The 204,389-nt window shown below is 36.2% G+C and overlaps 12 protein-coding genes, 2 long non-coding RNA genes and 1 other non-coding gene across 35 annotated transcripts; 5 read left to right on the forward strand and 10 right to left on the reverse strand.

Annotated features, from left to right (window-relative positions):
• Positions 1-3,266: 3,266 nt before the first annotated feature.
• On the reverse strand, positions 3,267-29,400 carry si:ch211-284e13.4. Its single transcript, XM_087253745.1, has 3 exons — positions 28,733-29,400; positions 23,535-26,720; positions 3,267-3,480 (listed from the first exon to the last, which is right to left on the reverse strand). Exons 1-3 carry the CDS (start codon positions 29,082-29,084, stop codon positions 3,473-3,475), a joined length of 3,546 nt encoding a protein of 1,181 aa, XP_087109871.1. The 5' UTR covers positions 29,085-29,400; the 3' UTR covers positions 3,267-3,472.
• Positions 29,401-31,983: 2,583 nt separating this feature from the next.
• On the forward strand, positions 31,984-37,809 carry si:ch211-284e13.5. 2 transcript variants are annotated; one of them, NM_001326577.1, is given in 3 exon segments: positions 31,984-32,658; positions 36,298-36,582; positions 36,697-37,256. In NM_001326577.1, coding segments are annotated over 3 exon segments (1,176 nt in total). In that variant the 5' UTR covers positions 31,984-32,105; the 3' UTR covers positions 37,035-37,256.
• A 2,661-nt stretch (positions 37,810-40,470) lies between these two features.
• LOC110438659 (uncharacterized) lies at positions 40,471-43,208 on the reverse strand. 2 transcript variants are annotated; one of them, XR_015491492.1, is made up of 3 exons: positions 42,722-42,856; positions 42,449-42,547; positions 40,471-41,180 (listed from the first exon to the last, which is right to left on the reverse strand). It is a non-coding gene; the product is annotated as an uncharacterized LOC110438659 (transcript). The 2 variants fall into 2 exon arrangements; XR_015491491.1 differs by lacking the exon at positions 40,471-41,180 and adding an exon at positions 42,995-43,208 and having other exon boundaries at positions 41,457-42,547; positions 42,722-42,783.
• LOC147844068 (uncharacterized) lies at positions 40,908-49,232 on the forward strand. Its single transcript, XM_087253844.1, has 3 exons — positions 40,908-41,197; positions 46,748-46,869; positions 47,718-49,232. Exons 1-3 carry the CDS (start codon positions 40,908-40,910, stop codon positions 47,825-47,827), a joined length of 522 nt encoding a protein of 173 aa, XP_087109970.1. The 3' UTR covers positions 47,828-49,232.
• On the reverse strand, positions 46,111-58,201 carry si:ch211-284e13.6. 4 transcript variants are annotated; one of them, XM_087253832.1, is made up of 4 exons: positions 57,885-58,201; positions 56,101-56,189; positions 51,110-52,025; positions 46,111-46,861 (listed from the first exon to the last, which is right to left on the reverse strand). In XM_087253832.1, the coding sequence occupies exons 3-4, from the start codon at positions 51,992-51,994 to the stop codon at positions 46,850-46,852; spliced, it is 897 nt and encodes a 298-aa protein (XP_087109958.1). In that variant the 5' UTR covers positions 51,995-52,025; positions 56,101-56,189; positions 57,885-58,201; the 3' UTR covers positions 46,111-46,849. The 4 variants fall into 4 exon arrangements, with proteins under 4 accessions (XP_087109958.1, XP_087109960.1, XP_087109959.1 ...); XM_087253834.1 differs by lacking the exon at positions 57,885-58,201 and adding an exon at positions 57,311-57,436; XM_087253833.1 differs by lacking the exon at positions 56,101-56,189.
• A 675-nt stretch (positions 58,202-58,876) lies between these two features.
• On the reverse strand, positions 58,877-96,649 carry gucy2d (guanylate cyclase 2D, retinal). 6 transcript variants are annotated; one of them, XM_087251164.1, is made up of 21 exons: positions 95,800-96,611; positions 95,606-95,694; positions 89,133-90,118; positions 87,497-87,798; positions 86,747-87,122; positions 86,584-86,668; positions 86,391-86,505; positions 85,979-86,098; positions 83,418-83,501; positions 83,106-83,282; positions 82,789-82,945; positions 80,692-80,841; positions 80,395-80,543; positions 78,372-78,535; positions 78,098-78,290; positions 74,094-74,268; positions 73,424-73,522; positions 70,570-70,664; positions 65,643-65,728; positions 65,455-65,543; positions 58,877-60,088 (listed from the first exon to the last, which is right to left on the reverse strand). In XM_087251164.1, exons 3-20 carry the CDS (start codon positions 89,935-89,937, stop codon positions 65,456-65,458), a joined length of 3,420 nt encoding a protein of 1,139 aa, XP_087107290.1. In that variant the 5' UTR covers positions 89,938-90,118; positions 95,606-95,694; positions 95,800-96,611; the 3' UTR covers positions 58,877-60,088; position 65,455.
• Positions 94,055-118,080, forward strand: LOC147844069 (uncharacterized). The gene is made up of 6 exons (XR_015491488.1): positions 94,055-94,198; positions 115,181-115,324; positions 116,040-116,156; positions 116,248-116,289; positions 116,611-116,697; positions 117,081-118,080. It is a non-coding gene; the product is annotated as an uncharacterized LOC147844069 (long non-coding RNA).
• LOC147844070 (uncharacterized) lies at positions 102,375-108,907 on the reverse strand. The gene is made up of 3 exons (XM_087253845.1): positions 108,794-108,907; positions 108,447-108,501; positions 102,375-103,629 (listed from the first exon to the last, which is right to left on the reverse strand). The coding sequence occupies exons 2-3, from the start codon at positions 108,459-108,461 to the stop codon at positions 103,147-103,149; spliced, it is 498 nt and encodes a 165-aa protein (XP_087109971.1). The 5' UTR covers positions 108,462-108,501; positions 108,794-108,907; the 3' UTR covers positions 102,375-103,146.
• LOC147844071 (E3 ubiquitin-protein ligase RNF19A-like) lies at positions 110,605-118,472 on the reverse strand. The gene is made up of 3 exons (XM_087253848.1): positions 118,353-118,472; positions 114,256-114,310; positions 110,605-112,335 (listed from the first exon to the last, which is right to left on the reverse strand). Exons 2-3 carry the CDS (start codon positions 114,268-114,270, stop codon positions 111,865-111,867), a joined length of 486 nt encoding a protein of 161 aa, XP_087109974.1. The 5' UTR covers positions 114,271-114,310; positions 118,353-118,472; the 3' UTR covers positions 110,605-111,864.
• A 5,326-nt stretch (positions 118,473-123,798) lies between these two features.
• LOC147844072 (uncharacterized) lies at positions 123,799-134,890 on the reverse strand. 2 transcript variants are annotated; one of them, XM_087253847.1, is made up of 5 exons: positions 134,820-134,890; positions 134,099-134,153; positions 128,244-128,273; positions 127,878-127,932; positions 123,799-125,872 (listed from the first exon to the last, which is right to left on the reverse strand). In XM_087253847.1, the coding sequence occupies exons 4-5, from the start codon at positions 127,890-127,892 to the stop codon at positions 125,393-125,395; spliced, it is 495 nt and encodes a 164-aa protein (XP_087109973.1). In that variant the 5' UTR covers positions 127,893-127,932; positions 128,244-128,273; positions 134,099-134,153; positions 134,820-134,890; the 3' UTR covers positions 123,799-125,392. The 2 variants fall into 2 exon arrangements, with proteins under 2 accessions (XP_087109973.1, XP_087109972.1); XM_087253846.1 differs by lacking the exons at positions 134,099-134,153; positions 134,820-134,890 and having other exon boundaries at positions 128,244-128,890.
• si:ch211-284e13.9 lies at positions 133,182-143,286 on the reverse strand. 5 transcript variants are annotated; one of them, XM_087252542.1, is made up of 4 exons: positions 139,374-139,501; positions 139,093-139,153; positions 136,060-136,441; positions 133,182-133,426 (listed from the first exon to the last, which is right to left on the reverse strand). In XM_087252542.1, exons 2-4 carry the CDS (start codon positions 139,105-139,107, stop codon positions 133,323-133,325), a joined length of 501 nt encoding a protein of 166 aa, XP_087108668.1. In that variant the 5' UTR covers positions 139,108-139,153; positions 139,374-139,501; the 3' UTR covers positions 133,182-133,322.
• A 140-nt stretch (positions 143,287-143,426) lies between these two features.
• On the forward strand, positions 143,427-157,466 carry hsd20b2 (hydroxysteroid (20-beta) dehydrogenase 2). 2 transcript variants are annotated; one of them, NM_001386628.1, is given in 11 exon segments: positions 143,427-143,676; positions 146,678-146,724; positions 149,458-149,533; positions 149,673-149,783; positions 151,171-151,238; positions 151,344-151,388; positions 153,321-153,355; positions 153,441-153,522; positions 155,392-155,457; positions 155,541-155,690; positions 155,861-157,466. In NM_001386628.1, coding segments are annotated over 11 exon segments (990 nt in total). In that variant the 5' UTR covers positions 143,427-143,504; the 3' UTR covers positions 155,999-157,466.
• Positions 157,467-159,002: 1,536 nt separating this feature from the next.
• On the reverse strand, positions 159,003-191,818 carry slc12a9 (solute carrier family 12 member 9). 4 transcript variants are annotated; one of them, XM_087252893.1, is made up of 14 exons: positions 191,513-191,818; positions 188,443-188,644; positions 188,220-188,354; positions 185,442-185,579; positions 185,063-185,365; positions 182,825-182,932; positions 182,618-182,729; positions 177,827-177,984; positions 174,373-174,455; positions 174,167-174,291; positions 170,439-170,631; positions 168,288-168,462; positions 164,134-164,280; positions 159,003-161,284 (listed from the first exon to the last, which is right to left on the reverse strand). In XM_087252893.1, exons 2-14 carry the CDS (start codon positions 188,639-188,641, stop codon positions 160,461-160,463), a joined length of 2,700 nt encoding a protein of 899 aa, XP_087109019.1. In that variant the 5' UTR covers positions 188,642-188,644; positions 191,513-191,818; the 3' UTR covers positions 159,003-160,460.
• Positions 191,819-193,612: 1,794 nt separating this feature from the next.
• On the forward strand, positions 193,613-195,647 carry LOC147844073 (uncharacterized). The gene is made up of 2 exons (XR_015491510.1): positions 193,613-194,283; positions 194,331-195,647. It is a non-coding gene; the product is annotated as an uncharacterized LOC147844073 (long non-coding RNA).
• LOC100150229 (uncharacterized) lies at positions 194,490-199,753 on the reverse strand. 2 transcript variants are annotated; one of them, XM_087253814.1, is made up of 2 exons: positions 198,871-199,753; positions 194,490-195,645 (listed from the first exon to the last, which is right to left on the reverse strand). In XM_087253814.1, the coding sequence occupies exons 1-2, from the start codon at positions 199,526-199,528 to the stop codon at positions 194,903-194,905; spliced, it is 1,401 nt and encodes a 466-aa protein (XP_087109940.1). In that variant the 5' UTR covers positions 199,529-199,753; the 3' UTR covers positions 194,490-194,902. The 2 variants fall into 2 exon arrangements, with proteins under 2 accessions (XP_087109940.1, XP_087109941.1); XM_087253815.1 differs by lacking the exon at positions 198,871-199,753 and adding an exon at positions 196,428-196,555 and having other exon boundaries at positions 194,490-195,804.
• Positions 199,754-204,389: the final 4,636 nt, after the last annotated feature.

Raw genomic sequence — 204,389 nt, forward strand, 5'->3', positions numbered from 1 at the left:
TCAACAGACATGTCTACTATATCCAGACCATACAGTCAGTCTCCCATGCCCACCCGAGCCCAATATTTCCCATTATTCACAGAATTATACAGTAGCCCGCAGCCTAATAACTCTCTTATTAAAACCCCTTTATACACAATTGTCATTGAAATTTTCATAGCATTAGATATACAGAAGAACAGATCAACTTTGAAACTTTACACAGACCCCTGATTGTGCATATCAGACCCTTTTCCCCCAACAACTTACAGGTACTTAAAAGACAATAAAGCATTACTTTTCTTTTTTTGTTTGTTTCTTTTTTTTCTGGACTATATACAGATAGTCCTTACCTACAGTATACATATGACCTTGGCTGTATTTCTACATCACTTAATACCATGTTAATGTTTTCTGGAAAGTACGTCTGGGGACATACAACTTTATACACCAAACCAGACTCTATAAAATTGTCAGTCAGAAGAAAGAAACAAACCCACTGCTAGAATGCAGAATCTTCAAACCTGCTCTAGGATAAAAAGCATCTTTTACAGCTGCCGTGTATTAAATAAGAGCTAATACAGACAATAAGGCAATCAAAATATAGGAAAGAAAAGACAAGGAGGAAAACAGAGTAGCCAAACGCGCTGGACAGACAGAAAAAGACACACGCACAAGCACAGTTTGATGCTTTCTTTGTTTTTTTGTGATGGTCCGGCCATGAGGTGGATTTAAAAAGGCATATGTCCTGCTCAGGATGATAAGTAAACAGGTTAAAACTCTTAAGGGGGCATTAATAAGCCCACCCAGCGTTTTAATCCCCAACTGCTGTTGTTCTGCTAGTTTTATTCCTAGTATAAAGAGTGTGAAGATTTCAGCGAGAGGTATGTATGTTATTTGTAATCATTGACAACCACTGTATGATCAGTGATGTGGATGAGTATACTGTAAGCAAATGTCACTCCTATTAAACACTGCATTGAATGTGGCATGTGGTATAAATGAACCCCTATATAATATGCATAAACAAAGGAGGCTCTTATTTTCACATGATAGAAAAGGCATTCGTATAAGCACTATAAGGCTTCATGTTGATTCCCGGTAACTGAAGGCAGCTGTTGTACTATGTGAGATATGAATTTACATTAGCAAATAAGTGATAGAAAACACGCAGATTGTGCAGGCAAACGAGAAAAATACTGCTTACTAAAAATCTGGTATTAAAAAGCATCATGAGATCAGTCATTGGCATGATCGATGGTAGTGTGTGAGTTAGGAATTTGGCACTAAAACAGGATCACTGATACATGTTATATAACTGACACTGTACGAAACAAACTTTAGATTAATTAGAAAACTGCAGAAGCCATCAAAAAGAATCGTAAAATTTAAAACAGGTGATTAAAATATAGATATATATATATATTTAAAAATCATTAAAAAAGAACAACATGCTACGTTTCAGCAAAGACAGGCACCACTGTCCAGATGGCATAAAAAGACCCTGTTCCCTTGTAACTCTCATCTTGAAATTGCAATACTGAACAAAACAACTGAAAGCGAAAGAAACTGAAGCACTGAATTTACCATTACAGGGCAGGTTAACTGTGTGTGTGTGTGTGTCTAAAATGTAGATTGCTAGAGTGTAAAAGTCAATGGGGCAGATGAATAAATTAGATGGATATCTGCCCAGCAAACAATTTCGTGTTTATTAGACGTCTAATAGACATCGAAATGTAGACATCCAGGCTAAAACAAAGCTAAACTTGGGTTGTCAGTGAAAATTTAATAATGTCTAATAGACATCTAAATATAGACATCTAGGCTAAAACAAGGCTAAAATTAAGCTGTCAGTGAATATCTAATAGACATCTAAATGTAGACATCTAGGCTAAAACAAAGCTAAACTTGGGCTGTCAGTGAAAATCTACTTGACGTCTAATAGACATCTAAATGTAGACATCTAGGCTAAACAAGGCTAAACTTGGGCTGCCAGTGAAAATCTAATAGACGTCTAAGAACAGCCCAAAACCAGACTAGTTGTCCAATAGACCGATTAGACAGACTTTATATGTGCAGACATTGCAGTCATTCATTTCTGTTTATTTGATGACTAGTCTAGTTTTGGCCTATTCCTAGACGTCTATTAGTTTTTTACTGACAGTTCAAATTTAGCCTTGTTTTAGCCAAGATGACTATGTTTAGACATCTATTAGACATCTATTAGACATCTTTTAGAAACAAAAAATGCTTGCTGGGTCCTGTCTGGCAAAGTGTGTGTGTTAAATTTATATAGCAGTTCAGTCTGCTGATAACAGAGCTGCATTCAAGAGGCACAGTTTTAAATCTGAATGCGAATGTGTGTAGCTGAAGTAAACTGGGGATGGGGAAATCCTACAATAACACAAAAGCGACTACATGACTAAAAACAATAAGGCCATGGAGACTCTCTCTCACACACACACAATCATACACACACACCAGATGTTTCATATTGATCAGACATCTATCAGCCATCTGATGCCACCATGCTCAGATTCATAGAGCAAAGAATAGATGATGTTTACATATGTTTGAAAATATCTATTTAGGGGTAGATGCATCCAATAAAATTGAACTGGGATAAAGTATATGCAATCAGCTTTGATTTTACTGTGGTTGTGTATTTGTGGGAGTGTGTGTGCGTGTCTGAATCTTTTATTAATGAAATGAGGCACAGCATGGCTGAGGCGACTGATTTCTCTCTCTCTCTCTCTCTCTCTCTCTCTCTCTCTCTCTCTCTCTCTCTCTCTCACACACACACACACACACAAAGATAAATCGAGAACAGTAAGGCAATCTGATTACAAACCATAGCAAAAATAAAAAAAACAACTTGCATCCATCCAATAGTTTTTCTTCACACTTTGTCTTTCGACTTTGTTCAGCATAGCAAACACAAAGGAATGGGAAAGAAAAACAACAACAAAGAGAAAGCATTTGTCTTTTACAGAGCACATTGAGACCTGTGTAAAAATGGCTACAATCAAAAATGAGGCACTTTTATAAAAAAGTTGTATTTATATATTTATAAGATCGATAGATAAGATTTATTCTCAGTAATATTATGTCTGCTATATATTCTTCATCTATCATTATACTATAGAACATCTCTTTTACAATAATTGAAAGTTTGTGGTAGAGGATAAAAAGAATATCATTGGCTCCCGGTTGGCAGTCAGAGTCGCAGTGGCCCTTCATAAGGGCACGTCCATCTCTGTGATCTCTGGCAGAAATGATGGATCGTCTTTTGGCACAAATTTTATTTTGATTGAACCGATGGGAAATAATGAGAGCAAATGTTGTTATGAGGCAAGGGCAGTTAAGTTTCCACTGTTGAGGGTTGTGGGCAATCGCACCATTTTTCAGAGCACATCAAGTGCAGGGAGAGATGAACCGCTTTCTCTCTCTCACAGGAAGGACAGACGTTGACTGGTCCGAATGCTGGAGCACATTAACAATCTGCAAAAAATGACACAGAAACACCCGGTTAGCCACCTTGATTTAACAAAAAAAAAAAAAACAGTTCAGTTTTTTAGAAACTTATAATAAATTCAATTTATGTTTATTTCTTTAGCACTTTTACAATGTAGATTGTGTGAAAGCACCTTAAGATACTGTAGAAGTTCTAATAAAATAAAAACGTGTCAGTCCAGTTTTCAGAGTTAAATACAGTTTACTTCAGTTCAGTGTGGTTTATTTCACTGCTGAAAGTCCAAACACTGAAGATCAAATCCATCAATGCGCAGCTATTAATGACCTCAATGACCTTAAGTAAAAACACACACAAAAATGTATGTACAGAAATTAAATGCAAGAACGTCACTATGATATGAGGTGAAAAAGGGGGAACAAATGAGCGCTGAGGTTTGCAGGGGCCCACAGACCGATATTTAATCCAATCCCTAGAAACACTCTACATTAATGTATCTAATCACTTTAATCAAGTACAGTATTATAAACTATCCCCAGTAAAATATGATATGATTATGTGATATGATCTAAGCACATGGTCTAAAGCATACGACACAAGAGCACTTAGGGTGTATCAGAATCCATTTCTGCTTGTTTAACGACAGGTAAAACAGTCTGTGCATCCAGTGCATGGTCTAAAAGGGTTGCTCCTATTCTCTTAATGAATAATAGGTGTGTTTTTGGGTGTAACTTGCTGCAAACCAATTAGAGTCTCCCATCCCCTTTATAAGCCAGTTGTGCTCACATCAAGGCATATTCGACATTGAAAGAATTTCCATGTTCAAAGAAATGCACTTCCGCATAGAGAGACAAATCTGCATGTTAAAGTGCATGAACAAATCATGTATTGTGCAATTTTTTATACACTGTAGTAAAATGTTGGTGTAATAAGGTAGAACACTCACTATCCTTCGGCTTAGTCCATGGTTTATCAGGGGTCACCACAGCGGAATGAAACGGCAATTACTCTGGCCTATGTTTTATGTGGTGGATGCCCTTACAGCTGCAACCCAACACCGGGAAACACTCAAACACTCTCTCACTCCCAAACACACATGCACACTCATACCCAATGAGTTCAAACTGCATAATTTTAGCCTCGATTTTGACAAATTCACTGGCAAATCGGTCCTCGCTCACGTGAGTAACAATCACACAGTGTGAACTATCAAAGACATGATCTGAGAGAATCGTCAATGAGTCGCTGACGGCCGTGAGGTATTTGGCATGCTAAATATCTGGACCTGTTGGCTGATTGAAAATAACATCTGCGATCACCTACAGCCAATGAGAGAGCAGCATCCACTAGTGTGGGTATTTCAACGCAATCTAATGGCAATTCGTAACTTTTTAATGGCTAATTCGTATGAATTCGTACGATCTTATTCGTACAGTTTAATACGATTTGCTCATCACCCTATGACGGTTGGGGTTAGGGGTGGGGTTGGGTGCCACACCTCCTTTTTATAATCGTACATTGTCATACCACTGAAATTGTACGACTTAGCCACTAAGCGAACAAAACGTAAAATACTTACGTTTCCTCGTGAGATCAGGCTGGGTATTTGCAGGCCAGCTGGAGGTTGGGGGAGTTGTTAAAAGCTATTTTTTCCCCCTGTCTATTTGAACTCAAGAAATGGAGTAAAAATTGGAAGTTTGGCAGAAGCACCCTTGTCTATTTGACGTGTCATCTGAGCAATGCCACAACTTGGTCAAAAAGTAAAAAAGGTTAACGAAAAATGGCTAACTCCCTTCAAAGGCCAGGTGAGCAAAATAAGTACATTTTCTACCCCACCAAAGACTTCTTTCTCATTATTTTGTTAAAAACAAAAGATATACTAGGTGACCTCACATTGTTTCCATATCAGACCATTCCAGACAATTAAATTCTAAATCAGACTTAAAATGTAAAAAATGTGTGCCATTATCATAAAACAACATCAATTTAACATATCTGACATCAAAACAACGTAAATAATCAATTATTGGACTGTTCTGTGATTTTTTACATGTTTTTGACGGCAATGTTTTGACACAAAAGTATTTAAATGCATAGTAGGGATACAAAATCCAGTGTAAATTCATCTGGAATTGAAGCTTTTAGATGAATAAAACTTTTCTTTGATTATAATCCATTTGGCTCATTATCTTGCTAATCAAAAGGCCATCATTGTGTAGATGTCAAACGGATGGCAAAGTGTTGACATCAAATCAATTAGCATTTTTACACGTGTTTTTTTTACACAAGTTGCCCACTGGGTAGCAAATCTGGCCATCATGTTTAATAATTAACTCGTCTCTAAATACTGGAGTAATGTTTTGCTATATTCTTTCTTTTAAATATCTGAGATCTGATGTTCACAGTCTTAGGGCAGCAAGTACATAATGATGTGTTTATTCACAGAACTGCGGTCACTGGAGGACACTGGTGCCAGTGAACTGCATGCCATTACCTACAGTGGCAGTGTCTTACAGTCTCAATGTTATAACAAACAGCATACCAGAGCATAACACAGTCACAGAGGCACCAAACCACTTTCAGTTTAGTCTACTCGCAGGAGACGGTGGGGAAAAAGACAGATATGAACACACACATATTCAAACTGAGAAAACACTTCAAATATATATATTTATAAACACTAGCAAAAGAAAAACTGAAAAGAGAGTAATGAAAAGTGTTTCTAGAAACTGATAATCATTTTGATTTGTATTTTTAACTCAGAATACTGAAGAAACTCTTTATTTCTATCTATATTCCTCTCGGTGTAAATGCATCACTGAACAGGTCTCATGGGATTTCCCCTTTTTTACCTTGAGTTTTCATTTTTCCATCTTTCCTTTACATGTTTAAGATCAAAGTATACACTTTACTGTCAGTATGTGTGCACTTACATATAACTGCTGTCATGTTCGCAGTGTCAAAAAGCACACACATCTGTCTATATGCACAAAAAGCAAATGCAGTACATATTCCCACTGCAAACATTACTCCCTGTGGAAGGCTTTTTGAGCTCACACACCAGTGAATCTACTTTGTGTCTAAATGCAAACTGTGCACAAATACAAGGGTCAATCTCAGGAAATTCACTTTTTAAACTATTATTCATAAAAAAACTGATCATAAAAATATATTCTGAAAATGAAAATAATTTTCTCATAAAACTTACAAATTTCTGGTCAAATAGTTTTAGTAGCCAAAATTTCTCATAGCATTTAGTATTTTTTCTGATTTAGAGGCTAATTAGTATTAATTTGTATGATCTCCTTCACACATTTTAGTTTGATTTATCATTCTCCATTGAGAGGTTTCATACAAATTCTTACAAACTAATTACTTTTCTGACAATATGTAAAATAGTTGTGCTTTCTCTGGAAATTTTACATGCGATCCAACAATCCAATTAACCAACTGGACTTCTGCTTTGAGGTTTAGATTTACAGTTAAACTCAAATTTATTGCACCTTTGAAAATGCTTTACCAGTAAAATGCTACAGAGTAAATAAATCATTTCTGTATAAACATATTCAAGCAGTGTGACTTATGTAGTTGCGAAAACAACTATGGGCTCTATTTTAACAATCTAGACACAAAGTCTAAAGCGCATGGCGCAAAAGCATTAAGGGCGTGTCTGGATCCACTTTTGTTAATTTAAGGGTGGATAAATACAATTTGCGCCCTGGAGCATGGTCTAACAGGGTTGTGCTTATTCTCTTAATGAGTTCTGGGTGTGTTTTGAGCATAATGTGCATTAAACCAATCACAGTCTCATCTCCCATTCCCTTTAAGAGTCAGTTGTGTCGCGCCTGTGCATTTGCTATTTACATGGCGGACTTTGAAAGTGGAAAGACAGAACAATTCACTACAGAGGAAACAGTTAAACAGACCATCTGCAGCGGGGATAAAGAATGAGCCTCCTCCATTCAACCTCTTTACTTTCTCTTTACTTTTACTCTTTACCTTACTTGTTTACTTTTGTGGATAAGGAAATAGTGTTGTTCGCACTCCACTGAAGACATCCATTAGCCTACATATTAAATTTAGTGTGTTAAAACGCACTCTGCTCTGGGCTTTAGACCAGATTTCAGTTGGTCAATGGCACAGTCTATTTCAGTTGTTCAAAATAGCAACGGACAAACAATGTGCTTTAACACACCTCCTTTTTAGACTGGAACACCCATAAATCCACAAAGTAGCTATTTAGTGGCAAATTAGCTATTTAAACAATGTGACTGTGAAAATTAGGGTTGCGATGGTCTGAAATAGCAATAAATTGTGGCAAAACACGCCTGCACCCTATTGCGCTGGCTGTACCATAGGGCCCTATGAGTGAAAAGATGACAGAAACACAAGTAAAGCAGAAACACATAAACATCCAGACAATAGGCCACTACAATGTTTTACTCTGATATTGACCACAACAGCTCCTCACTTTCTCTCTATCCTTAACTGATGGCTCTCCCCAGTTTTTTTCTATCAGACCAACCAATACTGTTATTGCCAATGTATAAGAGAGAGAAAAGACTTGGGAGAAACGCTGAAGGAAACACTAAAAGCAATTTGTTTCCATGTGCTAGAGAGAGAGAGACTGAGAGCTGCATCTGTTTGGATCTGTTTATGTATACTAAGGGAGGTGTGTGTAAGGAAAAATTGCGATCAAGAATGTAGTATAGATCTGTGAGAGAGGATTTGCCAAGTAGACTGGCCAAAAAGAGAAAACAAGCCTTAGCGTGAAAGTGTATGTGCACAGATTTGCATATCTAGAATAGCGATTAAAGTTTAAAGGAAACTGATGCCTGTGTATATTATATACTGAATAGTCAAAACAGTTTAGGGTCAGCAAGACCCAGCAAGTATTTTATTCACGCATGGGCAGATTAAACGGAGTGACAATATATAGAAAAATTATTAGCAATTAATTATTAGCTCCAAGGTCATTAGGTCATGAGGGTGTGGGTTTTCTATGTCTAGAGTTTACTATGTTTAGAGTCAACAGTGCAACACACAAGTGTTGTATTGACTAAATAGAAGCACAACATGATCTGATGACATTGAAGACATTGGTGAACAAAGGGGGGCTGCATGGTGGTGCAGTGGGTAGCATGATCGCCTCACAGCAAGAAGGTTGCTGGTTCAAGCCTCGGCTGGGTCAGTTGGCGTTTCGTTTTGTGTGGAGTTTGCATGTTCTCCCCGTGTTCGCATGGGTTTCATCCGTGAACTCCGGTTTCCCCCACAAAGACAAGTAAGCTAAATTGTCCGTATTGTATGATTGCAAATGAGTACATGAATGAATGAATACTGTATAGATGTTTTCCAGTGATGGGTTGCAGTTGGAAGGGCATCCGCTGTGTAAAACATATGCTTGATGGACACTTTTCGGCCCATAGATTTCCATTCATACGCATGCAAATACAACAGACCTGAAACGCAAGCTCGTGTGACAAGTTTCCCAGTTCGCTGCATTGCAAAGTTCAAGCTTGGTGAACCCTGACCTGCGAAATTACATCAAATGACTGTGTGAGACCAAAGAAAATCAAAACGTGTATTCCATACAATATTTTTTTTATTATTTTTTTTTCTTTAAATTTTATTACATTTTTTATTTTTTTCTTCTTCTTTTTTTCTCCTGTATAAATTTAATTTCATCTTGTTAAGGGTAAGGGTGGAAATAATATTTATTTAAATTTCTCTGTAAAATTACTTTGTTATATCTGTAAAAGTTTTATAAACAGATCAAAAAATAAAAATAAAAAATCACCTCTGTATAGAAATTTAAAATATGGACCAAACGCTTGCTTTTTCAATGTCTAATCATCTTATTTAATCTCGCCCCTTTTTTGAAGCGCCGTATGACAGAATTTCACATGCTCAAAAACTTGAGTGATGGTGGCATTAATCGAAAATATCTAAAATCTTTGTCTCAGGGGTTTGGGACAAAATAAGGGTGAGTAATTAATAACAGAATTAGTCATTTTTGATTAAAACATTTTTGGTTAAAATCATTATATTTGGGGTATATCACCCCGATATGACTGTGGACACACTATACCTTCAAACAGTTCTGTCCAAACAGCTTAAAAAATATGATTTTCATCATAGGTGCCCTTTGAAACAACACTCCTCCAGCAGTTCATATGCATGAAATACTCCTGAATGAAAGTGAAAGTACCAAACTGCAGTTAAAATCGACAAATTAAAAATGAAACACCCCAAATTACATGAAACTCCAGAAGAAATGTGGATAGTGTGGGGACGCAATGACGTTAATTGAATTATGTGTTATAACATGTATAACAGGATCATGAACGGAACATTTAAAAAGCAACTCATGTAAACACCTTAATCATATTATGTTCCTATTCAGATTAAGGCAAATAGTTTGAATACTGATGTCCATATAAACATAGTCATTGTTGACTGTGGTTAGAAAACAAGACGAACATTTATCATCATGACACATCTCTAAATGACATATGCTAAATAATACATTATTTCACCGGTTTACAGAATACAGAAGAATATTGCTCAAAATGTCATCATTGTCAAAATATCATCACTAGTCGTGAGTGGAGCCCATCTCATAGTTCCTGAAAGAGCCGCATACATTTGCTGTATGTGTGTGTGAACTGGACCACAGCCACCTTCACCTTACTGTATGAAATACCACAGACTCTCTAGAGCAGTGAAACCAATCCAACAGCACACTCTCACTCTCTCTCAATCTTACAATATTAGCAGTCTAAAGACGCGCATTACAACTCTCTCACTCTCTCGCTCTCATGCTCTAAACTATCAGTCTAACTATGCTTATATCTACTCCCGCTCACAGTAAGTACACAGTAGTGAGTGTTTGTGTGTTTCGTTGTATGTGTGGATGGTTTGTTAACAGCAGACAGATCAATTGGCTCTGCTCTCGGTACACCCACTTGAGTTAACCATAATCTCCCGGCAGACAAGCACCTACCCACACACATATACCCATATGCATACACACTCACACACACACTAACCCTTTCCGACTCACTCAGACATACACAAGACACACATATCTACATACACACACTGACGCACACACACACACACACACACACACACACACACAAAGATGGTGTTTGCTTAGCAAAAATAGTAACATTTCCCTCAGACCATCTCTCCTTCAGACAGGCTCATCTGTTGAGTGTCTAGACTAAAATTCTCCAGGTTTCTACAATTTTAGGATAACAGAGGGTGAATTCACAAATTGATTAAAGGAACAAGTTTGTAAATTGCTCATTATTGGAATTATTTACAAATTAGAAACAAATATTAATATAATGTGTACATTTACAAACTGGCTCTTATAAAACTGAAGATCAAGTTTAGCTTTTGCTAGTGTATTATAAGGTGAAGATATATATATATATATATATATATATATATATATATATATATATATATATATATATATATATATATATATACATATATATATATATATATTACTCCCTTAAAAATAATTGTGACAAATTATGTATTTAATTTACATGACAAGGAAAAAATATTGGCTATATTTATTTTCATAATAAAAAGTATTATAGTGGATCTTGAGATTGAACACAGAAATGAATTTTGTGGGACCCTGGTCTACACGACACTGAAACAAATACAAATAATAAATATCTTGCGCTTAATGTTAAAATGGCCCTCCTATGAATTGTCAGTCGCTGAAACTGCCCTCCGCCAATTTGAGTTTGAGACCCCTGCTCTAAAGTGGTGACAAAACAGGTGATTTTGCAGACATTTTAAAATTATAAGGCTGAACAGCATGAAATGCCATCAGTCTACAGAGATTTCCCACTTTTTCTTGGTTGCAATAGGGAGATCACCATAATTAACCCCCGAAAAAGCCAAAGCAACACAAACACTATAAGATTACTGTAATATAAATGCAGCACTACAACATAGAAAAGAAGGAGATTGACTTAGAGTGTACCTTGCCTGATCTATTATAATTGGTTCAGCTGTATTTTGAAACTTAAGGCTGATTTATACTTCTGCGTCAAACACCGGCGTATGCTACGGCGCTGACGCATAGCCCTTCGCCGTGGCCATCGCCGTCACTGACGTGCACCTCTCAAAAATTGTAACCACACGTCGCAACAACGCGTAGCGCAAGCTCTGTGATTGGTCGGCTTGCTAGCGCCGACGAGTCTGGGCGGGACCGAAAGCCGCGCGAATGGCGCGAGCGATTGTTTACAAGTGTGGAGTCCCGTGAAGGAGCTCCGGATGGAAAGTTTTGTTCTGTGTTTACCTCATGGTTAAAGTTGTTGCACGTCTGCCGGTTCCTGCCTCAAAATGAGCGAGTTTGAGTCACTTGTACATCCAGGAAGTGTTCAGAATAGCAAAACAGAAGCGAAGAAACTCGACACAAAGGAACATTTACACCTCACTGCCAACTAGCGTTTCGGAAGTGTTAATGCAGACCAACGGAGACAGCGCGCAGAAGTATAAATGCACAGCTGCGCGCGTTGCCTGCGCCGTGAGTTGCGCCGGTCACTTGACGCAGAAGTATAAACCAGGCTTTATGCTGAGAAAATGCTGAGTTTTTCTCCCTCCCTCTGTCAACCATCAATTTCTTTGCTCTGTTCAATATGATAGGCTGGTAGCCGCCAACACGCTGAATCTCCGAAATTATAAATATTTAAAATCGGAGCAACCCATAGAAATGAACTGCATAGTTAAAATCCAAACCAACTACATTCTCACCTAAAAAGCCTCAAAAGTACATTATGTTGTCCAACAGCAGCAATGTTTGTCAGACTGTTGTGAGTTTTTTTTCTCTGCTTGTCATGTGGGCGGAGTAATACACAAGGGTGAAGATGCTGTACGAGTGCTATTATTACAGAACATGGCATGACTCACAGCCAATCAGATTCGAGAACGAGACAGCTAAATACATATTTTGCATGCTATATAGAACCAGAAGGTAACAACTTAATCACACTTACAGGCTGTGATTTGGAGGAAGAAGAGGTTGGTCGTAATAAATTGCGTCCTGACAAAGTCCCATGTAAATTTACAGTCTTTGTTACTGATCCTTCCTTTAATAAGCCCAAGTTGTAGGGTAGGCTACTGCAGCAGTCATCAGTAATGATGGGAACACAGCACTAAAATGGGGCTGTACTGCTTAAAGCTATAATTTAAGCATTGATTCCTCACAGCTTCGTCTTTAGGCAGAAATATTTATAGTTTACAAAATTAAAATTTTCTCTAACAATGCAGATCACAGCACCTTTGTGATATGGTTCCCCGAACCAGCTTCACTCAGACATCACAATTAAACAGCTCAAGTTACGTTTAAAGAGCGACTAGTATTAACAAATTTAAGTTGACTCTTTCTATTTGAGAGTCAATAAATTTATACACAATGCACTTTCAGATTTATAACTCAGCTGGATGTTTTCATTCATTTAGAGCTGTGTTACACAATGCGAGAAAGGTCATTTAAAAAATCCATAAAAGGGAAATTTAACACATTTTATTTTATTACAGCAGACGTTGTAACTATAACTGCAGGAGAAAGCAGAGACTGTCACTCTAGATTTTACACCTTTGCTGACCTCAACCTAACGAGTGTGTATGTTTGTGTGTGGTGCTGTCAAAGACTTGGAGAGGACAGGAGGGAGAAGCTCTGGCTGACAAGCAGAAAGAAAGAAAAAGACAGACACGCAGGGGGGAGAAAACGAACAACACTTTCATTAGTATCACTAAGGAAACGAAACGGATGAGTCTTCCTTTGACGTAAAGTCCAAAATAATCATCAATTCTTTTCACTTACACCACAAAGCCATTGTTTATTCCGGGCTTTAGAGAAATGCAACAAGAAAGGCTTAAAAATTCAAAATATACCTTCAAAACTTCAAGCATTTATTAAGAGTATACTCAAAAACTACTGCATTAAAGAAAGCCCAGAGCGTAAAAGCTAGTCTCTGACAGTTAGTGAACAATAACTTAATAGTAATAAGTCAGACATTCTGGACAATACATGACCTTCAGCAGAAATCGCTACAATTCTATGCAAGATTGGTTAGAAAAGTAACTCCAATGATCAGTCTGTTCTCTTTACCTCATTTGAGGGACGTCTATATAACTGAACCTATACTGATCGGCCACTTTATTAGGTACACCATACTAGTACCGGGTTGGACTTCAGAACTGCCTTAATCCTCCATGGAATAGATTCAGCAAGGTACTGGTAAATTCCTCAGAGATTTTGGTCCATATTGACATGATAGCATCGCACAGTTGCTGCAGATTTATCGGCTACTCATCCACGATGCGAATCACCCGTTCCACTAAATCCCAAAGGTGCTCTATTGCATTGAGATCTGGTGACTGTGGAGGCCATTTGAGTACAGCGAACTTATTGTCATGTTCAGGAAACCAGTCTGAGAGGATTCAAGCTTTTTGAAATGGTGGGTTATCCTGCTGGAAGTAGCCATCAGTAAATGAGTACACTGTGCTCATAAAGGGATGGACATGGTCAGCAACAATACTCAGGTAGGCTGTGGCGTTGACACGATGCTCAAGTGGTACTAATGGGGCCAAAGTGTGCCAAGAAAATATCCCCCACACTATTACACCACCACCAGCAGCCTGAACCTCTAATACAAGGCAGGATGGATCCATGCTTTCATTTTGTTGATGCCAAATTCAGAATAGATGCTCTTCTGCATACCTCTGTTCTAACGAGTGGTTATTTGAACTACAATTGCCTTTCTATCAGTCTGGCCATTCTCCTCTGACCTCTGGCATCAACAAAGCATCATTATCTTTTTTCCAACCATTCTCTCTAAACTCTAGAGATGGTTGTGTGTAAAAACCCCAGTAGATCAGCAGTTTCTGAAATACTCAGACCAGCCTGTCTGGCACCAATAACCATGCAACGTTCAAAGTCACTTAATTCACCTTTCTTCCCCATTCTGATGCTCAGTTTAAATGCATTGAATTGCAGCCATGTGATTGGCTGATTGGAAATTTGCATTAATAAGCACGGTGACAGATGCACCTAATAAAGTGGCCGGTGAGTGTATATTAAGTCCCCTCTATACTCTAGGTCTTTATACAAAACAGATGTACAAACAAATCACCAGTCAATTTATAATGTAAAACTTATTTTTATTTAAATGTTGTTGCATTATTTGTGTTACGATAAAGAACAAGCTTTTGGATAAAATAACACTGTTCCTTTATTTGGTAGATTTTGCTTCACCAGATTGGGGTCCAGTAAGGTTGCAGGATCAGAAGTGCACCACAAAGGACCTTCTGATGCAGGTCAAATAATAGAACAAAAACAACCCCAAAAAAATAAAAAGAACATAAGACGCAAAATCAGCACATGAAATCAGCTTACGAATGGAGAGCAAAGATTTGTGCTTTAACAACAAATATGCAGACAAAAGCAAACCACTTTAGCCTTACAGTGTGTTAGTTACACTGAAGACAAATTAAATTGAATTCTGACATTTTTTAAATAATACAAATTCCAGATGGATAACGTGATAAATCACAGCACACACACACATACATGCTTACGCTGCCACATAATAATGCTTGCGTGATTAAACGTCCTCCTTCAGGTCCACTATAAAGGAGTGTATTCTCTACTGGGCTTTTGATGGGTCGGCTAGATTACAGGTCCTCTGACCTACGGCAACCTGCTTGTCTAGACAGTTTTGGGTTGGAGCAGATTCCCCTCTTCTTAGCACCACTGTGGTGACTGGGTTTGTATGAGGTAAAGCCTTCAGAGCGTCACATTGAGTCACACAATACCTGCATTGACGCTCTGACTCCTTGTCTGTCTCTGTTAATCTTTCTCCCTCTATCTAGTCTCAACCATACTGTCTTTCAAAGGCCGCAGACTCTCTGTTGGTCTATTCTTTTGTTGTGCGGTGTCATCTATCTTTCAACCACTGAAAACATTTCTTTGACTTTTATTCTACTCGTCTTATAAAATTTCCTGTCCTCATTTTATATCACCCCACACACTTTCCACCAGTGTGTGAACTACTGTATACAGACTTTTGGATGCATGCCAAATTTATTAATCAAACTTAATTAACTTAACACTGATAAATGAATTATCATAAAAGATTGCTCTTATTGTTTTATTGTTTAAAGTGGTGGTTCACGACGATATCATATTTTAAACTTTAGTTGATGTGCAGGAGCGATTTTAAGATTTACAATTTAGGGGGGCTATATATATATATATATATATATATATACAGGGTGGGCCATTTATATGGATACACCTTAATAAAATGGGAATGGTTGGTGATATTATCATCCTGTTTGTGGCACATTAGTATATGTGAGGGGGAAAACTTTTCAAGATGGTGGCCATTTTGAAGTCTTAGATCCAACTTTTGTTTTTTCAATAGGAAGAGGGTCATTTGACACATCAAACTTATTGGGAATTTCACAAGAAAAATAATGGTGTGCTTGTTTTAACATAACTTTATTCTTTTGTGGGTTATTTACAAGTTTCTGACCACTTACAAAATTTATTCAGTGTGCTGCCCATTGTGTTGGATTGTCAATGCAACCCTCTTCTCCCACTCTTCACACACTGATAGCAGCACCGTAGGAGAAATGCCAGCACAGGCCTCCAGTATGCGTAGTTTCAGGTGCTGCACAACTTGTAAATATAGGCAACACCCATGTTGATGTGTAATGTAGCTGTGTGAAAATAAATAACATCGCTGAATGTAATACGCTCGAAGTTCAATGCAAAAAATACATCCAGGCTAGTGAGATCACAAACGCTTCAGGCTACGCGCATTCACCACACACATACACATGTCGCACAACAACGGGCGAGGCATGAGGTGCTGTGATGTTATAGCAGAGAAAGCTAAAATTGTTCTTATGCATCTTAGGAACACCTTATACACCAATACACTCTAAACCACGTCTTTAACTTGCTTGTGCAAGCATAGGCATCTATTAAAATACACACTATATGAGTGTAATTTGCCTTTACTTTTAGACCATTTGTAGATTCAAAAACTAATTTCACAAGAAAAAAATACCCCTTAACACTTGCAGTGGGTAGACTAGATTGACCCTACTGGGAGTGATCATATATTGACAATGGTATGAGCCATCACAGGGTGTCAAATTTATATTTTATCAACTTATTATTATTATTTTTAGATATAGATCAGTGTTAACTATTCTCACTTTTTAAAGAGTAGACCCCCAACGCATCTTGTCCTTTAGGGGGATCAAGTGTTTGGCTGCGTCCGAAACTGCCTACTACTCAATAGGTACTGCATTTCAATTTAAACGTACTACTCGACCGTTAGAAAAGTACGTTCTATACAGTATGAATGTGAAAAGTATGAATGGAATTCGGACGTACTACATCCGCCATTTTGTCATGGTCACGTGACCTACATGCGTCAGTTGCGTCGCTTTACTTTCATTCATGAATTTGCTCGCGGGGCATCATGGGATAGTGCAGCATGCATGGGATGCACACTCTGGAATCTCGCCAGAAGTAGTAAGTCATCCGGGTACTTCTCGCATACTGATTTTCGAATTCTATGAATTCGGACATACTACTCGGCTTGCATACTGATTTTGGTGTACTATATAGTATGGAAGTATGCGGTTTCGGATGCAGCCTTAGTTAATGAGGTCAAACCAAGTGTGCCGCAAGCCTGCGTTTGAGTGAAGGTCTCGGCTATTAGATCGTCCCCTGGGGGCTGGCTGCAGTACAAGTCATAAAGCCCGCCTCCTCCGTGTTAATGAAGGAGACTTGAGCCCAAATAAAAAAATTAATTACACTTACAATAAAATGTCCCGAAAGATGGTTCTGGTCGATTAAAGCACTGGTTATTGTGCTGAAATAGGTGCAGATCTTCCTTTTTGATCTTCCAGTTTGTGTTTAGCAGTAATTTAATGCTGGGCGTGTCATCGTGATTGACAGCGGTGATTGACAGTTTCTCAAAGCAGACCGTCTGAGCTTCGGCAGGAGACTGAAGTGTTATTATTCGATTTCTGTGTTATTTTACCATGACAAAATGAGTTCAGCAGTAAACTTTAGTTTATGACATACAGGATCTGGTGGAACACTGTTTATTCGCTAAGGTCAGGGCTTTTTTAGGGCTTTATTAGTTTGCTGATACACGCCTTACCACCCAGATGGCAAAATACACTCGGGCCAGTTCCGGCTAGATTCTCGCCTGCCGGAGACCCCTCAGACTGACTACCTCTGCTGGACTTACTCCGGATGCCTATGGACTCACTGCCCGAATCAGCCCGCGACGCCGCGAGTAGGTTATTTGCGCTGCGGCTCGGAGCTGGCGCGATTGAATCTTAATTATATAAAACCCTCACCTTTGTTAACGTTATTACATCCATTTGTGTTGATATGACAGCAAACACAGGCTACTATGTAAACGCAAAGTGTAGCACTGAGTTTAACCTTTGAATAAAAATGCAAACAGCATACATCGCAAATATTTAAATAAAGGACAAAATAAATAACAATAAACCTGTATTGATTGCTCAAGTACTAAATAATAATACAATTTTATAAATTTTGTAGTGCACAAGAATTAAGAAATATAAAAAATGACAATAAAACTGCACAATAAAATAAACTAATTTAAGTACGGGGAAAATACAGGTGATCGTTAGCAGTAATTCTTTTTATGTGTCTAAAATAATAATCTCCACCTTGATCTCCTGTAAGGTTATTTGAACTTGATTTACAGGACGTCTCTGCATTTTAAGTTTCGGCATGTTATTAAGTAATCTACTGAATTTGCTGTTATACAACATTATAAGGTTCTTGAAACCGAATCTTATATAGCCTAATAGAGCTGTAAATGTTAGATATTATTTATTTACATCCTTTACTGTTGGTGTTTTATTTGAAAACCCCAACTAAACATTAAAATGAATGTAAATTCCTCGTTGCCAGATATAATGAAGGCATCGAATAAACCAAATGAAAACGGAGGCAAAAAAATTTAATAAATAAACAATTCAAGCGAAAATCAATAAACAATATACTAGCGATGTTGCAGCAGATAGACATATTTTTTTTGCACAAATTGACAAATTGCAGGGTTGGAAGGTGTAAATATCCTGTTGATATTTAGAAATCTTGCTGTATTTATCTTCTAAACGCACAATTGTTCCTGCATGGTAAATCGTTATGGTGTGTAGGCTATACTTTGGGTTCTGTTGATGGCTAATTAAAAATAAAAACCTTTCTAAAAAAGTATGTGTTGTTTATATGTTATTGTTCATAGTTTACAAGTGTTATTTCTACCCCTATGAAGAAAACAAATACCAACAACAAATATAACAATAAGAGAATATATTATTTGTGCTCATATTTAGGCTAGAGTGTATAAAAGATCGTTTATTTCTGCAGTCCAGCCTGTATTGCTTTTATTAAAGTATAGCAGCTTAAATCACACCGTTTTTAAACCGTATATTATTCTGTATTTTTAAATGTTAGTGCTTATATTTACATCAGCGAGCCTTTGTTATAGAGCAGATACAGGAGGTCAAGTAAGAAGTTCGAGGGGCGTGGTTGATTTTACATAAAGCGTTTGGTTGAAAGCTCGATTCCGCTCATTTTCGCGGCTCCTCCTCTGGCTCCATGATACAGTCCTTCTGCGCATGTCCAGGCTTCAATTTCAGCAGTCTTTTGCGACAGTTTGTGCCCGTCAAGCAGGCATTTTGCCCTCAAGGCGTTCAATGGGAAAAGGGGCTGTCGCGTCGTCCACATTTTTTACAGTCATTGGGTCAAACCCTCAACCCAACTTGTAATTTGCATCCTGCCTTTCACCCTGATGAGACTATTTTCAGGAAATCCAAGCACTAACCTAAACTACACACAATCAAGGATAATACCTTGACATTTCTTTGGTTTAATCTGAGCTATGCGAGAAATGGTTGATGGGACATTGACTCAAAATAATTAGAAGTGAGGTGCATGCTAATTCAGGCGCAACAGGCAAAAAACACCTTAGCAAAAAACACTTTAGCAACTGCCTAGCAATCCCCTAGTAATGATGATGGCAACTTATAAAGAGCAAGCACCTCTCAATTTTTTCAAAATAAAATGTCAAACCCAAGGTTTTGTAATGCGCAATTGCTGTGCCACTTTTGGAATGGAATTGCAAATTAAATAGTGTACAAAACACTCCCTCCCTGTGCTATTGTAAAACAGGTAACCCTGCCCTCAAAACCATTAGTAAAATCAATGTTGCTTGCATGACAGTACAACTCACAAGCTATGTTTTCATATAACAATGCGAGTTAGACATATGTGCAAACTTTAAAACATTTGGAAATAAAGCGTTGTTTCAAAGTGAACAAAGTGAACTTAACCGTCACTGCCTGATGAACGCACATCATCATTTTGTCGAGTGTGGCCCAATCCTGGTTTAACATTTATGTTGATTCTGGAATATCATTTTTTTGTTGGAAAATATAATCCATACCTATTTCATACCTACCCCTAAACTAGGGCTTATCGATTAATCGAAAAGTAATCGAAATCGCAGTCATGTGACCACGCTGACCTTTTTATTCTGATATATACTTCTACATCAAGCGCATCCATGTGGTCCATATCCTTCACGCAGTCACATACCTGCGCATATCAAGGAGGCACCAATGCAGACTTGAGTACCGAACTCACTCTAGAAGTCCCAGAAGCCATTGGGGCGGAATAAAGGAAGTGGGAACCACAGCCTTTTATTATTAAAGTTCAGAGATATAACTTATTTATTACAGGAGTTTTCCTAAATGAGATGGCGAAACTGAACATGAACACAAAAAGCTTAATAAAGCCATAAGATAGTTTATTTGCTGAAATTTGTTTTGAAATCTGTTTTATTTGTATTGCGAAAAGTATATTTGTAAGGTTTTTGTGCATGTTACATATTTTGAAAAGGGAAAAAAACAACAAATCATTGGATAAATGTTTAAAAAGTTGTCTGCTAAAACGCGTGAAGGTCACATGATCACCAGGGAGAACGCAGCATCTCATTTCTTACAGGACTTGTTCTCGCGGTCTCCCGAGTTCATTCTTCCAAGGTGACCTGGCAAGACTGGCTTCCATGAGAATAGAAGTGAGTACTTGGAATTGAGATTTTCTTATATAATAAATAACTTGTTCCTTAGAACATGAAGACAAAATGCAATCAATGCACTTCTGCTTGTGGAGGTGCACGACCGCTCTTTGGGAGCACAGCCACTCAAAGCAGTTCTAGTAGGTCATAATACTGAATCACAGGGCTGGGCGATTAATTTAAAAGTAAACAAAATCAACATTCAGAAACTATAATCTGTCTATTTTTTCAGGTAACTTTTTTCAATTACTTTCCCTACCGTGTGAGCCATGTGACCCCGCTTTAAGGCTAATTTATACTTATTATATTATTATTTATAATTATTATATTATTTAGATATTATACTTCTGCCAAGTGCACATGTATGGTCTGGCGCAGCCTTCGCATACCCACAGACCTCTCAAAAATTTGTAACTACACGTGATAATGACACGCAAGCTTTGTGATTGGTCACTTTGGTAGCGTTGACGAGTATAAGCGGTGCAGAGAGCCATGTTTTAGGCAATGTGTGTTTTAATTTCAGTTGTTCAGCACTGATGTTCAATAAATAATCATAGATAGTGTGTGATAGTGTTTACTTCAATTATTTTAAAATCAAGTCATGCACTCAGCGACCCAGTGGCGCAGTAGGTAGTGCTGTCGCCTCACAGCAAAAGGGTCGCTGGTTCGAGCCTCGGCTGGGTCAGTTGGCGTTTCTGTGGGAATTTGCATGTTCTCCCCGCTTTCGTACATGTGGTATATAGTTGAATTGGGTAGGCCAAATTGTCTGTAGTGCATGTGTGTGAATGGATGTGCATGGATGTTTCCCAGAGATGGGTTGTAGCTGGAAGAGCATTCGCTATGTAGAACATGTGCTGGATAAGTTGGCGGTTCATTCTGCTGTGGTGACCCTGGATTAATAAAGGGACTAAGCCGAAAGGAAATTAATGAAAATAATGCACATTCAAAAATCTCTCACTTGTAATGTCAGCATATCTACTGTGCAAAGCTTGTCAGTGAACTATGAGGGCACAAACAAAATAAAGAAATAAAATAATCGTTCATTAATTGTAATCGAGTTAAAATGTTCAATTAACTGAGATTTTGATTTAAGGCCAAATCGCTCAACCCTACTGAACCACTTTGATGACAGACTTTAAAATGACCAAAACATCACTTCAGATTTTGTGCAGTGTGGTGGGTCTGCTAGTAGTCCATTGATGCCATTTCATCGCACAAACTTTTGTTAGCAGAAGAGTTAAAACAAAATCACATGACTTTTCTGATGTGCATGTTGGAATTTATTCAGTATATATATCTCCATTGTATTTTATGCACATTTTTTCTGATCAGATAAAAAGTTTTTCCTACTCAGTTTTTTTATGCACATATTCAAAATTGATTTGCCATTTCCTTTCTGTTGAGCAATTATTTATGCAATATTGCAAAATGCTCTTAAAAATAGATGGATGCAAACATAGTTATATGTAAAATCAATGCAGTTGTCTTTTAGCACCATTAGCTAAGATAAGATAAAACATTTAAAACATCACATGCAGCAGCGTAATTAAAACATTTTGGCTGAACATTTACGCAGACAAAGGTTCCGTTGAAGGGTTGAAAACCACCCATTTATTCATCAGGGATGCCATTCCAGCTGCAACCCATACACACTCTTTCACACACACACAATTCACCTATGTCATTGGACTTGTGGGGGAAACCAGAGCACCCGGAGGAAACCCACACCAACACAGGGAAAACATGCAAACTCCACACAGAAATGCCAACTGACCCCGCCTGGACTCTAACCTGTGACCTTCTTGCTGTGAGGTGAAAGTTCTAACCACTAAGCCACCGTGTCGCCCTGAAAAACACTTTATAAGAGCAAATCAAACTACTCATCTGACTAGTTGTTTTACGATCACTGCATCAATTCTTTCTATAGCTGTCATTGCAAGCGAGGTGCATATGAACAGTATCCTTATTTCCAATTTGATCATAATAAGTCTATGAGTAGTGCTTTCTTGCAAAGCCTGTCTATATGTTATGGTGAGAGAGAAAAAGAGAGATGGGAGGTCAAGATGAAAGACTTTAAAGAAAGAAGAGAAAAAAGGAAAAGAGGAGAGAGATGAGTAGAAGCAGAACCACATTCAGGAAGATTTTCAGCAAGTCTGAAGTTAAATATCCATAATTATCTACAATCACAGTGAGTTAAATATATATGTGGATGCAGGGCTGCTCAGAGGTATCCCTTATAAACGCTTAGACAAGCCACAAATATGCTATATTCTCTATCCACATGCATCACACACGCATATGTCTATACTCACACTGCCTGGATACCGTGCGTTTATAAAAATCCAACAAACACACACTCACAACCAACAACTTAAATTATCTTAATAGTACATTAAGTACATAGTTGCAAGAGCTGATTTTTCTTATACTCCACCTCCCCTTCACTAATGGAACCAGGCAGAAAGCAGCCTAGATAAAGAAGTATGTCGCTAACAATATTTACTGTTGTTAAATTGCATAAATAAGACATAAGTCAGATCCCAAAATAACCTTTAAAAGATAAATACCGTTACTGTAAGTATTAGAAAGACACTTTTTAACACTAAAAAAAATGCATCTATTTTTTGAATGAATTTTAGAATCATGTTGTTGATCTGGGATATTGTCTTATACTGATACTTTGGTCTGTATAATTCTTGCTAAAGGAAAAGAAAATTCCAAAAGGTTTTGCACTGCTGGTCATTCTCAGCAGTCACATTATGCACCTCAGTAAAAGTGGAAAAACAACAATATATTAATATTTGGAATGCCAAATGGCAACAGTAGGAAAAAGGGAACAACGTAGTCAGCACAGTAACACCGTAGTAAAATTATGTAGTGTATATAATACTTTTTTTTACCTTTGCTGTCCTTCCTGTTGCTTTGATGAACTCTTAATTCATCCGATTTGATGAAATCAATGCTGGCATATGTGTTGATGCTGGAGGTGGTGTTACCTCCTGCTCCACCCAATCCACCAGTCAACCCTCCCACTACAGGAGAGAAAAATGAGTGTGGGCCAGAAGGTCCATCCACACTTGTTTGATTCTCCTTACTGATCAAGTCTAAATCAATGTAGTTCAGGCCTTGCTCCAGGGTTAGAGAAGATCCCTGAGCGGCAGGAAGAGTTGCTGCTCCAGGGCTGGCACACTTTGGAGAGGGTGGCTGATTATTAGACCAAAGGTTGCCCTCTAATCCTTGCTGTCGTTGTAGACCACTATGTGGCGTTTCAGGAAAAGGGGAAGGGGAAGCAGAGGGGGAAAGGGGATGAGTTGGAGGGGCAACAAATGTCTCTGAGCGATGCCGCCTTCTTGCTGATGATTCTGCCCTGACTACGCGGGCACCCTGATCCACATTTGAAAAAGCTTTAGGTGAGGAGAAATTCATGGTATGCTCCTGCTCCATGGAGGATGGCAGGGGTGTTTGGCCAGGTTTTGGGGATTTAGATGTTGAATCTCCCCCCAAGCCAAATTTCATCTCAGTATAGTCAGTAAAAGGGGCAGCAGCCACATCTGTGGGTGTCAAGCCTGTTACTTTGCTCTTCCTGAGTCCCATATCAACCTCCTGGTCTACAAGAGGAACTCTGCTGATCTCATCTCTAACCTTTGGGGCAGGTTTAAAAGAAGAGAGGGGAGTGAGAGAAGAGGGTGAGCTACCCAAGTCCATGTTCACATATTCAGTGGACAATGAGATGGAAGTTGCAAGAGGTGCTGAGAAGCTCCGTGGAAGGTTGGCAGATCCACCTTGACATGGCTGCGGTCGGTGAAAGGCTCTCTGATGTCCTTGTGTCCTGGAGTTTCCTGACTCCACTGCAGTTCTCCCCTTATGTCCTCCTCGTTCACCCTGATAAACAATGCTCACATACTCTCCAGGGCTCTGAGATGCCGTTGGGAGCAAAGTCTCCCTGACTCTCGGCAGAGTATTGGCTTTGGACATATCCACAAAATAGCTGGATGATTTGTCTTTCCTTGTCTGTAAATGACCCTGTTTCGGAACCCCTGGCCCACAACTCTGCTGGTGATGGTGTTGGGATGTAATTTTGGGGTTAGCTCCCCGTACCCTGTGTCCTGTGCTCAGCCTAGCTGCTCGTCCCACTCCACCAACAGAAAGAGACAACGATCTGTCTTCAAGGCTTTCACTGCTAGCTGAACTGGAGGAAAAAGAAGATGAGGACAGAGAAAGTTGTCCACCGCCACCGGAGCCCACAGGTGTGTCTCCTCCACAATCATAAGCACTATGTCCAGTTTTTCCTGCAGCTTCACCTCTTCCCATGCAAACCCTCTCCAGATTATCCTCAAAACGGGCAGAGAGAGTGGCGTGTTTGTAGGAACGTGGTAGTGAAAAATATGAATAGACCATCTTTGGCTGCAGTGGCTGTTGCTCTGGGTGTGATGGAGGAGTACTGCAAGCTGACCTGGCACTTATAGGTGACATGTTCATGTAGTCGCTGCCTGCTCGACTCTCCATGCTGCCTCTGCTGCCCCATATGCATCCACTCATGCCGTGCAAGTCCGGTGAACAGCTACTGTTAGGAGACATCATCATGTAACCTTCACTGATTGGTAGACGAATGTGCTGAGGGGGAGAGACACTATTATTGGGGGTCATGGCCATGTATTCATCTCCACCCTTTGGCACTGCATCTGAACCAGAAACTGCTAGTGATAATGAAGCAGGAGGAGCTGTAACGCCTGGTAACATGGACATGTAACCACTGTCAATTGAGGAGTCTTCAGGACCCCCTTTTGTACTCACACCTTTATCTGCAGAGTTTTCCTGCACCAATGATGTTGTTGCTGAACCTCCTGAGCCTCTGCGTGATGTGAAAGATTCCCTACTTGCACTGCGTGACATGACTGCATACTCTTCTTCATCCTCTTCTTCCTCCTCCCTTCGGCGGGGGACCAAACCCTGGGTAGAAGTGGGCGGTAAGGAAGCACGCTTGCTGAGCAGCCTGCGCTCAACTTCACACTCGCGGCTAGATGAACGGCGAAGGACTCTTCGTCCATGAACACGTTTGTGGGAGCCTTCTCTGTGACCCATTAGGATGTAACTAGCTCCACCTTCAACAAGGGCAGCAGGGAGTCCAGCAGCTAGCAGAGAGTGCTCTCCAGGGCTGGATCCATACTCATCTGAGGAACCATAATCACTGGGTGATCCTGACATAGACACTCTCTGAGGAATTCGAGCATAGGTGCAGATGGGGACTGCTCCAAAGGTGGCTCCACCCAACCCACACTCGGACCCATGACCAGAGCTGGATGAGAGACTGGGTGCTGGGGAAGGTGCAGGGTTTGGTGTATATCGTGCTAGGCTAAGAGTGATTTTTGCTGGAGTGGGTGCTCGTGTTGGTTTAGGTCTCAGGGTTGGGGTGGTTGAGCAGGATGACCCATTGAGACTAGGACTCGTGCTGAGTGCTGTTGCTCTGCCCCCTCCATCCTCTGTTCGAGCCCCAATGCTGGCTGTCCGTGACCTAGAGAAACCATGCCGTGGAGTTGGGGAAGTGTTAGTGTTATGGACACCAGGTGTTTCTGTTCTAGCACGTCTGGAAAAGCCAACCTGTGAAGGTGGTAGATTAGGATGGTGTCGTCTAGACGGTACACTGATTGGGTTAGAGGCAGTTCCTCCTCCACAGCTCACCCCAACAGTCTGAGATTTGCTTCTTTGCCGAAACTCTTCGCTCAGGGCCTTCATGGCCTCAAGAAGAGTCTCATGCATATTCTGTGCCACCACTGAATCCTCTACTTGCATCCAGAATTCACCAGGGCCTGTCATGGCAGAACGACCCACTTCAATAAAAAAAAAGTTCTCTGAGTGGCCACAGCGTCGCACATTCATCAGCTGGAGGACCACAGCTGCAACATCAGAGTTGAGTTTTACAAAATTGACTGTTTTGTCCGTCAAGCAAAGTCTGTATATTCCAATTAGATTCCTGGCCTGGCCCAAACCTTTTGGCCAGACTTTAACCTGCCAGACCTCCTTAAAGGCAGGGCCCGGGGAAGGTAGTCCACAGTCTCCTCCACTGCCGCACTCATCAGGAGTCTTACCTACAGATATAAAATAAAAGACAGTAAGATTATAGAACTGTAAAATAAACACACAAATATTTAATGGTATTGTATTGAACTGTTGTGCAGACATGATGTTAAATGTGTCTATCTTTATCTATTTAGACATAATTAAAACATTAAATTGTTTCAAATCAGAATTGTCAGAAAATATATTTCCATAAAGAACACTATACACTGAATAAAGCTTTGATTTCTTAAGCCACTGATATAAACAAAATGTTTATTTTATATTGATAAATTTTTAATTTACATATTTTTTTATATTTATTGTATAAATCTTTTATCTGTTACATGTAATATTCCTAGACATTTCAAATTTCTTCTAAACAACAACAAAAAAAGACTTCATATATTGATGTGCTACCCTTTCTCAAGCTAGTACCATTGTGGATTCTGTCGTTTGCCAAAAAGACCCTTGCTTTACAAGAATATGTAAAAAAAGATTCAAGGACAACAAGGTTTTTCCAGGACAATTATGATTTCTTTAATTTCCATGTGTTCTCCATGACTGAAAATTGTTCAATCATTTTCCAGGTCGCACAGGAACCCTAACAGACCTTCATCAAAACAAACAGGTCATGACACATTTGGACTAACTACCGTTTAATAAAACTAATTGGTTGCAACTGATTTGGTTTTCTGTTAGAATGCTTTTCGATCAGTTTACTGAAGAAATGCTGCACTATTTGAAGCGTACTTGTAAAATATGAAGAAAGATGGTGCTCTGCGTTCAGTGGATGGATATAAACACTTTATCCAGGTGAATCCATTAATGTCTTTACATAGTGCTCAGCATAATTGAGTACACCCCATTTTGAAAAGAAATATTTTTATCCATTTCTCAGTGAATATATGTAATTTGGTGCTTTTAAACATAACAAATTTATTAGATATATTTATTAAAATAATATTTTAGTCAGCAAACATTTAGAAATTGAAAGATAATACAATTAAATTCAAGCAAAATATTGCAAAAAAATTACAACCTACAAAATTTCAACTAAATTTTTCTATTTTATTTCATGTATTTTTTCTTCTTTTGATTTTTCCTCATTTTTAAATTTGTATTTAATATTTACTATAACATACATTTGGGTGTAGTAGTTTCTGGACCGGTCTCGTAAGTGATTAGATTTCTCAGATTTGGCTGCTTCAATACTGACTGATCTAATGTATATGCACAAATACAATATTGTATAGCTTCCTATTAAAAATATGAATTTAAAAGATTGGTTTGTGAGGGGTGTGCTTATATATATGCCAAGCACTGTGTGCTAAAGGAAGGATTTGAGGATCGCTTGCTCTGCAACTAATGTCTCCATATGATCACTGATGGCCTACTGTTCAACCCGGTGATCGGTTCATTCAGCGGCAGGGTGGGGGGATCATGCTCTACCAAAACATGAGGCAAGAGGAGACCCGTATTCCAATAAATACGCACGGCTGCTGCGGCTCCCCTCCCCGGCAAAACCGCTATGACAGAAATGTAGGTTACACGCACAACATGCACAAATGTGTAGAAAAACAAAAACAGTCGTGAGCGCTGCAGTAACGTCCGCTGCACAATGCGCCACTCTCACACTACGCATTATAGTAGTTATGTCTAGTGCTGGGGAGTATTTGATTATATGCTATATTGCTTGTCGATTTTCCAATTAAAATCAAACGATGATATCGTTCATTTATGAATGGATCTACAATGCATGCACCGTAATTAATCTAGCCCTTTTAATACCGCGTGCGTCCACATCTCCAGGTGTGGTGGCTACATTGAACAGACGGGTGGGGTAGAACGTGCATTTCAATCCAAACAGCTTTGCAAATATACATCCACTGAAGACAAGGGGGCTCCCCTCAGCAACACGCAAGTTGATGGGGAGATGCAAGCAATTGCAACCACCAAGGTCTATGCTGCGCCCTGTATTTGAATGACAGATCATTAAAGAATTCGACTCTAGGGTACAATAACACATAATTTTCCTGCTCACATTTACACTGTAGATCCAGCATGGCCTGGTACCATTCGTTTTGGACCTCCTCGGTGTCCGCGGCTATGGCAAAGCTCTCCCCGCGGGTGTACAGCACTATCATGTGCTTGTTTTTTGAATCTGCCCGTTTGTTGATGTTGAAGCAAGAGTCCAGGTTCACTGCTTTCTTTGGGACTGGTGACTTGCTTCGGAATTTCTTTTCGTTCTCGAAATATTCGAGTCTGGCCGGGCCCTGCTCCGAAGCAGCCCGGAGAACGAAAAAGCGCCGGTGCATAGATTTCTGCTTGCGGAGATACCCGCTTTTCCGCACGTCCTCGTAGCTCTGCTGCTCCATCGCCGCCTGGCTCTCCATTGCTCGGCCAGTTGCTTGTTTTATTTCTAATCCACCAACGTCTGCTTAAAATCTGTGGTATATTTTACATTCGTTCATGGTAGCAGCGGTTCTCTCCTCTCTCTCATCATGCACCCTCGCGCCCTCGAGGAGAGCCCAAATTAGCTTGTTTTCCTCCTGGTCCAGGCTGTATGGTTGTGTGCACCCGGGCAGGCTCCACTGACAGGCGTGCACATGCGGCATGCGACGTCTGCACTAGCATGCAGCTCTGATGTGTAGCATCATTGCAAGCGTACCAGAATTGTTTACTGTACAGCTCTACCCCGCACACTCGGATGCCCCCCTCCCCTCTGTCTGTACGTCTGTGAGGCTGGTAAACCCGCTAATGCCAGTTCATGCACACGGTGTACACACAGGAGATCTGAGACTGCGTTATTTTCGGTGGATTCGTGGATCGAGACAGCTCAGCATCCTCCAGGTTTAATTAACACATGTCGCGTGTAATCCCACATTATGGGTTTCTTTTAATTGGCAGTTTGTGATTTTGCATCTGGCAGGATGTAGGAGGAATGCACGGTCAAATCAATTCTGTAATTATTTTTCTTATGGTAAACATACACGACACTGTGTCTTTTTAACGTAGTGTTGTATATTTTAATTATTAAATGCGGAATCCCCTTCTCTCCGGTCATTGGCAAGTCTCTTGCGCTATAGAGCATCCCTCATGGCGAGGCGTTTGCGACACCTGTTGGTTGTCTTTTGCATTATTTTTTTTTAAGTGTGTGTGTGTGTGTGTGTGTGTCAAAAAATAAATTAACTTGATAACTTTCACCTGCACTACACATTAGATTAATTTGAATGCTTAATGAGACAAAAATGCTAAATTACTTATTAGAATTTGTTGAAATTCATGCAGTAAATGTGAAATTACCAGTCTAAACAACCCATTTACAGTTGCAGCTGGAAGGGCATCCGCTGCATAGAACATGTGCTGGATAGGTTGGCGACTTCAGATTAAAAAAGGGTCTAAGCTGAAAAGAAAATGAATGAATAAATGAACAACCCATTTACAATTTGAACATAGCAAACATTTAATTTCATTTTAAAACCATTTGTATTTAGTGGATATACATGCTGTAAAACCCCAAAAAGTAACTCAAACTGTTTGAGGAAACCAATTGCAACAAATCATTTAAGTTCAAAAACTAATCCTAATGAGTGCTGTGAACTTAATCCACTTGAGTAAATAAAGCAATTTGAGCACAGTAAAACCTGACAAATGAAGAGAACTCAAACCAGCTGAGTACTGTAAAACCCAATAAGTTAAGGCAGCTCAAACCGTTTGAGGAAACCGATTGCTACAAACCATGTGAGTTAAAAAACTAATCTATATATGAGTACTGTGAACTTACTCCATTTAAGTTGAATGAGGTATTTAGTTAACTCAATACCTTTAACACTGAGTTCAAAACTCTTTTCAAATGAGATGAACTAACTTTCAATGCATTTTGAGTTAACTGCACTCATTTCATTTAAAAAAGTTGACTGTTGGGTCTTAAATTGTAGTAAAGACTAGTGTTTTTCAGCAAGATCACTGTGCATTTTTTTTAAATAAATCAATATTAAATATATATTTTCCAAAACATTGTTATTTTCTGAGTAGATCTTTTATAATAAAATAATGATTCATGATTAATTTCCACATTTGCCTTATGCATATGCATTGATAAATTATTGAAATATTGATTTTATTGTGTTAGATTACAGCTTGATTTTAAGTGGGCCTACACATTTTAAGATAATGGTTAGCTGACAAAAGTTTGAGAATGGCTGAATTATAAGAACATATTAAAGATGACAATGACATTAGTCAATTATTAGTTCACTGTATATGATGAAAGCATGTTTCGTGCGCGAACTTAAAAGTGGGAAGCGGTTATGAAGATAGTTGCACGTTGGGTTGGTGTGCAGGGGGAGTTTTCTGAAATACGGGAGACTCCTGGGAAAAACGAGAGTGTTGGCAGGTGTGGTTTGTGTGAATATTTTTAATTTTATGAGGTTCCTTTTACAGCATCAATGTTGTGATGTAATCACAATACATTCAGTTAAAAGACTTCAGCATTCATTAATTTGATTAAGCATAAAACAAGATGAAAGACAGTGTAAGCGCTAGTGCCGTCAGGATCAGCAGGCGAGCGCTGAAACTCTGGGGTAAAATAAACAGTCAATTTTAAAGACATGGTGGGGAGAAATGGGATTTAATGCAGTGCTTCTTGTCTGATCTGAGATCAACATAATATTGTATATCTATCAGGCAGTGAAGATCACTAATTTTTAAAGAAATCAGATCTTAAAAGTCTTAAACATCTGTGTGCATATAGCCCATTGTCTGCAGCCATTTCTTTCAATAAAAATGTATGTCTTTCTGTACAAAATTAGTATCATTACACACTTAAAATATGTTGTTAGACCTATATTACCTTGTTTAAAGATAAATATCATATTCATCATACATGAAACAAATGCAAACCCAGTTTATTTTGATGATTTTATGAAAATGTTTCAATTTCAGACACTTAAAAAGAAGAAAAATATGCTCTTCTGTCAAATTATTTACATGTTAATTCCATCCTGATTTACAGTTTTGTTGCATTTCAGCCAAATCCATTTAATATTTTTCTCCTTTTTTTGGAGGAAAAAGGAAAGAATGAATGACCAAATAAAAGCGGACAACTGTGCTTTATCCTGGAGTTTTATTTATTATAGCCATCATAATTCTATTTAACAGTATTATTGGCCATCTAAATGGTATTTTTAAAGAATTCTGTGTTGTGTTGTGTTTATTTCAGCCCTTTTGATATAAGTAGACTTGAGTAAAATTACACACAAATGTCGAGTCGCCTTAATAAGTGCAACCAAGGAAATGTTTTGGTTGGCCAACTACTAAACGTTCGACACTTCAGCGAGCGTTAGTGGTGCACACTGGCTCTCTTCTCAAGCAGTTAAAGTGCTGTCAAAAAGTAGTTTTAAGCGAAAAGGACAATGGAGGTAAACGGCGGTCCTGCGAACTCCACAGTGACTTCAGAGGTGTCATTGTCGTTTCAAGAGGAACTAACCGCGACCCTGCAAAACGCGCTCGGTGTGGCGGTGGAGATCGCCGTTGTGGAGATCACCAGACTGCTGGACAGAGCCCTCCGAGAGGTGCAGGGACAGATTCAGGAGGCTCTGCGGGACAACAGCGCGCTCAAGTTTAGACTGCAAACCGCTGAAACGCAACTCTCCTCAGTGTGCGGTGGCCTGGAGCAGCAGACGCAGAGCCTCGAGGATTTCCCCGTCAGTAACAGCAGCAGCAGCGGCGGTCAGCTGATGCCTCCTCCTCTCAGCAGAGCTCAGCGCGGCGGGCTCCAGGTCAGTGCTGTTAACATCCGGCAACAAACCCAGTCCAGTGTGAACTCGGAACAAGATTATTTGCTGTGTGAACCAAAGGACACCACTGTTTTCCAGCGAGTACCGATGTGCGGGAACCCACTCGCAGAATCGGCTTTAAACTCTGACTCACTAGAAGAAGCGACCCACTATCACCACGGGGCAAATGGTAAGGTGTTTGAGGTTTAAAGACGATTAAAATAACGTTACTTAAGTTTGTTCAGTCGCTTAAAATGGCCCACCCTCAGTGAAGTGGAACAGACTAAACAGACTAAATTTTATTGGCAAGCCTTGAGTTTAGATTGAGGTAAAGTTGGTTAAGATGTATTCATTCATTTGTTTATTCATTCATTTTTCTTTGGCTTAGTCCCTTTATTAATCTAGGGTCACCACAGCGGAATGAACTGCCAACCTATCCAGCATATGTTTTACACAGCGGATGCCCTTTCAGCTGCAACCCATCACTGGGAAACACCCATACACCCATATTCACACTCATACACTATGAATAATTTAGCTTACCCAGAGGAAACCCACGCATGCACACTCTGAACAGAAATGCCAACTGGTCCAGCCGGGACTCGAACCAATGACCTTCTTGCTGTAAGGTGACAGTGCTAAACACTGAGCCACCGTGTCGCTCAAGATTCACACATTCAGACTTTAATTTCTACTTTTAATTTTTTATATAATTTCAGAAAAGTGTTGTGTGCTAATTTTTTAGCGAAATCATATTAGTGGCCAATAACTAGGTTACAACCTAGATATTATACAACATTGTTCACATTAAAAAAAATAGTGCTTACATACTTACATGTCATTTAAGGCCTAATATTCAAAGTACCTAGGTAAACAATATACAAAGCCCAGGGGCTGACTTAACCAATAAACAAAGTAAGCATCTGCTTGGGGCCAAGAACCCTATATTAATCATCTCTTTTAATTTTCAAAAAATCACATTTAGTAAAATATGCCTAACCATTAAGGTTTTAATGTTATTACTTCTTTTCAAAACCTGGGGGCCTCATGAATAGTGGAACGTTCCTTCTGTACAGCACATGCAAATATTGAAATCTAATCACAAATATGGCTAGTTTACTGCACATAGTTTGTGAAATAGTTTTTTATTTGTTAGCTTATTGTATAAAAATATACATGAAGAAGATAAAGGTTCCACTTAAAATATATATTTTAGCTTGCAGTTTATTTAAAATGAACAAAAAAAAAATCTATAAAGAAAAATAATATATCTATTGAGAAAGTTTTGAATTTCGGTGGTTAGGCCCCCAAATCACTAAGTGAGAGAGCATGTCAACTGAACGGATGTGCGAATATAAAAGCAACTTTACCTCAATCATGTTTACTCTTGCAAGCCCTGTCATGACTATAGTGTATTCTTAGTTTGAGTCTGAGAAATCATGTACAGGCAAACTAAAAATAATGCTTAGTTTCTTGCACACACTGATCATTTTGCTTCATAAACCCTTAATAGATTATTTGGAGACGTGAGGAAGATTTTAATTCTCAAAAAGTGTGCAGCAGCAAACATGTAAGTTTGAGAAGAACTGAGCCAGGCTGTGGTGTGTAAGATGAGCCCACAGAGGACCAAGCAATGCAAAGCAATGCTGAAGAATAACTGAACATGTTAAGCACTCATTAAATATGTTAATTACCCATATGAAGCTATATCTGTGACAGGATTTCAGGAGAATGATTGATATTTTGTCAAATGAATGGACCTGCTTAAGAATATATGTACATACTCAGAACAAGTTATGCACAGCTATGGGGAAATGAAATGACCACCTAACATGAGCTTTCAGTAAAGACTTCCTAAGATGGTCACAGGTACACAGAGGTGGGCAAGAAAATATGTATAAAAGCTGGACCATGGACATAGACACTTTAGATGGTCTAGGGGAGACATCAGGTTCTCCTGAAGGGCTATTTTCTGACATCTCTGCTTTATTATGTTTTTACCCTTTAACGGCCTGCTCTACCAAATGGTTGACCATATTTTGACTGTTTTAAATAATGACCCTTAAAATGACTGTTTTAAATAATGGTTTACACACACAAACAAAAGACATCTAAGAACCATAATCCTGTTGCACTATTACACTTGTTTTCTTGTTTTTTCTTTTTTTACAGTAAAAACAAAATCATGTTAAATGAGAATCTGAAATATTTCATGGCATACTTCAAAAAATAAAGATGATTTAGTATTCAAAAATGTTTTATTTTGATTGTGTTTTTAAATAAATTGGTTTTACACTTTTTATTTATGGATTTTTCATAGTATATATATATATATTAATTCCAGTATTTTTACCATAAACCAACATATCTACCATTTGGTAGAGGCTGATATTTTGGAAAATTATGGGACATATTGAAAAAAGAAATGCATCGAGTATGTTAACTAGCGGCATTAGGAGTTAAGTTCTTGGTGGGGCAGTAAAGTCTCGTTTCTGGTATGCAAACCTTCAGTCTGATCGTGGTTAATGAATGGAAGGGCCGGATAACTACGACAGACGCAGAAAAATTTTTTGTTTTGTATGTGAGCAATTCCAGCGTTATGGATGTGACATTTGCAATAAAAACTCATTTCACAGAGAAAGTATAAGTCAACATTACATTGAAACTTCTGTTGATATTTCGTAAAGCAACTCACCACAGAGTAATGTGATCTGAAAAATGTCAATCTGTAAACATTTATTCATTCATTTTCTTGTCGGCTTAGTCCCTTTATTAATCCGGGGTCGCCACAGCGGAATGAACCACCAACTTATCCAGCAAGTTTTTACGCAGCGGATGCCCTTCCAGCCGCAACCCATCTCTGGGAAACATCCACACACATTCACACACACACTCATACACTACGGACAATTTAGCCTACCCAATTCACCTGTACCGCATGTCTTTGGACTGTGGGGGAAACCGGAGCACCCGGAGGAAACTCACGCGAAGGCAGGAAGAACATGCAAACTCCACACAAAAACGCAAACTGAGCCGAGGATCGGACTAGTGACCTTCTTGCTGTGAGGCGACAGTACTACCTACTGCGCCACTGCCTCGCCAATATCTGTAAACATCTTCTATATTTTGAATAAGGAAAATAGACATGCGGTATGAACGTGACCAAAAAAGTCTCCAAGTTTACGGTGCACAACATGCTAATTCTGTGAATTAAACTGCACAATTCAAAAGAAACAATGCTAATAAAAAGGATAAGAGTCGGCTTACTGTAGAACAAACATGATTGATTTAATTTTAGTTGACATTTTTGTATTTATGAGGAAAAAGCATTGTTCTGGATGTGACTGATGTGAAATGCCACTTATGCAACTTTGGTAAATCAAATATAATAGTATTAAAACATTGACAGAGACAAATATGAGTATTTTTACAGTCCTGTAAAATACAAGCCTATGCAAAAAACTTAAAAAGGGTTTCGCTGTTTTGGTGAAAACTTTTCATGGCAAAGTTGACATTTGCACGGAATTGTTCATGTGTATGCATATTTTGTTGTTTTTGCCTCTCTTTCTTTTGCCTTTTCTTTCTTTTGACTTCTATTCATGACTAAATAATATTGTGTTCTGCCATAGAATATTATTTCATATTTGGATGAACTTCCCGGTGACATCTCAAATGAAAGCACAAAGTCTGGAATTCTGAAGTTTCGTTGCATGCACTGAAAAAAATAACTTTCTGAAGCGAAATAAGCTATAAACTTGTTTTCTGAGAATTTAAGTTGACTTAAGTTGATTTTTCTGAGCGCAGGATAAATGAGTGTTTCCCCTTTCAGACACCAAGAATGAGCAGCACGGTATGACCAAAGCTGACCTGTCATGTGCTGGAGAAGTTTCGCATGTGCTGAGTGATCCGTCGTCCCTTGAAGTGGCTATAAAGGTGGAGAAAGAGGAGAGTTATGGTGACCCAATCCCTGTGTCCATCTCTGTAGCAGAAGAGCCAAACTCAGACAGTCTTTCTCTGGCTCAATCGCGACTGCTGGAAGACTGGAGACCTGAGCAATTGCAATCAGAGAGCTGCCATACAAACATGCCTTGCCAGTCCGCCAACCACCCTGTTGGTGAGTATTGTACAAAACTCTATGCTTGAGAAGGCGATGATAGAAAGATGGATCTATTTATTAAAAAGGCAGAAGTTAAATGCAGTTTTCCCTTTTCTTTGCCTTTTAACCTAGATTTCCTGTCATCTTCAGGCTCGGGCCAGCAAATCCACTTTCCAAAGCTCAACAATCGCAAGAGGCCCGATCACTTTATGTTTCCCGGAGGCCGAGGACCGTACCATTGTATCATATGTGGACGAGACTTCAATCGCAAGCACCATTTGAAGATTCATCAGAGGATCCATACAGGAGAGAGGCCGTACACATGCTCCATCTGCAGCGCACGCTTCCGGCATGCTTTGACTCTTAAGCGTCACTTCCGCCTCCATACAGGAGAGAAACCTTATACTTGCGGTCAGTGTGGGAAAAAGTTTCGAAATGATGGTGGATTGCGGTCGCATCAGTGTTCATGACACCTACTGTATGAAAGCATTATTTATGGTAGTTTTGCGACGTTAATGGGGTACATGCACATGGACTTTTAACTTCAGCCAGCCTCAGCGCTTCCGGTGAGCTTTCTTTCCATTATAAAAGTGCCATGTCTGTTTTCCTTAAAAATCAGTGATCTTCACTGCCTTTATAAAGTAGGTCTTAGACCGGACAAGGAGCGCTGCATTAAATCCCATTTTCCCCCGACATGTCTTTAAAACATGAAAGTTTATTTTACCCCATTATTTTCAATGGAGTTTCTGTGCTCTGTTGCTAATCCTGATGGCGCTAGTGGTTACACGGTCTTTCATCTAATTTATGCTTGAACAACTAAATGAATATTGGATGTATTGTAATTACATTACAACATCGATGCAGTAAAAGGTACCATGCTCATTTGAAAACATTTCAATTAAGCTTTCAATTAAGCTTTCAACGGAAGTTTATGATTGGCTGAAAAACACTAGCTGTGCATAGAGCCCAGTCAATATCAGGTCACCCCCAGGCATTGAAAGGTTAGGAGAAGCAAAGTTCACCCAAAAATGAATGAATCTTCTTGTTGTTTTAGATTAGCTATGGTTTCGCTTTAAAGCACAATCTAAGCTATTTTTAATAATTACTGTTTCTGTTTTTCTGAAAATCAAGATTAAAATTCTCATAAAGGAGTTGTTAATCTGTATAAATAATGACACAACTTTTATTCATTTTGGGTGAACTAACCCTATGAATGTTCATGAATTAAAATCTGGAATAACTGGATGAGAAGCATTTGTCTGTTATAAGTTTAATGCCTTTTCAAATATTCAGTGCCTGATGAAGGACTCAGCGATTTATTTTATTTATTTTTCTATTATTTTAATCCCTCATTTCTTTCACAAAAATTTCTTTATGATTTTAAATAGATTTTTCAGATTTTTAGACTCAAAGGGTATTAACCTATACAATGTGCTTAAGCATATAATTATATAATTACAGGATTTAAAAATGATTAAGAAAAAAACTTTCCCCTGAAGAACGGTTCTAGCTGTCATTTAAAGATCAAATGTAACAAGATCCATTTACAATTGCATACAAGACTTTTATAATAATAATAATAATAATAATAATAATAATAATAATAATAGTAATATCAATTAAACCATTTTAAAAAATTTAAGTAAAAGTAAACTCTTAAAGATTTTTTAAAAAGGGCACAGTTTTCAAGAAGATTAATTTCCCTATTATTTTGTGCTTTTTATTTCAACATGAACATACATTCAGAGGTTTATTCTATTTTATTGTGTTATATTGTTCATATAAATCACTAGTGGGTTGGTTATATTTTTTTGCTTTTATTTGTGTTGGGCTGCTGCATTTGGTAGACTGGTGCACTGGTGCCGCAGTGTTTTTTTTCTACTCATAGAGTGCAACATTTCTCCAGGTTCATCCCTGCTGGCTGGCATGTTGTTTGTGTTTCTATGGAAAAATACACAAGGAAACTGTGGGAACCCAAAGGAGAGCATCGCATGTGTTAGAGTGAAACTGATTTTTATTCAAACAAATCGATGTAAACTACACACTCGAGTAAATTGATAAAATTGATTTATCGTCCAGCTCTAGCCTGATGGTAGTATCATAAACCTGGACAGTACTCTTATGTTTAAGACTTTAATATGAAAACTTTAAGACTGAATCAACATGCCAGAAATACTGGATCCTTTATTTTTTTTTCTAGTACCAAAAACTGTTAAAATCAAGTCAAAAAGTGTTATAAGAGCTGTCTACTGGGGCTGTATATTTTCAAAAGGTATACATTTATAAATAAAGGGTCAATATTGCCACCTTAAAGGTACAAAATAGTACCTAAAAAAATCAAGTTTATCTCATGAAATTTTTAGTTACTAGTTTATACCTCTGAGGTACAATTACTGACCTTTTTAGGAATTTCTACTGCATTATATGGTTTGGTATGGCACAGGAGATTTTTTGCTGCGTTTCGTCCATACTACCTGGTACTTTTTTCTTAGGACCTCCTGGGTTGAGGTTTCAAGAAAGCCATACTGATACCTAAATGTGAGTTATATACATCAGGGGTGCCAAAGTTAGTTCCTGGAGTGCCGCAGCCCTGCACAGATTAGTTCCAATTTTGCATCAACACATTTACATGTAGGTTTCAAACAAGCCTAAAGGACTTAATTAGTTTGATCAGGTGAGTTTAATTAGGGTTTGACCTAAACTGTGCAGAGCAGCGGCCCGCCAGGAACTGACTTTGACACTTGTGATATACACATTGCTTATTGGTAACTAGTGAATTGTCACTATCAGCATAATTGGATTTGACACAAAACCTGCTATATTTAAATAGTGAGCAGCAGCCACGGTTGTTTTGTTGGATTACACAACTAAAGAATTTTTATACCACCGGATGTAAAATACTCCATCAGATGTTCCTCTCATTGGTAGCAGTGTAGTGAATCCAGAAAGAGTTGTATGTAACAAACTTGAATGAAAATACTGACGGGCCAACTATATTGATAATCCCACCCCTTTTAAGTGGCACTGAACTGCAGTGGAAATGCAAACTGAACCGAACCTTACCTTACAGAGCAGTGGAAAATTGGCTTTGGGTATAAATTTGTGCCATTTGGAAAGATACCACCCCAGTGAAAGCTCTCCCACCTTTATTTACAAGCAGTTTACGCAAGCTTGTTTTGCCTAGTGCCTAAAACTACATTGACTGAAAATCAGTCTGATTATAAAATTATGTAGTTTTATATAATAATCAGGGTGTGTTCACAGATTTGGGTAATAATAATGTTTGAAAGTTTTCATCCAAACCCTGATATGCACCAAGGACCAATTGGCAAAAAAGGGGATTCGTGTAGTTGGACTTACTAATGGCAAACAAAACACACATAAACCAAAACCAGGACATGCTATCACAAGATATGACCATAACAAGAACAGAAAGCTTAAGTATACCTTATGACTGTATGTCATAAATGCTGTTTTGTGTTTAAAAAAACAAATGCCAACCAAAAAAGGAACTAAATGTATAGTTTTACTTTCATCCACATTCCATACTATAAGTGTGAAAACACTCTTAGTTTTTTAATACCGTGACACTGACTGAACTTTATTCCTCCTCTGTCAGGTCAGCACAACATTTGTGCTGTTAAACCAAAGCATAAGCAGTGGGAAAGTATTAAAGTATTGTTTCACACCATAGCTAACCAAAACCTTGAAATGGAGACATTATTTATCTGCAACTCATGAAGACATATGCCTTGAAACCACACCGTTATAATGTTAAGCAAAACACTACAAGATCAAGTAAAATTATAATAATATTAAAATGAGCATGGTAAAATGGCATTATGTTTCAGTTGGAAATTAAAAATGATAATTGGGATTTAATTAAAAAAAAAATAGAGATAAATGGACCTTCTCAGTACTACACACATCGGATGCTTTATTTATTGATGAATAGAAGGCTGTGTTTTTCTATATTGCTACACTACAATGTTGCAGTCATTTTAGGTAGAAAAACAGTAACCGGGTCCTAGTATGAGAAAGCGTATAGAAAGCTTTGCTAATAATATTGTACACAGAAGTCTGTAGTGTCGCTTCTCCAGGCCTGTTAACCAGTATTTCAGAATTTAATTTCTGCACAGCAGCTCAACTGACAGTTCTTAAGTTTTGTCATTTTTGAGTCCATTCCAATGATGAATCTAAATTCAAGATTCTGTTGACATAAATCTCTGCCTTTTTGCTCTCTGCTTTGCACAAGTTAGTGTCCAGTAATGTGCTTTGTCTTTGCTACAGTCACCTTGCAAACAGATAAAACAGAACCGGTGATGGCATGATTTGCATCCTACATGCTTGCATCCGCCTTCATGCATAATCAGACTGTAACACTTGGGACAGGCTCTGAACATTGGACAACCAAGGACTTTACTCTTTGGATCTGTCACCACATCACAGGTCAGCAGTGTGGAGACCAGCGCACACAGCTTGTTGGTGCAGACGGCAGAAGTGCAGGGGTAAAGACAAGAACCACACAGGATGGAGCATCGTGGACATTGAAGCAGTTCATCATTAGATTGGCCATTCATGCGTGCAGGATTCAGCGCAGACAAACAAACAGGGCACTTTGGAAAAATGTAAGGTATGAGTTATTAAACAGCTGGAACTTTGTGATACTATAGATTTTGTTTTGCACAAAAGTGTGTGTGTGTGTGTGTGTGTGTGTGTGTGTGTGTGTGTGTGTGTGTGTGTGTGTGTGTGTGTGTGTGTGTGTGTGTGTGTGTGTGTGTGTGTGTGTGTGTGTGTGTGTGTGTGTGTGTGTGTGTGTGTGTGTGTGTGTGTGTGTGTGTGTGTGTGTGTGTGTGTGTGTGTGTGTGTGTGTGTGTGATATATACACTCACCGGACACTTTATTAGGTACACCTGTCCAACTGCTCGTTAATGCAAATTTCTAATCAGCCAATCACATGGCAGCAACTCATTGTAGACATGGTCAAGACGATCTGCCGCAGTTCAAACCGAGCATCAAAATGGGGAAGAAAGGTGATTTAAGTGAGTGAACTTGAACGTGGCGTGATTGTTGGTGCCAGACAGGCTGGTCTGAGTATTTCAGAAACTGCTGATCTACTGGCATTTTCACGCACAACCATCTCGACGGTTTAGAGAATTGTCCGAAAAAGAGAAAATATCCAGTGAGCGGCAGTTCTGTGGGCGTAACTGCCTTGTTGATGCCAGAGGTCAGAGGAGAATGGCCAGACAGGTTTCTGCTAATAGAAAGGCAACAGTAACTCAATACTCAAATAACCACTCGTGGTGGTGGTGGTGGTGTAATAGTGTGGAGGATATTGTCTTGCCAGACTTTGGGACCATTAGTACCAATTTAGCATTGTGTCAATGCCACAGCCTACCTGAGTATTGGTGCTGACCATGTTCATACCTTTATGAGCACAGTGTACACATCTTCTGATGGCTACTTACAGCAGGAGAACACAACATTTCATAAAGCTCGAACCATCTCAGACTGGCTGCTTGAACTTGACGATGAGTTCAAAGTCATGAGCTGACAAATTTTCAGCAATATGGACTAAAATCTCTGAGGAGTATTTACAGTACCTTGTTGAATCTATGCTATGAAGGATTAAAGCAGTTCTGAAGACAAAAGGGGGTTCAACCTGCTAATAGTAAGATGTACCTAAAAAAAGTGGCCGGTGTGTGTGTGTTTATGTGTGTGTGTTTGTGTATATATGTATGTCTTCAAGTGCTTTGTTTTACTTGCATTTCACATTAGTCTTACAATCTTTTTTTGATGTTCTACTAAAACAAATAATTCTTATTTATTTACTTTTAATTATCCCATTAATGGCAGTGAAATTAAGTTACAATGCAATGCTCACTGTTCTTGCTGGATCTGGATTTTGTCCATCATTCGGAGATGCAGAGGTGTTGACAGGGTTGTGCGGTACTAGTAGTGTTTGAATCATTAGAGAAGGCACCTTTATAGACCAAACAGAAAACACAATTACTCCACATCATCAAATCAGACTGTTTATGCCATTTTAAAGGAGCTTTTATAATATATTTACATTTACAATATATTCCATTGGAATGCTCTCAAGTTAAATGACTATTTAAACCTCAGAAAGTCTTTAACATGAACGTTTTCTCACCATTAAACTTTTTCCATCCTGGCTGAGGACAGTAGTTGGATTGTTGCTCACCTGTGAATTTCCTACCGAACAATGATTGGCATTTATTGTTTTAGCTTTGCAAAATCTGAAACGTGCAATAAGCAACGAGTAGGCATGTTGTGGCGTATGTATCTCAGGACAAAGTGAAAGTGAAAGTCGTTTTGTATATGACTGTAAATATATTTATAAACCAAGTTGTTCACGATCAGTTTGAATCATTCTAAAGGTGATAGTAATAAACAGAACAAATACCAGCTCCCATTGTTGTTGTTCCTCCCGGGCACCACTGTATGACCGTCTCTCTTTGTGGTTCTTCCTTTTTTGTGTTTTTCTTGGTTCTTCTAGTAGTTCTCATTTGATCAGTTTGAGTAGGATTATTTATTAATCCTCACTGTAAACGTGTGCTGTGCTGCGTTGTTTAGCAGTTCTGTAAAGGAATGAAAGTGTGACTGCGTTAATCAACAGGGACAGCCCACAGTGCTGGAAAGTCCTGTGTTTACTCTAGAGGTTTATGACATCATTATCTCTACATCTCCATTTCTTTGAAACTCTTGAAGTCAATAAACACCTGTTACATTTAAAAGGATGTTAAGAATTAAAGAAATCACCCAAAAACAAAAATGATCACCCAAAAACAAAAATGCATTCTCCCTCAAATGGTCCCAAACTTTAAAGGGTCACGAACCACCAAAACACATTTTTTGAGATGTTGACAGTCATATGTAAATGTCACACTTTACTAAAAAGCGAAAATTGGTTGTTTTTGTGTTGTTTTAAGCAAGTTTGTTCTTCCTGGTCAAAAAGAGATTTTGAAGCTACATCACACCGATGATCATTCTGTAAAATCCAGCGTGGAGACTGAGTCTGTAGCTGCTGGTACAAAGTGACATCATGTTCAGCATTAATTCATGAGAAAGACTTGGTTCGAACCAATCAGCGCGCTCTATTGTGAATAAGATGCAACTTCATTAATATGCATAATTAAGCTTTGAAGACTACTTTCACCTGTTGCGGTGTTCAGAGAGACGCCACGTTGTGTCAATAGTGTCTGGATGCAGCCTTTATGATGCAAGCCGAGACTGCATCACTCAGCGATGCAATGTCAGACACAATGCACTCAAATGGAGCTAGTGACGTCACAGTGACGGGTAGGGTTAGGGGTGGGGTTAGGTGAGTCCATTAAAAAGCATTGGATGCAGTCCAGATTGCACTGCACCAGGTCTGCAGCCAGACCCCTCTCCGTTGTGTTGCCAACCGTATTTCAAACAAGTACTGTAGTAGAAGGATTGTTCGGAGACATGGGTCATCAGTGTTGCGTTTATAAAAATGCCGCAGCGAAGGTTTTCTTTACATTTCCCCGCAATGGGAGCACAGCTGGTGTGTGAATCCAAGTAATTGTAGTACAGTGGTCTGCTAACACACTTCAAAAGTATGTTTATAAGGAATATTTTGTACCAGAGACCCATTCTAATCTGGATAATCTAATCTTTAAAAAAAGACACAGTTCCAGTTAGCGTTGCTTGTCATGTCTATATGAATTTTGCAAATGTGTGATCAGCGTTCTTTATGTTTATTTAGATAGCAAAGTTAGTTAGGTGTCAGCAGTACTCTTTCAGTTTTTAAAGACACACCTTCAAAATGATTTACGTTTACAGTAATATTACTACAGTATTATGGACTAAAAGTTCCACACAGCTCTCACATCCGCTGTAAATGCTGCTCTCCGAATCACTGTCTATCTCCACTGCGTCTGTGTTGCCAGTGTGCCAGCACTTTAATAAGTTTACACTGCGAAGGCAATTCATTTCGGCCGCTTGTATTCAAGATCTTGTCCTTTCGGTCATGACTATAATGAAAGTAGGAACGTATATTGACCGGTAAATTAAGAGCTTTGCCTTTCGACTTAGCTCCTTCTTTACCACAACGGACGGTACATAGACTGCATTACTGCTGCACAGATCCGCCTGTCAATCTCACATTCCATCCTTCCCCCACTTGTGAACAAAAGTAGTAAGTTGTAAGTAATGTTTATTTATATAACGCATTTATTGTGTATGGCCAAAGCTCTTCACAATCATGAGGGGGGTCTCACTCCACCACCAGTGTCCAGCATCCTCTTGGATTGTCCGTAATACTGCGACGGCAGCCACAGGACAACAGCGCCAGTGCGCTCACCACACACCAGCTATTAGTGGAGCGAGAGACAATTCAATGGATGAGGATGATTGGGAGGTCATGATGGGTAAGAGTTGATCGAGGGAATTTGGCCAGGACACCAGAGTTACACCCCTATTCTTTACGAGAAGTGCCATGGGATTTTTAATGATCACAGAGAGTCAGGACCTTTGTGTCTCATGCGAAAGACGGCGCTCATTGTTTCTGGGTCCAAGCTGCTACTCATTTGAATTAAGAAAATATTTGTTTATGACCACTTTTTAGTCCTATCACACATTAAAGTGAATTTTATATAAAATCATGGTGTACACAACAGTCTCTGGGCTTGCTGCATCACAAATACCAAAATTTCAACAATTTATAAAAAATGTATCACTTTCTGGCCATCGGATATAAGGCATAGATATAAATATTATGATCGTGATTTAAGAAAGTATTACATCGCTTTTAAAACGTTTATTAATACCATTTGATTAGTCTCCCTAAACAGTTCGATAGATGCTTGGACCCGGAAGTTGCTTCGTGTGACGTCCCACTTAACAAGCGGATGGTGTCCCCATCACTATATTGGGGCACAAGGACACACAGACAACAGATTGAGCGCCCTCTGCTGGCCTTACTAACACCACTTCCAACAGCAACCTAGCTTTCTCATGTGGTCTCCCATCTAGGTACTGACAAAAAACCCTAAGATACTTAAACTCCTTCACCTGGGGTAAGGACTTTCCTCCAACCTGGAGAAAATATTCTGAAAAATTCGAAATCAAACAAAAAGTGCTTTATTAATTTGATATTAATGTGTCAGTGCTCTTTGGATAAGGCATTAATTAAAAAAAAAACAACCAAAACCGTAAGTCCAAGGTACTTGAAATGTAAAAGTAACAGTTAAAATCCTTTATTAACAGAATAATGTTAATAAAGGCTTTTTCACTTCATTTTAAGTACCTTGGAATTACGGTTTTGGTTGCTGGAAGTCATTAGACGCTGATATAATAAGACAATAGAGTACTGTGGAAATCTATGGCTGCTTGACTGTCTCTTTAAGTTAAAAAACAATACATATTAAGCTACAGTTGTTGAACAGCTCTTTAGTTTAAAAAGCTTAAATCATGATCTATAGAAAAACCTGTCCAGCATGCTTTCTTACTTAGACATTGCTAGGATTACCTGTATACTGACAAATCAAACAACAGTTTTTGTATGAAAAAACTTTTACTCACACAGTTAAAACACTTGAAAACAAGCGGTACATTTGTAAGATTGAAAGCTACCAGCTTGAAGCCACTAGACATTAATTTCCAAAAAACATAAAAATACAAAACAATAAAAAGCTAAAGTAACAAATTATTAACAAGCCTGTTTGTTTGTGCAGCATTAACATAACCATTATTCTGTAGGCACCCATAGCTAAATGTTTAGCCTGCCGCCATGCGCACACTGTGTGGAACATGTATGTAATAAAAGCCATCCTGTTAAGCACCAGTCCTTCAAGCCCTGTAAACACGCAGATATGAGCGGAAGAGACTGTAAATCTGCTTCTAATCCTCAGCCTTGAGCTGAAACCCCATTATGTCTGAGGGTTCTTGTGTGGGCAGTAAATATTGACCTCTCCTGAACCATAAATAGGACACGCTTTCTATGTGTTTGTATGTCAGCCCCCTTGTGTGTGAGCATGTGTGTGCGTGCAGTCGAGCATCCAGATTGTATGCTTGTATGTTTCTGTCGGGCCTTTTTAGACTTCACACCGTCAGTCAAGACTAAGGCTTGCATTCTCCCTAAGGTCTGAACCCAAACTGTCTAATGTGTTTAACGTGTCTTTGATCCTGCCAGCGATCACCACTACAGCCAACACGAGAAGGCCTCTGATGACGAGATTCCTGATGTGGCGGTAACTGTTCGCCAGATGCAGCTCTCTCTCAGTGTTTCTGCACATCAGTTTGGTCTCTGTGAAGGTACAAATAAAGATAATATGAATTAATTGGAAATATGGAAGCTGAATGCACAATTATACTACATACAGTGTTGCCAGATATAGCTGACTTTTTGCAGCACAAAAGCTGTCCAAAACCTGCCAAAGCGCACACAAAAAAACACCAAAATATTAGATGAATGTTTTTATTTTATTTTAAATGATTTAAATAAAAAATTAACCTAGTTATTTTAACTGTTATCATTTTAACCAACAGCAGTCACAAAACCACAACATAACCAGGTCTCATCGAAACACTGCCCCCTCTCACTCACACACAGCAGTAATGTTAATATGTTTTACTTTCGAAATGGGGTATAAATTCGTCCTATTTGGCGTTCTCGTCTTGTCGATCAGACAACGCTTCTATGTTGTTTTTGCTGTCAATTGTGGAAAAAAAAAACGGTCGATAAAAGTGTCTTGATAAACTGATGCGAGTTTAACTGCAGGCGCTGTGTGCACACAAAGGGAAGTCAGATTTGTCCAGGGTGTCAGATTTTGATACAACTTTCCTTCACCTCCTCTTGTGGCTGGGCCTACGTGGTTTGCGCTATAGGCTGATCTCTAATAACTGAATTGAGTAGGAGCACACAGTTAAGTTTTGTTGAATAAGTTGCATAGAAAAGTTACATTTCTGAATTTTGTCAACCTGCCTATGTCATTTTTTTCCACGCACAATCAAATTCAAAACCGCCCAGTTGGGTGGGAAAGCACCCAATCTGGCAACACTGACAACATTTGAGATTACATAAATTCAGCCCAGGCTCAATAATAAATGTGTCCTATAATGTAAAATACATTGCTCTGGAAACATTTTGTTGCATGTTTCAGATGACAACTCCACAAGAGGGCGCTGTTTATGTTTTGGAAGAACTATGACTCAGGGCAGTGGTCTTCAAGCACCAGGCCAATTGGTATCGGGCCCCACAAGAAATCTTTAATTATTTCCATTTTAGTTATTATCCGAGTCTGAACAATCTTTTATTTTGAAAAATCTTTTATTTTAAAAAATTATTGTGTTCTCTTGGTTACATCTTAGCCACTTGAGCGCCCAGACTTCAACCCACAATCAGCAAAATAAGTAAGAAACAGTCGTCTTTAAAAAGTTTCTTTGTTAAGGGGAAAAGGCCTAATGAAGGACCTACGAACTGCCAATAAATATTTCCGCAATCCATTTGTCAGGTCAGGTGAATCAGGTGAACCCACTATGCCTGTGCAAGAAGATCAATTGCTTGAGATTGCAAATTACGGCAACCTTTTAGGGGTCGTTTGCATATCGCGTCTTTTCTAGAGTCGAACAAGTTCATTATTTTCAATGGAGGTGTGTGACTTGCACGCTCTAGCGCCTTCCAGACACCCTCAGTTGAATGAATGCTGCGAGTCACGTGACGAGAACTGACTAATCAGCTTCATACTTATTCCAGAACATACACATTTCGGTAGACTAATTATCTCAGACAAACACAGAACACCAAAACAGTGCAATACTTTGTGGTTTTGTACTTTGTGCCACTGTTTTTGGGACTGCAATTCACTGGACTCAAACCTGAACACTCAGCATCACAAGTGATACACTGTTTAAAGTGAGCAACTGAGAAATCCAACCATGTCAGAAAATTTGTCTATATGTCGATAGATAGGTGGTGCAAATGTGTTCAATTACAAATTAAAGACATTGTGAAATTGTTTAGTGAGTTTTAGTTGTTGTTGAAAAATGTCAGGTCTGCGCAAAAACTAAACATAATTCATTGATAATGTCCATGTAAATATAATTAATGCGAAAAGGAACAAAGGTTGTTGGTGTCATATTGCCCTGTAGAGTTCCCTTTACCTAAAAACTGCAGTCAAATCTATGTTTGAGTATGTTTTTTGCGCTTTTACAAAAATGTTGGCTGAGGCACATATTGGAAACTCCACCTAGTAACATGAGCCTGTTTTCAAAAGAACTTAAAAAGGAACTAAATAAGGGAATTAGACACTTTGTTATTATTTAAACCCAAAGTGTACTTGTCATTTAAGCACAATCAAACACACAGGCTATATAGTATTTACTGTTTGATAGCATGTACATCTATGAACATGAGCATTAGGAAGAAGTGCACAAAAAGATTAACTCTTGTCCAGTGCCTCTGTTATTTCTCTCCAAATGTTATGAGTGATAAAATTGTCTTCATTGCTGGTGCTATTGTTTTTGTTTATCTGTGCAGTGTGAATTGGCCTTATGCATTTTGTATTTGTTATTTAAATTCAGTTTCCTCTCTTTCTTCTCTATCCTAAACCTCAGCCTGGTTCAGTCTTGACTACGTAGTGCAAAAAAATAAAAAATAAATTCAAAGAAGAGGTATACTTTTACTATGTTTGGTTTTTGTCTTGTGTATGGTTGTGTCTGCACCATAGATCGTCAACATGCCTCTATATTATTTTTTCAGTGTTGATAAGTAAAATGTTTAACTGCTAATATCTTTCCAGTTTAAGCCTAGAGATGCTCCCACAGACCTAAACACAAAACACTATATTGCTTAAAATATCTACATAAAAACCAATATATAATAAAACAAACACCTGAAGATTCATTAGCATGATAAGAAATACCTAAAATTACTGAAACTATAATTTGGAGAGGGTGGGGTTGATCACCTGTAGTGCATCCAGCCACCAGGGGGCACTTGATTGTTTTTAAACATACACTAATGGCCCATTTCCACTGAGTGGTACGATATGATACGGTTCTGTATGCTTTAAGGCCATTTCCACTATCAAAAGGCGTACCGAAGTGAACCGTACCACTTTTTGGCACCCTTTCGAAAGAGTACCAAACACAAGAAAGGATACCATAAGGTGGAGCTACACGCGCAGCTGAACACTGATTGGTTACAGCGGTTCACGAGTAGTAGAGCTAGCCAGAAGGAAAACAAAGGAACCGGCATATTTTAAATACACAGCCGAGAAATTACACCGTAATACTATATGAATATAATAACAAGCAATGGATGACCCAAGTTTAAACAAACCTTGTCTTTGTCTTGATGTACAGACACAAAGCCAAAAAGAACAAAATCTGCCGTGTCCTGTAGTTGTTTTACAAGGCCGTCTAAAAGTGCGAGCCGTTTTCGCTTTCTTCAGGGGCTGTATGTGTTCATATATTTTGCATTTATTTATTTTTTATAATTGCAGACGTTACAGTAGGCTATTTCGCACCCTCATTGATCTGCAGTTATAAACAAATCATGTTCATAGAATTGTTAGGAATAAACATTTATACACAAGTATTTATGCATATAAAGTGTCTATTTCGTGAGAAGTGCTTCTCATATGGTGTGTGAATGACCTCTTCAGCTTTACTGTAGACATTTATTCGAGTGAGAATGACGTTGACTGAAACTTTGTCGTACACCACGCCCACCAAAAGGGTACCCTTGGTAGTGGAAACGCAAGCCTGATAAAGGTGACCCGTACCGATCCATACTGTACCAGTTAATAGAAACGGGCCATTATGTGCCCGAATGTTCACCTTGTGCATGCACTATTGTATGTGGATTGTCCATGTAAAAATAAGGGCCAAATTCAAAGGCAACATAAACCTCTAAGTTTCATCCTTCTTTCACACATTTGTGATGTAATTTGGATTTGATTGTTGGGTAGAAATTTGCTCAGAGCATATCCTACTACAGTCTCTGCAGACTGTACAACATTCTGTGCATTGGGGGCGCATGGTGGCTGCAAAGGGGGCACTTGCAAGCACCATTCTGAAAAGTAAAATGGTGGACCCATTTGAATTGGGTAAAACAAACAGTATGTGAGCACCGGACCCTTCTAATAAAGAAAATGAAGGCTTAAAAACATATACATTGGCCATCACTCGCATGTCATCCCATTTTTTGACAGACTTTGTTCAGACAGTCAAAAGATATTCCTAAATATTATTTCTGTCTACACCAGGGGTGGCCAACCCTGTTCCTGGAGAGCCACCTTCCTGCAGATTTCAGTTGCTACCCATATCAAACACACCTGAACCAATTAATTAGGACCTGAACACCACGTGATAATTACAGGCAGGTGTGTTTGATATGGGTTGCAACTGAAATCTGCAGGAAGGTGGCTCTCCAGAAACAGGGTTGGCCACCCCTGGTCTACATTATAAAGGTCAACTGAATTAAAAACAACTATTTAATAACTTAACTAGTGGAATGAACTTAAATAACTGTTAGCAGATTCTGAATCACCTTATCTCTGTGACTCCGCTGGTGAGCCCTGAACTGCTCTGGGTTTGTGAACATCTGTTGGCAGAATGGGCAGACTGACTCTGGGAGGGTACTCCACGGCACCCGTCCAACTGAATCTGGAGAGTTCAACTGTTCTTCCAAGTGATCTGACTTTGTCCAGTGCTTCTGCTTATCTGTGTGCACCATGCTAATCACAGACGGTCTGACGTTTCTCGTCACTGCCGTGTTGCTCTGAGATCCAGAACCAGATTCAAACCTGCAACTGTACTCTGATCGCAGACCAGCTTCTGGTTTACTTTTCTCCATCCTCTGTTGGGCCTCTTCCCTGCCTGAGACTGAGCTGTGAGTGTCTCTCTCGAAAGTAAATGCTGTGCCTCTACTTCTGTCCTGGGTGTTTTGATTTCCTCCATCATTTCTCTGGTTCTTCTTCACTGTCCCAACTTGCGAGGGTCTCTGCTGTCCCCCCTCTGCATTAAACCTGACCAGCCCTGCGCTCCAGCTTTCTAGTGGAGGCACAGACAGCTGCTGAATGCAGTGGTGGAGAGATGGATAATCCACGTATTTAAACTTGGGCACCTTCTCCTTGGGACTGGCAGGCCTGTAGTTTGGGGCTTTTGCCAGCGAGCAGGATCCCAGCCAGCCGTTCAGAGGAGGCACAGAAAGCTGCTGGATGCACTGGTGCAGGGAAGGGAAATCCACATACTGGAAACGAGGCACCTTGCGGGGAACGTCACAGAGATCATCTTTTCTCACACGCATCGGTGTGGAGGTCTCAGGGTCTCCCTGCTCCTTGCTGACCGCTCTCTCCTCTGTACCACACTCTGCTGGGGAGGAGCGCTTGAGGTTTCCACCTCCATCTGGAGGCAGGTGCCTCCTGTCCTCCATCCCTGTAAGTGCACAATGGTACTTTTGTTTCCTGTAAAGTAGAAGTTTTTATTGTCAATAACAATAACGATGCACACACAAACACAGAAATCACTTTTAAACCACAATGGATTTCTGTTGCAAACTTTTTAGGGACAAATAACTTGGGCATTTGTTCACCCTCTGACATAAAGGCACTTGAATAGTATGGTTTCAAGAGTTCACATTTAGCTGATGATTGTTTATAAAGCTTGTTTGGCATGCTGTCCTGGGAAAGAGCCCTGAGCTCATTAGACCCTCAAGCCTGGGGCTCCCTCTGGTTTGCAAGGCGAGAGGGGAGTTTGAGCTCAGGTAGATCTCAAGAACACCCCTGCTGTAGTAGCTTATGAACAGACAGTGATTGCTCTTAAGGGATAACTACTTACTAGGAGTATGTCAATGGTACCGATTTGGATTAGTCAATTAACTTAAATTGCATGTTTTTGGATGGTGGGAGGAAACCGGGGAGCTTGGGGGGAACCCACGTGAGCATGGGGAGAATGTGTAAACTCCTCACAGATATGTCAGCTGGCTTGGTAAGGACTAGAACCAGAGACATTCTTGCTGTGAGGCAACAGTGCTAACCACTAAGCCACCATGCCACCCATCTAGGAAGGGAGGAGGAGTAGGGATGTAAGGGGGGATTCTTCAAAATGAAGATGGATGTTATATGGAACTTAGGGTATTTATAGTGGCTTAGGAATCATCTGATTGGTGAATCACAAATTGAATAATGCGAGACCAGCCGCAAGCAGTCATAAGCACGTGATCCTCTCGAAATTAGTTTATAAATAAACTTTACTTAACATAATTCCCAGTGTTAGGTTGAGGCTGGAAGGGCATCCGCTGCGTAAAACATATGCTGGATAAGTTGGCAGTTCATTCCGCTGTGGCAACCTCAGATTATTAAAGGGACTACGCCGAAACGAAAATGAATGAAGGAATGTTGAAAATGAAAAAAATAAATAAATAAAAAACTATTTATACAGTAGATGAATAATAGTATGTTAGGCAAGTTTCGCAGTCCTGGTTTGTGGCTGGAAGGGCATTCGTTTTGTAAAACATATGCTGGAATAGTTGGTGGTTCATTCTGTTGTAGCGACCCCTGATAAATGAGGGACTAAGCTGAATGAAAATGAATGAATGAAAGTAGGCTAGCATGTCTGAATTCATGGTATTCTAGAAACAGTAGGTGAAATGTAACCAGATGACCTACTATGTGAAATGCTCTGCTGTGGCCTCATGGGACAGTAGAGTATCCAGTCGAAGCACACATCAGATTCTCTCAGTTTAGAAGTCTAACTTTCAAACCAAATGTAGTGGTACAATACTGTAGACAATTTCTGATGCATCAATTTACATTAACAAGCAAAGATGTAAAATTGGATATAACTTTAGACCAGAGGTGCCCGAAGTCTTTCTTATAAATAGCTGCCATGGCTACTTTCTAATTAATTTAATAATATTTAAAATTACTAGAAAAATTGCTTTACATTAACTTTTGAAGTATACATTTTAAATGGTTTTATAATGAACTTAATACAGTAAAAACAATCTCATTTATAACAGAATGGTGTTACGCTAGTCAAACTGCATCTGATTTTGCCTTGATTCGCTCACAGATGTTATCTATCTGTCGAGTAACAGTGTTTACATTTTTAAAAAGTATTTATTAACGTGTTTAAAATTAACATTTAAATGAAACATTTAAGTTCAGTTGGCTTTTTTTGTAGCTCAGCAATAAAACCAACAAAAAAGATTATTTTACACTAGAAATTACAATCTCTGTTAAAATAATTCGCCCAAACCCTGCCCATCATTCATATTCCTTTTTCAGATGGGATGGTGGGCCAAATCAAAGGTTACAATGGGCCAACTTTGGCCAGCGGGCCCTAATTAGGGCATCTCTGCTTTAGACAAACAGATTAACCCTCTTCTCGTGTTTACACCCCGCCCCTTACTTTAGTGTTCCCGATCAAAATTGACCGCTCTGTTTTACCTGCTCTTTTATAAGCACAAAAAACATTGTTCACCACCAAATTTTTATTCAACATTCCATAGCTGTGAACAATGTTTCAAAGTAGTGTTCAACACAAATATATTGAATTAGACCTAAAAATCCTGCAGTGAAAATACAAACAGGCACTGAAAGTGTTTTGTAAAATGAACAATAGATAACAGAAATCAAAATACTTTGTTTCATTACCAATAGACAGCTCGCTAAAATATCTATCACAGGGTCTGACCAAAGAAATTGACATTTATCAATCAGCAATGCACAAACAACATGGTATCCTTTCCACTGATTACACTTTGGTATTTTTTGAGCTAGATGATAACGGTCTAATCCAATAAAATAAATGATGCTAAACCAAGCTAAAAGTGCTCCTGTTAGACCCCAAGAAAGAAAGAAAGAAAGAAAGAAAGAAAGAAAGAAAGAAAGAAAGAAAGAAAGAAAGAAAGAAAGAAAGAAAGAAAGAAAGAAAGAAAGAAAGAAAGAAAGAAAGAAAGAAAGAAAGAAAGAAAGAAAGAAAGAAAGAAAGAAAGAAAGACACAGATGGGTTCACATAACAGACGCCTGTCTAGTCTGTGTAAAGATATGGTACATTGCTTCATCAGGAAGTTGATTCTCGTTGGAGGATCCAATGTCATCTCATGGCCATTCATAACTTATTGATTTAGTGGCTAATCCATATGAATTCGTACAATTTAGTAAGATTTTCTTATGTCCAATAACGATTGGGTTTAGGTGTGGGGTTTGGTGCCATGCCTCCTTTAAAAATTTTACATTTTACAAATTAGCCACTAAACTGACCAAACCTAAAATAGTTACATTTCCTTGTGAGATCAGGCTGGAGGATCAGCACATAAGTGCGCAAAAGAGATGTGTGCCTGCAAAACACATTGTTCAGTCTGAAATGTGTGTAAGTGGATGTGTATGGGGATGTTTTCTGTCTGATGAATGAATGTAGTCTGGACACCCATTCATTTCCTATGGGGGTCACTTTTGAGCGGGAACACCACAAGTGTAACAAGGTTTATAAAAACACTCAAAATACAATGAAAGAGGTGATCATCCCTTTTATTTGTTCTACTGCATGGTGTGATAGATATCATAAGGTCTTGAGATAATCCAATGTAGAACACAATATATAAAAGTGTTTTTAGTAGTAAATCGGTCAGATTTGACTCAAACATGACAGGAAGGTTAAAATGGTATTTTGTGTGGCTTATTGAAACAATGGTTCAGGTTTACAAGTTCACTCTATTGAACTAAGTTTATTACTGTACAATCTGTGCTTGTAATGTTTTTATACCTGGTCGATTGGATCACTTGTAGACGATTCCTGCTTGCACCTGCTTTTTAATCTACTTTGACTACTTTTGGATCTTCTTGAGGACGGGGTGTAAAAGCTGTGTGCCTTTTATGATCTTTAAAACAGCACAATTGTGATACAAATGGATTTTAAAAGGAGACAAAAGAAAATGATACAGAGAGAAGCAGCTTTTGTTTCATCTCCGAGTGCCAGAAACCACGTCAAGCGCTGTGGGTTTTTGTGAGAACACTGTGAGAGAACATTGTGTACATTTGTTTTTTACCTTCAAACCAAACTCACAATTTCTGATGCCAAAGTTTGAATCCAGCCTGACTAGCAGTAACCCATCCCATAATGTTTTTAATAATTAGGTCAGCAGGCAGAGAGGATGGTCTTTTGTGATTGTTCGAACACATTCGACTACATGAGGGTCAATGAAGTGCTCAAAAGTGGACGAGCTCAAAACATTTATGACCCTGTTTATTTCACATCAGGAGACCCAGAATACAGTCTTGAAGCATCTTTTGTCCGCTGAGAAACTGAGCAAGAATAAGCATGACTTTCTTTTGTGGCAAGTAACCCAGTTACAGATCAACAGAAGTGCAATTCAGTCTCCTAACAGTCTGGGACAAACAAATAATTTCTGATGTGGGTTGATCCTTATTACGTAGATTAAACTGAGGAGCATTCATTAGGCATACGTGCTTTGATATGTGAAACAGGCCTCCACATGCATTCAGGGACCAGACCCTTTAAAAGAATAGAGCTCACCCTCGCTGCACCACAGGGGTGTGGATTTCACGCCGCGTGGGTGGATGAACGGGTGGGTGGATGGGTGAATTTGCTCCCCACAGGCCAGGCTGGGAAAATGAGAATAAAAAAGAAGATAAAAAAACAGTGAAATAGCAGGAGGACGTGTCGATGTGTGTGTTTGCGAAGGGAGAGATGGTCTGAGTTGTTCCTGTAGCCCTGTGCCATGGGTATAAATAGCTCTGCAGGTATGGAGTAAAAGAGAAAAGTAGGTCAGCTTCAGACTGATCGCCTTCTCTTGGGGGCCCAAAACAAAATATCTGTCACACACAAGGCTACAATCTTCTCTTTTTGCATTCACCATGGTCAAGACCAAGAACACCCAATATGGCCACACAAAAGCAGCCCAGCCCACCCCTTACCTCAGATTATAACACACACTATTGAAACTGACACTCTCCCTCTGTGAAATCAACAGGTGAACAGAGATGTGCTTTACCACATGCTCAGCCCATACTAATGTCTATGGCTGCATCCGAAATCGCATATTCTCTTGAGAAGGTACTTATTTTGAAGACTAGAATATAGGATTCATTTGAATGTAATCGGAACTACATCTGCCATCTTGAGACTGTAGTTTTCCTACTTTTCGAATAAATATTTTTTTTTAAAGCCACAATCTGTTTTTGCTTATTTAGTATGGAACGTTATGTTTTTGTATGTAGCCACTGTGTATGTTGAAGTTTTGTTTCTGATCTAGGATCAGTATTTCACAACCACACCCTAAGTTTTATTTATGTAAAACATAACAATAATAACAACAATAATGGTAATCATATACATAATAATACATTGTTATATACTATAATAATGTGATAAAATAACTTAAAGGGCTAACTGCAGGTTTTAGCAGGGAAATTTTTAATTTATTGATATAAATTAAATAAAATTCTATTGAATTTGCATAAAAAAATTGACAAAATATAAAGTATTAATATATTATTAACATAATATATTAGAAATACTTTATATATACACACAAACTAGCCTACTTGTCTAGTGTCAAAGTACCATTGTGCAAAAACATGTTAAAAATCCTTGCAAACTTTTTGACACCTAGTTACAATTTTAGTTAGCAAACTGGGTAAATGTAGCATTTATTTCTCCTCTTTGATATTTGTAAAAGCCCCTGAACATTGGCTGGCACAGAGAGAAAAACACACACACTCACACAGTTGAAGCCGCCCTGGAACCGTGCCGGGCGTGGGGGATAATAACCGTGCTCCACATTCACACTCGCTGTGTTGTTCGCGAGGAACTGGGTCACGCGCCGTGGCCTACATTTTTAAGGTTTGTTGTCTTCGTTTTTCCCCTCCCCACATTTATTTGGGCTGGCCCCGCCTCGCTGCCGGAGCGCTGAACGGGGGTTGGGGAAGAGCGGCGGTTCGCGCAGTTTGAAGCCGAAAGCCTGAACGCTGCGAGCAGGAGATGCGCCGCGGACAGACGCAGCTTTGACGCGCGTGACAGCAGAGCCAAGCGCGAGCCGAAGAGAAACGCGCGCGTGACGAGCGAGCTAATACAGAAACATGGACATTTTAATACGACGACAGCTTATAAAGGCACAGTACACCTGTCGTGGACAGCAGCACAATAGAATACAACATGCCTGTTCACACAACTGCTGTTTAAAAAAAAATTACATAAAGTAAACAACAACCATTATGACATGAACAGATGTCAGGTATGATCAACACATTTAAATCTGCCAAACATGATTTACACATGTCATATTTGCGGAGGTTTACCTTGTGTTACAGTAGTAGTCCGTGGAAGTCCGTGAAGTGCATGTCAAGTGAGTTCTCCGTCGATTTAGCCGAAATTGTGTTCGTCTTTTTAAAGAAGAAAGAGCTTTATCGGCTGCACATTACTGGGAATAAACCATAAGCAAACTATTCCTATGGTCAAATAAGGCGTTTGGTTTCTTGAAGGAGCTTGTCTTCAATTTAAAAACAACGTTGGCACGGTATGAATTATCCTGTGTTAGTATCAGCGACACTTTACCACAGACAGTTCCTTAATGTGTAAAATGTGGTTTGGCTCTAGGAGCCGCTATTTGGATTCTGATAGAGAGAGACGAAAGCCAATCATAGTTTGGTCACGCTTCACGACACACCCATTAACTCCGCCTCACTCGCGTATCTTCGTCCAATCAACGTGGGGCTTTTTGATAAGTGGGCGGAGCCACCATGTCCTAGTTCTAGGCGAATTATAATTCAGCTCAGACTCCGTTTACTCGAGTCACCCGAGCGCGAGTTGACACCCAATCCTCCGCGCGTCTTTATCAATCAGTCATATTAGCCCTGACATACGCACACAAAACACAGATATCCCTCCTTCTTTATCATCAAACGGATGTACAACTGATTTATAACATAGTAATAATAATAATAATAATAATAATAACACAAACATTATGCCAGAATGAACACAAAGATCTTTTGTCCCTTGTGTGTTGGCATCCTCAGTATACCTGTTAGTCTTCCTCAGTGTGGTGGAAGAAATATATCCCAATACTTTTTTGTGTGTTTTTACCTTATCTAAAACTGTCCAAACAAACAAACAAATCACTTGACCCTTTTGTTAATGCTTATTAAGCTCTGGAACTAGCAATACTTACGCTTCTTGTATCATTTGAACATCTGAAGTGAATAAATAAACCTTTTGCTTTGAATATAGACGACACCATGACACTAAATAAGCACATCTATCCACTAAACACTAAGAAAGAATCTGCACACTCACTAAAATCAGCTTTTATTTACACAATCACAGACAACAAGATAAAATGGTGAGTTTTACAATTGAAATTCAGCTACATTCTGCCAAGACAGTAGCTCCCAAGATTGTGGTTTAGGTATCAGGTGACAGCGTCATCCACAGGTGCCACAACCTCGTATCTGAATAGAAGATATCCAAACCACACGTTTTAAAAATCCCCAAATAATGGTCAAATAATGCCCCTTTCTATGGGGGTGAATATATTTACAGACGGTATGAGCAGGCAAAATTGCACAGAGAAAATCTTTGGAGAACTTGCTGATATGCGCTTCTCTTTGGTTATATTTCAGGACTTTGACATCAGGATATTATGCATGGAATGTGCCGAGTATCAGGATAATGCAGCGTGCCATTATAAACCTGACCATTTCAGTTTCAGCTCACGATTTTCCTTTTTAAAGTATCTCTTACCTTTAACTCAAAGAGGACAATGGAGTTGAGCTACTCGCCTGAAAGCGAGTAATTGTCTGTCATGTGACCCCGGGTTTGCTTGGCCATGAAAACTGCTCTGAATGCATGTCATTTCCTATGAAGGCCAAACAGTTCGAAACGAAAATGTGAAGAATGTGAAGAAGCTCTTGTCTGAACTAACACCTAGTTATTAAAGCCTGATACTCCTAGCAAACAAAATCAACACGGTATTTTAAATAATTTCAATACACGGATATCATTGGCGTTATTTCTGATGAACTAAATTGATCTGCTGCCGTTAGAAACGAGCGTGTCAATTTTCCTTTTTTCTTTTGTTTTATAAACAACAAAGTAATTTAGAAAACATATCTTCGTAGAACTGCAGAGATGAATCAGCCGTGTGCTGCTGTTCTCATTCTCTCTCTCGATGAGCGATTATCTCAGCAGTGTCTTTAATTTAGTGGAATAAACCTGCATTATAAACTCTTTACAAATGTCAAAGAGTCCTCTGTATCCATCCATAGCAGTTGGTACATGGCGTCTTGTTGAGCCGGTGGGTTTGACAGGCTGGCGTTCAGAGTTCATATGTTTGTGTTCTTGTCAGATGTCCTAGTGGGGCTTTCCATTCTTTTTCGGGAATGTATTTAAGTAGAAAAAGGGTAGCCGAGGGGTTTTTGAACACCTCAATTCACCCTTTTCATCCCCTTGCCCCACTTTCTCCTAACTCGATAGGCTGGTGCAGAAACATGAGCATCACAACCTATTGGAAGGCACAGAAACAGAACAGCATGAGTACAAAAGTTTTAACAACCTTAAAGGGACGGTTCACCTAGAAATGAACATTTGCGGTATATCTGAATGCATTTATTCACTACAACATCGGAGACATTTTGTTTAGGAGAAATTGTGGTCCATGCTGTTTATTAAAATGCAAGTCTACAGCTACAGGCACTTTGAGAGTAAAAAAAACATTTACAGGCAAAACAGAATTGATTCCTGTGGCTCCTGTCTAACAACATTCTGGACAGAAAGCTTCCTGTCACCCAATATTGTATATGCGCTGATGTAAACTCACACATGAGCTGATACTGTTTGTTGTATTCATTCATTCATTCAATCATTCATTCATTCATTCTTTCATTCATTTTCTTTTCGACTTAGTCCCTTTATTAATCCGGGGTCTCCACAGACCCACAGACTGGATGCTGCAACATATAAAAATGTGAAAACATCCAGAATTTTCTCCTATTTAGTACAGTTTTTTGTCTTTCCTTACATGTGCTACTGTGCCTTGATCAAAAAGCAAAAAAAAAAAAAAAAAAATAAATAAATATATATATATATATATATATATATATATATATATATATATATATATATATATATATATAGGGGTGTCACGGTGGCGCAATGGGTAGCAAGATAATCTCATAGCAAGAAGGTCGCTGGTTTGAGCCCCAACTGGGTCAGTTAGTATTTCTTTTAGGAGTTTGCATGTTCTCCCCGTGTTTGTGTGTATGAGTGTTTCCCAGTGTTATGTTGTGGCTGGAAGGGCATCCGCTGGGTAAAACATATGCTGGATAAGTTGGTGCTTCATTCCGCTGTGGCAACCCCTATATATATATATATATATATATATACAGTTGAAGTCAGAATTATTAGCCCCCCTGAATTATTAGGGCCCCTGTTTATTTTTTTTCCCCAATTTCTGTTTAACAGGGAAGATTGTTTCAGCACATTTCTAATCATAATAGTTTTACTAACTCATTTCTAATAACTGATTTATTTTATCTTTGCCATGATGACAGTAAATAATATTTGACTAGATATTTTTCAAGACACTTCTATACAGCTTAAAGTGACATTCAAAGGCTTAACTAGATTAATAAGGTGAACTAGGCAGGTTAGGGTAATTAGGTCATAAGGTTAGGTTAAGTTATTGTATAACAGTGATTTGTTCTGTAGATTATCGAAATAAGACTTTCTCTAGAAGAAAAAATATTATCAGACATACTGTGAAAATTTCCTTGCTCTGTTAAAAATCATTTGGGAAATATTTAAAAGAGAAAAAAAAATCAAAAGAGGGCTAATAATTCTGACTTCAACTGTCAGACTTCAACAATATATATTTATGTATGTATGTATGTATATATATATATATATATATATATATATATATATATATATATATATATATATATATATATATATATATATATATATATATATATATATATATATATATATATATAAAAACTAGGGCTGGCCGATAAAATCAGTATCTGTATTTACTGACCGAACACCATTGTCAATATCGATAAAAATTGTATGAAGCGATATAGTTTTATTAAAATGTGGCTGCTGAGCGCGTGCCTTGGAAGCAATGATAGTAAACGTAGGGTGTAAGTAAGTAATTTCCAATTAAGTTATGCTCGCGCATTTCCAGGCACATCTAGTTGAAAACATTGGAACTTTTCAGAATGCCGTGAGCGCAACACGATTCATGTAAGTAGAACTAACCAATCTGCTTCACATGTTGTTTGGAATATATACATTTTAGTAACGGTAGACTAATTACCTCAGACAAACACAGCACACCCAAACACTGCATGCTTTTTACTTTTCTTCATAAACTTGTATCGGAGCTGCAGCAAATGGTTTTTCCATTTGTCATCCTTTGAGGAAATGGTTGATGGTTATGAGAGACGCCATAAAAAAGGGTAAAGGAAACCACGTGCAAGAGCTTGTCATTTCAGGTCAGAATAACAACACATGTGGAAATGAGTGCGGTGGCTAGCAGCAGTGAGATTGTAAATAAAAAGGTGTGAAGATGTCGCCAGAGTGGCTTTTTGGTTTCTTTTCTTGTGCATCCCAGCCACTAGCACCCCATCTGAGAGTTTTTAGCATAGGGAGTAATGTAGTCATTCAACTTCACAATTTGTAATAATGCAGTATGAATTTGAATAATGATGGTTTGTTCCTTTACTTTAAGGCTCAAATTTGATTATCATAATTCGTTCTGTTTACACAGTTTGAGGTTTACTGTCTCATTATTATTCACATCTTAATGTTTGCTTTGATCGTTCATCGTTTACACTTTACCATTCCATAACAATTTATTCATAAAGTTTGAGTCTCTTTGACACTGAAGTTTATTATAAAGAAATCAGATATTTTGTTTAAATAAGTTTAAATTAAGTTTTTGACTGTTGTGTCTTAGTAATGTTAATAAATTATAATAAAGGGGTTTAAAAAATCCTAATATTTCTAAATGTATTGTTAAAATTTTTTTTCATTAATTATCAAAACCGAATGATATAAAACATGATATAGTGATAATTAATTTTTTTTTGCAATATCGCCCAACCCTATTAGATACCATGTCTCAAAAAAACAAGCAATACTAATCATACAAAAATAAGACTACAGGAAAAAGAATGACTACATTTTGTAAAGGAATAACAACGCAATATGTGCATTAGAATAATCCTTTTATTTACTTTCCTTGACAATGACGTAATGATAATGAATTATGATGAATTTGTTTTTAGCTGCGTAAAGATTAAAGTAAAATGGTGTTTCTGAATGAATCAGTATGTTGTGTGGCGGGGAGTGGTCGACCACGCACTGGCTGTTCTGTTGAAAATATCACCACTGTCAAAGACATGACACTGAGCCAAGAAGACTAAGAAGAAAAAGGTAACGAGTGATATAAATTAGGTGAGGTGAAAAACGTATACATTCATTTATGATTTGTCTTTTTGGCTTAGTCCCTTTATTCATCAAGGGTCGCCACCACGGAATGAACCACCAACTTATCCAGCATGTTTGCTACCCATTGTGCCACTAAAAACGTAAACATATATTGTAATTTCATCTATTTGCCATATAATTACAAAATATAATAAAGTTAGAGGTAATTTAATGAAATTCTGACAGAAATAATTTTGCTTGGTTTTATTTGAGACACGATGTGTATATATACAGTTGAAACCAAAAGTTTACACTAGAAATGGAACATAACCATCTAATAAAATGTCTGATGGTAAATCATACTAAACGTTTACTATTTTAGGTCCGTTAGGATTATTAAATCATTTACATAGAATAATGAGACATAATGAGATTTTTATTTATTTCTAGACAGTCAAAAGTTTACATAAATTTCCTTGTTTTGTACTTTTCCATTTTTTTAGCTTTGCTTTTAAACTTTATAACTTTAAATGTTTTGGGTATCCTTCCACAAGCTTCTCACTATAGTTTGAAGGAATTTTGGCCCATTCCTCTAGACAGAATTGGTGTAACTGAGTCAGATTTGTAGGCTGTCTTGCTCACACAAGCTTTTTCAACTCTGCCCACAAATTTTCTATAGGATTGAGATCAGGGCTTTGTGTTGGCCACTCCAAACCATTCACTCTGTTGTCCTTAAAGCACATTTTAACTAATCTTTCAGTGTGCTTATGGTCATGGTCTGTTTGGAAGACCCATTTGTCGCCAAGTTTTAATTTCCTAGCTGATGTCTTGAGATGTTGCTTCAGTATTTCTACATAATTTTCTTTCTTCATGATGCCATCTATGCTGTGAAGTAGACCAGTCCCTCCTGCAACAAAACAGCCCCACAACATGATGCTGCCGCCCCCATCCTTCACAGTTGGGATGGTTTTCCTAGGCTTGTAAGCTTTCCCCTTTGTCCTCTAAATGTAACACTGGTCATTATGGCCAAGCAGTTTAATCTTAGCTCCATCAGACCACAGGACATGTCTCCAAAAATGATTCTTTTTCCCAGTGTAATTAAGCAAATTGTAATCTGGGTTTTTTGTTGATCCTGGCTTGTTGATTTTCCCATGTTGTCACACAAGGAAGCAGTGTGTTTGAGGTTTTCCTTAAATACTTTTCTACAGTTGTGCCTCCAATTAACTCAAACGTTGTCAAATAGCCAGTCAGAAACTTCCAAAACCTTTGTATCATCTAATCATCTGAGCTTTTTCAGAGGCATAAAAATCTTATTGTATGTAAACTTGACTTTCAAGAAAAGTTATAACAATTTCTCAAAAAATATCTCTCAATATTTTGCTATTAAGCAAAACAGAAACAAATGTAATAATCCTAACTTACCTAAAAAGAGATAAAGTTATATGTGAATATAACTTTCATATATATGCATCTCCAGCATCAGCTTATGTGTGCATTTGCGTCTGTTTATACATCATAATTTAACAGAAAGCTCCAGACTGTCGTGTCGAAGCTGTGAAATAAAAGTAATAGTGTTATAAAAATGTTCTTTCGCATAGATCAGTGTTTCTCAACTTGTGGGTCATGACCCAAAAGTGGGTTGCAGAAGCATTATGGGTCGCTGAGTGGGTTGTAAATTTAGATTTTGACAGATGTGTCTGAAAGCCAGTGATGTTTCTTGTCAGATGTGATTCATGTACGCGAGAAAGACATGTTCCCTTAAAGGCCATTTCAGATGGGACGTAACATTCGCAAGGGTCTGGTTCATTTTCAGTGGGAGAGATGCTTAAAACAGAGTGATTTCACTGGCGGCAGAGAGGCGGCACACACAGTGCTGGAGAATTAACTTTCCTGACCTGTCAGCTGTTATTCTTTGCTCACAGCGCACTCCTCAACTGCACACACAGATGCGGCAGCACACACACAGCGCGTCACTTCATTATGAATTGGGAGGAAAATAACCAGCATGCACCTTCATTTTGACTATGTGGCTCATAACATGAATTTTTTTAATAACATTTGGGTTTTTTTTGTCTGTTTATTTTATTGTATCAAAAAACAATTTAATGTTCATGTGTGTGTCAATAAGATTAAGGTGGTGCTTGAGTTGAATGTGGAAAATGTGTGGGTCATGGCAAAACCACTTGAGAACCACTGGCATAGAAGAAAATTTTGCTTCCTCAATATTTTGTCAACGCATTTTGTATATAATTTATTTATTCTCAACATGCCAGTGGCTTATTAGCATGCTATAAATCACCATGGGCCACTATTTCAGCTAAAAATCTTCTTCCTTGTTTTAGAATTTTTGGGTGAACTATCCCTTTATTTTGCCAGAATTAACAAGTCAATGTAAAATGTGGATGAAGTCCCAGAAATGTTTCTGTTTTCTACCTCAATTGCCCATCCTCTTCTGTCGATCCAAGAATTTCTGTCGCCTATCAGTCGGGATCTCATCCAAGCTGATACCATGGTTGCTCGCCCTTTGTGACGACATAAAGCAATTTGTCAACACATCACACTGAGAGGATTACTGCTTACAATATACACATGATCAAATGTAAATGAAGATTAGTTCTCACCCAGGAGTAAGGTCTGGCGGTATAGGTAACGGCTTGTCAAATCCATCCCTCCCAACCAACCAAAATGTTTCTTCTACACCTTTACCCTTTAAGAAAAAGACAGGAGCTCATAGGATTTTCAAAAGCATTGTACTGTGTAGTCTAGTGTGTGTTTCCAGGGTGTTTGCTTTCAGTTTTGGGTAAAGTTACTTTTAAAAGTACTAGATTACAATCTTAATATTTTTTTTTTCAAATAAAGTAACTACATATACTTAGTTACTTTTTAAGGCAGAGTCAATTGTGCCAACAAATTTTAATTTAGTTTTAGTCTTTTGACATAAAATGCCATCAATTCAGTTCAGTTAATTTATTGGTACATGTGGGTAGATTTGTTTGTAGCAAAGTTTGGCATTTCGTCCCCTTAGAATTATAAGGTTCTATCTGCGCTTAGAATGATTGTGAGACATTGAGCTTCAAAGTTTTTGCATTCCATATTGTAAACAGTATGTGTATAACATTTGTGTGTTTTTTTAAATAAAAAGTCTTAAAATGTACACAACTTATAAAAAAAAACATCCCATAATGTAAATAAGTTGTCATTTAATAAGAACATGTTTTGTCAGTTTGTCAATCAAATCACACATACACACACTCACATCCTGTATACACATATAAAAAATGTACAGGCAAAGTACATAAAAAAAATTAAAAAAAAAAACTTTATAAAATGTTACAAATTAATCAGAGCGACAATTAATATTGGCACAGAAAAAATGCCATGTCATATTTTAGTCTTCTAAATCATAGTTTTAGTCAATGAACATTTTGGCTTAAGCAAAAAGATTCTTATTAATTAACCTTACAATTGATCTACTCTGTCCAAAACTAGATTCTTTTAGATTTGTCTTCTCATTGATTTATTTGTACGTCAATGTGTTTGTCAGCAGCAGTGGTCAGAATACTGTGCAACTGACCAATAAACCTGTTTTAAACTGTTTAACTTTGTATGTCCTATACAGTATGTTTGTATCATAAAACACCTAAGTAGATATTTACCAAGTCATACCAAGATCAGTGCATTGTGACATCTCATAGGGTACTTCTAATTTCAGATATGTTCTTTTCGTATATTTTGAAACTGCACAACATCAGTGCATTGCAGAAAAGGCTTTTTTATACACACATTCTGAAATGTGGTGTATTTTGAAACTGCAAAACAGCATCAGCGACTTAAGTGCACATAACAAAAGGTTCATATTATGTGACTAACATTTGTTTAAAGTGTTTTGTTACAAGGAAAGTATAATTTTTGCTTCTTATTTGAAAAGATTAAGATTGCAATAAGCTTTAAAAGTAACTTTGTTTGACACTTTGCTTCCCAGTTGTAAAAAAAAAGAACTCTCTGTGGGTATGTTCACTTAACTTTTAGTGAAAAAAATATTTAGCATTTTTGAAATGTTTCTCATATAGGTCACAATGTTGTCAAAACAAACCTTGTTCACACAGACACCCAGAAATGACTAAAATGCTGAATTACACAACAGGCTATCTGCTAAAATCACTAAAGAAATACAGCACTCTGCTGTTGCTTGTTTGTAACATCTTTGGATGTAACATTTTCAATAGATTGACAAGAGTATCAGATCACCTACATTGAAATTGTGCATATGAACGGACAAAACACAAAAGTTGACCCTTTTTTGATGAAATCATTGTTGTGTTAAAGTACCCTTAAAACATACATTTTACTCTAGTTTTGCTAAAAATGCCATGTTGTCCTTGCTGCAGTCTGTAGCATGATGATGTACAGGATCTGGTCAAATCAAATACTGATCAAATACTTAGTGGACACCATTACAGTAACACACCTATGCTACTGTGACAGCTGGGTTTAGGTTTGGAGTAGAGGTAGATGTTAATAACACACAATGTCATGGGTAATTTAATAATTATTATAAATAATTCTCGTTTCTAGCAACAACCACTCACAAATCTGATCCAAGTGGCTTTGTGCTAGTCTGGACCTCTGAGAACACACTCAAGAGGTCCAGACTAAACCAGACTAAAGGGTGTGGTTGCTTGATTGAATAATTAGCCAACTGAGTAGTTTTTGCTTTAGCTTTTGCAGTTTGCTATTTGCAGTATTTGGATTGATCATATTTATGAGGTGTTTACCCAACACCATTTTAACTTCTTTTGAGTTGGAAAATGTTTTGTGGGAGTAAAACTCAAAAAACAGCTTTTAAATTGCAGGTTTGTGACTGATTGGCTTTTATGTTAGTGTAAACATGTGATTTAATAAAAAAGGTTTTAGTGTGTAATAATATGCATCATGTTTTCCATTTAAATATTTGTGCAAATACTTGTCAAAAGATTAAAAGAAAATCAGCAGATTGACACTTTAGCTCTCAAATTTTTTTATAATATCACAACATTTCGACCTACATGGTCTTCATCAGGTCGAAGCGTTTCAATATTTTTAAAAATGTGAGCGCTAAAGTGCCAGTGTGCCAATTTTCTTTTGATATTTTGCTACTGTGTTTATTTATGATCGAGCACCTGCCTTTGAGCCTTCTAAGATGTGCGCACATTTCTGTTTCAAATACTAGTTAACATAAACAACAGACACAGACTAAATGAGAAGGGTATAACGAAGGTTAGAGCCATCTCCGAATGGGAGAGCCTTCAAGCTCCAAGTTGGCTGTACAAATCTAATTTTTTTATTTATTTAATGTCTTGTACATGACACAGAGTCCAATAATGTGCTTTGTGAATGTCTACACCTACACCAAACCTAAACCCAACCTCACAGTAACCTGATGTGCTTTATTAATATCTGCTCCACCTACACCACCTAAACCCAACCGACTTGTGGTTTAAGTCCCTCCCACTTTAAGGTATATATATATATTAGGGGTGTCAATGTCATGATGCATTGTTGTTGCGATTTTGAATATATTTCAGTATTCTCCAACATCATATACTTTTTTTGTATACTTAAAATGAGATCTTTCAGTAATGTCTGTTTTAACTAAACAGAAACATCAGTTCTTTTTTATTGCTGCTGGATAAATGGGATTATCAAGCAGAAAAACTGTTTGTCACTATCATAAAAATCTGTCATAAATGTAGTATGCATCTTTCTGAGATGCTGCATTTTCATTATTTGACTAACTTTACTGCATGCTGAAGGTGACCCAGCTCTTCAGAAAAATAAAAATCAAGTTCAACACCACCATCTAGTGGACTTGGATTTTATAGTAAATAGTATAATAAATAAGTACAAATAATATAGTAAAATTATCATAATAAAAACACTACACAAATTGTTTATACAAATAATATAATAAAGAATTGCTGTTATATTGATGTAAACTTCCGTATATCTGTCCAATATAGTCATGGAAAATATCATGATACTGTACTGTGTCAATATTTTACCCCACCCCTATATAAAGCATACAGTAGTATACAGTATATACAGTGTACAGTAATCAACATTTGAAGTGGATCAAAATAATTTTTCAAAATTGTCCTAAGACAAGAATGTGTGTTTAATAGTTTTAGGACAACTTTCATGAAAGGTTTGGACCCACTTCAAATGCTCAGTTCTTTATTTGCAGTAAAGTCACCCATAAAAGCCATATTAAATCAGTTTACAGTGATATTATATATCAACATATCAATATCTGTTCTCTTCAACAGAGATGTGAAGTGTGAGAAATGAATCAAACTGACTCTCTATGTTTTCTAAGTTTGTCTGTAAGCTGCAGGCATCACACTTTCAGTTGGTCCAGAGTTAATAATAAACTCTGGATTGAACCCTGAGATAAGAGAGGACGTTTATATCAAAGCATTGTGAAACCACTGAACCTAACAGTCTTAACCAATGTGGGTTTGTTTGGTTTTGTAAATTTTAAACCTACTCTGTAAACGGGAGTTCGCTCAGTTGGATTCAAGCAACAGGCCAGTGGACTGTTTGCTGTTTAAGATACTGACCGGATGCATAATACAGCATTTTTAGCCAATTCGTAAGAGTGTTTTGACAGTGTTGTTGCCTGTACTTGACACATTTCAAAATGCAAAGGAGAAACATTTAGTACATTACAGCCCTGAGTAGTTGGGATTTTCTGTGTTGACTTGTAAGATACAAGCCTTCCTGTATTACAAAGCACTAATAACTGTTTTATTATTCTTTTAGAAAACTAAAAATGGACAACACTAGTTAACCAAATGAAAGAGATTGTATGTTATTGATCAACCATTGCATTGATTTTTTTTCATTTTATTTCATTAGCATTTATGTGGTATTTGCCCACATGTATTTCACATATTTCTCCCCATATATCTCGTACTGCACAGTTCTGAAGTGTGATTAATATATAACTTATATTTATATATGCTTTACTTATATACTAAGTACAACTTAGGAGTGATATTTCACCCTAAAATGAATATTTGTTTGCTGTTTACTCACCCTCAAATTGTGTCAAATATGTGTTTTTCTCTTTTTCTTTGTCGGAAACAAAAGAAGATATTTTAAAGAATGTTGGAAACCGGTAACCATTGACCATTGTAGGAAAAGTACAATTTTCGCGATTTTCTGCTTTCTTCAGTTGTGTTCAACATAATAAAGATATCAAACAGATTTGGAGCAATTGAAGGATGAGCAAATGATGACCTAATTTTCAGTTTGGGGTGAACTATCCCTTTAAGAAGAAAAAAATGTGACTGAGATGATGGCAGAACATTGGAACAGATGTAAGTTATATAATCATGTGATGTGATTATGATATAATAATTTTCTCTCAACAAATATTGAATTAGTTATTGTACTTTCTGTTTAGATCACAGTTATAGGTATAGTCATTTCAATCCAAATAATTTCTCTGAAGGTAAAAGAGCCTGAACTGAAGAAACACGTCAGCGCGTGTGTGTGTTTTCATACCTTGAGCTCGGTCCTGCCCCGAGTATCTATTTTGTAGCCAAGTTTGAGACTGTTTAGGACATCAACTGTACTCTGGTTGACATGAATTCTGTAAGCTGTAGAAACAGGGAAAACACAAATTAACAGAAAACATCTGCACATACGGGGGATCTCAAACAGAAATCATGAACGTGTGTTGCAGAAATACACTTTAAAGCAGAGATGACCAAAGTTGGCCTATGGTAACCTTTGATTTGGCCCACCATCCCATGTGAGAAAAACTTTAGAATGAGGGCTGGGGCAAATGCCTTCAACAGAGATCATCATTTCTTATTTAACGTAACCTTTTGTTTGTTGGTTTGTTTGTTTAATTGTTGAACTACAAAAAAAGTCAACTGAAATGAAAGGTTTCAATTAATTGTTGTGCATGAATCAGATTTTTAAAAATGTAAATACTGTCACTCAAAGATAAAAGACAATACACAAGACATTGATGTGCGAATCAAGACAAAGGCAGGTTCAGCTTGACTCATGTTTTTAGCATTGAACACCATTGTGTTATAAATGTGTTTGCTTATGTTTTTATTATAAGAAGTTCATTAAAAATATAAAAAAAAATAATAATTATTATCAATATGATTGAAGTATGGGCGACGCAGTGGCGCAGTGGGTAGCACGTTCGCCTCACAGCAAGAACGTCGCTCAGTTGGCGTTTCTGTGTGGAGTTTGCATGTTCTTCCTGCGTTCGCGTGGGTTTCCTCCGGGTGCTCCGGTTTCCCCCACAGTCCAAAAACATGCGGTACAGGTAAATGGGTAGGCTAAATTGTCTGCAGTGTATGAGTGTGTGTGTGAATGAGTGTATCATGTGAATGTTTCCCAGAGATGGGTTGCGGCTGGAAAGGCATCCGCTGCGTAAAAACTTGCTGGATAAGTTGGCGGTTCAATCGGCTGTGGCGACCCCAGAATAATAAAGGGACAAAGCCGACAAGAAAATGAATGAATGAATGATTAAAGTATTTTTTATAATATTAATAAAAAATTACTAAGGCAGCTTTAATGTAATAGTTTTTTATATTTACATTTGATATTCACACCCTGAATCCAGTTTGGTTTTTGGTCCTTCATAAGAAAGAGTTTGGGCACACCTGCTTTAAAGTAATGGTGTTTCCTGAGAAAACGCTAGATGGCAGCGTTGTCCTAAACGGACTGGACAGTTCGCTCTAAACTCCACCACATCCTTCACGACTTTCTGTCACTTACTGTAGATAATCTGCCCAACTGCTTTAACCATTTCATCCACAAAATGTAATTAGACAGCACGAGATTTGAGACCTATGAAAATATCTTAAATCTTTTATTTAGGATTAGGGTTAGGATTTTTGAAAATGTTCTGCTCTGTAAACAAACTCTAGATGTAGGTTTTCTTTGCTTGCTTGTAAGATCTAATCTGGTATAATTAGGCACTAATTATTTTATTATGTTTGTCGAAATCTTCAATTATCCAACACAAACAAACCAAACCAAGTCAAGGAGATTATCTATGCCAGAGATGCCCAAAGTAGGGCCAGTAACCTTTGATTTGACCCACTATCCCATCTGAAAAGAGAGGGAGAATGATGGGCATGAGGTTGGGGTGAATGAACGTAACCCTTTGTTTCTTTGTTTTATTGATGATTTACAAAAAAGTCAACTGAGATTTAATGTTTTAATTACATTTTGTAAATGAAGCAGACTTTATTATGTAAATACAGTCTCTTGACAAAAATTGATGTACACGACATTGGAGAGCAAATCAAGGCAAAGGAAGGCACAGGTCAACTAGTGTTTTCAGCAGTGTTTCCATTGCGGTATAAATGAGATGAGTTGTTACTGTAATAATATGTTTATCATAAAATGTTAAAAATTATACTCCAATAATTAATATGATTAAAAGCAAGTTTTCTAGTTATTTTTAAATAATACTGAATAAATTTAAATATAACCAATGTCAAGTTAATGTTATACCATGTGATATATTCAGTTTGGTATATATTTAGCCCACATCATCCCTCAATTAAGTTTGGCTTTTGGCCCTTTATAAGAAAAAGTTTGGGCACCCCTGATCTATGCGATTGACACATTTGCAGCTGCAATGTTTTCTATTGGTGTATTTTTATTTGTGAAATGGTTTCACAATTTAAAATAACTCAGTGTCATTAAATCAATCAGAAATCATTCAAATGTGTTAATTTGCTGCTCATTTATGACTATCAATTTATTATGTCAACGTTGAAACTGTTGAGCTGGAAACATTTAAATATTTTATTAAGAATTTATTAACTAATATAATATTAAAAAGAACTGCATTTTCAAGAAGAGATGAAAACTTTATCGATTTTAAAATGTCTTTACTGTCACTTTTGAAAACTCAAATGCATCCTTGCCACTCAATTTACTGTACATACTTTTTTAAAGTCAATAGCAAACCTTTTATCATGTTTCAAACTTTCTTCTTCAGCACGAAACACCAAGTAACCTTTCTGGGCTAAATATGGAAGAAGGTCTGATTAAAGGTGAGACAGTTCAGGGTGATAGCGGAGGCTGAGTCCTAAGAGGACATTAGCTTTAAAGCAGAATTTTCTTTCTAATTTGGCTTATACTCTTAAAAGCTTACTAGGAACTCTGCACTTTAAGCCCTCTGAGCTTCTCACTGACATGCACTCGCTGATCAGCACACACACATGCACAACTACTGAGTCTTCAAACTGATCCTTCGCAAAGACAAGTTCCAGGAATCACGACTTCAGAGACGTTTACAATCGCTGACACGGTTACTATCTGACTTGTGCACGTGCTCATACATATTCAACACGAAACGTTAGTCGGTGTTACTCACGCAACCCTGTGGATTCCATTCGGGAGGCTGTGTTTACTGTGTCCCCGAACAGACAGTATCGAGGCATCTTTAAGCCAACTACACCTGCGACCACTGGACCTGTAACACACACATGAGAATGAGGTTGACTTTACACTTGTGTGGAGAACAGCATGAGTTGAATTGTGGGAAGGGGGACAGAGGCGACACTGTGCTTACTAATTGGATGAATCTGTTAATTGGATTATGCCTGGGATTTACATTTCACTTGTTCTAGGAATACACCGCTATCAGAGGATCAAGTGTAAATACGCATTTACATTTAGCACTATGTTCAGTGCGTTGATGTAAGACCGGGCCGTTTTTGTCAGTGAAAATCCCATACAAAAAGGAAATGGTTTGTTTGATAATGGATTTAAATAATGAAATTTAAATTTAATGAACATCTTTTTGGAAATGGGGTCATTTTATCATTCCACTACAGTTAAGAGTGGAGTTTAACCTTTTTGAATTCATTCAGATGATTTCTGGGTATGCCAAGAGCACCTTTAGCTTAGGTTAGCATAGATCATTGAATCAGATTAGACCATTAGCATGCCATGGGTTGGTCATGTGACACCAAAAACTGGAGTAACAGTGCTGAAAATTCAGATTTGAGCACATAGTGAAATACAACTGTTGCTTTTCTCACCAGAATGGAGTCCAATGCGAATTTTGACTTTGACGTCAGGCATGTGCCTCATTTTAAATGTACCGATGCAGTGGAGAATGTCCAGGGACATGTTGGCCATCTCTGCAGCGTGGCGGGTACCATTGCGATTGGGAACTCCTGATGCCACCATGTACGCATCACCAATAGTCTCCACCTGTTGAGATACAACACACAAAATGTTCCCTGTGAATTGCAGAACTGGTTTTATGTGCTATTGGTCTAAAACTAAAGTATATCTCAGTTCAATTTGAAGACAAAAATAATTTCTTAAGGAAAATTATTTATGAATTTTTGCTGTCATGGTGCCCGTTTAACAGGTACTACTAATACAATCACCGGCCACTTTATTAGGTACACCGTACCGTGTTGGACCCCCCTTTGCCTTCAGAACTGCCTTAATCCTTCATAGCATATATTCAACAAGGTACTGGAAATATTCCTCAGAGGTTTTGGTCCATATTACCATGATAGCATAACACAGTTACTGCAGATTTGTCGGCTGCACATCCATGATGCGAATCACCCATTTCACCACATCCCAATAGGGGCTCTATTGGATTGAGTCTGGTGACTGTGGAGGCCATTTGAGTACATAAACTCATTGTCATTTTCAAAAAACTAGTCTGAGATGATTTACACTTTATGACATGCCGTGTTATACTGCTGGAAATAGCCATCAGAAAATGTGTTCTCTGTGGTCATAAAGGCATGGACATGGTCAGCAACAATTCTCAGGTAGGCTGTAGCATTGACATGATGCTCATTTGGTACTAATAGCCCCAAAGTCAAATGCCAGAGCAATATCACCCTGCAGCCAAAGACCGGTTACTCACTGAAGCTAAGTAGGGCTGAGCCTGGTTAGTACCTGGATGGGAGACCACTAGGGAACACCAGGTTGCTGTTGGAAGTGGTGTTAGTGAGGCCAGCAGGGGGTGCTCAACCTGAGGCCTATGTGAGTCCTAATGCCCCAGTAAAAGTGAAGGGGACACTACACTGTCAGTGGGCGCCGTCTTTCGGATGAGACGTTAAACCGAGGTCCTGACTCTCTGTGGTCATTAAAAATCCCATGGCACTTCTTGTGAAAGAGCAGGGGTGTAACCCCGGTGTCCTAGCCAAAGTCCCTCTAGCGGCCCATATGATCATGGCCTCCCAATCATCCCCTTCCACCTAATTGGCTCGGTCACTGTCTCTCCACTCCACCAATATCTGGTGTGTGGTGAGCGCACTGGCGCTGTTGTCCTGTGGCTGCCGTTGCATCATCCAAGTGGATGCTACACACTGGTGGTGATGTGGAGAGACCCCCCTCATGATTGTGAAGCGCTTTGGGTGTATGGCCATACACAATAAATGCGCTATATAAATACACATTACATTACATTACCAAGTGTAACAAGAAAATATCCCCCACACCTTTACACCACCAGCCGAAACTTTTGATGCAAGGTAGGATGGATCCATGTTTTCATGTTGTTGACGACAAATTCTGACCCCTACCATCTGAATGTCACAGCGGAAAACCAATCCAAACCCAATTTTTTCAATCTTCTATTGTCCAATTTTGGTGAGCCTGTGTGAACTGTAGCCTCCTGTTCTTAACTGATAGAAGTGGCACCTGATGTGGTCTTCTGCTGCTGTAGCCCATCCGCTTTAATTTTTGACGTGTTGTGCGTTCGGAGATGCTCTTCTGCATACCTTGGTTATAAGGAGTGGTGTATTTGAGTTACTGTTGCCTGTCTATCAGCTAGAACCAGTCTGGCCATTTTCCTGTGACCTCTGGCATCAACAAGGCATTTGCGCCCACAGACTGTCTCTCACTCGATACTTTCTCTTTTTTGGATCATTCTATATAAACCCTGTATATGGTTGTGCGTGCACCAACACCCATGCCATGTTCAAAGTCACTTCAATCACCTTTCTTTCCCATTCTGATGCTCAGTTTGAATTGCAGATCATGTCTACATGCCTTAATGCATTGAGTTGCAGCATTGAGTTGCATTAACGATCAATTGGACAGATGTACCTAATAAAGTTGCCGGTGAGTTTATGTACCTTTAAGGCATTACTGCTCAGCTTTTATGAGTATACAGCGTCCTCCACTAATATTAGCACTCTTGGTAAATATGAGCAAGGAAGGCTGTTAGGTCAGCAAGATTACTAGTCATCAAACAGATAGGAATGTACGAATGCACGATGTGAAGTCTATCTAATCTTTCTAATCTTGCTGGCCATATTTAACAAGGGCGCCAAAATTAGTCACTCATTCCTGTCTTATTTGCTGACAAGTCTATTTTTGGACTATTGTGAGATGTCTATTTGATTATCAATGACTGCCCAAATATAGCCTTGTTTAAGCCAAGATGCTGTTTGGACATCTATTCAAGAGTTCACACTTAGCTGATGATTGATTATAAAGCTTGTTTGGCATGCTGTCCCGAAAGAGAGCCCTGAGCTCATGATCCTCGAGCCCGGGGCTCCCTCCCGTTGCAAGGCAGGAGGGGAGTTTGAGCTCAGGTAGATCTCGGGAGCTCCCCTGCTGAAAGTAACCAATGAACAGTAAGTGATTGCTCTTGGAGATAACTATATACTAGGAGTATGTCTATGGTGCCGATTTGGATTAGTCAATTGACTTAATTTGCATGTATTTGGATGGTGGGAGGAAACTGGGGAACCCAGGGGAAACCCACGTGAGCATGGGGGGTAAGTGGAAACTCCACACAGAAATGTCTGCTGGTTTGGTAAAGCCTGGAACCAGAGACCTTCTTGCTGTGAGGCAACAGTGCTACGCACTGGGCCACCGTGTCACCCATCTAGGAAGGAGGAGTAGGGGTGGAAGAGGAAATCTTCAAAACGAAAATTGCAGTGGAATGAAACCCAGGGTATTTATAGTAGTTTAGGTGTCGTCTGATTGAAGCATGTGAATTGGATAATGCGGATCCAGCCGCTAGCAGTCATAAGCACGTGATCCTCTCGAAATTAGTCTATAAACTTCACTTTGACATCTGTTAAACTGAAAGGAACCTTGTTAACCATTTTGTGCATAATAATATTAACAAAAAAAGAAAGACCCTCAAGTTGTTTTTGGATGACTATTAAACTATGTGTGGTGATGTTGGCGACTACTGGATTGTAGTTTTGGAGACTTTCTGACCCAACTATCTTCTCCTAACAGTTTTGTTGGGAAAGAAACACACTTTCTCTTACAAACTGATTCATAACACTTCCAGCTGACAGAAGCTTTCAGTGGTTTTGCTATTGCATTATAGTCACCTTCCCCTTTTGTGAAGCTCCTTTGGAAAAGTTAGAGAGTTGGACTTGTGATCGGAAGGTTGCAGGTTCGAGTACTGGCTCTGGGATTGTCGGTGGTACAAGGGAATAACCAGCGCTCTCACCACCCACTTGTATGGGTTAAATACAGAGCACAAATTCCTAGTATTGGTCACCATACTTGGCCATGTCAAGACTTTCAATTTTGCTGTAAATCAGAGCTCAGTTCTTTGCTCTTTCCATTGTGAATAATGAGTTTAGCTTTGTTTTACCCAATATTAATGTAATATGTATAGACTTGTAAAACAGGATATCATGGTTGAACAATTTCCTGTTCCTTGTCACCAGGTGCACTAAAATCATAAACTATTATTGCCACAATTACTGCCATCCTAATGAAGTATTATAATACTTCATTAGCATTTTGATAAAATATAATTCATTATATTTGCTTATCAAATATATTTTTGATAAAACTGCACTGTTAACATTTTGAGCAAACCTAAAGTTTTCCAATAAAGTAAGTCTTTTCACAGCCTTCTTTTTTGATATTCAACAAGGGTTAATATGTGGTGGAAACTGTAAGGTACAGGGTTGTACATTTGGCAACTTCTAAAGAAAGGATGTGGAAAAAATCCTTTAATCTAATACTGTGATATTAATATTGTCTGTTTAGTTCCCTGAAGTCTATAAAAGAAAGATTAAAACCTTCATCAAACCTTGTAGACATCGTGGATAGCGATGATTCCATCAAAGTGTGTGTAGAGGTCATTAAGCAGATCGACCACTTCGATGGGTTCACTGAGGGCAGAGATGGTGGTGAAACCCACGATATCACTGAAATACAGTGTGACTTCAGCGAAATGCTCTGGCTTCACTGGCTTCCCTGTTTTTAATGCCAAGGCCACCGACCTGAAAGACAGAGCAGCAGTGTGAGAAATTAGAAGAGCGGGAAATCCAGGGAGAAACGTGAGCATGTTAAGCATGACTTACTTGGGCAGCATCTGGGCTAGAAGAGCATCAGTTTTCTGTCGCTCTACCTCCAGTTCTTCGGTCCTCTCTCGGATCAGATCCTCCAGGTTTGAGGAGTACTGCTCCAGCATCCTCAACATTGAGTCTATTATGTTAGTCTTCTTTCCTTTGTTCATGCTCTTAAACTGGAAAAAAAGATATAGAATAGGAGATTTATTATATTGTTTTCTCCAATTTTTATTTATATAGTGTGTGATCCTGAACTGCAAAATCAGTCTTATGTTGCACAGGTATATTTTAGTCATAGTCAAATATATTTACGTGCTTACTTCCAGTCCTGTTTTATATTAAAGTTAACTGCAACATGTTGGTGTTTCGTAGCATTTAATTTTACAAGGTGGGTCGTTAGCCCAATGATCAACCCCCAACCTGGAGGACCATGACATACACACATACACTACGGGCAATTTAGTGTACCCAATTCACCCATAGCGCATGTCTTTGGACCAGAGGAAACCCACAAAAACACAGGGAGAGCATGCATACTCCACACAAAAAGGCCAACTGACCCAGTCGGGGCTTGGACCAGCGACCTAGCGACCTTTTTGCTGTTAGGTGACAGTGCTACTCACTGCGCCTCCATGCCACCCTAGTCAAATATACATTGTATGAAAATAAAATTATAGGTTTTTATATTATGCCAAAATTTTGAATTTTAGGTAAAGATCAACTTTCATGAAGAAATTTTGTGAGTTTCCAACTGTAACTGAACTTTACTTGGACAACTTGAAAGGCTTTTTTCTTAATATTTAGTTTTTTTTAAACCACAAAACTTCAGATTTTAAATTACTTGTATCTCAGACAGATATTATCTTATCACAACAAGCCAAACATCAATGGAAAACCTATTTATTCAGATGATGCATGTAAAATGTATCTTTTTGACTGGATTTGTGGTCCTGGGTCTCTAACTTACTCTCTCTATCACACACACACACACACACACACACTGGATGTCACCACATGGATATACTTTATAATAAGAACTTTATATAGGAATTGGAATACAGCTAATATATTATACCAAATAATGTTTTTGAAAATGTAAAGTGCTGAAAGCTTTCTGCTGTGTTTAGGATTAAAAGCCAGATTACACAGTACAAAAATCCAACCCACGCTCATTCTGAAAACGTACCCCTATTTTAATTTCTGGAGAATGCCAAATACATCCCAGGAGCTATGTTTGTTTTGCAGTTTTTGTTTCCACCAGAGGCCACTGTGTACGCTTTTTCAGATTTTAAATTTCTCTCGCAAGTGCCATTCGTGCCTGCTGTTCTCATGTAACTCCACCAGAGGATGGATTTACATGCTGTCGACTGACTAAATGACGGACTGACCGCCTGATTGACTGACACACCCTCCTTCTTCGCGTAACCCAACCAATAGTTGACCCAATTGACCCGCCCACCCACCCACTTCCCTTAACCCAAACGACAGTGTTTTAAAAAGCAATCCAGAAAAAGAAAAGCCCTCACCTGATTTTTACCACATTTTCAGATTTTACCACATTTTCAGATTTTACCACATTCTCAGATTTTACCACATTCTCATGCTTGTTATTAACTTATTTTATTTTTTGGCTTGTTTTTCTCTCACACTCTTTCTGGAACCGATCTTCGCCAGACTCGAACCCTGTCATTGTGGTCAACTCCTCTGTGCATCTCAAGTCCGGCAACATACATGGTGAGCTAACTGGAAAAACTGGAAACAGCGGGAAAGCCAGCCCCATACAGAGGTAGGTGACCAGCTAGTAAGCGTGAAAAGGAACGGCATCATACCGCGCCGTATCGCTCGTTTTAAAGATGAAATGCAGCCATGCATAGCTCTAGGTACATAATTCGCAATCTCCAGAAATGTATATAGGGCTACATTTTTAGAATGAGCCTATGTTACAAAAATCATTATCTTTACAGAAAGTCTCAAAAGACAAAACTTGTAAGTGTCTTGTTTGTGTGTGTGCGCAAATGAAAGAGTTAGTGTGTACCTGTCTGAATATATCCTCAAACGTAGGCCTCTGTTCAGGCTCCTCACTCCAGGCCTGCTTCATGAGCTGAATCACATCTAGCGGAGCTTCATCCATAGACACAGTGGGTCGGCACAGTGGTGGAGGAGAGCGCACCTTTTCTATGATTTCTGTAGACAGAAAAACACAACCGGAGTATTGACAACTTACTACTCTGTATTTAGATCTGCACTCCTTTAAACCAGCTTCATCTTTAGATTCACCATTAATTCTGTAAACATGGATGTGGATTGTAATTATGTGGTGGTTTGGTCTAACCTTCAGGAGGCATATCCAACATGCAGAAGGGTGCGCATCGAGAGATCACCTCCTGCATGATGATAGAAAAGCTGTATACATCTCCTGGATATGTTCCCTTCTTCTTCAGATCAGGATTCCTCAGGATCTCCGGAGCCGTCCAGAACTGATCTGTAGCAAAGATACCGAGGTCAGAAAGACACAGCCTGACAAAAATATTGTCATCCATCACAGTTGTAAAAGCAACAAACAATAACTCGACTTCTAGTTGATCATTTGTAAAAGTGGCAGAAGGTAGATTTTTCAGATGAATCATATGTTGAACTGCATCCCAGTCACAACAAATACTGCAGAAGACCCATCGGAACCCGCATGGACTCGAAATTCTCACAGAAATCAGTCAAGTTTGGTGTGTGAGATATCTACAGAGTGGATGGCAACATTAACAGCCTGAGGTATCAAGATATTTGTGCTGCCCATTTGTTTTGTTACTCTTCTGTCTTTGTTCCTATTATCTTACGCTACTCTTAGGTGTTTATTGGTCGATCTTTCTGTCAATCATTGTTACAACATCATCATCTCTGCCAATCCACTGATAGGCTAACTGGATTTAAAGGCCTTCAAGTTCATTGTGTGGTGTGCACTCGGCCTTAGCGTACATCAAGAGGTTGTTTTTCATTGAATATTTATTGGTAACACTTTACAATAAGGTTCATTAGTTAATGCATTTACTAACATGAACTCATCATGAACAGCACTTGTACAGCATTTATTAATCATAATTGAACATTTACAAATGCATAATTAACATTTAAGTCCATGCTTGTTAACATTAGTTAATGCACCATGAGTTAACGTGAACAAACAATGAACTTCTGTATTTTCATTAACTAACGTTAATTAACATAAAAAAATACAGTAGTAGATGTATTGTTCGATGTTTGTTCATGTTAGTAAATGCATTAATTAACATTAACTAATGAACCTTATTGTAAAGTGTGACCTATTTATTACTTCAGATAATAGTCTGATGTAACATAAGTTCATTTGTTGAACAATTTGTGATTTTTTGTACTTCATTTGTTTATGTATATTAGGTTAGTTTGTGTTTTGCTAGATTAGGTTTTGAGTGTTTTGCTGCTCTTTTTTTTTTGTATTATTAGTTTAGAGTGTCACATATATTGAAGATCTTGAGTTTATTCTTTTTATTCTTTATTTTGTAATTTAGATTTGGAGGAGAGTTCAATTTAAGGGTTGATTATTAATTAATTTAGTTGATTTGGCCACGACTTAATTTATTTTAATATTATTATTTTATATATCTTTTTTTCAGTCCCACTACATATTGAGTGACCTTAACTAATATGCACTCACACTGAAATGAATAATTTGTTACAATGTACTTCATGTGTCATGTGTTCATGTCTTTTTACATTGTACTTATGCTAGATTAAATACATGCATGTAATTACATTGTAAATAATCTCTGTAATTACATATGTAATACAATGCTGACCATCCCTTACATTTCAACCCATCCCTAAACCTACATTGTAAAAATTTGCATGAACATTTAGTACTGACAGCTTATTTTTTTAGGTCATTGTAACTTATTATTTTAAGTTAATCATGTTTTAACCTAATGTTATTATAAGTAATAAGTAATTTATTATAAGCATAATTGTATTATTATTTATTAAGTTATGCAAGCTGTTTTAAGTCACTTTAACACCATAGAAGTTCAGTGGAATCATAATTTTAAATTGATTCAACTTAAAAATTAAAGGCAAGCAGGACTATTTTTTACAGTGTACCTATACTCATAGACCTGTCCCTGACCTTACGCTCATTGACAACAAAAGTGTTCTGCAGAGCTTTATGAACACAGTAAGTGCATAGTAATCATTTTTGAATGTAAGTACATGTAGTTACGGACACTTAATATAAAGTAGGACCTTTTTTGTTCAATAGATGTTGGTAATTCAGTAAAGACTGCTCAACAACTCTTATCTGTCTCATTGTTGATCTGTCTCATACCTATGTCACTGTCTCTCTTAAATGTTACGGTCTTATCCCTTTTTAACATCTTAACATATGTAACACATGTATCACACATACCCTCTGGTGCGTTGTCCTCCAGGATGATGTTTTGGCAGTTGAGGATTTCATTGAAGCCATAATCTGTAACCTTCAAAACAAATCGACCATCCACCACACAGTTCCGAGACTTCAGGCGTCCATGAATAATGCCCCGATTATGCAAGTACTTCATTCCCTGACAGGGTAAGATAAAGAAGGCATTGAGAAGAAAGTGACAGAGAGTGGGAAACATTTTAATATTTAACAATATTTGGCGTCAACATCTTCATTTTCTAGCGGAGTCGTTTTTTACTCATTGTTATTTGAACCATTCTTCTATCGCCTCAATTCCTCACCCTAATCAGGTCGAGGAGCAGAGAGGATTTGAACATCCAGTCAAGCCTCATTTCCTCATTGTTGAGCAGGTCTTCCAGACTGCCTCTGGTGCAGTGCTCTGTAACAATGCCGAATATACCAGTATCCATAAACAGACCCAGGAACAAGTTCAGATTCTCATGACGCATATCTCTCAGCTGTGGAGAGTGAAGATGAGGACAAACAGAAGAGGAAAAGAGGGTACAGAAGTTGAGTATGTTTCTTTTCAAAACACATACACAGAGTATTAGTTAAATAACCTTTCTTTCATTCTCTCACTTTCTCTCTCCTACCTTGACAAAGATGGTCTGTGTGCTTTCACTGATCTCTGTAATAGAATCTGCACAGGGGCATTTCTTTAACCAGACCCAGTCACCCTGACAGCACAGAATAAAACAATTGAACACAATTCGGGTTCACACACAACCTCCTTGTGACAGTGTTAATCACATTTTCTGTACTTTAGTAAGAGGAAAATAATATGCATAATTCTTTGAAATACATCCTAAAAAGTTATGAAGATTTGAGTTCTGTAGTTTTACTGATTTTTTTTTAACCAAAGATTCAACAAACAGGTAACATACACAAGATTCCACTGTGGACATTGAGTTTTTGATCTTGATTTAATGTGTGAGTGGGAAATGGAAAACACAAAGTGCTGTAGATGTTTATAAAAAAAAGTGATTTCACAACATTGGAGCAAAAGTGCAACTGTACTCATTAAAGACTGCATCAGTACTGTCAATTGTTTTCAGCAACACTGGTTTCTAAATTATTTTTTAATTATTTTTCCCCATGTGGATCTTACAGTAGTATTTGCAACAGTAGTATGACCCACAAACTAAACCAATCAACTAAAAGATTAAACATAAATTACAAATATTTATTTGAAGTAAAGACTTACAGTGGGTAAAATAAGTATTGAGCATGTCACAATTTTTGACAGAAAATATAATTCTAAAGGTGCTGTTGACTTGACATTGTTCATACATGCAAAGAAAACAAAGCTAAGTTATGTATAATAATTATGACACAGAAAAAAATTATTGAACACATGAAGAAATTAAGGTATAAAAGGTATGGAAAGCCAAGACAGCAGCTGAATTCATTCAGTAGTTAGAAAGCAACCCTGCCCCTTGTCAGTGTTAATTAATATACCAACATTATTAGAATTACGAAGATAAAACTTCAGCAAAACAATGACCCTAAACACAGCCAAGGAAACTCTCAAATGGTTTCAGAAAAAATAAGCTTCTAGAATGGCCCAGCCAATCACCTGATCTGAATCCAATAAAATACAAAATATATAGCTCAGAGTTCGTAGAAGAGACCCACAGAATTATCAATATATTTAGACTCTGTTGAACTATATAGAATAATTACCCCTGAGCAATGCATGCAATTTTATTCTCCTTACAAGATGTGTCTTAAAGCTGTAATTACCAAAACAGCCTACAAAGCATTGAGCTATCAGTCACTGAAGCCCTGTGAAATGCTAAAGCAGGTTCCAAATCATCTGTTCTGCCTTTACTGGACCTGCCTACTGCTTTTGATACTGTAAATCATTAGATTCTACTGTCCACCCTCAGGTCAATGGGCTTCACTGGAACCTCGCTCTGCTGGTGTGAGTCTTACCTCACCAGCAGATCATTAAGGATTGCCTAGAGAGAATAAGTATCCAAAGCTCAGCAGTTGGTCACAGGGGTACCACAGGGATCTGTTCTTGATCCCCTACTATTTCCCTAAGAACCATCATCCAATCACATGGTTTCTCTTATCACTGGTATACTGATGACATACAGCTCTACATTTCACTTGGGTCAGCCTGATGACCCAACAGTAGCTGCAAGGATCTCTTGTCTTCCCCACAACTTCACACTTCAACAAAATTTCTTCATCCAACTCACATTATCTAATATTAACAAATCTATTTCAGCAGGAAATCTTGGGATGATTCTGGATGACCAGTTGTCCTTCAATGAGCACATTGCTTACACTACTCGATCATACATGCTTGCACTTTTCAACATCAAAGGCCAGACCCTTCTTGAAACTTCTGGTCCAAGCTCTTTTCATTTCTAGGCTGTATTTCTGCAAAACTCCTCTTGCTGAACTCCCATCTCTACAAATAATACAGGATGCTTCAGATAGTCTGGTCTTTAATGATTTCAAGAGAGCCCATGTCACACCTGTCTTTATCTTCCTGCACTGGTTACAAGTTGAACCTCATATCAACTTCAAATCAATGATGCTTGCTTACAAAACAGCCACTGAGCGAACCCTTTCACACACTGCTATCCTTTAAATAACAACTAAAAACCCATCTCTTCCATGAACACTTCAGCAAATAAACTCCCTGCTTACTCTTAGCAGGAAACATCATGACATACTTATTTTACCCGCTGTATATAAAAATTATTTCAAAATACTTTTAAGCTTCAATGAGGGAAAGTCAACGCAAATGATTTATTTAAAATAAAATAAAATATTTTTTTAACCTTAAGTGTTCCAACAGTTATTGTTATCATAAATCTATTTCTCGGTAAAGAAATTGAACCTGGAAGTTTTTGTTTCTAGAATGCTTCTCACTTCCAGTCTGTTTCCTGTAGCTTGACAGTTTTGGCTTCCTTTGGAAATATGTGCATTGTTTGACGTAAAACACTAAACCTACTGGTCAAAAATGATCTGAAATTATACTTCATAACTTCTTGTTTTTCTGAAATCATGTTGTTCTACCGAATATTAGATTACCTTCTGGTATCCAGTTAAAAAAATCACACTTTCTCATGTAATATTGCTTCATCACAGAACCGAACACAATGCCAGTACACAAAAACTCACAAATTTCACACACCTCAAATACAGCAACATTGGATGTTTCTGGGGTTGATGTGATGTAACTGCGACCAGAGACTGAGTGGCGCGGAGTTTTAACATCTAGCTGACTCTTTAGCATACTCTCGTCATTCAGTTTCTACAAAAAGAAAACAATAATGAAAGAGACATTAAAAACTACACACACAAAAAAGAGAGTGAGAGCAAATTCCAAGAAAACACTCATGCCTGTACTTAATTTCATCACACTCGCAGCACATCACACACTAAAGTTATTTTAGTCTCTATTATTACTACACACTCCTCATTTAGCTTCTACAGAGCCACACAGAGAGAAATAAAAAGACGTTGACTGTGAGAGAGACATAGACAAAGTAAAATTCAAAGGAAGACGAAAATGCTTTGAGAGTCCGAGAGTATTTGAGACCGACCCTTCTGCTGAGTGTGGTGTTGATGAAGACCAAGTCATCCAGCGTCAGCACTATCTTAGTGGGGCTTCCTCCTCCTCCAATAAATGCACCAAAAAAACCTCCAGCCCCATATTTTCTGGACACACACATATACACATCATTAAATCGTGTTAAAAACCAGTGCTGTTTGCTGCGACTCATACCAAATTCATACCTAACTTGTAGAAAAAGGATGCCTGCACCCGCTATCAACACAATGAAAAACATGAGCAAGAAGAAAAGCGTCACTCCATCCAATCCTGCAGAAGGAAAGAGCAACACAGAATCAGAGCTGATCTTTCAACTGGAAAACAATGAATTACTGTTGTTTTTGTTACCTCCACTACATGCGATATAAGGACTAAACCAGCAGTTCGCGTCACTGCTCGGAGATGCTCCAGCAAAATGAATTGACTTCCCCAAGTATTTCAACCCTCCATATTTTCCATATGTGTGTGAAGCTTCCAGGGCGTGTGTGCGATACAGGCTGGACCCAGAGCCGTCTGAATCCAGGACAGCATAGCGGACCTGCATTCCCTCTCCGTTAGTACCTCCCGATATCCGCTGGTTAAAGCCATCAAATTCAAATCCACCCTCGTTTTGAGACAGTAAATCGCCCGATACCCATCGCCCACCACTCGAAGCACGGCTTTGCTCTGCAGCCATGGCTGTATAATAGATCATGTTATATATGGTCCCAAAAAATGGAGAAACCTGCCAAGAAGAGAGAAAAAACTCACTTTTGGGGACTATAAGGCAATTTTTGGTAACACACATGCTGATATATGTAAAAACCTTTAGATATTTAAGTTCAGTGTTCTTCCTTTTTAACTGAGACAGTCTATAGTTAAGGTTTTGAGAGTGTTTATTATGGTTTGACCTAACTATAAAACACCTATTTAATTAAAATATGGAATTCATGATTGTTTATGTTGGATTTTTTTTTAGAAATCAGTCTTGTGGGTAAGACACTTTCTAATTAACTACAGTTTGAGCTTTTGCTATCCACAAATCATGTACGCCTATTTTAAATTGATACCACTTGTAGTAAAACCTTTGGTAAAGCAAGTTCATACCCATCGTGTTACCTCTTCAGCTGATGTGCTGCCGCGGATTTCAAAGGATTCCTGTGCTGCATTAAAGGCCTCATAAAAGTTTTGTTCCCCTTGATCCATGGTTACTGTTAAGACCCCATCGTATGCTCGTCGCAGTTTGCTGTCATTGGCCAGGATTGGATATTTTACATTTTCATATGGCAGTGAATAGAGCAGGGTGTCGTATGGAATGAAGATGTACCCTCGGTCAATCATTCTCATTTCCAATGCTGTGGTCAGCAACTGATACTGTTCCTCTCCACCAATCAGGGCAGAGTGCATGCACATGATGACAACTGCACACAACAAATAAAAAATAAAGTAATTTGAAAATAAATTATCAAATAAAACAATAAGCTAATGATTATCTCATCAAACTGAGAGACGTAACATAATGGCTGAATAAATAAAATGTTTTCATCAAATTTAGTTTTTTTAGTAGGATACACTCACAATAAATATTATTTATTATCAACAAGCTTCAAACATTCATGAAACATTTCCTAACAATAGTTATTTATAGTGAGAAAATATTTTAATTGTTAAAATGATTCACAATGTTTACACTTCCTATAATGTTAACGTTAAAGTTAGTTGTTCTCTTGGTTCGTTGCTCTTCTGGACCATTGGTCGATTTGGACCAACAAAAAACACATTAGCCGTTCACTTTAACAATTTTAAAGATTAATCAACTTAAATGTATAAACAATGCCGATTTTTATTATATCTTGCGACCAAACCTACCAAACGTCCAGAATATTTCCGTTGAACGAGTTCCTTTGTTGTTTGTGAGTACAAAAACTGACTGAAAATGGCCAATGAATCAAAATAAAGTAGGCGGGGTTTGCGGCTCACACAGACAAACAGTTCGCGACCAAAAAGGAAGACGGTGAGGTAAGACTGAAGTAACGAAGCACTAAAGAAATGTTAACTGTTTTAGGATATAAATATAAAATATATATTAACGTATATTGTTAAATATTATTTGCAAATGGGTCAGAATACTTCCTTCACCCTCAACCAAATGTTTAGGAGAAATGTTTAATGTGGTCATGTGATAAACATTTCCTGCGTGTAATCAAACTATTTCATAACTGTAACAATAGGCAATTTAATCATAAATTAATGTTAAAACAGATGTCATAACATCATTTATCTATATGTGGCTCTTTTTTGATTCTCGGAAGCTATATAAATTAATAATGAAAAACAGTAAATATGTTGGAAGCATTGTTTTTGTTTGCATCCATCAAAATGGTGTGTATGCCATGTTCAAAAATATCAACACACCACATAATTAACAGTTGAATCAAACTAAAACTGACAATATGAAGCCACATTAAGTCAAAATGATTTTTTAAGCCATAAACTGTTCAATGTACCATCATGTAAAAAACCTTTAGGTAGCTAAATTAAATTTAACGTAAAGGATAAATGAGGTAAAAAACGTTTGACATCTGGCATTTAATATCTAAATCTGAAAATCTGTATATTTTCAGCACAACAAAATATTGAAGTAATTAGCAACACTTTGGAAGCACTGACCATTCAATAGTGATTTTGTTCTCAGAGCATTTTAAAAACCTATTTACGTTTCTAAGCACAAATAAACAGATCTCAGAGAACTCACCCCTTACTCGATCTGTGTCCCGTATTGCCTGTAGGGCTTGCCGTGGCCCCTCTTTGTCCTGTTCCATCGTAACAACCTTACCAACGGGCAAGCCAAGAGCACGCAGTGATGCTGCAAGCTCATGCCCAGTTGCCTCCCACATGTCGCCCTCAGCAGTTACAATCCCAACATGTGCCCAACGGAAGAAGCGCAGCACAGAGAAAAGCACCCGGGAGGACAACGGCAGCGGCCGCAGAAAGGTGGGATACATCTCTTCATCCATCTCAGCCTTCAGGCAACCCCAGGATAGGATGCCTTTGTTCCAGTTCTTTGCCAGCAGTGTGGCAGCCGTGCAGTAGCCAGGGTTTGCCGGTCCTAGAAAAGCCGAACCGTAACCCTCCAGCTCGGCAAAGCGTGCCAGGCCTCTGGAGCTGGAGCAATCCTCGTTAATGACTGTGTAATCATACCAGTAGCCTTTATTGAGTTCGGGGTCTTTGTTGATGCGGCTCATGGCTAATCGGGCAGCCAGATCTGGCAGGGCTTTAGAATACATGGGGTCACATGCCCACGGTCCTACAATGGCAATTTTGAAGGTGGTGCCCCAGGCTTCACAGGGAAAGTATGAAAGCATGACTAGAGGAAGGAGAAAGCAGTTTCCCCACCAGCTGTGGCTGCGTAGCACTGGGGAAGAGGACACTGGGCTCGCTGGGGTTTCAGATTTTTGCGATGAGGATTGTTTCCGTCGTCTCTTTCCAGCAGAAGACTGTGTTTGCCATCGAGGGTGGTGGGACTGGCAGAGAAAGCTAGAGCTTGTGTGGTCATTCATTTTAGCTTTGTTTTATTGTTGAATATCAGAGACGAAGCGAGAACAGGTGGCACTGAGAGATGTTGTGTGTTTGGTGAGTGTTTTGTCAGTGTGAAGGCTGAAATACTTAGCTCTCGGTTTGGGTTCTACCCACTGAGGGGCACTAGCCCAAAACTATTGCACAATAACCAGCCATCACTGTCTGTTATAGAAATGTGTTTGTGTGTGTGTGTGTGTGTGTGCAAGTGCGTGTACGTGCGTGTTGTGTGTGAGAAAAGCGACATGTAAGAGTTTGGAGAAAGAGAAGGAAATGGAAAGGGACAAAAACAGGAACGAAAACAGAAGGTTAGTAAGAATATAGGAGCATAAAATATGTACAGCATAAATGTTTAGATGATTAGTCCTGCTCCTGGAAATCTACTGTCCTGAAGAATTTAGCTCCAGCTCCAATTAAACACACCTGAGCCAGCTACTCAAGGTCTCACAGCTGTGTTTAGCAGGGTTTCTGCCGGTTTTACTAAGTTAAATTGAATTCTTTTAAGACATTTTTAAGACCATCATGAATAACATTTTGGAATTATACAGGGCTGAATGCTAAGGATTTTTTTTAAATATCCCAGTTGGAAAAGTTTTTTCACTTGATCTATCAAAAAGGATTTTAATTTAATACATTTTAATAATAAAAAGTTAGGTCAGCATCCTAAATAAATGAAGCACTTTGAAACAAATGTTACTGTAAGCAAAGTATTAAAATTCTATTCTTTAAATAAGAAGTTAAAGATTTTTATTGAGATGGATTTGTGGTGATTGTAAGGGTGTTAGTGGCCAGGGGTGCGTTTCTCAAACAACGACATAACTCGCGGCTGAACTATCATAGTACGATGCATCGGTTGGGAAAAGAACGATGTAGTGACGAGTGTCTCACAAAACCTTAGTTTCTCTGTCGCAGATCCATCGTTTAAACCATGTTAGTTATAATGTAAAACGTTCACAGTGATGCTCTAAACGGGGCAGAGTAACTGCTTCTTTAGAGAAAATTCCCATAATTTTTTTGTGGAAATTATATTTACACACACTCACATTTAAAAAAAAAAATCTAATATTACTTTTGCACCCGTGTTTCATATTAATTGAAATATATCTGAATGACACATATAGGCCATATATATGTTTCCTTTACATGTATTATTGAGAATATGCCATATAAAATCACTAAGCTAACACATATTCTAATTTCAAATATGAATCATATAAATCGGTTATGGTTGTAGGCCTAATTTACAGTTAGCTATTTATTAAGAAATGAAAAAAAAATCCCACTTAATAATAATAATAATAATTATTATTATTATTATTATTATTATTATTATTATTAAGTAAGATATTGTTTATTTATTTTTTATTTTATTTTTTGAAAAATCTACTTTTACAATTTGATACTTTCAAACCACTGCAGAACTCTTTGGCAGAAAACTGGCCCATGTCATATAGGCCTACAGTACAGATACATTTCTTAATAAATAACCTACTATAAATTAAAACTATTAACATATCCTATATATTTTTGTTTTCACAAGCTTTGGAGACATATTGTAAATTCCGCTTTTAAATAATAGGGCACCTACAGCTTTCATCATGAGCCATGGCTGTGATAAAAATGGCATAAATGGCCACTACGAATGGAACGCAATTGTCAAAGATCTCTCAAACTGAACTGTAAAAATGCTTTGAAAGCAAATTACATGTAAGAGAGATGACCTTTAAAATGTTAGAATAATCTAAATTAACAGGGCATAGGGGAATAACAGGGAATAGAACACAGCCAGGAACTATGATTGACTCAAGAGATGTAGTTGCAAACATGCAAGTTTTAGATGCAGTTTGCAAGTGTTCGTTGGAACAACGGATTTGGGAAACGTGAAATCAGTGAACTATGTTTGTAATGGCGACCTGAATTGGCTTACGATGGTTTTCGGAAATGCACCCCTGATTGGGTAGCTATACATGAACAAGGAAAATAAAGACCTGGTAAAAAAAGATTAAGACCTACAACAGAATATTTTAGTAGATATAAGACTTTTTAAGACCTAAAATTTAGCTTTTGAGATTTAAGACTTTTTATGACCCCGCGGAGACCCTGGTTCAGACAAGCTGGAGCTGAACTCTACAGGACAGTCACCCTCCAGGACTGAGTTTGGGCACTTCTGGTTTAAAATAACAACACAAAGCACATCACAGTTCTGTTCTTTTTACTACACTGTAGTTTACTGCATCTATTTGTAACAGTGGCATGAACATCAGCATGAGTTTTAAATAACTCAGTATGGTTGGTGCCAAAAACAAATATTCACTATGGTTCCAACGTTTTGGGTAATTCTATTTTTTGTGCGTGTGTATGTGCTTATTTAAAATTGTTTAGTTATTTTCATCTAATTTGTATATTGTTTTTGTTATAGTTTGACTAATTGGAAGTATTTCCTCCTGAGATAATGTCTTCATTTTTTGAGGTTATGTTCAGAATCATAAAAAATAAATCAAAAAACATGTTTGTTTGTTTTTTCGTGAGATTGTATACTCAAAAAGGGTAGAAGTTCTATGCAAAAGTGTTATGACCAAATATTTTGCGTTCACAACTTTGTGACATAAATCTTTATTTGAATCTATTTGCCACTACATCTTATTTTTTATATATCTGAGGCAGAAATTGTAGTGCAGACTGAATGACCTCTTTAGCACACAATCAATATATTTAAGGTTTGGTTTTTGTTTCTTTTAATAGAAATAAATCTATCTAATCTTTTTTTAGAGAGGCAATCTGAGATTAAAAGCTGTTTGGTTGGCAAATAAGAGTTTGGGGATGACAAAAGTGACCCTAAGGTATTGTCCTTTCCACTGTGATCTTTCAGACCTGATCTCTGACAGCACATCCTCACCTGACTCATGTGCCATCTGTGTTTAAAGGTGGAGGTGAGGTGAAGTGTCACACGATTTACACCAGGCAGCTTGCCTATTCCTTCTGTGTCTCTCTCTCTCTCTCTCTCTCTCTCTCTCTCTCTCTCTCTCTCTCTATTGCTCAGCAAGCAGCAAGCAGATTACAATTAAAGAGCTCTGCCTTCGTTGGCCCTGGCCATGGTATCTGCCAAATAACGTGAGGCTTAATCAATCTTAATCTTAATCAACCTTATCTCTTTACACCATCATCACTGGATATCTGTTGACCTGTCAGAAGTCTTGTCTTCTTTGACTTTGCTTTATTCTCCAAACGTCTATAAATTGTTCCTCCCTGCTTGCTTCTCGTGTCTTCACCGTCTGGCTTACTTTCTTTCTTTGAACCTTTAGCCAGGACTAAAATAACTCTACTGTGGATTACAGTGGATTGCACGAGACCTTACTGTCAGACTCGCACCACTCCTGTGTTTGACGGATTTACTGTCATTACTCCACACTCCGTTTCACATTAATTTGGTCAACTTTATGGTCTTAACAGCAACGGGGGTTTCAATAGCTATAGGAGTTCCACATTGTTTGGGCTATTAACAGTATTCCCCAGTATATTTTTTGTAGTTACTTTATCAATGATAATATCTGTTTATTATGGCATGATTTTGTCAGCAACTGTACACAACTCAAACAGTTTTCAAATATTTACATTTGTTATTTGTTATAAAAGATTGAATATTCACTATAAAAGAACACAAAAAGATTATTTCATGGTAGATGTTTTTTATTTAATTTATGGATTATTTGTTGGACTTTAAAGCAGAACATAAATTTAAAATGCAGGGGAAATACCGGTGATAAAATTATTAAGAAAATAGTCATATCAACGTAGTATTGGCCTTTAACCTTTAAGGCTTTTTTGGAGTGTAAGTTGTGCTGTTGGTTGCAGGGGATATCTGGTTATATAAATGCATTAATGTGATTAATCATAGCTTATCAAAAGCTACTTAAAGTTACCCAAATTAATCACCTGGCAGAAAATATCCTAACTCTCAGAACTAGGGTCAAAATTGTTTTCTTTTTGCTTGATATTAAGCTGCACATAGGAATAATAAAATTGTAATCTTATCATTAAATTCTCTGAGCTGAAAATTTTGATCAGCTGTGTATATTGATAAACTTCCTTTCTTGTTTACAGGTAATGGTGTTTGACATCCACAAGTTTTGGGAAGGCTGTTTTTGGCAAATTTGGAGTCCTCAAAGGAGGGTCAAACCCAAAGGCTGAGCCTCACTTTTGAGTCAGTGGAGGACAACTAAGAGAACTAGAGGAGGAGACATAGAGGTGAGGGATGCTGAACGAACTGAATCATAATGATGACTGACAGGACTGAGTGGTTAGGCTCCCGTTAAAGCCAAGTTTGAAACCTCATGTAAAGTGTTACCTTCACAACGTAAATGTGAACAAACACAGCTATTTGTAAAAGAGAACAGTGTTTCTTTATCCTTAAAACACCATTTTTGATCGTTAGTGGATGCTAGCTGAGTTAGTAGCCAACATTCTTAGCACCTTGACAGGACAAGACATACTTTTCAATAAGTAGTGAAATTATAATTTTTTAAAGTATATTATTATTCATTCATTCATTTTCCTTCGCCTTAGTCCTTTTATTAATCTGGGGTTGCCACAGCGGAATGAACTGCCAACTTATCCAGCATATGTTTTACTCAGCCGCAACCCAGTACTGAGAAACATCCATACACACTCATTTACATCACATACATACACTACGGTCAATTTCGTTAATTCAGTTCACCTATACCGCATGTATTTGGACTGTGGGAAAAAACGGAGCACCCAGAGGAAAGCCTAGCCAACAGGGAGAGAACATACACAGAAATGCCAACTGAGCCAGCCAGGCCTTGAACCAGCAATCTTGCTGTGAGGTGACAGTGCTAACTTAGTCTTTTTGGCTTAGTCCCTTTAATAATCTGAGGCCGCCACAGCGGAATGAACTGCCAACTTATCCAACATATGTTTTTACGCAGCGGATGCACTTCCAGCTGCAACCCATCACTGGGAAACATCCATACACTCTCATTCACACACATACATAATTAAGCCTACCCAATTCACATGTACAACAGGACTTGAACTTTGGATTTGTGGGGGCAACCGGAGCACCTGGAGGAAACCCATGCAAAAACGGGGAGAACATGCAAACTCCACACAGAAACGCCAACTGACCCAGCCAAGGCTCTAACCAGCGACCTTCTAGCTGTGAGGTGAACATGCTACCCACTGCGCCACCATGCTGCCCTCTTAGAATAATGATATAATAATAATAATTTTATAACATGGTAAGACTGTACAATAAGATTTCACTTGTTAACATTAAATAACACCATTGCCAAAATGAACTAACAAGAAGCAATGTATTTTGTCTATTAACAAAATGTTATATATGCTGTAGAATAACTTATGTTTAATGTGAAGATTTACATATTTGTGAAGTTATACAGTAAACAATGCATATACTAAAGTAAAATTAATAAACACATTAAAGTAATTTTAAAGAGTTTTTCTCGTCTCCTATTACCTAAGGACTCAACCTAAGATTACTGAGGATCCCTCAAGGAAGTCCTAATCCAATTATCTTCAGGGGCTAGCTACTCAAGCAAATGTATTACGGAAAATTACTGTTACTTTCAAAAAAGTTTTGTTTAATAGAGAAGCAAGAGACTGGCTAACCTGCCAAGCGTGGCTAATTAAGAGCCATGTTGAGTTCTGCCTCCATTGAACAGACAGAAAGTCTGGGAGGAACCAGACGGACACCAGAACTGCACTCCCACAGAAGAAATAGCAAAAAGAAATAACAAAATCCAAATCAAAAATGGAAAAGTCCAAATATCACGTAGAGAAAAGACAGATATTCCATTAAAAACCTGATGGAAAGGTAGATAAGCCTTTGGACAAAATAGTACAAAAATTAGAGCCGTAAAAATCCTTTTTCCTTTTTATGGTGGAGAGTTCTTCTTGGTGTGGTGTCCCTGGAGGTTGGAGGCCCGAGTCCTGCCCCACTTTGAAGAGTCTATTGGGGGAAGCCAGGGGAGCAAGAGCCTCTCAGTGTCCTGGGTCTTACAGGGAAAAGGCAGATTTACACACACAGAGAAAGAGAGAGAGAGCAAGAGCCAAGGAACAAGCGGAGGCTAAAGGAGGGGCAGGCTGGGAATCAGAGTGGTGACTTCTTAACCCTCCTTAGCTTATAATCCACACATACATGGCAAAAGGCATTTTGGGTTCTTTGGTGTATGACATTATGGTCGTCTAACATGCAAGATTGGCAGTTTAAAGTAGACAGAAACAATCTCCACTATATTATAAAACTTCAATACATAATATTAAGCATTTGATAAAGTTACTGTAAGTTAGAGCAAAAGCCTGCATGGGTAGCCAAAAATAGTTCTTCAATTAGTTCTTCTTCTGTTGAAATGTTTAAGATCTATAGTGCAAAAACTTTCCACAAATCTGGGGGGTTTAAACTGGTGCCTACAAGAGTGCTAGGTTGTCTGTTGAAAAATGTATATAACAAAGGATAAATTAGTATACTATTATTTAAAATCGTTATTATGATTATAAGAAAAACTCCAGAGGTTTGAAGATGATGGTGTTAAACTATTAGTGTAACGCATCCTCGTGACAAATTAAAAAATCCTGTGTCAGTGTATCCCTCTTACTTTTCCTGCTCCTCCCTCCCGTCCTCTGGATCTTTCTTGAGTTTATAAGCTTGACTATGAGTGTACAACAGGTGAAAGGAGATTTGAGTTCCCAGGAAGCCCTAAGCCATGATACCTTTGTTCATCATGACATTGTGTCCTATACCAAAACCCATTACTCTTTTCTTAGAGTCGGACTTTTATTACAGGCTCATATTTGTGGGTCAGACTTACACAACTTAAAGGCCTTCCTAAGAAAACTTAGATAAAAGGATGCAAGGTCACCAGGCTGTGATTATGAGAAGCTGTTAGTGGATGTAGGAAACTTGACAGAAGAGAGAAGGAGCTGTGAGGGATCATACAGTGCTTGTGAAGTGGTAAAATCTTCTAGGTCAGAGACTGTGAAGATTAAATCCCAACTAAATCCTTGAAGAGTCCTCCAGGACTGAAGCACTGTGCTTGGGCTGTAATTCAAATATAATTTATTTTAATTCATTTAAATGGTACAAGTAAAAATCTAATGCTGACGATACACAGAGCAACTTTTTGAGCAATGTTGCTAGGCAATATTGCAGAGTGATGTTGCTTTACTACTATACTATTGAGAATAGACATGAACATTTTACTTAGATTCGGTTTCCCTAGTAACTTGCAGAGTCTCACTTGGTTGACCATTGATGGCATCATTGCCAAAAGCTGAAGGAACATTGCTCAAGGGTTGCCCAGTGTATCATCAGCGTTACATTTGACAAGACGTCACACAATGACAGATTACAATGAAAGGTGATGGTTCTTTACAATAAGTGTAAAATCCTGGTGAAAAACAGGCCGATTGGAACAAAACAGTCCACAATAATTGATATGGTTTTATTATATGTTTGCCCACAGCAGTGTTTGATTAACCACTTATTTTTAGTAAAATTACAACAATGATATATTTTTTCACCCTTATTTTCAAAGTATAATAATACTAATACAGCTTATTTTATTTTCTACGTATGTGGGACTCCTATTTTGAAAGCTGGACAAGCTTTAAGAAACAAAAGCATGCAGGCAGTCTTGTATTGCCACAGAGCATATTATTTTAAGTGTTTATAGCTCATCAGAACACACAATTTGAGAAAGATACTGTAGATTATAAGGTTATTCAGTGCCACCCCAAATAGGTATTAGGTCTGATTAACTGTATCTTAAGGGTTTGACTGTGAGGCTGAAATTAATTTCTTTGTTATCATACGTGTTAAACCCACAAAAAAAAAGACATATGATAGTTTTTATTATTTTTTAAATGGTTATTTCAGAGTACATCATTCTGTGTGAGCATCAGTGACATGAGCTGAGAGCAAAGTTCATTAATATTAATGACCCTACCAAATAAAGGAAAAAAAACAATCATTCATGACAACTTTTATGTAGAGAGAACAATTTAAACACAGATGCATTATTTGGAACATTCAAAGGTCAAAGTTAGGGTTGTGGTATAGTGCACAATGTTAAAAACAATGATCAAAATCTGACATAATTCCTTATATATAATGAGACAAATTTTCCTTAAAGAAATTGCAACATTGTCAACATCCATTCATTCATTTTCCTTTGGCTTAGTCCTTTTATTACTCAGGGGTCGCCACAGCAGAATGTACTTATCCAGCATATTTTTTACGTAGTGGATGCCCGACCAGCTGCAACCCTGTACTGTAAAACACCCATATATTCTCACATTTACACATTACAGCCAGTTCATCCAGTTCATTATAGTGCATGTTTGGACTGTGGGGGAAACTGGAGCACCTTAAGGAAACCCACACGCGGAGAACATTAATTATGTTAACATGCACTGAGCCACAATTACACTCAGCAGTCAACATGTTTTTATGTAACTTACGTAAACCTATAAAATATATTAATCATGCTAATTCATTTTACATAGATAAATTGAATAAATTAATTCATTTTTAAGTTACAGCATACAAAATGTACAAGATTGTATGCGCATACATACACTCCCAGTCAAAAGTTCAACATTAAGGCCCAATCCCAATTCTATTTTTGTACCCCTACCCCTTTCCCTTGGCCCCTGAAACAGAGTGTGAAGGGGAAGGGCTTTAAAATTTACCCCAAGAAATGGGACACCACTACAGCACCTGCACACGTCGTCATGTCATCGATCTCTTACTTTATATGAGATCAGACAATCGTGACTGCTGTAGTGATTCCAGTTGTGTTATTTTTTTGGTATTAATCTTCAGGAAATCACTGAAGGTAACGATATCATGTTATTATATAACGATATATGGTGAAAATAAGATTGTAACTTAACTGTAAAAGTTCATAATGACAAAAAATACTAATTTGTGGATCTCCTTACGTCCGGGTGCAGTGTGGTCCTGAAAAATCTACCTCATACCCTTAGCCCTACACCTTCAAGCTAAAGAGAATTGGGACGGGGAAGGGCTAAGGGGTAGAATTGGGATTGGGCCTAAGTTATGTTAATGTTACTGTTCTACTTAATTTTTATTATTTTTAAAATGTTAAAAGTAAATGATTAGTGTCATAACACCTAAAAAAAAACATAGTTCTAAATAGAAGTAAGTTAACCATTTTAAGTGCTACATAGAACCTATAAAGAACCTGTAATGGTTCTCAATCTCCAGCAGTTATTTGATGTGGCCGATTCATATTAATTAGAGGATTTTTAAAAACTTCACATTTTGACCAAAAATGCCTAATGAGCCTGTTTAAAAAGAGTAGATACAGTTTTATCTTACTGTCATCCTATACCCCCATTTATAACCAATGCCTAATTTAAAATATTAATATGACACAGCACCACAAGTGTCTCGATCAAGGTCACAATGGTGTCAAAAGCTGGCTGGATCATAAACACACCCTGGCTTGCAAACAGGCATGATCGTCTCACACCTTTCAATTTTAACATGTTGTTCACTGTGTGTGTGTGTGTGTGTGTGTGTGTGTGTGTGTGTGTGTGTGTGTGTGTGTGTGTGTGTGTGTCTCACGCGAGCTCATGATTGATAGAAGTCCATTTTAAGTTAATCAGATTAGTCAGGGTTGTGCTGTACTGAGCTTCAACTGACAAGCCTCTTACCTCTGATCAGACAGAGAGAGAGAGAGAGAGAGAGAGAGAGAGAGAGAGAAAGAAAGAGGAGGGGAGACTGGAGGCCTCAATCAACAGAATTATTAGCAAATTATAATGCAAAACAGTGTTTATAATATATGTTTGTAAATGCTCACATACACCATAATAATATCTTAAAAGTCTATACTGTATTTGTGTAAAAATGCTGTATTCTTTTGTTTCCAGAATGTGTCTGTAAAGTTTCAGCTGAAAACACCCATCAGATTATTTATTTATATACCTTTCAGAATATTGGAATTTTCTGCTCTGAACACACTGTAGCTGTCTTTGTGGCCTGTGCTGTAATGCTACGTGACATCTCAGTCTTCCTTGAAGAACTTTCATTCCTCCCCACCCACCGTTCCCAAGTGCATGTCAGAGTGTGCCTCAATTTCCATCTAGGCTGCGTCAGATAAACAGCACAGTGACAGACATGAAAGAAGCAGATCTTACATAACATTTGTGAAAAATACAACAGTAAAAACCTTTTCAATAGCTGTATATTACCATCCAAAAATGCGAATGAGCTTTATGCGCAATACTGGATTATCACATAAAATACGTGCGAATAAAGCAGTGTTTCCATCCAACGAGTCAAAGTGAACAAAATTGTCACTTTCTGATTAACTGACGCCAAATATCAACAGTAAAAATGGAATATGCTGCAGTAGGAGAAGCTAAGTGAATTTTTTCTTCATCTAATAAATGACTTGCGCCTCAGAAGGCAATCCTGACACGCAGTGAATGCGCGGTGGCGTTTGAGGCACAGACGCTCTTTATTCGGGAAGTCATTAATAATATAATAACACTAATACTGCCATTTTAGAATGACCAAAACAACAGTTCAGATGGGTTTATAGTGTGCTCAGCCTGCTGGTTTGTCCAATTACATACATTTTTATCATCACATGATCTCTTCTCACAAAATCACATGACCTTTTTTAATGCACAAACTGAAATTTGTTTGGCAAAACTGTTTCCATCATAGTTCATCCACATTTTTTCTTATCGAATGAAAAGTTTAACCTACTCAGTTATGCGCATATGTTTTTATGCGCATTTTCAAAATTTATGCGCATTATGGCATTTCCATCAACTGTTTTTTTATGCGCATATGCAAAAGTTTCTCAGTTTTTGCACAGCAAATGAGACAGGATACAGGGTAATATCCACTGCTGTATGGATATCCATTATGTTAATGTAAAAAAACAAACAAACCTGATTTAACGTCCACAAAAAAAGATTGAGGTGTCTTCTTTTATGATTGTACTGACATGCGGCTGTCGTGATGAAGACGGTGAAATCGCTGTAATTCATTACAAAACATGAACCGTTTTAAAACTGTTTTAAACTTGTAAAACTCATTCTTGATCATATTTGATGATGATTGATGATCACAGAGAGCTCAACAGCTCTTTTATTCCCAGTTGCTTTGCGCATATCCTGTCTTGGTGATATGATTACGTGCGTTACTACTGAAACATGTTAATACGCGGCTGTCAATCAATTTAATGGGCAGGGAAACCGCACTTTAACGTCACGTTGCGATGGGCCTAAAATGGGAAGAATTTGGGACCTATTTTAACTATTATTATACTAACTATTCCTATTTGTATGACAGTGGACACAATATACCTACACACAGTTCGGTCCAAACAGCTTTCAAAAGTTGGTTCTCATCATATGTGCCCTTGGATACCAGTTCTGCCTTTTAAATTTTGCAGGCATGACATCATGGACTTTTTTATTATTTCATTATTCTGCATTTCAGAATTTTAGATAATATTAGTTAATAAAAGTTTTTTAGTGAATGCTGTGACCATGGCTGTCAAACAGTAGACTAAACAGAAGTCTGTTTCTCATGCAAAGTAAGGATGAGTATTTTCATTTTGGGTTGATTGGATCATAATCAGGCTAGGGAGATGTGCTCCTGTTTACATCCAGTGTCTTAATCGGAATCCTTTATTGACTTTATTGCCAATTTTCTAGGTTTCTTTAAAGAGAGGGTTTATAGATGGGCCTTGTGAATGTTTGGTCCTATTATATTGCTAACACACAAGGACCAATCACAAGGGGATTTACAAAAGTGCATCTTAAAACTAGGTGTAAACACCTAAAATAGTGATGGAGCCAAGAAAACATGATTCTTCAGATTTTTATCCTATGAAGAATTTTCTGGACCTCAAAAAACACAATTTGCCATAGTAGACACCAGTCACTAAGAATCTTCACAAAATTTTTTTTAGATTTGTTTACAATTTCAAGCTCAACAATGAAACTATAATTTATAGATAATTTATCAGTTCCTCTGAAACTAAATAGGCCTGATGACTGATCTGGCAAACTGCTCAAGATGACAATATTATCATCTTTAAATATTTTGTAAAATTTATGACCTCGTTAAACTGACTGATATACTGTAAAAGCACTCATGTTATTTATCTCTCACAATTAAAAACCTGTGACATGCTTGGGTTATGAAATCATACATAATACCATATAATGAAGTTAATCTTTAATCTTAAATCTTTTTTAAGTCAACTTTAACAATTTTGACAATTTTAAGTCTTTTAAATTGATTAAAAGGAAATATTTTAAGAAATATATTGTTTACCAATATTATGAATTAATCAGCATTTCAGGTTTGGAAAAAACGAGTCCATTGTAATCAATCTCTTATCATTTATTCATAAATCAGAATTAACAGATTCAAGAATTACAGCATTTACAATAACATGTTTAACAGAAAGCTAAAGTATTCTCTTAGCATTAGTATTCCCTTATAAATCACATATGATATAATTGGCCAGTTATGGAAAGAGTTTTAGTGTTATGTAATTTTCAGTTTTGATTAGAGCTGCACAATATACTGTTTTAGCATGGACAATGTGTGATTACAAGATATGTGATGTGAAGTAAAGATAATAGTTGACCAGGTACCACAGTTCAGAACGTATGTGATTTTGCAAAGATTAACCATTACAGAGTAAAAGTTTTATCATTCCCACATTATTTTGATCTGCTATACTGTGTAAAACAGATTAAAGCAGAATCCTTTCACAAGAAACAACATTTTAGCTTTATCAATGTTTATTATAATCAAATTTTTATTATTATGCATTTATCGAGTAAGGACTATGCAGTGTGATTTTCACTGGATTATTCAATATTTGTACCTGACTACCATTCCCAAGAAGAATAAACACTGTTTATTTCATTTTTATCCTAGTTCTATTCCCTGTACTCATATATTTAAGCCAATACACTCCCCTACACCATCACTACAATCATTAGAAAATATTTTCTTTCCAAACAGAGCTATTAAATTATCTGTTATATTATATATATTGCAGAAATATAAATATTTCAACCCCAAAAAATATCCAAATGACAATCTTTTTTCCATATATTGTGCAGACCTAATTTTCATAACTTTTTTTTTATTTCTTTCCTAACAGTAAAAGGCTCAATTTGTTGTCTGCCACTTTACACAGAGCTATGTCATGCATATGAATTGAAAAAAGTTGACGAGTAAGAAAACCACGGTCTTCAATATTCATCATCCCAAACTGGCTTACATGAAGACAGCGAAAGCAGAACCATGTATTACAGTGGGGGCAGATGATGTTGGGACAGCCTAATCCACTGTGAGTTAGCAGAGCCTTGCATCCTGGACAGGCCCTAAAAAATGGGCATCCCCTCACTGAGCTGAGCGAGTCACAGATTTTTTTGTCGCTGAGGAGGGCGGCACGGAGAGCACAGTCTGGCAGCATGCAGGCGTCTTTGTCTGAATCATTTCGTGGCCATTCTCTTTGACAAGCCACACAGAACTGAAATATACGCCGATTCATTTTACTGCAAGACCTGCAGACCGCTCGCTGACCATCCATCTCATGAAAATCAGACTTCTGACAGCCGGGACACTGAGAAAAGAAAAAAGGATATTTGGGATTTGGTGACACAACTAAAGTAGAATAAAGAGGGATTCCTTTTCACAGATACCACTTGCTTTTGCACTTTTAAAACTTAAAAAAAAAAAAATCTAAATTGGTATCCAACTAAAGTCTATTTAAAAAATACAACAGCCATTAACTATTTTATAAACTTAATAAATTCACAGATGAAATGAAAGGCATTTAAAGATCTCAATATTAAGCTAATATATACTTCTTATGCAGTAGTTTACATGCATCCGGGGTCACAAGAATTTTCATATAACGTCCACCTCATTTTTCAATGTGGAAGTAAGGTGTTTATTATTAATAATTTATTTGCCACAATAAAGAAGAAAAAAAACACAGTAACTTAAAACAAAACAGAGTGCAGCATACAATAAAGTTGTTGTAGTGAGTTTGTAAGACAATGCATTTACAGATTTTAAAAAATGCAATTTTACAATATCAAGCTGCATGTACAGTATAAAAAGAGAACACAGATCACATTAAAAAACCAGACACAATTGCTACTTATTGTTTCTAAGTAAAAATTAATGTTGATTAATTTATTTCAAATCATGAAATTTCTTTTTTTTTAAAAGTCTGTACTGCTCTGGGGTGCGTTTCCGAAAACCATCGTTAGCCAACTAAAGTCGCAATTTGCGTTGTTACAAACAGTTTCTTGATTTTGCATTTCCCAAATCCGTTGTTCCAAAGAACATTCACAAACTGTGTCACACACCTCCATGCTTGTAACTGCACCTCTAGAGTTTTAGTTATAAACATAGTTCCTGGCTGTGTTCTCTTCCCAGTTATCCCCCTATGCCCTATTCGTTTAAAACATTCTAACATTTAAACTTGGAAAGATTTTTTTTTTAAAGCATTAAAGTCATCTCTCTTAGGTGTAATTTGCTTTTTTAAAGCAGTTTTTAAAGTTTAGTTTTAGCGATCTTCATGTTTACAATTGCATTCCCTTCGCAGTGCACTTTGAAAACATTGATGTCATTTTGAACACAGCCGTGGCTCATGACAAAAGTTATAGGTGACCTACGATATAAAAGTGGAATTTAGGTTACGTCTCCAAAGCTTGTGACAAAAAACACAGCATACGTTAATGCTTTTAATTTATAGTAGGTTGTTTATTAAGTATCTGTACTGTATATGACATGGGCCTGTTGGTTTGAACATTTCTGCAGTGGTTTACATGTGCCAAATTGTTAAAGTAGACTTTTCAACAACAACAAAAAATGTATACTTAGTTGTACTACTTAATATTAATTATAATAATAATAATCGTCATTATCATCATTATTATTATTATTAACCTATGTTTTTTTTGCTTTCCTAATAAATTATAAATATTAAATTTCATTTCTTAATAAATAGCCTCATTATTGTAATATTCTCAGTAATATTTGTAAAGGAGACATAGGCCCAATATAAGTCGTTTACATATATTTCAATTCATATGCAAAGCGAGTGCATGTTTTAACCAAAACTAATATTGGATTTTTTTACATTTGTGTGCGTGTAAAACAATACAATAAAACATAAAATCACTTACAAAAGCTAACGCGTATTCTAATATCATATATACAAATAAATAAATAACAATAAATAAATAATGAGGGTATTTATTATAAAATTAAATGTAATATTTATTATTTATTAGGAAATTTTAAAAATCGTACTTTAATAATAACGTAAATAACATAAACGATGATGATGATGATGATGATGAATATTTATTATTAAAGTAGAATATTGTTTATTTGATTTTATTTTTTGAAAAGTTTATTTTTGAAATTTGACACATGCAAACCACTGCAGAAATGTTTGTAGGGTCCAGCCAGTTGGTCCAATGATGGTATCCACTGGTGGATGAAGGTTCACTGCATGTTCGGTCTTTCCAGTGCACAATGTTGATTTATATTAAACTTAGCTCATATCTGACTCCAATTATAAAACATTGAGAAGGTTATTTTGTTTCCGTTCACATCAGTTTAGATTATGATTGAATATTCTCTTTGGTTCATCATTTTATGTTATTCCCGTTCATTGGGATTCCTATAACATCCTGAATCTTGTACCGGCCGAGTATACAATTTCTTAAGCACAAGCATGTCAGTCTTGGTCACTAAACAGTGGCGATTGACCACTATCCTAAACCGGCAGAACCCTACTTACTCAGATTAGGATATTTTTATGTGGTCCCCATAGATCTGCTACCTCCTAAATCAAACAGAGCTATTTAGTCATATAATGATCATTTCTATAGAATTAAGCAGACCAGTCGTACTTAAACTATTAGTAACTTTGAATAATCACTATACTATCTAAATAGTATTATAAGTTTATCGGGTGAAGGACTATCCCCTTAGATATCCTTTTACAGCCTAAGTATACATAAATTAATGCCAATGTGTTAGTCGGAGCTCTAGAGACATTGTATAGCGTGCCGCAATGCTACGTCTACCGTGTTCTAGTCTGCTACTAACTTGTACGGGGGCTTGTGGTGCTATGAAATTACCACAATCTACTAGAGATAATAACACGAACTCTGTTTGAATAATTCAAAACATAACAATTTATTAGTCAGGTAGATGTATTATGCCAATTCAGTCGGTCAATTCATAAACGATCAATACAACACATCAAATTATCAAAGACAAATCCAAGATGAAAAAGATGCATTCCTGACTTCAAAATACATAACATGGAGCAAGCCATGTTATGGGCTGATCTGGTTAGGCAGAATCGCGCTGAGCCTTTCTCAAACCTTACCTTAAATAATCCAAGAATTCCCTCAAGGAAAGGGGTGTGTGCATAACAAAGGCATTCACACTTAGTGCTGCCTGTGGAAAAGTCACACCCTTCACAGTGGTTCAAAAGATGCCTGAAGTTATATATTTATTGTTTTGATTATGTCTATTTCTGAGAGAATGAGACCATTGTACCAATCGCACTGAGACATTTCAAATGATATCAAACATGATAGATAAAGTCAGTTTGGTTAATCTAGAACATTCAAACACTGAAATGACCATATGCGTGAGATGGGGGGGGGATGAAGCCGAGCTTCAGCAGACTCAGATGCAAATGCAGCTTGAACTGGTTTTTCCTGCATTCCCACCTGCTGGGTTGTGGAGTCACCAGTCTCTGTTTTCAGCTCATGTTTTGAATTGTCAAAGATATCAAAATATTTGCAATATTTCAACTCTTACATGTTCAAACCCACAGGCCCATGTCATATACAGTACAGATACCCAATAAATAATCTACTATAAATTTAAAGCATTAACGTATGCTGTGTTTTTTGTTTTCACAAGCTTTGGAGACGTAACATTAATTATGCTTTTAAGTAATAGGTCACCTATAACTTTCATCATGAGCCACTGCTGTGTTCAAATTGACATTGATGTTTTTAAAGGGCACTGCGAAGGGAGCATAATTGTATGCATGGAGATTGCTAAAACTGAACTGTAAAAATTGTTTAAAAACAAATCAAATTACACCTAAAAGAGATGACTTTATTGCTTTATTTTAAAAAAAATCATTCCAAGTTTAAATGTTAGAATGTTCTAAATAAATAGGGCATAGGGAAGATAATAGAACACAGCCAGGAACTATGTTTGTCTAAAGCTCCAGAGGTGTAGTTGCAAGCGTACAAGTTTGTGAATCTTGGTTGGAACGACAGATTTGGGAAACACCAAATCAACAAATCGACACAACTTGCGACCTTGGTTGATGGTTTTGGAAAACGCATCCCTGGTTGGTGGCAGACAACCAAGTCTTTAAAGCTGGTCTACTGCTTACAGTGTGTGTAATACTGGTATTGATTTTACTATATAATTTAAGCACGAATACAGTGAAGAACCATTTAAAGAATTAGTTGATGAGTACCCTGAACACCCATCACAAACAACCTAAGCAAACTGAGCAACATAATTTGTGGTACATTGAAATATTTTATAGATATATGTAATTATTCTATATCAGCTTTAACAACTGTACAGTATGTTCATCACTGGTGGTGGGCATGTGGCAACAACAAATTAACAAGGGCTTATGGCAAAGATGAATGCACATTGTCAATTTTGGCATTACAGTTAGATATGCACACAATGCGTCATATTTCTTTTATCTCTTTAATTCTTATAAACAGCTATGTGGCACTGTGCAAAAGATAATAATTGAGCTTTTGGAATATTGAGACTTTTAGATTTTGTCAGTAAAGTATTTAGGTATATTTTATCTTCCAATGAATGTACTCAACTCTAATTAAACCAGAAGATAGTAAGTACAAGTACTTTGTTTAATATGTTCTTAAGCATATACTAATTTAAAATAATTCTCAAATTAAGTATAGCCTTGGTGTACAGTAACCCATGTTGCTATTGTACATCACAATTCAAAATGTTACTTCATTTTCAGTAACTTACATAAGGCTAATACATTGTACTATATTATCTTGAATAACAGAAAAAAAAATATTAAGACTCTTCGTACTAGTAGCACTAATGATTATTTTATTTATTTGACTATTTTCACATTCTAAATATAACTAAAACGATTGGCAATAATTAATCTGTCCTAAAAGTTTTAACCCAGGAAGGCACTTCTAGACACTTATCTGTGGAAAACTGCGTCACAGTTAAATCAGACCCCTTGACACAGTGTGCTAAATAAAGGTTTAGATCTTAATTCGCCTCCAATAGTGTTCAGCCAGAACAAGTGCCCGAAAATAGCGTGTACAAAATGTCTGACGTCACGAGGGATCAGAGAGATCTCGACGGTCAATCTACCTTTGGAGTGCTCATGGCAAAAATACTCCTGAACTACTTCCACTGATGGACAAACCTGAGAGAGAGAGAGAGGCACAGGATTAGAGAGGGAAAAGTAAGACAAAGGTTTTGGGAACTGTGCTGGCAGGGAAATTGAGGACACTGTTAGACTATAGTATATATACTGTGCCTCCGTCTACAAGTGCGCCATAAGAATAACTCAATACATTGAATTCAAAAGCCAATGTGATTCTGGCAACAAGAAAACTTGCGTACAAGTGTAAAAACAAGTTGAGCATTGTAATAGACTCTTATTACTATCAAATGTAAGATAAAATTAGCTAAATGCAAATAAGTAGCCTACTTACTGAAGACTCACGGATCTCCCCTTCACGCGACGAGAAACAAAACGCCTGTGACAAAATTTCCTGCTTAAGCAGATTATACAATGGTTTACCAAAACACTGAAGGGGAATACCAAAACACTCAAACACTTTTACTATCATATTTAACTTTCGGTTTTGAGGGGAATAACACACAAACAAAAACAGATACCCTGATTGAACTACTGATTATCATAATAAAGGTTTTTTTTTCTAGCAACGAAATATTTCAATACAACAGAATAGCCTATTGAAAAAAAAAGCTTTGTTAGTTAGGTTAAAGTAGCGTCATCTGCTGGTCAGTGAAAGAAAGGAAAATAAAGTTTTCCCAAAATTTCTGACCTTGCATATTAGGAAAGTTGCTCCAGATCCTGCTAGATCACAGTAAATGAATAAATAATAAAACAAAATTATACATATAGTTGAAGTCCCTGAATTACTAGCCCCCCTGGTTATTTTTTCCCTGTTTTCTGTTTAACAGTGATTTTTTTTCAACACATTTCTTAACATAATAGTTTTAATAACTTATTTCTAATAACTATCATATATATAAATACTATATATAAATATCTTTGCCATGATGACAGTAAATAATATTTCATTAGATATTTTTCAAGACACTTCTATACAGCTTAAAGTGACATTTAAAGGCTTAACTAGGTTAATTAGGTTAACTAGGCAGGTTAGAGTAATTAGGCAAGATATTGTATAATGATGGTTTGTTCTGTAGACCACTGAAAAAAATAGAGCTTTAAGGGCTAATAATTTTGACCTTAAAATGTTAAATTAAAAACGGCTTTTATTCTAGCTGAAATAAAACAAAATAAAACTTTCTCCAGAAGAAAAAATATGATCAGACATACTGTGAAAATTTCTTTGCTCTGTTAAACATCATTTGGGAAATAAAAAAATAAATAAATAAATCAAAGGGGAGCTAATAATTCTGACTTCAACTATATATATATAAACCATTGGTTCTGAACATTTGATCAAAGCTGTAATTATAAAACAGTTTTACTGCATCCAAATTACCTTCATCATATCTTAAATGTGTTTGGTTGTACTCTCATAAATTATTTTTAAGAGAATGAGAGTTTTGTGAAACACTTTACAATAGTATTTAAATGTGTATTTATTTGTTTCCTAAAATTACACAAAAAAATACAAATGTTTATCCTCTTTTTACATTTACATTTAACCAATTAGCAGATACATTTACTAAAGATAAAGTGGAACAATAAAAATAGCCTAATCAAAGCAACGAAGGAACTATTTTAGTACACAAACACTATTGTAGTACACAAAGATGACCTTAAAATTAAAAATATTAATATTTGTTTTATTTTATAAAGGCCTATAAAAGCAATATTTGAAAATAACTAAATCAAACATCAAAATCATCTGATTTTACAGAGTTTACAATCAATTAAAATAAAATAAATTAGAAAAACAATATTGAAATGCTAATTCAAAACTAAAGCATTATTCAGAGCAAGGCATATATATAACCAAACTGAGATAGTTATATTAAAATATTGTGGTATTTTCCCTTGCTTATATTTAATTAAATACATTTGCATATATTTATATTTTTAGTATTTTCTCCTCACAGACATCAACTAGAGTCCAGATTTTGAAGGCTCTGAGTGTTGTCTACTATTACACAGGGCTCTGGCTCAATATTTTCCTCATTGTCACTGTCATATCCTGATCATTATAGCACTCTGGAGATAGAACTCTTTGTCACTGTGATGTTCCTATCATGCAGTTCAAGTTTTTTTTTTTTTTTTAAGTGTCCAACGGTATAACCACGGTCAAAAAATGTTCACTCATTCATCACAATAAGGACATAACTAAAAGACAATGCAGAGTGCAGACAATGCAAAACAAAGTGCAGTGACTAAACACAAAACAAAGTGGAACAGACAGTAATGCTGCTACAAACCAGTGTTAGAAACAATTACTAATGTTTGATTGTCACTGACGTGAAAAAAAAGGCTGTATTTTCAAACTTTTGAGACACTTAAATTGCTTTCCATTTATGCCAAGTCTGTTGTGGTTGGTACAGTGTGTGTAATAGTGCCACTGATTTATTGCATAATGTAAGCTTGACACCAGTAAATATGTTTAGTGATTTTCTGCATTAATTGGGCATTTCAGCTTTAGAAAGAAAATTAAACTTCTTTAGTATTAGTATTCCCATATAAATATAATATAATTGGCCATGATTAGGTACGTTTTAGTGTGATAAATTATCAGTTTATGTGGGTCTGCACAATATATTGTTTGAGCATTGACATTGTATTGTGTGATTACAGGATGTGTGATGTTAAGTTGGGATCATAGTTGAGCAGGCACCACAGTTCAGAAAGCATTTCCACATTTCAGGATTAAACATAACAGAGTGAGAGTTTCTCCTTCAAGAAAATTAAACAGTTAAAGTTTTAACCATAATTAATAGATTAACAGTCTCTCCTGAAGAAAAAAAAAACACATCTGTCAATTTTTTTTTTATTCTAGAGACTATTCAAAAATATTTACAGGAACAAAACAAGAATTTGAAATATTATGTATTAAAGAGCATTAAAAAAAAACAGATTCCATTGGACAGTTTAGAACACCATTTCAGACTTAAATTTAATGGTTAATCCTAACAGTAAAATTATACAAAGTAAAATGTATAATGTGCTCCTTTTTAAAGAGTGTTAAACATTTTAGCACAATAAACAATACCATTTGTAGCTTTAACAATGGTTATTAGATTCATAGTTTTTTTTAACATTATTTATACAATGAAGGGGACTAAAGAGTGTCATTTTACATTGTAATCTTCCATTTCTGCATGGGACTACTGTTAGACTCTCCAGAGAAAAAAACATAAAGTGCAGTTTATTTCATTTGTAAATTAATTCTATTGTGTTTAACTATTTATTTAGCTTCTATATTGTATTTATATTATATTAAGCTTTTATATTTAATGCAGATACACTCCGCTATAGAATCACCCCAATCATTATGTTAAAAAAACTTTACAAACAGAGCCATTAAATCATCGGTTAAAAATTGAGACTCTTGTTGTCTACCACTCTACATTTATCATGACCATGACGTAAAAACCGTCGTTGAGGAAAATAAGTAATATCATAATCAATATCAAAACCCCTTAACTCACTACACCATTGACTCAGGCAGCGGAAGCAGAACTCTGTGTGACAAAAAGGGCAAGTGATGTTTGGACAATCTTCACCATTGTGAGTTAGCAGGGCCTTGCACTGTGGACAGGCCCTGAAAAACTGACATCCTTTTGCAGAGCTGTTCGGGTCAGTGATTTTTGTGTCGCTGAGGAGGGCAGCACGAAGTGCACAGTCTGGCAGCATGCAGGCACTGGTGCTTGAAGCATCACGTGGCCATTCTCTCTGACAATCGCAACAGAACTGAAACCCACGCCGATTCACTTCAGGGCAATAACTGCAGACCGCTCGCTGACTGTTCGAAGCACCAACAGCAAAGTTCTTACAGCTGGGACACTGGGGAAAAAGGAAAGATTGCTGGGTTTTGATCACACTTCGCAGTTCCATAGATCTTTTTGCTTTTCCATTAATCAAATTTTAAAATCAAATAGGCATACAGCTGTAAATTACATTAAAATATATAACTGCACTAAACCATTTTATAAGTGTAATATATTTTCAGATAAACCAAAAGACATTTAAAGTGTTCCTATTTTACACTGGTAAAATGTAAAAAATCTATTTATTTTGTCTCCTACTGTAGTTTAAATGCAAATAAAACACTTTCACTTTCTTATAACATTAACCTTAAATTTAATTATATGAGTAAGATTACATATTTATATATTAACATTTAGTGTTATATTATATTATATGTTATAACATAATAAACTACATTTTATTACTTTCTATGAATCCTTTATTCCTCACTATATATAATTAAAGGAAATAACAAAAAAATTACAAAAAAAGTGCAGTAACTAAAACAATACAACATGCAGCAGGCTGTAAAGTATGAACCAGGATGGCAGACCTTAAAATAGCAGAAAAAAAATATCAGTTTGCAATATGGAGCTGCATAGAAAACAGATGACACTAGAAGCCAGAAATATTTACAAATTTTTACTAACTTTTATAACCACTTTTACATGAAAATAAGGTGAATATTCAATCAAGGAAACAATAAAATTGCTTCTTTTCGAAAGTCTGCAGTGCTTTGATTGGTTGGTCAGATGGCCCAGTCTGTTGTTGTTGGTATAGTGCATGTAATATTGGCACGGGTTTTAGTGTATAAGTTAAGTTTTATTTCAAATACAAAAAAAAGAAAAAGAAAAATAAGAATTAGCTGATTAACTTGAATCTCCATTTCAAACAACCTGAGCAAATTGAACTGAGCATTGTAGCTTGTGGTATATAATACATTACGAGCTGTTTTAGCAATGTAATTCATCTATATCAACTCAGTATGTCCATCAGTGGTGGAAATTAATAAATGCTTGTGGAAAAACAACTACCAAAATTAACGAATCCAAATCCTTACACAATGTAATTAAATATATATTTACCGTTGCAATTGTTAAAAGTTAAATGTACAAATGAATTCACAATATCAATTACAATTAGATCTGTGCACTTTGCATCAGATTTCCTCAAGAGCTGAGAATAATAATCAATCATACATGTTTCTGTTGAAAGCAACTGCCAATCAAAGGGTTTCAGAGTCACAACTAAAAGGTTTTTGACTCCTTACAGGTACAACATAAAAACTAGATACAAACTTAAAGTTTAATTACTCAGCTTTAGGAGTTTTTGTGAAACGTGCTAAAATACTTGTTTTGCCTCATCAATAAATTCTGCCTAAAGTGTTTGAGCCAGGTGAAAGTAGACTTTTAAAGACCAAAGGCTCAGAATCATAGATTCATAATCAATTCTTTCTTTAAGGAAAGAAAAATACTTTGTTGTGCATTTTGAACAACTTTTACAAACAGCTATGTGGTATACTGCACAAAGGGTGACATATAAAAATTCTATCTCTGTCTATCTCTCAGTTCATTTTCAGATTTTTTCATTAAAGTATATTTTAGGAGGATTTTTCCTTAAAAAGGTCATTAAACAGCAAAATAATCAAAAGTTCAAATATTCAATTTGGTATGTTCATAAGTACAATTTGTTTAAAATAATTCTGTCAAACAACGCAAGTGTACAGTGACTCATGCAATACTGTACATCCCAATCTGAAGTGTTACTGCAATGTCATACAGTTACAATGCCTAAATCATAGGCTAATTTATTTACTACATCGTCATGGATTTTAGGACTATTCTTACGAGTAGCACTACTATTTATTTTATTTGTTTCACAATGTTCACATTCTTAATATTACTAAAACAATTGTCACTAATTCAGAGATCAGAAAGATCTCGACGGTCAATCTACCTTTGGAGCGCTCATGGCATAAATACTCCTGGACTACTTCCACTGATGGACAAACCTGAAAGAGAGAGAAAGAGAGAGAGAGGTACAGGTTTAGAGAGGGAAAGGTTTTAAGACAAAGGTTTTAAGAACTGTGTTGGCAGTATTAATTAAGGACTGCGCCTCGGTTAACATCTACATTACCAAGTGCGCCATAAGAATCACTTAACTTCAAAAGCCAATGTGATTCTGGCAACAAGAAAACATTATTTCTGCATAAAAGTATAAAAAGAAGTTTTAATAGCATTTTAAAACTTTTAGCATTTTAAAATACCCTTATTACTATCAAATCTAAGATAAAATTAGCTAAATGCAAATAGCCTACACTGTTAGACATTTCTGTAAATTACACAGTTATTTACTGTATTTCACCCAGTGTAATACTGCAAATTCCTTTTACGGTAAATAACTGTATTTACCGTTGCATTATGGGAATTTAGTGTGACGTCGAACAACATATACAGCGATGTACTGTATTTGTAAAAATTCGTGTATTATACTGTATTTTCCACAACTGCTTCAACGCCACCTTGCGGCGATTCGACTACTCTGCACCACATTTTGCCTGAGGACCCTGGAGCAATTCTGGAGGACAATTTATTAGTGTGTCTGAAGAACATACTGGATTTAACAAACTTTACTCTGGTAAGCTAAGGCAGTGTTTCATTTTACAGAATGTTTTGTGGACGAGAATAAAACAAAGTAAAGTATAAAGTTGGCTAATATTATTTTCTCTGGCTTGGCGTTATTTCGCCCATTTGAGAAATATATCACCTATTAAGATGTTACCTTTATTTAATTTATTACATTAACACTACTATTACTTTAAATAAGACTGTTTATGATTATAGCCATTGTTCTCGTCATATCTTTTTATTTATTTACATAGGAACCGGTGTTGCAGCGGGTTTTGGTTTAGGAGAGAACCAGAGGTATGCAGACAGTTTTGGAGGACACTTAGCACGAGACAACGGTCCGGCAGAGAGTGTTTTCCCCCAGAAGAATATGAATGAAAGACCATCAAATAATCCAGGTAAAAGCGCGTCTGTCTGTCTGTGCTGACAACAGTCGACATTGATTTGAGCACCTCTATTAGCATTTGTTTGCTCGGCAACATTGGCTGAAGCGATCTTAAAATGGTAATGTTAACTGTTAGCTAAACTGAGCTAAGTTTATACTGAATTGGACTCAAACTCATTTTAACGTGCAACGTTTAACTTATATTGATTTATACTATATATATTAGATGTTGTGAACTTATTTTTCTCTGGTTTAGAGTAACTTATAACGTTAGCTTGAGAAAATAACATCGCGACGTAACCTATAAGAACGTTAACGTAAATCTATACAATATGCATAGAGGTAAAGTTGGTTTTATATTCGCACATTCGTTCATTTAGAAGACTCTATACTGTTTACCATGTTACTTTGAATATTCGATCAGAATTAGCATGCCAGTATGACTTGAAATCAACATTAACACTGTTTATTTGACCGTGAGCATGTTGTACTTTGATAGTCATTAGCTGCTAAAATGATTTCGCTATTTAGAGTTTGCAAATAATACTTTTATGAAATTAAATTATTAAGGGGGAAGTCTGAATCTGCTAATATAAAACCAATTTTACCTCTATGCATTATGCTAATAACCACCTTTTTGCTATTTATTGTTTGCTAATTATTTTTTTATCACAACTCTTGACATTTGGTTTAACATAATTGTTACCATTATATTTTTTTCTGTTTAGATATGGCACTGGCACAGCAGCAGGTTTTGTCTGAAGAAACAAACAGCATTTCAGAGGAACATCTTGATCAGCACAGCCTTATGCTTAAAAAATAAGCAAGACCAGTAAGCAACCAAGGTAAACAAATAAAAAAAAGTTGTGTGGAGGTTGTGGATTGTAGCATGGTATTCTTATCTGTATTTTTGGCTTTTTTATGGTCTCAATATAGAATACTGGGAGCCTGCCTGTGCAAACTGGACCTCATACAACAGTAAGTACTGTACATCTATTTGTTTCTCAATATAGTAACGTTACTTTTAATACAAAATGTGTCACATGTTTAGTTGCTAGCTAAATAAAAAAATCTTTTTCCCTTTTTTATTAAACCATTTAGTAGTTTTTTTTTCATCTTTGTTTATAATATTTTTGAGCAGATTGAGGTCTGTCATGGGTCAGACATTTCAAAATACAAATAATTAGTATTGGTATACATGCATTTGTCTATGTATTAAATGTCTTTTTCCCCATTTCATGTTGCCTAAATATTTTGCAATAAATAAAATAATAAAATTTTTTGTATAAATAATTCCAGAGGATGAAACAAAATGCACAGCAACAACCAGAGTGAGCCAGAAGAAGGCAGGAGAAGTAGTGAAGAGAATGACAACCATGAACAACAGTGAGTTATCCTTCTTTCACCAGCTAACTTAGAACTTGGATTAGGTGAGACTCTCTCAATAATTGTATCAGTATTCAGTCAGTTTTAGTTTATTAGGAATACATAAAACAAATTGTCTAATCTGTCCTGCAGTGAATCACCCCATCACAAATGCTACAATGTTTTTGTAAAACCTTGTTAGGGAAAAAAATAAACAGGACATTCTGGTTAGTTATCTTTTAAACATGGTAGTGAGCAGGTTATGAGCAGGAGCCAGTTGCTCAGTACCAGCTGAAAACTACCCCAACCTAGCTGCCATGCTTCAAAATAATTAACCAGTATATGATTTATTTTTTTAAACAAGCTTCTTCTATGCTTATGTTAGTCTGTTTGTCCTTATCCAGAGTTCTTCATAATCCTGGACTGGGCCAAATCCTGACCAGATGCTGTGGTGGTCATGGAGGAGTGAATCCTAAAAGACACACGTGATCAATGAGCTTTCCGCATTGATCCAATGGGCCAGCCTGACCACCCGCTGGTGAACTTTCAAGCCTCCGGTGCCTAGACTGCGGCCTTGCACAAGTTTGGCTAGAGGAGAACTGGTCGTGCCCAACTGAGCCTGGTATCTCTCAAGGGATTTTATTCTACACTTTCGTCAGTTGGTGAAGTTTGTTCCATGCCACTGTCGCCACTGGATCGCTTGGCTACGATTGATGGATCGGTGGATTTGCTCTTCAGTGTTTGGACTTTTTTTAGCAGTGACATTTACTGCTTCAATTCTGAAAACTGGACTGAAGCAGCTTCAATTTACAAGAACTTCTATGTTAAGCTGCTTTGACATCATTGATCTACATTGTAAAAGTGCAATAGAAATAAAGATGAATTGCATTTGAACATGTGAATTCAGACCTTGTTGAGCATTTGACACCAGAATTAGTAATATTTTAAAGTTGGGTTGTTTCTGAGTCGGCTAATAGTTACAAATATTTATTTTTCCAACAATATGCAATTCAGAAGTTTAAATTTTTATTGTACATGTATGTTCTAGTGCTTTGTGTGATTTATTTATTTTTAATGTGTTGATTTTATTGCTTAATGTAATTTTCACACATTTTCCTTAAATGCTTTAAGCATTATTAATGTTTTAAAGAATGGAATATTTTGTAATTGTGTCTGGTTTAATGTCAGTAGTACTTAGTACAATTGGGTTTTTTTTTCTCAACAATATGCAGGTCAGACACTTAAATTAGTTTTGTACATGTATGTTAATGTGCTTTGTCATTTTCAATGTTTTTTTTCTTAAAATAAAATATTTTGAATGATTGAAATGTAATGTTTTTACACATTTTTAAGCTTGTTTTAAGCATCTCCAATGTTTTAAATAAAGAGTGTTTATTTTGTTAATATTTTGTAATTGTGTCTTATTTAGGTCTATAGTATTAAAATAATATTAATAAAATTATATTATAAAATATTTAGGACAAAATTAAAAGGTTTACAGCAGCTAACTGTTAACTTTTTTTTACAGTAGTTAACCATTTTCAGACACTACGGTAACATGCTGTAAACGGATTTACAGTTGTATACTGTAAATCTAAAATACAGTAACTTACTGGCAACAGTGTTGCCAGTAAGTTACTGTAAAAACCCTTTGAAATGTCTAACAGTGTACTCACTGAAGATGGATCTCCGCTTCACGCGACGAGAAACAAAACGTCTTTGACAAAATTTCGTGCTTAACCAGATGTTCAGTGGTATACCAAAAACACTGAAGGGGAATACCAAAACACTCGAACACTTTTACTTTCTCTATTATATTTACCTTTCGGTTTTGGGGATAATAGAACACAGAAAACAAACAAAAATAATTTTATTATTTTAAATTATTATTGAATTATTTTAAGAAAGGAGCTTTGTTTGTTAGGTTAAAGTAACATTGATATAAGTAAATTAATATTGGTATGGATTTGAATTGATATGGATCGGGGTTTGGCAGTTGTGTAATAAGGAATTCTTCAAGATCAACTGTGGTCATACAATCAATGAGGACTAGGATGGTTACGTTTTTCAGACATAAAGAAGAAATCCGTCTTATATAAGACATGGAGAGAAGGCGTTGTAATAAATAAAATGAGAAGCTGCTGGTCAGTGAAGGAAAAGAACAAAGGAACAAAATGCATATGCCATTGTAGTACACAAAACTTTATAAATACAGCAATGAAAAAAGGCTACTTTAAAAATTTCTTGTTTTTCTGGATCAAAAATATTAATGTTTATTTTATCAAGGCCTACCAAAATTTCTTCTAAATATTTGAGAATGCCTAAATCAAAACATTAAAATAATAAAGATATTGTCATCATCTTAATAAATAGGGGTCTTTCTTCCATTGCTTATATTTAAATCAAATGCATTTGCATACATCTTTATTTTTAGTAGTTTACCCTCATATAACTTAAAAAAAACTGTTCAAAACAAAGTGCAACAGACAGTAAAGCTACCACAGACCAGTGTGTTTGTAATTAAGACAATACATTAAAGCAGATGACACTAGAAGCGAGAAACGATTACTAATGTTTGATTGTCGATGAAGTGAAAAATAAGGTGAATATTTTTATTTTCAAATCAGGAATACACTTTCCCTGTACTGGGTTGCGGCTAGAAGGGCATCCGCTGCGTAAAACATGCTGGAATAGTTATCAATTCATTCAGCTGTGGCGACCCCTAATAAATAAGGGACTAAGCACTAAGGAAAATTAATGAATGAATAATGGAAACACTTAATTGCCTTCCATAAGTATGCACTGCTTTGATGGGTCAGATAATCAAGTCTGTTGTGGTACAGTGTGTCATAATGACATTGATTTTACAGTAGTTTAGGCTTGAGTCCAATATACTGATATTATGCATTAATTGGCATTTCAGATTCAGAAAGAAAACTGAGTCCATTGTTTAAATCATTTATCATTTATTAATTAATCAGGTTTGTACATTTTAAAACACATTCAAGAATATCAGTGTTTACAATAACATGTTTAAGAGTAGTTAAATATTCATTCAGTGTTAATATTCCCTTATAAATCACATATGATTTAATTGGCCAGTTCTTATTAGGTTAGATTCAGTGTTTTATTTAGGTCTGCACAATATACTGTTTGAGCATTGACACTGTGTTGTGTAAATACAGGATTTGTGATGTTAAGTTAGGATCATAGTTGAGCATGCATCACAGTTCAGAAAGCATGTCCACATTTCTGGATTAAACATAACACTGAGAGTTTCTCCTTTACATGGTTTATGTCTGCTACTAAAAGAGTTTAAAACATTCGGGCACAAGAAAATAAAACATTCATAGTTTTAACAATGATTAATAGATTAACAGACTCTCCTGAAGAAACACACACACACACACACACACACACACACACACACACACACACACACACACACAAAACTAAAAGCTAATTTTATTTAATTTGTATCTTACACTTTTAGAAATAAACAGGAGCTCTCACTGGGGAAGTACCTTTTCAAAGGATACATATTACCCAAAGGGTCCACAGTGGTACCTAAATGGTATATATTAGTGCCCAAATGTACTTGAAAAGTACCTTTGAGATACCAATATGGACCCTTCAGGTACAAATGTACCTTTTGAACAGGTACTGCCCCAGTGACAGCTCCTGTATCTTTATTTCTGAGAGTGCCTATTGTATTTATCTGTGTTTTCATGTATTCTATGCAGATACTGTACACTTCCCTACAGCATCACTTGAGTCTATAAGAAAAATAAGTTTGTTTGTTTTTTCCCAAAAGGAGCTTTCCAAACAGAGTTTTTAATATCACAATATGTACAGTGCTCAGCATATATGAGTACACCCCTCACTGATCTCTCTTTTGTATTAATATTTTCTTTAGAAAGCTTTACAATATTATATTTGTGCATTTACATTAGATTAGTCAGTACCAAAGCCAAAACTGGAACTAATCTAACAAAAAACATCACTGTGCCAAATTAAAATGTTAGGAGAAAATATTAGTTACAATTTTAATAAACAGGAAAAATTTAAAAATCTAGTTTGTGATTTTTCATTGGAATAACTCATTTGAAATTTAAACGTATTCTCTTTTATCTTGCTATTTCTACAAGATGTTTGATGACTAATCTCTTATTTTAATGCCTATAAATATTTAATAAAACTGTTTTGTTTTAATGCATGCAAATAGGTAAAAATATTAATTTTCGAAAGAGGGTGTACCCATGCAGTGTTTATGGGAGAAATTTAAATATGTGTTTTATGTGTCTTTTCCAATTCAGACCTTTGTTTAATGTTCAGAACTTTTTCATTAAAGCTACTCTAAATCTTTGAGACTCTGCTTGTTGTCCAAAACTTTGCATTTAGCTCTGTGATTAAGGGAGTGATTCAGACAGCGAAAGCAGAAATTTGTTTCACAATGAGGGCATCTGATGTTGGGACAGATACCTTTAATGTAAGTCAGCAGGGCCTTGCATCCTGGACAGGCCCTGAAAAAGGGGCATCCTTCCGCCGGGCTGTTTGGTTGATTGATTTTTTCGTCACTGAGGAGGGCGGCACGAAGAGCACAGTTAGGCAGCTTGCAGGCACTGGTGGTTGAAGTGTATCGTGGCCATTCTCTCTGACAGGCCACACAGAACTGAAACTGTAATATACGACATTCAGTGCAAGACCAGCAGACCGCTCGCTGACCATCCACAACTTCAACATCATACCCCTGACAACTGGGACACTGAGAAAAGAAGAAAGAATAATTGGGATTTGGTGACACAACTAAATAAAAAGGGATTTCACTTCACAGATCCCATTTCCACACATACTGTATAACTGTTAATCAAAATATATATCCAGCTAAAGATTTAAGATTTACTCAACATTTACAACTGCCATAAACCATTTTACAAGCTTTATAAATTCTCAGATGAAACAAAAGGCATTTAAAGAACTCCTAATATGCTAATAATAATAATAATAATAATAATAATAATAATAATAATAATAATATCCTAATACTTAAATGTTCCTTTTTGTTTTGAAAGTCACCTGCAGTTGTTTACATGCATCCAACGTCAAAATACTTTCATTTTCCTGTAACATCAACCGTACTTTTCTATGTGAAAGTAAAGAATTAATAATTTGGGAACACAATAGGGATTATCTAAAACTAAAAAAAAACAAAGTGCAGTAAACAGTAAAACTATTACAAACCAGCGAGTTTGTAATCACGAAAATACATTCTACTAGTATGGACAAATTAGCAGTTTGATTTTAATTTATCCCCAAGTTCAGTGATGAATCATTAAAAGAATTTGCTGATTAACAAGAACAAAATACTCTAAAAAGGTCCTTGTACAATGTAATAAAATCTATTAAGACTGTTGCAGTTAAAGTGAATAAATGAACGCAGTTATAACTTATCAACATTTCTGTTGAGCTTATGAACGCTTCAAATACATTCAGGTAAGTCACCTCTGAATTTTATTTTGTTGAGCTCATATGCTTAGTGACTGAATTATAAACAATAGAAACAAAGTAACAGATTAAATTCTCAGTTTCAGTCATTACAACAGTAGTTTTGTAAAAGTTGTTAAATACTTTGTTTGTTTTCTCAGAAATTAATGTTGGCTTGGCAGAACAAATCAACTAAAGTATTTGAGGCAGGTCAAAGTTGATGTTAGCAGGTAATGAAGACCAAAGGCTCAGATTCAAAGGTGCAAAATATAATTGACTCTTTAAGGAAAAAGTAACTTTGTTCATTTTGATCTATAACTTTGCAGAGATTTAACCATTGCAAACAGTGACACGTGGCATACTGTACAAAAGGTAATGCTTGAAAAAGCATACAGGCACACTTTAAGATTTTGTCACTGAAGAATATTTTAGTAAGATTCTCCCTCCTTATAGGCTAATCATTTTTTATTATTCATGATAATAATTATCAGTGCACATTGCATTTGATATGTTTTAAGTGTGATTTTTTTTACTATAATGCTCTAATTAATGCTTTTGAGAATTAATTTTTTTAAAATGCTTTTATACAGTTGAAAAGTGTATGACTTTCAACAGCATCATAACTGTAACAAATGAATTAAGGCTAATCTTACCAGTGGCCCTAATGGTTATTTACTTACTGTTCAGTTTTCACATTCTAAAACTAAAATGGCAACATTTGATCATCCTAAAGGTTTTAACACAAGAACAGGAAGGCACTCCTAGACACTTATCTGAGGAAAACTGCCTCACATTTTATCAGACCCCTTGGCACAGGGTGCTAAATAAAGCATAGCTTAATTTACCTTCACCATTATTCAGCCAGTGCAAGTGCCTGAAAATATTGTGTACAAAATGTCTGACGTTAAAAGAGATAGGAGAGCTCTCAGTGGTCATTCTACTGTACCTTTGGAGTGCTCATGGCATAAATACTTCTGGACCACTTCTACTGGTGGACAAACCTGAGAGAGAGAGATCACACACACATCTAAATATTTCTAAATGAATTAAAAAATATACTGTTCATAATTATTTATTAATATTATTTTATCTGTAAATAAAATGTTCTGTTAATTATGGTGTTTTAGCACTTCTACTATGTGTCAGTTGTTTTCTCATGTTTAATGTAAACACCACAAACACTTTGGTAATACATATATAACTGTATAATGTCATGCCAATAAAGCGAGTTTGAATTTGCATTTGAGAGAGGAAAAAGCACAGGATTAGAGAATGAATGTTAAGACAATTATTTCTGTTCTTCTGCACATGGAAACATAATACATATGGATATATATGCAAAATACAAATAAACGTGATATACAAGTTGATGTTTGGATTTTATATATTAAAATAGATGTCTTATATGCAACATTTATTTTGTAATAAGGCACAAATGGCCTCTGCTATATATATATATATAAATATTTATAAAACTATTGGTTCTGGACATTTGATCAAAGTTGTAATTATACATCTTACATGTTCAGTTCTTAATCTCATAAAGTCTTTTTAAGAGAATGAAGGCCTTTTCTGAAACATTTTACAGTTTTATATAAATAATTATTTATTTGTTCCTAAAAATAACTTTAAAAAATATTTTGCTAAATTTTTATTCTCTTTTTACATTTACATTTAACCAATCAGCAGATAGGCAACCCGGTGGCGTAGTGATGCTGCCTCATAGCACGTAGGTCGCTGGTTCGTGCCTCGGCTGGGTCAGTTGGCATTTCTGTGTGGTTGGCATTTTTTGCATGTTCTCCCTGCGTTCGTGTGGGTTTGCTCCAGAGGCTCCGGTTTCCCCCACAAGTCCAAAGACATGTGGTAAAGGTTAGTTGGGTGGACTAAATTGTCTGTAGTGTATTAATGTGTGTAAATGATGTTTCCCAGTGTGTGAAGTTTCCCAGTGTTGGGTTGTGGCTGGAAGGACATCCGCTGTGTAACAACATGCTGGATGAGTTGGCAGTTCATTCCGCTGTGGCGACCCTAGATTAATAAAGGGACTAAACCGAAAATGAATAAATGAATCGGCAGATACATTTACTAAAAACAAAGTAGGACAATAGAAGCAGCCTAACTAAAGCAACAATATGCAAACACTATTTTAGTACAGAACTTAACATAAAGAAAGAAAAGAAAACACAAAAACAAAAAGCACAGTGTTTTTTATTTGCAATCTATTGTATTTATGTATTTTCATATATTATAAGCAGATAATGTACACTCCCCTACAGCATCAGCTCAATCATTAGAAAGTAAGCAATTTTTATTTCCAAACAGAGCTATTCAATATTCTTTTTTTAATTCCAAAAACTATTTAAGAATATTTACAGGAACAAAAGAGGAATTTTAGATATTACATATTAATTAGCCTTTAAAAGCAACAACAACAACAACAACAACAACAACAACAAAACAGATTCCATTGTAATTAATCACTTTTTTCACAATTTTTTCACAATAACAATTTTTTTCATTAATCAGTTAAGAGTTTTGAACTTTTTTTATAAGACATTCAACGGTATCAGCATTTATAATAACACATTTAACAGTGAAAGTATTCTATTATAAATAAAACATTATGAATAGGTGGATTTTAGTGTTAAGCTATTTATTAGTTTTATTAGGTGTGTGTGTACAATATATTGTTTCAGCATTGCCCCATAATGTGCATATTAGGCAATAATCACACTTCAGTATGTGTGATGTGAAGTTAGGACCATAGTTGACCAGGCACCACAGTTCAGAACGCATGTCATTTTAGACTTACTTACAATGGTTAACGATAACAGAGTAAAAATGTATAATATGCACATTTTTTAAGAGTGTTAAGGATTCAGGCACAAAAAACAAAAATATTTGTAGCTTTAACAATGATTATTAGATTCATAGTTTTTTTCACATTATTTATACAATGAAGAGGACTATACAGTGTCATTTTACATTGGATTGGACTTCATTTCTGCTTGGGACTACTGTTAGACTCCCCAGAAAGAAAAAAAAACAACATAAAGTGCAGATTAATTCATTTGTTAATTAACTCCATTATATTTATATATTCTGTTTAGCTTTTATGTTGTATTTATATTGTATTTAGCTTTTATATATTTAATCCAGATACTCTCCCCTATAGAATCACCTCAATCATTATTTTAAAACAGTCTTTACAAACAGAGCTATGTTGGCTATTCAATCATTTGGTAAAAATGTTGAGACTCTTGTTGTCTACCACTCTACATATATTTATTTCATGACCATGAAGTAAAAGCCATTGTTGACGGAAACCATCAATACCAATATCAAAATCTCTTAACCCAATGCACTGTCGACTCAGGCAGCGGAAGCAGAAGTATGTGTGACAATGAGGGCAAGTGATGTTGGGACAGCCTTTACCATTGTGCATTAGCAGGGTGTTGCACTGTGGACAGGCCCTGAAAAAAGGACATCCTTTTGCCGAGCTTTGTTGGTCAGTAATTATTGTGTCGCTGAGGAGGGCAGCACGAAGTGCACAGTCTGGCAGCATGCAGGCATTGGTGCTGGAAGCATCACGTGGCCATTCTCTCTGACAAGCCCAACAGAACTGAAACACACGTCGTTTCACTTTAGAGCAATACCTGCAGACTACTCGTTGACTGGCCGAAGCACAGACAGCAGAGTTCTTACAGCTGGGACACTGGGAAATAAGGAAAGATTGTTGGGTTTTGATCACAATTTACAGATCCACAGATCTTCTTTCTTTTCCACTTATAAAATTTTAAAATTAAATAGGTGTACAGCTAAAAAATTACGTTTAAAAAATATAACTACACTAAACCATTTTAGAAGCGTTATATATTTTCAGATAAAACAAAAGATATTTAAAGTGTTTAATATTTTATGCTGGTAAAATGTTCCTATTTGTTTTGTCTCCTGCAGTAGTTTACATGCCAAGAAAACATTTTCACTTATAACATCAACCCTAATTTTCATAATATAAGTCAGAGGTTCATTTTAATATAGTTATATTAACTATCCTAATTGTTATATAATATGTTATATAACAAAATAAATTTAGATAATGAAATAACTAAAAACCTAAGTGCAGTAACTAAAAACAATACGTGCGCAGCAGACAGTAAAATATGAACCAGCATTGCAGACCTTAAATTAGTATGAAAAAAAATAGAAGTTTGCAATATTGAGCTGCATAACAGTTGGGTTAGGAGGATTCTAAGAGCCCATACATTTAGGGGGGCCCCAGAGACATTATCAAGGGCCCGCGCCAATCGTCCCATCATTTTGGTCACACTTCATCTTGATGGTATGTTTGTTCAAGTTAAGTTCACGTTGTTCAATTTAAGTGACATTGCATCTACATAACAACTAATTCTCATTAAATTATAAGCAGACTTTTAGATTAGGGTTAGTGTAAGTTGACATGTACTTGCTAGATTTCTTCTAGCCAAATGTCTGTTTAGCAGTAGTATCAACAGATATTAAGCAGATAGTCTACTAATACTCAACTGGACCATCAAAATCAAGTGTTAAACTGATTTAACTTTATAACTTAAGTCCTATTCCAATTACAAAAAATAAGAATTCGCTGATGAACCTGATTCTCCATTGCAAACAACCTGAGCAAATTAAGCAACTTAACTTGTGTATACATAATACATTATGAGATGTTTTAGATATATAATTCCTCTTTATCAACTCAGTATGTCAAATGCTTGTGAAAAAAGAACTGCCAAAATGAACTAATCCAAATCCTTACACTAGTAATTAAATTTATCATGACTGTTGCAATTGAAGTGAAATTTACAATGAATTCACAGTATCAATTACAATTAGATCTGTGCACATTGTGTCAGATTTCCTTAAGAGCTGAGAATAATAACCATTCATGCACGTTTCTGTTGAACACAACTGCCAATCAAAGAGTTTCAAAGTCACCACTAAAGGTTTGTTGAGTCCTTATAAACATAAAAACTAGATACAAAATAAGAGTAATTACTCAGCTTCAGTTATTACAACAGGAGTTTTTGTGAAACTTGTGCTAAAAGACTTGTGCTTCAGCAATAAACTCTGCCTGAAGTGTTTGAGCCAGGTGAAAGTAGACTTTTGCGGGCAATGATGACCTAAGGTTTAGAATCATAAATCCATAATCAATTCTTTCTTTAAGGAAAAAATAATTTATTGTGCATTTTGAACAACTTTTACAAACAGCTATATGATATACTGCATAAAGGATGATATATGAAAATTTTATCTCTGTCAACTTCTCTGTACATTTTCCGTTTTTTTCATTAAATCATGTTTTAGGAGGATTTTTCTTTGATTAAAAAGAAATAAACATTTATTAAAAGGCAAAATAATAAGAAATTCAAATATTACATTTGGTATGTTCATAAGTACAAGTTTCTTAAAATAAGTCTGTCATACAACGTAGGTGTAAAGTGACTCATGCAATACTGTACATCCCAATCTGAAATGTACTGTAACTCCATACAGTTACAACGTAGCCTACAACATAATTCATTCAACTACATTGTCATGGATAACAGCAAATAAATTTATTAAGTCTATTCTTACGCGTAGCACAAATGGTTATTTTATTTATTTGACCATTTTCACCTTCTTAATAAAACAAATGATCGGCAATAATTCAGAGATCAGAGAGATCTCGATGGTCAATCTACCTTTGCAGTGCTCATGGCATAAATACTCCTGGACTACTTCCACTGATGGACAAACCTGAAAGACAGAAAGAGAAAGTGTGTGAGAGAGAGGCACAGGTTTAAAGAGGGAAAGACAAAGGTTTTGGGAACTGTGCTGGCAGGGAAATTGAGGACACTGTTACTGTGTCTCAGCTAATGTTTACAATACCAAGTGCACCATAAGAATAACTCAAAATATCAACTACAAATATCAATGTGTTTCTGGCAACAAGAAAACATTGTTTCTGCGTACAAGTGTGAAAACAAGTTGAGCATTTTAATAGACTCTTATCACTATCAAATATAAAATAAAATGATGTGCTAAATGCAAACAATCAGCCTACTTACTGAAGACAGCTCACAGATCGCCACTCCACGCTACGAGAAAAACAAAACTTATGTGACAAAATGTCCTGCTTAACCAGATTATACAATGGATTACCAAGAACACTGAAGGGGAATACCAAAACACTCAAATGCTTTTACTTTCTCTATCATCCTTAACTTTCAGTTTTGGGTGCAACAGAACACACAGATACCATGTAAATTATCCTAAGAAAGATTGTTTTTTCAGATAGCCTACTATTGAAAAAAAAAAACTTTGTTAGTGTAGCAGTAACTAAAAACAAAACAAAGTACAACAGACAGTAAAGCTACCACAAACCAGTGTATTTGTAATTAAGACAATACATTAAAGCAGATGACACTAGAAGCGAGAAACAATTACTAATGTTTGATTGTCGCTCCAGTGAAAAATAATGTGTTTATTTTATTTTTTTCAAATCATAGAGACATTTTTCCAGTATTGGGTTGTGACTGGAGAGGCATCCACTACGTAAAACACGCTGGAATAGTTAGTAATTCATTCCACTGTGGCGACCCCTGATAAATAAGGGACTAAGCCAAAGGAAAATGAATGAATGAATCATGGAGACACTTAATTGCCTTCCATAAGTTTGCACTGCTTTGATTGGTCAAATGACCAAGTCTGTTGTGTTACAGTGTGTTTAATAATGACATTGGTTGACTGTATACTTTTGGCTTGAGTCCAATATATATTTTTACTGATTTTATGCATTAATGGGTGTTTTAGATTCAGAAAGAAAACTGAGTCCATTGTTTTAATCACTTATCATTTATTCATTAATCAGTTTTGTACATTTTAAAACACATTCAAGAATATCAGTGTTTACAATAAGACGTTTAACAGTACGTTAAGAATTCCTTCAGTGTTAATGTTCCCTTATAAATCACATTTGCTATATTTGGCCAGTTCTGATTAGGTTAGTTTCAGTGTTTTATTTAGGTCTGCACAATATACTGTTTGAGCATTGACACTGTATTGTGTGATTACAGGATGTGTGATGTTAAGTTGGGATCATAGTTGAGCAGGCACCACAGTTCAGAAAGCATGTCCACATTTCTGGATTAAACATAACACTGAGAGTTTCTCCTTCATATGGTTTATGTCTGCTTCTGTGTAAAAGAGTTTAAATCCTTCAGGCACAAGAAAATAAAAATGTATAGTTTTAACAATGATTAATAGATTAACAGACTCTCCTGAAGAAGAAAAAACACACAAAAACAAAAAGCCCAGTGTATTTCATTTGTATCTTAGGTCTGTTGTATTTATTTGTATTTTCATATATTTTTTGCAGATACTGTACACTCACCTACATCATCACCCCAGTCATTAGGAAAATAAGTCTTTTTTTCCCAAACAGAGCTATTTAATATTCTTTTAAAACAGTTTTAAATATCACAATATGTACAGTGCTCAGCATATATGAGTACACCCCTCACCGAGCTCTCTTTTAAGGTATTATTTTCTTTGGAAAGCTTTACAATATTATATTTGTGTATTTACATTAGATTATTCAGTACCAAAGCCAAAACTGGAACTAATCTAACAAAAAAACATCACAGTGCCAAATTAATATGTCAGGGGAAAATATGAGTCAAAGTTTTAATCTAAATGTGCAATTTGTGATTTTTCACTGCAATAACTCTGAATGTAAATGTATTATCTTGTATTTTTCTATTCCTACAAGATCTTCTGTGCCTAACCTGTTATTTTAATGCCTATAACTATTTAATGAAACTGTTTTGTTTGTTCATTTTTAAAAGAGGGTGTAGTCATGGTGTGCCCTGTGTATAGGAGAAATATTAATATTCCAACAAAATATCCCAGTGTTATAGTTTTCTCAATATAGCTCAGACCTATGTTTAATGTTCAAAACTTTTTTATTAACTCTACCCTAAATCTTTGAGACTCTGCTTATTGTCCAACATTATACATGCAGTATTGTGATGAATCTGACTCAGACAGCGAAAGCAGAACCATGTTTTACAATAAGGGCAACTGATGCTGGAACAGTGAATTCCAGTGTGAGTTAGCAGGGCCTTGCATCCTGGACAGACCCTGAAAAATGGGCATCCTATCACTGAGCTGCTCGGGTCACTGATTTTTTCATCACTGAGGAGGGCGGCACGGAGAGCACAGTTAGGCAGCTCACAGACACTGGTGGTTGAATTGTACCGTGGCCATTCTCTCTGACAGGACACACAGAACTGAAACTGTAATATACGACATTCAGTGGAAGACCTGCAGACCGCTCGCTGACCATCCACAACTTCAACATCATACCCCTGACAGCTGGGACACTGGAAAAGAAAGAATTTTTGGGATTTGGTGACACAACTAAATTCTTCTCAAAAGTATCTGGATGCAGACTTTTTTTGGAAGATTTGCAAGCCGAGACTGCATATTTCAGACTTGCAATGTCAGGCACAATGCACTCAATGATGTCACTGTGAGAGCTAGGGTTAGGGGTGGAGTTGTGCACATTAAAAGCATTGGATGCAGCTTGCCTTGCACCAAGTTTGCATCAGGACCCCTCAACAATGAAGAGGCATTCCACTTCACAGATCCCATCCATTTGCTTTTCCCCATACATCAGGCCTATAGCCAGCCTAATGAAAGGGGTGGTTCTTTTTTTCAAAAAGTGGACCGTTTTTATTTAACTATGAGGTTTAAACATTGCATTTTAGTGACATTAAGCATTATTTTTTTTAGCATTAGCTTGTTAGATGATCATCGTAGCCACACTTTTTTGATGTAACAAAAACATTTCCAAAAAGTTTATAATGAAGAAATAAGAAAAAAAAACTTATTTATACATATTACATGGTTGAAGTCAGAATTTTTAGCCCCCCTATTTCTGTTTAATAGAGAGAAGATTTTCTTAACACATTTCTAAACATTATAGTTTTAATTACTAATTTCTAATAACTGATTTATTTTATCCTTGCCATGATGACAGTAAATATTCTTTGACTAGATATTTTTCAAGACACTTCTATACAGCTTAAAGTGACATTTAAAGGCTTAACTAGGTTAAATAGGTTAACTAGGTAGGATAGGGAAAGTAGTTATTGTATAGCAATGGTTTGTTTTGAAGACTATTGAAAAAAATATGTTAATGGGGCTAATAATATTGACCCTAATAAAACCCTAATGTTTTTTTTTGTTTGTTTGTTTAAAACTGCTGTTATTCTAGCTGAAATAAAACAAATAAGACTTTCTCCAGAAGAAAAAAGATTTATCAGACATACTGTGAAAACTTCCTTGCTCTGTTAAACATCATTTGAGAAATATTTTAAAAAGAAAAAATTAAAAGGGGGCTAATAATTCTGACTCAACTGTATAAACTTATTATTTTTAAAATACAAATTTAGCACATGATATATCATTAGAAAAAAATTTTTAATCTGTTTTAAAGGTTTTAAATGAAAAACCGTTTAGTCTATTGTCATTTAGTATGCAACTAACAAACTGGCCAGTATTCAACTTTCCTCTGTCAGAATTTGGCCAATTTGAATAAAAAAACTAAATATAATAATGTAGAGCTTCTCAATTTTTCTAGTGTATTTGAAAATTCATAAATAACAAGCTTTATTAGCAATAAAATTTATCATGCAACTTTATTTATTATTTAAACTTTATTATGCTTCAAAATTGCATTTTGGAGCTTCACACCATTTCATTGGTCATTTTTTGTTTCAAGAATAAGGTCCAAGATTTAGAATAAAAGTTACTTGTAAAACGATTTCTTTGTTTAACAAAAATACAGTAACTTAGCGAAAGATGACATTGATTACGTCATCTTAGTTTTTTCTTTCTTTGATAGGATATTTTTATTATTTATAGCAGTCAAAATAGGGCAAATTCTGGGACCTTGTCAGTGTAGAGTGCCTTTCGAACCACCCAACCCCCCCTGGCTAGATTCCTGTATCTGTTAATCAGAAATAAAGATTTACAGAATGTTTTGGGAGGTAATATTTCAGTAGATTGTTTTGTATCGTTCTGGGTTGATTTTTGTTTTTTGTTTGTCACCATTGTTGAGATTCAAAGACTAATTGTTGATGTCTGTGTGTTTTTAAGTTCTGCCATAGATCAAACATTCTCATTGTGAATGGTGTATCTAGACCTGTTAAACAGTCATTGGCTGCTTTAGGTCATGTGGTTTCATTTACATATGATATTTATTTCTCACTTATAACTAACAAGATATTCAATGAGTGCCCAAGCAGCTGAGGGTGGTTTTGATATCATAGTTAATTTTATCCGACTTATTATTCTTTTTTCTTTTGACTTTTCATGCTATACAAATAGTGTGATTCACACAATTAATTATAGCAGCCTAAATAAAAATTTGTCAGAGCAAATAGTTGAAAGAGCCAGACTAAAACAGACTCTGTCCTCCATCATGGTGACTTCAAATGAACAGCAGAAATTTTGTTTTTTCAAGAGCTTTTGTTCATGTGACAGAAATAAAGTCAGAGCTCAGTAATGAGTGAAGCTCTTGATGCTTGTGTTGTTGTTTAGTGATCTCTGCTGAGATCTTGAGCAATTACATTTTTATTGTGTGATTTGTTTCATTTTTGTTAATTATTTTTTTTATTTAGAATTTTAATCTCAGTTGATTTCATTTTTGGTTTTGGCTGTAATTTGTGTTTTTCTTTCCTTCAGTGATTCTGCTGTTAACAGTTGTCCATCAATAATTCTCCATCCTCCTTTAATTAGACACTTAATTATGTCATTAACCTCATCACTGTCTGAGTGTTCAACCCTCTGTAGTGAGGACACTAGTGAGGATTTTGCTCTGGGATTTTTGCTCTGGGATTTAAAAATAAAAAAGCAGTAATATGTCAGTGCTAATTCCACTTTGCCTTAATTCATACAGTGCAAGGTTTCTGTTTGTTTTGTTCTTGTTGTTTTTTAAGCATATAGAGATAAAAATAAGACTGTAACATAATTGCCTTTTTAAAATATAGTGATCTTCTTTCTTTTGCTGATTTTTAAATCAAATAAATGTGCAAATGACGACATTAGTATTTTTAGTAGTTTCTCCTCACAGACGTCCACTAGAGTCCCAGATCTTGAAGGCTCTGAGTGTTGTCTACTATCACACAGGGCTCTGGCTCGATATCTTCCTCATTGTCACTGTCATAATACTGATCATCGTAGCAGGTTAAATGTGTTTAATGAAAAATGCAGACTGTGGAATGTATTTTAACATAAATATTCTGTAAAATGAATTTACAAACGTAAAATGTTAAAAACAGTAGATAAGGGGCAACCACAGCTGCCAGTATTTTTCCGTAAATTTAATGGATTTTTTTACAGTCTAGAAACAAACAGATTTATTTCTCAGTTTCAGTCATTACAACAATAGTTTTGTGAAAGTTGTACTAAAATACTTTTTTTCCCATATACATATTGCATTTGGTATGTTTTAAGTGTGATTCTTTTTTACTATAATGCTTTAATTAAGTCCAGCCTTGACTCATCTGGCTACATCGTTTCATGCCATGTATGATTTTTAACAGCAGCCACTGTAACTGTAACAAATGTATTGAGTATAATCTTGCTAGTGGCCCTAAAGGTTATTTATTTATTGTTCAGTTATCACATTCTAAAACTAAAAGAGCAATATTTTATCATACTAAAGGTTTTAACTTAAGAACAGGACACTTCTAGACACATCACATTTTATCAGACCCCTTGGCACAGGGTGCTAAATAATCCGAAGGAACTTAATTCAACCCCACCATTATTCAGCCAGTGCAAGTGCCTAAAAATATTGTGTTCAAAATGTCTGACATTACAAGGAGAGCTCTCAGCGGTCAATCTACTCTACCTTTGGAGTGCTCATTGCATAAATACTCCTGGACCACTTCCACTGGTGAACACACCTGAGAGAGAGAGCATGCACGAACGCACGCACGCACACACGCACACACGCGCGCGCACACACACGCACACACACACACACATATAAATACTTATAAATGTATTAGAAAATATACTGTTCATAATTATTTATTAATATTATTTTATCTGTAAATGTTGTTAGTAAAATGTTCTGTTAATTATTGTGTTTTTAGCACTTCTATTATATGTCAGTTGTTTTCTCATGTTTTGTTTAATGTAAACATCACAAACGCTTTGGTAATACATATATATAACATTTGTCATGCCAATAAAGCAAGTTTGAATTGGAGTTTGAGAGAGGACTCTTCACAGGATTTGAGAATGAATGTTAAGATCAATACAATAAATACAATTTATTATACAATAATAAATTAATAATTAATAAATATATATTCCCATATATAAGCAGCCATTTCTGTAATATTTTGAAATAAATGTCGACATTTTATGTCATAAATTTCATGGTATGTAGGTCAGTTAACACATTGCCATGTGCGCCATAAATATGTCAAAACATTGACTTCAAACATGTGTTTCTAGCAACAAAAAAACATTATTTCTACATGTAAGTGTGAAATGACAGTTTAATGCACTCTTACTACTATCAAATTAATGGTCAAATTAACAAAATGCAAACAAGTACTTACTGAAGACTAGCTCATTGATCTTTCCACTTCACCGGACGAGAAAAACAAAGAGTGTGTGTGTTTATCACCTGCCTAAGCAGACTATAAAGGGAAATACCAAAATACTGAAGCACTTTTACTTTCGCTATAATATTTTATCTTTCAGTTTTTAAGGGAAAAGATAAAAGTGATACCCAAATTTATATATATATATATATATATATATATATATATATATATATATATATATATATATATATATATATATATATATATATATATATAAAACAGTTTTTTATATTATTATACAGTTTATATATTATTATAGTTATTTTTTCTACCGTTTATATGAGAAAGCTGTGCTGTAAGAATCGTTATTATTATAAGCCTATCTGTTCTGAATACTTGATCAAGGCTGTAATCATGAAGTATTTCACAGCATCCAAATAGTTTTTATCATATTCTAAATGTTCTTTTAAATTGGATTAAAATATTTTCCTTGATTTTAAAAAGAACAGCAAACCATGTTTTTGCATGAAAATATTTATTCTTTTTTTAGGAAGAACATCTGCTGTGTAAAACATATGCTGGATAAGAATCACTACACTGTGGCGACCCCTTTTTATTAAAGCTACCTCTTTAATAATGAGACTAAGCCGAAGAAAGATGAATGAATTAATGAATTTAATCAATTAGCAGATACTTTTACTGATACTTGTGGACAATAGAAGCACATAGAGATTAGGAAAAATTAACTAGAGACCATTTAGAAAATTCTTAGTTTCTCTGAATATACTTTACTATGGGGTTTTAGTATTTGTTTTATTTGATGAAGGTGTTTTATTTCATAAAGGTCTGCTAACATTTCTTCTCAATTTAAATTAAAATTTTAAAATAACAAATTCTGAAATCATTAGATAATAGCTTACATACAATCACTGAAATTAAAATAAAAAAGCAGTAATATGTCAGTGCTAATTCCACTTTGCCTTAATTCATACAGTGCAAGGTTTCTGTTTGTTTTGTTCTTGTTGTTTTTTAAGCATATAGAGATAAAAATAAGACTGTAACATAATTGCCTTTTTAAAATATAGTGATCTTCTTTCTTTTGCTGATTTTTAAATCAAATAAATGTGCAAATGACGACATTAGTATTTTTAGTAGTTTTTCCTCACAGACGTCCACTAGAGTCCCAGATCTTGAAGGCTCTGAGTGTTGTCTACTATCACACAGGGCTCTGGCTCGATATCTTCCTCATTGTCACTGTCATAATACTGATCATCGTAGCACTGTGGAGCTAGACAGCGAAAGCAGAACTCCTCATCACAGTTTGGACAGATGATATTAGGGCAGCCCTCACCACTGTGTGTAAGCAGGGCCTTGCATCCCGGACATGCCCTGAAATAAGGGCACCCTAACACTGAACTTTGCGGGTCATCGATCAGTTTGACGCTGAGAAGGGCAGCACGGAGCGCACAGTCTGGCAGCATGCAAGAGTTGGTTGTTGAAGCATCCCGCGGCCATTCTCTTTGACAGGCCCAGCAGAACTGAAACACACACCGCTTCACTTTAGAGCAAGATTTGCAGACCGCTCGCTGACCATCCAGCTTCCGGATATCATCAGACCCCTGACAGCCAGGACACTGAAACATCAGACAGACAGAAACACTTTCAATCTGATTAAATCATTGAATCCAAACAAGTCATTCAACATAACGGTTCTTTCATTAACAAAACAAACCCGTAGCCTTACTATTTAGACTTTGAATCATTTACTAGTGATTAATTGACTTCTGATTAGTTCATTCAGCAACAGTGACACTTTTTTGTCTTTGAAAATACCATTGGGGTTTTAAAGCACAGTGTTAAAAATTTAATTACTTAATTTGATGGCATTATTGTTCTAATTGAACATACTTAACATCACATCATCATATTTAACATCATTTTCTAATAAAACCCACGGTATTTAAATCATGTACGCAGTATTTAAATCATGGGTCTCAAACTGGATTCCTGGAGGCCTGCAGCTCTGCACATTGTTGCTCCAACCCTAATCAAACACAGCTGATCCAACTAATCAAGATATTCAAAAGAGTCATGAACACCTTGATTAGTTACATCAGCTGTGTTTGAATAGGATTAGAGCAAAACTGCAGAGCTGTGGCCCTCCAGGAATCCAGTTTGAGACCAATGTTTTAAAGAAACATTCAAATAAATTTATAAAAAATTAAGGCGACATGGTGGCTCAATGGTTAGCACTGTCACCACACAGCAAGAAGGTTGCTAATTCGAGTCTGGGTCGGTGGACATTTCTGTGTGGAGTTTGCATGTTCTCCCTGTGTTTGCGTGGGTTTCCACCGGGTGCTCTAGTTCCCCACAGTCAAAAATATATTAAATTGGCCATAGTGTATGTGTGTGAATGTTAGTGTATTTCCCAGCACTGGGTTGCAGCTGGAAGATCATTCACTGTGTAAAACATATGCTGGATAAGTTGGCGGTTCATTTCTCTGATGAATAAAGGGACAAAGCCAAAGGAAATTTAATAAATGAATAATAGAAAATTATATTAACTTTATAATATATAGTTATTACTATGTAGTTAATCGTAATATATAATTAAAATTATTTATGTTTGTATATCATAAGAAAAGCTATTAAAACATGCTCTGTCTTAAAAATCTCTGATGGGCTATGGGTTTGGGTTTATTTGTGATTATTGTGTCTTCTTTATTATTTTATTATTAGTTTTATTATTTATTATTATTTCTTTTTGAATACTTATAGCACAATAATAATATTATTAAGAAAACTTATGCTAAAATAATAGTGTAGAAAGTTTTCTCTCAGAAAGGAATAGTAATTCTTACAATAAAAACTAGATGAAAAATGAAATAGTAATTTTATGTAAAATGTACTCCAATAGAATTATTTATAATGTTTATATTAGGGCTGGGCGATGTGGCAAAAATGCAGTCTCGATTAAGTATTTTTCATATTGAACAATAGCAATATATATTTCAGTTGTTAATGTTAATTCGGTGCATCTGTAATATCAACCCACTTCTAGATTCCCATTGTTACATTTTTGCTGGGTGACTGGCTTTTACTTTTAGATATACTGTACATAGAGTAAAAAAGTCTGAAGCTTATTGTTATCACAGGGTTTCTGCAGGCTTCAGCGAGTTAAATTTAAGACTTTTAAAGACATTTTCACATTCATTATGAATGAAATTTTAGACTCATATAGGACTAAATGCTAAGGAGTTTTTCAATAGTTAGTACAATAATTGAGTTAATACAATAATAAAATAAATTTTTATATATATATATATATATATATATATATATATATATATATATATATATATATATATATATATATATATATATATATATATATATATATATAGTTAATTCTGAGCTAAATATTTTAAATATTGTGTCAAAACAAGCAAGCTAGTTGTATGCACACTTTTTTCAACATAACCTTTCTTAAAAATAAAAGCATTGAAGGTTTTAAAAACTATAATAAACTAAATGTATGTACAACAGTCTGTCCAGGTCAGCTTTCTCAGCAGTAAATAACTTTTAAACAAGTGTTAATGTAAGGAAAATAATTTAACCAGTATAGTAAATAAAGGTAAAAATCACAAGTTTAAAAAGATAAAAGTTTTGTTGAGAGGGCATGACCGTGATTGGATAGACATTGGCCTGATTGGGTCACTATACATGAACACAAAAAAATTAAGACCTGTTAAAAAAAGATTTAGACTTACAATATTTCAGTAAATTTAAGACTTTAAGGCCTAAAATTTTGTTTTTGAGATTTAAGATATTGTAAGACTTTTTAAGACTATGCAGACACCCTGTATCAACAGATTTTAGAGCGATTTGATATAATATAGTTTATTGGCCAAGCCCTATAATACAACTCTTTTTAAAATTAAAAACAAAAATTAAATATACATTTACATTCTAAGTCAGTGTTTCTCAACCATGTTCCTGGAGGACCACCAGCTCTCCACATTTTTCATGTCTTCTTATTTTTAAACAAACACACCTGATTCAGATCATCAGCTCATTAGCAGAGACTGAAAGACCTGTAATGAGTGTGACAGACAAAGGAGACATTCAAAACATACAGTGTTGGTGGTCCTCCAATATTAAAAGGTCAAGGTCATACAACATTAGTGTATTGTTTATTGAATTGTGGTTCAGTGTGCTAGATCTAATTTCTTCCAATAGTGTTCTCTCTAAATCATACAAAATGAAAGGAATACAAAAGCCCTACCTTTGGTTTGTTCATGATTTATGCAGGAAATAATGCAGATCCAGAGATAAGACTAAGAAACCTGTGAACAATACAGAGACATACTGCTCATTTAGAGGTAACATAAAACCGTTTAATCCACAATAGGTTGAATAAGTAAAGCTTCGTGAGATGGTTTAGTTTACAAATCAATCCAGAAAAGGTCAAGATGTCAGCACTTACTTTTAAACATAACCTCCACTTAGGTGAATGTTTAAAATTATCATAACAACAGTGAAAGAAGACAAAAAGCAATCAAATACCTTCACCAGGAAATGTACATTCCGTCGTCTGTGAAGCGCAGCCTGAATAAAGGGGAACACCAGAGACGTAACTTTCACTTTTGCTTTTACTCTATTTTATAAGCAGCCTCATCTGACCTTTCTTTCACTGCTTTACAACTGATTATATGACAGGGCGGGATCACTGTTACCGACACCAACCATATAAGAGCCAAATTTACTGTCTTCTTATGTTTCCACCTGAAAGAATGATATTTGCAGATCTGTTTCTCCCCTTTATTATTTGATTTCCTGCTTAGGTGTGACATGAAATGCATTTATTTATTTAGCAACTAGCTTTAGTTTGTATGTTGTATTTTTTATCTTTATTTTAACAAAAACAAAACAACATAACAATAACCACAGATTACAACCAACACATTTCTCAACAACACAGCATCATCACAGCACATAATGATTAAAAAGAAGACATACACTGGAAAAAAAAGCAGGATTCCACACAATTCATTCATGTTGACCCAACACAAATCGATGAAGTTAACTTAACACTTTTTTAATAAATTTATGTGGATTGAACAAAAAAAATTAAGTTGTCGCAATGAAATCTCAATAATTGTGTTGTTTCAGCTCATTTTAATTAAGTACTTTGAACAAGCAAGAAAATATTTTTTGAGTGTAAAGTACACCATAATAATAATTAATAATAATAATAATAATTATTATTATTATTATTATTATTATTATTATTATATTATTATTATAACAATAATAGAATAATAATAGAATAATCCATAAATTAGCCAAGGTTTTACAAAAAATCTAGATGTGATAAAAAGTATACATTTTTCCCTTTGACCAGTGGATAATACACTGAAAAAAAGATTAAAAAACAGATTCCTTAAATTTACACAAAAAAAATTTAAGTGATTGTAAACAATTTATTTGGGCTGAATTTAAATAAAAAAAAATAAAAATAGGTTGAATATTATTACATTTAGTTTGTTTGTTTGTTTGTTTGTTTAAATTGAACCTAATTAAAATTGCAACAATTTTGCTGAATATTTTTTTCAGTGAATGACATAAGATCAAACATTATTTTATGCTATTCTGATACTGGTTTATCAGAAATTAATTTAAGAAATATACACTTACAAGAAGCATATATAAGAAAGTTAAACAACTTTCTGCTTTTTTGCACTCTTTAAATTGTTATCAGCAAGACCTAACAAAAAATTAAGAATGTTGAAGTCACATTGTGTATTATTGTGACTTAATCTCCTACAAATCTGTACCCAATAGCCTTTAAAATACACTACCAGTCAAAAGTTTGGGGTCAGTAGGTATTTTAAATGGTTTAAAATAAGATTCTCCTGCTCACCAAGGCTGCATTTATTTCATCAAAAATACTGTAAAAACTGTTAAATGTTATTGTACTATAAAATAACTGTGCAAAAGTTGTTTATCATTTAATTTAATTATTTATTCCAGTCATTTTAAGGATGAATTTTCAGCTTCATTACTCAGTCACATCATTCTTCACAAATCACTCTAATATGAATTATTATTATTATTATTATTATTATTAGTAGTAGTAGTAGTAGTAGTAGTAGTATTAATGTAATAGTGATAAAAGCAATAATGACTGGATTACAAATTGAAACTAAATACAATAAGAAAACAGTTATTTAACATAAAAGTATTTAACAATTTAACTTCTTTGTACCTCTTCCTAATGCCGCCTTGATGAACAGAATAATTTTCTTTAAAAAAAAAAAAAAAACTGACCCCAAACTTTTGACTGGTAGTGTATATCCAATTCCAAATACAATGCATAAAATCACCTTCTTCAGCTTTGCACATTAAATAGAAAAGAGAATAATTTGAATTAAACTTATGCCTCATTATTAACTTTTGGATTTAGTGATTTGGGGGCCCTATAAGCAATTCCAGCTGTTGGGCCCAAAAGTCCTAAATTGCACCTTTTGTACTTTAAATTATTTTTCATTAATTCATTTTCCTGTTATTTTATTTTTTCTTATATATCTCCTTTTCTACATTTTGTCCTAATGCTAAATAATAACAGCATGTAAAGCATCTTGTAAAACTTTTTAAATTATGTGTTTTACTAAAATGAATTCACAACAATAAAAGATAAATAAACAATTTCATTTTAAAAACTAAATCTTTACCTGATTTGACTACTGGACTGCTCCATGATTGAGGGTGGAGTACACATTTGTAAAGATGTAATAACTACGTTAAACTTAAATATTTTAGACCCTCATCATACAATATAATATAGAAAATTATGTTATATATAACTTGTACTTGGCGGCGCGGTGGCGCAGTGGGTAGCACTTTTGCCTCTCAGCTAGAAGGTTGCTGGTTCGAGCCTCCGCTGGGTCAGTTGGCATTTCTGTGTAGAGTTTGCATGTTCTTCCCGTGTAGGCATGTGTTTTGTCAGGGCGCTCTGGTTTTCACCACAGTCCAAAGACATGCGCTATAGGTGAACTGGGTAAACTAAATTGTCCGTAGTGTATGTGTATGTATGTGAATGAGAATGTATGGTTGTTTCCCAGTGATGGGTTGCTGCTGGAAGGGTATCTGTTTATAAAACCTATACTGAATAAGTTGGCGGTTCATTCCACTGTGGCGACCCCAAATTAATAAAGGGACTAAGCCGTAAAGAGAATGAATGAATTTATACTTTTAGGTATTTATTTGGGGGCCCTCATATTTCCTGGGGCCCTAACCGGCTGCTTACCTTGCTTATTAGTTAAATCCACTTCTGCTCCAAGCAACAAAGCTTCATAACAACACTTTATTAGTGATTTTGGTAAATTTATTTTTATTAAATAAATATTCATTGATATATTTTTTTAATATTTACATTTTCAAACAAAGAATTAAAATGCATCTATGCTTTAGTTTATAATTAAAGATTAAATATCACATTTATATCATTGATGATACAAGATAATATTCACACATGACATCTTTGCAAACAAATAAGATTGTAGGAGTTTTTTTTTAACCAAATTATTAATTAAATTAAATGCCTGTTTATATAATACTCTGTAGCTGACTAATCAGTCGACATCGCCATCTAGTGTTTATACAGAAACGTAAACAAGCGATTAGAACAAGTTGTACCTGTATGTTCTGCCAGAACGTGTCATGTTTTTATAACTAACATAATCTACTTAATACCTTTCTGTCATTTTGACAAATCTATGACATGCAAGTTCAATGAGGAGACAAACTGGACAAAAGATTTGAACATAGTTCGGAATAAACACAGTGGCTCTCTCCACATAATATCCTGACACACGTCAAGTATGATGCTGTGTATTAGCCGGTGTCCTAATATACTCCAACATACTTATACAAGCACAAGTTTGGAATAGGTAAGCTTCCTTAATGTTTTATGAAAGAAGTCTCCTATAGGTTAAGAATGGATTATTTCTATCGAAAACAGAGTCAGATGACAAGCGTACACAGTGCAGACAATAGATGCATTATATGATGAATTATTTATTTTCCACAGTTTAGCCTGGAGTTATCCAGCAGCGCACAGTATACATAAGACAGCACTGTAGGCTGTTCCTGTGTACTTATCTATGTTTACAAATTACCAGGAAATGGCAGCAATCAGGCGAGGCTCTGTGGGAGTTGATTAGCTTGTATTTGTGATTTAATATCTGTGAGTAAGGCTACAATCAGGGATGGTCCGTGGCTTTTTATCTGTTTCGTACGGTAATAAACTGAGTTCATGAAAGGCAGCTCTAAACCACATGACAGATATTTATCGAATCATATAGCCTACCAAACGTTGCTCCAAGCTAAGAAAACCCACATGATAGAGTTGAGGGGAGCGCACACACTGCATGACCTCTCACCTGTAAACACGAACACTGTGTGCGTGTGTTTAGAGGCGGAGTTACACATTCTAGGATATGATGTTCTATTCTATACTGCTGACCAATGACAGGCAGCCCTCATGCGCGGTGGGCGGGGCATGCATATCATTAATTGTGTGTGTGTGTGCGTGTGTGTGGAGTTTTTTCTCCCACCTTTAACTCTGCAGCATACAAGAGCGTGCTCATTGTGTTGTTTAAGACAGTGTCACAGAAAGACGGTGTTGTGAAGAAGATGGGAGACAATGCAGAGTGCTGCTGGTACTCAATTGTGTTGTGTGGCATCGGTTGTGTTACGGTTGTGTATTACATGCTGAGGTGGTCCTGGCAGTGTTGGCACGGGTTCAAAGTGTACGTGATCTCTGAGATCTGGCGGACGGACCTGAGGACATACGGCCGCTGGGCTGGTAAGACTTAACTCACAACTGCACAGTGGCTTCCTTTCTCTTTATTCGGCCATCATGAAATCAGTCATAATTGTCAAGATAAAATAGTTTAGTGTAGATGCTTTATAAAAGGGGAAATAAGCATGATGTTTGACACAAGTGCCCGTCTGTCATCGGACGCTGCACATTTGTACGGCAAGCCGATGTTACATTATTATTCCTTTCAAACAACGCCGAGGTTTAAAGCTCAGGGCTGTTAATTCCTGATTATCATTGGCAGATGAATAGGCCAAGATTTGGAGAATTAATTTTAGGGGAAACGCAAAGCTAAATATCATCTTATGACTGAGTTAGCAGATGTCTTTGGATAAAATTAATTAATACAAGCAGAAGCTGTTTGTGGACTGAAACCTGACAAATGAAATACAACATCTGAATAGTGTCTCTTTTAGGTTTGGTGACCATATTATGAGCGGAATAATTAACTGTGGTCTGTTGAATTATTATAAAACAATGCAAACCAGAGGTGTAATGGCATTTCTGTGAAGCATCACCACCTTCAGTTTGGTGAACACCTTTACTTAAATATCAATATACTATTTATTTGTAGTCGCAACTAGGCATGGGCTGGTTCAAAATTCTGACAGTATGATAACTTATCACGGTTTCACCGTATCACGGTACTGTGATTACTGCTCTAAAATATGTTGGTTTTAAATGTCTGAGTAAACAAAAACAAGATTTTCCCCCATTGAACACAATATAATTTCTTTTAAGAAACATTTAAAATATTTTGGAGCTGTAGCTTTTGATGTGGAGGGTCCTGTTCAGCTGGAGATACTGTTGCCCTAAAAACTAAATAAAATAGTTGTTAAAAACACGCAAATAAAATAGAACAACGTACAAACCATAGGAAGGGTATAACAAAGTTTTGGATGTTTTAAAACCTTGACTTTTCGAAACCACGGTAAACCTTAAAAAAACGGTTATCGTCCCATGCCTAGTGCTGGGTATGTAATATCCCATTTACACTGCCAGTTAAATGTGACCCAATTCAGATTTTTTGCTCATACAGTATGCGATAAAGATCGGATCTGTCCTATGACCGTGTAAACACGAAAATAAACAAAAAAACCAATGCATTCGGATATTCAGAAACTGGTTTCAGGCCTCCTTCATATCTAGAAATAAATCAGATATATGACAATGCGACTATCATGTAAACAGGCAGATCCAAGGCAGATTGAGGTATTCCATTTTGTACATCATTAAACTTGCAACAATGTAACAGTGACTGCTATTGTAACTTAAGTTACCTGTTATATTTAAAAATATATATATATTTTACATTTTTATAAACAACAACTACTACTACATTATTAGAATGTAATAACTACTGGAATAAATACCTAACAGTGAAACAGAAAAACACTGCACCTTATTCAACTACATGAAAGTAGTTACACAATAAAATTCTGAGCTGACAAAGCCAGCTATTGGGTTAAAACATGTTTGTATTTACTCAGAGCTGGGCTTGTTCATATTTTAAACAAATTTGGGTTGAAACAAACTAGCATTTTTAGGGAGTAGCAACAAAAAAAAAATGATACAAAATACTACTTATCAATAGGCGTGGGATGGTCACTGGTTTTAAGGTTTACTGCGGTTTGGAAAAGTCAAGGTTTTAAAACCGCTAAAATTTTCTGTTTAATCATTCCTAAGGTATGCATAAGGGTTTTTAACGTGTTTTTATGTGTTGTAAAGAAATCTGTGCTATTGAAATTAATGAAGACAGCAGTCAATGATTTGTTCCCCCAATGAAATCTAATACTTCTAATACTAATAAAAGTATTAGAAATGTTTCAATATATGTTAAATAGGGTGAAATATGTTGTTTTACTCAGACATTTAAAAAGCTTATTTTAGAGCAGCAATTAAAATACCGTGAAACCGTGATTTTTTATCCAAGGTTATCATACTGTCAGAACCTTATACCTGCCCATGTCTACTTATCAATTCTACATGTTCAATTGTGGAAAAAATCTGATCCTGAGTAATTTTACTTTGAACATGGAGAAGTTTATTTCTGGGTCTTGCCTAAGCTAAAACACTTAATTTGTATGGGTTGTCTGCTGGATCCCTGTAGCAGGAATGGCTCAACCAGTACAACAGTGCATGACACCAGGAAACGTGCTGTTTGAGTAAAGTCAACATTTCAGGTTTGGTCAGTTCTCAGTTTTAAAGAATTAAATGATAGTGATGTATATCTAGCTCCTGCTGATCAAAAGTACTGTTAGCAGCATGAATCTTGTGCTGTTTTGGGGCAGTTTGTCCTGTTTTTCTGCTGGTCCAGCCGGTGGACTGTGCTTTACCAGCAGAGCCCTGCTGATTAGCTGGTGGATCGTAGGGAGTCCGGCAGACAGCAGGATCTGGCCTGAGCTGTACAGATGTTTGTGGTTTAGCAGCGTGAAGGGGTTTCATACCAACATGTAGTGTCCAAAGCACAACGTGTGCTCGTGACCCGGTTTGCTATTTTTTTCTGCAGGGGTTGTTCTTTTGCATTGGTTGTATTGTACTCATTCTGCCCAGGGCATCAGCACAGCCAGAAACCAATCACTGCTGCCTTGTATGATTTCATGTTTACTAAAAAAGCTGCACATTCCAGACATAAACAGTTTTAAACATTAGTGCGCTGCATCCGGGACGCTAAGACCCACAGGTCTAATTTCTTAGTTTTCTTTTAGAGATTTTTGTTGTTTTTTCCCCCATCACAGTGAATGGGGTGTGCTGCTCACATTGTCAAGCAAAAATTTCTAAATGTGTTTACCACACACAGACCTTATTTCACTCATCAACTGAGAAAATCCCATTATAAGAACCCATAGGAATGTCTCAAGGGAACTAATGGCGAATTAGTCTTCCATCACAGTGGCTAAATGGGTGATCTCAATGATAAGTGGCAGTAGTACAGGAAGGAGACTGATATTTGTAATTACACTAAACTTTCCTTTGTCCTTTTCAGTTGTAACTGGTGCAACATCAGGCATTGGTCGAGCATATGCTGAAGAGGTCAGTATCTTATTCTTTTTTAATAAAAACAAGTATACTAGCTTTTCTACTGTAACCATTAATCTAAAATTGAGCTATGATTTCTCTATGCTACGTGCAAAATCTGACTAAAATAAGTCTTAAATAGATCTTAGGCTTTGGTTCAAGTCAGAAATGTGGCATGAGTCTGGTGCCAGTAGCGTGGTTAAGTGTGTTGACACATAGCACTGAGGTGCTCAAAGCGACTCATGTTCGATTCCTGGTTAGAAGTCTCTTGGCGTTCCTTCCCCTCTCTCTCTGTTCCCCACACATTTCTGTCTTCTGTACACTAAAGGTGAAAAACTTTTTTTTCTTAATGTTTTACTTTTGTAGATTTTTTTTTGAATTGTTATTTTCCTGTTGTGTCTGTCAGCTCAGAATAATTGAAAAAAAAAAAAAACTGGCAATATGATAATTAGACCACACTGACTTTCAATGACTGATGTAGTTTTGCTGATGAACGTCAAGTAATCGAAAACGAATGGAAATCGACATTCAGAACCAGGTCGATTTTTTTCAATATATATATATATATATATATACACACACACACACATGTTTGTTTTTGTAAAAAATGGGTACATTACACAGGTTGCCATTCATTTTATACAGCACAAACCATAATTTGTATTGCCCTCACCCCACCCTACCCCTAAACCCAACCATCACAGGAGACTGTATACAGCTTCACTCTCTGATTAAACTCATTCTGTTTTATTTATAAGCATTTTAAGAATTGAGGATGTCACCAATGTCCTCAAATTTCACCTCCTTTTTGTAATACCTGTGTCATACCTATGCCATTATACAGATTTGTGTCCTGATATGTCACAAAAACACGTACACACACACACACACACACAGTTGGAGTCATATACAGTTAAATTATTAGCCCCATTTCTGTTTAACGGAGAGATTTTTTCAACACATTTCTAAACATAATAGTTTTAATAACTCATCTCTAATAAGTGTTTTTTTATCTTTGTCATGATGACAGTAAACAATATTTGACTAGATATTTTTCAAGACACTTCTATACGGCTTAAAGGGACATTTAAAGGCTTAACTAGATTAATTAGGTTAACTAGGCAGGTTAGGGTAATTAGGGAAGTCATTGTATAATGATGGTTTGTTTTGTAGACTATCGAAATAAAAAAGTTTGCTTAAAGGAGCTAATAATATTGACCCTAAAATGTTTAGTTTTTTTAAAAATAAAAACTGCTTTCATTCTAGCCGAAATAACACAAATAAGAAGAAAAAATACTATCAGACATACTGTAAAAAAATTCTTTGCTCTGTTGAACATCATTTAGACAATATTTAAAAAAGAAAAAAAATCATATGCATATAAATATATTTATATTCTGTGTTTGCCAATGTGCTGTTGTGGTTTTCACACTAACCGATACAGACTGTACAATTAAGTATTAAATCCAGTAGTGAGTTTTTATATGTATAGATGATGTTTGATGTGCGATCAAGTACAGAGATGAGTGGGGAAGCAGCAGCTCATTATCATTTAAAGAGACGTGCATTGAAATGGGTTAACCTAAATAAGTGATAGATTTTTCTCTAAGGTCCTAAAGACTTATATCAACTTGTGTAAAAGGGGCATCCGATGAAACCTTTAAAATTTGAGATTAGTGCAGGGTTTGACTATACAGGCCAACTGCCATAATCAAGCAGCCTGGAAGTCATCACAAAGGTATCTTGGAGGATCCGGATCCCACTAGTAATTTCCGTTTTCCAAAATCTCTGTGGATATGGTTAAGTATTTTATCAGATTTACATCTGGCCCCCACTTGGCTGCCGGCGTGTTGTTCTTGTCCTCACTTGAGGAACAGGGAAGTAAGTCTGATTGATGAGAGGATGTCCATCAAACAATGTGTTTGCTAAAGAAAGTCTCCTGTGATTGGCTTTTAAAAAGGTAAAGAGAGAGTTCACCGACCCCCCTGCCCCTCCCCTCCTCCTCCAATTCCTTATCATTAACTCAACACTCAAATAATTTTTAACAAAATAAACTTTCATGAATTTGTTTTCTGTTGAACACTAAACAAGATATTCTGAAGAATGCTGGAAAAAGCAAGCAATGACCAATGCATTTTATTTCAGCATTCTTCAGCATCTTCTTATCTTCTACTTTTTAGGAACAAGGATGAGTAAATAATGATGGATTTTAATTTTTTTGGGGTGAATTACCCTTTTACCAAGACTGAAAGGCAATGTTTTGATCAATGTTTCAACTGTTGCAGCGTTTATTGTGTCCAGAACGATAGTAACGATCTGGTGACAAAAATCCAATGCAAAACTAATATTTAATATTATAATTATTTTTCTGCTAAGATATCTTATACATTTCAAAATAAAAAGAGCTTTTTTCTTATCTGAATGACATTTCATTTGTTGAGACTGAAAATCAGGATTATTCAACCAAATGCTGACTTAATATTATTTTTGATGTTTTTTTATATTGTGCTGACTTAAAATAAACATACACACATCTGTAAATGGGACACCTTTGTTTTTGTATTTTCATAGAAAAGTAAATGACATTTTTAATTTTCAATTTGATAGTCAATGACATAAAATTACATTTAATCCAAAATTTAAATGTTACCATAAATTGACAACCTGCTTATTTATTAAGCATTCTCTTATTTTTTGTGTGTGTATACACATGATAAATAAATCTTTGCTTGTATATCTGGATTTTAGCTTGCCAAACGAGGATTAAACATTGTTCTGATCAGTCGCTCAGAGGAAAAACTTCACAGAGTCTCCAAAGAAATAGGTAAGTCATCCTGCGAATGAAAGAAAAACATTTACAGATCTTCTTCCATTTCACTGTAATCCATATTTACTCTGTGTTTTTAGTTTATACAGAGCAAAAAGAGCATAAATCTCCTGTATGTGTGTTTTTTTTTTTCTAGAGGATAAGTACAATCAAAAGACGCACGTTATTCAGGCAGACTTCACCGAGGGCCACTCCATCTACTCTACAATCACAAAACAGCTCGAGGGCCTGGAGATAGGAATTCTGGGTAAGATAATGATCAAGGGTTACATGGGTTAAACGCATCTAAGATGGTGTAAAAGAATGAAATACATTTTGGAGTCAAATTAATTACAGGGGTCAAACCATTAAAATTGTTTAATTTTTAATCACCAAAAACCATAAAAATTCCTAAAATCCCATTCCAATGTCTTGAGGGTAAATTAACTTAAATTAAACTGCTAAATGTGGACCATAAGGCTTTGAAGTTTTTGTAAACAATGCTAAATTAATGTCAGTCCGTTGCCTTCTGCCTGTTTGGTTATATTTCAACATTAGCTCATTCTAAAAACGTAGCCCTATGTACATTTCTGGAGAGCCCAAATTATGTAGCCAGAAGTACAGTACGTATGGCTGCATCTTTAAAGCGAACGCTACGGGGAGGTATGATGCCGTTCCTATTCTCGCTTACCAGCTGACCGCTTTTCTACGTATGGATGGCTTTCCCGTTGTTACCAGTTTTTCCGATAGCTGGACATGTACATCGGCGGACTTTACGCAGAGCAGAGTTGACCGCGACAATGGGGTTTGAGTCCGGTGAAGAATGGTTCCAAAAAGCAGGTAAGGCAAAAACAAAAGCTAAAAAATAAAATAAACAAGTAAACAACAGGGTGAGAACATGGTAAAATTTTTAAATGTGGTAAAAATCACGGCGCTTTTCTTTTTCTGGATTGCTTTTTAAAACACTGCGTTTGGGTTTAGGGAAGAGTGTGGGCTCTGGTCAATCAGTGCTTTTTTAAAACACTATTGGTTGGGTTTAGGGAAGGGGAGGGTGTGGATATTGGTAGGTTGGTCAGTCAGTAAGTGAGGCGACAGTCTGGTGGATTTACATGAGAACAGCAGGCGCAAATTGCACTAGCGAGAGAAATTTGAGATCTGAAAAAACATACACAGCGGCCTCTGGTGGATTTGTGAAAACAAAAACTGCAAAAAAAAAAAACATACCTCCTGGGACATTTTTGGCACTCTCCAGAAATGTATATAGGGGTACATAATGAGAATAAGCCTAGGTTGTAAACTGGGTCTTCCACAAAGCAGTTACATAATAACAGTATCATCATAATCATCATCACTTTTTTTGTGTTTTGGAAAACTTCTAATATCTCTGCCTCATTATTTCAGTTGAACTAGATAAGGTGAATTTGTAAGTGCTAAATATGCATAAATAATAATGCTCAAGTATTAATATAATTGCCTTTGTAAAGATGCTGTTTTTTTCCAGCCTGTTGTATTTTCTCTTTTGCAATGGACTGTTTTCCTAAGCAGAATACCGACATGCTAATTATAGTATAATTACTGACTAAAATAAAATCTGGATGTACCTTTTCTAATAGATTGTGTATGATTGCGCGGCTCTTTTTTTTTTTTTTTCATAGTGAACAATGTAGGCATGAACTATATTGGGGTTCTGGCAAATTTCCTTGATGTTCCTGATCCAGACCAGGTCTGATTCAGCTTTTGTACACCACACAGCTTGATTTACCACTCTACTGTTATCTGAGTCCTTATGAGAGTGTGTGTTACATGATGCACTTTCTTCTGTCTGCAGAGAATCACACAGGTGCTAAACTGTAACACATTGTCTGTCACTCAGGTGAGCTATATTACAGATCATACATTGTTTACATTCATTCTACACATTTGTGATTTTGTACATAAAATAATTGGATATAGATATGTTATACGCAGGATCAGACAGAATCAGTGGACGTTTTTTTCATTTTTGAATTTACATTTGAGGAGTGGAGTAACTAAAAAGCTAAAGTAATTACTTTTTTTTTATTCACAATGCAAATCCAATTAGATCCACTTATTTGTTAAACAAGTCTCTCATATAATAGATCAACTAAAGGGCATATAAATATTTTCATATTAGTCAGTAATATTACTGAAATTAATATAAAAACCAGTGCTAGGCAAAAATGTTTTGACATAATATAAGTGTGTGTGTTTTTTTGTACAGTATATTTACACCCACCGGCCACTTTATTAGGTACACCTTACTAGTATCCCCTTTGTCTTCAGAACTGCCTTAATCCTTCGTGGCATAGATTAAAGAAGGTACTGGAAATATTCCTCAGAGATTTTGGTCCATATTGACATGATAGCATCACGCAGTTGTTGCACATTTGTCGGCTGCTCATCCATGATGCAAATCTCCCCTTCCACCACATTCAAAAGGTGCTCTATTGGATTGAGCTCAGCAACTGGGGAGGCCATTTGAGTACAGTGAACTCACTGTCATGTTCAAGAAACCATCAACCAAAATCAGAAGATGGGTACACTGTGGTCATAAAGGGATGAACATGGTCAGCAACAATACTCAAGTAGGCTGTGGCGTTGACATGATGCTCAATTGGTACTAATGGGCCCAAAGTGTGACAAGAAAATATCCGCCACACTATTACACCACCACCAGCCTGAACCATTAATACAAGGCATGCTCTCATGTTGTTGACGCCAAATTCTGATCCTACCATCCAAATGTCAAAGCAGAAATTGAGACTCATTAGACCTGGCAGCGTTTTTCCAATCTTTTATTGTCCAATTTTGGTGAGCCTGTGCGAATTGTAGCCTCAGTTTCCTGTTCTTAGCTCACAGGAGTGGCACACGGTGTGGTCTTTTGCAGCTGTAACCCCGGTTGCACGTGTTGTGCGTTCAGAGATGCTCTTCAGCATGCCTCGGTTGTAACGAGTGATTATTTGAGTTACTGTTGCCTTTCTATAAGCTGGAACCAGTCTGACCATTCTCCTCTGGCATCGGCAAGGCATCTGCGCCCATAGAACTGCCGGTCACTGGACATTTTTTCTTTTTTGGACCAATCTAAACTCTAAAGATGTCTATATATAAATATAAAATATTTAAAATATATATTTATACTTTTTTTCGATAGTCTACTGAACAAACCATCATTATACAATAACTTGCCTATTTACCCTAACCTGCCTAGTTAACCTAATTAACCGAGTTTGGCCTTTAAATGTCTCTTTAAGCTGTATAGAAATGTCTTAAAAAATATCTAGTCAAATATTGTTTACTGTCATCATGGCAAAGATAAAATAAATCAGTTATTAGAAATGAGTTATTAAAACTATTTTGTTTAGAAATGTAATCTTCACTCCGTTAAACAAAAATTGGTGGAAAAAATAAACAGGGGGGGGAATAATTCTGACTTCAACTGTATGTGTGTGTATATATATATATATATATATATATATATATATATATATATATATATATATATATATATATATATATATATATATTTATTATTTTTAATTATTATTTATTATTATTTGATTTCTGTTGTACGTTAATTATGCTATTTAAATTAATAAAGACTGTTAAAAAGTTGAACTATGATTGATACATTACAGATTTGTTAATTCTTAGTTCATGTTGAGGAATACTTGACCTACATTAACTAAAAGGATTATTTTTGTAAAGTGCGACCCGCATCTTTATGTTTAAACTGTACATTGAGCTGCAGTTCTGCTCTGATGTCGATGATAATCTTCTTTTGTAGATGTGCAGAGTTATTTTGCCTGGAATGGTTGAAAGGTAAGGAATGCAGCCGCCTTGTCAGATAATATCAGCTAAATGATGAGAATTCTTTCTTCGACTGAGGGCTTGTGTTTACTGTCAGGGGGAAAGGCCTCATCATAAACATCTCATCAGAAGCCGGATATCAGCCTGTACCAATGGTCTCACTCTATTCTGCAACCAAGGTACACACAAAAACCTCACACACGTTTGAGAGAAATGCTATTTTACAGAATAACATAAAAGGCACTAATTTGACGCAAGACGTCCCAGGTTAATTGGGTAATACTCTTTACAATATGTACTTCCTTAGTTAGTTGATGACATTTGAGAAACTTTTTTGTATTAGACCTTTTCTCAAATGTAACATTTCAATATTAAATTAAACAATGCCTTATTTACATATTACATATGTGCTAATTTGCACACATTTCTAGCACAACATTCTGAACATTGGATGAAGTCAGGTAAAAATCTAATTATCACTCCATAATTCAGAAAATACTGTGTACAGGCAGATAATAAATCATGCAATATTTTGTGGAATATAATGTTATATGTAGTTATATGCATGTTATGTAAGAACATATCAACTTCTTTAAAAAAAAAAATCTACAAACACATTGATAAAGTATTGATAAAATACAGCAAAATAAACACATTTTTTCCTAAAGGGATAGTTCACCCAAAAATGGAAATTCTGTCGTCGTTTATTCACCCTTAACTTGTCATCAAATGAGTTGTTTTTCTTATGATAAACACAAAAGAAGATATTTTGAAGAAAGCTGGAAACCGGTAACCATAATATTTGTTTTCTCACTATGAAAGTCAATGGTTACAGGTTTTCAACTTTCTTCAAAATATCCTTTTTTGTGTTTATCATAAGAAAAAACTCATAATTCTTAAAGGGCGCCTATGATGAAAATCATCTTCTGTTAGCTGTTTGGACAGAACTGTGTGTAGGTATAGTGTGTCCACAGTCATATTGGGGTGATATAAAGACATTTAGTCTCTTTTTGACATTTTCCGACAGTAATATAGAAATTCCTCCCATTTTGAGGCCAACCTCAACGTGACAGAGAAGATTGTTTTCCCCACCCACTAATTTGATGGACAGCTGCATATCAACATTTCTCCATAGTAATGTATATAATCATATCAACAAGACAGGACGTGCGCAAAGAAATCGGGATTAAAAGATCTGTTGAGCTCTCTGTGATCATCAGTCATCATCAAATATGATCAAGAATGAGTTTTACAAGTTTAAAACATTTTAAAACACTGCATGTTTTTAAGGAATTACAGTGATTTACTTCAGCTTTACTTTATTACCACAGTTGCATGTCAGAACAATTATAAGAAAAAAATGCTTTAATCTCTGTTTGTAGACGCTAAATCAGGTTTATTTTGTACATTAACATAACGGATATCCATACAGCAGTGGATATTAACATGTATCCTGTCACATCTGCCGTGCGAAAACAAACTTTGTAACAACACTGTGTGTGACTCATCATTGCAGAAAGGCTTGAATTAACTCTACAACAAATACATCAAATAATCATTGGGAAAGTTCTTACTGTACTATTTCTCACAAACGTTAAGCGAGATCTGCTTTCTTCATGTCTGTCACTGTGCTGTTTATCTGATGCAGCCGAGGCAGAGACTGGGGCACTTCGAGAGGCATGTGAGATCAGTGGGCGGAGAGAACTAGCATTAAAGGCACAGGCAACAAAAACAGCTACATTTTGTTCAGAGCAGAAAATTCCAATATTCTGAAATTCTATAATAAACAATCTGGTCGGTGTTTTGAGCTCAAACACATTCTGGAGACACAAAATATTTATCTTAAATCTTGAAAAGGGGGTAAAATAGGTGCCTTTTAAAAGTTTGGAATCACTTAAGGGTGAACTATCCCTTTCGGTCTACATTAGACTGGCCAAAAACACACATAGTATGAAACGCCAAAAAGATTAGCATCCTAAAACTGATAAGTGTATAAAGAACCTGTTTTTAAATGACCAAAGTATGTATTCCTTCCTCTTACACCTTAGGCATTCGTAACATATTTCTCTCTGGGTCTGAATGCAGAGTACAGGTCAAAGGGAATCACTGTTCAGGTAAGTCCACTACTAGTAAAGCACTGTTCTTTTTTGTTTAGTTTGCAAACCTTGATGTTGTTTCTGTTTCGTTTGTGGTCAAGTGCGTCGCCCCGTTTATGGTCTCCACGAACATGACCCATAATGTACCTGTGAATCCACTGGTGAAAAGTGCAGCTTCCTTTGCTCGAGACGCTCTGAACACTGTGGGCTACACAACATACACAAGCGGATGCTTAACTCATGCACTGCAGGTAAACGCCACACACTCACTATCTATAGTAGAGTATACTGCCATGTTTCAACTGTTGGTACGAAATTAAAGGTGTAATAGTGTGCTAACAACATTTAATTACTCAAATTTATAAAAGTGAATATGAAATTTAAATATTAAATCGTAACTCACCATTGTTTGTCCTTTCAGCACATTGTTCTGTCCATTGTTTTTCCGGGTTGGCTGCGTCTCACGTCCTTTTGTGTGCAGCGCATGGAAAAATTCGCTCGTCGCATTGAACCACAATTGAATGAGTTGATGGCGGAGAACAAAACCAAACAGGAATGACATGAACGCATGGATAGAAAATGCACAAGCATCCACTTACTGTACAGTAACAGAATTTACAAAGCAGTTAGCAACTGTTACAAATACGCAAACACACACACTTAATTTGTGCGAAATATGTGCACAAATAACATTTATTCCATGTGTATTTGCATTGGAATAAGGAATCTATGCACCATTTTCACAAGGACATATTTAGCTGGATAAATCTAGGGACCATAAATGTACAGTTTACTGTAATGTACATTTACACTAACCAGTGGAAGGTTTGTGTCTTGCTTGACAGATTTCACTAAAACGGCAGTGATATTGTGAAATATTATTACAATTTTAAACAACTGATTTCTATTTTTATATATTTTAAATGCGACATATTACTGTAATAGTAGAGCTGAGGTTTCAGCATTGTCACTCCAGTCCTCAGTGTCATATACAGTACTCTGCAAAAGTCTCAGGCCTCCAGTAGCAAGGGTATAAAGACATTATATATTGCTTCTCATTCTCTTTATTAAAATGCATCCAGAAAAATACAGGTTAGACAGATTTTGTAAGACATGTGAAAGAAAGAGTTAGAGAAAGATAGAAGAATAAATGAAAAATGCTGGCGTTTCTGTCTTGGTTTGATCTGCTTTTCTCGAGTTGTTGTCAATATTGCTTGTTGTCAATTTTTTTCAGGATTGTGAATGCTGAAAAATACAGACAGGTTTTAATTCATCAGCAATTCTTACTAGAAATTCTTACTAGGTTTTATTTTTCAGCATGATAATGATCCCAAACACACTGATAATGTAACGAAATATTTGAAGAGAAAAGCAGCTGATGAAACAAAGACAGTCATAAAATGGCCACCACAGAGTCCAGACCTAAAAATTATCAACCAGTATTCATTCATACATTTTCTTTTGGCTTAGTCTCTTTATTCATCAGGGGTCGTCACAGCGGAATGAACCGCCAACTTATCCAGCACATCTTTTACACAGCTGATACCCTTCCAGCCACAACCCAATACTGGGAAACATCCATACACACTCATACACTACGGTAAATTTAGTTTATTCAATTCACCTATAGTACATGTCTTTGGACTGTGGGGGAAACCCGGAGCACCCAGAGGAAACCCACACCAACACAGGGAGAACATGCAAACTCCACTCAGAAATGCCAACTTGCCAAGCAAGGACTCGAACCAATTCAATTCAATTGAATTCATCTTAATTTGTATAGCGCTTTTACAATGTAGATTGTGTCAAAGCAGCTTCACATAGAATATTATAGCGAATTGAAACAATGTAGTTCAGTTTTCAGCGTTTAAGTTCAGTTCACTTTAGATTAGTTCACTTCATGTGTTTTAATATTCACTGAGAGTCCAAACACTGCAGGGTAATCCATCGATGCACAGCTCTACAAGTCCCAAACTATGCAAGCTAGTGGCGTGGGGGGAAAAAAAAAAAAATAATAATAATAATAATAATAAAAAAATAAATAAAAAAAATAAATAAATAAAAAAAAAAATATATATATATATATATATATATATATATATATATATATATATATATATATATATATATATATATATATCTTCACCAATGGGCGAAAGTGAAGGAAAAAAACAGAAAAAAATAGAGAGAAACCTGGCTAAGTTGGTCACCAGTGACCTTCTTGATGTAAGGCGACAGTGCTTACCACTCAGCCAGCGTGTTACTCTCTTTTTTAAAACACAACCAAAAAAATACAGGTTCTAGACATGTTTTTTAAGATTTGAAAGAAAGCGTTGGAGAAACAGAGGAATGAATGAAAACAACTGGAGTTTCTGTCTTGGTTTGATCTGCTTTTCTGCCAGAGCTGTGGTTAATATAGCGGATATAGGGATTAATATAGGAATTGTGAAAGCTGATAAAGTACAGACAGGTTTTAATTAGTCAGTCATTCTTACTAGAAAGCACCTCATTTGTAATGGGTTTTTTTTCAGCATGATAAGGATCCCAAACACACTGCTAATGTAATCATGTTTGAAGAGCAGCTGATGAAACAAAGACAGTCATGAAATGGCCTGCACAGAGTCCAGACCTGAATATTATACACAGTATGTATAGGCAACCTTATAGGCAGTATAGAGAAAAAAAAGACAGAACATGCTAAATCTAAGAAAAAAACTCTTAGAAAGGCTGAAAGATGCTTGATATTAAATAGATTCATTTTAAATATATTAATACTAAATTAATATGCAAATCAATCATTTATATTACAATTAAATGTAATAATATTAAATATATTGATATTAATATTATATTATTAAAATTTTATTGATAATAAATAAGATTGATATTAAATTTCAGAACACTCAGCAAAAAAGTTCAAGCTGTTTCTTGGTGCTAAAGAGTTGACGTTAAACACAGACTTTTGATGCTGGTCTTCTGATTCTAAAAGACATTTTGTTCTGAATATTGTGTACATATTTCCCTTATTTTCGGATTTTGTTTGTTAAGGATATAAGCTCACCCAAAAGTAATGACCCCGCACTTCCTCTATACCTTTTATATAGATAGATTTACTGGTGGAGGCCTTTTGCACAGTAATGTATGCAGTACTATAATACTATTACCATGGTACATTTTGTAAACTTTGATGAACAAAGTTCAAAAGGAACATTTATTTGACATAGGATTTTTTTTGTTGCTGTTGTAAGAACATTAAAGTCTTTACGGTCATCACTTTTGATCATTTTATTACACCTTTGCTAATAAAAGTAAGTTTATATTGAAAAAGTGTTGATATAACTGACATTATCCTGTCTTTAATATGTTCAGCACATTGCTAGTCAGGTTTTTTTTTAATTTGCTTTAACAACATTAGCAGGATTAATGCTTAAATATACTTGATCATACTCATCTAACATATTTGGGTCTAAATTAGAGTAAATTTGACCTTTTTTACAGCAGTTCATGTTATCAGCTGCATTTTATTGCTGAAACCCAGAAAAGGATTCACATTACAGACAAAAGCAAATTAACCAATTTATTAAAAAACAATGTGTTTACACTAAAGGTTATGACTGTTGCATACATGATGTATTTATTACTTTTATATAAGATGACTTGAACACACTTTAGACTGAACAAAATCAGAATTTCAGCAATAAAAAAAGTGAATTACGGAAAAAGATGACTGACATATTTTGTTTAATCTTATGCTTCCGTTTACAGACTCTTCATTCAGGAAATACCAGTTCTGAGATCATGCCTGTGTACCATCCTTTTCTGTATTTAACAGTAACATGTACATGTGCGCACATACTTTAAAAGTACATTAATGGGTATTATGCTCCTAAATGATTTCTAATCTTCTTTGGAATACATGAAATCTGGATTGTGTAACGCAATTTGTGCATCCTTAAAGCAATGTTAAACAAACCTCTTTTTCTATATTGATAAATGTACAGACTTTCACACATTGCTAATTTAGCATAGCACTTCTATTATTGTACAGCCATCATAAAGGTCCAACTATCGTTCTTGGATATCAGCATTGTTAATGCTAACGACAGAACAAATGCACAGAGGTGCAAAATATTCAAGTATTATTTAAGAAAAGTGTCCCTTTTCAGTTCCCAAAGACTTAACACAAACATCATCATCAGTCTTGACCAATCAGATGACACCGATGAGCTCCGCCTCTAGTTGGTTAACACAATTATAAATACACTTGAACTGTAAAATTGACAACAAACATACAAACGAATAAGACGCGTAAGCAGCAAATGGCCCACAATCCGAAACATAAACAAAAACACATTCACAAAATGTCACAATTATAAATAACATGTCTATATAGAACTACTCGAGTGACCGTAAATACATCCATACTCCAATCAGAAAGTGGACAGCGGATTTTTCGCCAAGAAACGAACAATGACCCAAACCCGTGAGGGCTCCTCACAGCTTCACAAACTATAATTGGGACAAAATGAGTTCAAAGTCTGGTTTATGCCAAGAAAAAAGCAGAAATGATTAACGAAGCACAATAACAAAAAGTGAGTCACTTCGCCCCATATTACGGTGCCAAATATAACCATGGACATCTCATTCAAGGATACTCTTTCCACCCTACACAGTCAACAAACTGCATTTCACCCATACAAAACAAACCCATCACAAGATCCTATTTAAAGCTTTACAGCGTGACACATGAATGAACATAAACAGCAACTCCAATTTAATGCAGTCACTTCCTTTTCCAAGAACACTAAACCCGCTCTTTCAGACGACAAACGATGATGCGTAGAGAACAACACCAACATAGCGGCGCACAAGATCAGGCAGCGTTTACCTAGAAATCCCAAAACACATTGAAGGAGTCATCCACCCATACATGATGTGGTGTTTAAGAGCGTGAGGACTCAAACACACTTCTGCTCACTAACATGATGTTCCTCTCTATCACACAAACACATTTTGGCTTCTCAGAGCTCAGTGCACGTGACTGGGGTAACCCCATGAATCAAGAGCGTCGGGCCCAGATCCCGGGTCAGTGTGTCTAGCTGGGTGAGGTACTGTTGGGACAGCTCACAACTAGATGGGGGATCGGGCAAATACAGAAAGCGCACGGCGGCAGTCGAGCTGTGCTCCTTCAGAAGGCCATTCACAGCACAGAGGAAGTCTTCTGACACCGGTTGGCTCTCTGTGTTTGGCCCTCTAACCATGCGTGCGACATTATCCCACGCCACGATCTTAATAGCAGCACGAATCCTCAGCTTTCCCAGCAACTCTCTAAACTGCTCCTCTTTGGCCAGCCAGCCCTGATCTTCCGATTCAGACTCCACACACACGAATATACGCAATCTCGCACGGCGCCACCCGCTGGCCATGTTCAACACACACGCCATCTGAAGCAGGAACAGACTGCCCACGTCAGCGTAACTGGCACTACCTGGAGTCAAGAGGTTTGTCGGCCACACGTCGATGGTGTCCATGCTGTCTTTTCCCCACATGTACGTTGCACCTTTGCTCTCGGGCGGCAGCTGGAAGAAGTAGCGCGCCAAGCAAATGTTCTTGCCCATTTTGATGGCATCCTGAATGATGCTGACGTACTCCTGAGGCTGCAGTGCGCGAGGGCTCTCGGCATGGCGCACCGGTGGAAAATGAGCCTGGAGGGATGGGAGGTCCACACCGAAATTATCCCCTTCAGTTCTGTCGCCCTTGCAAAAGACAGGGTCCTGGAGGAAGTAGTCCTCTGGATAGGAGTTGTCATAAAAGCCCAACACCAGGGTATTAGGCTTCATTCCTCCTGGAAAAGAGAACAGATGGTCAGAATTAGAAATTTCATGATTTGATTTTTCAAGACTTCATTTTGATTTAGATTTTATTTCAAATCAGACTGAAATCATTAGAATATTACTCATTTCTCTGTCAGGGATGCCAAAACTCTGTCCTGGAGGGCCAGTGTCCAGCAAAGTTTAGCGCCAACCCCAATTAGACACACCTGGACCAGCTAATTAGGCTTTTATAAGTAACACATAACACACTGGCTGCGTCTGAAATCGCAAACTTACATACTATATAGTACGCTAAAAACAGTATGCGAGCAGAGTAACATGTCTGAATTCAGAGAATGCAAAAAACAGTATGTGAGAAGTACCTGGATGACCTACTACTTCCGGCGAGATTCTGAAGTGTGCATCAGATGGACGCTACACTATCCCATGATGCACCGCAAGAGAATTAATGAATGAAAGTGAAGCAACGCAACTGACGTGGGTAGGTCATGTGATGATGACAAAATGACATATATAGTACAGCTGAATTCCACTTATACTACTGACATTCATACTGTATAGAACACACTTTTCTAATGGCAGAGTAGTAAATATGAATTCAAATGCAGTAGAGCTGTTTGATTAATCGAAATCAAATCTCGTTGCAATCTATATGTGTCTATATGTATCTATATGTTCAGTGCAGAGCGTGTTAGTTGTGTGCCTCGCTTACACATTGCTTAATAAACAAAAGATGTACAGCAATCAAAATATCTGTACAAATAAAAAATAATTAAAGGATTAAAATATTACAAAAATGAATATTTTCTACATAAATATAAAAACCACTGCCTTCATGCCTTCTTCATCTCGGTGAAGGAATTTTCAGTTTGTTCGTGACAATTTGCTTTTGTATAACGTTACTATTATTAGCAGTATTATTTATTATATGCATATTTATATTTGGTATATTAAAAACAAGCTTAGATTTGCCCACCTGTTAAGGTTTTAGACCATATGGGGCACAGCATGTGTATTTGGACATAACTCCGTTTTTTAAAGACACTTCGTTAATATTGTTTATTTATTCGTTTGCTGGAAATTAGAACTGAATTCAGAAATAGTTTTGAAACAAATATTTGCGCTTAAACTAAATTAATTATTTATAGGCTAATGGATGTCTGTGCATACAACAGATTTCCTTATTCATGGAAGAGAGTGAAAGTGAAAGTAAAGAATGAGGAGGCTCATCTCTCATTCTCGCCTGTAGATGCTCTGTTTAACTGTTTTCTCTCCAGTGAAGCATTCAGTTTTTCCACTTACAAAGTCCACTATTTAAATAGCAAATGTGCAATGGTGCGACGCAACTGACTCTTAAAGAGAATGGGAGATGTTACTCTGATTGGTTTATTCTCAAATCACACCTATAACTCATTAACAGAATAAGCTCAACCCTGTAGGACCATGCCCCATACCCCCAGTGCTGGGAAACACACACTCACACTACGGCCAATTTTAGTTGATCAAATTAACTTACATTACATGCTACTATAATACTAGTCATTTAATCTGTATATTAAGTCACTAGTTTGTGAATTAGGCTACACTGCTGTTTAATGCGTTTGAATCCTTAACAAGAGCCAGCTCATGAAAGTCATTTATTTGTTAATCTGATGACACAGATCAAGCAGTTTTTTTTTATTGATATTTTAGATTAAAGAACCTCCATACAAGTGTCATTTATTCACAAATCAGTGATTTTCTGCTTTTGAATTAGTAAACAGAAGCAGATTATCAGAAAAATATTTATGTAAATCGTGACTACAGGGGTTTTACTGTATGTTGATTTACTTAAAACTCAGCACATTTGTTGCTCAGTCATATATATATACATTGCTCATATATACACACACACACACACACACACACACACACACACACACACACACACACACACACACACACACACACACACACACACACACACACACACACACACACACACACACACACACACACACACACACACACACACACACACACACATATATATATATACACATTTTATTTTTTTATTTTATTTTTTTTATAAAATAACTTAGAGTGAAGGGCGACATGGTGGCGCAGTGGGTAGCACGATTGCCTCACAGCAAGAAGGTCGCTGGTTAGAGCCCCGGCTTGGCCAGTTGGCATTTCTGTGTGGAGTTTGAATGTTCTCCCCATTTTTACATGGGTTTCCTCCGATTGCTCCAGTTTCACCCACAGCCTAAAAACATGTGCTATAGGGGAATTAAATAAGCAAAATTGGCCTTAGTCTATAAGTGTGAAGGAGTGTATATGGGTGTTTCCCAGTGTTGGGTTGCGGCTGGAAGGTCATCCGCTGCGTAAATCATATGGATGGATAAGTTGTTGGTTCATTCCGCTGTGACTACCCTTGATTAATAAAGGGACAAAATCGAAAAGAAAATGAATAAACTTTGCCAACTCAATTGAAGGATGTCTTTTCACAAATACCTTAAAAAATATCTTACAAAGTTCTCTTTATTCATTTTCTTTTTTAAATTATGAAATTTCTGTGTTTTCCATGTAAATCAGTTCACATTAAACATTTCTTTGCTGTCTTCTCAATTATGCACACATACAAAAAATAGTATTTATATAAGATGAGTAGGAAGGGTCAAAACAACATGAGTGATGTTTAATATTGTGGAGCAGCTGCAGTTTCTGAGCTAGCTGTGGAAAAGATAACATTACTGTACTTACTGTACTAATTCACTTGCTATGCATTTGCACTTTGTACAATAACAATGCAGATAAATCTAATCTGAAAGCAGCTTTCTGGCTCCACGCTGTAAAGATAATGTGATAAGGAACGTCTCACCAAGTCCAGTGATGCGGAGCAGATGTTGAGTGCCCTGCCTGACCGAGGGAGAAAGAGTCAGATCCACAAAGGCCTTCACACCCAGCTTATCCACCAGACTCAACCAGAAATTATACTGCGGCTGCACCGGGTCTGCTGGCAGCACATCTGGGAGACAGAGTCCAGAGAGAATATATGCTTATTTGTTTGCTTGTTTCCATTTCCAGGTATTTCTACAGGTATGAATAAAAAAAACTCTGACCATAAAACAAGTCAGTGCCCGGCTACACTGCCAGCATTTAAAAAACATGGCATTTCCATTGACAACATGCTGCATTTGTGATGCGCTTCGGTGTACAGTCATTCAAAAATGGCAATGCAAACAGACTTTAAAGAGCATGAAGGTTTTCTGTCAGATCTCAGAGAGACAGCTGTGAAAATTCTTCTAAATATCTTCTTTTAGGTTTCAGAGAGGAAAACTGGTCATACAGGTCTGTATCATGAATTTTAATGAAAGAGCAAGTCATCTATAAGGGTGAATGAGCCTGAGTTAACAGCTAATCTGATTTAAATGAATAGTTTACTGTGGAATAACACAAAAACAAAACATTAGCTGCCAAAAGGTCTGCAAAACTAATTCATTGGCAGGTCTTCTAGTGGACTTTCTTCCATCTCGGACTAGATGTCTACAGACAAAGCTGTAAAGTCAGTGTCTTCCCTGAAGAGCATGAAATCTTTGTTTTTAATCACAACACTGCTCTGCATATTTACCAAGAACAATGACCCTATCGGCATGCACTTAGGAATCTGTTTAGTCAACAGTTTATGGATATAAGTAGTCCACTTTCATTGGGCCAATAAAAAGCACACACAGTATGTAATTTTTTTTCTAATAGACAGACCATATTCACAACAAACAAAGATGTAGATTCCTGAAGCCTTCACAGTGTGGAATCATGAGGGTTTTTGTCCTCGTTACATCCTATGGGACTCCTTTATAAATCCTGTTCATGGATGAGCTAAAGTACTCAACGTTTATCATCATGATATTATGAAGCAGAGTAAGACTGAAACAAGACAACTGTAGCAATTGCTGGTGAGAGACAGGTGTGATGCAGCACAAAAGCAAATAAGCTTTTCTTATGCCACAGTCACTCATTTCCATTTTTTCCGGTCATGATCATGTGGTGTAAAAGCATCACTGCTTTTTCATACAAAATACATTTTAGGGTTCTGTTATAACACTACAATGTGCTGTCTGATAAAACCCACAACAAATAAAGAGCCCTTATTATGGGTGTGTGAAGATGACCTTCAATACAGTGTGTAACACAGCTCTAAGTGATTGAAAACATCCAGCTGAGGGTTAAATCTGAAAAGTGCACCTTGTTTAAATATATTAATTTTTTACTAAAAGATTCGACTTCGACTTCATTTCAATGATTCATCGTTCGTCCGGATATTTTGCATGTTCAAATCGATGTCAACACAAAACAATACCAAATATGAAGTGCTGGATCTGGTTAAACGTAAACGAGCCTTTCGCTTCGGAGACTAGCGGAGTGCGAGGGATCATGAGATTGATCATAATAAGAAGATTTTTGACTTTGTCAGTAGGGTTGGGTGATGTCGACCAATTTGGCATCGTACGATGTCTAATGTAAAACATTGCGATGGACGATGGCATCGCCGTCATAGGTGGAAGTGAATTAATTATTTATGTAGCCTACCGCTTTAATTACCTGACTCGCATGGTCTTTGTTTTACCCATAAACAAATCAAAAATAAATAAAGATAAGTTGCACACAAATTACCACCTGTCAATCACTTTTTCCGCAGGAGGTTGGTCGGTCAAAAATATGCACAACCAACAGTATCTGAGGTTTTCACTAAAATTACTAAGTAGTGTGAAAGTGAAAGACAGTAGCAGTGTACTGATGCTGTGACACGCTACCTTATAGATTCAAAAGTCTGAAGAGTCGTTAGATGGAGACAAGATGAAGCAAATATCACATTTAACAATTATAGCGGGACACAATCCAGCGGTACATTCTTGATAAACTGTCCGACGTGCACTGCTCTCTGAAGCTCCTCAGATGAGTGCATGACAGTGTGTGTGTGTGGCTGTGTCTGGTCACATGATGTGCGTTTTCATCGGACAGAGGGCTGTTCAGAAATGCTAGGTAAAACACAGTGTGGATGTGGATCATTTCCGTTCTAAAATGCCATTTTAAAACTAAGACGTATTAGTGTAAATGGAGACAGAGACAGCGCGCAGAAATATAAATACACAGCTACGCGCGTTGCATGCGCCGTGGGTTACGCCGGTCACTTGACGCAGAAGTATAAACCAGGCTATAGAAGCTGCGTCCCAAATGGCACACTATACACTATGTACTCATGCACTATGTACTTATGCACTTACACACTCAACAGGATAGTATATGTATGTAGTGGTGTCCCAAATGGCACAAGAATGTTTTTTTACTAAGCAGAAATTCAAACCGTTTCCCTGATGACATTTGACGGTTGCCAAATCAGTGAAGTAAACAACTGAATTATCAAATAATACCTGCCGTGAGTATTGCCGCATTCACCATCGGGAGGCGCTATAATCACTCTCGTAGGAGAATTTTGCTTTCACCATCCAAAATAAATAAAGTTATTCAACGTGCGTCCGAAAGCTCCGCCCCTTCTGCTACGCAAGCAAACCTGTGGTCGTTAAGTGTCCATCATTACACACTTCATTTTAGCGGCTGAATGAGTGCATCATCCGGGTAATTAAAGTGCACTAATTATTTTTAGAGTTTTCAGTGTGAACACACTACTTACACTATTTATACTACAAAATGGCGTAGAATAGTGCATAAGTATGCGATTTGGGACGCAGCTATATAGTCTGTGTTCTGATTAATTATTGGGCGTATTTCTCCTTCTTGCGCTAAACGCAGTCGACCAATCGCAACAAATTGGGTCATCGGACCAATCAGTGCAGATTAGCCTCACTCAAAGGAAGGGTTCGAGAACAAATGAATCGCTGAACAAATCATATGGGAGCCCTAGGATAATTAGGTAAAAATAAAAGCATATTATAAGACAACAAAGGTGTTTTTTGACCTTGCACGCATATCAGCCTGTTGTTGGAGACCCCCAAAACCAAAATATGACCTTTTTATAATAGGGGCTCTTTAAATAATTTTTGGTGTTTCCCTGTTTCTATAAAACCAAACTGGAAACTGATGGTGTTTGATGCCATGCTAAAATCTTACATATTGTGCTTTTAAGGAATTATACTCAAAGTATACAGCTCAGATATTATGTAAAAGTCACTGAGGAATCATTCATTTCTCTGGTTTTACTATTTAAAGCAGTGTCTGAGTAAACAGAATAATGTAAATAATTTCATTCCAAAGAAGCATATCACTTTTTACTGCATTGTCTTCAAAAATTTGCTACTTAAATTGTTGTCTGGCCTCAAATAAAAATAAACGCATGTTCACTGTTAAACACAATGGACAGTTTTTAATATTTAGATTTTTTCATAAAATGTATGTATTATATCATCTTAGTATCAAATTATAAAAAACTAATTACTGCTTAAGCGAGGCATTTGTTATGCAGTGTCTATGGACAGGACAGTAAATTTGACGTTCTCTCTTCTGTCTGTCGTTATTAATCTCAAACTTTTTTTCCCTTTTTCTGAAAGTCTTGACAACACCATTGTGGGGTTTTTAGTTTATTATTTCAGCAAATAGGACTGTAAAAAAAAATATTTGTTGTACTCTTCTATTCACTGTGCTCTAAATTTACCCAGCTATGATGACTTACACTACTGGGACCTCGGAAAAGGGTCCATACTAGCTGCCTGTTCTGGCCAGTCCAGATTTGACTCCCTTGTGGACCTCTTAGGATAATAGGAATAGCTGTGCATTTATGCATGCATGCATGTGTGTGTGTGTGTGTGTGTGTGTGTGTGTGTGTGTGTGTGTGTGTGTGTGTGTGCATGCATGTGAGGAAGTGTACATTGGGCTTTAAGAGGAAGCGGTTAAAACATCTGGTATTCAGCTGTAGGTCAAAAACAGCAATTGGCTAAGGATCAAAATCTTGGTCAATGAATTTTGTGCAACTTCCTTCAACTATTACAAATTTGTCCCCTGACCCATGTCTGAACCTACCCAGATCTCCAATCTGCACGTGTCCAAGGACAAACAGGCCCCCTTTCTTTAGCTGGTTGACAAAGCAAATGAGCTGACAGGAGGAGCGTGGGTTGGACACCATCAGTAACACCTGTGGCCGCCAGAACTTCACATGATCCTTCCGAGAGTCCAACATCAGAAGGTACTTCCTCACCTGAAGAAGCACAGAAAGACCATCTCATCAATTTGAAGTTTAGTACATTTATATGTGTTGTGTATGTGTGAGAGAGAGAAGAGATGGCATACATCCTTTACTAGAGTAGAAATACAGACACTCGAGTTTAAAATGATTCTTGTATGAAGTGAAGTACTCATTTTTACTCAAGTAAAAGTAAAGTATGGCTTCAAACATGTATTTCACAAGTATCAGTACTGTCTATTTTAGTTTAGGGTTAGTAGTTAGACCTCAGATCACATTGATACATTTATAAAACAGAAATTACATTTCTAATTCAGAAATCTAAAATTTGCAATTAATGAACTATTATTAAAGATTTTTGTACAGTATGAAAGATACACAACCTTATTTTGTTGTATTGGTTTAAAAGATCAGAGACTGTACAGGCTGAACAGTATATACTGTATATAAGTTGACAAAAGAGCCAATCCCCCAGCATTATATGATGATATAATTGATGCAAAAATGGCAAGTAAAGTCCAGAGGTAATGAAATATTAGTACAATTTCAGTTTGTATGCTGTCTAAATTGTTTGAGAATTTCATTTGTTCCAATGGGAATAAAAAAAAAGTCAAAGAAGTATTTTCTCCTTTATTTCTCGAGGAATGGGGGAGTGGGTGTATATGAGGAGGTTCACCCACAATGCCGTTTAAACTAGAACTGCTCCTGATTTAAACACCAGGCCCCAGTTTTTCAAAGGATTTCATTTGGATCAAATTGGTCCAGATTTGGGAATCCCATGTTCACTATTCAGGATTAACTGACCTATCTTACTTTCTTGACAGTTTTTAAAGGAACATTGGATTGGATCATTGTGATCCAAATACCAAATTTCAGGATTACCAAATCCTGTTTACCAGAGCCTTAAATGGAACCAGCAGTGTAGACTACTGGCTTAGCGAAGAACAACAGGTAGGCAAAATACCAGTGGCCACAATCAGTCATTGTTTGTTTTAATGGTAAGAAACAGAAACTCTGCAAATCAACAAACATTGTACACTTTTTTTAGTTTGCTCTAACAAAATACTTCTTTGATATTGTTTTGTTGTTGTTTACCATATCTCATTAGATGTGACATGCTTCGTGTAGGCATCAAACATGAAGGAATTTACATATCGTCAGTAACAATTAGGTTTGTGCTCATTCACTTAAAAAAATATTACTTTTTTTTTTTATTTGGTTAAAAAAAAAAAATCACAACTGAATCCACCCTTCTCATGGGATCAGGATAATCCTGTTTCTCTTTTTTTTTTTTTTTTTTTTTTTGGATCAAATAGATCCTAATCGGAGTTCAAAGTTTTGAATAAATCACTGAGCAGGTTTGATCCTAATCAAATGTAAGATTGGATTACATGGTCTGATCTTAATTCAAAATCCCTGTTACTTTTGAAAAACCTATTTCCAAGATTTGATCCAAACCGTGATCTAAAAATCCCACTGGATTACTTATAAAAACTAAGCCCAGAAATGAACAGGAATGTTTACGGAGTGTAAATAAGGCTTCGGTCATGCTTACGTCACGGACTCATCCTGTCTCATACATGTAGCCATACTGTACCTGCCTCTCTGATGGTAAACTTTATAAACTAGTCTACATACGATGTGTGATTAACCTAGGCTGAAAAAGCTTGCAGACATGAAATTACCAAAAATATATTCAATGAATCAAAAACACATTCAAATTGCCCAATGACAAGAAATAATATAGACTGTACCACCAAAAACATTAAAACTAAAATAGCAAGCTTAATTCAAAAAAATTAAGGAGTAGAAAGTAGAGATATTTGTGTAAAAATGTCACGAGTAACAGTAAAACATTGTTAGAAGAATAAATAGTGAAGTAAAGTACTGATACCAGTGAAAAATCTACAGTATTTGTACTTTGTTACTTCCCATCTCTCTCTCTCTCTCTCGCTTGCTATGTGTGTCTGTGTGTGTGTGTGTGTGTGTACCTGATGGAAGATGAGGGCTTGGCTGATGTAGCCCCAGCTGCTGGTGGGAGATCGGTAATGCAGGAAGAGCAGCAGGAGCAGCAGCAGCACAATACTGGCTGAGGAATACACAGGGTTAATCACGAACATCATCACCACACAGCTGATGATACCCAACAGACACGTGTGCCAGGAGAAAAACTGGAACGTCGGCCTGGGAGGAAAGAAACACAGAAAAGTATAATATCCCTTTTGTGCTGTTCAGGATGTTTTCATCCACTCTGGGGTGATTGAGTCTTAATTTGGCCATAACTTTTTCTGTGTGTCAGCTAGAGGAATGATTTTCAGTGACAACTCTTATTTTGACAAATATTTTGAGAAAAATGCTTTGATTTTTTTTTTTTTTTTTTTTCTAACTCAACGATACACTCTGGGCAAATTTACTACATTTTTGTAATGTTAGGGATGAAAACATCCACTGAATTAAACTGCTGTAAAATTACGCCAGAATATATATATTTATTTTTATTTTTTTGCATAAATCTGTTAATCAACCTCAGGTCTGATCAAAACTACTAAATCGTTTAGAAAATTACAGGATTTTAACTCTTTAATTTCCAAGTTCATAAATGATGTCACTGATTTGGTGAAAAAAAAAAACACACAAAATGACGTATTTTCAATATAAAAGAAATTGTGGAATGGCTTTTTAAAATATTTTTATTACAATCTTGGACATGTGTAGCATGATTGCCTTTGATGCATCATTTTTTATTTTTTTTCTTCCTAATTTACTGTTGGTGGCTGTTTTTGTCCCACTGTCTTTCAGTATATTACAAAAACATTACACCATATAATCATGCATTTTCTGATTGTTGGTGGTTTTCCCTGTTGGAAAGAGGTAAATTTGTCATTTTTAATGTTGATCATCAGTTGGCATCATTAACCCTTTAGAAAAAAAAGGCTTAGATTCTGGATTTTATATGGAGTATAACAGCAAATTAAAGTGGGTGTATGCGTGTCTGTGAGAGTGTAAGAGTGACCTCTACTCACCTTGATATGTCTGAGAAAATCAAAATATGCATCTTAGCTCTCAGAACTACATGGAGTAAATAAAAACAGAGACTGTGTATTTATGCACCATGAAATGTGGTTATAATAGAAGTCGATGGAGCAAAAACAGCCACTAACAGTAAATTAGGGAGAAATAAATTTAAATCTAACAATGCATCATAGCCAATGTTGATACTAATCTATCACATGTCCAAGACTGTTATAAAAGGTAAAGAAAATCCAGTCCACGCCTACTTTTTATTTTGAAAATATGTTATTTTGTTTTTCACCAAATCTGTGACAGCATTTGTGAAATTGGCATTTAAAAAGCTTGTGAAAAAATTCAATTTAAGCATCAAAAATGTCCACAACACCCATTTTCAAGCACTTTTCTGGTCACAATTCCTGAAATATCCATATGAGCCACGGCGAGAATAGCAAGTTTGGAAAGTCTGTGCTGGCTAATTTTTGGTCAGAAGTCTTGTATAAAAAAAAATTCACTTAACCATACCAGGATATTTAATGATTTTCCTGTGAAAACTGGTTAAAATAGGCTACTCTTTTATTTTTGGTTTTACAGAAAAGTAAATAATTCAAAACTCTGAATATATTTTAAAGATAGAAGATGGAAGCACATAGCGGGCTTCATCTTGAACGCACTTCATTTCACCTCAAATCTTCATTTAAAACGTGTTCGATCAAAATCATGCTTATTGTTGGTGCCCATGGCGTACTGGAAAGTGCATCAACACATGCACTCCGGTGCTTACAGCGACCAGAGTTTGTTTCCCTATGCCAATCCTTCCCCTCTCTGCTACCCACACTTTTCTGTCAATTCTCTCTACTGTCCTACTGATTAAAAAGTAAAAGCCCTGATAAAACAAACAAAACAAAAAAAAATGTTCTTGTTTATTTTGTAGAAAACTGACCAAATAAAAAATAATAATAAAAAAAATGATAAAAATATTCATAATAATAATAATAATAATAACACCTTTTATTTATAGGTGCCTTTCAAAGCACTCAAGGACACCTTACAATACATCACAGGTACATTATGAAAAACAAGACAGAAGAAGAATAAACACAATATTAAACCAGAAAGTCATTAAAAGCAATCCTGAACAGAAAGGTTTTAACCTGGGATTTAAAATGGGAGATAGAGTCTGTGGTGCTGTGCAGCTAAAAGCCCTGCCACCAAATGACTTTATCTCAAAATTTGGAACTGTCAACAATTCAACCGCAGTAGATGTCAGTGAGCGTCGAGGAGGGTACCAGTGAAGATGATCAGAGAGGTAATCGGGTGCCAGGTTGTGAAGAGCTTTGTAAGTTATTAGAATAAATTTATATTGTACACAATAAAGAACAGGAAGCCATTGCAAGTACAAGAGAATTGGGGATATGCGTTCAGAAGCATGCGCGCGGGTAACTACCCTAACTGCTGAGTTCTGGATTAGCTGTAATCTGTGAAGTTGGTTAAGAGGGATACCAGAGGGAATTGCAATAATCAATCCTCAATGTAACCAGAGAATGTACAAGCACTTCAATACTTTGTTGGGATAGTGAAGGGCAAAGTCTTGCAATGTTACATAAGTGAAAAAAGGCAGATTGTGAAATATTACTAATATGTGAACTAAACAAAAGCATACCATCAAGTATATTTAATACATTTAATTAGAATGCTAATTATGCCAAACAAAATCAGTACCAAAAAGATTACTTCTCTAACAAAATATCAGTGGTTAGCACTGTCGCCTCCAAGCAAGAAGGTTGTTGGTTTGAGTCTCGGCTGAAACAGTTGGCATTCCTGTGTGGAGTTTGCATGTTCTCCCTGTGTTGGCGTAGGTTTCCTAAGAGTGCTCCGGTTTCCCCCACATGGCCAAAGACATGATCTGGTCGTAGTGTGTGTGTGTGTGTGTGTGTGTGTGTGTGTGTGTGTGTGTGTGTGTGTGTGTGTGTGTGTGTGTGTGTGTGTGTGTGAATGTTAATATGATGTCAACTGTATGAGCTTTTGTCTCATATTTGTAAGCAGTTAAGCAATCTAATCTCACGACATAGTTGAGCAGTGACTTAAATATCCCATGAGAGCTTGTTTTTGTTCAGACAGGCACATTGTGATGCAGAGTTTATATAACAGTAAATAATTTTGTATTCTGTACTATTTTTGACACAATATTATCTGTTTTTGCTCAGTTTTGTTAAAGATTATTTTAACTATACGGTTACAACAGAACTGTTGTGCATTTTTACAATCAGCACGTAGTGATATTTCCTTTTCTGAATGAATCAGGGGTTTGAACTAGTGATGTGCATCTCAAAACTAAGGAAGATACAAAAAATTTAATGTACTGTATTCTGAATCAATTTTTTGTACCAAAATACTGTGCTATTAATAAGTGATTAATTAGATTAATTGAAAAATCTTGTAATTAATTGGATACATTCTTTTTCATTGATTATCATCCCTAACAGAATTAAATAGTCAATCTGCTGGTAATCAGATAAATCAATGCATCAAACCAATAAATTGTAATAAGAAAAAAAAAATTTTATAAAATGATACAAGATTTTTCTTTTTGAAATTACTTCTGTGCTGCTCTCTGTAGAATGCATCATTCTATAATATGTACAATTCAAACCAACTTTCCTTGATTACTACATTTTAAAAAGTGGTTTCTTAGAACACGTATGCATACCTGAAGTTTGGAGCAGATGCCCATTCCAGAGCAAGACAGGCCAAATCAACCGCAGCATACGCCAACAGATAAAACACTGTCACAATACCAGCAATCACATTCAGCTGCCCTGCAAACAGCGTACACTAAAACACACACAAAAACATCTGAACATACGTTTCCTATTTAGTATCATGAGTAACAGTAAGAGCTGCATAGAGAAGTACCTGCACCAGAGCCCAGGTGTAGAGCACAGAGACCCATGGGTTCCCCGAACTGGAGGTGACAGCAGCCGGAGCCAAAGGAAGACCTGAAAACCGCAGAGTAGGGGTTTTGTTAATAAAATTCTTTGCATAAAAACCTTCCTAAAAGTGAACGTAGGACAAAATACTCATTAATGGTTATGGCTCATATGATGATTCAAAGTGGTTCAACTAAGTTAAGTTCAAGTTAATTGTGTTTATTAAGGGCTTACACAATTAATAATGAAAACACAGGGTCTCTACTATGAATATGGTAACAAATCAAGTCGACTCTTGGCTCCTCAGCTGAAACGCCTCACTTATTATTTCTCAGACCAGTAACTCTAATCAACCATTACTTAATAACCCACCCCAAAAATCAATAATATGTATAAAAAAAAAATTTAAAAAAAAGTTACTCTTCATTATATACTTCTGAATCTCCTTCAGAGCTAATGGATATAGGAAATTTCCTAAATAATGTAGATATTCCCTGCTCTTAAATAATCTGTATATCTGTATCTGTATCATGGTGTTTTTTGTGCGTAATTTTTCCTGCAATCTTTTATTTATTTATTTTCTTCCTTATTTTCTTACTCATTTTATTTTTTGTAATTGTTTTTTAAAATAAATTTATTTATTTCATCCATCACTGTTATGTCAGGACATGCATGATTACAGACCTATTAATTATTGTATTTGACCCTAATTATTATATTAAGCTGCCTTGAGATGTTCAGGTCTTAGGGTGGGACGACAAAAAAAAAAGAAAGAAGGAAACTGTAATGTTTATTGTTGTATTGTATAAACCCCTTATTATCCTTTAATGGAAAAAAAAGAGTTTAATTACAGCTGCACACGTTCTGTCATCAAGTTTCATTATAGATCACAAATTATGCACAGGAAATGGTGTTCTGTGGAGTTATTATTACTTTTTACAATTTTTCAATCCATTCAGCCAATCTCCAGGTCTGTTGTGATTATTATGTTCCTTGATTCAGTATAAGAGTATAGTTCCTAGTCATATCAATTAAGAATTTTGTAACTTTTAATTTTCCTTCAGTCTTAGTACACAATGAAACTACAGAAGAGCCAAACTTTAAATGGAAAAACGATCAAAACTCTTTGGTCATTTTATGAGTGAGATGCTAATGGTCTAATTGGACTCAATGATTTATGATTTATGTATTAAAATAAGCTAAATGTGCTCCCGCTAGAGCAGGAGAAAGACTGAATGAACTAAAAATGGCAAAACTCTACAGTTTAACTCTAGTGAAGTTTGGCCGCATTAAGTCAACAGATCAGACAATAAAAACTCTGAACGGTGTTCAAATAGAAAGAGTTAGCTTTTATAAATATTTAGGAGTTTGGATTGATGAGAGATTAGCCTTTGATATACATATTGACAAGTTACTGAAAAAGCTTAGGCCAAAGTTAGGTTTTTTATACCGGTCAAGAAATTGTTTTCCTTATAAAGTCCGCAAAAAATTAGTAGAGAGTACATTTCTGTCTATAATGGATTATGGTGATCATCTCTATATGCACGCAACCGCTACCCTATTAAGAAAATTAGATTCTGTTTATCATGCAGCAATACGTTTTGTCACAGGTGCAGATTCACGGACGCATCACTGTATTTTGTATGATTCCTTAGACTGGTTATCTCTATATCAAAGGAGAAAATTACATCTGTACTTATTTATTTTAAAAGCTCTTTTAGGTAAATTACCATCCTATATTTTTAATTTATTAACATTTCACACCAACAATCAAAATACTAGATCTGGTTCATGTATTCGTCTGATAGTTCCAAGGGCATTATCAGAACTTGGCAAACGTGCTTTTTCCGTTCACGCTCCCAGGGCTTGGAACGACCTGCAAAATCAGCTCAATCTTGACACTCTTCCGACTCTGAGTACTTTTAAACATCTTTTATACAACATTTTAAAGGACACCTGCAATTGTTTGTTATGAGCTGATGTTTTTAAGAATGGTGATTTTGTAATTTTGTGGTATTGTTTGTGATTTTTATATGAAACTTTATGTGTTGCCTGCCATCTTGACCAGGTCTCACTGGAAGAAGAGACAGTACTGTCTCAATGTGATCTCCTGGCTAAATAAAAAAAATAAAGGAAATGAAAATAAGCCTATTTTTAGAAAAGTAATCCTTTAACACAAATTTCACTGCATAATATATATCCGGGGGTATTTATTCATTCATCATTTTATATTAATAATCCAATTGTGCCTTTAGGTAAGAAACACAGACCATATCTCATGATACAAGTTCACCTGGTGAAGTGCTGTGTAGTATTGAAAATAACAACCTTAAAAAGACAAAAAAACAAAAACAATTGACAAACTGATCCTTTCCTTGGTTTCAGTTGTTTTCCTTTTATACAATACAAACAATTTGGAAATGGCAAACTGCAGTAGTACATTTATACATGCAATATTTTTTGGATTGCTGTGTAGTTATATTTTGAACAAGCCTACAGGTTTGCTGAGAATAATTTGTTCACACTTAAAGAGGGGCAGCAAATCTTTTTAAAAATTGCTTGTTTTGTTTTGATTTTGTGAATGAAGTAAGTTCAGTAGAAAATGATTAGAGGAAATAAATGTGATATGATTGTCTTTTGTGAAAAATCCTCTTTTTATGACCGTTGTCACACAGTATATGTAACTTCTCAGACCAAATGACAGCCTACAAAATGTGACAGAAAGGTTACTTATTAATAAATTCTATGAAAGGTTACTTAAAAATACTTACTAATGTTATTCTTAGGAACCATGAATACCGGTTTCAAAGTATTGCTCACTAATGTTTTCCCAAAACACTTCTTGTGAGCCGTTCTAGCTCATATGAACATCAGTATCAGTTTCAGTCTGAAATACATTGGCAGCCACACAAAAAGTTGTTTGGATTAAAATGACAAGATCTCAGCCAAAAACTACATGCAACTTTTGAGGGGGAAAATGGAGTTTTGACTGTTGAAACAATGCCACAGCATTTATAAATCATAATGAAATCTAAAGCAGGCCCAGAAATATAAAGCTCCGCAAACTTTTATGTTGCTTAAAATATATAGCTCACCCAAAACATGAAACAAATTTACCTACCATTTACTCATCCTCAAGTGGTTCCAAACCTTTATGAGTTTCTTTCTTATGTTAAACACAAAAGAATATATTTTAAAGAAAGCTGAAATCCGGTAACTATTGAATTCCATTGTTGGAAAAAAAATGCCATGAAAGTCAATGGTTACAGGTTTCCAGCTCATTTCAAAATCTCTTATTTTGTGTTCAACAGATGAAAGAAAGCCATCAAAGTCTGAAACACATCCAGCGTGAGTAAATGATGACAGAATTGAGATTTTTGGGCGAACTAACCTTTAAAACAGATCACCTCAACAAATGCACATAAACCAAAAACACTAACCAAAGAGTTGGTCCAGAGCAAGAGCATGGAGGATTCGAGAGGCTCCTATCATAGAGCACATGGCAGCTGAGAGAGAAGCGCAGTAAACGCCGATGGTCACGAATGGAGGCCACACGTTCACTCTCTGAAACACTGCGTAATCATTGAGTAACAACGACCTGAGAAAAAGAGCAAACAAATAATGAGGAATAGTGGATGGATGAGGTGGAGGAAAATGCACTGTCAGTAAAAAAGCCTCTCTATTTTTACATTATCTTATGCATGCAAGTTTTTGTGCATATATGTGATATTTGACTTTACTATTTATATACACTACCTGACAAAAATTGCCTATCCAAGTTTCAAGAACAACAAATAATAACTTGACTTCTAGTTGATCATGTGGTATTAGAAGTGGCTTATATAAAAGGCAAAGGCCTGTAGATTATGATTATTTCACCAAAATAAAATATGATCATGCCTTGATTTTTAGTTATTTAATTAGGACAGTAAGGTCTGACTTTGCTTAGTCAAATGTTTTGTCACGGAACAGAAATAATGTACAGTATAGAATATAAAGTCATGGTGCAGTGGAAAAAGAATTAATATTGTGTATGACTCCCATGAGCTTGGAGGACTGCATCCATACATCTCTGCAATGACTCAAATAACTTATTAATAAAGTCATCTGGAACGGCAAAGAAAGCGTTCTTACAGGACCCCCAGAGTTCATAAAGATCCTTGGATTTATCTTGAATGCCTCCACCTTCACCTTACCCCAGACATGCTCAGTAGTGTTCATGTCTTGTGGCTGGGCTGGCCAGTCCTGGAGCACCTTGACCTTCTTTGCTTTCAGGAACTTTGATGTGGCCCTTTGTGTGCCCTCTCCTGTGGTTTGTAATGTAATGGGCCGCACAAATATCTTGATACCTCAGGCTGACGATGTTGCCATCTACTCTGAAGTTCTCTTGCACGCCCCATACTGAATGTACCCCCAAACCATGCTTTTCCCTCATCAAACTTGACTAATTTCTATGAGAATCTTGGGTCCATGCAGGTTCCAATAGGTCTTCTGCTGTATTTGTGGTGATTGGGATGCAGTTCAACAGATGATTCATCTAACAAATCTCCCTTCTGCCACTTTTCCAAATGATCAACTAGAAGTCAAGTTATTATTTGTTGCTCTTACAACTGGGATTGACGACAACACTTTTGTCAGATAGTGTACTTATTTAGAGTATAATGTATTCCTACTAATCTTCTGTCTGATTAAATGTAATGGTGTATATTTTAGGGCATTTGATAAATATATCAAAATGTATCAGTTTTATTTATATTGTATTTATGTTGCTATTTTCTGTCCGACCTAAGATCAGCTCAATAAAGCAAAACAGTATGCAAGTAGTGTGAATCACCCAAACCACCAGGAGGCAACATTGACATCAACAATGAAATATTGTCTTGGTCCTTTGCAATTGGTTGGTTTAGTTTTTTCTTTTTTTGACTTCTAATGATTATGAAAACACTATGAAAATGGCCACATTTCATTATAGATTCAATTGAAGCAATTCCAAATCATACTGATCGAGACACTGTCTCTCAGGGGCCAGTTGGACCAGAAGTTTGCAAGTTAAAGCTTGGCTTAATTGCAGTGTAAATAGTCTATATTTAAATAGTTTTGTGTTGCACTATTGAACCTAACTTAGACATAAATTCTATGTTCCAACTAGATATTGACAGAAGCTTCTGCCCATGATTAATGGTGGAAAAGAGATGACAGCGAGATAAGATTACATTGAAGAGCTTGTGATTGATAATGAAGAACCACAAGTTCTCACTTCCTTCCTCTTTCTCTGCTCACAGCCACTTGATTTTATTTCATTTAATTTTTTAGGTCTTGAAAATCTCACAATTTAGGGGGAGCTTGAGCAAAAGAATTTCAATTTTCTTTCAAATAGTGTTTTGTTTATGCCTATCAATAAACTTTCCTTTCTGTTCCTTTCCATCTTCCATGTTTTAATTTTGCTAAGTTCAGTTCATCTACATTTCAGACTGTTTCCCCATATTACAGTTCATCAGCTCAAATCGAATTGAAGGCTCCTCATTAGGCGTTACGCCATTTAATGTGACAATTCATTACCTTATAGAGAGCTTGTGGTGCAATCAAAGTATGTATAAACTTTGTTACAAGCAAATAGTTACTAAGCCTGTAGTTTGGACTTTACGTTCCAGTTTAAGAATTTGCAAAGAGCTCAAGCAACCCTACCCAGGCGGCTTCTGTACACATGATTTGACAAGGAGAACATTTTTGGGTGTGCCCTTAGACAGACAAATACAAAATATGTAATATAAACATAAAAAAAGAAGTTAATTATGCCTTTAATATATAGTGCTCAGCCTAAATGGATAAAAATATTTATTTTCAAAATGGGTTTTATCCATTTCATTTCTCAGTGAATATAAAGTCATATATTTTGGTGCATTTAAACAAAACAAATTATTAAACAGATTCATTAATTAAAATATAATTTTAGTCACCGAACATCTTTAGAAATTCAAAGATTATACAATAAATTCAAGCAAAATATAAAAAAAATTACAACCTAACTAATTTGAACTTTTTTTTATATTTTTTATTTCTCTTGATTTTTCCTATTTTTAAATTTGTATTTAATATATTTCTAACATAAATTTGTGCTGCCAATTTTTGGATTGTTCTCAAAAAAACATTTTGTTAGATCAGTTCCCGATTTAGCTTCAGTACTGACTAATCTAATGTATATGCACAAATATAATATTGTGAAGCTTCCTATAGAAAATATGAATTTAAATGAGAGATTTGTGAGGGCTGTACTTGTATATGCAGAGCACTGTATATATAAACAGTTAATCAAATGCTTGTCATTACAGATCTGTGCTTTGGGTCTTAAAGTGACACCTGAGGACAAACAACAACTGAGAATGACAAGACAATTTAACTAACATAACTTTCACGCATATTTTGAAGGAACACAATGTAATGAGATTTGAGGATGTGATTTAATTTCTGGGCAATTGTTTGTTATAGGCTAAACTGTTTATTATACTTCTATTGTTTGTAATAGCCATGGACGATAACTGGCTTCAACCGCGGATTGGAAAAGTTAAGGTTTTAAAACTGCTACAATTTTCTGCTACACCGTTTCTATAGTATATTCATTCATTCATTCTCTTGTTGGCTTAGTCTTTTTATTAATCTGGGGTCGCCACAGCGAAATGAACTACCAACTTATCCAGCATATTATTTACACAGCGCATGCCCATGCAGTCTGGAAAACACCAATACACTCTCATTCACACACATACACTACAGACAATTTAAGCTTATCCAATTCACCTGGATAGCATGTCCTTGGACTTGAGGGGGAAACCGGAGCACCCGGAGGAAACCCACGTGATATTTTGTTTAGTTTTTTTAAGAAATGCCAACTGACCAAGCAGAGGCTCGAACCAGCAACTTTCTTGGTGTGAGGCGACAGCACTACCTACTGTGCCACCGTGTCGCCCCTTACAATAGTAAATGTAAGATTTATTTGTTTCTACAAATATTTTGTTTAGTTTTTTAAGGCAACAGTATCTCCAGCAGAAAGGACCCTCTGCATCAAAAGCTATCGATCATCCCACTAAGATCACTAATAAACCAACATCCAAACATATTATAAACCTGAACACTGCACTGGCCTTACTTTACATCCAAAAAACAGAAAGATATCCAAAGATGCCTTTTAAAGTTGTAAAGAAATCAGTGTTTTTGAAACTAATAAAGATAGAACAAGTCAATTATTTAGCCTGACATGTTTACCAAAATATTATAAACGTTTCCTAACATAATAAAATACATTGTGTTCAATTGGGGGAATTTTTTTTTTTTTTGTACCCCGACATTTAAAAACGTGATATTTTTATCTAAGGTTATCATACTGTCAGAATCCCGGCCCTTGTCTAGTTTGTAATTTTCTTTTTTATTGAAACACAGCCTGTTAAAGTCACTCATCTGTTGACTACTCTGAATGAACAGGATTTTAATTTATATACGAACTGGGGCCAGCTTAGATGCTTGTGTCCTCCAAAAGTCTAGAATGAGCTCTGCGTGGTGTAAAAGAAACATTATTTTTGTGGGTTGCTCAGCTTAGTTTTAGGCTTTGCCCACACAAACATGGGTATTTTCAAAACCACAGCTTTTTGGAAGCAGTTTGGCTGTTCATTCACATGCATCAGGTGACTGAAACTCAAACGTTTTGAAAGCTTCTGCCAAGGTGAATATTTTCAGAACCACCAGTCACAGTGTGAAACCCGAGATCTCATTGTGCAGGCTTCTGACTGGCCTAAGAAGGTTATATCACCACCCTTTGATTTGGAATGCTCTTGACAGCGCATCATAATGCATGCTTTTTTTAAAGAATCAGTGTGATTTTTTAAAGAAGGTCACTGGTTCGAATCCCAGCAGGGTCAGTTGGCCTTTTTGTGTGGAGTTTGCATGTTCTCTCCATGTTTGCGCAGGTTTCCTCCGGGTGCTCCGGTTTCCCCTACAAGTTCAAAGATATGAGGTACAGGTGAATTGAATAAATTAAATTGGCCAAAGTGTACGAGGGTGTAAAAGCAATAGTGTATGGGTGTTTCACGCTGGAATGGCATCCGCTGCCCAAAACATATGCTGACATATGCCCAAAACATAAGCTAAATAAATTCATTCCTCTGTGGCGACCCCTGATTAATAAAGGGACTAAAAAGAAAAAAAAACGACTGAATAAATGAATGTGTTGTTTATGATACCTGTCACAGGTAGAGCTCAGCAGGAGATAGAGAAGCACATAGACAGTGAAGGTGTACGCCACCGCCATAATGGTCCCTTTAGGTATTGATTCACTGGGATTCTTGAGCTCACCTGAAAATAAAGACAAATAATGATATTTATGATACTATTCCATTACATGAATAATGATGAAATTGTAAGAGAGGATACAAGTAAAGGTTTTGCACCCGACATGTTGGCTCCTGCCATGATGCCTGTGCAGCTGGTGAACATCACAGCAAACACAGTGGCGAAAGACATCATTGTGTTGGTACTGTAGTCCAAAGAGTAGCGAGCTACAGGAACAGATATTTGCAACAAGATTTATTCTAGTGAAGCCATAATAGAAAGTAACAGATCTGTGTGCCCCCTTGTGGTTAACTGAAATATAAAATACAAAAGATGACATTTTTGGGAAGCTTTGGCCATGCATAAACTTTAAATAGAAATTATTGTGGATTTATGATTAAGTATCCTAACCCATGTAATCAGTCTAATAGCCCTATTGGACTGGAATCCAAATGTAAGATAGCATAAGGATATTACACAACCTCTGAATAGTTTTATTACATTAAAATAAAAGAAATTGATAGTTCTACCAATGAAAGATTCATAAATGGGTTAAAGAAAATGTCCTTTTTTTGGTGCTGGTCTCATTATAGTACATTATATATAATCTTTGTATTTAAATAACAGTCATTTCATTATATTATTTATAAGTATCTCTTAATTATAAAAATCAAGCTATCAACAGAGCAAAATAGTGATTTATCAAGTCAAACATGTTGAGTTTACATGCTGTTAATTATGTCTGCAATGACCATTTAAAGCCCATATTATTGATATAAATGAAACAGATTTGGCATATTTTAGGAAAATGTGAAACACATTTTCTTTCTTTGATGAACAGCACTCATTTCAAATGCATTTTTGTTTTGTAACAACATAAAAGTCTTCAAAATACTTTTCATCAAATCTGTGAATAAAATAATAAATTTCTTTTAACAGCTTTTAAAAGTTTCTGACCTCAAATTATTTAAATAGGAGTTTTTCCAATACCCAGTATTTACAATTTTTTAACAAAATGTTTGATGAAACCCCAAAACACGACCAGTCTAATTTACCTTTCAAGAATTTTTAAATAAATGTAACCACTAAATATAATCAGTTAATAACCATCATTATTACGACATTATTCATTTTACAATATCAGTATCTACATTTATCGGGCCCTATTATCCACCCGGAGCAATAAGGCGCAAGATGTATAAGGTGCAATTTGTTGCTATTTTCAGACTAGCGCTACCCTAATTTTTTATGTTATGCACCACATTGTTTAAATAGCAAATCCATTTGTGCTACTAGGTGTTCCAGTCTAAAAAGCAGGTGTGTTAAACTGCATTGTTGGTGCGTTGCTATTTAGAAGAACTGAAATAGACTGCGCCATTGACCAACTGAAAGCTGGTCTAAAATCTGATCTAAAATTGGATTATTAAAATCCAAAGCACACAGGGTGTACAGCAATACACAAATATCTTTACATATAATAAAAAAACGCAATTATTATTTTCAACATAAATATAAAAAACACTATCCTTATGCCTTCTTCATGTTGAGGGGGCTTTTTTTAGCTTATTCATAACAATTTGTTGTTATTATTATTAGTATTATTTATTATATGTATATTAATATTTGTTTTAATAAAAACTAGTTTAGATTTGTCCACCTGTCTGGTTTTGGAGACGTATGAGTCACTATATGGGGCATAAGAATAGGACGTGTGTTTGGATATAACTTTTTTGACCACACTTCATTATTATTGTTATTTATTAGTTTGCTGGAAATTAGAACTGAATTTAGAAATAGATTTGAAACAAATCTTTGCGCTTAACAGACAAAATTAAATATGTAGGCTAATGGATGTCTTCAGTGGAGTGAGTACAACACTGTTTCCTTATCCACTAAAGTAAAGGAGTAAAAAGTAAAAGTAAAGTAAAGAGAAAGTAAAGAGGCCGAATGGAGAAGGCTCATTCTTTAACCTCACTGCAGATGGTGTGTTTAATTGTTTTCTCGCTAGTGAAGAGCTCAGTTTTTTTTCTTACGAAGTCCGCCATGTAAATAGCAAATGTGCCACGGCGCGACACAACTTAAAGGAGATGAGAGATGAGACTCTAATTCGTTTAATAATAATGTTATACTTTAAGCACAACCCTATTAGACCATGCACCGCAGTGCATATTTTCCATCCTTAAAATAGCAAAAGTCTTCATTAACTGTAATTATTGTACAATATTTTTTCTGTCTGTCTTTCTTTCTTTACGTCATTAAACTTTATGGTATTCTTTTAAAAAGTGCACTCTGGAGAAAAAAAATTGTTCAGAATCAATAAAGATTGATCTTATTGTATTGATAAACACATCACTCACGTCCAAGGTTGTTCTTCAGAGTGGTGCTGTTAAAGCCCGTGTAGCTTGGACTGACCGTAACACTGTGGTTGTTGCCGTACGTGTGCGTGATGTTGAAGCCCTGTGGACTGACTATCAGTGGGCTGATGATGATGGAGATCAGAGACACCGTCACCACCAGCAGAATGAGAAAAGAGGCTTTGGCGTAGATGTGAGCACCGACCAGACACACCAGCATACACAGCAACAACACTACAGAGGAGTACAACACGGTGTACCAGTAGCCCTGCGGCAACACACGCAGCCCCTGTGCCACAGAAGAGCCTGGAGAGAGAACAACAGAGACGCTTAATTTGATTCAATGACCTTTTAGTATAGTGTGCTTCAGTGCAGCGCTCACCTGGATCCTGACCGAAGACGTCCATTATGGCCTCCACCAGCCCGAGAACATACACACCACACGCACACACCTTCGCCAAGTAAAACATCAGGCCGATGCTCCCGCCAAACTCGGGACCCAGAGAACGACTGATCATGACTGAGACTCAAGAGTTAAAAAAATTTAAACACACAAGGATAATGGAGTAATTTATGGTTAAGTCTACAAGTTTAGCCCTCTATGGTAATGGTGCCAAATGTTTTCCCAGGAGACCCCCATTTTAACCATCAAAATCCTTAAAGCAGGGATGCCCAATTTTTTTCTTATAAAGGGCCAAAAACCAAACTCTATGGGGGCTAGTGGGCCAAAGTTAAATAGAGTTGCTATAGGTAATTTCCTAATTTATTTAATAATATTTAAAAATAACTAAAAATCATTACTTTACATGAACTAATTTAGTAAATATATTTTTTTTACATTTTATAATGTAGCCTACTTATTACAGAAAAATCAAAAACAATCTCATTTATAGTTTTAAAAACTCATTTACATTTAATTTCAGTTTACAAACAAAAAAGGTTACATCAAATTAGAAATGACGATTTCTGTTAAAGGCATTCTCCCCAACCTTCTCCATCATTCTCAGTTGGGATGACGGGCCAAATCAAAGGTTACAATAGGCCAGCTTTGACCAGTGGGCCCTACTTTGGCCATCTCTGCCTTAAAGGACTATTTTTTTTTTTTAAAGATTTATTTTTGCCTTTTTTGCCTTTATTAGATAGGACAGTAATGAGGCAGGAAGTGAAGTGGGAGCGAGGGGGGTAGGGTCAGGAAATGACGAGCCCGGATTCAAACTCGTAACGCCCTGAAGAGCTACCGCTCTACTATATTTCGGCACGCAAACCACTAGGCTATTGCGCTAGGCAATAAAATTCAATTGTCAACATTTACTTATCCTTCAATTGTCACAAAGCTGTTTGAGTTTCTTTCTTTATGGAAGTTGTTTTGAAAATTGTTGAAAAGCTGTAATCATTAACTTCCATAGTATTTTGTTGTAATATAGGCGTCAAGGCTACCGGTTTTTAACATTTTTCAAAATATCTCCTGTTGTGTTCAATAGGAAAAGAAACTCATAAAGGTTTGTAACCTCTTGTAGGGGATTAAACAGTCATAACATTTTTTTTTGGGGTAAACTATCCAATTAGTATATTAATATAATCCTTTAATATTAATATAACATTATTTAGAGCATTAACATGCATTAAAATAACATTAAAGGTCCCAGAAGCCCATATTAATTTATCAAAACTTCAGATTCCTAAACAGTAATAACAATAAGTAATTTAATTTCATTTAATATTTGCAATATAGCAAAGATAGCTTATCTTTGGTCTGAACAAAAGAGAGCCTGAATAAAAATGTAAGTCCACTTTCTGTTAGTAGGGGGTGCATAGCAAGGAGGTCACTGGTTCGACCACTGGCTGGGTCAGTTGGCATTTCTGTGTGGAGTTGCGGTTGGAAGGGTACCTGCGGCATAAAACATATGCTAGATAAATTGGCGGTTGATACTGCTGTGGCGACCCCTGATTAATAACGGGACTAAGCCAAAGAAAAAAAAAAAAGAATATCTGTTTCATTGTATAAGTAACCATCAAATTAGCCTTCATAAACCTTTGGTAATCCCTAATTTGGAACCACTATACTATAGCCATGTAAAGTTTCATGAGTGACAACTGAACTCCCTAAATTGTCATTTCATGTGTGATGACAGACATCGTAAAACTATATCAACCGTCTGGTGTCTCTGATTGAATATTTTTGACCAAAGTAACATTAGAGTGAAAAATAACTTGAGTTCTACAGTTGAAACCAAATCAGCACTGACAGAGACATCATATTTTGTTTATGATCGGAGGGCAGTTTTGCACAGCACAGTGGTTCTCATCCTTTTTGACGTCATAGGCCACCATTCCACAAGAGTGTTGGATGACAGCAGATTTAATTTTGCATGCTGCATAAAAAGCATTTTTTAAAAATAGCTTAGTGCCTCTTTTGTCTTTTTGGATTAATGTCATTCATAAATGTATTTATTTACACTTTCTCTTCCCTGCATGCATGGAAAATAGATAAATTAACACAGTACTTCTCACAGGTTAGAAATATACTTGTGGTGGCTCCTAGATTGAAAGACATCTTTTATGCACAGCACATAAATGGTCAACTACATGCAACAAACTAAAAACATTTTAACTCTTTATTTGTTTTATTTCTATTGTTATTTCATTCTGTCTCTCTCAAGTTCAGGTTGCTTTATTTGCATGACATTTTGTGCAGCACTGCAAAGCCTTTTAGATATATAAAATAGACTAAGTAATATATTAGCATCTTCAAATCAATAAAATATACAGCAAATGAGAAATAAATGACAAAAAAAGGAATAAAATCTGACAATATCTCTAAGAAAATACAATAATTATAAGTGTAAATTATTTAAATAAGGCAAATTAGTTATTTAATCATTGTTGCAAATATTTTGCCAGTTTAGATGTCATTTGGTAATTTTAGTCTATGTGCTGCAAGCTCTGTAACAGCAGCTTTGGTTCCTTAAACACTGCTTACAATTGTTGTAAATGCAGTTACAACCTGAACATTTTTGTAGGTAATTCGGTTGTGGAATGTGGCTAAATTACTAGAGTTTACAAAATAAAATTACTGGTGAGCAATATATGCTGACCTGATAGCCCAGTTTAGGGGTGTTAGATATGCTGCATCTATAAGACAGAGATTGGATAAGGATACAATAAGCTCCACCTCCTTCCACAGCCCCATTAGTTGAAATGGCACATATAGACAGGATTGTCAATGAGATGATGAAGTAAGCCACAAACAGCATGAGGAGACCATGCAGAAGACCAGCATGTCCCACAACAAAACCTAGAACATCAACATATACTGTATCAGAACACTTTAAGCTCAGAACACACAATGCAATATAAAAAATTATGTAAAAATCTTGTCTTACCTGTACGAAGAAAGAGCACAATGCTGAACATGGAGAGAATGGTGGGCACCATGACGCCAAAGAAGGTGTTGAGTTTTCGGGGGTCTGATTTGGGGTTTGACGCCTCTCCTGTTCCTGCTGATCCACCCCTGGAGTCTTCAGCATTTCCCATCATGCTGTAAACCCCATGAACCAGAAGAGGCGAGTGCTCATTTGCCATGATCTAAAAAACAGGAACCCACAAATTAAGAAATCTTTCAACCAATTCCTGTTTAGTACAAAAACAAACAACATTTTTTTTTATGACTTGAAAATTAAACTTCCTAAAAATTGCTCAAAAGTGACACCTTTATGATCTAATATCATGAAAAAAGGCTTGAACAACCATAGCAAGCAGAATTACGGTTGATAGTACACATAAAAGTTGGTTCCTCAGGTGTTCTTTTGGTTGGTTGAAGTATTATAGCAGGGGTCACCAATCTCTGTCCTGGAGGGCTGGTGTCCCTGCAGGGTTTAGCTCGAACTTGCCTCAACACACCTGCCTGGATGTTTCAAGTATACCTAGTAAGACCTTGATTAGCTTGTTCAGGTGTGTTTGATTAGGGTTGAAGCTAAAATCTGCAGGACACCGGCCCTCCAGGAACAAGTTTGGTGACCACTGTATTATAGCATCATTACTGTATTAAGAACCTGTTAAATCATGCTTCTGTTAAGAAACTTCTGTTTTTCTTCAGACGTTTTTGAGGGTATTTAAGATGCTATGAAGCACCACTGCCATAAAAAAGAGAATGCTAAGCCCATGTAGATTTTTTTCAATGTTCTCAAACCATAAATAGTCAATTTGTTTAGAGCAAGGTCTTTAAAAATAACAATAGAGGAACAATTCACACAAAAATCTAAATTCAGTCATCGTTTATCAAACTTGGTTATTTAAAACCATATAAAAACAAAATACATAGTTTTTTCTAATGTGGAAGTGAATGACTACTGGTTTCCAACAATTTCCAAAATATATTATTTGTGTTTGAAACCACATGAGGTAGAGTAACAGTAATAATATACATTTTCGGGGTGATCTATCCCTTTAAAATACATTGTATTTCCTGAAGATAACAAGGTTCTTAACCTTTTTACCTCTTAAAAACCTTTTGCCACTGTAGTGAACTCTTTTTCATAGCAAACCATAAGACTTTAAATGCAACACCTTTAAAGGGTTAGTTCACACAGAAATGAAAATAAGCTAATGATTTACTCACACTTAAGGCATCCCAGGTGTATTTGACTCTCCTTTTAGTCAAGTCCGATTAGAGTTATTATTTTTTTTCCAAATGCCCTGGCTTTTTTTAAGCTATGTTCAACGGCAACAGACAGGTGGTCCTCTTCAACGGCCCAAAACAAGACCAATAAAGTGCATCCAAGCATAATTAAAAAAAAAAAAAAATCAGATCATTAATAATTTCCTTTAACAAATCAATGTGTTTTTGTAAGAACAATATCCATGTTTAAATAGTTATCAACAGTTTTGTTGTGTAACTTTTGCTAACTGGTGTACGTTTGTTTATGATAAATTGAGACAGTGCATGCACTATGCATAGTCCTAAGTCATCCACCATCCCAGTCAAGTACAGCAGTTAGCAGAAATCACAAAACAGTTTATAAAATTTTAAACAGGGATATTTTTCTTATCCAGAGCTATTTGAGCCACTTTTATAATAACTTTGTGTGCTATGTTGAAATTGTTTTGGTCTGTTGGAAAAAAACATTGTTGCCATTGTAGCCATTGTAACACTGCTACAATGGCACCTGTTGCTATTGTAGCATGAATAAGCAAGGACATTTTTAAAAGTAAATCTGACTGGATTTACTTTTGACAAAAAAAAAAAAAAAGTTACCTAGGATGTCTTGAGAGTGAATAAATCAAAATACCAAACAATTTTGTTGAGTATATACATAAACTTTAGATAAAAATTAAGTGAGCACTAGAGAATTTCGATTTACAATTAGTAGCTAAGTGTTTATATTTGTAGACTAATGATTGCAGAAATAGTTCAACCAAAACTCAACATTCTGTCATCACAAGTCAGCCTTAAATTTTTCCAAAGCTGTCTGATTTTCTGTCTTCTGTCAAAAAAAAAAAAAAAAAAAAAAAAAAGCTGGAAAGCGGTAACCAAAGACTTCAATAGTATTCATTTTTACTACTTAAGGATGTCAATGGTTACCGTCTTCCAGCTTCTATCAAAATAACTTGTTTTCAACAGAATAACGAAACTCAATCAAGTTTGGAAGCTATTGATGCTGTGTAAATTTTCATGTTAGGTGAACAAGCCCTTTAATATAAAAATGCTATATGATTTTTTTTATAGGATTTTTCTCGCATGAAATAACATTAAATGTGCCATGTTTTCAATGTTTATATTCATTTTTTAGTATTTTTTCTTTTTGTTGTTTGAGTGTATTTATATATTATATTTTGAGTGTAAAGGAATGAATATTTGGTGGAATGTTCACCAAATCATCATAAGAGCATTCACTTTTAAAGAATTATGTGACACTGCAGACTTAACCACTTATCAAAATTCAACGTTGCCATCAAAACTCTTTGTAGATTCATAGAATTGTATTTACCTTGTCTCCAATACTTTTTAAAGCCCATAAAAACCAAAGTTTTCACATTTTTCATACATTTCAGTGCCTAATAAACCCCTGAAACTGGAAGACCTTGAATGTCTCGCTGAACGTCTTGAATGAACCGCGTTTTTAAAACATTTTTTCCATATTTCTGGTAGCGGAAGTAGATGTCAATGTAAACAATCCTAAGTACGCCGAGTCCGTTCACCCAGTAGAGCTAAAAACAACAATCTTACTATTGAAACACCCCCATATCTAACAATAATAACAACAGCAGCATCGCCAGCATGGTCCCAGCAGTTTGAATTAACCAGACGTTCATCCCAATGTTAATCGCATCTGACATTTCCTGACCACCGTCATCATCATCATCATGATCTCTAGCAGATGTTGGGTGGATGAGGTTATCAAGACAGAAATAGCGGTGAAGTAATTAAAGTGAAGAGAAACAACCGCTACCTACCTGTCCGTATGAACAACAGCGCCAAGACAAATCCAAAAAAGCGGTGTTTTACTTCCGCTTTCAAGAAGCTGCACAAAACAACGGAAACCAAAATACTCGTTTTGATAATGTGGACCCGGGATGTCCTGACTCCTATCTGTTCGATAAGAGCATCACGCCGAGCAGCTTTCGTTTGTCCAAAGACTCGCGTGTAGAAAGTTTCTTCCGCAGCCTCAGATCTCGTGACCGTCAAACCTCCGGGACATCATCATCATGATGACGGATGGTGAAACGCGCTCCTGTGTCAGGCTGTGAACGACAGACAGCAGACCTCTTCAAAACATTCATCTCTTATATAACGGTTTATTGAGATGTGATGATGGTTGTAACCTGCAACGTACCCTCTCAGAGCCTGTACCACCGCCTGCCTCTGTTTGTTAAAAAAAGTCACGGGACAGAGGAAGCGCCCATGTGACTCTACGGAGGAAAGAGATTCAGAGGAACAAGTGGGAACCGTGTTGTTTACCATTTGGTTTGTTATAATACACCCGTAAATCTCACTAGTGGAACATTTAATCAGAAATAAAATGTAAACCTCAGGTTACAGCAAGCACTTACAATACAAACAATGCACTTAAATGCTTTAGTGGTAGAAAATAGCCTAATTATTTATATGTATTGAAAGTGCTACATTCATCCAAACTTAAAAAATGTAGTTTCAGTTCTTATTTATAAAGGATGCACATGGTTGTATCAATAAAAGTAACTGGTCTATAACCAGAAAATGCACAATTGTGAACTTTTATTCATGTTTGAAGCAAATTTTTAAAACGCTTAAATTATGTTAAGTGGAAACAACTCATACAGTCATGTTGGACTCCTGATGAGGCATTTTGTACATTTCCAGTTGGTGTATAAAGGGAAAACTGTTCATGTAGGGCATGTTTTGCATGAGAACATATATCCTGATTGCTTTTAAAACTGTTTCTGCCTTCCCGTCACTGGGTTTTGGAATGAAGTTAACATACTGGTATAGTAGCATATTGCTGTAATGGCAGTATTGTACATGTATTGTTGTCACCCAAACAGTTCTGTTGTCATTTAAACAGTGAATGATTCTGGGTATCTTACAATCCAAACGGTTTATATTTTATGTTTACAATTTGATATTATTCATGCTTAGTTTTCATGAGAATGTGATTTTTAATCTGGAAAAACAACTTATAATATTAAGATAATATTTCTTCAATATTTAATCATTTTCGTTATGTTTTTCTTCCCTTTATTCATCAGGAGTCGCCACAGCAGAATGAACCGCCACCTTATCCAGCATATTACACAGTGGATGGCCTTCCAGCTGCAACCAAGAACTGGGAAACACCCATACACACTCATACACTCTGACCAATTCAGTTAAAGCGCATGTCTTCGGACTGTGGGGAAAACCAGAGCACCCGGAAGACCACACCAACATGGGGAGAACATGCAAACTTCACACAGAAATGCCAAATAGCCCAGCTAAGACTCGAACCAGCAAACTTCCTGCTGTAAGGTTGACAGTGGTAACCACTGAGCCACTGTGTCAGCCTTTCGTAAATATTTCAGAGAATATTTCTTAAAGTATTAAATATCTCTAAAATACAAAACAATACTTCAGCACTTTCATGTTGTGTTTCAATCTAGACAAAACACACTAGGCCAGAAAAATATATAACAGCTGAAAATGTTCTGATTCTTTGTTTTGATAATGCTGTTATTGTACTTAAATGTTGCAGGTTATTTTTGATAGCTGAAGAGTTAAACTTGTTAAGGTTCTCAGCTCAAAATGAAAATTTTATAATTACCTACTCGTGTCCAAAAAAACTTTATGTAGAAACTTTTAACTAACATATTAATTTGTTACTAAAATATGAGATTAATGTTCCACCGTTGCAAGTCTATTCTGCGAAAACATGCTTCAGAATATTCATGAAGACCTCACGTCTATTCCAATATTGGATTAAAAAGAAACTTGGTTTATTTTTGAATCTCTTTAAAAAACATTTTGAATATTCAGATTTAGGTAAAGAGACTGATTAATGAAAGGACATAAATCTCCCTGATTTTAAGATAAAAAAAAAAAAATATATATATATATATATATATATATATATATATATATATATATATATATATATATATATATATATATATATAAATCCAATGACTCATTTTTATTTAGGGTTTTATATTACAAATTAAACGATTCCAGTCAAGACAGAATATTTATAGAAACACTCAATTACCTTAAATTGATTTTTATGAGAGCACTTTAATTCAAAATTTCCCTTGAGTTAAACTGTTGAGCTTTACCATTTTCAAATCTATTTAACCGATCTGTGGTATGATGCGAGTACTTTTAGCTTAGCGTAAATCATTGACTGGAATTGGACCATAGCATTACAGTTTTAATATGTTCTCCTTTTTAAAAGCTTGATTCTTTAATACTTGCATTGTGTAGTAAGTCTGGCAGAAAATGAAAAGTTGTTTTTTATAGGCCCATATGGCTAATAACTGTACACTCACTCCATAAAATAATCAACAAAGTTCTTTGGTGTAACAAAGGCTGCAGCAGGAGCAATGGTATTGGAATAAGCGTTAAGTTACTAGCCACATCAGCCTAAAATATAGCAACTTAGTACATGATGTGACTACACAATAGAGCTTTAAAACAGAAAAAATATGTAAACACTTTAAAAAAAAATGTTTAGCAAAATGTTAACGGTCTAATTCGATTCAATGATTTATGCTAAGTTCAAGTCAAGTCAACTTTATTGTCAATGTTAAGTTTAAGTTAAAGTTAAGCTTAAAGTTCTCCCTTAGACCCAGATATTGGCTAAATGAATTCAAAAATGGTAAAACCACGACTGTTAACTGTGAGAAACACGCAAATTGAGCCAATTTTGAAAATAAAAGTGTAGTATTTCTTTAAATGAAGTATTTCTTTTGCAAATGAATGTTTACTTGACACACTTTTATTGTACTTACACATTTAAGGTTCTATTTGTTATTTGAAAAGAGATTAAACTTGCCATTAGTGACAGCTGACACCCAAAAATACAAATGTACTCACCCTCAGGTGGTTCTAAATCTTAAGTTTCGTTTTCCTACTGGACAAAAAAAGAAGATATTTTGAAGAATGTTGGAAAATGGCAGCCATTGACACCCACAGCAAAAAAAAAAAAAAAAAAAAACTCGAAAAGCATTGAATATATGGAAAGTGAGTACATGATGACAATTTTCATTTTAGGGTGAATTATCCAACTGAATGTGTCTGCTTTTCTTTTAAAACAGTAAATTAATAAAGTAATTCAATGCTGTCATAACATCATACACAAAGTGTCCAGAATTGCTGTTTTAAACATGTAAAGCCTAGACTGAATCCAAAGACTGTGTGTTGAGATGTGGCCAAACATAGGAGGGCCCGGCTGGGAGGAGCGGGAAGGTGGGATTGGCCACAGGAACGAATGTTGGTGAGTGTTTGAGTCTGTGTTTTTTGAGTTGTCCGAGTTCTCTGAAGCAGCATCCACACTCAGCGCAGCGGTACGGTCTCTCTCCCGTGTGAATGCGCTGGTGCTTGTGTAAGCTGTCCAGATGGCGGAAACGCTTCTCACAGTATCTGCACGGGTATGGACGCTCCCCTGTGTGTATGCGCTGGTGTGTTTTCAGGCAGTAGAAACGTCTGAACCCTCTCCCACAAATGTTGCAGCGATGCACTTTATCAGGGCTCTCGACAGTCCTGCTGAAACCAGAGTCATTGCCCGCAGTTGGAGCCAAGGCCAGCAAAGCATCTCCATCACTCTCAGGCACTGGAGGAGAGGAGATCTGCGGTATCTCTTGAATGGAGTTGGCTGAAGATGCTAAAGCTAGATTGGATGAAGGAGGCTCTAATGTAAGTGAATCAGGATCGTCTTCGATTTTAATGGTGCCTTGTTTGACATCAGCGTCTTCCATCACCTGTATGAGCTCCAGCTCATTTACATTGCCAGCTGGCGTGCTCATTTCAAACTCAAACTTTGACATGTCCGACGGGTCCTCTGCTGGGTTTGTGGAGGGGCCTGGAGATTCTGGATCTTCATGTCCTCTCTCTGTGTCTGGTACTGCAGAACTGTGGTCTGAACACAAAACAAAAAGGATGAAAATATTGATGCACACTTGATTTAGATCAAAGGACTCAAACTCAATTCCTGGAGGGCCGCAGCTCTGCATAGTTTATCTCCAATCACCTCCAACACACCTGCTTAACAGTCCAGGGCTTAACAATAAGGACTGCTCTATGGCCCGGGGCCAGTGTGAGAGACGCTTGGGACAATAGACAGGATTAATACTGGCCAGATTGGGACAGTGTCGCCTTGTCACTACAGTTTAATTTGCCAGCGACTATTTAACAATTGTGTGCATTTTAAGTTTGTGCTTTTTAGTCTTGAAATGCTACCTTCTCTGTGATGTCATAAACACCATATTGCTTTTTGGATCCTTATATCTGATTTAATGTTGAGCATGTTTTTTTTTTCGTAACCTGGTAACAACCAGTACAGCAAAGAAACGGCAACACAGCGGCAACATCAAATTATGAGGCTAAAATAAAACGTCTGTTTATAAAGTCTAGGAAGCAGACATTTACATAAGAACACAAGAAAAAAAGAAAAGCGATTATTTATTTATTTTAAAAAAATAATTTTTTTGCACAATTTGCCAGTTACCCACCTTTTGTTAAATAATTTCGAACTGCAAAAAAATGCCTCCATATTTTCCACACTGCACTTTTTGTTTGCATAACACAGAATTTTGCTCATTATACATTTATTAACATTTTTTAATTATTGAAATTCTAGATTCACAGATTTATTTTTTGACACATTATTTAAAATATGAAGCTAAAAAAATAACTGTTAACTTGTCTTTTTTCTTTTTTTCAGAGCTGCGGCCCTCAAGGAATCAAGTTTGAGGCAACCGTTTTAGACCAGGGGCGTCCAAACACGGCCCTGGAGGGTCGTTGTCCTGCAGATTTTAGCTCCCACTTTCCTCAACACACTTGAAAGGATGTTTCTCAAAAGCAGTAAGAGCTTGATTAGCTAGCCCAAGTGTGTCTTATTGGGGATGGTACTAAACTTTGCAGGACCGAGTGTGGACACCCCTGATTCAGACCAGTGGTTCTCAAAGTAAACAATGTAAGGGGTCAGGGGGTTGGGGGGGGGGTCGCCTGGTTATTTCCAAAAATCGACTTATTTTTAATAAACCATTACAATAACCATATTTTATTCGTAACCTACTGAAGAAAAAAAATTGTCATTCATAGTTATATATACTATATAGTTACTATAGTAGCTTATAGTTACTAGTTCTATTGAATTGCGGCCCCTGGGGTAGTTACATAATATTAAAGACACAGCAATAGCGTCAGATCCAGCAGACGAATTTTATAACACCAGGTTAAACTCGCATGCATTAATAAAAATAAATGAAGAATAAAATTGGGTCTATTGGAGTGTGCACCGTTGCATGCAAGGTTTCTGTATTTATAACCACCTCAGAGGATATTGGGGGTCGCGAGTCACTGGCATTGTCATTATGGGGGTCTTGGTCTGATAAGTTTGGGAACCCCTGATTTAGACCATCAAATCTGACATGGTCTTAACTTTATAAAAGCTACTTATATCATCATACTTCATACATACTTTAAATTATGTTGCTAAATTAGATGAAAAAAAGTAACACGATCTGTAAAATGCCTTCTTTAATCCATAATTAACACATTTTAGAAAGTAAAAAGCCTCCAACATTATTCTAAACATATTCTATTCATCTTCAGGTTTTGATACGTGCCTTTTTGCTCTGAATGGTTTAATGCAGTGGTCCCAAACTTAATTCCTGGAGGGCCGCAACTTTGCATAGTTTAGCTCCAACCACTTTTCTCCCCATAAACTTTTATTCATATGCACATGAATGCATCAGACCAGAAACGCAAGCTCATGCGGCAAGTTTTGTGGTTCGCTGCGTTGCAAAGTTCAAGCCTGGTGAACTCTGACCTGCAAAATCGCATCACATGATGACTGCGTGAGCCCACTATAAAATCAAAACATGACCTCTCTGCACAGAAATTTAAAATACGAACCAATCGCTCACTTTTTTTTAAGTCTAATCATTGTTTAATCCCGCCCTTTTTCACAGTGCTGTACTACAAAATTTCACACGCTCAAACTCTAGTGTGACCGACCGCAGCTTTATAGTATACAGTAGTCTTGAACTCCTTGATTAGTTGGATCAGCTATGTTTGATTAGGGTTGGAGCAAATCTGTGCAGAGCTGTGGCCCTCCAGGAATAGAGTTTTAGACCTATGGTTTAATAGATTTTGAAATTAATCATAGGAGTTACATTGTTGTACATACAGTTATATTGTTGCTGATATCTGAAGACATACAATTACTGGACTGAAGCCAGAATATTTGAATTACAAAAGGGTTTAAAGAAATGTTCATTTTTACATATCTCAAACATTTTTAACCGCATTTAGGAATGCACTGATGTATTGAGAACTGATATTTGTAGGGCTATTTTTTTTTTTTTTTACAGATGACTTATGAGTAGGCCCACATGGAATCTGAGTGTGCAGAATTCTGCAGATTTCCAGATTTTTAGTCTATTATTGATTCTGTTTATTTACTTGTGTAAATGTGTGTAAATGTATATTTATTCAGTTTTTTTTCTTTTATTTCAGTAATATTATTAACTAATATGAAAATATTTGTATGATTATTCACAATATAGTTTGTAAAGTAATTTTTTTTGTATTTTAGTGGATATATTATACGAGAGACTTACTTTGTTTACCAAATGGATCTAATTGGATTTGCATTGTAAACATTAAATACAAGTAAAAAAAGTTTTTTTTTTTTCATATATTAAGGTTTTATTTATAATGCTCCAAAAATCATTCAGCATAAATCTGCAGATTTTTTTAACAAAATTCTGCTCAGAAAAAGCAAAAAATATCCACAGGTTCTGTCTGGCCCTGAGGCAGTTGAATATAGTCTGCTGCATAATCCAAAGTTTAGTATATCCTAAAACAAACTTACACTTGTACAGAATATAGTTTGTCATAGAAATATAATAATAATATAAATAAAAATAAATAATAATATTAATATGAGGACTGTTGCAAGTTAAGTTGAACATTTTTCAGTGTTTGGTCCTGAATATAACCGTTTTGTTTTCTTTTATTGGCCATGATCTTTTTTTAAATAAAATAATTGCCATCAGCCAAAATTTATTTTGGTCATAATTGATGGTCATGCAACTCATTATCCTGCTTACAAATGAAAACAATAATAACAATGAACCTTTTCCGCCCTCGTTGGTGATGTAAAACGGGCCCTCTGTGTCCTCTTGCGGTTTGAAGAGGGCAGCAGTGTTGTCCAGCAGAGCTTGTGTGCTGGTAGAGTCACTCGAGAGGGCTGAACTGTTCCCTACTGATGAGCCTCGTGCTTTCCTGCGGTTCACACAATCACGAGGCCAGACTGACTGCACCGTGGGCAGACACAGGCCCACACTGGGAACATTTTTGAGATTGTGGATTCTTCCCGGTGAGCTGCGAAAAGTCTTGCGGGAGGAATCTCTGCTCTGTGCGGGTGCTGTGGGGCTTTCGTCCGCGAGGCGTGAGGGAAACACGAACACTGCGTCCTCTGCGCTCGACCGCGCGCTGTTTGCCCCGGGCTGGTTTCTGTTGAGGAGTAAACACTGTTTGATGTTCTTCTCGGCCGCGGTCATGTAGTAGCGGACCGCTTTGAGCTCGCTCTCGGAGATCTCCAGTCTCTCCCGCAGGCTCTGGTTCTCCCGGTGCGACTCTGCGGCTGCAGTACGAGCCGCGGCCAGCTTTACTCCGACAACACGCGCCGTTTCTCTTAAAACCGTTTCAACGGCGCATCTTACGGCTTGATCAATAGTAGAGGCGAGTTCGCACTTGAGAAAGGAAACGCTGATGTCCATGCTCAAAGTCATGGCTACGATCCACGGCACGCTCCTACACACTGAGCGATGTAACGTTACATACGGGATTGCAGAGCTCTGAAGGCGCGTTTGGTTTCTGTCTTGGCTGACTAGAGCTGAATAGTTAACATCCTCACATCCATTATCAACACTTCGTTACACTGTCTGTTTGCTGTGTTGAAAACACAGACCCCCTTAAAATGTTTGTAAATCTTGACCAAGCTGTCGCATTCTGCTGCCGTCACCGACAATGTCGAGCAATGATGACGTCAGCAAATCATGTGGGCTTTGTAGTTTTTACGTATAAGTTGCAAATAAGGTTTTTTAGGGGGACAAAACACAGTTATGGTTATAAAAGGCAAATGTGGCTTATTTAAAATGATCATTTATTGGTATTAAATGATGAAATTATGAAAAAATTGCTAATAAAGGCTTTTTATTCAATAATATGCTATAGGCTACTTCTTTTAGCAAATATATCATTTGAAGAGTTCAGATCTCATATGCAGAAACCTGTAAATGCCATCTAAAATTTTCTTCTAAAATGAGCATTTTTCATAAGTCTCCTATGTGGAGGTTCAGTAATTTCACTTTTATGCAAAAAAAGTTATTTTCATGGTCTTTAAAGTGAAATCAACATACACAAGGGAGGTTGAGAAATATTTTCATTTTTGACTGAAATTTTAGCGACCATCCTGCTATGAGGCAACAGTGCTAACCACTGAGCCACTGTGCCACCCTCAGCAAATAATGTTTAAGCAAATAAACATTCTATATCTTAAACATAAAATAAACATGAAGGCTGGAGTTTTGTCAAAATCATATGAAAAGTCAATCATTTATAGTTTCCCTAGAACTTCTCAATTTATACTTGAATGACTGAAAACACTCTGGGTGCTCTGGTTTCCCCCACAACTTCATAAACGTGGTAGGTGAATTAGGTGAGCTAAACTGTCCGTATGTATGTGTGTGAATGGGAGTGTATGGATGTTTTCCATTGATGGGTTGCAGTTGGAAGAGCATCTGCTGCGTAAAACAAGCTGGATAACTTGGCGGTTCATTTCGCTGTGGCGACCCCGGATTAATAAAGGGACTAAGCTTGTTTGTGTATATTGTTTATATCTTCTCATTGCATATTTCATCTACTATAACAAGCATTAGGTCAACCCCCTAAAATGTTGTTTAAATGAACGTCATTTTGTTTGTAAATCTGTTAATTTTGTCACAATAAATACATTGTTAATAATAATATTTTCACAGGTGTATATAGGGTTTAAGTATTTCTGCTCAGCAAGAGTTTAAGAATCTCTCCACCACCTCAACACAAAATCATATTCCAGACAAGAATTAGAAATGACTACAAATATAAAGATATGTAAAAATAAAGATTTGTAGCGCAGTCCTTGGTGATTCATACAGTGCAAATCAATGGATGCAGCACTTCAATGAATAAAAAGCATAAAAAAGCAAAAGGCTCAAACAAAAATCATAAACAGGGAGTTTGTTGGTTAACTTTTATTTGTCTCAGTAGGAAAATTTCATTTGCAGCATACATATAAATATATATATATAGAGTTGAAGTCAGAATTATAGCCCCCCGAATTATTCGCCGCCCTGTTTATTTTTTCCCTAATTTCTGTTAAACAGGGAGAAGATTTTTTTCAACACATTTCTAAACATAATACTTTTAATAACTGATTTCTAATAACTGATTTATTTTATCTTTGCCATGATGACAGTAAATAATATTTGACTAGATATTTTTCAAGACACTTCCATACAGCTTAAAGTGATATTTATAGGCTTAACTAATTATGTTAACTAGGCAGTTTAGGGTAATTAGGCAAGTTATTGTATAACGATAGTTTGTTCTGTAGACTATCAAAAAAATATAGCTTAAAGGGGCTAATAATTTTGACCTAAAAAATTTAAAACTGCTTTATTCTAGTCGAAATAAAACAAATAAGACTTTCTCCAGAAGAAAAAATATTATCACTGTGAAAATGTCCTTGCTCTGTTAAACATCATTTGGGAAATATTTAAAAAAGAAAGAAGAAGAGGAGGAATTTAAAAACTTAATTGCTTGGGGAATAAATGATAATTTGTTCCTGACTAAATGAATAAAATACTTTCAAATATCAAATGTTGGGAATTGAGCACAATCAAACTATTTTATGAAGGCTGTAGTTTCTCAAATATAAGCAACACCAAACGCTTGTATAGCATCAGCACAAATATGTGAGTTTGTGTAAAGAAGACACATAATTACACGTCTGCAAGTTTACACTCCAGATTGTTGCGTACATGCTTATGACTGTTAAACAGCCAGTGAGCAGTGGATTAAAAGTAAAATACTCTAATAATATGCAGTGTCTTGTAAAGACAGATGGTTTAGCATCAGACCTCAGTATTTCATCATGAACCACATATTCATTTTCTTTTGCCCATATTTTTGACATAAAGTGCATGTACTACTGAAGAAAAAATTAAGAAAAACATATACAATTTGGTTGATCAGAGTGCAAATTTTCATTGGCTATCTCTGTAAGACACTTAGGCATAGGTCTCAAACTGGATTCCTGGAGGGCCGCAGCTTTTTGCTCCAACCCTAATCAAACACACCTGATTCAACTAATCAAGGTGTTCAAGACTAGAATATTAAGCAGGTGTGAGTTGAAGGTGGTTGGAGCTAAACTATGCAGAGTTGTGGCTCTCCAGGAATTGAGTTTGAGACCATTGCACTATGGTGTTATTTATAGTCATTTTTATAAGTGCCGTTTGTCTGTACTGTATATATATATATATATATATATACATATATATACATATATATATATATGTATATATATATATATATATATATATATATATATATATATATATATATATATATATATATATACACAACACTATGGGTGACATATCAGAGTTCAAAATAGGACAAATTCTTAGTGTGCGTCTTGCTGATGCATCTGTGACCAAGACAGCAAGTCTTTGTAATGCATCAAGAGCCACAGAATCCAGAGAAATGTCAGCATACCACCAATAAGGATGGGCCACATCCAACAGGAGTAACTCTGGACACAAGAGGAAGCTGTCTGAAAGGGAGGTGCTGACCTGGATTGTATCCAAAAAACAGAAAACCACAGCTGCACAACTCATTGCAGGATTAAATGTGCACCTCAACTCTCCTGTTTCCACAAAAACTGTCGGAAGCTCCACAGGGTCAATATACATGCCAAACAACGATTTGAATGGTGACAACAAAGAAAATGTTGGGCTGTGCACAATAAGAAATATGTATTGTTCTCTGAGGAGTCAACCTACACTGTTTTTCCCATGTTCAGGAGAGTTATGGTGTTGAGAAGCCCTAAAGAAGTGTACCACCTAGACTGTTGCATGAGTGAAGCATGGGGGTGGATCAGTGATGGTTCGGGCTACAATATCATGGCAATCCCTACTTGTGCTAGATGGGTACTGGATCACAGCCAATTAACGATTACAGAAACATTCTGGAGGACCATGTGCATCCACTAGTTCAAACACTGTATTCTGAAGGTGGTGCCATGCATGTATCAGGAGCATAATGCACCAATACACACAGCAAGACTGGAGACTGATTTGATGAACATGAAAGTGAAGTTGAACATCTCTGAAAAAAATGTCTGCAAAATTGTTGCAAACAATTTATTTGTGTTGAATTTAAGCAAACAAATTAAATTGAGTAATGTTTAACTTTATTTGTTTGTTCAAATCCAGCCCAAAATTGTTTACAACCACTTAACTTAAAATAATTTAGTAAATTCAAGGAATCATTTTTTAATAATTTTTTTCTGTGTTCGATGGCCTGCACAGTCACCGGATCTAAATATTACTGAGCCCCTTTAAGGTGTTTTGGGGGGTCAAGTCAGAAAATGTTTTCCTACAAATCAAATCAAATCACTTTTATTGTCAAATCATCAGCAGCACGTGTGCTATGATGAGTGAAAAGCTTAGGTGCTGACTCCAGACAGTAAAAAATACAACAACAGTGCAAAATACAGACAGTGCAAATATAATGACAGTGTAAAGACACCAAAATAGTACAAAATACAGACACCAGCATCATATACTGACCTGACCTTTATTCTGAAAGAAGAATGGTTTAAAATCCAGAATTTGTCCATTCATGAGCTCATTGTCCTATTTTGACTGCTATGCCATCATATAGTAAAATAGTAAATAGTACTACATAGTAAAATAGTAAAAATAGCCCATCTAAAATGAATTTAAATACAATTGTTGTTATGCATGAATTTTTAAATGTACTGTTTTTACAGATAGGCTAGAAAAAATGTGAAGTGATTATTGTTTTTTTTATTATCATTATTCAAATGGTCAGATTCTGATTAGATTAAATGTGCTGGACAATTTGTTATTTATAATTTGCCTAATAAATGACAATAGACAATAGGCTTGTTTTTAATTTAAAACAGATTCTTCTTTTCTAATGATATATGATGAAATACATTTGTATTTCAAAAATAAGTATATCTTCATATTTCTTTATTCTAAATCTAGCAAATACATTTGGATTTTTGGTATGTCAAAAAGTGTGGTTATGATGACACTCCGACAAGCTAATCCAGCTTAAAATAGTGCTTAAAATGTATTTTAATCTCATAATTAAATAGAAAATGAGGCGTATAACCGCAAAAAGGTTAACTTTTTGAGGAAAAAAAAAAAAAAAAGAACCACCTCCTTCACCAGGCTGGCTATGGGCATGGTATAGGACCATTATCTGCCATTCCCAAGACGAAGTACACCAGACTAATTATCAGTTACATTGTTCAACCCCTATATAAGTGTGTGTGTGTGTGCGTGTTTGTGTGTG

Source organism: Danio rerio, chromosome 5 (assembly GCF_052040795.2).
Source record: "Danio rerio strain M-AB ecotype USA chromosome 5, GRCz13ab, whole genome shotgun sequence".
NCBI classification, from domain to species: domain Eukaryota; kingdom Metazoa; phylum Chordata; class Actinopteri; order Cypriniformes; family Danionidae; genus Danio; species Danio rerio.

Excerpts from the sequence above, each read along its gene's own strand:
- si:ch211-284e13.4 (XM_087253745.1), bottom strand. The coding sequence starts at position 29,084 with ATGGAGAGCCAGGCGGCGATGGAGCAGCAGAGCTACGAGGACGTGCGG. Across the intron at positions 26,721-28,732 it reads GCTGGATCTACAGTGTAAAT|GTAAGACTCCTGATGAGTGC; the intron begins GTGAGCAGGAAA and ends TTATATCTGTAG.
- si:ch211-284e13.5 (XM_087252898.1), top strand. The coding sequence starts at position 32,106 with ATGGAGGTAAACGGCGGTCCTGCGAACTCCACAGTGACTTCAGAGGTG. Across the intron at positions 32,659-36,297 it reads CTATCACCACGGGGCAAATG|ACACCAAGAATGAGCAGCAC; the intron begins GTAAGGTGTTTG and ends TTCCCCTTTCAG. Across the intron at positions 36,583-36,714 it reads GTCCGCCAACCACCCTGTTG|GCTCGGGCCAGCAAATCCAC; the intron begins GTGAGTATTGTA and ends TGTCATCTTCAG.
- LOC147844068 (XM_087253844.1), top strand. The coding sequence starts at position 40,908 with ATGCTTGCATCCGCCTTCATGCATAATCAGACTGTAACACTTGGGACA. Across the intron at positions 41,198-46,747 it reads GCACTTTGGAAAAATGTAAG|CGATCACCACTACAGCCAAC; the intron begins GTATGAGTTATT and ends TGATCCTGCCAG. Across the intron at positions 46,870-47,717 it reads TCAGTTTGGTCTCTGTGAAG|ATGACAACTCCACAAGAGGG; the intron begins GTACAAATAAAG and ends TGCATGTTTCAG.
- si:ch211-284e13.6 (XM_087253831.1), bottom strand. The coding sequence starts at position 57,369 with ATGTGGAGCACGGTTATTATCCCCCACGCCCGGCACGGTTCCAGGGCG. Across the intron at positions 52,026-57,310 it reads TCCAGGGCGGCTTCAACTGT|GAAACAAAAGTACCATTGTG; the intron begins GTGAGTGTGTGT and ends TCTACTTTACAG.
- gucy2d (XM_087251162.1), bottom strand. The coding sequence starts at position 89,937 with ATGAATGACCACACAAGCTCTAGCTTTCTCTGCCAGTCCCACCACCCT. Across the intron at positions 83,502-85,978 it reads CCAATGTTGCTGTATTTGAG|GGTGACTGGGTCTGGTTAAA; the intron begins GTGTGTGAAATT and ends CTGTGCTGTCAG. Across the intron at positions 80,842-82,788 it reads GGAGGACAACGCACCAGAGG|ATCAGTTCTGGACGGCTCCG; the intron begins GTATGTGTGATA and ends TCTTTGCTACAG.
- si:ch211-284e13.9 (XM_087252542.1), bottom strand. Across the intron at positions 133,427-136,059 it reads TGATCAGTATTATGACAGTG|GCTACGATGATCAGTATTAT; the intron begins ACAATGAGGAAG and ends CACATTTAACCT.
- hsd20b2 (XM_087251400.1), top strand. The coding sequence starts at position 143,505 with ATGGGAGACAATGCAGAGTGCTGCTGGTACTCAATTGTGTTGTGTGGC. Across the intron at positions 149,784-151,170 it reads CCTGGAGATAGGAATTCTGG|TGAACAATGTAGGCATGAAC; the intron begins GTAAGATAATGA and ends TTTTTTTCATAG. Across the intron at positions 153,356-153,440 it reads TTGCCTGGAATGGTTGAAAG|GGGGAAAGGCCTCATCATAA; the intron begins GTAAGGAATGCA and ends GTTTACTGTCAG.
- slc12a9 (XM_087252893.1), bottom strand. The coding sequence starts at position 188,641 with ATGGCAAATGAGCACTCGCCTCTTCTGGTTCATGGGGTTTACAGCATG. Across the intron at positions 185,366-185,441 it reads CGTCTTCGGTCAGGATCCAG|GCTCTTCTGTGGCACAGGGG; the intron begins GTGAGCGCTGCA and ends TTCTCTCTCCAG. Across the intron at positions 168,463-170,438 it reads AAGCCCTCATCTTCCATCAG|GTGAGGAAGTACCTTCTGAT; the intron begins GTACACACACAC and ends GTGCTTCTTCAG.
- LOC100150229 (XM_087253814.1), bottom strand. The coding sequence starts at position 199,528 with ATGACTTTGAGCATGGACATCAGCGTTTCCTTTCTCAAGTGCGAACTC. Across the intron at positions 195,646-198,870 it reads CACCAACGAGGGCGGAAAAG|ACCACAGTTCTGCAGTACCA; the intron begins GTTCATTGTTAT and ends TTTTGTGTTCAG.